The sequence below is a fragment of the Gastrolobium bilobum genome, unplaced genomic scaffold (genome assembly GCF_033153095.1).
Source record: "Gastrolobium bilobum isolate Gb01-03AN ecotype WA unplaced genomic scaffold, APGP_CSIRO_Gbil_v1 utg7396, whole genome shotgun sequence".
Lineage (NCBI taxonomy): Eukaryota > Viridiplantae > Streptophyta > Magnoliopsida > Fabales > Fabaceae > Gastrolobium > Gastrolobium bilobum.
In genome coordinates, this window is record NW_026899269.1 from 295,191 (window position 1) to 583,548 (window position 288,358).

General features: G+C 32.6%; 16 protein-coding genes and 1 non-coding gene across 31 annotated transcripts; 9 read left to right on the forward strand and 8 right to left on the reverse strand.

The window, feature by feature from the left end:
• Positions 1-6,830: 6,830 nt before the first annotated feature.
• LOC133289040 (nuclear pore complex protein NUP107) lies at positions 6,831-30,745 on the reverse strand. Of its 2 annotated transcripts, none has more exons than XM_061486901.1 (24): positions 30,580-30,745; positions 29,727-30,076; positions 29,081-29,150; positions 27,395-27,511; positions 26,818-26,848; positions 26,603-26,728; positions 25,842-26,000; positions 24,398-24,490; positions 24,158-24,325; positions 23,508-23,603; positions 22,898-23,133; positions 22,761-22,818; positions 22,295-22,383; positions 18,333-18,464; positions 18,030-18,152; positions 16,898-16,996; positions 16,609-16,797; positions 11,727-11,904; positions 11,466-11,622; positions 11,104-11,303; positions 9,375-9,516; positions 8,115-8,275; positions 7,720-7,836; positions 6,831-7,137 (listed from the first exon to the last, which is right to left on the reverse strand). In XM_061486901.1, the coding sequence occupies exons 1-24, from the start codon at positions 30,672-30,674 to the stop codon at positions 7,078-7,080; spliced, it is 3,246 nt and encodes a 1,081-aa protein (XP_061342885.1). In that variant the 5' UTR covers positions 30,675-30,745; the 3' UTR covers positions 6,831-7,077. The 2 variants fall into 2 exon arrangements, with proteins under 2 accessions (XP_061342885.1, XP_061342884.1); XM_061486900.1 differs by having other exon boundaries at positions 26,525-26,728.
• A 5,457-nt stretch (positions 30,746-36,202) lies between these two features.
• LOC133289059 (protein FLUORESCENT IN BLUE LIGHT, chloroplastic) lies at positions 36,203-38,745 on the forward strand. Its single transcript, XM_061486925.1, has 5 exons — positions 36,203-36,412; positions 36,761-36,870; positions 37,234-37,396; positions 37,944-38,261; positions 38,404-38,745. Exons 1-5 carry the CDS (start codon positions 36,325-36,327, stop codon positions 38,604-38,606), a joined length of 882 nt encoding a protein of 293 aa, XP_061342909.1. The 5' UTR covers positions 36,203-36,324; the 3' UTR covers positions 38,607-38,745.
• Positions 38,746-39,750: 1,005 nt separating this feature from the next.
• Positions 39,751-44,544, reverse strand: LOC133289030 (oligouridylate-binding protein 1B). 3 transcript variants are annotated; one of them, XM_061486882.1, is made up of 12 exons: positions 44,319-44,544; positions 43,482-43,543; positions 43,025-43,127; positions 42,838-42,914; positions 42,702-42,763; positions 42,506-42,593; positions 42,232-42,307; positions 42,110-42,140; positions 41,649-41,768; positions 41,293-41,375; positions 40,768-40,944; positions 39,751-40,359 (listed from the first exon to the last, which is right to left on the reverse strand). In XM_061486882.1, exons 1-12 carry the CDS (start codon positions 44,427-44,429, stop codon positions 40,090-40,092), a joined length of 1,260 nt encoding a protein of 419 aa, XP_061342866.1. In that variant the 5' UTR covers positions 44,430-44,544; the 3' UTR covers positions 39,751-40,089. The 3 variants fall into 3 exon arrangements, with proteins under 3 accessions (XP_061342866.1, XP_061342865.1, XP_061342864.1); XM_061486881.1 differs by having other exon boundaries at positions 41,293-41,378; XM_061486880.1 differs by having other exon boundaries at positions 41,293-41,378; positions 42,232-42,343.
• An 11,896-nt stretch (positions 44,545-56,440) lies between these two features.
• On the reverse strand, positions 56,441-58,435 carry LOC133289062 (jasmonate ZIM domain-containing protein 1-like). The gene is made up of 5 exons (XM_061486928.1): positions 58,068-58,435; positions 57,683-57,806; positions 57,084-57,334; positions 56,909-56,966; positions 56,441-56,798 (listed from the first exon to the last, which is right to left on the reverse strand). Exons 1-5 carry the CDS (start codon positions 58,228-58,230, stop codon positions 56,684-56,686), a joined length of 711 nt encoding a protein of 236 aa, XP_061342912.1. The 5' UTR covers positions 58,231-58,435; the 3' UTR covers positions 56,441-56,683.
• Positions 58,436-83,296: 24,861 nt separating this feature from the next.
• LOC133289038 (exocyst complex component EXO70A1) lies at positions 83,297-86,396 on the forward strand. Of its 7 annotated transcripts, none has more exons than XM_061486895.1 (2): positions 83,297-83,945; positions 84,072-86,396. In XM_061486895.1, the coding sequence occupies exons 1-2, from the start codon at positions 83,551-83,553 to the stop codon at positions 85,477-85,479; spliced, it is 1,803 nt and encodes a 600-aa protein (XP_061342879.1). In that variant the 5' UTR covers positions 83,297-83,550; the 3' UTR covers positions 85,480-86,396. The 7 variants fall into 7 exon arrangements, with proteins under 7 accessions (XP_061342879.1, XP_061342880.1, XP_061342877.1 ...); XM_061486896.1 differs by having other exon boundaries at positions 84,075-86,396; XM_061486893.1 differs by having other exon boundaries at positions 83,297-83,943; positions 84,016-86,396.
• Positions 86,397-88,532: 2,136 nt separating this feature from the next.
• Positions 88,533-92,133, reverse strand: LOC133289047 (uncharacterized). Its single transcript, XM_061486909.1, has 5 exons — positions 91,760-92,133; positions 90,302-91,220; positions 89,422-89,517; positions 89,058-89,194; positions 88,533-88,910 (listed from the first exon to the last, which is right to left on the reverse strand). Exons 1-5 carry the CDS (start codon positions 91,957-91,959, stop codon positions 88,736-88,738), a joined length of 1,527 nt encoding a protein of 508 aa, XP_061342893.1. The 5' UTR covers positions 91,960-92,133; the 3' UTR covers positions 88,533-88,735.
• Positions 92,134-93,816: 1,683 nt separating this feature from the next.
• On the reverse strand, positions 93,817-97,078 carry LOC133289045 (sm-like protein LSM1B). The gene is made up of 5 exons (XM_061486907.1): positions 96,540-97,078; positions 95,359-95,427; positions 95,155-95,270; positions 95,003-95,065; positions 93,817-94,106 (listed from the first exon to the last, which is right to left on the reverse strand). Exons 1-5 carry the CDS (start codon positions 96,598-96,600, stop codon positions 94,029-94,031), a joined length of 387 nt encoding a protein of 128 aa, XP_061342891.1. The 5' UTR covers positions 96,601-97,078; the 3' UTR covers positions 93,817-94,028.
• A 1,988-nt stretch (positions 97,079-99,066) lies between these two features.
• On the reverse strand, positions 99,067-101,233 carry LOC133289073 (protein NEGATIVE GRAVITROPIC RESPONSE OF ROOTS). Its single transcript, XM_061486941.1, has 6 exons — positions 101,213-101,233; positions 100,995-101,070; positions 99,802-100,319; positions 99,507-99,672; positions 99,361-99,421; positions 99,067-99,210 (listed from the first exon to the last, which is right to left on the reverse strand). Exons 1-5 carry the CDS (start codon positions 101,216-101,218, stop codon positions 99,402-99,404), a joined length of 786 nt encoding a protein of 261 aa, XP_061342925.1. The 5' UTR covers positions 101,219-101,233; the 3' UTR covers positions 99,067-99,210; positions 99,361-99,401.
• Positions 101,234-115,123: 13,890 nt separating this feature from the next.
• On the forward strand, positions 115,124-115,195 carry TRNAG-UCC (transfer RNA glycine (anticodon UCC)). The gene has a single exon. It is a non-coding gene; the product is annotated as a tRNA-Gly (tRNA).
• Positions 115,196-117,922: 2,727 nt separating this feature from the next.
• On the reverse strand, positions 117,923-121,272 carry LOC133289058 (probable nucleoside diphosphate kinase 5). Of its 5 annotated transcripts, none has more exons than XM_061486922.1 (6): positions 121,201-121,272; positions 120,739-120,816; positions 119,889-120,113; positions 119,193-119,300; positions 118,909-119,018; positions 117,923-118,113 (listed from the first exon to the last, which is right to left on the reverse strand). In XM_061486922.1, the coding sequence occupies exons 2-6, from the start codon at positions 120,801-120,803 to the stop codon at positions 118,085-118,087; spliced, it is 537 nt and encodes a 178-aa protein (XP_061342906.1). In that variant the 5' UTR covers positions 120,804-120,816; positions 121,201-121,272; the 3' UTR covers positions 117,923-118,084. The 5 variants fall into 5 exon arrangements, with proteins under 5 accessions (XP_061342906.1, XP_061342907.1, XP_061342904.1 ...); XM_061486923.1 differs by having other exon boundaries at positions 117,923-118,101; positions 119,889-120,119; XM_061486920.1 differs by having other exon boundaries at positions 119,889-120,119.
• Positions 121,273-122,377: 1,105 nt separating this feature from the next.
• On the reverse strand, positions 122,378-132,235 carry LOC133289048 (uncharacterized). 2 transcript variants are annotated; one of them, XM_061486910.1, is made up of 13 exons: positions 131,762-132,235; positions 128,624-128,776; positions 128,311-128,523; positions 128,145-128,234; positions 127,924-128,040; positions 127,174-127,443; positions 126,424-126,583; positions 125,484-125,561; positions 125,069-125,169; positions 124,763-124,933; positions 123,507-123,581; positions 122,949-123,062; positions 122,378-122,820 (listed from the first exon to the last, which is right to left on the reverse strand). In XM_061486910.1, exons 1-13 carry the CDS (start codon positions 132,140-132,142, stop codon positions 122,488-122,490), a joined length of 2,256 nt encoding a protein of 751 aa, XP_061342894.1. In that variant the 5' UTR covers positions 132,143-132,235; the 3' UTR covers positions 122,378-122,487. The 2 variants fall into 2 exon arrangements, with proteins under 2 accessions (XP_061342894.1, XP_061342895.1); XM_061486911.1 differs by lacking the exon at positions 131,762-132,235 and adding an exon at positions 128,944-129,039 and having other exon boundaries at positions 128,624-128,763.
• Positions 132,236-148,386: 16,151 nt separating this feature from the next.
• Positions 148,387-156,142, forward strand: LOC133289035 (uncharacterized). The gene is made up of 8 exons (XM_061486886.1): positions 148,387-148,444; positions 148,788-149,106; positions 151,898-152,095; positions 152,464-152,736; positions 153,399-153,501; positions 153,681-153,799; positions 154,434-154,610; positions 154,989-156,142. Exons 1-8 carry the CDS (start codon positions 148,434-148,436, stop codon positions 155,802-155,804), a joined length of 2,016 nt encoding a protein of 671 aa, XP_061342870.1. The 5' UTR covers positions 148,387-148,433; the 3' UTR covers positions 155,805-156,142.
• A 14,345-nt stretch (positions 156,143-170,487) lies between these two features.
• LOC133289046 (uncharacterized) lies at positions 170,488-172,325 on the forward strand. Its single transcript, XM_061486908.1, has 2 exons — positions 170,488-170,874; positions 171,365-172,325. The coding sequence occupies exon 2, from the start codon at positions 171,376-171,378 to the stop codon at positions 171,853-171,855; it is 480 nt and encodes a 159-aa protein (XP_061342892.1). The 5' UTR covers positions 170,488-170,874; positions 171,365-171,375; the 3' UTR covers positions 171,856-172,325.
• A 5,138-nt stretch (positions 172,326-177,463) lies between these two features.
• On the forward strand, positions 177,464-180,026 carry LOC133289043 (cation/calcium exchanger 4-like). Its single transcript, XM_061486905.1, has one exon. It carries the CDS (start codon positions 177,742-177,744, stop codon positions 179,698-179,700), a length of 1,959 nt encoding a protein of 652 aa, XP_061342889.1. The 5' UTR covers positions 177,464-177,741; the 3' UTR covers positions 179,701-180,026.
• A 10,065-nt stretch (positions 180,027-190,091) lies between these two features.
• On the forward strand, positions 190,092-192,792 carry LOC133289036 (subtilisin-like protease SBT1.4). Its single transcript, XM_061486889.1, has one exon. The coding sequence runs from the start codon at positions 190,270-190,272 to the stop codon at positions 192,592-192,594; it is 2,325 nt and encodes a 774-aa protein (XP_061342873.1). The 5' UTR covers positions 190,092-190,269; the 3' UTR covers positions 192,595-192,792.
• Positions 192,793-251,730: 58,938 nt separating this feature from the next.
• Positions 251,731-257,949, forward strand: LOC133289037 (linoleate 13S-lipoxygenase 3-1, chloroplastic-like). Its single transcript, XM_061486890.1, has 8 exons — positions 251,731-252,331; positions 252,655-252,935; positions 253,473-253,713; positions 253,936-254,268; positions 255,462-255,655; positions 255,779-256,080; positions 256,393-256,659; positions 256,826-257,949. Exons 1-8 carry the CDS (start codon positions 251,923-251,925, stop codon positions 257,580-257,582), a joined length of 2,784 nt encoding a protein of 927 aa, XP_061342874.1. The 5' UTR covers positions 251,731-251,922; the 3' UTR covers positions 257,583-257,949.
• A 24,224-nt stretch (positions 257,950-282,173) lies between these two features.
• On the forward strand, positions 282,174-284,321 carry LOC133289063 (trimethyltridecatetraene synthase-like). The gene is made up of 2 exons (XM_061486929.1): positions 282,174-283,088; positions 283,659-284,321. The coding sequence occupies exons 1-2, from the start codon at positions 282,174-282,176 to the stop codon at positions 284,286-284,288; spliced, it is 1,545 nt and encodes a 514-aa protein (XP_061342913.1). The 3' UTR covers positions 284,289-284,321.
• The last annotated feature ends 4,037 nt before the right edge of the window (positions 284,322-288,358 follow it).

Consider the following 288,358-nt stretch of genomic DNA (forward strand, 5'->3'; position numbering starts at 1 on the left):
AGAAAATATGTTTTAGTTAAAAGAGAGACTGAAAGTTCAAGAATCTTTTAACTAACAGCTACATATTAGTCATATTTGGAAGGTAAAGTGGCCAAGCAATCCTACAAGGGCCAAAAAAGTTTGCGCAACTATTCAACTAGAACTGGTACATACTAATGTATGTGGACCAATTAGCATTAAGACCAGAAGAGGTGATGAGTACTTCATTATATGAATGTTTACTCTGGATTTGGACAGATGAACCAAGTGCGCCATAAGTCTAAAGCTTTTGGAAATTCCAAGAGGTTTAGTCTGAGGCAGAAAAGCATGTAGGTGTTCAAATCAAAAACCACTTTGGTCTACTAAAGTGTTTGGCTACCTGTCTGGTAATTTCAGGTCTTACCTGATTTAAGAGGGGATAGTTTTCGTAACTGTCAACTCTAAGAACGCGTTAGTTGAATGAAGTTGCAGTATGCAAAAATCAAACATTTCTAGACTTGGTGAAGATCATGTTCAGTTATTCATCTTTGCCAATGTTGTTCAAGGGAGATGCCTAAGAGAAGGAAATGTACCTTCTTCACTTGGTTCCGTCAAAGTCTGTTGTAAAGACACCTAAAGAATACTGGAAAGGGTGCAAGCCCATATCAAACCATATTCGGATTTAGGGTGCTACGGCACACGTCCTACAACAACAGTCAAATAAGATGGAATCTTGTATGGAAGAATGCATATCTTTTGGCTACCCTAAGAGAACTAGGGATGATTTCTTCTTTAGTCTTAAGGACAAGATAATCTAAGTGAGCACTCACATGATTTTCTTAAAGGAGGACTAGATAAGAAATTATAAGCTCTTAAGTTAGGTTATTCTTGAGGAGATTTATCTCATATCAAGAATTTTCAGAATCTGTAGAAGCTTCATCCACTGTTTCCTTGATTGTTCAAGAGGGGATAGATATATCTCTAAGTGAACAAACAAGAGAACCATGATTGAAAATTCAACATGATAATATATAAGTGAAACTAGTAGAAATATTAGTATCACATGTAAAGGAACAATATCACGGATAAGCGGATCCTCAAGAAATTGAAGATCCATCATTTGACTCACTCTTTGTTTTACCTATAAATACACAAGGTCTAGTGCAGTACATTCGTAGTGGGAGAGAACCTTGTTAACTCTCAAGTTGTCTCTTGTTGAGTGATATTGATCCTACTAGTTACGATAATGCACTAGAAGATGTTGTTGATCAAGTGTTACTCAGGCTATGAACAATGAGATGAAATATTTGTATTTCAACTCCGTTCGGTCCTAGTAAAGACACCAAGAGGGGTAAAATCCACAAGGTGCATATGGACATAAAAGGCAAAGAGAGGATGGACAGAAAGGTGAAAACCTTCAAAGCTAGCTTGGAGGCATTTTTTGCCAGACGCCATGCTTGAGTCTATCCAGATTCTTTTAGTTGCTATAAGTCTCAATTATGAGATTTCATTTTGGGAGTTGGATGTCAGGATATCTACATACAACAACCAAAAGGGTTTATAGCAAATGAGTAGGAACACACGGTATGCAAGTTGTGAAAGTCTATTTCATAGACTTAAGCAAGCATCCAGGTCTTGAAACATCAATTTTGATCAGGTTATCAAAATTTTGATTTTGAGAGAATCTTGATGAATGATGTGTATTTGTATGTAAAGGATACAACGGAAGACAATAGCTTTTCTGGTACTTTATGTAGATGATATGCTCCTTATTAGAAATAATGTGGAGGTAATATCAAGCATAAAGAGTTGGCTAAGTTAGTGTTTTGGTATGGAAGTACCGGGGAAGCCAATTATATTCTTGGTATAAAACTCTTATGAGGCCGGAAGAATAAGTTGTTGGCATCACCTCAGGCTACTTACATTGACAAAACCCAAAATTCAACATGAGAATTCTAAGAGAAGAATTATAATTCTCAGATGTGGAATTCATCTTCCTAAGGAGTGACCAAAGACTTCTAAGAAGGAAGAATGCATGAGCAAGATATCTTATGCTTTGGCAAAGGTAGACTCACGCATATCATGTTGGGCGTTAAACCAGACATCTGTCACGTAGTGGGAGTAGTGAGATAGTACCATTTTGAACCTAGAGGAATACTAGATTATTGGTAAGCATGTACTCAAGTATCTTTGGAGAACGAGAGATTATATGCTGGTATATTCTAGTGGGAGTCTTGAAAAGCTGAGTTTTCAAAAATTCAGTTATTTCAAGTGGATATTGACTCAAGAAAATCAACCTCGAGCTATGAGTTTTTCACTAAACTCAGATAGCATTAGAGGTGGATCTTGCAGACCCAGTTACTGAGAGTTTGCCTGAACTTGTGTTCGAGAGGCATGTTACTTCTTTGGGTCTTAGGAGGATCCCAGACTTGCATTAAGCAAGTGGGAGTTATTGGTTTCATTGTGCTCTTGGAGTAAGACGATGAAACAATAAAATAATTTTCTGAATTTCATAAATAAGGTTTTATTTATTTATTTTGCGCACTATTTACAAACATAAAGGTCCGGATCAAATTGTGGAGTATATGATCATATGGATACGTTCATGGAGGACATGATCGTAGGATCTCACAATTGATGAATGGAGTCACAGCCGTTAAATAAAGTTGGGCACTTTATTCAGGCTGCAATATTTTATGAAATGATTTTGTCCGAATCATTGTAAAATATTGGTGTGAATTAACATTCACATTGAAAGGATCAAAGAGAGATTTGATTAAGATTGTTTTTCTGTCATAAGGTATCAAATCTCTAGTTAACTATAGTTATGTAATTGCTCTTAATCCTGAGTTTATTATAAATAGGTAATCAAATAGTTTTCATTCTTTGATTTACCAACGGGTGAGGTTCGATCTATTGACGGCCAATAACTCGGTATTTTGGGAGTGAGATTATTTGATTATCGGTATTTATGAGATAAACAACATGGAATTTGTAGGATATGTCCCCTTGATATGTTTCGGTACTTGGATATTAAAGACACTGGCCAGTGCATGTAATCCATTAGAGAAACTATCATAGTCAATGGAATAAATAATTGATTGAGTTACAGAAAACTTGTCAATCAATTATAGACATTCTACAAAGGGGCGATGCATATTCATGTTATAAGTGTTGTTAATCTTGGAGTTCAAGTTCGGGCTTTTAGTGGAGTAGCACCGAATTAGATAATCATTCGTTGATTATCAGGAGCTTGATTAATAACAGATGGTAGATCCCCAAGCTAGCTTGAGACAAGGGATGGGGTATTTTTCGGATAGATGATGACTTATGGGTTACATGATCTTGGGTTTTACGACTCAAGTTTGTATCCAAAAGAGCAAGTGGGAGATTGTTGGGTTTGCTCTTTTACTAAAGCCCAAATGGGTTATTAGTATGAGAAGAGCCCAAGGAACCTAGAGCCCAATGAGCTAGGGTTTCTTGGAACCCATATAAATAGTACCTCTTAAGTCATCAGCCTCCGAGGTCTTTTTTATGAGAAAGAGGCAAGCTCTGAATCTAATCAGTGCCCACACACTTCCCCTTCCTCCTCGAGAGATAGTTTGGAAGATCTGCCACAGTCCAGCTTCAAGAAGGTTGTTCGTGCTGCGGCGCTGAGGTGAGCTGTTCGTGAAGAGGAATCCTACAAAGGAAGATTCTACACGAGACCTGCGCACCGAGAGGTAATTGTGAAACAATGATGATTCGGTAAGCATACCAATGTACTAGGTCCTAAACCGCTTCCGCATAAATCTAAGATTTCCTTCAAATTCTGCTTGGGTTATGCCCGCTTGACACGTGTCATTTTTGCTGACTGTGCAGCCTGACATGACATATTTCGCTACACTGTGTACCGAATTATATGCAAACATATTTCGCTGCACAGTGGAGCGAAATATGCCGCGTGGCATTTTGAAAAAATTTACTGTTGGCGTGACAGTTTGGTAATTTTTTTTGTCAAATGTGACAAAATGGTCACTGTTTCCAAAAATTACATAGTATGGCAGATTCCCACATCAACTTTAAAAAATGTAGAGCATCGAACATGTTGAGTGGTCTTGTAGTAATACTACAACCACTCTAAAATTGTTCATCGAATAATATTTACTAGGGGTGTTCGCGGTCTGGATTGGATCGGTTTCAGAAGCAAAAATCATCTGATCTAATCCCTTCGGTTTGATCATGTAATCATCCATTCGATTTGGATTTTTTTTCAAATCTGATTCAATCCAATTTTTTTCGGTTTGGATTGGATCGGTTTTCGGTTTTTTGAAAATTCTAAAGTTTGTTTCATGATTATTGTGCAAATAACATCTTTTGTATATATGGACTTTGTAATTTTATTTTTTTCTTAAATACAAAAGCATTAATAAACGATAATATTGTTTTTTTTTGGACAATGAGATATGAAGCTCTACATAGATGAAATTTTGTTGATGAGATGTGACTAGGTTTTTTCTTGGGTTTAGTTGATGGGTTAATGGGTCTTGGGTTTAGAAATTTTTGGGCTATAATTGAGGAAAGACCCAAGTAGGTTGAGGAAAATTAATATATTGGATCGGTTTGGATTGGATCAGTTTTCATCTACCAATCCAAAAACCGATCCAATCCAATTAAAATTTGCGGGTTTTTTTCGGTTTTTAATTTTTCGATTTTCAATTTATTCGGTTAACGATTTTTCGGTTCGGTCACCGCGGTTTGAATCGATTTGGATCGGTTGATGAACACCCCTAATATTTACAAAGAAGTTGCCAAGAAGATGGATGCAAAAGCATATTAGTGGGTGTAATATAATATGCATTAATTACAATTTTGCTACCCCAAACATGTAGTCTAACTCTAGAAGGAAGCTCCACGATATAACTAGCAAGCCAATTAGCAGAGAAATTTCATTCCCTTGTCTTGTGAATGATACAAACGGAAAAATCTACTCATTCACCTTCTTCCAATGCATGTAGTGCGATTAATTTTTTATTTTTTATAGTACACTATAGTGCGATTAATTAGATTAGCTAACTTTAAGCTTATTAATACACTTCTAAGGTGACCCGGTGGGCCACCCAATAAAAAATAAAACCAGACTTGGCTGAAGGCCTTTGGGCTGGAAAATTTTATACATTTGAAATGAAATTGCTATGCTAAATTCAGTATTGCAAATATCCAAACAATTCATTTAAAATGTTTATTTCAGATAAAATTAACGGAAAACTTTATAAATGTCCTGAGTTTCCTTTAGAATTAAAAATGTGCATAATTTTTTTAATTAATAACACCTCAATGTTTAAAATACTCATACTCCTCTATTAACCTCAAATAACATTGTTAAATTATATCACATTGTTATTATTTTTCCCTCCAATTGTCTAAAAACACAAAATAATATAGTTTGCCTTCTACCTTAGTTTTTCAATTACAATTTTGCTTTTTTTGGACTTCGTTTCTTACTCTCATAATCTTTTATCACCGAGCATGTCCATAATTTCTCTTCCTCTCCTTTGTTTCTTGCTATTGTCAATCTCTTTTAGAACTATATTTCTTGCTAATTATTCAGCTTTGAACGTTTAATAAACTTCTCATATTTACGCCTCTACCTTTAAGTATTTAATTTTGAATTCTTGCTGACAAACAACTGAAGGCTAATACCAAGGTAGTTAAAATCAAAATTTTATATAAAATTAAAGGGGATAAAAAATCGTAAAAGTAAAAATCATATCGTAAAAAAAATTGTAAAAACCTAAAAGCATTTAGAATATTAATAAAATCGTTTTGATAAAAAAAATTATAAAAATATAAAATCATAATAATAAATTGAGATTTTTTTTTTTGGAAATAATAAATTGAGATTTTAACTATCATCACCAATACATTCGCGATAAAATAAAATTTAATAGTGTTTTTAAAGTTAACAGATGAATATAAATGTTATGAACGTTACAGGTATTATTTTTTTAAAAAAAATTAGGCATATTTTTTATTCTAAAAAAATGTTGAGGACATTTATAAAATTTTCTCTAAAATCAATGCACATTTCGATAACCGAGCAACATTGATGATAGAAATGTGCATAAGTCGAACCGAACCGGATTTTTTTCAAAAACCGAACCAAATTAGTTTCGGTTCGAAATGATTCGATTCGGTTTGAAATGATTCGGTTCGATTCAGAAGTGGTTCGGTTCGATTGAAAACAGATCGGTTCGGTTCGAAACTGGTTCAGAACCAGTTTGGGTCGACCCTCTTTTGAAAAGAAAAAAAAATTAAAAATTTTAAAAAAAAAGTTATAAAAATCAATTTAGTTCGATTTGAAAACGGCTCGGTTCGGTTCGAAATGGTTTGATTTTTTAACTGGTTCCAAAAATCGATTCGGTTCATGAACTGGTTCTTTAAAAACCGATTCGGTTCATGAATTGATTTTTAAAAACCGATTATTTTAATGACGGTTCGATTCATAGTTCGGTTCAGTTTTTTGATTATTTTGCACACCTGTAACCTAATTGAATGATAACCTTTTCCGAATATGGATCAACACTGAACAAAAATCTATACTTTTAGGGTAATATAAATCTCATGCTAACCGAGACGACACGTGGGTCTTACAATACAAGGAAAGAGAAAAAAAATGTCAATGGTCCGCGCAACTTTATTGTGTCTGCTGGAAAAATTTCTCATCTGCAAGAGACTTATATTACCCAGATTTTTAAGTGTATAAGCTGAAAATAATAAATGATAGGGTTGCCCAATGTATAGCTGTATACGGCAATATGCAAGGGAAGGAGAAAAGCAATCAGACGAGGAAAGGGATGTACCATATTGACAAAAAATTAAAATCTGATTTAAATAACATAATTATATACAAAAAAGGGATTTCCTTTTTCCAAAGAACAAGATGCAGAAAAATTTCAGAAGACATGCTTTGAGCAATAAGCACAAGGCACTTTTATCCTCAGTCCTTTTTCCCACTAAAAGCAAGATAATTACCACATAAAAAAAAAAAAAAAAGCAAGCGTTTTTAAGGTATTTCATCCTTTCAAAACTGTAGCACCAGAAGAAGCTCCAGATCAAGTTCTGCTCAAGGGGCAATAATCATTCTTCCGTTAGCTTCATTTTGCAGATAGAGTATTCCCTCTCGAACAATAAAAACTCCTACACATGAAAAAGGTAAACATCTGGTCAGGCCCCAAATTGACAAAATAAGCGTTCTTCAAGTTTCAATGTCGCACAATGTAAAGTTATATTTCGCCAACTAACATACACACCCTTTCCAATATTTTTCGTGTACATAAAACCTAGTGGCTCAATCACCGCATACATAAATTGAGATATATGGATAACTAGGTGTTGTGGTGTCGTTATTCCTAAATAAATTGTTTTGCTCCAATAATGAAAATCAATGAATGTCTCCGTAATATTAACATCAACATCATCTTTATTCTAAACTAGTTGGAGTTGGCGGTCAACAAACATAATAAATGAAAATGAAGAAACAGGGTGCCTCAGTAACATTTAAAAAAGGCAGGGGTATCCAGTCTGCCTCACTCGGTTACTGGGTGTTGGGCTCTGTTTTTGTCTGCAGTGTTGGTGAGAACAGTGTAGCCAATAATGAAAAGAATACTGCAAGGAATCATGACTACCCCAAAAAGGCATAAAGAGGCTAATACACAAAGGTTGAAGTTTAAAGGTAGGAAACTCTAATTTTTTGGGAGGAACAAGAAGTTATTCACTTGCCTGTAATTGCTGTTGACTAAACAAGTGAAGAAAGTGAGTTTCACGACTGCCAACTAGTTCAATCAAAGTATCGTGGCAATCAGGCAGGACTCCTGATCCCATGAGAGAAACAGAAACCTGTAGATGAGACAAAAATTGCACATTATAAATCTGTTAACATTCCCAAAAAGGGGGGATTTTTTCTTATTTTTGAATTTCTTCATAAACATTCGGTTTAGAAACAATTAATTACTCAACTAATTAACAATATCCAAAGAGTGGTTAATGAGTGACCACTTGATTAATTAAATACTCCTGAGTAAATAAATGTTCTTAAATAGAAAAAAATTATCAAGAAGTTTTTAGTAATTTTCTTGAAAAAGTTAAATATAAGTCAATGTGATTTGTTGACATACTTGCATGCAACGAAGAATGACTTCTGGGAGACAGCATCTACGACAGAGGCCTTTCACAATGTATGTTGCCGGGCACTCTAAGGTGCCATCTTTATCAGAATACCAAGCATCCAATCGGGATATTTCCATTGTAACTCCAGCTTGAAACCGAGGAAGCTCCCCTGTAATAGGAAATAAACTTACTCACTGGATCTTCTACTCATTTGTCATACAGGTCTCTCATAGTAACTCCAGCTCAAAATTGTATGATATATCCTTCTATGGAGGAAACAAATATAACAGTCATCTTGCACCAATAAATTTCAAATCAGAAAACACTTAAAATTTCTCTCAAAGACCAACTCATCCCAAAAACTTAAGTTATTAGGTGTAAACCCAATAAGGAGTTTATATTTCTTACAAGTCCCTTCATGCAACAGTCTTTCAGGTTTGAAACATGAAGAAAGCACAGGCCCACCATACCTTCCTCTGAGATATAACTTGGTAATGAAGAATGAATGTGATAACAATTAAGCTCCTGATCATTTAGTCAAGAGGGTTCTAATACCATGTTAAGGTTTGAGTCTTTCCAAAAACATAAGCAGAGAGGTCAAGGAATGGTTTTACATTTTTAACAACTTCAACATCTAATTCTAGGAGAGGGTGAATGATGAATAGCAAATTTTTATTACCACCGCACAAGTTCAGATGCAATACAGAGGCGCTCTATAAGACAATAACAGGTATTTTTTTAAAAACAGAGAGAGACAGAGACAGAGAGAATGCAAAGCACCAACTAAACTTTAAGATAAGGACTCCACAACAAAACATCAAAAGAACGACTTTACATCCCATAATCAAGATGCACTAAAGATGAAGAAAACAAATTGCTTCAAAAACACCGTCAGATTTCAACTGAGGACTCCTCTAACTTAATCACTTTTCTCTTAGCATATCTATTAGGGGGAACTCCCTTAAAAGACTGCTGAGTCATAGAAACTACCTTAAAAATGTGTTATACTCCAACCAAACAAACCAAATAGTAAATAGATTGCAAATTGTCATAAAAATTTAGCCTCTTTAAATTCTGCCAAAGCCACTACAGATCTAAAGCTAGTAACCAAAATTTGGTCCAAGGAAAGCAAAGACCTAAAGGAAGCATATCCCTGTGAAAAAACTTTATAGAAGTTCATATTGCTATATTGACATCCCACCCATCTTTATCTAAGCTAATTAATTTGACTCAATGCATACAATTCATTCATTTAGTAATATTGCTACCTTTAAAACCAGCAGCCATAATGGTGCCAAGAATACCACCATCATTCTGATCATGTGGCCCAAGTCCATCACCAGCTATTGCCAAGCAACGAAGAACAACGTCAATGCAATACTTGTCAATAGAAGATATAGAGACGTTCACCTGCAAATTATTAGATTGTAAGCAAAGTATAAGATAACAATGAATTACGTTAGAGAATAACACATCGAAAGTAAGATTTGCAAAGCCTGTCTATATAACAATTATTATCAGTTATCACACGTTGGCCCAATTTAATTTCTGATCTAAGCAAATCTTTGAATTGAATTATTTGCTCTTTGGTAAAAAAAATCTCCTCTTAAATCAACAAAACATCCATTCTTTTAATTTTACAGAAAATCCTATCCCAAATTTTTCATAATTTCCCCCATTTCATTTTTTCAAAAAAGGAATAAGGAGTTCATTAGAAGATGCAGAAAAATAAGCAAAAGGACTAAAGAAATAAAAAGAAATCATTAATATAATATACCCATCTAAAGTAAGTTTGTAGCAGTGTGAGGTTTATGCTGCTCTCTGGTGTAGCTGGTTGAAGACAAAACATACATATTCAAGGTCATATTTTGAACCATATATATGTTTAGGGATACAGTTGTGTTTATCAACTCTCTGGGGTTCCGCATATGGTTTTTTTTAAGGGAGTTTCCTTGTTTAAAATATGCAGTGAAATTAAGATAGACGAATGATGTGGCCCAGTAATTTGTTAGGCTTAGATGGGAAAGGGAAATTATGGAAATAGTTGTGTAGGCATTTGGGATAAAAAGGTTTGTGTGGGAGGAGTCCACCACCTGGGATAGAAATCTGATATTATCAGAATTCTAATCCTAAGTTGAGAAACACCAAAATGTGTTATCTGAATATCCTACTGAAACTGTTCTGAATTCTGTTAAAAATTACATAGAAGATTACTAATATAGACCCCAAATGCATCTAGAACTGACTGGACCCAAAGAGGTATAATTAACGACTTCGACTGACTTTTGGGTTACCAAAATTTCGTATTAATCCAAAATCAATTTGTGATCCATTATTATATCTTTTGACAAACAATATGCTCATCAAGTATAATAAAGATTAACAATTTGATAAAATCATACTAATGTCCATTTTCAAAAGGGCACGCAGAATCAACATAGTTATCAAGTATATTCAACAGTTGAATTGATGATTATCACATTTATAAGACATAACTCTATTAAACTCCAGAAAAATAGACCAGGACCTGACTTCTGAATTCCCAGTTTCAATGGATTTTACACTCCATGAAAAAAAAATTAGATTAAATTAGTCTGTAAGTTCTTGTACTTCTCGGGAAATTTTAAATAGGTCCCTCTAGTTTAAAAACTACAAGTAGATCCCTATAGTTTCAAAAGAAAATTCAGGACCAAACAATAAACTGGAATCGAGAACCCCATTGAAAAAGATTTTGAAATTATATAGGGACCTATTAAAAATTCCACTAAAGTACAAGGACCTGTAGATTAATTTAGCCATAAATGTACGACTAGAATTCAGAAATAGCTCCCAAATCATTTAATAACATAATTAGGAATTCATGTGACATAAGCATAAGATTCATATGGATAAACTGCACTGAAGTACACATCCTACAACAATTCAAAATGAATGTATAGTTTAAGTAAACACCAGCATATTTGCATGCTTAAGCTTTCAATGGTTGAACATACATACCATCAGTTGTCGATTTAAGACAACCTCATCACCAGCTGAGGAGTAGAGGGCACTCATCAGTGTAGTGCATACAGTAGCATCTGGACACAAACACTCTCCCGATGGCAGGCAGAGCATTGCAGTTGCATGAAGTTCGAGGAAAACGGTTTCAGCTGATTCATATATATGATCAATAGAAGCCAACCAAGATGTTTCTTTTCCTACATAAAGGAGAATCATCAATATGTCAATAGCTAAGAAGTCAATGTACTATCTCATTTTGGAAAACACAGAAACAAAAGTTCCACGACTAATGCATTGCTAAAAATTTTTAACATTTTCCTCACAGCATGATTTTGCACAAGGTTGTCAACTAAACTCACTTTCTAGCAGTGAAAGAGATGCATTCACTGTTTCCTTGGCCATAGAAATGGCCCTTTCCTTTTCCTCCAGTGACAGTTCAGAGACAGGAACTTCTGCATTCTCTAATTCAATTTTGAGCCAATTGCGGTAGGTTGCATCACAGGAGTAATACTCACGCTAGTTAAATGCAAAGTGAATATAAATATTAATTGCTATCATCAAGCCATAAATGATGTGACTGAGGTTTAATAACTAAATTGGGCAAGTGTAATTCAGCATACCCAGTCTTGGAACTCCCTCAGATCCTCAAAAACATTATAATCCTCCTCAGAGGTCTCAAGAGTATCTGCAAGCTGTTTCAATGGTTCAGCAAGAAAACCAAGTGCAGTGTGGGCACCTATTGGCATTGCCGGTACTCTCCACATAGAAATCAAAGCAAACTCCCTGAAGAGTATGTTGCTACACAGAGGGGGGGAAGTGGTTAAAATTCAGAAAGAGGGGCAAAATTAAACTGCAAGAGAAAAATCACAGGGATGCATTAAATTTTCTGTAAAGTCAAAAATATGTGCACCAACCGCCAAAGGAGGACTCAAAAGATCAGGTTCTTATTTAAAAGGCAAATCTCGATACACAGGGCTCCCTAACTTTACAAGGATAGGGGTGAAGGTTGATTATACGGAACCTTATCCTTACATTTTTGTAAAGAGACCATTTCTCATACTTGAACCCATGATTTTCCGATGACAAGAAGCAACCTTCCAGCTGCTCCAAGACTCTTCCTTGGTCAGGTTTTTACTTAAACCAAGGAAATTAAAAATTTATGTATTCCAAAATACAGCAACAACAACAAAGGCCTTTTTCCCACTAGGTGAGGTCAAATGTTGAATACAGAATGAGACTAGGCACTCATTACTGACAAGTGTAGAAAATCAGAATTCAAATTCAAATATTTTCCGTTTTATTCCCTATTAATTAGGAATAATTAAGATTAATTAGGATTGATTGTTTTTTATTTCCTATTAACTAGGATTAATTGTAATTAATTAGAATTAATTGTGATTAGGTTTAGTGAGTCATAACTGAGTCATGCTTAGCTATTTTTTCTTGTATAAATACTCCTCATTCCTTATGTAATTTATTCAAGATCGATATACTGAAAACCTTTTACAATATGGTATCAGAGCAGGTTGGTCCTGAGAAAACTCAGCCACCACAACCACCGTCAAACCGGCGGCACAACGCCGGAAAACTCAACCTCCAACCATTATTAAGGTTATTTTCCCTTCCTACAAAGTCTCAAGAGCAAAGTAAGGCTACCAATCACTGTAGAAAGCAAAATCCCAGCTTTCCACCACCGTCAGCAGCCGTCGAAAAAAATTTCCGGCGACATTTCCGGCCAAGTTCCGCACCATTCGAAACAGAAGGAGCCGATCTACAAGTTTCAAGAAGGACCAACGGATTCTGCTGAGCCACGCGCCCCCACGTGCTAGAGAAAGGACGGAGCGTCCGCCCTACGCGTTACCACACGCAGCCATGATGATTGGAAGTAAATTTCCATCCAGCAATGTTGCTCAACAAGGTATAGCGTTCCATGTTGATAATAGTAGTCGATGGATTCTTGATTCAGGGGCTTCAGATCATATGACAGGTAATGCAACCTTATTTTGTTCTTATACCCCTTACTATCAACAATCACGAATAAGAACAGCAGATGGCAGCTTCTCTACTATTGCTGGAAAAGGATCCATTAAACTTTCTGAACACATTACTTTGAACTCAGTCCTTCATGTTCCCTCTCTTACTTGTAACTTTATATCTATCAGCAAACTTACGTCTGAGTTACATTGCGTTGCCAAGTTTTCTGTCAATGCTTGTGTTTTCCAGGAACAGGACTCGAGGCTGATGATTGGCAGTGCTAGAGAGGAAGAAGGACTTTATTATTTAGAAAAAGATTCTTGTGAAGAAAAAAATTTTGTGAACCACTCGGTATGTTTGTCTGATGATTGCAATGATGTTTTGTTGTGGCATCGTCGGTTAGGACACCCAAATTTCATTTATCTTCAGAAATTGTTCCCAAGCTTATTTATCAATAAAAATCCCAGTTCTTTTTCTTGTGATATTTGTCAGCTTGCAAAACATTCTCGTGTTTCTTATCCTCCTAGAGTCCATCATGATTCTTCTCCATTTACCTTGATTCATAGTGATATATGGGGTCCAGCCCGTGAAAAAAATATCTCTGGTGCTCGTTGGTTTATAACTTTCATAGATGATCACTCTAGGGTATGTTGGGTATACCTTCTAAAGGATAAGTCTGACGCTGCATCCATTTTTAAAAACTTTCATGCTATGGTTCAAACTCAGTTCCAGACCTCTATCCAAATTCTTCGAACTGACAATAGTACTGAATATTTTAATTCTGTTCTTGGAAACTATCTCAGCCAGCATGGTATTCTTCATCAAAGTTCTTGTCCTAACACCCCTCAACAAAATGGGGTGGCTGAAAGAAAAAATAGACATCTCCTTGAAGTTGCTCAAGCTCTTATGTTTACCATGCATGTCCCTAAATATTTGTGGGGGGAAGCTGTCTTGACTGCAGCATACCTCATCAATCGGATGCTTTCTCGTGTCCTAAATTTTCAATCTCTTTTATCTTGTCTTACCCACACCTTTCCTTCTTTCCGGGCTCATTCTTCCCTTCCTCCCAAGTTGTTTGGCAGTGTGGCTTTTGTACATGGTCCTCCCCATCAAAGGTCCAAGCTCGATCCCAAGTCCATTAAATGTGTCTTCATAGGATATCCTCCTAACCAAAAGGGCTACAAGTGTTACTCATCTTCACTTCGTAAGGTCTTTGTTTCTATGGATGTCACATTTGATGAGAGACAATCTTTTTTTCCTTCGACTTCTCTTCAGGGGGAGTCTATTGGGGTTATTGAAGATAAGTCTTCGAAACCAAATGATTCTGTTGTTTTTCCTTTGCCGTTGGAGACAGGGGGAGTCATTATGCAAAAGACAGGGCGAGTTAATGGGGAAAGTTTTACAGTAGGCGAGAATCACCTCAGGAGCCTCTAGACTGCCAGGATTCTGACTTGAGTCTTAGTTCCAGCAACACTGATACAGCCAACCTAGATGTGCCTATTGCTCTCCGAAAAGGTACTAGATCTTGTACTGCTCATCCTATTTCTCATCATATCACATATGAAAAGTTGTCCCCAGGTTTTCGTGCTTTCAACACTATGTTAGACAGTACAAAAATACCAAAAAATATCCAAGAAGCACTTGATGATCCAAAATGGAGGAATGCAGTCTTTGAAGAAATGGATGCACTCAACAAAAATGGAACTTGGGAGTCTGTAGCATTACCCAGAGGAAAGAAAACAGTAGGTTGCAAGTGGGTGTTCACAATAAAGTCTAATGCAGATAACAGCATCAACAAGTATAAGGCCAGACTGGTTGCTAAGGGATTCACTCAAACTCATGGGATAGACTATCAAGAGACATTTGCCCCTGTTGCCAAGCTTAACACTATCCGAGTTCTTTTATCACTTGCTGCAAATCTTGGTTGGCCCTTGCAACAATTAGATGTAAAGAATGCTTTCTTGAATGGTGATCTACATGAAGAAGTTTATATGGATCCACCACCTGGTTTTTAAAAAGGAGACGATTCAGTATGCAAGTTGAAAAAGTCTCTCTATGGTCTTAAACAATCTCCTAGAGAGTGGTTTGAGAAGTTTACTCAAGCTGTTAAGGGAAGAGGATTCCTCCAAGCTCAGACTGATCACACTTTATTTTTAAAACACTCTAATGGTGGTAAAATTGCTATTCTCATTGTTTATGTTGATGACATAATTATCACAGGTAATGATTGTGAGGAGATAAGCTCTTTGAAGAAATGTTTAGCTAATCAGTTTGAACTGAAGGATCTTGGATCTCTCAAATATTTCCTAGGCATGGAAGTTGCTCGAAGTAAGGCAGGAATTTCTTTAACTCAGAAGAAATATATTCTAGACCTGTTACAAGAAACAGGAATGCTTGGGTGCAAGCCAGCAGAGACTCCAATTGAACCCAATATTAAATTGGGAATCGAAGATGGGAAAGAAGTTGACAAAGAGCAGTATCAGAGATTGGTGGGGAAGTTGATCTACTTATCTCACACTCGGCCTGATATTGCATTTGCAGTTAGCATGGTTAGTCAATTCATGCATTCTCCTAAGGAAAAACACCTGAGTGCAGTTTATAGAATTATGAAGTACCTCAAAAACACCCCTGGTCGAGGATTGTTCTTTAAAAGGGGACACCAGAGGATGATTGAAATATATACAGATGCAGATTGGGCTGGCTCTGCATTGGACCGAAGATCCACTTCAGGATATTGCACCTATATCTGGGGAAATCTTGTGACCTGGAGAAGTAAGAAACAAACAGTTGTTGCCCGGAGCAATGCAGAAGCAGAATTTCGGGCTCTAGCCCATGGTATTTGTGAAGGAATTTGGTTAAGAAGACTCCTTGAGGAATTGAAGATCTCTTTTTCACTACCTGTCAGAGTGTATTGTGATAATAAGGCTGCTGTCAGTATTGCTCAAAATCCAGTTCACCATGACAGAACAAAACATGTGGAGGTTGATCGCCACTTTATCAAAGAAAAAATAGATGATGGAAGTGTATGTATGGTGTATATTCCTACCAAAGAGCAGATTGCAGATATTCTCACTAAGGGCCTACACCGGCTAGCCTTTGAAGACTTGATTGGCAAGTTGGGAATGATCAACATTTACCTCCCAACTTGAGGGGGAGTGTAGAAAATCAGAATTCAAATTCAAATATTTTCCGTTTTATTCCCTATTAATTAGGAATAATTAAGATTAATTAGGATTGATTGTTTTTTATTTCCTATTAATTAGGATTAATTGTGATTAGGTTTAGTGAGTCATGCTTAGCTATTTTTTCTTGTATAAATACTCCTCATTCCTTATGTAATTTATTCAAGATCGATATACTGAAAACCTTTTACAATAACAAGATATGACAAACATTTGTACAATAATTAGGGGGTGAAAGGTCAAAAACCAATCCCAGGTTTCATCACTTTCAATTGTTTGCCCCTTCATAAGCATAGTTTATCAAGCAATACAATATGATGGGCATATAATATGATGCATCACTTACCTATGTACCAATGCTCGGAGAAGAAGTTTTTTACTAACTTCTTTGACATTAGTAATTGTTGATGGTGGTGTAAAGCAAAGCCACTGGATGACTTTAGCTTTTTGAAGACTCTGCAGTCTGTGCTGTTCTACAACATCTGACAGGTTATCATATTTGCCAACCTTGATATCTCGAGATCTCAACAAAATTCTGTTTCAGATAGATTTCTTATTAAATGCAAAAGCTTCATATGTACATGAACATTTTTAAAGTAAATTTTTCATAGATTCTAAAATAAAAGCCTGCATACCTCTCAATAATGTCTTCAAAATTGCCCGTGGAATCACCCGTAGAAGAAAATGGTAAATATTCCATAGCAGAAAGGAATATCTTGTATTTGACATGTATGCTGTTGAATTAAAGAAACATCATAGGAGTTACATACAGACATGTTACAAGTGTAACATATCAATGGTGTTTGGTGTATTTGCATGGTGTGTAGCCTTCTTCCGTTCACCTCTTTAATGGTACAGGCTTGTTTTATAGTCCTCTATAGGTTTTAACTCATGGCCTTATTTAAGTGGTTTCATTTAACCATTACGCAAAGGGACTGTTGTATTTTATTGACCGCATGCTCTTCATTGTTTGTTGCTTTTCCTGCTTTAGAAGGATCACCCACCCTCAATCTTTGTATTTATTTTCCCTCTTAATGAATTCTTTATTTAAATTCTAAAAATGTTAAAAAATAATAGATATATTGATTCTTCCGGGATAAAATGACTTATCAAAGTACTCAGTTCATACTTGTCAGCCGTCAATTGCCATGTTACATCACATGTTCACTATGATCCTCTGACAGGACACAATTCTTTTCTTTTTTTGCAAATTGACAGGATATAATTCTACTTTGCAGCAAAGTTGAATGGAAAAATACTGAATATGATTTCTGAATTATTCTGTACATGGATTCATTCTAATACATAGACCTAACTAAATAATTACTTTCCCAATATAATGACTAAACTATGGGAACAAAATATCTTACAAGGATTAGTATTTCTTATATTGTAGGAGATAATTTTATCTCCTACACATACATGAAAGTATGTGGGACTCATGTTTTCTTTTTCTCTCTTTTCTTTTCACATAGGCCCCGCACATTTTTATATATGTGTATGAGATAAAATTATCTCCTACAACATAAAAAACATTATTCCCTATTTTATAATAATTACAATGATTTACACATAATATTATGCAAAGTATCCAAGACTCACGTTGGACTATTACAATAGTAGTTCACTTGAGAAAATTGCCATCAAACAAACAAACAATTACAAAGATTAGAATCACATCAATAAAAATGTAATCTCTCCAGATCTTCAATATGACACGAGTGACATGATTACAGGAAGAAAAAAGGACAGGAGAATTAAGGATACCTGCTGTGCAACCTAAGTTCCATCATGTGCACAAAGAGGTCAATGCATCGGTGACGCGCAAGCTGAGAAGCATATATGCCCACCAACTCCTCATGCTCCTTTGAAAAGAGAAATAGGGCATACCTAATATTTTCAATTTAATCAAGAAATATAATGAAGCGAACTTTCGTTTAACACAGTTTTTCAGCACTCAATCGTATACATAAAATTATGTTAATTTTATGACAAGTTCTTTCACTCTTCACTCTCTACTAATATTATTTGAGAGAAAAAAGTGAAAGAACTTCATATAAAATTACTTACATATGCAGAATATGATCACCAATGCTTAGAATCTTGTCCCTGAAGGCATCCTTCATTTCTTCAGCAACCAAATATCTAAGAACAAGGACTAGATGTGCACCAAATCGTATCATTTGAGGATCTCCATGAGGCCTGTGGGAAAGCACAAAGAATTTTGGTCAACTGATTCCTAGTAACTGAACGTCTTTTTGAAAGGAAACTAGAAACCAGGTATTGTTTTGTTGAGAAACCACTGAGATACTCTGCTCTTCTTCTCTGATATTATGGGGATATCAGCTTGGGGGAAGGTCTATACAAGTATATGTATACCTCTCACTATGTAAACTGAAAAGGAAAGAGAGAGAAGTAGAGCAGTTCTTCGAGGGTCTGCTAGCCTCTCTTCCTAAACCTTATCCAAGCTTCCTTCCTCTATTTTCCTGTCTCCCTCAATTCCGACCTGATTCCCTCCATTCCCTCCTTTACCTTCTTATGCACCTACCAAGTGTGCAGGGTGGTTACAGCCATAATTCCTGTCCTAACCCTTATTCACATCATCTTTGCTCCCTTGAATTCCCAATACCCTACTGTCTTTTCTATCTCTCTTAATATGCAACTTTGTGATTGTATGAGTTCTAACATCCTCTTCCTCCATCCCACTAATTCTCATTTTGAAAAAACACAATTTTTAAGGAAACAAATTAATTGCATCCACACTATACATTTTAAAATATAAATTTCATAATTACCATAAAAGCATTGACTTCATCCACATGGATTGCAGTAACGAGCCTCGTCAACAAATCAAATTTCTCTCCTAGACTGCCTTCTTCAAGGAAAGACATTTACTTTTTGCAAAGCTACAGTTTCCTTCATTCAAGTACAATAAGTTGATTCATTTAACTCCATATAACATTGCAGGCCTTACTGTCGTTCTATAGAACTTTCCTCTTAGCCTAAAATGAGTAGCGGAAATGAGGATATTAAGGTGGATGTGTGGTCATACAAGGATGGATACGATAAGAAATGAAGATATTCGATGACAGATAAGAGTAGTACCGGTGGTTGAAAAGATAAAAGAACATAGATTAAAGTAGTTTGGACACATAATGCGAAGACCCCTAGATGCTCCCGTAAAGACAGAAGTTTGTTATTAAACACTTGACACATAAAGAGGAAGAAGTCAGCCGAAACTTATTTAGTAAAACAATACTTAATGGAGTGAGATATAGATTGATGGACGGTGTGTTTTAGGTAGTGTTTGGTAGAAGATTTATTTTGGGATTGATGGGAAAGTATAAGTGGATTTTGGAAAATACCACGTTTGGTTCAGGTTTTTGAAAAAAATACTAGGCAAATAGGATAGATGGGGAAATGACTTTTGTGTTGATTTTTGGATGAAATTCACTGTTACAGAATACCACTTGAGATGTGGTATTTTAAGATAACTGGGAAAGTGAAAAAACAGGTGCGAAGTTTCTCCCGAACATAGATTTTGCAAATTTAAATAAATTTTCCTGGTAATATTTCGGTCAACCAAACAACTTTTTTTACATTTTTCTACCAAGCTCACTTTCCAACCATTTCCCTAGTATTCAAAAAATTTCTCCTCAACCAAACGCCCCCTTAGGACGGATTGGAGGAAAGCTATTAGCATTGTAGAGGGTTAGTCCTATGTTCCAAACGGGTCTCTTTTTAGTCTTTTTCTCATTTATCTTCCTTTATTTCTTTCTTTACCTCTACATTTTTCCTTTATATTTTTCTCCTCCTATTTATTTATTAATCTTTTTTCTCTTATTTCTTTACTTTTATTTATTTCTTTCTTTAATTTTTTATTTATTTTTATTTTTACTTTTTTCTCTTCTGTAATTTGTCTCTCTTATTTATCTTTTTTTCACTATTTTATTTTATTTTTCTTGTTAATTATTTATTGCTAATTTATATAATTTCTAGTGTTATTTATATTTTTGTTTTAATTTTGTTTTTTAGCCTTTATTTTCCTCAATCTTTTCATATTTTTCATTTGAGTTCATTTGCCACTGACCCCAACTAGTTTGGGATGAAGGTGTGGTTGATGTTTGATAGTTTAGTGCCCCACAGACACCACATTTCAAAAAGTAAAAAATTGTCACATCTTTTACTGTGGGACAAAAGTTTTTCCAGACTTTCCGTCGTATATAACCCATGATTTGTTAAGGGGGATTCCTCTAATTGATATCTAAGAGTTTGGAGGGTTTGGCAGTATTGATTCTTGAATTTGAAGAAGCATTTATGTTCTTTCTTTTCCTTCATTTATTTTATAAGGAAGAAAATTTTGTAACTTAGAGAAGTGGAGAGTCTGAGGAAGCATATCAATACAACAAGTCCTCCAATACATTCGTATATCTAAAAGGAAAGTAACTCCTGATAAACCCTGGCCCAAAGAAAAAGCAAATAAAGAATTCACCTCATATTCCAACCAAATGCCCCAAAAAATTGCAAGAATAGCACATCTTTAAAACCATACTTGTGAATAGCCCAGCTTTAGCGCGCTATAGTGGAGTTACGTTGCGGTGCAGCGGCCGACCGCCAAAGACCGTGCTGCAACGGTCAGGCGAAGTGTAGCGGCCGCTATTGCGGCTGAATCGCAGTGCTATTGCTGCGCCACTATAGTAGTTTCTGCAATAGTGTTCTCGTCGTAGAAGGAAGAGATTTACAACTTAGATACAAGTGAAAGTGTAGATGAAGATTTGGATGTTCATGATTTCAATTATGATTAGTTCCTTAAGTTATTTGATTTTGACATTTCACTTAAGTGGCAGTTTGAATTTTGACTAATTTTGCCACTTTATTTTGTTGTGTTACATTATTTGAGACTTTAATTCCTTCAATTTGCTTATGATTTGAATTTTAATGTTTGAAATCATTTATGTTTGAGATCCTTCAAATTTGTTTTTTATGTCACATTTTCATATTTTAAGTTTTATATTTGTGGAGTACAATTTAGTGTATCACTTAGGTACACTTTGCACAATAGTGTTGTAGCGCTACTTGCTATAGCCCTATAGCAGTTTGGAGGGTCAGCCACAACACGCCGCTATCCGAGATTAATAAGTATGTTTAAAACACCTTATCTCCTCACTCTATTAAAAAATAGTTCTGTCATCCTCTTCCTGATATATATATTTATTTTTTTATATAAAATCCTCTTCCTAAAATATTCTTCTTTCCTCTTTAATAAATTATTTTTTCCCAATAATAAATATACATATGTTCTACATGCTTTGCTCAGTCTAGACTCTGGACAAAATTTCTTTAGGCTTGGCTAATTATCATGTACTATGAAGTAGTGATTTTAGCATAGAAAAATGTCAAGTATTAAAAGGATCTGGAAAATAAATTTAAAGCATCAGGAAATAAAGAAATTTTTCATTTATTTGTTAGGTATAATAAACTGAGATTTTTCTCAAGCGAATCATATTTATAAAAAAAAAAAAAAATTAAAAAAATGAACTTTTTCTGTAATATATCCATGGGCATTAGTTTTCCTCTGTCACAGATGATAACCAATCATTCCTGTAGATACATAATATATGGGCCCCATCATTTTTTTTCAAAAACAAAAAACAAAATTAAATGGCACAAGTTTCGATCTGTGTGCAGGAAGTGTAACATATTTTTCTGCAACAGAAGATGATGTTTTCCCTATATCCATTATCCCATTACCACATCAAAGTAATCCCAGATGTTAATATTATAATATTAACAAGAAGGAATAATAGCAAAAAATAACTACAAAGAAAAGGTATATCTATTGTTTACAGCAATGCTAATTAAAAAAAGAAAGGTTTACTCTCATGCCCGTTTCTATATGTGACAGTGCAAGATTCCATTCGCATAGAAATTGGAATGAAGTTCTAAAGTCTGGTTCGTAAAAAGATATTTACAAGTTTCATCAGAAAACACACAAAACTATTGGTATGGGAAAGAGCATTAACGATACTTACCTAAATACATTCTGATCGTCTTCCGAAGGTGCTATCCATGACCATATAAGGTCTAGTACACGTGGTATGTCCCCAAGCATTAAAGTCATCTGTCAGGCAACGTACAGCTCAGGACATCAGTAAACAAAAAATATAAGATAAAGAGAATTAAAAAATTAGCATTTTACTCTCTCTTTCTCTCTCTCTCAATGCCCCAAGTGGTTGCACTTGCACCATTGAGTCTCTTTTCTATAATTAAATGGAAAATAGAAAAGAAGCTAAAGATTACATCCTTTGAGCAAAAGGCTCTCTGCCTTTTCATGATCAGCTACAGGTTTACATCATATTTGGAATCAAAAGGCCCAACCACTCATTCCTTTCATTTCACTTTTTCTAATGATAACGGAAATGCCCTAAAATGTTTGAATATGAAACAATTTCAAAAAATGATGGTAAAAACAACAAAAAATGTTTTTTATACAAATACCTGAATTTGTCGCTGTTGCTCCTTGCACTGTCGGGTAACAGTTTCATGAGTCATTTCCCTACAATGGAAACGAAACAGAATTGTAGTAGATAACAGCATAAAAAAGACAATAAATGTGATCACAATTATAAAGCTACCCTGAATGAAGTTTCTGAAGAAGAGATGAAAGTTGTCGTGGTTGCTGATTCAAAACTTGAATTGGCCAATTTTCAGGTCCATTTGAAGGCTCAAAGGAACCATCAGCATGTCCAGCGCTTCCATCAGTTGCATCTCCAAAAGTTCTAAGTTGATCAACTCCCCCTGGCAGGGAACGAGTGACTTCCAAGTCTACCTGCACATCTAGCCAAGACTTTGCCATTGCCCAGCATGCTGACTGCAAATGTTAAGTGTTACACTAGGGCATGATTAATATCTATGATCCAACTTGATGGAGAGTGTTGAGAGTTAAGTGTATTATGCATGCGATTATTGTGTGGAGGGTATTTGTGTCCTCTACACTAGTACACTGTACTACTAGCCTAATGCACTTAATAAATATACAGAGACCAGCACCCACATTGGGTATGGTTTCCTAAACATCTCTTCTTTCAAAATACCTCAGTTTTATAAATTATTGCTGCAAATGGCTCGCTGTTGGTTATCATGATAGTGTCTTTGCACATCAGCATGCATCCAGAAAACATTTTCTCAAGGATTTTTGGAAGAATAATGAAAATTATTGCAAAAATTAAAATTAAAAAAACAAACCTCCCAGTCTGTGCAGAGAGGAAGCATTCGTTTTAGGTTGCTACATTGGACTGCATACACAGCTGCTTCATATTTCCCATCTAACTCGGCTATTTTCTGCAAAACAAAGATGCAATAAGGAGTTTCATTTTTCTGTGAATAAAAAATAGTTTTGGAAAGGCCATAACAATGAAACAACCTCATCTGCTAGTAAAATAGTCTAAAATCTATGAAAATCCCTAGTAAAGAACATAACTAGTTAAAAAATGGGAGGGAAGCAACTCAAGGACTACACAGAAGGAACTTTTAGCAGAGAAGCAAGGTTCTACACTATGAATGTTTTGAGGAAGAAGTTTGCTACAATGTATATATATTAAGTCGTGTTAGTTAGTCCCGCATCATGTAAATAAGGGCCCCAGCCCATGTATCTTATTATTAAAAATACAATCCTTGTGTGGTTGTTCTAGACAAGCAATTTCCTCAACTTTAAGTTATTCAAAGAGATACATGTTTTCAGAGCACCATCGTGGCATAACACATTCCATTTCCAATAATAAAAATTTACGATGGAAAAACGGGAGAGGAGGGTGTTTGTCAATGAACAAGTTACTAACACCGACATCAATAAAACAGCATAAAGAGAATTCTTCAGTGTTAATATACGACACTACCTCTGATGCACAATATGAAGCCCATTTCCAAAGATGCCACTGATGACCAATGCCACTTTCAAACTCAAGTGCTTGCAAGGTTCTATTTTTACCATTCTTCACCAGAGCATCAACAGAAGGAAACTGGTTCAAACCTCCAAATGGGCACAGAGAGGAAGCTCTCCATGGCTGCCAAAATATTAAGATGTTAATAGCAGGAAGCATAGAATTATATTATCAAAGTTATGTACTTATGTTGACCTGTCCAGCAGACCGGCAAAGTCCACATGCCTCTTCTAGTCTTCCAGCCCTTAACAGAGTCCACACATCTTCTAAAAGAGATTCATCTTGTTTCTATACCAAAAAAGAAAACCGTTAAACACTCTAATCTAGATTACATACAAGAGTGTGCATGTACACTCACTCATCTATTTCATCATTAACAACTATAAAAAAATTACATCCAAAAGCAAGTACAGGCTCCCGAAACTTATTATCCACCCTTAAACATCAAAAGGTAACAGGCTTTTTAATATAACCAAAAAACTGAAAAGGGTTTTAATAGAAAGAGATAGACAAGAGTACAATACGAAAAAAATATGGAAATAACTCAAAGCATAACAAAGAAATCATAACAGCAAGGCCTTCCTACTATGCAAGGCAAGTGATATAGGCAAAAACATGTTATCGAAAATCCTGGAATTTCACTCTAATGAGAGGCACCTGAGTGTCACAAACAGAGCAGCACACGATAATAAGCTCACCTCCTAATCACCCCCAAAAGCTTCCATAATCAATATAAAACAAAAAAATAGTTTCAAATTCAAAGGACATCCAAAATTATCCCAAAACTCCAGAAATCCATAAACATACCAGGAAACTAGGTAATATATAATAAATTACTCCTGGGGTGTAGAACAACATAATTTACATGTCGATCAAAAGAGATCAATGTGGTTTTATCTTTTTTAATTCAGCTTTTAAACCTGCCACATATCACTGGCAATAATCTTATAAAGTGATCCAGCAAAAATGAGGGGCTTGACCTTAAAGGAGCCTTACATTTCCGAGTAAATCAGAAAGTAGAATTTTATATCAATTTTAAGAACAAGGGAGAAACTGTAGGTGAAATTCACAAGAATAAATAACATGGGGTGAGGAACCAAAGTGTTTACGGTGGCCTGTTAACCCCTTAAGAAAGGGACATTTAAGTTGAGCAAATAAAGGCTTCAGATACTACACAACATGGACCCACTTATCATACAGGTAAGATATAAGTGTTGTGCTAGCAGCTCCAGGATATTTGTTTCCATCTGATGTACTTAAAGGTAGATGAGCCTTCATTTTGGTGAATTCTTCTTTACCAACAAAAGAAAAAAAAATCAAGAGTTTCAATAACTGGTAATTTTGCAAGTACAGCAAAAATATAATTATCAAATTTACAAGCCCATATATTTAACAGATACAGCCCAAACAAAGCATAAATTTGCTTTGTGTTGTCTGTACTTTGTACAGCTAATACAGTCTGGTTACAAAAAACATATGCTTTATGACATCAGTATTCATTATGCTTATTTAAATTAAAACTCAGTTATTCTAAAGTTAAATACACAAGACAAATAAACCAGTCTATCCATTAATATAGATCACTCCCACACCAAGTGATATCTGTAAAAGAATTGCAAAGCAATGAAATGTAAAGTACTTTGTCATCAGGCAAAAGATGTGCATTTTCACGAGTTGGAGCATCAAAGTCCAGGTGATGAACAACGTTCATGTCAGAAGTTCCTTTCTTTAGGTAACGTTGAGTATGATGCCAAACACCAGAACTGGGGAGATAACTGCCAACATGAGATCCACGAACCTGCATAAATGCAGGAGGAATCCAAAACAGTTAACATTCAATAAAATAAGAGTATGGATGCAGATAAGGTAAAACAATATAAACAATGAAATCGGAATAGTGTGGGTTTCAGTCGAGGAAAAATATGAAACCCTTCCCTTTTTAATTTCTGAAAAGACCAAAACTAAATTTGCAACTGATACTTCAATATTTAAAGGTTGACTCACTGTAGTACCATACCCTGCATACATTAAAAATTATTCCAAACACACCGCTAAACAATGCAGTGCATCAGGTGTGATTTTTATGGATATTTTTATTGTATACCTAATCCAAACAAACCTCACTTTGCCCTCAATGAAGCAAAGGTTTCTGATATGCAAATTGACTGGGTAGCCTGATGGCATTCTATCCTTTTTTTTATTTTTCGCATCCAGTATTGTTTCTTGACTTTATATTTTCACCTCTCCCTAGTTTTACTTCATTGTTAACTCTCTAACAACGTTTTTATCAGAAATTAAGGTGGTTAAATTTTTCCTCAAGACATCATTTAAAAAGTAAAAAACAAATGCTATTTGTGAACAAATCAACTTCCCAAGCAGAAAAATATCGCAATAAATTACCTTTGCTTCTAAGTCAAGTGCTTTAGAAGCTAAACCTTCTAACCACTGGACAATCCGAAGGCATAATTGAGCTGTGTGGTCCTCCGCAACAAATTCACAAGCCATTACATGTGAGGTTCCTGACACCTGTGATAAGTGAATAGACTTCAGCAAGTCTCCAATGATATTGGTGACAGACAGATTATGTGGTCACATGACGTAGTATCACACATTACCAGTATTTGCTCTGTAGATAATTCTTCGGTCACTGAAAATTAAAAAAGTAAAAAACTGTCAGGGAAAAAACTTAAAAAAAATAATAAAGATATAGAGCATCTAAAATATCCAAAGGAAAGAGAACAAAGAAATGTCGGAAGATGGACTTAAGTTGCAGAGCCACTCCATCACATCTCTCTCCAATAATGATTCAGGAAGGATTTTTATAGCAACTTATAGACCATTTTTATATATGGGGAAAATGAGTTCCTTCAGATAAAACTTAGGATATTTATCAAACTTGTGGTGAGTTAGTTAGCAGTAAATAGATTCTCGCAACATGCAAACTATTTCTCAAGATTGAGATGAAGATTGCATTCAATACCAAATTGAGTTTTCCATATAATTTAAATTAAAAAGTATGATGATCAACATTGGAAGCCAAATCATCTGTGGTGATGAGTTTGACAATGAGAAGGTGGGTCAGTAAATTGATTTAAGAAAATAGACTTAAAAAACCAGAAATTATAACAAACTTGAGGACAGAGATATGATTAATCCTTAAAAAACTGGGCATATGAGGTTAGAGATATATTTCCTTTCCCATAAAGGAACCACAAGAGAGACCATGTCGCCGCCTCATCAAGCAGGAGCTGAGCCTTCTGCCTCATCAATTTGTCCTCAACAACTCGATGCCTTATATTCAACCCATACCTATAGAAGAAAGGCCAGAATCATATTACGATCAAAGTAGTTTTGTAATGGACAAGTACACACACTATAACTAAACTTCTTCTGTTTATCCGCTGTTCAGTGTAGTTTAAAAGTTCAGGTTAACTCTCATTTTTCTCAGATATAATATTAAGGAAAATCATAGATGCATGAAAGGAGGATAAAGAATCCTCTTAAACCAGCCAAGAAAGCAAACCAAAGAAGTGTGTTCTGACAACCACAACAAAATTTCTTCTTTAACTGACAGTAAACTATGATTTTACACTTCAAATTAACAACAACAATCATGCCATCCCTCTGCATATCATCCATGTTTTTTACTTCTTTATGACCGAAAAGTCACGGGTTCAGATATGGGAAAAAACCTCCTTGCAAAAATGCAAGAGTAAGATTGCGTACAATCGACCCTCACCCCTACCCTCGCAAAGTCAAGGAACCTTGTGCACCGGGTTCGCCCCTTGACAGCTACAAAATAGTAGAAGCAAAAGTTGCAATAAGAAGAGAATAAAAATGGTGTCTATCCTAGTTTCTGGAAAATTTGCCATGCCCCATATGCACCTATAACCCCATGCAACCCAAGCATCAAATGTGTTGTTAGCTCATAGCTTCCAGGTTCCAGCTACACTACTTTAACCTCAATTTAGCAAACAGAAAAAATATTTTCTTATCAATTTTATCTTGACAAGGAACAGTAGTAATATATGAATGTTAAATATTACCATAGAAAATTTTGCAAGATGCTATAAATTAAAATGTGATCTTTAAGGAAGAAATATGATATTTTAGTATATGCGATAAAAATCTTTCTAAAACCATTTAAAAAAAAAGTCTGTAATTCTATGAATAAAAATTATCTTTAGCTCTTCAGTTACAAGATATTATGGTTATATTTTTTTAATTAAATGTATTTTCTATACTATTAGCAAAAAAGCCATAGTTTCCAAAGGCAAGTTGGGGGTCATCATGACAGCATAGGTAGAGACTGCATAAGAAAGACATAGCTTCAGACCAATAGTATAAGAAAGGCATCCGTAAGTCGTAACTATAGTATAAGGAAGTAAAAACAAAAGGAATTCATAAATTTTTCATACAAAAAAGACAGCATTGCAAGAGAGAAGAAGCGCAAAGAGATGGAGGAAACGAAATCCTCTTAAAACATTCAAATAACAATGAAAACAACCCAATCCAAAACAAGAAAAAGAAGAAGGTAAGACCCAAACGAGCTCTGTAGTTTCTCCACAAATTCATCATTAAAACAACCCTTGAATAAAGGGCTAGAAAATTATCCAGAAAACCCCACTAAACCCCACTACTCATAATAAATAAATAAGTAAATAACAAATTCTAAAGCAGGAACAACATAAAGTGAAAGAAAGGATGACTTCCAGTCTCTCACCTCCCTAGAAAACGGACACAAATGTCCAGATAAAGGGCCTTATGTAAATCATAAGAACAAAGCAACAGTATTATTTATATGTATGTACATCATGATTGTTTGCATTATAAAACTTCCTATACAAAGATCTTTACGCTGACAAATAGCAAACAAACCTGATAAACTCTGAAACATTTCTACATGCATTCTCGAATCTTAGTATCAGATCAGGAATAGGCATCAGTCCTGTAAAAAAATTCAACAAAATAAAAATTACGCTAGACAGATAAAAAAATTGCACTTGCACCATGGGGTACAGAACCATGACCTCAAGATCCATTCTTCTGGAATGGGAGGGCAACTAAAATGCTCATGAAATATGGAAAGGAGTTTTTTCTTTTTCATTTGTTAGAAGAAAGTTTTATTACTAACAGGGAAAGGAAGTATGATAATGGAGGATAACATTAACATACACTCTTCAAGAAACAAAAAAAGAGTACATCAATGCAATAAAGCCCTCCAATCCCTCAGCAGATCTAAGAAGGAAATCTCATGATAAACCTGTGGGCCAAATACCAAAAAGAAGCAAAGTAAACAGCTCTATTGCAAGGCAAAACTCAAGAGCAAAGAAACTGTCTTCTTCTGAAAGTATCAACCATTATGCTCCAGCAAATAAGACCCATTTGTGCTTGTATCATGTGGAATGTCAAGCTTAAAAGAGATCATTTTGTATCCAGGTTTAACACAAAAAAGGAAAAAGGAAGATGAATGAAATAGATCTTTCTACGTACGGTGCTATATAAATAAATATACTTGCAGTACCTTGCAGAGAAGAATCAAGCAGAGATGCAAATAAAGTAAAGATTGTTTCTGCGCCATCTCCCAACGAGTCAACCTCTTGCTTACAAGCCTTTAACGAGCTGCGTACAGAGTCAAAACCAGCATCCGCGCCGTGAGTATCAATAGATAACCTCCTTCTAGAGGAATACTGTGTCTTGTCTTCCAAGTAATCAGCATCAAGACTCTCAACCTCTTGTTTAATATTTTCAAGAACAAGTGCCGCATTAGTAGGACTATGGATGCTTTGGCCATCATATAACAGCCCAGTTTCACTCAACTTGGAAGCCGAGTTTTCTTGTTGGGATAAAGCACCTGAAGTCGAGTGCCTCTTCCTGCAAAATTTGCATCACAGAAATTCATTAAAAAAAAAATAAAAAATCATCAAGCACGCTAATCAACTAGACGAGATTTTTTCAGTTTAAGGGGTGGTCTCGAGTTCAAATCCTTGATAAGCAACTGTATTAAAAACATGGTAAGTAGAGATTTTCAACCCTTGTTATGTTGGCCGGCTCGACTGGATTAATCAATTAATCAATGAACAGAAATCTCAAAAAAAAAAAAATTATACAAAAAATGCAACAAACAAAACCCAAGCAGGAAAGTGGTGATTTGCAGTTAAAAAAGAATGCGAAGTTGAAGTAACAGAGAAGATAACCAAATTGTCTCACTCAAATAGAATTAAAATGGCGCAAAAACCATTTTCCATACAACATAAACTACACCAACCCTACATGATAAACACTTAAACCATTTTTCACTTATCGAGGTATAAACCCTAAATGCAGAGAGAGAGAGAGAGAGAGATTGGAATGGAATAAGGGAAAGAGTTGAATACCGGTATCTGCGGAACTGCTCTCGGGTGGTGAGGTCTTGTGGATCGAAGTAGTTGCTGAGATTGGGAGAAGTCTCCATTTCCATTTCGTCTTCCATTACCGATTTCACTTCCTTCACCTTAAACCCTCCCTCACTCACTCACTGCTTTCTCAGCGCGGGAACCTAATGCTTATTTCATGCTCTGTGTGTGTTTGTTTCAGTGTTTGATTCAATTTCAACTCTTGTCAATTTCACGCTTTGGGAGCATATATTATTGGTCTACGAGAAATTAAAATTACTTTTTTATTAAGTCATAAAATTGTAATGTATTGGTCAAATTAATTCTCTTATTAGTTTTCTGGTTTGATTCCTAAACAAAATAACTTGAGCTGAGTGGTAAAAGTTTTTGCGCATGTTATCTTAGCAATTGAAACAATAAAAAATTTCAAAATTTTTAAATTGTATATCTTCACAATAGAAAATATGGACATTTTACAAAGACATTTGGTACATCTTAACATACTAAACTTCTCATTTGTGGATCACATGTTTAACTAAACGAAAAATAACTATTGAAACCCAACGGGGGTGACACGGTTAGCAAGCGAATTATGCCCAACAAATTTGATTGTTGGAGAATGGATTGTTCATTGTTGGATTGAAAAGTCTTTGGTTAGAATCCTAAATGAAACATTTTATCTTCATCTATAAGTGATTTGATGCATTTTTAACACATGGATTTTCATTTAAAACAAGATGAAGGGTGTATAAAATATGTTAATTTTATATTACGCTCAAACCAAATTTTACGTAAGTAAGGTTATTCATGTATAAAATATGTACCTTGTATTTAGTACACTTGTATTTATATTGAAAGGATGATCAGATTTGGGGGATGCCCCTTATTTTTACCAGTAAGTGACAATATTAGGTGTATGCAAAATAATTAAAAAAATTAAATCGAACCGAATCGTCCTTAAAATAATCTACTTTTAAAAATCAATTCATAAATTGAACCGGTTTTTAAAGAATCAGTTCACGAACTGAATCGGTTTTTAGAACTATTTCATGAACCAAACCGATTTTTAGAACCAGTTTAAGAATCGAACCATTTTGAACCGAACTGAACCGTTTCTGAACTGAACTGAACCAAACCAAATTGATTTTTATAACTTTATTTTTTAAATTTTTATTTTTCCTTTTCTTTTCAAAATATGGTCGACTCGAATTGGTTCCGAACCGAACCAAACTGTTTCCAACCGAACTGAACCACTTCCAAAACCAGTTTTGAATCGGACCGAACCATTTAAACTAATTCGATTCGATTTTTCAAAAAATTCAATTCGATTCAATCCATGTACATCCCTAGATGATACAGTAAGATTTCCTTATTGATTCTTTTGTAGGTGACTTGAGATGACTTTTGCATGAGGTGGAAATGTTACAAATCTCACATTGGTTGTATAGGAAACTAATATGGGGTTTAAAAGGCTTTCGGCACTCCCACTCTTTAAGTTAGCTTTTGGGGTGGTGATCTCAAGGTTCGTAACAATTGGTGCTTTCATTGAGAGTTGAGGCCACGGAAAGGGCTACCTATAGACTGGATTAAGGTGCCTTTGGGCACTGAATACTGATAGGTGAGTGATGTCGTCCCAAAGGGGGGGAAAGGGCTACCGTCGGGTCAGTGTTGATAGAATGAAAGCCGCCGTGAACGTCAGCCCTTAAAGGGGTGGCGGGGTGACAATGTTATAAGTCCCACATTGGTTGTATAGGAAACTAATGTGGGGTTTAAAAGGCTTTGGGCACTCACACCCTTTGAACTAGCTTTTGGGTGGTGACCTCAAGGTCTGTAACAATTTTGTTGGACATCTTTGTTGATTTGAGAAACCTTTTAGAAGATGTTTTTCTTTGTGGTGTAAGATTTACAAGTGGGCCTTAATATATTTATTCCATATTAGGGTCGGTTACGAGAATCTTCACTCCACAATAGAAATTAATCTCATTCAAATAAGTGGGAATACTCCCGAAAAAAAGAATTAATCATTGAATAAAAAAAATATAATTACTTGTGTCATTATATTCCAACCATTTTATTTTACAAGTAGCTTGGTTCTTATAAGTGGGGATACTCCCGAAAAAAAGAATTAATCATTGTAAACCACGTACGAGTGAGAAATTCTTCACTAAGCCTCAATTTGTTGTTTATATGATAATATCCTCTACACTGACTTGCATGATACATAGCCAAACATTTCCACCCAAACATTACTAATAATTTCCCACTTTATCTGATATATACAGAGCTTGCAACTAAGATGCAAGGCTGCATCCATCAAATAACTTTTACCCTTGAAGATTGGATTGCAGTATTTTTTTTATTTTTATTTTTTTATAACAAAGGAATTAAAAACAACAACAAAAGAAACTAGTTAACAACTATTATTCTGGGCCAACAGGTGCCTCTATAGTCACTCTGGAATTTAATAGAGCATTTCCTGGGAACTTCATTGAAAATAACGGTCTCCCAACCATGTTTGTATGCTTGAGAAACCAACTAGTCTGCAACAGCATTTTCTTCTCTGTAGGAGTGAGTGATCTTGATCTCCCAATTCTTAGATAGCATCTCCCGTATTTTAGTTACAAAATTAGACAAAGAGTGGATCATTTGACAGCCTTTCTGGATTAGCTCCCGTGCCATCAAAGAATTATTTTCAAGATGAATTTTCCTCTTTTCAAAATTCCAAGACAGCTCCAAGTCAACTAAAATACCTTAAAATTCTGCCTTGACAGAGTTGCCATGACCCAATTTTTTTGAAAATCCTAGTTCCCAATTGCAGTCTTTACTTTAGGCGCTTCATTGAATTAAGTTACAGTTAGGAGTGTGCAAAAAAACTTAGTTCACTTGTCCTGCGCTTTGATTCGACTTAGACCTGACCTATAAATACCTATATTTTTTGAACTGGTTTAAATATTGACCCACTTTTATTTGGGTCGATTTTAGACCTGACTTGTTTTAATATTGACCCTTGGACCCAAAACTTAACCCCTACCCATTATGTGAAAAAAAATCACAATTACATTAAAAGAAAAGTTTTAACGTAAAACAATTCCGTCAAAATTTTTTACATTAAATTTTTGAAGAAAAATATTTTCATCAAAATTTGTGACTAAAAAAATTTCTGTAAAAAAATTGACGGAATATTTTTTTTTGTCCAATTTTTTTACGGAATCTGAATATCGTCAAAATATTTCACAAAAAATTATATTCATCAAAAATTTTGACGAAACACATTTCCATCAAAAAATTTTGACGAAAAAAAAATTCATCAAAATTCTTTACAGATTTCAAATTTCAGCGAAAGTTTTCGACGGAAACATTTTCGTTAAACTTTTTGATAAAAAACAATTTTGTCGAAATTTATAGCGAAACACATTTCTATCGAAAATTTTCGACTAAATATTTTCGTCAAGCATTTTGATAAAAAATATTTCCATCAAAATTTTCAACGGAACACATTTCTGTAAAAAAAATTCGTAAAATTTTTGACAAAAATATTTCTATAAAAAAATTTGACGGAAAAAATATTCTGTCAAAATTCTTAAGAGAATCTAAATTTCGTCGAAAGTTTCGAATGAAACATTTCCCTCAAAATAATTTTCATCGAAAATTTTGACGAAACACATTTCCATAAAAAAAAATTGACGAAAAAGAATATCATCAAAATTCTTTACAGATTTCAAATTTCGGCGAAAGTTTTTGACGGAATTTTTTTGTTAAACTTTTTGACAAAAAAAAAGGTTCGTCGAAATTTTTAGCGAAACACATTTTCTCGAAAATTTTCAACTAAATATTTTCGTCAAGTTTTTTGATAAAAAATATTTCCATCAAACTTTTCAACGGAATACATTTCTGTAAAAAAAATTCGTAAAAATTTTTGACAAAAAAATATTTCGATAACTTTATTTGACGAAAAAAATATTCTGTCAAAATTCTTTAGAAAATCTAAATTTTTTCGAAAGTTGCGAATGAAACATTTCCCTCGAAACAATTTCCGTTGAAACTTTCGTCAGAACACATTCCCATCGAAATTTTGAACGAAAAACATTCCGTTAAAATTTTTGACAGAATTCTTTTTTCGTTTAAAATATTTGATGGAAGAAATCATTTTCGTCTAAACTTTTGACGAAAACTAAATTTCAAAAAATTTATTTTTGTAAAAATTTTCATTAGAGAAAAAATTTCGTCGCTTTTCGACAAAAAATAATTTTGTGACGAAATTTTCGTCTTTTGCAATATAGAAATTTCGACGAAATTTTGTGAGGAAACTAAGTCAAAAACGGGTCAGGTCAGATTTGACCCAGTTCAGAAACCTAGTCAGGTCAGATCCGACCCGGTTCTGAACTAGTTTAACAAAATCCAAACCAAATCAAACTTGACTTGGATCAAATTAAAGCTGGTCGGATCAAAATACCTGACTTATAAAAATCATGTTGGGTCAAGTCGAACAAAAACCTGACCCGACCTGACCCATGCACAACCCTAGTTATAGTGTTAGCTCTTATAGCTGTTCTTTGCTCAAAAAATTTCATTATATCAACACAAGTATCCAAAAACCTTATCATGCCAATTCCAATAGGTAACATGAAAGGACGGAGATTTTAATTTTAATTTTGATGGAACTGTGATTTCATCTTTTTGACTCTATAGTCAATTAAAATCATAACAAAAGTTTAAATTTATGAAAATTATAAGCATGAATTCCTTTTACATTTCAGTTGAGGATGTAAATTACGTTTATTTTTTTCTCACTAAATTCGATATCTTTTTTTTGTTTAATTTGTGCGCATTGGTATACTTTTATTAATGAAATATTTTTCTTTTATTATCACTATAAATAAATAATATTGAAAAAACAATGCAGTTTTTTAAAATGTATGCATCTTGATTCTAAAGGTGAGTTATTATAAAATGATAATTTATTCATTTTAACTACAAAATAATAGATGTACTATAATATAAATTTTTTATATTATTATTTAATTTGATTATTATAGAATTTAATATTAAAATCAAATTTATTGAATTTGACCCCAAAAAAAGCAACAAATTTTAAGGGAGAAGAATATACTTACCACAAAAAAAAATTATCACATTTACAACCAATCTAATCTCCGTTGATTTCCGTCAATCGAACGGTTATAATTTATTGGATCGCATTTATTAGTTATTTATTAATTTTAATAAATTTAATAAATTATAACCGTTAGATTAACGAAAATCAACGGAAATTAAGTTGGTTGTAAATGTGATAAACTTTGTTGGTGGTAAGTATATCCTGTTCCAATTTTAAATACTTCGGATGTACCTATATTATAATAAAAAAGAAAAAAAATAGGAGTTAAATAAAAATATAAATTAAAAGCTGGATTCAAATGAAAAAAGATTTTTCACATTTAAAAACAAATTATCCATTTGAATACTAAATTTTCCATTTTACCTTAAAAAAACAAAAACAAAAACAAAGAAAAATGAACTGTTTATGTTTATGTCAAATTTGATTGAGTGACAAAACCAAAAAGAATTAAAAAGTAAAAGAAATCCAGAGAGAGACATAGTAAGTCGAAATCCAACAGCAGCACACAAGTGAGGACAGAGGGATATCTGTGTAATCCTAAGCTTTATCCTCTTAGCTCAGCAAAACAAGCTACAACAACCTCTGCACAGAGAGAGAGATAGAGAGATAGAGAGAGAGAGAGAGAGAGAGCAATGGCGGTGATGTTCCGTTGCTCATGCTTCCTCTCACGTCCTCACTTCCCACATCCTCAATTCTATGCCAACAAACCCCACCTCCACGGTCAGTTCTATTTCTCTCTTGGGCCTTCAAATGGAATTCAAAAATCTTAACTTTTTCATCATCATGTTTCAGATTTTTGGAAACCTTTTTTTTTTTTTTTTGGGTTTACTTGTATTTTTGCTGCTAGGAAATCTTTGATTAATTTGAATTTCCTGCTTTTAAATGATGATGAGGGAAAGGAAAAGTTTTCTTAAAAAAAAAAATGATTTTAGAATTTAGATCACCAGCCAAGAACTGTATCTATATTTCAAACAACCTTATGGAAAGTGAAAGCTACTAATGAAAATGTATGGTGCAAATTATAAAACATGGATACTCACATGGAATTCAACTTCTTGAATTGTTCAGGAAAATTAGCTTGTCTTTCTTTAAAAGTGGACAAGTTTGTGCCTCTCTTTAAAGATACGTTTGATGGGTCTTTCAAAGTTCCAAATATGCTGCACTGCTCAAAGTGTAAGGTATGATGGTGAGTTACGGCATTCCTGCCGCTATATGCCCTTTGATTTTGTATCATGATTTATGTGCTTGTATGTTTTCACTACAAATGTGTTACTAAAGTTCTAAAAGAATATATGTTGTGAAATATGGAAGTTTAATAATACATTGTCTAAAATCCTGCTTTGGAATTTGTCAACTGTGGATACTGTTTAGTATTCTAAATTCCTCTTTTATTCACTTCTTTACATTGGGACATTGCTTTACTGTCTCTATTTTGTTACTGCATTCTGTTGATTTTCAGTTGCTATTCTCCTTGCAAATCATTGGTTTAGCATCTTTCTCTTTTACTTCTTTCTTCTGATTGAAATTGTTTATCTTGCCAGGAAGACACACCCCAAAGGTTCCCTTCACTAATATTTCTTGCAAGCAATATTTTGATGTTCTCTACGCCTTGTAGAGCTTTGGCTGAAACATGTGAGGCTGATAACTCTCTTTTCAATATGCCTTTGCTGCTAGCAGTGGCCCTCATTGGAGCCACTGTAGGAGGTAAGGTGGTATGAGATTTCTTATACAGTATGAGATCCCTCATTAGTTCATGAATGTTTCTAAACCCAAGGACTTTGAAAGTAGAACTTAATTTCGTTGCAATATATATTTATGGAATTGATGTTTGTTTGTTGAATTAGTTCCTGTGCTATAATATTATAAAGGACTAGCATATTACTTAGATATATTTTGTCTGCAACTTGAAATCTTAAAATACATGAGGGTAGTTTAAAAGTTACGAGATTTAGATATGTGAAGCATGAATTCCTCTTGAAAGCCAAACGTCTTTTACTTGTTATCTTCCTTAAAGAAGAAGAAGAAAAAAAGTGACAGAAATACAAGTCGTTAGAAATTTTAGAGAAAATAAAAAAAGTGGAAAATAAAATAAAATAAAGGTTTTTGTCCTTGAATATCTGATTTCTGTATATCACAAGTAACAATAACTTGTGATTCTACTAAAGTGTGGTAGATGTAGATGCATTTCGTATGTACTTTTATAGGTAAGAGATATACTGTCCTTTTTTTGAATTCATTGATCGTATGACAGGGTTGCTTGCTCGGCAAAGGAGAGGAGAATTACAGCGAGTGAATGAGCAATTACTCCAGATCAACGCAGCTTTAAGGAAGCAAGCCAAAATCGAGTCCTATGCCCCTAGCTTGAGTTATGCTCCCATTGGTGGTAGGATACTTGATGAAGTTATTGTTGACCCAAAGAAGCAGGAGCTGATTTCTAAGTTGAAAAATGGAAAAAACTTTCTAAGGAATCAACAGCCAGATAAAGCATTCACAGAGTTTAAGGTTGCACTTGAGCTTGCCCAGAATCTGAAGGATCCTATTGAGGAGAAAAAAGCTGCTAGAGGTTTAGGTTTGTTATCTTGACTATATAGATTATTCATGTGTGTTTTCTGAGATGCTCCCACATAGTAACATTGGCTTCTTTTTTTTGTGTGTGAAGAATTTTACAAGGAGTTCCATTAATACAATTTATATGATATATATTAATATAGGAGCCTCACTGCAAAGACAGGGAAAGTACCGAGATGCTATTAAATACCATTCCATGGTTTTGGCCATCTCTGAAAGAGAAGGAGAGGATTCTGGTAACACTGAAGCTTTTGGGGCAATTGCTGACTGTTACACTGAACTTGGAGACCTTGAGAAAGCAGGGCAATTCTATGACAATTATATTGCAAGGCTGGAAAAGGATTAGTCTTCACATGTTTAACATTTTCTTAATAAAAGTAACAAGTGTAGTAGAACTACTTAAAGAGTTTCCTTATGACTTGTCACCATCTGTTACATGCGGATTTTTTGTTTTTGTTTTCTTATTCATTTTCTCCGAGTTCAGAATTTATTTATATTAAGCTGTTATTGTGATTGTAAAGTTGATATTACACCTTTTTAAGCTAGAGTTTAAATTTAAAAATAATTCTATCTTCAATATTTTATTTGCACAAAGGGGCATTACTAATTTTAAGAGTAAATAATTGACCCTCGAAAGATGTGACGAATTTCCCGTTAGTTTTTGTGTGATTTTATTCTCATCACTGTCTCCAAATGATATATGTGAAATTGGTTAGCTCATTGAATCCCTCTCTTTGTTAACTAAAATTTCTTAAAATGAAGCATACAATAGAGATCAATCAACATCTTTCTTTTTTCTTTATCATGCTTCAACTCTTGTTTGCAAAGAAATGAAATGAACAATTTTTTATTTTTTTTTATTTTGTGACTGATTCTGTTTCTTTCGTATATCCTGGTATAGCGTAAATCTTGGTCGAATGTCGTTAATGTTATTTTAATGATGGACTTGGTCTTTGATTTTTCCTAGTAAATCTCTTATTAGGGTAGTGAGTTTTTATTTTTATTTTTCTGAATTAACATACTCATAATTTGATGATTCTACAACTTTCATGTAAATGTACTGTCTTCCTCAGGCAATTCTCTCTCTCCCTCTCACTTTCCCTGTTTTTCTATACTCTTTTAATTAATTGGAAAGTTAGTAGGGCAATGTAAAACCCGCGAGGCAGCAATATTAAAATTATACGTCAAATTGATTTTCACCTATATTCTCTGAAAATCTTGAAAATCAATGTAGTTTGTTATCCGCGTTTATGAATTCGGAAAAAGAAAGATCTGGGAATGGTATTTTAGCCTGAGTGAATATGTGGCGTTAGTCAGGAGATTCTTTTGCGACTATTCATTTCTATAACTAAACTTTTCCGGGTAATTCAACGTCAGAAGTCAAGGGAAATTTCACATGGGAAGGGTCACGCTATCTCACAAGCACCATTACGCATACATCACCAGCTTCCTACTGATTTGTGCATTAAAATATTAATAAATATGTAACAGCCCTCTTGAGTCTTGAAGACAGGATTGATACTGATGATAACCATTGTATAGTAACAACACAAACACCCAAATGGGCGAGAAGGAAGAAATATGTCTGGACAGCCCCCTTATACACTCGTCGCTACTAACTAGAAAACCCCATACATGATACAAACCCATACAAATGTTTGATCATATTATCTAATATGGTAAGGGTAAACTACCTCACCACCATTAAGTAGAAAGAAAGAAAAAAAAGAAAAAAAGAAAAAGAAAAGGAAAGAGCTCTCTAGAGTATAACTCAAATCAATGAGCACAAGGCAGGATATATAGATAGGAGAACCGCATTATATTATATTTTACCGGTAGTACATCATTTGCTGTGCAGCTGCAACATTCTGGAAGCCACCATCATATATTGCCTGGCTTGCTCCAATTGCTGCCTGTTTAAGAGGATGTTGGCCTTGGGGATGCATCAAGGCATGGACACCACCCATCTTGCTCATTGCTAGCTGTCGCTCATAGGCCAAAAGATCATTCGCAGAGAGGCCTGGCAGAGAAGCAGCAGCAGGTGGGGGAAGAGGATTTGATGCAGTTCCAGGTGGAGTGGGCTTGCTCCCCCAGGAGCACTATATTTAACATAATAATTACGGTTAGAACTAAAGTGCAACAAATAGCCATATAAAAGCAAGATAAAATTTTATAACTAAAAGAAATGAATAGGACTAGACATAAGGAGACTATAGTGCTCCTATTGAATTTTTTAACATATACGCAACTCTTCTACTATTGAATTTGAACTGGTTAGAGAATAAACCAAGAAAATAAAATTTGCTTCTAACTTCCAAATACCCAATGACACAATACATAGATTCCAAATCCAAGTCCCTTATTTACAAAAAAAAATTACTTGTGGTCAGAATAGAATCAAGTTTAACATGGGCGTACCAACCTAACTTTAATTACTGCACCATGATTCACAACATAGATAAAATTACATAGCAACTAGCAGCACCAACAAAAGGTGAAAACCACACCTTAATTTGTTTGCCACAGAGAATAGACTGGGCATTCCCCATCTGAATAGCCAGAGCAGCTTCAGCATGAGTACTGTACCTAACAAAACCAAACCCTTTATCACGCTGGACACGAACCTCCTCCATCACACCAGCCCCAAGAGTATAGAAATGGCGATGGAGATCAATCTGTGTTACCTGCAGAATCACCAAAAATCATGGTGATTAAAATGAAAACAACAATATCTGCAGAATTCAAACATACAGCACACAAGTAACATACTGTATTTTTTTAAATCAACAGAAAAATTTTGGAAGCTAAAATGTTCTTACATGTCTAAGCTGATGTCCAAAAAAGAGAGATAGAAAGAACAAAATAAGCCAAAAGAAGTAAAGTTTCAGCAGTACAAATATTGTTTGAGAACTTAAAATATTCTTTCTGCAACATCATAATAAGCTCAAATACTATATAACAGAATGGTGGTTGATGAACAACTTTAGTTCCTAATCCAAAAATTGAAAAACGTCAATAAAGAAATTTCTTACCTCCGAAGCAAGGTTACCAACATAAACAGTAGTATATTGGGGATTGTTTTCAGGAGCATCACTGTTAGATGTCTCTTTTCCGTCTTCTGCACAAGCAGGATAAAACATGATAGTTAATTGCATTCCTAGTATTCCATCAGTTAACTAGGAAGACAGAATACTTCATGAACACAATAAGTTTTACAAGTCCAATCATCTAAAAAATCTTTCCTGTGTCAAGGGTAAAAAGATTGCAACAAAATATAAGAAAGCACCCAGACCCACCCTTAAATCAAGGATTATAGAAGCTAAAATGAAAACATTTAAACTCAACCATCTTCATCATTGTTTCGGGAACTACAGTATAATTTACTCACCAGATGAGCCGTTTGTTAGTTCCACCACACTTTTGGTGTCTGAGTTTTGCTTCTCCTCATTGCCAGCAGCACCTTTTGTTGCCCAGTTGCATCGTATTTGTCTGCTTCCAAGCCACTTACCTGAAATACATAGGCAGGGCATCATTATGCCTTGATCATACAGGAAATACAGGTAGACAGTAAAGAACATGAGCCTTCTAGAATCAATTAAATAGTGCATACACCAAAAGTGATAGTTCTGAAAAATCTATAGGACGATTTTCCATCTTGAGTTTTAAAATAACAAAAACGTAGAAAGACAAAATCAATTCATACAAAAGAACCTAACTGCACAATTCCTTTGAGTTGAGACATTAAAATTGTTCCAAGTGATATTAAATTATGAAAAATTATTGAAGTTTTATCCAAACTTAAAGTGGCTCAAATCTAAATGGTTGCTAAGCCAATGACAAACTTCTTACCAGTCAAATCATTTATAGCACTTTGAGCATCCTACAAAAAATTCAAGATAAATACAAGTCAAAAAAATCATAAAGAGCCTTCTTACACCAAAAAAAAAAAGATTTTAATACAAAAAATGCACCTGTTGATTACGGAATGAAACAAATCCAAATCCCCTTGAACGCCCAGTCTTCTGATCCCACATAACCCTTGCATCTCTATAACCACGAGAAAGATAAAATTGGTGAGCAATACTATGTCACCAACAAGATTTTATTGCATGCAATGTACAATTAACTCATGAGTTATTACAAACATTCGCTTTTTTTTCCTTTGAATAAATAGAGATTGGTCCAACTTCAAATACAGAAAATAGATGGATGTTAAATAAGAAATCATAAGAGAATGAAGCTTACGAACAACTGGGGTAGACAGAAAAGCATGCAAACAGTGTAGCATCAGTAACCTCAGGACTGAGATCACCGACAAATATGTTGAAATGACCTGCAAATTGAAAGAAACATGTGTTATATAGGATCTTAGCCAAACGTTCCCAAAGGGTCCAAGAGTGAGTTCAAACAAAAATATCTGTAAATTTAACTCAGAACCAACCTGATGTATCCTCTCTCTGACCACTAGCATATGCCCAGTTAACTTTGATCGGCTGCCCAAATCTGCAAAGCATTAAATTAAAATTAGAGCGCAAATCCAAACCAATCAAACACAAATGTAAAGAGAAGGCACTTACAGATGCCTTCCATTAAGAGATAATATGGCAAGAGCAGCAGATCTTCGATCAAAGTAATGAATGAATCCATAGGATGACTGCATAAAGAGGCACAAGATGTCAAATATAAAGCTCCACTTTTAGCTAGTACTTTAAATCAATAAATTAGACAAAGTTAGACAGAGACATAACTACATTAAAAATATACCTTCTCCTTTCTAATAAGTTTACAACCTTCAACCGGGCCAGTACCTGCAAAAACTTCTTGCAAAAGCGGCTCAGTTACCTGTGTGTGGATGTTCCCCACATACCTGCATTTTCTCAAAGATAAAGAAGCTACAATTTTAAAAAAAGAAGAGAAGAAACAAAAAAAAATTAGGGTACAAGTAATTAATTTTAGTCACAACCAAGAAGTAACATGTAGGTAATGTTTTAGTAAATTAGAATTGGTTTTAAAACATGTAAAAAAATATACTTAATTAAAATACAAAGATTAGTAACTCAAATGCCTTATAATACCAGTCTTTATTCGAAAGGGAGTAAATAAAAGATAAAATTGAAGTAACAGCACCTAAGCTTGTTTGCATCACAATCATAAAACAAGCAGAAAAATGGGATATAATAGAAAAGTAAAAGGTAAAAAAAATGTCTAGACAAACACTCACACACTGCGGCAAGTACTTGGATCAAAACCAGGAGGCAGATTTCCACTTGGAATTGGTTCAATCTGCAAAATGAAGATGTGAAAAAGAAAAGAAAGGAAAAGGGGGCAAATGATGATAGAAAATTTGTATTGTATCTACCAATACAGTGGTATGAAAAAACAATACGGAGGTGAATGGGGAGGAAAAAAGCATATAACCCAACCGATACCAAACAAAAAATGCATACAAGAGTTCATTGTTAAGCCTAGCAGAAGTACATGTGAATGAAGTCAGTACATCTAACACTTTCAGAATACATAGCAAAATACAAACTAAACTAAATCAGTAAGAAAAACAGAAAATCCTCTAAGACTTAAACGTATTTATCACTACATCAAACACACCTGACAATAACTCCTAAATGAAGTCGACCAATGAATTCTTCTAGTTAAACCATCCAAATTCCTTTCCCAATCAAAACTCCAAGAAAACGGTACTGTTGATGAAATTGCAAACTTATTCACCTAAAATCTCTTTCACCACTTACACATCAAAGAAGAAATGGTGACACAAAAGGAGGAAATGAAGCAACATTCCTAATATATTTTCCTAGTTTTGATTATGCCACTTCAAAATGGAAAAACGATCTTCCGAAACCCTAATTTCCCACCAGAAATGAAAAAAACCAACCACACACCCAGCTCACGAAAAGAAAACAAAAATCCGCAACAAACCCTAGGAGCTCCACTCAATCCCGCGTAAGCAAAAGGCAAGACTCGAAGATCGACACCAAGAAAGGAAGAGAAAATACAAGAAGAACGGAAATGGAGAAAGAGAGAGAAATGAGTGAGGCCCAACCTGAGGAGGAGCTAAGAGACCCGGGTGGTAGAGAGATTGTTGTTGGAGAAGAGCTTGTTGCATCAGAGCTTGCTGCTGCTGCTGCTGCTGCTTCAACCTGTGATTCTGCATTTTCCTCTCTCTCTTTTTTTCCTTTCTGAGTGAATTTTCCGGGAAAATGGGTTTTTGGTGGAGATTAGGGTTCAAAGGGTCCCAAAACAATGACCCCCTCAAAGCAGAGCCCTGAAAAAATCCGGAGGACTCAAAAGACTACCCCTCCAACACTATTTATAAATGGAGGGTAAAGTGTGTGTTTACGTGGATCAGATAAACAACTTTTCTACGTACACAAAAAGTATTAGGTCTCATTACTCTCTTTTTTTTTCTTTCTTCTTACCTGTAAGAGCAGTGTTTTAAAACTCCACCCCCTCGGGTTAACCTTGACCCCTTCCCTCTGAGGGTTGGGGTCACAAGTTGAATCTTATATGGATATCAACCCCTCCAACCTCCAAAAACCCGGCCGAGTTTCAGTGACTCCCGGGTCAGAGAGGTCAAAGGGGGTCACTGCAAGTTTTTTTTTTAAAAAAAAAAATTCCATTAAACAACATCGTTTTATTAAAAAATAAAAAATAAAAAATAAAAAAACTTGTAAACCTAAATCTAATCGTTCTCTTCTCTCCCAGCGACCTAGACGTCTACAATCTTCTCCTTGCTGCTGTGAATCTTCTAGAAAAGGTAAGAATTTTTCCCATTCAAATGAAATCCTTACAGTCGTCGATGGAAAACAAAAACTCTTTCTTACTTCCTTTAAAAATTTTCTTTGTTAGGGATCTTCTCAAAAAAGGCAGAACCAGATCAGCGTAGTGACCCCATTAGAATATGAGTTTTGTACTTTGGTATCTTGATACTTTAATTAGGTTGTGTAATATTGACTTGTGGTTGTAATTGGTGAATTATGTTAAGTATATTTTGAATATTTGATGATTGGTGGTTTATTTTTAATATTTTTATATAGGATATATATATTTATATTTTTTAATATATAACACCGGGTCAGCGTAGTGACCCCGTGACCCCCCGGTTGAACCCGTGACCCCTGACCTCGGCCGGGTCGATGGCCGGGCCGGGTTTTTAAACACTGTGTAAGAGTCTCACTTATAATTTTATTTCTACAATATGAAATAACTTTTTTTCTACAACATAAAAAATATTTCCCATAATATAAACTCTTATCTATTTCCGAGAATGCTTATTTCTTAATCGAATTCGAGAATACATAATTATATTTATAAATAAAAATTTAGAAATATAATATTTTTTACAAAAAACTATAAATATAACATTTTTTATCTTTTAAAAAATATAAAATTGTATAATTTTAAGAGAGAGAAAGAAAAAAATTATAACAGAGAGAGTGGAGTTTTTTTTATGTCTCTCTTGATCTATCTCTTTTTCTCTTAAAATGATACACATTTTCTTTTCCCTTTATAAAAAAGGGGATTTATAAAATATTCTTATTTTATATTTCTCATCCTTTTTTATTTTTAATAAAGAAATTATTATTTTCATATTATAAGAGATAAAATTATGAACTACATGTAAATAAAAATATATGGGGTCCATATTTTTTCTTTCTCTTTTTTTTTCTCACATGGATCCTAATACTTTTTTTTTAAATATTCCAATCGATTCTTTGGGGCGGGTCCAGAATCAAGACTTTAAACCCCTCCTAAAGGTGGCAATGAAAAGATTCGAACACATGTTCTCACCCCACCTGCTTAGCTTCCATGCGCTAACTGAACTACCATCATTTATCTCCTACGACACGAAAAACATTAATCCCCACGAGAAACATTAATCCCAAATATCATAATTTTCTCTTCTTTTTTGTGGTCACCTTTTTTTTATCTCCATTCAATGGTGGAATGACCCAAGCATGATATGGACCATAATGACCCAAATAGAAGTTGAGTATGGGCCTTTACTGCATTTCAATTGAGAATCTTCTTCTGCGAACATGACTGCAAGCATTTTTAACTATTTGCTCTCAACTTTCTCTCCTAATCATTCTTAGCCGACTAAGCATTTAATATTGTTTATTTCTGCTTCCCGAACTGAATTCAAATCAAAATAATTTAACGAAAGAAAAAAAGTGTTCAATAAAATGAGTTACCTCATTAGTTGAAACTCAAGTATATTAAGATTTCTTAAAGACGAGATTAAATATTTCCTTTACACATGAATTACATATTAAAAATGAGATGAATTTATCCAATCAAATGAAGTAGTCACTGAGTCACTGGTCATGAAATTGCTCGTACATTTATTTATCCCACTTAAGTTTAAACTCTGAGTATTTGCCAAATCCAGCTTAAAATTGCTAGTACATATTTAGGGAGGGTGCGAATAATTTCAACCATAACTAAATTTTAACTTGGGATTAATCTTGTAGCTGACTTAAAGATTTGAAACTTGTGGAAATATACAGGGTCAGCTTGCCTAAAGAGATAATTATAGTTGGTATACAAAAAATTTGAACTCTTGAAATGAGATGGTAGCTTGTGGCTTTTGTACTTTATGATATTGGCCGTGAGAATTGAACTTTTGGAAACTTTCTCTTATTTTTTTTTTAGTATTTTTACTAATCGGTTCATCTTTTAGAACTAATTTGGATCGAGATTGAGAGCAGTTAATGAATCCCTCTAAAAAAAATGCGCTTTACGGATCTCGAACTTACGTTTTCCACCTTATGGAGGAGACCTTGAGCTGCTACCACTCGATCAACACCTTATTGGTGGGAAACTCTGATTACCTAATGCATATCTAACGCTTTAATGTTCAGTGTGTTTTGATAGCAAATTTCATTGGAGTTGAACTGTAGATGATACTAGAACCAGATATGTCCCTTGAAGGGTAAAGTATATTACTTTTAGGGGGCAAAAAAATTAATTTAATGCTTTTTAATAAAATAATTACGCATTTATGGCAGTTTTAAGAATAATTACGGATCTGCTGCACAATGTGACGCCCCAATGAGGCGTCACATTGTGCACCCTATATATTCCCCTTCCACTCTTACAACTCTTCACACCTCTTCTCTCACCTTATATCTCTTCTCTACCAAAATTCCTAACATCATAAATACATAATCCTTCATCTTTAATATAGTATTTGAATTTTATTTCTTATTCTATTTAAGAATGAGTTCAAATCCTAATTCTATTCGCGTTGTGTTATATTACAATGGTAGGAAGGTAGAAGGTCGACGAGGTGTCATGTTTGAAGGTGAAAAAAGGCCGACATGTATCCAACGCAACGCAACCATTGGCGAACTGCATCAGAGAATTCGGCAGAAGTTAAGTCTTCAAGGCAACCAATGTATCACTCAGATCACGACAAGGTTATAGCAATGTGATAAATACATTAGTTTGCAAGTACTTGACGATGAAGACGTGGAGATGACAATGGAAGAATTTTTCAACCAGACAAGGATAGATTTTCTGGAGTTATATGTCGACATCGCCGCAGCGGAGAATGTTTCATTACCGGTGAGGTCAATTGATTTAAATTTTCCCCGCCTTCCATCAACGTTCGTCGCTCATGCGTCTCCAGTTGGTAACATTTCTGAGGGAGATGAAAATGATCCGACTTGGGAAATGCACGACGACGACGACGATGATAAAAACATCGCAATGGAAGAACGTCTTCTGGCGCAGGATGCTAGTGCTTCAGATGGAGATGAAGGTGGTGAGATGGGTGCGTCTCAAATCCCAGTCTACCATAAACCAGTGGTCGCGCAAATGCCACAATTGCATGACGTTGTGTCTGCCACATTAGATAATCATCATCAAGGTAATTGATATAATTTGTATATACCTGAATTGATACCCTGTTTAATACCTGATTTAGGAAGTTTGTATTAAAAAGTTGTAATTATCAGATGCAGGTGATGAAGCTGTTATTCCTTTTTGGCAAGGAATTCCGCATTATTCGTACATTGATTGGAGTTATCAGAGCGAACAAGAATCATGCACTGATGGTACGATTTCAGGATCGGGTTCAATACAAGGTTTGTGGCAATTGGGTGACAAGTTATTTGTGAACCAAGAATTTGCAACAAAAAAGATGTCCAAATGACACTTAAGCACAACCTGATTAGGGAGCATTAAGAAGCAATTGTAATTGAGAGCACGTCTGCAAAGTTATCCATGAAATGTTGTGCGTATGATAAAGGTTGTTCGTGGCGCGTTAGGGCGATCAAACCAATGTTTGGTGAAAATTGGAAGATTACGAGATGGGGTGGAGATCACAATTGTTTGAATGAGCACATTTCCCAGGGACATAGACAGCTCGATGCGGACGTTATTGCGGATCTCGTTCTAGGTACGTATTTATTTTCAATGACATGTCAACGTTTACATACTGCTGTGTAATTTAATTCGTTCTATGTTATCGAGTATATGACCTTTTCAACGCAGGGATGATAAGGGAAGAACCATCTGTCTCAATTTCTTTGGTTCAAGAAAGGATAACCTCTAAATATGGCTTTAAAGTTTCCTACAGAAAGGCATGATATGCGAAGCAGAAAGCGATGGAAATTATGTACGGTGATTGGGAGGAATCGTATGCTTTTTTGCCAAGGTGGTGCGAATACATGCTTCGCTTTTCTCCAGGTTCATTTTATCATATCCAAACAAATGATTTGTATGCAGAGCATGGGTTAGTTACTGGAAAAAAAATGTGTTTCTTCGCATGTTTTGGATGTTTAGACAGTGTTGTGAGGCGTTCAAATTTGCCAAACCAATAATCCATATTGATGGAACACATTTATATAGGAAGTACAAAGGCAAATTGTTGGTGGCCACAGCCCAAGATAGAAATGATGAATGTTTACCGATCACTTTTGCCATCGTTGAAGGCGAAACCTTGGAAGCATGAGACTATTTTCTTGTTAATATTCATGCTCATGTTACTGACATGTCAGACATATGCCTGATCTCCGATCGTCATCATAGCATAATATCTGTTGTGGATAATAACCCTAATTGGCAGCCACCAAATGCATATCACGTCTTCTGTATTCGTCATATTGCAAGCAACTTCAATCAAAAGTTTCGGAATGAGGGTTTGAAGCGGATGTTAAAGAACTTAGGTAAACTCATTCACAGATCTTTATTTATTTCTTTCCATTACTTGTCTCATTTTATGATTAATTCGATGATGTCCAATTTGTGCAGGCTATACTCCGGCCATGGTTGATTTTGAAAGGAATCTTGCGAGCTTCCGTGAAAGTAGTCCTCAAATTGCTGAGTGGATTGATGTCATCCCTAAGGAAAAGTGGTCACGTGGTCACGTGCCTACAATCTTGAAGGACGGAGGTACGGGCATATGACAACAAATTTGGAAAAATCTGTGAACAAGGTTTTGAAGTGGGCCAGAAATATGCCGATAACTGCATTGGTTAAGCACACATATAGCAAATTGGTTGATTATTTTGTTGAGAGAGGTACATCTGCCGTTGCGCAACTTCAATCATCTCATCGTCATTGCAAAGATGTTGTTGAACTGGTCAAGAAGAATCAGGTACATGCAACAAGCCACCATGTTCGTGCATACAACGTGGATCATACTGTCTTCGAGGTTGACGCAGGTTGGGAGCGTTCATATTCTGTCAATCTCCCACAGAGATTTTGTCAATGTGGAAAGTTTAAGGCCTTTAAGTACCCATGTAGTCACGCCGCTGCTGCTGCTTTAAGTTTTAGGCAGAGTGCTTTCACGTCCTAATCTGCGTCCCTCCTGTCTATTACGGGGAACCTCCAACGACAACTGCGAATCAGGCTGTGTCTGGACTGGGGGTGCCTCAGGAGGCAAAGTATAGATTGGTATGTTGGGCCGAGTGCTTGTTGGCTTGAAAGGGAAGTGATCTTCATAGAAGACCACATGACGAGAAGCAAAGATGACATGTGAATGAAGATCATATAGGAGAAAGCCTTTGGTGCCTGCCTTATATCCAATGAAAACAGCTTTGTGGGCTCTGGGAGAAAATTTAGTACGGTGAGCTTGGGAGGTGGAAGCAAAGCAAAGACTGCCAAAGACACGAATGTGGGTTAGGGAGGGTGGTTGGCCATGTAGGATATCATAAGGGGTCTGTCCATCTAAAACTGGAGAACAAGTGCGATTGATCAAATGTGCTGCATGGGTCACAGCATATGACCATAGGGAAAGTGGTAGAAAAGCTTGAAATGCTAGAGCCTGTGCCACGTTAAGTAAATGTTGATGCTTTCTTTCAACTGTGGAATTTTGTTGAGGTGTTTCTATGCAACTAGTCTGATGAATAACTCCTCTTTGTAAGAAAAAATCAGTCATTGAGAACTAACTGCCATTATCACTTCGAAAGATTTTGACCGAAGAATGAAACTGATTTTCTATATAAGCAAAAAAATGCTGAATATGTGATCTTGTTTCTGCCTTTGTTTTCATTAGGATTACCCATGTAAATCGAGAAAGATCATCTACCAAAGTAAGGAAATACTTATGACCTTGTATTGATGGTGTAGCAAATGGTCCCCATATGTCACCATGTAGAATATCAAACAAATTTGTCGATTTATTCTGACTTACAGGGAATGGAAGGTGTTTATGCTTTGCTAAATGGAAAACATCACATGGGTGCTTATTAGAAGAACTGATAAAAGGGAACCTAGATGACATCTTATGTAATACAGCATCTGAAACGTGTCCTAAACGTCTATGCCATAAAGCATTACTTTCTGCGATGTAGAAGACTTTATTTAAGCTATTCATGTCTTTGCTTTGCACATTACAATCCTGATCATTGTTGCAGACCTGGTTCTCCTTAGCGACTATCACATACAAGCCGTTCCATAACTCAGCAGAACCAATCATCAACTGGGAGGGAATATGTATGATGGAACAAGAAAGGCTATTAAAGGTCGAGGAATAAAAACCAGATTTCAACAACTTTGTAACAGAAATTAAGTTGACTTGGAATTGTGGTACATATAAGACGTCTAACAGTTATAGTGCATGAGACAAAATTACAGTACCAGAATATGAAGACACTACACGTGAGCCATCAGGTAAGGTAATATAAACGGGATTAATTTTCTTAATCGAAGAAAATTTTGAAGTAGTGTAAGTGATGTGATCTGTAGCTCCTGTGTCAACAATCCACCGTGTGTGTAAAATACCTGCTGGATTGGAATCAGTGTGAGAAACTTGTGTGAGGTTAGCAACGTGTGTGGAAGCTATACTATTGCTTGGTGTGGTATTGTGTGAGTTTTGAAGAAGTGACAGAATGTTTTGGTATTGTTCTGAAGTGAACTGATTTTGCTGTGACAGCTCCTCAGCATGGATATTGACTGATTGCACATTGTTGCTAAGATGATTGTCAGTTCTTTGAACGCGATATCCTGGTGGATAGCCGTGGAGTTGGTAACATGTCTCCACCGTGTGATTAGATCTGCCACAATGTGTGCAGATTCTGTTACTTGATGTGCCTCGTCCAAAATTACCAAAATCGCTTCTTCCACGTCCTCTGTTGAACCTTCCTCCTTGTTGATTAAAAGATCTACGACCTCCATTACCTGTACTATTGTTAAAACCAGCAAAGGACTATGGATTAGTCAGAATTCCAGTATGAGTTTCAGAGGAAAACTGTCTCTCTTGTTGAACTATCATCGAGAACACTTTGTTCACATGTGGCAATGGATCCATGAGCATCACTTGCGAACGAACTCCAGCATACTGTTCGTTAAGTCCCTTGAGGAACCTGATGACATGATCCCTTTCACGATAGTGACGCATCTTTATTCCTGCTCCACAGGTGCAGGGTGGAACCCATTCACAAACTGGAAGAGGCTTCAAATTCTCCAGTTCGTCCCACATAGTCTTGAGTTTAGTGAAAAACTCAGTCACTGTTTCACTTCCTTGGTTCATTTTATAAATCTCCTCTTGAAGGTCAGAGACTCGGAATATATCCGATTGTGAAAACCTCTCACGTAAATCAATCCATGCTTCATAAGCACATTCTATCCACAAAATTGATTTTGCTATCGAATCAGAAATTGACCTGTGTATCCAAGCCATCACCATTGTGTTGCACCTCTGCCACTGTGTGTACGATGGATCATCAACTGGTGGTGCTACTATCGTTCCATCAATGAAAGCAAGCTTATTCTTTGAAAGCAAAGCAACTGTCATACCTCGAGCCCATGTATGATAGTTATTTCCACTCAAAGGTGGTGTAACTAGCACCAACGAAGGATTTTCGTTTGGATGAAGAAAAAGAGGATGTGAAGGATCATTGTGATAGCTCAAGGCAGCATTTGGATTCGCCATTATTGAACGATCAAAGAAAAATCAAGAGCAATCGAAGAAAGAAAACACTGAAGGCAGAGTACCAGAGCTCTATGTGAGCTCTGATACCATATCAGAAAACAAAGCGAAAGAGAAAACTTGTGTATGCATTTTGCATTAATCAGAATAATGAATGGAGATACACAACGAGTTCTCTATATATACATATAGGTTAGCTGAAGAGATACTTCACCAAGAAATTAACAGAAGAAACTAATTTGTAACCTCCTAACAAACTTCCTAACAAACTTCCTAACAACTGAGAAACAGTTACAACTCTCATCTGCTTCTATCTATCGTGATTAGTGTTGCGTTTATGAACCAAAGACGTTGCATGAGCAGTGTCTTGAGGAGGTTGAATATTGGGCCGAGTGCTTCCTTGAACCAGATGGACCTGATCAAGTTGGGCTTGATTATCCTCATGTGTTATGTATTTGATTTTTTAAATTTTATTATATTATATCAAATTTATAGTCTTATTTATATAGTGTCTTATATTTTTTAAAATTTACCATATCAACATGTCATATTTATGTCATGTTCTATACGTGTACTTAGGGCCTGTTTGGATGAGCTTTTTTTTAAGAAAAAAAGCACTTTTCGTTTTTAGTTCGTTTGGATGTCTACTTTTAAAAAAAGAAGTCACAAAAAAAGCCAAAAACCTACTTTTCTCAGAAGCTAAAATTTTTAACTTCTCAGAAAAGCAGAAGTCAAAAGCCAAATATTTTTATAAAAATATAAATAGCTTTAACTTTTGTAAAAAGTACTTTTAAAATAAGGAAGTAGTAAAAGTTACTTTTAAAAAAAGGTGAACCAAACGACCTCTTACTCAGTTATACAACTAATGTTAGATCTGCGTATAATTTTGAAGCTATGTGTTGCTCCTATCAACGATAAAAAAAATAAAAATAAATCAAATAAGACATAATGGTCCAAGCGGAAAAAACTGATAAACCAGTTTTACATGAAAATTGTTATGAATGCCTCATACAGGCACAATATTCCCTATTATTTAATATATATTTTTGGGTTTATTGTTTCTTCCAACACAGAAGATAAAATTATTTTTAATAATTACAAAATTATACTATTTTGAGAGTTGAAAGAATTAATGAAAGGTATTTTAATAAAATTCATATAATAAAAAAATAAAATATTTAAAATATTTTTTATTAATTATCTCAATTTCAAAAATAACTTAATTTTAGATTTAATGGAGATAATTTTATTTTATTTTAAGAGGAATGTTATACTTACAACTTGATTGACAGAAATTAAACTCATTAATTAATTATTAATTCACAATAAATGATAACCGTTGATTGACGGAAATCAATGGTGTTAAGACATGATTGTAAGAAATTGTAAAAAAAAAAGTTGTACGTACAACTTTTCTCTTATTTTAAATACAAAATAAAGTAACCCAAAGATATACTGCATTCATCCCACTAAGTCTCGCAATAATCGCGGATTGTTTAAATTTTTGAAAAACAATGAAAGGATTTTTGTTGTGTGTGTCTTATGGTCAAACGTGGACAGCTATTGATGTTTTTTCATGGAAGGTTAAAATATATTATTTTTGTATTTATGGGTAACACTCATTTTAATATCATTCTTATCGGGGAAAAAATTAGTTTAATTTTAATATTTACCATCATTTTTTTTTCATTTCATAGTTACTGTCTATTATTATTGTAACGCCTCATGGAGAGGTTATAAAACAACAAAGTATATAGATTAACGTGACTGTAACTATATTCAATAATTGTTTTTAATTTAATTTTTATTTTATAGTAATTACATGTTAATTTTTTGGTGTTAGAATAATAAACAATGAAATTAACTTAAAAAATAATTATACATCTAAAAACAAAAATACATTTAAACCTTTAAAGAAAGTAATATTGTATTGCAGAAAAATCACTTTTTTAGCACAAAAACATAAAAAATTATACATACGTATGCTTCAAATTAGCATAATATGATAGGAACCTTATCCCTCCGTTAGGACTGCAAAAAGGAAAAGTGTCAGGGTTGGGTTAGTGGTCTTTGTCATTCTATAATCGCACAAAGTAACAACTTCCATTTTCATATATTGGTGAATGCTCATTGATCCTCATGTATCACGTTGCATTGTTATGGCATATCATTTAGCAAAAATTTACTCTTATGTTACATGTGATAACTTTTTCTCCTACACACCCTTTGATAATTGTGTTACCTTTTTTTTTTCTTTTTTTTTTCAGACGGTGGAATCCATATATTTATCTCTATGACATGAGATAGTTTATTTTCTTTAACATGAGATTAATTTATGTCATGTAATTATTCATATACTCGAGATAACGTTCTTCTTTATTCCTTTTTTTTATACAGATAATATATTGTATTCATATGTTTTGTTCGCAAATTAAATAAAAAATGACTAAAATTATACATTTCTTAATGAAAAGTTTTTTCCAAGAACAAATGTACTTTCATCCCTTCTATTATAATATTTTTAAAGCGGATTTCTCAAATCCTTCTTTTATAAAACTATATTTCTTAATAATGAGTAATTAATATTTAAATAAATAATTATAGTTTAATACAGCAAATCATCATAGTATGATTTAATTAAAGGTTTAGTATTTGTCATTTATATCATTTAAAATGACAAACACTTTTTCATTTAAGGGTTTAGTATTTATCATTTTAAATGACATAAGTTATGTCATTTTAGGAAAGAGATAGACACAGAAAAATAGAAATCACGGGAGAGAGAAAATGGATGATTTTTTTAATTTAAAATTTAAATAAAAAAAATTTATGTGTCTGTCTCTCTCTTAAAATGACAAACACTTTTTCATTTAATTAAAGGGGAATGATATTGTGACAACCAAGTTGTGTTACTACCAATCAATCTCACCGTTAGATTGATTATGTTGATCCAATGGTTATATTTATTTCCATCTTTGAATGGTCATGATTCCCCATATTTAAAGTGAAAGCATTAAATATGAGAAATCATAACCATATAAAAGTGAAAATAAATATAAAATATTAAATTTGGAAAATCATGACCATACAAAGATGGAAATAAATATAACCATTGGATTAATATAATCGATCTAACGGTAAGATTGATTGGTAGTCACTTGGTAGTAACACAACTTGATTGTCACAATATCCTTCTCCTTAATTAAATAAGAAACATTACTAAATATTAGTTATTACTTGTTAAAGATACTCATTCTCATAAGAAAAAGCTATCCAATAAACAAAAAAAATACTTTTTTAATTGTATCATTATTTTTCTTGTTATCTATGAAGGAAAAAATATTTATCCTTTTAAATGACACAACTTATGTTATTTCACTCTCACAAAGAAGTGAAACCCACACCTTTATATTTTTTTGTCCACTCTCTCTCCTCCTTTATCTATCTCTTTCTCTCACTTAAAATGACACAACTTTACATCCTTTAAAATGATACACACTTTTCCCATCTATTAAATAAAATAAGAAGACATTGATAGAACAAAAAATAATAGAATATAAAATTATATTATTTTAAAAAATTAATTAATTTATTAAGTCAAAAAAAAAATCCAATCCCAATATTGCTTGTGTGGCTACTATAGAAGTAATTAGAAAAGATTGATGAAAACAGGATTTTCACCCGTATTATACCATCCAACTCCAAGCATGAAATTAAGCAAAAAATCTAGAGAACAAGTAATATGAAACAACTTACATTCACTAAAAATGACAAAATCATGCACACAAAATACTTGGAAATTTTCTGTACCGAATCAATCTCAGTAATAAGGCTACATTTTCTATGGTTTGGTCCACAGCGTTGGCCCTAATAGATAAAATAATAAATACAAATATATATACCTATATATGATAAATATGCATGAAGGCCCCAATAATCTGCAAAAGGCCTACAATGATATAGTTAGGAGGAGGAGCTTTTGGCTTGCAAAGAGCCTGTATATCCTAAATTCATGACGAACTAAACCACTACAAGTTAAGGTCAAAGTGTTCGGAACACTGATCTTCAGGTTCACCTCCTGAACTGCTTCCCTCACGCTTGGGGTTGTTGTTGTTAATTTGGTAAGGTCCTCTAGCAATGACCCTGCAACAACAATTTGAAGATTCAATTAATTAGCATTAACCAACCAAAAAATTAACAAATAATTAAAACAAAAATAGCAACTAAAAAACTGCTCCTTAATTAGTCCTTACCTTTCTTTTCTTTTCTCAAGGAATTTTAGGAGTGAAGCTCTCCTTGGATACCTCATATCTGTTGTAACAAAAAGTTGTTGTAACCTTGAATTAGTGCATTAACTTGTACTAATGTTTCCTATTTTTTTCTTTTATTGTTCATATGACAAATGGGGATGATTGAAACATTAAATACCTGAACCAACTTGGTTTCCTGGTTTAGGGGTTTCTGAGGTAGTGTTTGTCTGAGGCACTTTGGATGAATTCAATTTTTCAGTAGAAATTGTAACATTTGGGGGACTTTCTGCGGTGCTGGAATTGTCAGAGGCTAACTTGGTGGCTAATTCCATGACCTCCGTTGCCTTCTCAGGTAGAAAGGCATCAAATACAAGCATTTTTCCGGCATAGAATATTGTCAATTGGGGAGATTCTTCTTGCCCCGGTGACCTACAATTATAGGAGAAAAAAAGAGACTTGTTTTAAGAATAGGAACATTATGTTAAATACAGGTTCGTAATCAAATTAGGGGTGAAGTAATAATGACAGCAATGGTCATGCCAATAAACCAAACAGATCTAGTTACAAATGCTGGTTTTTCTTGTATACCCTTCAACATAAAAAGGTATCACCATTCACCAGCTTATGTCTCCATTTTCATGTGAATTTTTTGGTGTAAGCATGGGTATCTCAGTAATTTCATGAAACTTTTTATTCCACAGAAAATAAACCCACTTTTTGTTTTCCTTTTTGGCTTTAGAATTCAGAACAATTGCAGAAATTAAAATTGTTACACACCTAACATTGGACTTCTTAATGCAGGGATTTTCCACAAGCTGGGGAAGAAAATCCATAGCTGAAGCATTTAGTTTCAAAGCCCCATCTGAGTTTTGCTGGTTGGCTAACAAATCCTTCCTACTAGCTGGAATTTTCACAACCAAACAAACAATAATGATCCCATCAGCAATCTTCACAGGCAATTTTAGAAACTTTTTGTATCCACTTCTATGTAATCAAGCAAGTAATATGCAAACAATTTTCAAGTAGCAAATCAGCAACACACACAAACCAAAGAAATTGGAGAAAAACTTCACATAATGAAAAATTGTTAGGCAAGGAAAAAACAAATAAAGAAAAAAAAATGCCAAATAAGAAATAAACCAAAGAAAAGCAAAGATTGTACCTCTATGCTCCATTTTCCCACCAATTCCATGGGTAGAAGCTCCAGAACTTCTCTTCTCCTTCAAGAACTGGCTCAAGAGGCTGCAAGTTTGTGAGAAATTGGACTTCTCCGGAGCCTTGCCGGACCTCCGGCCATCGGACACCGTATCAGGGAAAGTTGACATTTTTAACAGAACCCCACAAAGAATTTCTAACAGAAAAGTCTGTGAAATCAGTTGATTGTTTATAAAGATGATATCTTTGATGCTAGGTAAACCCTGTTCAGATGAATAGTTGGTAGTTTAAGAGGGTGAAATGAGAGAGAATATGGAGAACCTTGACTGTTCTCTAAGCATGTTCCTTGAATCTGCTTTGGTCTGAGGAAAGAGGAACGACACAGCATGTGGTCTTTATCTTCCTAATTATTATTTTTTAATAAAAACTTCCGATAAAATATAATGAATACTAATATTTTAATATATTTTTTTGTTTAAAGCACGTTTCTCTTATGTGGAAAAACACTGGCAGCGGAGTTGTTCAATGCTTCAATGTCTCACAACTTCCAATTGGCTCGCGGAAAGTGCAACGTAAAAGACGGATTAAAATTGTATATAGTTAGTCCACATTTGTTTATATTTTAAATTTTAATTTCGTATCAATTGGTTTTTAACTTAGCTATTGTTATAGGGTTATGGTTTGGTCATGTACGAAAAAGTGTGTGTGTGTGTTTTTTTTTTATAGAAAAACTGGTGCACTTCATTTTTTGTGTTTTTATGACCTGATATAATCATTTTCTTGTAAAATTAATTTTATAAATCCCGTTGTTATAATAGGTTCTTTATTAATATAATAATACTAATAAATTTTAATTTAAGAAATTTTAAAAATAAAATAAAGTGATTTAAAGTTATTTTGGTTATATTTCATATGATATAAACTCGCATGAGATATTGAGATGATTATAACTTATAATTTAGTTTTTCTTGTTATCTTATATTTATTATAAGACTTTAATGTTTCTACAGTGAATGTAAATAAGTTATTTACATTCACTTTCAAAATGATGTTATTTTAGATTGAAAAATTAAAAAATTATAATAAAAATATTATTATAATCCTAAATAAATCATAATTACAAAAATACCTTATTTTCTGCTCCAAAATAATATCGTTTTAAGCTCAATATAAATAATTTATTTACATTGGTTGCAGAAAAAATAAATCCTTATTATATTATTACAACAAATTTTCCTGAATCAATTTTGAAAGGTGACATAATTGATAAGTGGGTTTTGCTCAAAAAACGTATTGTTAAAGCTGAATTTTTGTTTTCTATTTTTAGGCAAAACAATTCCGGATTAATATTAAAAATCTTCAATGTATCAAAAAAAAATATTAAAAATCTTCATATTATATGTCACAAAGATGATTAATTTCATCTGAATAGGTGGGAACACCCATGATTTCTTTTTCTGAATTAAAGTATTGTTATCCACATGCTTATAAAAGTATAGTGTAAATATGCATTACATTTCAAGAGCGACATATGTAGTAACATTTAAATTTAACGATGATAAAGACACACACAAATTATACTCAAACTAGTTTACAGCCTGTCACGGTGCTTTGTATTACTATATTAGGTAACAACATGAGGGGAGTGGTAATGCACTGATGCGTGCCGACAATTACAAACGCGTGTGTGGGGTCCACGTAAGCGGGTGAATCACGTTTCCTTGAGACTCGTGTCGTGACTCTTTAGGAAACGAGCACGTGATAAGCAATGCTACAAAAATAAATATTCCTTTAATTTTACGGCATAAAATAAAGAAAAAGTGTTTGTTTTTTTAAATGACATAAAATTATGTTATTTTAAGAAAGAGATAGACACAAAATAAATTTTTTTATTTAAAATTTAAACTAAAAAAAATCACCCACTTTCTCTCTCACATGATTTTATTTTTTGTGTGTATCTCTCTCCTAAAATGACATAATTTATGGTATTTAAAATGACAAATATCAAACCCATAAAATAATCCTTCGTTCAAAATGAATATGTCTATTTTATTTATTATTCTTCAATACAATTAGATCAGAATCTCGATAGAAATGATAAATATTAGTTGAAATTTTAATCTAACAGTATTAAAGAGTGTAGACATGAAAAAAAAGGTAGAATAATATGTCCCTACCTATTAGTACTAATCTCAAACACTGTTAGATCAAACTCTTGAAAGTAAAGAGAAATGATAAATATTAATTGAGATTCTAACCTGACAGTATTAAAGAGTAGTAGGTAAGGTAGACATGAAAAAACGGTAGGTAGGATAATTTATCTCTTTATTTTAGAATAGATTATTCTATATATTTTTTTTCATACCTATCTTATCTATCATACTCTAACACCGTTATATCAATATCTTAAGAGGAAAAAAAATAATAAAAATTTTGATCTAATAATATTAAAAAAAGATATGTAAGATAAACATAAAAAAAGGGTAGAATATTATAAAATAACAAGCGCATATGCAATAAACTATAAATATCTGATAATTTATATATATATACAAACATCAATTTAAGTCCTACCTACCTTTTCGAGTTACTTTATTACGAGTTAGGCTTAATGAAAACTAGTTTATAATGAATAAGTAAAGTCTAACCTAACAACTTATTGGTCTAATCCGGTCTTTATGTTGTGATTCACAAGGCAAAGTACGCACGCTATATTAGTAATTTAGGATAATTCATTGATTTATATTTATTTTAATTATTTGTATACTTACAATATAAAATTATCAATTTCACATAATTTATTTAATTAGTTATATATAAAAAGTCAAGTTAATTTACACTAAAATCTTAAATCAATCGTTACTTAAGAAGGATAATTTATTCTTATATCGGTGTAAGAATAAGAAACATTACACTTGTCTACCAAAAAAAAAATATTACACTCAATTATGACCACTGATTTATGTATATCTAACGATTCATAATTTAATAAATCAGATTTGAAATATAAATCGGATTAACAAACAAAGTTAAAATTTAATTTTATATATAATATTTATTTTAAAATAATACCTAAATATTTATTTAAAATATAATAATTAAAATTATTTATTAATAATTTTAAGTCTACAAATCAACCTAACTTAATACGGTCAACTCACGTTGAGTCAAGCAATTTTGAATTATTTTACTTTTCCACGTCAGGGTTCCTATTACTTAATTTTAAATCAATGGTCCAGGATGATAATTCAACTGGCGTTAGAAAATTAAATAAGTGAGGATGAGAGTATCTGCCTCTTCAATGTCATCTTTGAAAGAAATTTAATTATAGGATTCGCTCTGAATTAAATTAGGGGAAATTTTCAAAAATTCTTCTATGAGTTTTATTAATTATCATTTACCCATCCTCACAAATTTTTTGAATGATTTGCACCTTTATTTAGATTATTTTTATCATTTACCACCTTGATTTAAAGTTTCTTTATCACAAAGAAACTTTAAAACAGGGATAAATGATTCAAAATTTTATAAAAATATAAATGATTATGAAGAAAGTTATAGGAGAATTTTTGAAATTTTCCTTAAATTAATTGTGAAGCCGATGAACTGATTAGAATAATTTAAAAAAATCAGTGGGTCCAGCACATTTTGTCATAAGTAACACGAGCCATCCGTATTCTCCGCCTCTTTCATTTTATTAAATTTACTGTAACTTTTGGGGCTAAAGTATAGAGGAGGATATTTTTATTATCAAAATGTTCTATTGCCAACTTATTACTTATCTAATCACCATTGAATCAATAATTTATCTTTTTTTAAAAAAAATTTAGCATTCTCTCTCTTTGATTCAATGGTGATTAGATAGATAGTAAATTAGTAGTAGTAAATTTTTGTAGTAAGAATATCCTACCTCTGAAGTATGTATTATAATAAAAAGATTAATATTTTTCATGTTATATGAGATAATTTTATTTTCTATACATATATAAAAATGGGAGAGGTTATAGTTACAACCTTTTTTTTTTACAACCTCTTACAACCATATATCATAACTGTTGATTTCCGTCAATCAACGGTTATGATTTTCACAAATTAAACTTATTAATTAATTATTAATCATAATAAATGACAACCGTTGATTGACGGAAATCAACGGTTACGATATATGGTTGTAAGAGGTTGTAAAAAAAAAAGTTGTAAGTATAACCTTCCTCTATAAAAATATGTAGAATTCATAATTTTTTTTTCTCTTTTCTATTCACATGGCTTCATATGAGGTACATACACTTTTATATATATTTAGAAAATAAAATTATTTCTTAAAATTTCTGATTATATGATTTGCCGATAATGAAGCAAAAACCTACCAACAAGAAAAATAACAAATTATCAATTGAACAGAGAAAGTTATTTTCAGTGTATTTTTTCTTAGACTTTTGGTATTTAGAAGTTACTTAAACGTCGATTAGTGCCTACTTTTTTTTTCATTTGGGAGATTTAAGTTCAAGAATTGTAAGAAAAATCGTACTCTATAATTTAAACTAATTTACATACCATAGCTTTTTTTTTTGGCATTTTCTCAAATTTGTTTTATTGATAGATGGAAGGTAATCCAAAGCTAAAAAATGTTGTTAATATCTATGCAGTGCTCTAAAATGTTGTGCGTAAGTTTTTAAATTAGCTCCGTTCAATAATTAAATAATGTATAATATAAAAGTGATATAATTTTCTCATTATTTATTGATAACTAAAAAACCCTTTTTTGTTATCAAAAAAAAAAAAAAAAAAACCCTTTTTAACAATTTTTTTATTATCTCAATCCGCTTATATGGCGGTCAGATGTTGTACGCTGATATTCTGTTTACATTTATAAATTTTAAGATACTCATAATAACATTTTTTTAAATGAATTTAAAGTTTATTAAAATATTGAATTTATCAAACCTCAATGATAGTTACTTTATAAATTAAAATAATAAAAAAAGACGCGTATCTAATAATTGATATTAATTTCATAAAAAAAAAGTTCGTTCCATTATAAGTTTCTTTTATTTGGAGTGGAAAACGTGTATTTATGATACCAATATGAAAAAAAGGTGCATAGCTGGTTGTCTTGCCTCTATGGCTCCCACTAGCAACATGGGGATATTGGGTATCACTATCTCACTCTTGTGCCGTGTTTGTAGTTGTCTTCATATGCTTTTTGAAGAGTTGCAATGGGTTTCAATTTTAGGTTCAAGTACCAGTTGTTATTATTATTAATTTATTTTGGCAAATACTTTAAACTTTTATATTCAATAAAAATAAATTAACGTCAAATCTTTATATTTCTACTATGTAAAACTTTATTACTTTAAATCCTCTTGGTTTTACACTATTGTTTAGCATAAACGTACGTTAAAAAAAATTAGTGTTTAACATATTTTGTTTTAATTTTTTGATGGGTTTGTTTTTATTTCTTTTTACAAGAAATGCGCTACTAAAATAATACTTGATATATTATTTATATTAAGAAAAAGACTAAGTAGTCAATATCTAGATGATTGGATAAGAGATTTTGAAGTATACTCGTCATTTTGAACTTCACCCATAAGTTATAATAACGTGTGACTTTGATTTTTTTAAGTTTACCAAAAAAAATAAAATGTGTGACTTTGATTTCTACTTTCAAAAAAAATATATATATATATATTTTTAAAACTTGTTTAATAAGAATTGCTCAATAAAAATGATTCTAAAAAGATTAATTATTTCTTAAATTTTAAAACTAAAACTAAATAATATTTCATGACCCGGAAGATCTGCGAACCGAAATCACTAGATTCGGCATTCTTCAACCTAGAGCGTTTCGACATTGTGCCGCTACTCGGAGGTTATGGTAAGAGCCTTCTACCAGAACCTTGGCTACTCGCAAGGCGAGCTGACTTCCAGTGTCTGCGGGATTGATATCATCATGACTGCTCCTATCTGGACGGAGCTACTGGGGTTCGATTTTGATGGTGTCACAGGAGCAGCACTATATGATGGAGACGTCCATCATATATTTGGTGATTATAACCGGGAGGCCATTGTTACAGAGACTAGGAGGGCAGACGCTGAGCCCGAACATTTTGCTCATTATCCTGTGAGCAACTTGTCAGTTTCTGCTCGCATTCTTCATTATGTGGTGACACATATTATTTTCCAGCGCCCGCATAATCACTCGAAGGTGCTGGAAGGGGACTTTGTCATCCTGTGGGCCCTCCTTCACCGTCAGCAGGTGAACTGGAGGCATTATATATGCATACTGATGTGGAAGACAACCAAGTCAAAGAAGGCTGAATTGCCTTTTGCATTCTTGGTGCAGAAGATTCTGCATAGATTTGGAGTGCCTATGGCAACAGAAACCTTGAAGATCGCCATAGACTGGAATGCTATATTTGGTGAGAGGCTCCTGAAGCAGTGTGGGATCCTGCCGAACAGAGCGGGTATCTGGACGTGGAAGAAGGCACTAGAACCACCTGAGATGGAGGATGCACCTGCAGGGGGTTAAAAAAAGTTAAAACTTCATGTATGCAAGCATGATACACATGGAGGAATGAGTTTATCGACTAATAGCTCCCTTAATTGATCGCATGAAATGTGATTGATATAATTAATTATTATTTCTATTAGCTAAATAAATTAACTCATGTTATAATTCAAATTGAATTATTTTATGTTAGATTTGATTGTGAATTGTTTGTTCCATGTTGGTGTTATTCAAATTATTTTTACCGTGTTACATATGTAATAATTAAAAAATAAAATTTATAAAATTTATTCAGTAAAGATATATATATATATATATATATATATATAAGAGAAAAATATTTCTCCGAAAACTTGAGATAAGTTTATCTTCGCCCACTCCAAAATTACGTCGTTTTGTTTATTTATTTCTTTATATTAATTGATTCACCTTTTAATGGTTATGATTCCCTTTTCTCTCTCTTCCTTTGTCACCATTGATTTATCTTTGTACCACTGAGCTAATAGCCCGTCATGCAGGCCTCCCGCCGGGGCCCGCTATGCCCAAAGCGATATGATTTAGTAGTCGGAGATAAAATTATCTCAAGTAGCTTGAGAAACGATAAGCTCGGATATTAAATGTTGTAAGTTATTTTATATGGGAATGATTCATTTACAAATTTTTTTTACAAATTTTTGCGAATTACACTATGTACACTTGAAAATACATAGTGTAACCTAGTGTACTTCCAAGAGTACATAATATAATTTATAAGAGTTTGTAAATAAAAAATTTGTAAATATAACCCTCCTCATTTTATATATTTTGATATCTTTTATTTAAAATTATGATTTTTAAACATTTAAAAAAAATCTAAAGTAATAATCACTTTAGAAATAGGTAAAAAAAAAATCTATTTTTTAAAAAGTATGTTATAAAAATATTTTTACCTATTTATATAATATTTTGACTTTTTCCATTTCTCTTTGAACATAATATAAGATAACGTAATCATATCACAAACCTTATATAGTGCACAACTGCACATGATTTCTACTATTTCCAAATTGTTTTAGGGTTTATTGTTTCTGCTAAGATAAAATTGTCTATTTTAATCCCAAAAGTATTTTCTTTTGAAGGACGGAAGATTTAACGAATGATATTTTGATAAAATTTATACAACGAAGAAACAATTTTTTTTTTTAAATATCCTTCGTTAATTTTTCCAACCCTCAAAACAACTTAATTTCGGGATTTCTAAAGATAATTTTATTTTCAGATAAATATTTTTTCCTTTTTACTAACTCTCTTATTTTATCTCAACTTATCGTATTTGCCTACGAAATCAGCCTATATAGTTAATTTATTTAAATATTTACTATTTTTATTTATTTGTTGATGAAAGTTAAAAAAAATAAAAAATGATGCTCGGTGATTTAGCTAGATGCCCGTGGCTGAGGAGCACATTGCGGAGGAAAAGTAAATGGCAGTGATAGAATAGAACCATACAATAATGTCAGCTAGCAACCTGACTTGAATTTGCACCAAATTTGAATAGTCATAGACTCATAGCAACCGGTCCAACAGGCATAAAACATGAATTTATACTACCAACTAACGAGAGGCCCTAAATTAAAGTAGTCTTACTATCCTAATCAATGAAGGGCAATTGCGACCATGGCCATCTAGAAACGTGTCACGTTAATTCAATTGCATTAGTTGGGGGGCTTTTATAAACGTGCAAGAAATAAAGATATGCTTAATATTTCAGGTTCATCGTATCCACTTAAAATTAAATTTATTATGTTTTATCTATTAAAACTAAAAGTTTTTGTATTTGATGTAGGGTTTTAATGTTTCTACAGTGAATACAGATAAGTTATTTATATTCATTCTTAAAATGATGTCATTTTAAATTGAAAAACTTAAAAATATAATGAAAAAGACTTTTATAATTCTTAAACAAATTATAATTATAAAAATACCTTGATTTCCGCCTCAAAACGATGTCATTTTGAATTCAATGTAAATAAATTATCTACATTAACTGTAGAAAAAAACAAACCCTTCAAGTAGTAGGTCGATTCGCTTATTTTATAAAATATAAGATTTTCTTATCAGATTTTACTACCTATCCGTTTATTGTTTTTAGGATTTTCCCTATTTTGTGTTCTCTCTCTTCTTTGGCGTGGTGCCGGATTTACAAATTTTGACATGTTAGATTTATGTAAAATTACTTTGCTAAAATTTAAAAGATGTCTTTTGTGATTGAAAACCAGAGATTGCTTTCTATTTATTATATTCTATTGAGACAGTGATTTACATGCCAATAGTACAAGTGCAACCCAACGTTTAGTCTTAGTCAATGGCGGAAAGCAAGCAAAAATTTAGGAGGTCAATATTATTTGGTTCAAGTATTTATTTGCTAGGAGATATAAGATATGCCTAGTCAAGAATATGAGAGGGATTTTATTTCTTGGGTTTGATTCTCAAGTTTGAGTTAGAATTTTAAATTTGTGTGTTGAAGTCTCATATTAGATATAAATGGAATAAGTTAAGATAATATAAGTGAAATGAATGATGAATATAACACTATAATATTTTGTGGAGATATGATATCAACCCCACTTGTGTATTGTCATATAACTTATTAATGGTGATCTTCCCGCTGCGAATTTCCCTAGTCGTGCTTAACTTTGCTATCAGAGCCAATGGATCGCTTGGATTAGCCACATAATTGGGCTATAGTGAATATTTGGAGATGGTGGTTGGTGCAATTCGTGTTTTTGTTAATCTCTCCAAACTCGTGTTGTAGAGTTAAGCATTGATTCTTGAGAGTCACACTTAAGGGAGAGAATGTTGAGAGTTCAAGTGCATGTGGTGAAGTCTCGGAACTAAGTAAGGTGTTAGTATATATAGGTGTTCTAGATACAATCTGAGAGTCAAATGACACTTTTATGCTATAAAATACTATATGATCTTTGATGTTTATTCATTCAAAGCACTTCACATTATCTTTCTCTTCCTAATATATGTAAATAATTAAATGCCCTTGTAATAGTATAGGTGTGTCTTAAGGATCTATGATGAAATCATGATTTCGAGGACTCAAGCTGACAATATGACTATTCTCTAAAATTGTTCCTAGCTAGAGTCACCAATAAAGGGCATTGGTCACCTCAATCAAACGAGCATGACAAGAGGTTATTTACATGGAGATTTAAGGTATAGACCTCATGCGTGCATGAGATGCCTCAAGCTATGTTGTAGGTGTATTTGTAGTAGATTGAGTCGCATTGGATATGAAATGTCTCTCATTGTTTAGTGGTGCAAGTCGTCCTCAAACTTGAGGTTGTTATCATACATTTTGTTGGAGGGCTATACTTTGGGGTACAACTCTATCTTCCTAAAAAATAAGGAGAATATTATACTCACGGGTATGATATGAGGCACAAGTGTAGATGAACAAGCCGAAAGAATTCATCTTCCCTTATAAGGGATTAGTTATCCACAAGAGTGGTGAGGACTTGGTTGACTTCTATAAAACTCGGGAATCTATGATATTAAGAGATCATAAAAAGTTTACGGAGGAAGACTCTATGTCCTGGCAAAGCTACTTTTAGTCATTAAAGAGTTGATACTACTTCCTTGTTTATGATTAAAAGGTGGATGAGCGAGATGAAAGGATCGATCCTCACAATAACTAAATTAGTAATGTATATCAACTTGATTGGTTTTGAGGCCACAAAGCATTGTTAGTGCTCTGTATAGTCATTAGACAATTTAGGCCTGATAAAGAGTTTACGAAGACATAATCTTGTCTATGTCACAGACTAATTGAGCCTAATGAATCATACATCAATATCATCTCAATGGCAACATCTAACATGACATATGAATTTTATGAGATAATACCATAAATCCTTAATGAGGTTGATAGTATTCCCTAGTTTTATACGAGACAGGTTTTTCCATGATCTAAATTTATTAAAGAAAAAAGCAGTTGGTTTGAAAAACCTAAAAAAATGACAGAGTTTTTTGGAAGGATTTTTTTGTTTTGTTTTTCATTAAAGTATACAATAAAACTCATACATGAAACTAATGTGACAAATCAGGATAAAAAAAGGAACTTATAAGATAAATATCATAATGAAAAATAACTTTTATTATCCTTATATTTAATTGAGAAATCCTTACACATCATGTTCTAGTTTTTTTAGAGCCAAATTATTCTCATATTTTTTCTATCGGTCTCATATAAGAGATAAAATTATCTCTTGCACACACATAAAAGTCTGTTGAGTTCATATGAAGCCATGTAAAAAGAAAAGAAAAAATACGTGTTCTACATATTTTTATGTGTGTAGGATATAATTTTATCTCATGAGAAATATCAAACTCATAATTAATTTATAATGAAAATTCAAATGAAAGTTATAAGTAGGCCCATTTCTACCAAACTTCTCCCAATGAATTTCCCATTAATTTTTTTTGTTTGGAACACGTTTAATTCGAGGCCCGGAAGATTATTGAGCCTTTGCATGAAGGAAATGGAAAGGTACGAAACAAATTGACTTTGCTTTCGTTGTTTTAGGTAGTGTTTGGTTGTATGTTTATTTTGAGATTGATGGGAAGATGTAAGTTAATATTAGAAAATATCACGTTTAGTTCAGGTTTTTTCAAAAAATACTAGGAAAATAAGATAGATGGGGAAATAACTTTTGTGTTGATTTTTGGATGAAATTCACTATTATGGAATACCACTTGAGATGTGGTATTTTGAGATAACTGAGGAAGTGAAAAAGCAGGTGCGAAGTTTCTCCCGAACATAGATTTTGCAAATTTAAATAAAGTTCTCTGGTAATATTTTGGTCAACCAAACAACTTTTTTTATATTTTCTTACCTAACTCGCTTTCCAACAATTTTCTTAATAATTACATTCTCCTAGTAATTAAAGGGAAATTGATAGAAAAATTTATAACTTCCAAATATGACCGTGATTCCCAGTCCCACTCTTTTCAAGCTTTCTCTCCTTAACAAGAGAAATACTCCACAAATGACTTCTAGATATATTCAGTACACATGTCCACTATTAAATTTCACCTGTACGTCAAACAAGCAACTACCTTCCATAGGGTTTAAATGGTTTTGTCATTCCTAACACGGATAAAATTGTAAGATAACTTGATAATTAATTTAATTTTTTTATTTTGTCACGTGTAAGAGTGTAAATGGGCTAGGTCAGTCTACAAGGGCCTATGACCTAGCCTATATTAGGCCAGACTTGGTCTATTATAAGTAGTAAAATATAATAGGCCTATACTTTTAAAAAAACCTATTTAGAAAACAGGCCATATGTATTTATTGTACATGTCAGGCCTATAAACTTACAGGCCGACCTATATCATATTAGCTATTTAAAATGTAATAAAAAATATTATTATTTAATAATTTTGAATAATAAAATAATATTATTTTAGTTATTCTTTTAATTGTTGAATGTTCAATAGACTTAAACATGCTAACATGCCTAGGTCAAGGCTTTTATATTTTAAATATAGGTCAGGTCAGACTTGTAATTTGGAGCCTACACAGACTAATAGGTCAGGCCATACCAAATATTTTTTACATAGACTTGATGTATTTAAGTCAAAGGCTAGTCTAGCCTAGCCTAGCCTATTTACATCCATAGTCACATCTACTTGATAATTAATTTAATTTATTTATTTTGTCACTTTTATTTTCTCTTATTGTTATGATAAGAGAAAATAGGATCAACAACCCATGATACACCGTATGCAAACGAATTTGGATTTAATTGCAGGAGGGTCTCATAGTAAGAGTGTGTAAAATAATCAATCGAATTATGAACCAAACCAAACTGCAGTTAAAATAATCGATTTTTAAAATTCAGTTTATGAACTGAACCGGTTTTTAAAAAATCCGTTTATGAACCAAATCGATTTTTAAAATCGGTTTAAAAACCGAACCGTTTCCGAATCGAACCAAATTGATTTTTATAACTTTATTTTTTAAATTTTTAAATTTTTCTCTCTTCAAAATAGGCTCAACCCGAATCGATTCCGAACTGAACAGAATCATTTTCAACCGAACCGAATCACTTCTGAACCGAATCAGTTTTGAACTGAACCATTTAAACCAATTCAGTTCGATTCGACCCATGCACATCCCTACTCATAGGAAAGAATTTTCCTACGTCTCTTGTTAAAGTGATTATTTCATGTGTTAAATTTCAATTATTTATTCATAAAGTAAAGATCATTAATTAAAATGACTATTTTTATTTTTTCATTTTACGAACTTTGTTATTAAAATTATAATCGTTGATATATTAGTGAAGGGTTTAATAAGAGTTATGTTGTAGGAAAAGTGATTGTGTTATGTTATAGAGATTCGTTTTGCGTGCCAGAGTTTTTTTTTTTTTTTGGTTTCAAAAATTGTGGGTCCCACAAAATGTTGTGTGTGTAGGAAAGTTGTTGTGGTCTTGTTAAATTATAGATACAAAACCCATTAGTGAATATCTGAGATTTAGCACATAGATGAAAATGTTAAAAAAAACCAATAACCCATGATACATAGTGGGCAAACCAACTTGGATTTATTTGGAGGAGGATCTCACAGACAATGTTGTCAAAATCGAGTTTTTACGTAAAAACGGAAGAGAATGGTAGAAATATAAATCGTAGAAACGACACAAAACGTAAAGTTTTTACTACTTAAGGTTAAGATACAAAATTATATATATATTCATGTAAAAAAAATATCACATAAATCATTACTCAAAATTCAATGAATAACTTCATATTTAAAATATATAAGTCACATAACTATATAAGACATAAGTCAAAAAACACAAAAAGAATTTAACAACTCCTATAACCAAGTTCCACAACATAAAATAAAATAAAATAAAATTTAACAACTCTTAAATAAAAATACTGCGGCCTCGCATGAGGATTTTTTTTTTCAAATAGCTAGAAGAGGATACTGTGCATTTGATTTGAGGAGATGGAAATAGGATTTTTTATTTTATTTTATTAAAAATATAAAAATAAAACCAATCATGAGTTAAAAGTTGACTTGGTTTGATTTTTTGGTTTAAGTAAAAACGTAAAAACTTTTGTTTCTATCATTTTTTCGTTTTTACACGTAACTTTTATCAATTTTTACTAAGGAGAGTTTTTACTTGCGTTTTAAAACGTAAAAACGTAGGAACATAAATTTTTATATTTTTACACTAGTTTTTAATAACAATGGTCACGGGAATCGATTTTCCTATGTCTCTTATCAACGTGACTATATCATATACTAAATTTTAGACATTCATTGATAATCAATTTTCAATAATTCAAAATAATTATTTACACTTTTTTTTTGTTTTAGGAGCTTTGTTATTAAAATTATAAAAGTTGATATTGTTAATGAATGATCGAGATTTAAAATATAGTGTTATCGTGTTAAAAAGAGAGATGATTCATTTCCTAATATCAATAGAGGGAGATTCCTTTTCTAATTTTCCTCCCAATAATTATGAGAGAAATTACTTCTTTAATGTTACAATTACAAAATAAGGATCCTATCATGGCTTTAGATAGGTATTTGTCCATATCAGCAACAATATAAGAAAGAAAATGATCTAACAAAACACCTTATTTTAATGCACTGTACTATATTGAGGGTCTTCATCTTGTCAAGAACCAAGTTAACCTTAACCCCAAAGATCAGGTCAAAATAGGTGCTGTGTGAACTGGGCCGGTTTTTCTATGAAAAGTGTTGATTTTATCTAATCCAAAATAATACGGTCATATTAAAAAGTTCAAAAAAGGGAAAGTATTCAAGATTGTTTACAACTTGAGGAAAAACTGCTAAGCCCAATTAAAAAGAAAAATTGTATTAAACTTTGTAATCCAATTCATTCTAACTTTTTTGTGGGGTTGTACTTGTACCCAGCACCTTATACATATAGCCGGTTTTGACTTTGGATTAGTCTTATAGTCGGTTCAAAGAGTCGAAACTTATAGAGATACTGAGGGGAGTCAATTCATCTCAAAGAGGTCATTAGGTTGGGTTACCTCTAAAAAAAAAGGGTGTCGACTTTGTAAGTCCATAATTCAGTATTAGGAGTTTGATATTCTTACTCTAATAATAATTATGTGAGTAAAAATCCTTTTGGATCTCTAACAAAAATCATGGTCCCCACTTTAGTTCTTTACAAAAAAAATTAGTCTTGAGATTCCTAAGAAATTAAAAATGGACCCATTTAGTTAAAATCGTGATCTCTCACAAATTCAAAAAAGACCCACATTAGTCCCTCAAAAGGACTAAAATAGGTCCACTTTGAATTTCTTAGGAACCTTGAGACTAATTTTTTTTTTTTTTTTGTAAGGAATTAAAGTGGAGACCGTATTTTTTGTTAGGAACCCAAGATAATATTTACTCTAGTTATGTACTTGCCTAAAAAAAATTATTTATTCTTGCCCGATAATCAAATATTATTTCAAGAAGTAACCATTTTATTTAAGGATAAGATATTATACTTATTTTACTTATTTTTTTGGAGTGTTAGATCCCAATCTTAACGAACTTTCACTCTTTTTGTGCTCTAGTCATTTATCAAATATGGCAAAAAATAGCATTTTTACATCACCCTCACCTTTATGGTTGTTTCAATCTAGGGATTTATTATTCTTATGTTACATAAAAAAAATCTATCTCCTACACACACAAATTCAAGATGGGTCTCACTTCTTTTATTTTTTTCTTCCCTTGAAAGTGGACCCCACTTATACAAATGAGTCAGTAGGAGATAATTATTATCTCCTACTACATGAGAAAACTATTACCCTTCAACCTATATCCCATATTTTTTATTTTTGGCAAATGAGTAGGTACTGTTATTATACTAAAAATCAGCTCGATATTATGATCTAATCCTGTAGAGACAAACAGGTAAAGTAGGCATAAAAAAATGATAAATATACTATCTTATGAGTTATCCCTTTGATTTATACCAATATAAACATTAGTACTTCAAACATAAACAATACATGGACAATAATAGTTAGATGAGAGTAATGTTTCTCATCTTGTAGAAGATACTTTTACCTTTTACTAAACATAAAAGTGTGTGGGGCTCATGTGGAGTCATGTGAGAAGAAAAGAGTGAAATAAATGGATCTCACACACTTTTATATGTATGTAATAGAAAAAATTTATCTTATTCGATATGAGAAACATTATTCTTGTATTACATATTATAATTTTTTAACATTATCTTTCACACACTTTTACACGAGATTAATATTTCTCATGTTATAAGAGATACTTTTATTTTTTACACATACATAAAAGTGTGTGGGTCCATATGAGAAGAAAAGAGATCTCGTATATTTTTATATGTGAATAAAAGATAAAATTTATCTCCTACTACATAAGTGATATTATTCCCTAATTACATGTTATAATTTTTAACGCCACTTTGACAGGCTCTCTTTGCAATCTCCCAAAAGAAACCACACATCATGCATGAATGCAGAGGTCTCAAAAAAATCAAGGAAAAGCAAAAAAAATAATTACCGGAAAAAATAGGCAAAATGAATTTTCATGTTGCTGCAAGGGAAATTTTTATGTACCAATCAATTACAATTATATTTTACTGGTAATATATAGTTATAATTTTAAAAGCTTTTTTTTTTTCTCTCCTCGAAAAGCTGTTGGCTGATGTGGCATAGAGATAAAAAATAATTTTAATATTATAATTATGTCTTGCTGGTAAAACGTAATTATAATTGGTGACATAAGATGAAAATTTTTGTAGCAATATAAGAAGTTGAGACAAAAAAAAAATCACAATCACATTCCATAGTTGCCAATAGGTTCTGAAGAACCAACTCTCTTCTTAGTCTCGAAAACTCATTTTTTTTTTTTAATAAATCATAGGTATCCTCTATTGGGAATATTCACATTATGGTAGAGTTAGCTTTTGAAAAACGATTTTTTGGATGTACAAGAATTTAAATCCACATTTTCAAAACAAAAAGAACTTAAATCTAAGACCTTACTTAAGGAGAATCAAATATGAACCAGTTTGAACCTACTTTTTTTTTTTTTTTTTGGTCGAAAACTCATTTTCTGATGCTGAAGCTCTTGATAGTTGGGTGGCTTTTTTCTATGCATTGTTCCGCATGGGAAGGTGTTGTTTGCTACAATGGCTTTGTAAGGGGGCTTCGCCTTGGAGGAATGGGGTCTTCGAACTATCAGCATTGTGAACAATTCTTTCTTAGGTTCCATCCCAAAACTCAATCGAATAGGTTTCTTGAAAGCCATGTATTTGTCAGGGAATAAATTTTCAGGGGATATTCCTCAGGATTAGAATGAGGTCTTTCGATATTCCTCAAGACATTGTGATACTTGAGATACTCATTGCAAAATTTCCTTGTCAATATCTTAGCAATGGGAAGGGTTAAATAAGCAATTTCTGAGGGAAGGGAATCAGAACTAATTGATCCTGCAATTGCAAGCTCTAGGAATTAATTCACTCTAGGTGAAATGGTGCAACTCCTCCATATTGGTGCTGCTTCCTTCTTGCACTGAAAGTAACCCTCAAAAGCGATTTAGACATGGTGGAAACCATTAGAAGGATAAAAGAGATCAAAACCGAGGATGGCAGAGAATCAAGAACAATATGCACGTTGAACAATGTCGTAGGAGACATGGATCAAACCGTGGAAGCCAAGAATATTTTGAATTTGGCATCTCCTAATTAGCAGTTAGGTAACGAATTAGACAAATTTTCTGTTTTCGTGGATAAAGGATGTGTCAACTGTATCTTTCGGAATTCACTAGCAATATTGGATCAGAGACGTGTGTAATTTGGCACTTATGGATCAGGGACATGTATAAATTTCATGACCCGAGTTTACTCTAATTTAATTATTGGACAAAACTTTGTAGATGTTTCATAACTACATTTTTAGTTTTGTTTTACCCTGATACGGTTCTACGATCTCCAAAGATTTTTCAAAAATTTGAATTCCTGACCCAACTAAACCATTGAAAGCTCACTTGCCAACTCAGTTACTCCTAACATTAACCTCATTTTAATTTTACTTCTAAGTAACATGGTATCAATCATGGGAGCACTTTAGGGCTAATGGTAAAAATCTTCTCGCTCCAAGTCACGAAGAAATTAGTTTAATCCTACATAGCGAAGATACCATGAGTTTACTTAAAAAAATATGCTTATTCCTCATGCCTCGGGCATGGCAATAATGTTTAACTTAATAATAAAGTCAATATTCATTAATAATAGAATTTTATAAGAGTTATGTTGTAGGAAAAGTGATTGTGTAATGTTATAGAGATTCGTTTTGCGTACCATAATTTTTTTTTCTTCAAAAAGTGTGGGCCCCACAAAATATTGTATGTGTAAGAAACTTTGTTGTGTCATGTTAAATAACAAATACAAACCTCTTAATAATATATTTTCTTAACAAAACGTAATTCAACTTCGTTATTTCAACCTTATCATGAGTGTCTTTTAGTTAAAATTAAATAATAATTGTTTTAAGATTCATTATGTAACTTTATATCTAAAATATTGTCAAGTATAAATAAAATTTTAGTGCTACTGCAATACATAGTTTCTTATTAAAATTATAAATACATGAGGCTCATATGACATCACAAAAAGAAAAATGAAGAGTAAATTAATGTAGTTAGGCGAGTCATATATTTTTAGTTTTAGTAGGTAGTTAAATACATAATAGGGCCGGTAAAGTGCGAGTTTAAATATTTTGTTACATTTATAGGTTTAGGTTTTTTTTCTTAAACATAAGATAAGATATTATGCTTATATTTTTTGTGACTACTCTATCTATTGCTCTTCAATATTATTAGATCAGAATTTCAACTAACTTTCTCTTCTTATTTTTTTTTTCTTCTCTTGAAAATCTATTCTAACTATGTGAGAGAAGAGTAAGCAGAGTAGACATAACCAAAAAAAAAAACACAATATCATATCCTCTTAAACATTATGAGTAAGTACAGGTAGATTGAATATTATTTTAATATCCAAAAAAAAAAAATATCCAAAAAAAATATTATTTCGAAGGATTAGACGAGAATAGGTTGGGCAAAAACTCGAATATATCCATCGTTGCAAAGCCTATATAAAGAGGAAGGTAATGATGGGCCAATTGGGTTCGCAGTTGCTCAGCTCAGCCCACAACATGTTCAAAATAAACGAGTTGGACCAAGTGAACCTGCATTTTAAACGTGCTACCAATATCGTCAATTTGGACTCCACTTGCGTTAACCTGTGTGTTGGCAACCTATTTATTTTATAGGATTTTTTTGTTTTTGAACATAATTTATTTAAACTTTTGGAGCTTATTCAAACACTAGTAATACTAATAAGGAATAAGTTATTCTACCTATCATTTTTTCTGTTTATCTTTGCCTACCACCCTTTAATACTGTTAGATCTTATTTCTCTCTCCTATTCAGATTTTGATCTATCAGTACTGAAGGGTGATAAGTAAAAGTAGGCAGAAAAAATAGTAGGTAGAATAATCTATCCCTAATATATTAATCGCCGCATTCTTTTTAACTAAATTTCTATTATCGGGTAGATTCCATGTAAGTCTCACTAAATAATTTGGGTTCATTAATTCTCAATTTAGTGAGACATATATATACAGAATTGATGTAATAATAAAAACATATTGGAAAATGTATTAGTAATATCCTTTCTTAAACATTTAAGTGGTTGGAGTGATTCAAGCTTAAGAATTTCTTTGATTATTTAAAAACAAAATTAGTTAGAAAAGGTTAAAATAATACTTTTAGAAAGTAAATTATATAATAGATTAATGAAGCAAGCATCTGAAATAATGAGCTAGTCCTAAATTTCAATTTCTAATAGTTTATAGTTGTAATGTGCTTAGTTGGATGAGGACTGGACCATTAATTTACAATCAATTTTAAGGGCAGATTAGATTTTATTTTATTTTTAAGGGCACAAGAGGACAAATTTATTTTCTTTAGTGAATGAATAGAAAGGACAAAATTTTATATAATAATGTTGGTTAAGTCAACCATATGTTGTTGTTCACAGCATACTACAGCTGGGCATTCATTGAAATGCATAATTATATGTTAATTAATTGAAAGGCTCAAACTCGTAGGTCTCTATATATATAAAGAATGGATAATCTCATGTTAAAAATTTATATGATTTGATTATGTAATTTTTTTTTTTATCACTTTTTGTATATGTATTAAAAATATGAGATCTAATTATCAATAATAATAAAAAGAGACAAATATAAATTTTTTTCTATGTAAAATTTTAACATGAGAAAATCCATTCCCACGTCAATAACCCACACTTGTCGTTTGTGCAATTGTGGTTATCTCTTATTATCTGTACTTCAAATCTGTTGTCGAATTTTTAGGTACCATAACCATAATAACAACTTTATGATTGAACCAGGATGCTGATCTGGCTCCAGATATAAATTTTCTAAATATGTGTGGCTCCACGTACAATTCTATAATTTTTAAATCAAACAGATGTAAAATTTTAAACTTTCTATGTTCCCATTCTATTATAATATATAAGTGTACGAAATAATAATATTTACATATCCCAAATGGCAGCATTTTTTTGTTACAGCGGAAACATCATACATCTGTTCAAAAGAAATAAAAAAAAAAAGAATTTAGATGAAAATAACTTAAAAAAATATAAATCAAGTGGAAGAAAATTTTCTTTTTTAGAGAGAGTTTGGTAGAGGAGAATTTTTTTTTTTAATCTTGAAATCACAATTTTCAAGAATATAATGGAAAATTAAGTTTTTTGAGAATATTATCAAAAAATTATTTGATAGGCTAAAATATTTTTGAAAATGTTGAGTTGATTTTCTTGATACTATATTTGGTTATATTTAATTTTTTTTTGTCATGAAAATCCTAGAATATCACCTCATGGATGGTATTCTTGAATCGTATTTTCAAAAAAGTTTACACAAAAAATAAAATTCCGGAAAAATTAATTTTCTGAAAAAAATTTAAATACTTTATACCAAACGTAGATAATAAAGATTACCATCTTTCAATTTCCCGAAAATCCTAAAACAAACCGCATAACAAACGCTACTTACAAAAAAAAATAAAATCAAAGTGAATACATCCTCTGCACAAGAGAAATTTCCTCCAAATGGCTTGTATTTTGCTCTTTTACCAACTAGATAAAAATGCATATATTCTATTTTTACATATCACTAATGACTTATATTCTGCTTTTTAGTTATCAGCTTGGACTAGAAGTAATTCCAGAAGTTTCTTCAAATGATTTGGTTGCACCATCACTCGTGCAACTCCAAAAACAATTAGATGTAGGAGAGCACCCCTTGCACCCGCACTATAAAAGATTCCTGAAGAATTAGAAAAAAAGAAAAGAAATTATATACTATTTTTGCTTACCATACTTTATAAATTGTAAGAAAATCTCTCTTGCTCCCTCCAATGGCAATGGTATTGAGTATTTAAATTTGAATATTCTTTTTATGTGAAAGCACATGTCGTTCATGAGTAAGCATAAATATGTGTGCCAATTAATTGCTGACTAATATATTTTCTAACATGGGGACTAGGGACAAGCCTAAGCCAAGTCTTGGTTAGCTAGCTTGCAATGTGCCTGTTTGGTATCAAACAAATTTAAAAAAATAAAACTCTAATAGTTAATGTATTTCACTTGTTTCGTTCAATTTTTTTTCATATTAACTTCTATTACACGATAAAATATAACCACATTTTTTTAAATCTCATTTCTTTGGGTAATTTTTTTTTTGGTTTAATTTAAATTGCAAGTCTTTTTTTTGATAATTTTCCAATTGGTACCTATAATAAATATTATATATAATTAAATGAGACCTTATCATTTTAAAATAAACCAATGCAAAAACCCATTTGTAACTTTTAAATTATAGGCACATATTATTATTATTAAAAAAAAAACATAAAATTGTATGCTGACTAAACATGTAATTTTTGTGTGTATATTACTATGCGTGTGTCATAGAGATTAAAGTTGTTTGTTAATGTTCATGCACATATGTTGTTGAATCTATGATGCAACCTATCTAATTAAAATTTTATTTATCTTTTCTCGTTAATTGTTTAAAGAAAGAAAGGATAAGAGGGTAATGAAAATCCATGGCAACAGGGCATAACTCATAAGTTTATTCAATTTCTCATGGAAATTATTGGTTGCAAAAAAATGTCCATCAGTGATTTGATAAAGACAGTCATCATCAGTCATGTATGATTGCGACACCGTGCCTATCTATCGCTACCAATTAAGAGTAATGGTGGAGTTACGAAACAAATGGAATTCGAAAGACCTGAAACAAATGCAATTCGAAAGACTAAACCAAATGAAAATTGAAAAATCTATATTATGACAATGGCTAACTACGTCATCAGTGCCTGTTTCAACCAGCATATTTGGAAGAAAAAAGTTTTTCTTTGTTTTCTAGAACTTTTTTTAAATGATTCTTTTAAAATAAATTATTCAAAAAATAACAAATATGGCACTTATAATTTCTCATTTTGTATACATATACATGCGAAAAAAATAGAGTTTAGGTTTGAAAAAATAAGGTATGTTAAATTGTGATTATATGATAAAAATTGTGTCGATGTTAAGTAAGGGAAGGATCCATTTACAATTTTTTTTTTCAAATTACACTATTGGTTGAAGTATGACCAGTCATACTTAGTGTAGTTTGTAAATAAATTTTTTGTAAATATAACCTTCCCCTGTTTAGTAATATACATATAATTTTATGGGTTTGATGTTTGTCATTTTAAATGACATAAGTTATGTCATTTTAGGAGAGAGATAGACACAAAAAAATGGAAATCATGGGAGAGAGAAAGTGGATGATTTTTTAATTTAAAATTTAAATAAAATTTGTTTTTCTGTGTCTGTCTCTCTCTTAAAAGGACAGAGTGTTATGTCATTTAAAATGACAAACATTTTTCCTTAATTTTATATGTCTAACATTATTGTTATTTTATTTGTCATGTATGCGTTATTTCATATTTAATATTTACTCTTTTTTCATAATGTTGATTATTATTATTATATTAATAAACATATGAAAAAATTAATTTTACTATTTGTTGAATTTTTTTTTTTTTTGCCACACTTACATAAAAATAAGTAAGTCTCACGTTTTTTTTTCTCCCTAAACATTTTCTCCTTTTTTACAATAGAAGCTCTAAATTTTGTGTGGAAAGAAACAAGTGTGGACCCATCGCTTTTTTTTTATTTTTTTTTAAAAAGCATGGCACAATTTTGTGTGTGTGGATATAACCCGAAAATATTTCTATTAACCTTTTCCACTGGTCTTGTCATTAGAATACAACTCTAAGAAAGAGTTTGCTTGAGGGTTTCTTAGAAGTTAGTCATGCATCTTAATGTGTCATTTTTGGACTTCTTTATTTGGTTTAAGCTTTTAAAAAAATTAGTTATGCATCCATTTTGCCTAGCCATTTACATTTGTGTGAAAAATTGGAGAAAAAATACTATTAAAAATACCTCTTCTAGGTGGTATTTTCAAGTTGCCTTTGCTAATGGGAGAAAGAGGACACATGTGGATGCCAAAAATATCCTCTTTCTTCTATTAGACAATAGTGTCTGCTACGAGGGTTATTTTGTAATTTGAAGTTATTTTTTCATCTATATTTTACCTTAAACCAAACATAAACTTTATAAATCTTACCTAATTTGTCTGGTAATTTTTTTTCTAACCAAACAACTTTTTATATATTTTCTTACCAAACTCACTTTCCAACCATTTTCTTATCAATTACATTTTTTTAATATTCAAAAAATTTCTCCTTAACTAAACGCCGATAAATATCATCCTTCGTTAAAATAACGATGTACTAAACTTCGTCACGAGATAAATGACAAGCATCACACAATTTTTGCTGAGTGATCAAAGGGAGGAATCACTGTTTCTTGTAACAGGAGAAGTGATTTTCGCTCAGTAATATTATTAAATTCAACAAAGCTATTTTTTCTAGTTAGATCATTGTATATAGTATATGGGTAATGAAGTTCTCATATTGCATAAGAGGAGGATAAATTCCTATTTACCCATCGATCCACGTGCTTCTACTTTTTTGGTTTGTTTTTTCTTTCTCTCATAATGGATCTCACTTTGATTGAGTGTGCATGAGAAAAGTTTTTAATTCCTATTACATGAGAAATATAAAGTACATAGTATATACTACTCTTGAATGAAGAGTTGTATACCTTTTAAAATTTAATAAGAATTGAACCAAAATAATTTTATTTTGGGTAAAGAGCCACTTTCGCTAAAAACATTTTAAGAAAAGACAGTTAGAAGTAATGAAGCATGCAATAATTACAAATTGAGTTAAAAAGAAAAGGATAAACTATTCTTTAATAAGTACTTTCTACAAATTTAGTACATGAAATTTAAAACCTTATGCTAAATCCCTTCTATATATGAATAAAAATAAATAAATAAAGTGAAACCAATAACAACAAAGTCAGAGAGAATAAACGCATGCATCTCATCTATGACTTTTGTCTATTCTACTAACCTGCTCTGCTCTACTATGCCTCTTTTGAAACATTGTTCAAGCACAACTTTACCTATACTCATAATATATGAGGAAAATCATTAGGGAACCCCTTTCCTTCTATGTATATATTTCTATACATTCGACCAGTAAAAGCATCAGAACAAGTTAGGAAGGGTTAAGGAATACGATGGTTACTTGCAAAAAGAGGAAGATTTAGTTGATTCTATACTATTTTTGTGTCAAACGATGATTCATAATGCATGATCGGATTCATAACTAACTTGTGTCCTAAAACCATGTGGTGAGGTACAAAGTCTTCATAAATTCTACGCCAACATGAGTTTAATGGTCTTAGACTTGGATTGGGAACTCCCGGCAAATGGACAAAGACATGTTTTTCATGTTTGCTTTCTCTGTAATTACATTTGGGGGAACATTCCTTTTATTTGCTGCTACATCAATATTCTTTTCATAATCTATTTTCTTTATTTTGGAGTGAAATGAAGCATTGAAAGATCGAACAAGTGTGGTGTAAAGCAAAACCAATTTAGCAAAATAGCTACTATTTTTTCATGTCACGGACTCTGTCATATATAGGTATGGCTATGGCAAATGAAAGAGGCTGTGTAGTTATTCCATACTAACACAAATTTCACTTCCACCATGGTGTTTATTTTTTGTTCATAGTAAAAGGAAACCAGTTAAAACTTCAAAAGAGTTAGAAGAAGTACAATTGCAGTGAAAAAGGACAATGTCCAAAAACTAAGGACTAGGTTTAAGGATCCAGAAAACAAATCATTACCAATATCCGAAAAAAGAGTGCCATAATTCTGATGATAGATATATGTAATATAACAAGTAACAAAGATGCAAGAAAAGTTAAAAAAGAAGAAAAAAGAGAGAGACTAAATTCGCCGGTAAGTACCTAGGAGATTCCACCGGCGGCATTTTAAAAGTCAAACGTTTGTGTGATTTGGCATATGAAGATGTCCCACACTCACAAACAACAAAAACACAAACACAACACAACACAAACCCTTCATTTTCCACATAACATAATAGACAATTTACCCACAAAAAAACCAAAAACGCCAACTTTGGCGCAGTCTCTCTCACTTCCACATATTCATTCAGACCAAAACTATCTACATTCCACAGCCATCACCACCATCGTCATCATCATCAATCACCCTTCTTTTCCCTTTTCCTTTTCCTTTCTCAAAAAAAAAAAAAATCCTCTTCCTCCACACCCCAAAACCAAAGTTAGCAACTTTCTCAATTCCCAGATTCTAAAGAATCCAACTTTATCTTTTTTTTTCTCTCTCTCTCTCTCTCTCTTTATATCCAATCATGGAGCCGGTGGAGAGCTTACCCTTGGAGACGGCGGAGAAGATAATTCTCCGGTGGGACTCCACCGCGTCGGAGGAAGCACGTGAGAAGATGATCTTCGAGGGTGACAGGGAAGAGGTGGATCTGTACCTTCGTGCCGTTGATGAAATCCAACGTTCCATGTCCACCGCCACCATCTCCGACGAACAGAGCAAGGTCAACTCTTCCATTCAGATCGCCATGGCACGCTTGGAAGATGAGTTTCGCAACATCCTCATCTCTAACACCAACCCCATCGACACAAGTTCCTCTCTTCACCACCCCAACACTGAAGAAGACGATGAACAACAAGAACCACCACGAGAACACCAACAACAACACCATGCTTCTTCTTCTTCTTCTTCTTCAACTTCAGCTAAACGCCATGATGATCATGATGCTGATGCTGATGCTGATGCTGATGTTGATGTTGTTATTGATGATAAGCTTCTTCGTTTTGATAGTAGCGGTGCTGCTTCTGTTTCCAGCATCACCACCAGTGGCAGTAGCTACCGTTCTGCAAGTAGCATCCGTGAGATCGATCTGCTACCTGGTGATGCTGTTGAAGACCTTCGTTGCATCGCAGAGAGGATGATCTCTTGCGGTTACTTGAGAGAGTGCATCCAGGTTTATGGAAGTGTGAGGAAATCTGCTGTTGATGCAAGTTTTCGAAGGCTTGGGGTTGAGAAGTTGAGCATCGGTGATGTTCAGAGGTTGGAGTGGGAGCAACTTGAGGCCAAGATCAGAAGATGGATAAGAGCTGCTAAGGTTTGTGTTAGGACCTTGTTTGCAAGTGAGAAGAAGCTCTGTGAGCAAATCTTTGATGGGGTTGGAACTGCTATTGATGATGCTTGCTTCATGGAAACTGTTAAGGGACCTGCTATTCAGCTTTTCAACTTTGCTGAGGCTATTAGCATAAGCAGGAGGTCACCTGAGAAGCTTTTCAAGATTCTTGACCTTCATGATGCTTTGATGGATTTGATTCCTGATATTGATCTTGTGTTTGATTCTAAGTCCTCTGAGTCAATTAGGGTTCAGGCTGCTGAGATTTTGTCTCGGTTGGCTGAGGCTGCAAGAGGGATTCTGTCTGAGTTTGAGAATGCTGTGCTTAGGGAACCTTCTAAGGTTCCTGTCCCTGGTGGGACAATTCACCCTTTGACTAGGTATGTGATGAATTATATAAGTTTGATATCTGATTACAAGCAGACTCTGAATGAGCTTATAGTGTCTAAACCATCAACGGGGTCTAGATATTCTGGTGATCCTTCTACCCCTGATATGGATTTTGCTGAGCTGGAGGGGAAAACCCCTTTGGCTATTCACTTGATTTGGATTATTGTGATATTGCAATTTAACTTGGATGGTAAGTCCAAGCATTATAAGGATGCGTCCTTGTCTCACCTCTTCATAATGAACAATGTCCACTACATTGTTCAGAAGGTGAGAGGGTCTTCTGAATTGAGGGAGATGATTGGAGATGATTATTTGAAGAAGCTGACAGGGAAATTCAGGCAGGCTGCTACTAGCTACCAGAGAGCAACTTGGGTGAGGGTGTTGTATTGTTTGAGGGATGAGGGTTTACATGTGAGTGGTGGTTTTTCTTCTGGGGTCTCGAAGAGTGCTTTGAGGGAAAGATTTAAGGCCTTCAATGCTATGTTTGAGGAGGTTCATAGGACTCAAGCTGTTTGGTTGATACCGGATTCGCAACTCAGGGAGGAGCTTAGAATTTCTATATCAGAGAAGCTGATCCCAGCATATAGGTCATTTCTTGGGCGGTTCAGGAGCCACATAGAGAGTGGAAGACATCCAGAGAACTATATTAAGTATTCTGTTGAGGACCTGGAGGATGCTGTTTTGGATTTTTTCGAAGGAATTCCTGTTTCCCAGCACTTGAGGAGGAGATCTGAATGATGGATTGAAGTGAGTTTTGCAACTTAGATGCTAGGACACATTCTTTTAATTTTTTCCCCCTGGAGTGTTCAGGTAATTGAGTGCTGGCCAATCTGAGATTTCTCAAGCTCTCTAGTGCTCCATGGTTTATCATCCATGATTTTGAGTGATGAAGGATTCAAATCTTGTGAAGATTGGTATAGCTTATGAAAAGCCAAGTAACTCAGCCTGAATTCTGCTGCCTGTAAGCACGTTATTTGATTTCATACCACATTCTAGATTTTGTTTCATTTGTTTATATCGGAATTTGTTGTACGTGTGTTTTTGTTTATTACTCTTAAGGTCAAAAAGCTGTTCCTTTTGTAGCTTCAAATGACTTCTATACAATGTGATAGTTTTGGCACTAATTGATGCATGTTGAAATTTAAATCACACATAGCATTTTCCTCTCGGCATCTGTATCTCATGTTTTTCTTATATTTAAGAGATTCATTCGGAAAACAGAACCTTAGATGAATGCATACACCACAAAATGAGAATTGCTGATAAGTTGTGTCTCCGGTGAAAAGACCTTGCTTCAATAAAGAGTCCTATTACATTTGGCTACCAAGTATGTAACTCTGTACTTGAATTGTAACCTTGTAAGCATGTTGTTATCCTTTTTAGCATATTGTCCTGAATTTGTTACTTAAGTTGTTGCTAAGTATTCCGTTTTTAATTTGTCCCTTATTTACTTACTAGAAAGCTTGAACTTTGGTTAGTTCTTCAGATAGAAAGGTGTATGGGGTACAAGGATTCTAGTCAGAATGGAGCAACAATATACATCACCTAACTTTTTGTATTTTAGTACTTCACTGGCGTCAATGACCTTGGGGAGGGTAGGTTTGTCCCTCCACAGGAGTGACAGCCACATAAAAGAGGTGGACGACAGATATTTACACACCACTTTAATTACTCCACCTTTTAATAAGAAAGTGAATTTGTTCATAAAGAATATCTATTTTTGAATTATAAGATAAAGAAGTAAAGTGTAACATGAAGTGTAAGGGAAATGGGGTGTAACAATCATTTCATTAAAGGGGTTTGGACTTTGGAGTGAGAGACAACCCAGAATTTCATGCAGTTCCATGCTTGGAGAGACTTTGGTGACAACATTTTGTTGCCATCTAGTTTGAGCTGTGAGTTACTCGCTTTGCTGCTGTCTAGATATTCTGCTTATGTAATGTTCAATACAACATCATGAACGGGAAATAATTGCACTCTGCCAACAAAGCTGAATCAAATTACTATTTTTTGATTCCACATTTGCAAAGAAAAGCTCTATGTAATTGAAAACGAAAGCTGAATTGCTTATAAATTATTATACACTAGGGTAGTAGGGTGTATGTACAGTTGTTTATCATTTATTTATTTTTTTCTCTATTGATGATAATGGTATATGGGGTATTGTCAAAAACGCAAATTGAGAATTATTTGATTAATGAGTTTTTTGTGTGTCATTTTTTACATATAAATAAAAGATAAATGAATTAAGAAAGGAGAATTCAAAGTGAACTTTTGTGAGTTATAATTGCCTTTGTAAAAAATAAAGGAATTATGAAATATGAAATTAAGGTGAATACTGATGGGCATTTGTAAATCATTAGGTGTCTTCTCAAACAATATTTATAATCTCCCACAGGGATTGCATACAAAATTTCTCACGAACTTGAAATAAACCATTTCTCGTTATATTTATGGGTTTTATAAGAGTTATCTTGTAGGAAAAATAATTGTGTAATGTTATAGAGATTCGTTTTGCGTGCCTTAATTTTTTTTTTTTTTTTTTACTTAAAAAAGTGCGAGCCCGACAAAATATTGTGTGTGTAGGAAATTTTTTTGTGTCATGTCAAAAGACAAACGAAAACCCCTATATTTATTACTGAAATTTTTTGTAACGTTTACTATTAAATTAATCACCGTTGATTTTCATCAATCTAAAAGTTATAAATTATTGAGAATTAATCATTAATTAATAAGTGTACTCAATAAATTATCACCATTAGATTCACAGAAATCAACAGTGACTAAATTACTAGTAAGAATTATAAATTTTTTCAATAGTAAGGATAATCGCTCTCTTTTTCTAAACTTAAAAATAATAATATCAGCATTGAAAAATAGGGAGTAACCAACGAGTAACAATTTTTTTTTATTAACTTGTTAACGAAGTAATGAATTTATCCTAAGTCCCGCCACTTTCGCTATTTTTTTCCACAAATGTCACTTTGCAATTTTTTCTCTTCCAATTTGTACTTTATGGTCAAAAAGCCCCTCCCACGAGCTTCTGGAAAAAAAAAAAAAAAAGCCAATCTTTTATTCATTAAAAAACTATTTTTTAATTGCTACAAGGGAACCTTAAAAAAAATAAAGTAAAGTCGTTTTTGGGTCTCTAATAAATAACACGGTCTTTACTTTCATTTCTTACAAAAAATAAGTCAATTTTTGTTTTTCTACAATTTCAGTTCTTTGAAAATACGATCTCTCATAAATTCAATGAAGATCCAATTTAATCCCCAAAAAAAACTAATATGAATATTTTTTTTCTAAGAGTATTTTTTATTAGGACTCGAAAAAAACTTTACTAAAAAAAAGTAATTTTTATGTAAAAAATAGGTTAAACCTAACATGCCCTTAGCGTCACTAGTGTTCCAGGCTCCTCTTCCTCATTAAAGGTCAATAATTAAATAAAAAAAATCCTAAAATTAAATTTGCTATGAATTTAGAAATAAAGTTTGGTCTAGATCAAACATTGTCCGTGAAAAAGAAAAAAATAGATTCAGTTATAGTTTTTCATTAATAAATCACTTGAAATAAAGTCTTAGTGAAGCTAGTGACATACTCTGGACAATCTCAATCCATGGATTAAGAACATCATTCACTAATACTCAATAGTTAAATACTAACATGTGCTATACAGTTGGAAAATTGAAAATGAAAAAGTTCCCCACATGTTCGCTTGTATCCACATGGATAATAATATCTCATAATTGAAGAGAATTTCCTTTGTATTAGTAAAAAGTTTAACTGTATCATACCATTATACACTGGCATCACAGGAACAAGAATTAACTATTTTATCATGTACTCCAAATCTCGTAAGGAAGTGCTGCGTGAAAATGCAACGAATGACAACAAAGAAGACTAATGAACTAAATAAAAGAATAAAAAGAAGAGTCACAGAGCTAATTATCAGGACGGATGCAATAAAAGTACAGAAACAGAGCAATATTGTAGCTTATTCTATCTTGTCTTCTTCCAAATCACCATTTGAATTTACGTTGCTGGCTTGCACTGGTCTAGCATCTGGCATACTTCGAACATCCTTTGAAGAAATAGACGATGGTTTTATAAGGGTCAAAGTAGTATCATCCCTGTCAAACTCATCACTCCCATCATCACGGTAAGCATATCTGTCCAGACGAGAAATAAAGAACAGCAACAACACTTAGAGACAAATTTTGTATGGACAGAATACATAGAAGAAAAAGCTCATCTTGCTCTTGCAGACATTAAAGATAGAAAACAGAAGGATTTTAAGATAGAGGAAGAATTTTTACCGTGTTGAATTTTGAGATGGTGCCCAAAGAGCACAGATAACACACAAGAGAGAGAAAGACAGAATTTGCCAAAAGGCTGGGATGATCCATGCACTCTGCCATTGCTCGTTGTATATATCATTTGATTTGAAATAAAGCTGAAAAAGCAAGTGGGAAGACAAGCACTTGAAATATTGAGAACTGATTGATGAATTAAGTTCAAAAACAACCAGAAAACATCTACTTTGCAGCACATTTCCTGGTGCAAAACTTACAGCTAATTTTAATCCACTGGTTGCATAGACCAATGACCTCGACTCAGCTATCATAATTAGGCCTAGTTAACATATAAAGCAATTGAAATGCGTTTGTGCCTATGGATTACCTCATAACATATCCAGCCAACAGATACGATCACAGCTACTGCCAAAGCATTAGTGAACTTCCTATAAATATCCAATTTTATCATCATCCTTCTGGCCTGTCACGTTGCGCAAGCAGAGAAGAGTCATTTTTTAGATAGTTATATTAAAAGTTTGTGACAAAGTGAATTCTCATTCATCACAGTATGTGGTGCAGCATCACATCAAAAGTGTAAGATAATCAGCCTGATTCGTACAAAAAAGCTATAAAGTAATATAAGATTTATGGAGTAAGATAATCAGGCTCTAATACCTCAAGCCTGGAAAGAATATCCCATTTTTTTTTACTATTAAAAGAAATTGATACTCTAAATTGGCCACTAGTAGTTATTTTCCTGCAGAAATATAGTAAGATTCTCGCAAATATCAAACATGAAAAATACAAACTATTGGCTTACCACAAGAGTGCAGTGTACCGTCCTCTCCCATGTTCCTTCATAAAATTAAGTACATAATATAGCCTATATGCCTTAACATCCTGATCAATTAATTACAAATGAAACCATATATGTATATTTTGTATAAGAATTCACTTCTGGAGTCTCCTGCCAGATAACTGAATCACAAAATATCGCCATGTTGAACATATTCTATCAAATTCAGAAAACATACCATAATAATACCCCTCCAGACAGCTACCTCCCATAAAATGCTTTAAGTAAAAACTAACAAAGGAAAATTGCTAATAGTAATTTTACCAAAGAAGTAAAATTTTGCTTCCCTGAGCAGTACATGTCCCATTTACAAGAAAAAAAACTATTATATATGAGTAAGAAGAAAAGGCTCACGTGATTTTCATGAAATAAATAATATTGTGACAATATACCCTTGCAAGATGAGTACCTGAAGCTTATTTAATGTTGCAGAGAGTGAAGTAAAAATCCAAAGAACGAAGAAAACATCCAATACTGCAGCGGGAAGAACCAAAAACAGTTTTGCCTTTCCAGAAAGATCACTTACTGCACCAACATTTTCTACCAATTCAAGAACTTCAGATGCGAGAAAGAATGTTCCTCCAAGCATAACCACCTTTGATGTGAGCCCGCCAAGGGTAGGTCTCACAACACCATAGCCCATTGAGACGATTAAAATGACCAAACGTGCTACTGTCCGCTTAACAGTACCAAAGGTGACTGCCCATATAGTTGTCCCAGTTGGCCTGATTCCAGTCTCACTGAATTCAGCATAGTCAAAATACCACAGAGCCATCTCAAACATGCCCAGGGTTATCACTAGGGTAATGCAATTCTGCAGTGGAAATACTTCCTTCCAAAATCTAGCATATTGAGAGAACCAAAAGATCCCAAGCAAAATAAATGCAAACGACATGAACTGGTAGAAAATTTTCATAGGTGCCATTCTACCAGGCAGATAACCAGATGGATTTTTCCACACAGTTTTTCCTTCTACAACCAATTCTTTAAGCCTTGGATCACAATGGATGAAATACAAGTTATACATCCCAGTTTTTGTGATTTGTATAGATTTTAACGGCAGCACTGCTACTTCATCATCCACGTTAAAAGGGACACCAAAAACTTGAGGCCAATCAGGATTCTCCGTGGAAGGGCGGTGAATGACCTGTCCTTCAGCACACACACCCAATTTTGCTAGATCACCAGTGCAACAGACAGCCCTTTGACCCCCATAAGCTGAACCACCAATTGTCTCTCTATCTTCAACTTCAAAAACAACAGCTTGAATCGGCCACGAGCTAAAGTTAGAGAATTCCTTGTTTCTACGGAATGTGATCCTTTCAAACCTGGTTTTCATATTACAACAGCAAAGTCCAATCAACAAAATAACATCAAAATCAGCATCACCATAATTACAAAGAGAGTACAAAACAAAACAATGGCTACCAGTGGCATTATAAGAGACATATCATGTTTTGGGACTGACAGCTACAAGAAAACAGTTCTCATCAAATTTCTGGAAATTCTACAAGTATCCATCCAAGCAACTTTACTCTTAAAATCTGATAAGTAAGATTCTACATTTTTCCTATTGAAATAAATTGGGGACTACTGCTATAACAATTGATACTTTCTACCAAGAACCTCACACACACACATACACACACACACACACAACCCTGAAAGCTGAATACAGAAAGTCAACAAACCTCCTAAACTTATCAATTACTTTATTTTTTTTTCAAACTTCTGTAAAACAATTCCGAATCTGGCATCATTACCCAACAAAATCCAATGTACAAGGAACAAACACGTTAAAGGCAAGTGATTTAACCCAACCCCACAAAACCCAGATACGAGAGTGTGAAGGGTGAAGTGAAATGACCGTATATAAGAGTCGCCATTTGAGGCTTTGGAAGTGTCGTTGAGATTGGGAACAGATGAGTAAATTCCTTCGCTGCCTCCATGGACAACAAAGGCGTTTCCTTTGACCACGAAACTCTCACCCCTGTAATCGTGAACCGAAGCTTCAGTGCACACAGATAGCAGCAGCAACAGATACGCAAGAACTGAGACCCAAGACATTTTTTTGAAGGACACCCAAGAGAGAGAAAGTGTTAGGAGAGAGAGAGAAAGAGAGCTCCGGATCTATGGAAATGATGAGTCTTCTTTGTCTGAACTCGTAACTGTGAAGTGAGAGAGAGAGAGAGAGACAGAGAGAGAGAGAGAGAAGAAAAGTCTATGAATTTGATGAGATTGAGCTTCTTCTATTTGAGAAGAGTGTCTTTGAGTTGGAACAAACAGCCAAAATTGAATTAATTACTAAAAAAAGAAGAAGCTGAAGTGTGTTTATCTGAGGAGGGTGATTAAGGGAATTGTACGAGGTATTCTGCTTATAAGGAAAAAAAAGTATAATGTTATTTAGATAACTTTATCTGAGGTTTATCGAAACGGCGTCGTTTTGAGATTAAAAAATTAAAAAATTAGAATGATAGAGACTATTATAACTCTGAAATAAATTAAAATTACAAAAACACCATGATTTTTGCCCCAAAACGACGCTGTTTTGATAAACATTAGATAAAGTTATATAAAGTAACTTTAGAAAAAACAAACCCAATAAATAATGCTTAATTTTTTGATGAATTTTGGTGAATTTTAATAGGAAAATAATTTTATTTTTTATATATACATAAAAGTATGTGAGGATATATGAATAGAAAAGAGAAAAAAAGTTAAAAAAATAATATCTGCCTCATATATATATATATATATATATATATACTTTTATATATAAGAAATAAAATTATCTTTTGCAACATGAAAAATATTAATCTCATTTTAATAATGACTAATATACATTAGTTAGCAAGCACATTAATTGTATAAATGCAATGCAACATGTATTTGAATGTGTATGCTACAAGTCTATGAAGCACCTACACTTCAAAAATCCTGACGTATCGTGTCTGACACTCCCCGACACTCCGACACTCCAAAGACTCAAAAAAGGTTCAAAGATTACGTTGCGTTGTATTTTGAATTCTAACTATTAGATTCGTTAGATAATAATTATGATTTTATTGAGTTTAATATAAACGTTTGAGATATATTATATTTCTTTGCAAAATTGATAGGGTATTATAAGTTTATCTTTTTTTTTTTTGTTAAATTATTGAATACTAAATATAATATACACTATATAAATTAAAAATATTATATAATATCAAAACGTGTTCTAACATGTCAAAATTTAACATTTTTTAAAATTAATACGTCGATATATCATGTCCTACCCCGTGTCACCTTTCGGTGCAACATAGCTACAAGTAACAACATTATTCTTTTAAAAATTAGGCTTTGGGTTGGAAGGTCAAATGAAGGAAGCCCCATCTGCGGACACTTTTGGGTTTGGTTTTGGATTGTCTGAATCACCACACCAAATACAATGTTTATGTAATATGAGAGTAATAAATTTACTACTTTAAGTTTTATTATTAAATCAGTGTGATGTGTGACACAAATTTAATTTCTATAATATGTCATATTCTCATCGAATTAATGTAGTTTTATATTATTGACTCGATTCTCTCCCCATTTTTCTTGTTTTTTTGGTTCGTGCAGGACATTACAAAGGTTGTCGGTGTCAATATATTCATAATTATAAATAAAAAAACTAGTCGTTTTCATTTATTTTTTATTAATGATTATAGTTGCCTTTAGTTATTAATATCACTCCTAAAAATAAAGAGACATGCCATAAAGAGTAATTGCTACATTTATTTTACTATTATCATCATCTATACAAATATAACATTTAGTAGACATTTAGTAGTGTAGAAATTTTAAAGGAAGAGGTCCTATTTTGCATAGTTAGGAGCCTATTAAATTCCTAATAAAAATATAATTCATGGACTAAAATCATGGTATATTATTTGACAAATTTTTTTTTTTAAAAGAAAGGAATAGTAATATTCATTCCTGGGTCAAATATTACACAAGAAATTTCAACAATGTTCATAGCTCCAATGACCATGAAATGTAACAATGAGCAAAGGCAACACTAAGCATAGAATACAAAATAAAATAACAGAAGAACAGCCGCTATAATATTTGCGGACAGAGAGGAAGGATGAAGAGGGTGGAGAGCAAGACTAGTCCAAGTCAAGGAATTCCATTCTTTTCCTCATAGTCCCTTTCAGATCTGAAGCATCCCTTTCTGCTTTCTGTGCCTTCAAAATCACAGTTCCAGTCAAGATTAGATCATTTAACTACAGTCTACAAAAATGAGTTATTTCTTAAATAAAACCAAATTATAGGACTATAAAGGGAAAACCTAATTCCAAATCATAATAGAAAAACAAATGGACCAAAAAAAAAATCACAAAAATTAATTAAAATTCATAAGAAATAGTCCTGGTCAAGGCTAATACGACCACTAGAGATTTTATCAAGCATGGTTCACTTATACAGGTAAATGAAATTCAATATTCTATTGGGAAGACAGCTCTAACTTCTGAACAGTGTTTAATATTTTTAAGTTCTACTGCATACTTTCAAGCTGTTGACTAATAATTAACACATGCAATAGCTAAATTCCATCTTACAGTTAAGGTCGGTGTCGAAATCAAACCCAGGAAAGATAGGATATGGAAGGGCTTATCTCAATCATTCTCTAATGCCAACACCATCTATAGAAAGAAGACAACTACAACGACATCCTTACTAACTCAATGGCTAAAATTTGGCAGGCAGAGTTCATGCATAAGTATTTTTCTATAAGCCCATCCGAATGAGCTCGTAGTTTGTCCCATCAATTTCTTGTTCATAATCGTATAATTTGCCCATTTTTTTCCCAGTCAAGGTAGCTTAACTAAAATGATTAGTAATAAACAAAAGTACACAATTTGTTTCATTCAAAAGTGCTTTATATGTTCATGACATAATTTAGGTTTGCAAAGAAAAGTAGTAAACCAATGAAATTATGACAATGATGGGCACCATGACAATGAAAGGCCAGGTCACAACATATTATTATCTTTACTAAATTGAGGGAAAGAAAAAGTGACAGAAAATAGACATAAAGAACATCAATTAAATAAAAAAGGGTCAATTTAGGAATATTTACCCTCTTGATTTCCGTTGTAGAAACACGTGTCATATGTGGGGGAAGTTCCTCCCTCTCCAAGTCCTAAAAGTTGAAAGACATTTGATAGTAAAACTGAGATTGAAAAGTAGAAAATATTTTCAGATGCGAAGAGAAATAATTAGCAATCATACCAGCTCACCAATTAGAACTACATTCTCCCCACGGATTACATAGAGACCCAAAGGTATGTCACAATACAGTTCACCAACAATAACCCTTTCACAGGCACCCTCAAGAACAGCATTAGCTGCATATTATTGATAGGAATTTTAGCAAGTCAACCTATATCATGTCAAAGCATTACATAATTTGAGGAGAAGATGAGAAGTTGGTACCAAATTGATCAAAAGAGCGAAGTGTGCCCATGAGCTTTCTACCATCTCTCAGCAACACAAGAAGTTTCTCTGCAACAACAAATAGTTTCAGGCCATAAAAATTGATAAGAAATACAAAATCAGTTTAACCTTCATTGAAAACCCAGACTTATTCACCACTTCCAAGTTCCAACTGGTTTTGTCACTTTGAACAATATATAGACAAAACCCCTTTCAGAAAGACTTGTATACTAGATATGCCAGAAGCAATGTAAAATCAAGACTATTCATTCACACAAATTACAATTCCAAAGCAATACCATTTGCATCTTTATCTCACCATGACAAACGATAATTAATGAATAATACATTCTTAACCATTCACCTTTGCAGGAGCGAGACTAAAGCTTTCTGGCATTAAGAGGTATAACAACTATAGAGCAAAAACGTCAGAGGTCCAGTTTAATTGGCAGTATTAGTGGATATTATGGTAAAATTGAGGAAGAACAATACTATGCAGAATGGGATAATGAATATCCCCAAATCAAAGGAAATAAAAGGAGGTCAAAACACTGGAATTTTCACTTCTCTTTACCCTACATGTTATAAATGTCATCTCCTAGGATTATATCATACCAAGCATGTCTATTAGTATAGTTCTTAATTTATTTACACTGGAGGCTCTTGGATATCAAGCTAATCATATTCCCTATCTTATTACCATTTATATTTTACTTTTCACACATTCAGCAGGTGAGGATTATCATTATCACATGTTGGAAGCATGGAAATTTTTGCTTTTACATGCATAGCTCATAACAAACATGCATAATAGTCATCTACTATAATTTGAAAGAGTACCCCTTCCCTTCCCCCACAAAATGGTCATGACTAAAACAATAGTCAAGCACAATTAACACATAACAGCCCAACATAAGATTCTTAATGAAAATTGAATCAGCAGCTTCCACAGAAACATGGAACAAGTTGAACATAAGAAAAGTAATACAAATCTCTCCTTCCTTAGCTTCTTACTCGTTTCCAACCAAGTTCACAACTTTTTGTCAGTAAAATTTACACATTACACAAATAAAATGCCTTGCACTACTATCTAAAGAGTCCAATATTTCTCCAACTAAAAATTTCAAGTGCATATGAATATGAGAGAGAGATAGAGAGAGACAGAGAGAGAGAGGCCTCACTGTCAAGATAACTGGCAAGTGAAGTAGAAAGGTAGATATCCTCAGGACCTGCCCAAGACATTATGCTTTTTCGGTATCTCAAAAACCACCGAAAAATTTCCCACTAACCACACCAATGGCATTGCCAGCACTAATTCAACTCTCTTACTTCACCCCAATCACTTCAACATTAATTCCCAATTCTCCAACACAGTTTTTTTTTTTACTTGAAAAAAAAAAACCTAACTTTTTGCAAATTAACGGAACGAATAGACCTTAAGTTTCAGATCGAAATCACAGAAGGTGAATAAAAGGGAAGTCTCTAGAAGATGAATGGAATTATGAAAGTAGGTGGTTTGAAAAAAAAAAAAAAAAACCCAGAGATCCAATCGCAGCGAATGAGCGGAAAGAGAGAGTTTTTGAAAGGAAAAGTGAGAGAAAATGTGGGAAAGTTAGAAAAACAGAAAAGGGGTGGTTTAATTTTTCTAGGGTTTGGAGATTGAGATTTGAGATAGTGAAGCAGGTGCTGCTTCAGCCATTGGTTTTGGTTGGGGTGTTGAATTGTACCATCAGTGCTATCAATTCATTATTATTGCATATGTGTTTAACCATCTTATAATCTTATTAATATTTGGATTTAAGGTTTATCCGATTTATTATTATTTTTCTTTTGAATTCGACAATTAATTTTTTCTAGATGTAAAAATTATTGAAGTGAATTTTGTCTTTATCAATAACTTTTTTTCATACTCATGGTCAAAACTGTTAACATTGTTTTGGAATTGAGATAAAAAAAATTATAATAAAAAAATTAATATAATCTCAACATGATTTCAGAATCATAGGAGATATAAACAGTAAAAGAATCAGTGTTAATTGAAAAAAATGTAAAAGACTAATTACAATGATGGTTGGCGGGTACGATCCATCAATAACCACAACAAGATTAGATCTGATTTATTTTTTTTACCCTCCTATATTTGATTTATTAATAAATTATTTGTATGATAATAAAATTTTGTCAAAGTTTGAGCGATCGTATGCTTGACTTTGAAATGGGAAAATTGTTAATCTACTGTGCTATGAAATCTTAGATGTTACTTGCCAAAGTCTAATTGAAAAACAGACATTATTTTCTTCTTAAACCTTTTACGAAAAAATAATTAAGATGAATAACTTATGAAAATGTTTTATGATCAAATTTTATTGATAAATTCTTGCTGAATTTTTTAGCGATTTTTTTTTTTGTTAGTTGCATAGAGTTATTCATAATTTGTTGCTGATAAGTGATAAGTTTAAAGCTTGATTGATGCCGACTTTAGATTTTACAAATACAATGTAAATGTTGGGAGTTTGATATGTATGATTTTACATGTGATTCTCAAAATGTAATGGAATATTAAAAATAAAAAAAATTCTTAGGAAAGTTCATTTATTGGTCACAAAAGTTTTAATATCATGCTAATAAATTTGAGTTTTATAAGAGTTATGTTATAGGAAAAGTGATTATGTAATGTTATAGAAATTTGTTTTGCATGCCATAATTTCTTTTTTTTTCTTTTTTCTTCAAAAAGTGTGGGTCCCATAAAATATTGTGTATGTAGAAAAATTTGTTGTATTATGTTAAATGACAAATGCAATTCTTGAATTGTATTGTCTTTATGCAGTAGAAGATGAAAACTTTTTCCTGCAGATATCATATATAATGTGCTGTCATCTCTTTTATTTTTTTTCTTGTATTTCTTGGTGGGTCCCATTTTTGATTGAGTGTGTAGGGAAAAAAAAAAAATTTCCTATTGCAGAAGAGTCATATTCCTCATTTATAAAACTAGTTAATCTTAAAAAAAAAAAAAAAAAAACTATGCTTTTTGGTAAAGTTTTTAAAGTAGTTTTTATTTCTAACAAGCGTAATTGAATAAATACACTTCATTGTTTTCAAGTGTGTTCCATTGATACACACTTCTCCAAGCTCTCGTATGTTCGCATAATTATATCTCCAATACCTTAAAATCTAAGGCAAACAACTTGTTTTCAGGCTCAGGTCCCAAGATCACTCTCTTTATATGCAAAATAATTTTTTTACAAATTCAGAAAATTTTAACAAAGAAATAATAAAATGATTGTATAAAAAGTATATGCTGCCAAAATAGGAATTTCGGTCCAACTCATCTCTATAAACATAATTAAATTGTATCAGTCAATAGATTTGCTTGAATGTTGTAGATGCTACTCATAGAAATTGGGTCAACCTAGAAGTTGGTCATACTTAGCAATCTTTTTTTCTGAAAGTTTAAAATTTGCAAGCATGTTCAGAGACTCAGCAATTGAACAAGATCAAATATATGTATAATAGTAAGTATTATTGATTTCCAACATGTTACAAGGAGATGAAAGCACTTAACAAAGTGGAGTAAAAATAGGATGAGAAAGTGTAGAATGTCTAGCTTTGCCAGTAGATATCAGAAATCCAATGTATGAATTTCTATAACATGAGTTGCTCCGCATTCACAGACACAACCATGAAAAAAAAATAACGGGAAGCCCCGTTAGCAAAACAGAGATGTTGCTATGCACCACTCATTTCTTGGTATAAGATCACAGATAAACTTCTTCTAAAAAAAAAAAAAAATGTGAGCTCCACTTCATACCCCCCATCATCATGTACTTAAGACCTTTGACTTCTTTCTTGAATCTGAGGTGAAAAAGAAATTGTCAGTTTGCAAATTTAGTTAGTGTCATGAATTTGATATACAACTCTTGGTATAAAAATTGATGATTGGAATGAAAATAATAATAATAATAATAAGAGTGTCTTCTGTATTCACAATCTTGACTAGCTTACCTGAACATGTACTAATAGAACTAGTAAAAATTGAGGAAGGTTTATATCTCTAGAACAATATCTGCAAGAAGAAAAAGGATACCATTAGTTTGTTCCTCTTATGTCTGGGATTTTGGATTGGTATATAAATTGCATGATGAACTTACATTCAGAATCAGTCTTGACCCATTTACAGCCATCATCAGTTCTCTCCTCTGGTTCATCCTCATTCCTTTTCCTTGTTATCTTCTTGTCCTCTAGGCACTTCTTCATCAATGATGCCCGAGAAGGGTTTTGGGAGTAAATTTTCTTGTGAATAATTGTCCTTAAAAGCTGTACATTTTATCACAATGAGAACAATAGAAATAAAAATTGGAATAGCATATAGTCAGCCATATACATAATAAGATGGCAAATGAAAGGATATCAGTAAGGGGGGTGTGTCTCAAAACAAAAGGGTACCTTCTCCATTCTTGACTCTTGAAGGGTATCTCTAAGGGTAGGTGCAGGTGCAAATCCACTTCTACAGACAAAAATCTTCTTCAATAGGAAAGAAATAGATTTCTTCCCAATTGCTTTCTTGCTGTTATCTGCACAAATGTCTTTGCACTTACTAAGTATGACACTAAGTGTCTTCTCAATATCTTCTTCTTTGGCATCTGATTCACTGCAAAGCGCATTGCTGATTCTCCTATCAACTTCCAAGCTTGAAGGGCAATTAAGAAATCTGTCCAATGGAAGCTCAGAAATTTCCTTTTCCACATTTGTTTTTCGTCTCAGGAGTTTAGTTAGCTCCTTTTGTAGTTTCCCAATTTCTTCAGGAGTGAAGTCTGCTATTTCCTCTGATGAGGATGGATCCTCTTGTGCATTTTGGTTATCCAAGTTTTCTTGAATTTCTTTGTTATTTCCAAATGTTCCAATTGCTAGTAAACCATGAGGCCAATCGCTGAATTCTTCTCGAGGCTCTTGTTTTCCATGATCTGTGCACATAACCAAAAGAAAACATTCTAAGGTTCCCAATGAAAAGACTATTGTTGTTCAACTGAAAAAGTTTACAAATACCCTTTGATAAGTTGACCTCGGATCAAGTTACTTATCAGATTCACTTTAATTTGTGTTTTTGGTGCACAGGTCAATTAGAAATTACAACTACCAGGATGCCAACATGTTAGCAGAGAGTTGGATTTGTTTATCAATCAAAATTTTGAGTTCTTAAATAACTAATAACTAATAAATCAAATCTTACAACATTAAATAACTAATAAATTATTCTCCAATCTTAAAGTATAAATCATTCTTAAATATACGCATACCAATTTATTTAACCTTTTTAAGTTCTTAACACCACTATATCAGAGATACCTTTAATATAAGTAAGTTTATTTCTTACTAGTCTTTTGTTTAATTGGAAACTATGGGGGGGGAAAAAACGATATTGAAGAAAGAGAGATTTATAAGTAAAATATATTATACATGTGAACATATGTCTCCTCCCTGTCTTTTCTTTTATGTTTCGGTTTCTGTCATCCTTCCTTCAGAGAGAAGTGTATGTTTTTTATGTGTAACAGCCAATAAGAATTCTCAAGTCTTATTGTTGCTTGAAAAATCATGCATTAACTGAGGGAAAATCTACATAAAAAAGAATGAAGACTTACATGTAGTGGTTGTATATGTGTTTGGTTTTCTGTTCTCTTGTTTTCCACCAAATTTATTTTGCATCCAGCTGAGGAACTGCAAGTGAAGAAAACATCTTGGTCACATTACAACAACACTTTTATAACACAAACTAAATTAACATAACCATATCTCTCTCTCTCTCTCTCTTTCTTTCACACACAAACATACACACAGATAGTACAGTAGGAAAACTTACCTTCATTGTGTGAGAACTAAGGCTAGTGATAGGGGGGATGAATGAGCTTTTTGTGGAATCTGAAAGTTCTAGCTAGCTAGCAATAAATATATAACATGAGGAGAAAAGGTGGTAATGATGGTTGGATGATACTTGATAGTGACAGTGAGAGAGAGAGAGAGAGATATAGAGAGAGCCAGGTGTCACTTTTGAATTAGTAACTAGTACTAAAGTTCCTTGAGAGCAGATCTTAAAAGCCAATGATAGTTGAGCTTTGGAATTAGAAAACTAAGATGGAATTTGATGAATTTCATGGCCAAATTGAGCTACCCTGATTGGCCTAATTCACTTGCTATTTAATCTTTTCATCCTTCCTAATACGTGTCTCTGTATCTGACCAAGTATTTCCCCTTAATTGCTTCATTCCATTGTTAAACTATTATTACCTTTAATTTTTTATACCTGTATCCCCATGTATATATACAAACACACGTATCTTGAGTTGCGATATATAAAATCATTAATGTAGCTTCACCCAACAGCTTAAACTTTTAGGTTGAATTGGTTCTTAACATGATATCAAACAGGTAGATGGGTCTGTGCATTGTCCACCCTTTAAGTCTAATGGGCTATTGTGTGAGGGAACGTGTTGTGAAATTTCTTTCTTCTCACAGGTAGGTGGGCTTGTGCATTGTCCACACTTCAAGCCCAGCCCAATGGCTCTCGTATGAGGAGGCGTGTTGAGATATATAAAACTATTAATGTAGTCTCACCCAACAGCTTAAGCTTTTGGGTTGAATTGATTCTTAACAAGATATAGCATAAAAGATGTTATCATTTATGTATTCTTGTTACTTTGTAATTCGTTTGAATTCTCTTCCTTTACCAACAACACATGGGCGAGAATATTTTTGCCGGGTATTACTCTAAGTGGGAGTCTTGTGTCACTGTTTTAACCATCAGATCACATAAATGTTGATCTTCATAAGATTGCAATGATAAAAGTGGAACTAATCTCTATATACAATCTTAGTAGTGACAGTCATGGAGGACAGTCCATTAAGAGAACATGTAAATGTTTAAGGATATTATAATTTGACGGTAAGGGTTGCATATCACAAATGTAGTAGCAACCACTAATTAATACGATAAAATATGTGCCTAAGCCAGATCTAAAATTTTCCCTTAATAGATATTTTGCTAATTAACGTGATGTGATAAGGGCACGTGTCTTTAAACATGGAAGGGCATGTATATAGAAGGAATCCTTTTTTATTTAACAATTGACTACTAATACAGTTTATTATTAGTTGGCATAAAAACAAAAGGAAAAGGACTATTGTAGTCCTGTGAATGAAATTATAAAGTGTAGAAACCTGTGGAAGACATGGACAAATGATTTAACCTAGTGCAAACGAGGTATGGGCAGCCGAGAAAAACAACTCAGAAAGTGAGGAAGAGCACCCACGCTTGCATGGGAATGTCTCACACTTACCGGACCAATTCCTTGATTTCACCTGCTCCAAATAACTTATGCTATAACCCTAGTAAACTAGCTAGTGCTTTTTTTTTTTTTTAATAAATCCAAGGGTATCTTCATCTCACATAGAACGAGACTAATCTCCTTTCACAGATTGAAAGGACAAGGATTTCTCCGTTACATACAAAGTGTGTCTACCAAGAGTCGAACTCAAGCCCTTTAAACTCACAGCCCAAAACCCTTGGACTCAGCACCAAACCGACTCAGCGACACCTTGCAGGTACTAGCTAGTGCTTTTAGGTGTAGTACATAGTGTGCATAACTAGAATTACAAGGTTGGGATTAATGTACAAGTTCGATGATTCCAGACAGATGACCTGTGACAAATGTAAAAAGTGCTTTTAATATTCCTTCACACATTCTCATTTTAATGCAACTTGTACATACTAGCTACCACACCATTTTCCTTTTTGATTTGATATATCCCTGCAATTTTCATTAGCAAATTGTGTTTCTCATATTGCATTAGGTAATTTATCTCACACACTCACACAACATATAAAAAAGTAAGTGAGACTTATTAAAGAAAAAAGAGAAAAAAAAAAAGTGAATCTACTCATTTTTTATATATTGTATAAGAGAAAATCATTTCATCCAACATGAAAAATATATTTCCTTTAATTTATTTCAACTTTAACTACCTGAGTGATTACTAACCTTAATATTTCAGGTAAGTATTTTTTAGAGAAAAATTCACCAATGCCTCTGTGATTTACTCCAAAATAACAAATCCCTCTGTGATTTTTTTATTACATATATCTCTATGGGTTCTAAAAAGTAAAAAATCACAGGGGCATATATGATAAAAAAAATATATATCTTTTTACAAACCACAGAGACATATGTAAAAAAAAAATCATATGAACAGAGGTAATTTTTGAATAAACCACATGGGCATTGATGAACTTTTTCTTATTTTTTATTAAATTGAAAATAATTATTTTCAGCAAAAATAATAATAATCCTATTTTATGTTTTATGTTTTATGTTTTATTTTTTTTATTTTAGGTTGGAAATTTGGAAGGACATGCATACCATGAGTCCATCATGGCGTGGAGGCAGATGGTAACGACAACGTTATTCCCATTATCTTCTGTCGGACCAACGCGTGTAGTAAAGGGGTTATTATAATGGGATATATTTTTCTTATGTTGTAGGAAAAGAATTACCTCATGTTGTAGAAATAAAAGTATAAGTGGGACCCACATGTAAGAGGAGAGAGAAAAGTGGTGGGACCCAACCTTTTTTGTGTGTGTAGGAGAGATGTTTATCTCATGTAAAATGAGATAAACATAACCCTATTATAATTTCATGTATCTCGTTCTCTAGTTCCAACAACTACTTTTCCCTAATTCTAGCAGATTTAGCCATTACTACTGAAATTAGTTTTGTTTTTAATGTTATTTTTTATAAATATTTTGTAAAAATATCATCTTAATTTTTGAAATAGAAAATATTATTTTTGCAAATAACTTACGCAAAAAGTGATAAAATAATTAAGAATATTATTCACATCTGATGATTATAAGTAGATTTAGTTTAAAAAAAATTACTAATTTAAGAGCATTGAAACCATGAATCTTGATTTGTTGATGAAAAAAAAGCATATTATTGAGAATGTATGTCTCTATAGTATTATTCTACTTTCCACTGTTATATAATGTCACCTACACCTTATCGAATTCATAATTAATAAACAATGAATGAAGTACAAATGCTAAGTGTTTCAATTATCTAAACCGTCTGATTGGTGAACAGAAGTCTTATGCAAAAATGTGCCACATATATATATTCCTAACCTCAAACTACGTAATAAAGCACGTGTACACTGCTCAGCCTCATATTCAATGATTCATTGCAGTTTGATTTTAGGTTTGGCCAAAAATTATCAGTTCACTCAAAGGAATATCATTAAAGTTGTGTGCTAAAATAATTTAAATTTTATCATGCAACATATTTGTTAAATTAGCGCATTATTATTTGGATCAATTTTTTTTATCCAAAAATTGCTTTTTTTCATAAAGAAAAGCACTTTTACTACAAAGTTTATTTAAATGTCTTTTTAAAAAAAAAAACAGAAGCTACAAAAAAGCAAAAAATTTGTTTTTTTTTAATTTAAAAATTTTAGCTTTTAAAAAAATAGAAGTTATAAGTCAAAAAATTTCACAAATCCATCCAAACGGCCCTCAAGTTCAAGGGAAAGAAGGAAGAAAGTTGTAGATGTATATAAACATGCCTATGTATAGATAAACTGACAATTCCTTCTTCTTTTTTATATTTAATTGTGTTTTATCAAACATTTTATTGTATATAAATATTTATATAAACCACTCTTCAAAATAAGAAATAATTAATGTGTAGAGTCATTGAATCATTGTTACTAAAAACAGAATTGTTTAGGGTCGTTTGGTTGAGCTTCCTTTTCTCCTAAAGTTGCTTTTTTATAAAAAAAATATATATATATCACTTTTTAGTATAAGTTCATTTGAATTTCTGCTTTAAAAAAAAAGCAAAAGTCATAAAAAGGTCAAAAACTTTTTTTTTTTTTTTTTGCAAGCTAAAATTTTAACTTCTAAAAAATACAAAAGTAAAAAGATAAATATTTTTTTAAAAAAAAAATCTAAATAGTTTTAGCTTTTGTAAAAAACACTTCTAAAATAAGTAAGACATAAAAGCTATTTTTTTTTAAAAAAGCCAAACAAATCCGGAACTAAACAATGAGCTAGGCGATCATTGTTAAATTGGGTTGAACCAATTTTTAGGATAAAATCAATATATATTATTAATAAGTCATAATTATATATAATTTGGACCTATCCTACGCGGGACACTAGGCCCAATTCATGAAGCTCCAAAGAGCCCAACACCTAAGACTTCAAGGTTAAGGAAGCGTGGTCATCTTGCATACACTGGTAATGTAATATTTTAAAAATATATATAATAATAAATAAAATATAAAATATCTTGGATATTTATAAAAATAATGATTAAGATTCCTTAGATATTTATAAAAGTAATGATTAAGATTCCTTAGATATTTATAAACGTAATGATTAAGATTTCTTAGATATTTATAAAGGTAATGATTAGATTCTTTATATTTTTATAAAAAGTAATGATTACATTCCTTTTTCAAAATCTATATAAACTCCCCCTTTAGAAACTTAAGAAGAAGGGGTGAGAGGGAGAGAGAGAGAAGGAAAGGGAGAGGAAGAGAAAAAGAAAGAAAGAAGAAAAAGAAAAAGGAAGGTAATATTTGGAGTAAGCAACTCATTCTCTCCTTTACTTTTAAAGTTAATTTTTAGATATTTTAGAAAGCTATGTTGGTTCTATTGTTATCTATGTTATGTTTAAAATTGATATTTTAAAGTTATTTCTTTAAAAGTTGTGAATATACTGTTACTCTGCCAAAATTATTTTATGAATTTTTTCTACTCTTTTACTTTATTTTCTATATTTGGCTTTGTGAATTTGATGAATTTACTTATATTAGATATGAAAATGATCTTGAATCAAGTTTATAGAAATTAAAGAATTTCTTTGGTACCAAATGAATACTAATAGGATATGTACTCTTTTGCTGAATGATTCTGATGTGACTAACCCACAAGGGGATCAGAATGATTATAGGATAAGAGACGCCTTATCATGGCTTGAGCTCCGCCATACAGAACCACACACACATAACCCACAGAATTTGGGCGCTCCAAAATTGAGCATTAGTCATTTCAGTTAAAGATTACACGTTCCTATATATGTTTGTATACAGAAACCCACAAAGTTTGGGTAGAACCCACAAAGTTTGGGTATAGCTGAATGAAGAACCCACAAAGGTCTGGGCTTATATTTATTGTTTATGATAATATTTTCTTATTATAGATTTTATTCTATGGATGATATTTTCCACTAAAGTGGCTGGATTGGTTATAGTTCAAAAATTTCAATATTACTGAGATTTATCTCACGTGTGTTTATTTTTATGCTAACCTTTTCAGAGTAAACATGCCAGTGTGTGTAGCTTTGGAGTAAGGTAAAGCACTATGGTTAAAGACTTTGAAGACTATACGGAGCTTAGTAGAGAAATTCATAGAAAATAAAAATATTTCTTTTCCGTTTAGATTATGATGTATTTCTGATGTAGTAGTGAACTTGATTTTTGTATAATTATATTTTAAGGGTATTTTGTTATATGCCTTATTTCATATTTGCTGCTTTAGAATTTAACTTAAGAATTAATGTGATATCCTTTATGCTAGTGAGTTGTAAAGGATGTTACAAGGAATATTGCAAGTATCCTGACACATAATATTAGTAGCTCAAAACTCTATAGCCTCCATAATAGCCAATAATTCAGGGACAGACATAGTGTTGCCCACCAATAGACATTTCGTACACAGGATCACTTGCAAGAGTTGCCTCTATGTACTAGTGAGATTAAGTTCCACCATACTAAGGCGACATAAATAAGACGCTCAATTATTATATAAAATGAGGCTTGAAGCCCATATATTATCATCTTTCCATTCTTAACTAAAGCTTATCCTACACATACTAACTTGAGCATCAAAGTGCCTTGCAAACACAAACAGACACCTTTCTCAATCTCTCCAATGAACGTAAAGATCCAACTTCTAACACTTCATCTTGTAGAGCTAATGAGGCATCCCATGGAGACTCTAGCACACAACACCAACCCTAGCAAGACTCAAACATCCGGTGGATCAAACTTAAACGTATGTGGTTTAGTCCAATTGTTATTGAACTAAACAATATACTAGTATAATATTTTTGTTATTATATTTATCATATTATTTTATATGTAATAAATAATTCTTATATATATATATATATATATATATATATATATATATTTGGTTTAAACAATTAAACCAATAAATTATTGGTTGAACCACTACTCCAATATTTTAATTAAATCAACGGTTGGTCCGAAAAGTTAGGAATGAATTTGCATGACAAATATTGATGTAAATTTTTTGTAAATTTATATTTAATAATAATATATATATATATATATATATATATTATTTATTTTTGTACTGTTATTATCCGTTCGAAAAACAGTGTCACTTTAAAGTTAGACTTACTAGTAATTAAATTATCTAAAAGTTTACCAATTTTTTTTTATTATCTAAAATACAATCAAACAAAAAACAAGTATATGTCACCAGGGACGTAATAACATTGACTTAAAATAACATTCGAATATGATAGAAGTCCTCGAGATGCATGGAATGGAAGAGACAAGAGCTTAAAAGTTAAAAGAATCACTTTTGCCAAGCATATAAAAAATCACCTTTACCAAGATACGTGGGATTTGACAATCGATACTAAGTAGAGTAATATACAATAATACATTTTTACAAAAATCCCCACTAGAAGGATGCCACGTTGGATATTGAATCAACTAGATGCATGGGATTTAACAATCTGTACTAAGTAGTGAGCAATATACAAGACGGCTTGCTATTTCTGACACGTATGCACCTACCCCTATAAAATAAGAAACTAATGTGTTGAAGTCGTGGACATGTATCGTCCAGCCAAACTTGTAATCATTATAGTTTGACTATGTTAATCACTTTGTAGATACATAATTGTCACACACTAAGCAAATGCTTATTCGTTGTCTTGCAACGGAAAATCCCTCGAAGCTCGAAACCTCACGAATTAGTGAATTTTGAGCATGAAAGTACTCAAACTGTACTGACCCTTGTGAGCTAGCCTCTCCAAGACAAAAGATCCTCCATACCTGGCCTTGAATTAGGACATTGTTTGGTAATTTAATAACACTTCTTTTGCATTTTCATTACTTTAGGGTTTTATTTCTTTTTTTCTTTTCGAAAGAAACTCTTTATGATAAAACTATTTCACAGTTGGTTAGGCAAGAGAGCCCAATCCTAGGGGTTTGAAGATCTATGTAGGGGTATCCTTGACAATAGTGGTATGAATCAAGGTTATGCAAAGAGGTTTCAGGTGATGTATATGATAATAGGGTGTGTAAGATGATTATAATGACTCTTCAAGTTAATAAAATAATAGCTCATACAAATAGATATCGTGTGTCTGGTGAAGAAGAGGGAGAGGGGATTTATAGGTTCCATGATGGATAAAGAGAAAGAGCTAAGTCAACTATTATGGGAAAGAACCATTTAGCCTGGCCTTGCACAGGCAAGACACTTTGCAGTTGTTATGTAGCAAAAGCATAAAGGAGGAGACATTTTAGGTGTTGTTCAGACAAAGGGGATGAGGAAAAATCCCAAGTAAAATATTCTGACATCTTATATTAAAATGAGGATAAGACATTTTGGATCCTTGATATTGGGTCAGTCTTATTGGACCGACTAGAACACTATTCTAACCAGGACTTTGAGGATGTTGATTCTGACCTTACGGGCATATGAGAATATGAAGGAGTAGATAAACAAAATGTAAGAAACTGAAACCTAAATCAAATCAAGCTTAAAAATATGTGTGAAGAGTTTCTTATATAGAATGTGCTCTGTGAGACGAAGTGTATATATATATGTGGGAAAAATGTTTATCTTTTTAAATGACACAATTTGTGTCATTTCACTCTCACAAAGAAGTGAGACCCACACCTTTATATTTTTTTGTCCACTCTCTCTCCTCCTTTATCTATCTCTTTCTCTCACTTAAAATAACACAATTTTACATCCTTTAAAATGATACATACTTTTTCCTATATATATAGACAAGATAATTACTGAATATCATCCATGCGCAAAGTACTTGACACATGTGATGCATCAATGGTGAAAAGTTCAACCAGGGTAATGAAGTTTAAGGTTTGATATAGCACTCCTGTTTAGTGGTGAGAAATAGAGTTCGATCAAATACCTATCTTTAGGTGTATGGGTGTAAATAGATTGAGTCGGGTTAGGCTTAAACTTAAATAGATTAAATTTGTATAAAATACTTTAAGTCTAGCATTATTTGTTAGTCTGCGTAGGCTTAAATTATAAGTTCATCTTGGCCTATATTTGAAAAAAAATAAAAGTCTTGCCCTAGCTCTTAGTCATTTAATAATTAAAAAAATAATTAAAAAAAATATTACTTTATTATTCTAGATTATTAAAATAATAATTTATTTATTTTATTTAAAATAAATAATATGATATATAGACCGATTTGTAGGCTTATAAACTCGGCATGTAAAAGAAAGTCTATAGCCTATTTTCTAAATAGACCTTTTTTTTAGACATATGCCTATTCCTTTTGATTATCTAAATCTGACGTAATGTAAGTCGAGTTATAAGATCATATTTGACCAGCTAGCCAATTTACACCCCCTATTTAGATGTTATTTTGTTTTTTGGTGGGGGGTTCTCTAAACTGTAGGCTAACAATAATTTCGATTTGGCTATTCAGTTCAATGAATATAATTATTTCAAATTACAAATAATTTTCACTTTTAATAACTAGGGCAAGATTGATAGTGTGAAATTATTCCAAGGAGTAATAATATAACTAATAGCAAGATCGGTAGCTACTGTTCGTAAATCTTCTTTAATATAACTCCTATCTTCTTCTTTTTTTTGGTAAGCTAATATAACCCCTATCTTAGCATCTAAGCGATGGACATGGTTTCATATTTAATTTTTTTATTTTTTTATTTTTGACAAAATAGGCACTCTGTGCGTTTTAATGAGGAATGAATGCTTGTCTTTTTTTGGGAATATAAACTTAAAATTTGACTAAAAGGAATTTATACCTTCTTTCTATCTCCAGAAATGAGTAATTATACAAATCAGAATCAGTAGAACATATAGGGTGTGCATGACAACCATTCTATTTCCTAGCACTGTTTTTAAAAAGAAACAATTCTTTTATATTTCTGTGCCTTGGAACAGTTCTTGAGAAAAAAAATGTGTTTGATAACATGTTCTATTTTTATTCCGAGAATGAGAATTGTGTTTGATAACACAACAAATAATATAATAAAAAATAATTCTACTAAATATAAAAAAAAAATTGGATCATCACTTTTCTTTCCATATGATGTGGGTGTGGTGATGGTGGCGAGGATGGTACGATAGTGTTGGTTGCAGTGACGTGGTGAAGATAGTGGTAGTGGTTGTGACAGCAGTGGCTACGACAATGGCGACGACGGTAGTGGTAGGGATGGTAGTGGTGGAGGTGACGGCAATGGCTGCGACAATGGTGGTGGGTATGGTTGTTGGTGGCGGCAACAATGGTAGCAGTGGCATGGTGGTGGTGGTGGTGGTTGTGAAGGCATCATGGTGGTGGTGGTGGCAGTGGTTGCGGCAGTGGCGGTGATGGTAGTGGCGGGGGTGGTGGTGATGACGGTAATGGGGGTTGGTGGCGGCGACGACGAAAGTGATGGTGACGGTAGTTGCTGCGACAATGGTAGTGGTGGCGTCGTGGTGGTGGTAGTGATGGCGATGAGGGTGGTGGCAGTGGCGTGTGATGACGATGGTGGCGGTGACGGCAGTGGTTGCGATGATAGTGGTGGTGGTTGATGGCGGTAGTGGTGACGATGACGGTGATAATGGTGGCGGGGGTGGTAGTTGTGGTGGTGGTGACGGTGGCATGGTGATAGTGATGGGTGGAGGTGGTGGTAATGGTGGCGATAATATCGTGGTGGTGAGGGGTGGTGACGACAGCACTAGTGGTATGATGGCGGCGGCGACGATGGTGGCGGCAGTCGTGTTCGAGATGATGGTGGTGGTGGTGATGATAGTAGAGGTGGAGAGTGATTGAGAGAGATAAGTGTTTCTCATTTTATGCCCGGGAACAAAAAAGCAGAATTTTTTTGATTCTTTTTTCTGTTCTCCAGCATAAAAATTAAACTGGTTCATCCCGGGAACAAAAAAATAAACTGGTTTTACCAAACAAGTTTCCTATTCATTTCTGTTTCCGAGAACAGAAATTAAGAAAGAATTGATTCCGGGACGGTTGTCATGCACACCCATAATGAACTAACTCTATGCAAGCCACGAAAGAAGGGTGTGGTTATTTTCAGGACTTGAATTATTTTTTCTAATATTTGGTATAAAATAAAGTATTTCCATTAATTGAGCTTAAAAAAAACTCAGTTGGGATATTATCCTTAAGAAGAGTATTTTCAAAGAACAGATTCCATGTAACGAAAGCATTAGACATGAGCATTAGTTTAACTTTAACAATAAATTGTTTTGCTTTTGGTGTTGGTCTTCAGTCACGTCGTGGCACTTGCCGACACATATTGGTTTAGCTATAACCACGCAAACCTATTTTATATTAAATATCAATGAAATAATATTTACTTAAAAGAAAGATTGAAACTTTTATAATATGAAATTTATGTTTTGTAACAATATATTTATGAATAAAATTATTTCGCTATAAAAAATAATTTCAAACAATTTTTGTGCCAATGGATCTCTAAAAACTTGTTTTTTCAAAAGCCCAAAAATAATTTAAGGTTTCAATGTATCGATTGCAAATAATTTGAGAAATTTTTTAAACTTTCATATAATAAAACTCGGAAATTCAAATTCGAAATTTTCTTAGAATATTCAATGAAAACATGCATATGATATATTATTAAAAAACTCTCATAACGTAGAACAAAAATCTCAAGGTTTTCAAGATCAATTGCAAAAAATTCTAAACAAAATTTTGTCATGAACTTTAAGTTTTATATGCAAATTTCGAATTATTTTAATAAATAAAAAATTATAGGTTTTATAATCATATATGCATTGCTCTGATACCAAATGAAAAAGATAATTTTCATCTCATTGGTCAAATCCAAGAGCAGGAGTGAAAAAAATATTAATACGTGGAGGGCTAGTATAAATATGTGGAGAGCTGCTTAATGACATCAAGTTACATCAAATTACTGATTGAAAAAATAATATTAGGTTTTACTTTTTTTTATTAATATCATTGAATTCTTTGTTATTTTTTTATTGACTCCTGTAATTTTAAATGTTTGTTAAAAATTCATATAATTTTTTAAAATATTATAAATTCTATTCAAATCCTTTAAAATTCAATTTTATAAAATTTTGATTGTAAAAAAAAAATTTAAAATACTTTTTTTATTTTAAAGTAATTTTTTAAAATCCTAACTCAATATACTCGATTTAATAAAAATTGGGTTTTAGATTAGTAAGATTGTAAGACAGCATGGGTTGAGGTTCAGTTTAGGGAACTTAATAAACTTTAATCACAAACATCTCATCAAACTTTCTGGACATCTTATCAAACTTTGTGAACTTTTCCTACCAATTACATTTATGCTATCTTGCGCACACTGCTTATTTTCCTGGTTTTGTCTACTAGTCATTCTCTAGTTTCGTACGCTAATGTCCGACTATGGTCCAAGTGAATTAAAGTAGCTCCTCTATCAACATCTAACGAGAAATGACCCACATTAATAAATGTTGGACAAGTGGCTTCAACATTTAAGAGGGGATGAATTGAGTTTTACAAAATCTTTTCGTAAAGTGTCTCATTTGATATTTTAAAGACTATTTTTTCAATAAAGTGACTTAATAAGAAAAAATCTAAGTGTGAGAGCAAGTGTAGAGATTAACAAAGTAAGCAAACGAATGGATAAAGACAATCTAAATATGCAATTTCAATAATAAAGTGAGGAGGTAAATGTTAGAGAAATTGCAAACTAGATGTATCCTGATTCGGTCACCACCACCGTGACCTACATCCAGACTGAAGCCGCTCGATCAATTCTTTTCACTAGCTATCAAGCTTGAGGGTGCTTGACAAACCTCTGCAACCTTTCAAGACTTCGGGCTTTTGATACCTCACAATTTTTCACTCCAAATTTACTTAGGAATTTGGTGACCTCTTAAGTATAGGGTTCACTCCCCTCTCAAATCAAGAAGTAAGATTGAGGTGATTAAAAGTGGCTAAGTACTCTCAAAGTACAGATTGCACAAATTGAAGAACTAAGAGATGTATAGCTTCAAAGAAAGATGAGCTCAAGTGTATGCAATGAGTAAAGTAAGCAATTAATGAGCAATAATGAGCTAGAATGAGTAATAAAGGTTCAATAAATGATCTATATTCGTGTACTGTTCATCATGACTGATGTGGGTATTTATATTGACACCTCCTTTGAAAACTAGCCGTTTCTAGCCGTTGTAATCCGTACATATCCGGATATTTATCGGGCTCATATCCGGATATTTCATGGCAGCATCCTTTTTGCTCGAATTTTGAGTTTCTTTTCTTTAAAAAAAGTTTCTATGACTTTAATTCATGAAGTTGGTTATGGAAACTGTCTTGAAGCGTTTAAATCATGTAGGTATCTTTTTCAAATCAATTTTGGACAAATCAAACCTTTTGTTTTGACACTTCTTTAAGGATGCATGCTTTTGAAATATATGAGTGATGAATGACCTTCAGCTCATGCAATGCTTAGTATCTATACACTTTTACACATTTTTCCTAAATCCTAAATAAATATATAATTTGAGATTTTGGACTTGGATTGATGCTTGAGACTTGGTGCTTGCATGTTTTCTCATTTGCTTGAGTTTCTTTTTGGATGTTTCTTCGTCTTTGAACATTCCTCTTTGTTATCATCAAAACTATGTTGACGTGGGATTATCAAGTGTACGTTGCATCCACATCATCACTTTGATTCATCAATAAAGGCATAAAATTGCAAAATTCAAGGAAAGTTCTTCAAAATTTAATTTGCCAACTATGACTTCATAACAAACCAATTAAAATAAATGGGTGAGGCCTCTATTTCGGTCCTGTCCAATTTGACAACATTATTTCAAACATTCTACATAAAACACTGAATAGAGAAAAGAGATGGTAAAATTAAAGGGTTTGCGGTTCTTATATGTTCATCATTTGGCATTGTGTCTCTAATTTTAATAAGATTCCTTAGTTAAAATAATTAAACCCGATCTATATTTTTATATTGCTTCCCCTTTAGCAAAGTAATAGACAGTTGAACAGTATACAAAATCAGTGATTGGGTCAAGACCAAGTAATTAAAAACAAGATTTTATGTAAAAACAAAAGGGGAATAAAAAATGGTAAAATGTAAAAAAAAAATCATAAAAGCGCTTGGAATATTGATAAAAACATTTTGTTGAAAAAAATTGTAAAAACTTAGTGATAAATCAAAATTTTAACTATCATGCTCAAGATGTCTTTTTTTTTTTATAAAAAAAAAGAAGCACATTGACATAGGAAAAATAAGAAATACGTAATTTAATAAAAATTTAGATGTAAGGAGAATCTGAAAGTGATATTTAAGGTATGACTATGAATAGTTTACCTTAAAAATAAACAAAAATAAGAAAAAGGTATGAATATAAATCTTAATATGAAAAGAATCACATTAAAAACACATACACAAAGCGTTTGTAGTCCAACGGTTAGGATAATTGCCTTCCAAGCAATAGACCCGGGTTCGACTCCCGGCAAACGCATGTTATTCTTTTTTATTATTTTATATCCTAATTGCTAAATAGTAAATATAACTTACATTATAGGAGTTTGCATTTATCATTTAACATGACACAACAAACTTTCTTACACACATAATATTTTGTGAGGCCCACACTTTTTGAAGAAAAAAAAAAATTATGGCACGCAAAACGAATCTCTATAACATTACACAATCACTTTTCCTACAACATAACTCTTATAAAATCTTACATTATATAAACAATCTCCAACTAATAACATGAAACGAATCTCTATAACATTACACAATCATTTTTCCTACAACATAACTCTTATAAAACCCTACATTATATAAACAATCCCAACTAATAACGTGCACAACTTAAGTTTGTTTTGATTTCCACATATTCCTCTGAAATGAATTCCTTTGACAATGTTGATATAGGACCTCCTTCATTTTTAGCCTACGCCGGTGCTCCACATCACTGCAGAAAATTTACATTACTAGTAGTTACAAATGACTATTTAATAAACGTTATAAATGGCAATTTGAATTTGAATACAATTGTATCTTAGTTAAAAAGGCCATTTAATCCTAATTACAAATGACTATTTAATAAACGTTACAAATTGATAATAAAGTAGACTCTGAAATATTCTGGAATCTTTAATTTAAATTCAAAAACAACTGTTTTTGGAGTCTATTAAAAGATCTCCATTCCGCTCCCCTCACCATTCTTTAGTTGGACATGAAATTTCATATGGTTGAATTAGAAATATGGCAAGATCGGGAGCTTGTTTCTTTATATTAACCTACTACGCTCTATCATGGGAAAGCGGGAAAAAAATGTAAAGACAAGTAGATAACAAAAATTAAATGCAGTTCATATATCTGTCAATATTAATGAAGATAAAATGACTACATATCAGAGGCGCACATTATATATAAAGCCCAATAAGCAATAAAAAGAAGAGATTAATATAACATAAGAAAAGTATATACTAATTCTAATACGATAACAATAAATTTAGACATGAGTTTTCAGAGGAGACACCAAAAGTTTAAAATTTTACTACTCACATATAAATCCTATAAATAAAAGGTAAAATCTATAGGTATGGACACTTGCTCTTTCTTTAATGTTATATTATCACTGTGCATATATACTACACTTTTGGTTAAAGTCATTATTATTTGTGTACAGTAATATGCTATATTCAAGGATATTTAATCTATAGATACTTAAGAGAGCATTTAGATTCAATATTGATCTAGATGGCGTTTGGTAGTGGAGAATTTTTTTTTAATCTAGAAATTATGATTTCCAGGAAAATGAGTTTTATTAAAATATTATCAAAAAGTTATTTGGTAGGCTAACGTATTTCCGAGATTATTGGGTTAATTTTCTTGATACTATGTTTGGCTGTATTAAAAATTTTCTTGTCATAAAAATCCAAGAATACCACCCCGTGGGTGGTCTTCTTGGATGGTATTTTAAAAAAATAATTACACAGAAAATAAAATTTCAGGAAAATTAGATTCCTGGAAAAATTTTAAAAATCTCATATCAAACGTGAGTAAATAAAATTATCACCTTCAGTTTTCCAGAAATTCTAAAAAAAACTTTGTACCAAACGGCCCCTTAGACTCTCTTGATTAAACATATATGTCCTTGGAACAGAACAATAAAAAATACCATAAAAAAGAATTGGCAATCTGTACAAAAACCTTCCTATTTTCCCTCATGTTTGGGGATGTCACCGACATTGTAACATCCCGGGCGCTGACGAGGGCGGAGAGTGATCGCCGGTGCGAAAGGGCACAAACAAGGAGCGGCTCCTGGCAGGCTTCTAGGGACGGGGGTACATGAATGAATCGAATCAACACCCGAAAGAGAGGGATTCCAGAGACTGTGTTGGTATGAGACGGTACAATTGAGAATGACTTATAAGAATTAATTGATACTACCTATACTAACAAGATGCATCTGCTTTTCGGTAGCTCGGATCGGAAGAACTCCACAGTTAACCGTGGTTGACTTGGAGCAATTCTGGGATGGGTGACCTCCTGAGAAATTTTTCCGGGAAGTGTGCGAATAAGGAAAAAACACACTAAAAAGTCTCGTGTTAGTATGTGGGGATAGTCATTGACTCTTGAAGCGGTCTGGCGTTACAGACATGAAATAAAAATTTAAAAAAAAATTAAATGCATAAACATAGCTTAAAATCCATGCGGAGTTAAAATGCAACAGAGCAAGCAGAAGAGAAACGGGGCGTAGGAGTTAAGGGATTAGGTTCCATGGTGGTCCCTTTATTCTTGCAATGTATATAAAACATTGTTCCTTGTGGTGATCCCTTTCTAACAGGCAACAACATAAGTGCCAATTACTGAGGATCTCGTTGGTTTTGTAACTTAACCTCCCAATTTTTTCCATCATAATCATTAAAAATATTTTTCATTTACGGAGGTTATTCATTCATAATTCTCAAGTGCTTTAAGAATCTCTTTCTATAAAGATGACTATCATGCAAGACTATTAAATTTTATAAAATTATTTCATTTATTTTTCTTTCTACATACGGCACACAGAATCAAGTAAACAACGACTAATTTTATTTTTTTTCTCTTTATCCAAATGCACTTCAAATGTAACAAAAATAAATTGAAATTCAAAATTACAATATATACACAAGGTATATATATTACGTTCCAATTATTAATAATTCATCATCAAAGTACGTAACCCACGGAAAAATGTTCCTACTAAAATTACACTCTCAATTGATAGCAGAAGTGGTGTTAGACACTGAAGCAATCCGGTATACAAATTATATAACAGTAACAAGCCTCACAAATAATTTAAAAAAAAAAAAAAAAAAAAAGTTGTGTTTCTGCTTCAAACTTTTGCCAGCTACAGCTCATCATGTTCTGCAATTACATCTGTCAAAAGAAATGGATATGCAAAAGTATGTACATAGCTTTCTTGCACATGCATTTTGATGGAATAAATAAGAGGTTATGATAGTTGGAACAGAACCTTTCTGACTTAAGTTCAAAAAAGAATGCTTATATTAACAAGTTGATACCATAAAATGAGTATGTTTAGATATTGATGCCCTTTTTTACCACATTCTCTTCCGTCATTCTATTACTATTTTGTTTTGACAGAAAGTCTATAGGAAACAGAAATCTTAAAGTTCATCTTCATGCTATATTACCTGGGAAGAATGATCATATTTAGAAGCTATTATGAAAAAACAACAGATACTAAACCCTAAAAAAGATTAAAAGTGAGTTGCATCATGCCCATCAATATGAGGAAAACAAAACTTGAAACAATTTTATTCATGAAAGTGGGTTAAGACACTCTAGGGTGCATAAGTTAGTCTCGGGTAGTATATAGTTATAATATTAAAGTTTTTTTTTTTTAATTATGTACTACGGATAGTACATAGTTATAATATTAAAGAATAGATTGCAGAACGACACTAATATTATAACTATGTACTACCCGTCGTACATAGTTAAAAAAATAACTTTAATATTATAACTATGTACTACCCATAGTACATAGTTAAAAAATATGTAACCGGACAAAACCTTATGTCCAGTCACATGACAAACCATTTTTCATATATATATATATATAAAGAGTGAATATTTTATTGATATTATATATATAAAGAGTGAATATTTTATCGATATTTGATTAAAAATAGAATTAAAAATATTGACCTGCAGAAAGCTCTCCGAAGAAAAATGGTATCTCTCTTTGTGCAGATTTGAGAGAGTCTGAACCATGAACACAATTCTTTTCGGTATCCAAACCACACAGTGCTCTGATGCTGTAGAAAATAGTAAACTAGTTTCACTTAGAGCAAATTAACATATGTCATGACATCAAACTCGATAATATTGGTCCCAAATATGACAGAGTCTAGGGGCTCAAATCTACACAAGTTGAACAAAGTTTACAAAGTTCACAAGCACAATGGAGTGTAATTAGTAACATGCATGACCTGTGAGGGTGAGTAATCTTAGCCTTGTTTGCATCAGTAGGGCCCATTAAAGCACGCCAATCAGCAATAGCATTATCCTTATCCAAAACCATAACTAACACTGGTCCACTGATATTAATCGTTTATGGAGAAGCAGAAAAGGGAATTTAGGATAATAAAAGACTAGAAAGCATGCTGAAAGTAAACATCAAATTTGATTAAAATGATCAGTGTGAACAGAAATCAGAGTGACGAATTGTCATGAACCAATTATTCCAAAATCTTAAGCTGTTATGTAAAAGTACACATGAATGCTTTTATATTACATGTCAAACACACTCCCTTGTGCATAACATCATTTCCCCTTAGTTAAGGAAATCCTGTACTCAGTAACTTCATTTCCGCTAACATGCATAAATTAAAAATCAATCATATAATAATGAAACTCAACTGAACTGAATTTGGCCTTAATCTTGACCAACCAAAGGTAATGCCATAACAAATGAATAAAGATTAAAGAGATAAAGGGAAAACAATAAAATAAATATCATTGAGCTCAAAGATTAAAGTAATTTTCCCAGCACCTAGCAAATAAAACTAAGTAGAAGTAGATCTAGCAATTAGGCAATCCAACAAACAGTCAACATTATGAGGTTAACATAACAGCTCAGGAAACTTTATATAACACCATCTTGCATTGAAACAATCGTGGGATACCTTGTCATGTATTTTACAAGGCTAGAAAAGAAGCATTTTGAAGAGTGCTCTGCGTAAAATCTTTTCACAGTGATCTCATCAAGTTGAACAATCTTTTCCTTAATAATGCTGAAACCATAGTCTAAAATTGTTCTCTTGATGTCATCTGTGTAGTTTCCACTCAATCCATCTGGTTTTATAATTGCTAAAGTTTTCTCCGATTTTGTACTTCCATGGGTTGAAGAACTACAACTTTTGAAAAAGACAACAAAGTCAATTTTTTTTTTCTCCCACTCTTTGTGCACTTTCAATTACATCAATCTGAAATTACACACACACACACACACATGTATAAATAGACAACGTCTAAATCTGGAAACAGTTATATTGTGAATTGAACATGTAAAACATTGATAATTTGATATGTACATGAACATGCACAACTCTCCATCATCAAGATAAACTACCATTGCTATAATAATTCCTACTCAAGTGTTACTAATCTGATGCTTGTAAAGATACATTTCATCAGAAATCATTTACTTGGTTAAATTTCTGAAAGCTATCAGAGAATACAAGACAGGGAGAGAGGAAAAAAGAAAAACAGCAAAGCAAGAATCAATCAGAAATTCAGAATTATTAATCTGTACGAACCAAGAAAACAAAATATGCTCAGTTATCTCATTCAAACATATAGATCTTATGTTTATAACTAGACCCGGAGAATAATTTATTTATTTTTTTATCCCCAAGAAATATATATTGAAGCTTAAGGAAATCCTAGCATTATATTCCTTGTTTAACCAAGTTCACTGATTACCCAATTTATAATAAGGAAAGTTGAAACCCTAAAACTGCAGCCACTGCTTACCATAAAGCGGAGACCAAAACAAGAAGGAAAAATTTTCTGATGAATCCAACAAAAGGGGGTCTCATTTGAAGAATCAAACTGCAAGAACCAACAAAAATCACAACAATTACAATCTATACAAGTTCACAACTAAACAATCACACCAAAAAGAAAATAAGCAACTTATCATATTCAGATTGAAATAACTGATTCCCTTTGCCTCAAAAATGAAAGATTACGAGGAAAAAGAAAAGAAAGAAAGAAGGAGTTTTCCATGCTTCTAATTGTTTTGAATTTCAAAGAAGGTATCATCATAGCTCAAATGAGCTGAGCAAGAGGTTTTTCTTTTCCTATTTATCTTCTCCTCAATCCCCATTCATAGGTATAAGCAGTGAAATATGGAAAACAAGTTTCGAAAAACAAAAAATATTGATGTAGTTTTTGTTGCATTTCTGAGCGTTCAGACAGAGAGATACCTCGTACCTCGTACGTGTTATGAAGAGGAGACAACGAAACTAGTCAGTTGTTTGTAGCTGCAACGGCTTACGAACAATGACTAGGCTGCGACCCAACGTCAAAAGAACATGGGAAGTTTTATTTTATTTTTTTAAATTTTATTATTAAAAATAACATGGGAAAATGAGTCATAAATGCCTGTGAAGATGGGTAAAAATAAATTTAATCCATTTAAAACTGAAAAAATATAATCTTGTTGTGTAGAAGAGTATTTTTCTCTCCTAGACATATATCGATTTTTATATTATTATTATTATTTATAAATGGATAAGTTTCACACATGATTATCTCTATAGCATAAAAAGTTTTTATTTTATTGTATGAGATTAATAGAGCCCAAAATTATTAAAAAAATTATTCTTATCATAGCTTCATTTCAATGGATGGATATTTTTATTTAATAATAAAAGGATACTCTTAATCCTAAAACATTAATTTTTTAAAATAATTCTATGTAGATTTTTTTTTTTTTTTTTTTTTTGTCTAAATACATTTCAGCCTTCATTGTTTTTCTCTTATTTAGATGCATGTAGACTCCTCTAAGTCCAAATGCATTTCATCCTCTAAATCTTGTGGAAATCCATTGGATGTATAACAAATATTTTGGTTGGTTGTTTAACTAAAACTAATACAGTTCACTAAATTATTAATATAGGGTGGATGGAAGTAGATTTAAATATGCTTGTTTTTAATTATCACTTTTATTTTATATTTTAATTAAATAATTATTAAATTAAATTAACAAATAATATATTTTTAGTTAAGCAATTATATGGATCATTGTTTCATCAATCCACAAACTAATTAAGCTAGAAAGTCGTTGACTACTTTTAGTTTTCTAATTATTTATTCACATTTTAATTAAATATAATTTTTATTTCTCTAATCTTTTTTTAATTAATTTAAAAATTATAATTTTGGTTTTTATCTGTATAATTAAAATTTATTACAAATGTTATTAAAAAAAAAAATTATCGGTTTGTGTCCTGTTTTTCTCTTAAATGAAAAAATAAAATAAAATTAGACGAGAAATTAGTTTTAATTTTATTTTTTTATTCAATTAAAAAAAATATTCCACAAATTGATAGAATTAGTTATTATTTAACTTCCCCCCCCCCCCCCCTTCTCCTCCTTTAGACGAGGAATTGAGGAAATAGTAGCAAGTATAAACTGCAGACATTATTGCACAAGATCATATGTACAATGTTAACCATTTGTATTTTGTAATACACTAAACAGATTTTCTTATGTATTTTACTGCAAACAATCACTGTCGCAGAGCTCAAAACAGCATTTGATTAACTCAAAACAAGCCAGAGCTGCACAAAGTTGGGTGCAAACAATGGTGCATTGGTCATTCACACAAGAGCAAGTCTGCAGCAGACACATGCCACAACAGGTATCAGCCAATCCACAACAATTGGAAGCAGCCTTCTCCAATAGTCCTTCAGATGGTTTTGCTTCTTTTATTGCTGGTGGAATGTTCTCAGCTGTTGCTTTCAAGTCACCAAATCCAAGACTCATCCCTCCAAGGAATAAGTTACGGATGTCAGGTCCCAAACTCTGGAAGCTTAATCTGCTGTATGCCTGTTTTGAAAGAACATAGGTAATCAGACATATAATATATTGTGCAGAGGGAAAATGTATGATATTTTTGGAGTAGAGGGAGGTAAAATTTGCCCTTATTTTTGCTAAAATCCAAGGCAGAGGTTTACCTTTTGTAACAGAAATGGTTCAGGTGCCTTCTTCCCTTCGTCACTCTGCACAAGAACCATGTCCATGCAGGTATACTCTGACGGGACTTTACTTTGAATGCTCATTTTAGAAACCTGTTACATGGCAGTTTGGCATTTTGCTTACAGATGAGTGGTGCGGCAACACACATAATATACTACAAGTATAACCACTTGAAGACATATAAAAACAAAGCTATGCTAAAATGAAAATCCATATTTATCCTAGCATATTTGTTGATTTTAAAACGAGAGAAAGCAGAGCAAAGACTTGTATTTAGTAATCTGAAATATACATCACACTTAGATAGCAGACACTTTTCTCCAAAACATTGCTTTCAAGTCCATCTTAATTGATTCCTCTCTCCGTGTAACTCTTTCTGTCAGTGTGTGTAAAATTAGTATGATTTTGTTTGAAACAAATGTTTGAATGTAAACTGGTCTCCTCAAATTTTCCGTTTTCACCTTAGTTTTTTTTTTTTTTCCCCTTTTCTTTTTAAAAAGAAATCCAATGTCCATAAAAGTACGTAATAGACTAACCTTCTCCTCCAGCTCTTTACTTTCTAATAACCAGGCATGAGCAGTGACAAGGTCTATATGTCTCTTTGAAAGGACCTGGAGAGGATACCAAAATTTATATCAAGCCGCATCTTAAAGCATAGTCGAGTATGCATTCAGCAAGCACACTATTTAAAGGATCTACAATTCAAATTATTCTGGAATTTCACAAATTTCAATTTGCAATACTATGAAATACATACCACATGCCTAAGGAAGAAATTTATAAATGCAGAACTAATATAAGTTTAGACTGATAAGGGTTTTAAGGGTTTAAGAGTTGAAATACACATTTAGATGCAACACAGATTTGTGAAACAATAACTAAAAGACCATCCACTTTTAATGCACCCACTGCCCAACTGAACCAGAACAAAGCGTTGAGTGAACAGCAGAAGTAAAAAGTTGATAAGCAACCATCTCATCCAGTTTAAGCTGGTAAATGATAGGCCTTCAATGGTTTTATATTAATTTCTCTAACATACCCCTTTGTAAAGAACCTTGGGATACACCACCCCAAAAGCTAGCTCAAAAGGTGGGAGTGCCCAAGACCTTATAAACTCAACATTAGTTGCATATACAACCAATGTGGGACTATATATCTCAACACGCCCCCTCACACGAGAGCGCATTGGGCTTGAAGAGTGTACAATGCAACAGGCCCAGCCTACCTGTGCTAAGAAACGCCACAAGAGAAAGTGGGGGGCGGCGAGGCTCTGATACCATGTAAAGAACCTTGGGATACACCACCCCAAAAGCTAGCTCAAAGGGTGAGAGTGCCCAAGACCTTATAAACTCAACATTAGTTGCACATACAACCAATATGGGACTATATATCTCAACACCCTTCATGTAAGAGCCCTTTGAGCTTGAAGTGTGAATATTGCACACACCCAATGGGACGCGATGAGAATCAAACTCGAGACCCCGTGGTCACCTTGGCTCTGATACCATGATAAGCAATCATTTCACCCAATAGCTCAAATTGGTAAGGGATGGACCTTTAATGATTTTATATTGTATCTCTCAAACAAAAGTGAAGCCCTCAAAACATAACAGCAGTACAGCATAGGAAGCGGCTGAATCTGGGAAAATATGATGATACTCATGTAGGAGCAGCTAAGACTACAAATTGCATGGTAATATTCAGTTCCCAATTGCTAAGATGGAATCGATTTTCGAATCTCAATCAGATATGATGAATAGGTAGTAGTTAAGCCTTAGGATTGAGATATTACATTACTTAGTTGGATATCCTTTTCTCTCTTCACTTCAAGGTCCACTACGAAGTTGGTCATATCTGCCAAAGTACCAGTAATTTTAACTGATTCAGGAAAAGTTCCACTATATCTGCCTGATATGATCAACGGACTTCCAAATGATAGGTCTGGAATATGAGTTGGGAATAACTGCAATAATCAGAACATAGTTTAAACTTCAAACATCGAAGAGATGTAACATGTAAACATGATCTTCAAATAAACTAGATCATTAGAGCACATATTTCAAATTATAATTAAGGATAAAATATTCTGGTTATGTACCTCCAGTGAGTCAAGACCTTCAAAACTTTCGATGGTTATATCAGCAACTATAACTGATGAGGCAGTACTAATTAGCCTTGGCATTCGGAAGTCAATTGAATCTGGCCAAGATAAAAAATGAAGAAATTAATAAAACTTCTCATAAAGATTATGTAATAATTACTCTGTTTCCCTTGGGATAAAAATATGTATAAAATTTTGTAACTTTTGCAAAACCTGAATACTTAAGGTTTAATGGCAATCCCAATTGTACAGCTAATAAATTACAAAATAAAGAATCTGCCTACACACTGATTAGCACTTACAAACACTTCAAGACAAATTACAAAACAAGAAATCTTTTTATTTTAAGCCTCAAATCTGCGCTAACTTCAAGCTGCAACGTTAGGCTGAATGGGCAAGGAAAGATGCTGACCTAAATCAAAAGCGGCATCATAGTGACCCCTCCCAATTTGAGCTAGCATTTGCAGGAAGTAGTGATTACAATATAAACCTGAAATTTTCAAATTGCAAAACAGAGAATTATTAATGAAAACGTTTCAATAAATAAACAGATTAATGATAAATAAATCTATGTTCAATATTATGTGAATATTTTGGGAGGCAGGGTCGGGGGGAAGGTGCTTGTATTGGGTGATTTTCAGAATAAGTGTAATGGCTTTAGCATTAGCAGGAAGAATCAATCAAGTGACTACCATTGATTAAGAAAAAAAGATATTATGACAATAAGAAGGTTTCTCAACTATCAGAAACTTATATAGAAATATACTGAAAGCATCAGCTATAGCTTATAGGAAATATTGATAAATAGAAACTTCTATATTCAGATTGGTTACATCATAATTGTCCCAATCCCAATTATAGTAATGGCAATTGAAAAAAATCTCTTTTCTTTTAATTTTTTGTTACAAAAAATTTTAGAGGGAAAGGACAGGGATTGCCAAAGACTTTAAATACTACTTCTAGATGACCTACCAATGAAAGTTCACTGTTAGGAATCAAACCCAAGACCTTTTTGTCAATATTGCTCGATCCTACCAGTTGAGCCAACCCCCATTGACACTTCCTTGTTTTTAGTACGTACATTCTTACTTAATTTTATTCTTGAACAAACTAGAACCTATTTTTGGGCAGCCTCATCTTGACAATTAACCCTCATGTCACAAAGCATTTGTCTCTCCAGTTTAAAAAATTCATAAATTAAGTATCAAAAATTTTTGGCTACTTAAATCATCAGCTAAAGTAAGCAAAACTCTGATCAAGGATTGAAGTGTCAAAAGAAGATTGCCAGTTAATGATATCATAGAATCTATTTTCTGAAGAATATAAAGAGAAGAGGAAGCTAGAATCCTTGCCTATGCCAAAAGTACATAAGCGGGGTGTGCGAACTGATTGCTCACTTGTGATACAGCTTTTCACAAAATTGCATATCTCTCTCTCATCCTCAACAGCCCCATCAGTAACGAGAAAAATAAGAGGGACTGAATCAATTGATTTCCGAAATAGCTTCATTGCCTAAGATAGAGCAGAATATTAAACAAAATTCCTATGACAATATGTACATATTAAGGATTCAACATGCAAAAGTTCTGCACAGGATACAAGCTATTAAGCACCGCATAGAATGTGCTACTGTGCTAGTTATTAAAAGGCAAGTGAAATATGCCATATCAGCAATCCATCTACCTTTTATCTTTACGGTTCACATTACAAGCAGATTAAACGGGATATCAAGTCTGAAAGTGAAATAAGGCATATGATATTGTGAATGCTAAAAACTGCCACAGACTCAAAGTTCAGTGTACTTATGATAAGATTGTAGACTTCTAGCCGTAACAAACCAGGTAGATTCCAAGACAAATGGGAGAAAGCTAGATAAATAAGAACGAACTAATTCTTTAAAAGGTTTTAAATTTGATGTATAAATAACAAGAACGAACTAGTAGCCTTAGGCTTTTCATCTCCTCTTCTTGGAATGTAAAAATATTCTCAACCGTGCAGTTGATTTGAGAAACCAAAATAACAGAAAATTTAATTAACAAGCCACGAAATAAGAGAAGAATGTTTTGCGCATCATACTGAAAATGTCAACAAATAAGACTTACCCGAGTTAAGGGAAGCATGATGTTCGTACCACCACTTGCAATAAAAGTAGTGCCAACCCATTTGGCAGCATTTAAAATTGCTTCTTCTGTAGCTGTTTCCATCGATGAAGAAAATAAGTAGACCTCACCATTGAAAGCTATAATGTTAAATGTATCTTGTGCATTCAGTTGACAAAGTGATGCCAGTAGTGCATTCTTTGTGTTGTCAAGAGGACTTCCCTTCATGCTTGCACTTATATCTACTATAAACACCACATCCTTTTTAAAAACCTATCAAGGATTGTAACAGAATGCTCCATTATAAATTTGCAAAACGGACAGAGACTTTGCTTGAAAAGTAAAGGCCGCTAGATTGAAAGAGTGAACAAAACATGCACCTGTGCAATGCTGACTACAATATCTCTATCCTCCATTGTACTAATTTGTTCCCAAACAATTTGTCCGAGTTCCATATGTGTCTAATTACTTTTATAAATATAAATATCTTTCTACTTTAACAAACAATTATACTTCTGGACGAAATTATTCTTGCTTAGCTAAGACTTAGCAAAGAACAGGCAGATCCATCTTATCCGTTCATATATGGGGAAGAAAAGTGGAGACAGCTTACATACAAGCTGCAAGATAACCATTTGGTGCATTCGTGTTACATATACACATACAAGATACAACCTCGTCTAGCTATTTGACCTTAAAACAATCATAAGTAAACTATACAAAAAATTGACGAAGCATAATATTGCAACAAACCTTTCCATCCTGCCTATTTCCAGGGTAAAGATACAAGCAAAATATCTCTCTTTCATCAAAATCGCGGAGGAATGGAGATTGCAAGAGAACACCACCAAATACGTCAGTTGAAGAAACCTGAAAAAAAAAACTAGCCAATTAAGCTAATAATATTTTATTATTGCTCAGAATGTCTATGATTCAGAATCAACACCAAAGAATTCTAGGTTTCAAAGTCTTACACTGTACAAGAAACTGAAGTCTGTACTTGACCAAGCTGGCACTTCTGCTTCATATGATAAACTTAATTTGCCAGCTTGGCGCACTAGTCCCTGGAAAGTCGTGAAAATAATGTTTAGTTCAAGTAACAGAGACCACTGAACTTCGTAATAGCACAATACGTTTTACCTTAAGAGGATGACTGGTAGTTTTGCATAACACCTCCGTTGCAGCACCAGAATTGACTTTCAAAAATATCTTCTCTTTCTTAGAAATTTTTTTTCCAACTGGGATGACATACGAAGGAAAGCTAAAAGGGACACTAAGAGTGAACTGGCCATCATGAAATAATATTTTCTGAGACCATCTGATCTTAACTGAGAAGACGGAGCCTCCATTAAACTGCAAGACAAAATTAATTTCTTATATAAATAGGCTGTACATGTTAATATAACTATCAACAATGAAGTGAGATTAATATGTTTTGCTATGTAATAATAACCTGTGGGATCTTAACGGTGTATATTTGGCTTTTCAAAAAGTATCCATCTTTAGTTTTGGCTAGTTTCTCCTTATCCTTTTCATCTTTCAGAGAGATCAACTCAGTATGATAAGATCTTCCAGAATCATCAACCTCGAGACCTAGAAGTGAACCCTGTTAGCCACATCATATTTAACTTGAGAATTCATGAAACAAACTTTAACAGTATGCAATATCATCAAGTATCATGAGATAAAACTAAGAAACAGGAATACATTCCATATAATCCATCATCATGACCAAACATCAACGGCGCAACATGACCGACAAAGAAACGCAACTTATAAGCACCAGCGCATCTTGATGATGATGCTCGCACAAAAGAACCAATTTCAATAGATTGTTAGGAAGGCATGGAGCCATGGACATTAACCCAAGATGCTACAGTTTTCTAAACTAGACCATTGCTAAGATATCGATCTTAAAGATCAACTTCAATTTAATGATTCCGCCCTCACAGTCACATATATTCTTGTAGTCTAAACAAGTGATGCCGGACTAAACTCTTGACTCGGGATTAGTCTCATAACCGACTCAAAAAGTTGAAGCTTGTGGAGATATCGGAGGTCGACTTTCCTCGAAGAGATAATTAGTGTCAGTATAAAAAAACAAGTGACGTCTATGGCGATATTCAAGTATAATGAGTAGCACATTGGTTGTTAATGGGCTAGTGAGATGGACTCATGAACCCAATATCTTAAGGTTTTGCATTGTGATATGGCATCGGACCCACTTGATGTGGTTGGTCTAACTTAACCCAATGGTGGTAGTCCCCCGCCACGGACTCCCCTGAACCCGCCTAATAGTGGTATCAGAGCTAGCTCGGGTTAGGAGGCGGGTTGAGTACTTTGGACCTGGGTACTCGGTTGAGTGGGAGCATACCAATGTTGGATTTCACACTTGAGGGGGAAATTGTTAAGTGTGATGAGTCCCACATTAGTTAATAAGGGACTAAGTGAAGTGTATATAAGTGGATGGACTAATAAACCCAATGCCTTAAGGTTTTGGATCGAGACATGGTGTCGAATAGGTGTCTCCCATGGACTCCCCCTGATCCGCCTGACAATGTCAGCCCATTTTAATCAGAACTAATTAATAACTAATATTAATAATATGATACATCTAAAAATTGAGCCGGAATAACACAAAGTAACCCTTGATATTAACATAACATAATAAGAGATGAAAGGAACTTGATGCTAGGCAGTTAACATGATTGGACAGGAATAGCCTAATCTTATCATGTCATGACTAATCGTTTCTGATTTTAATCTGGAGTATGAGTAGCCTTCCTCTGAGCATCACCATTTCAAAAAACAAGCAGAAGCTGCAGAACAACTGAGTGCAATATCACCCACAGAAGGGGGGGAAAAGGCATGCTTCAAAAGCACTTTTCAGTTTGTGGAAGTCTAATCCCTCCATACAATTCATCATCTTCCCACTCGTAGAAATTGCTAGCCAGAACAAATGTCAACTCAAGACATTCAAATCTAGATGATACATATGCATTATCAAATGATTATATTTGTTTCTCTCACTCTTATAATAAATCACACCGTTCATAGTTGTTGTAAGATACATCATGGTATATTAATTAGCAACTCCATGCAGTCAAATGAATAATTAAATAGTTTTCTGTTTTTATTTTTAATTACAAAAATTACACGTTGTTTATATTTTCTTCTTGGATGTTTGTTTTGTAGTTAATTTTTATTTATAATTGATATATTTTCATTAATAATTACAATAATAACATTTTATATTTATTTTTTCTTGGTGTTTTTGGATAAAATATTATTTCTACCATATCCTTCACAAATTTTAAAACAGAATAAAAATATTTTCACCTTTTTATTAATTATTAGTAAAAATGTATTAATAGAAAATAAAAATAAAAAATAAATGATATATCACCTTAATTTTCGAAATTTTGTGAAGGAAATGGAGAACATATTTATTTCCTTCACAAATTTTAAAGCCAGAAATAAAATTAAAAAATGTAATATTCTTATTATTATTATTATAAAAAAAATATTAAATAACAAATAAATGAAAAAACAAACCAAACACCATCTCCCGTCACGTTATTCACATGTTATCACTCTTCTATTTTTGGCATATAACATTCAATGTTTTCACTTTTCCCGTTTATAACGAACATATAACTTTGTTTTATTTTAGAAATGTTTTTGTCAACAAGAAACTGAAACTAAATAACAATTTCAACAAAAATATTATTTCCGCAAAAAATTATTTTACATTAAAGGTCAAACCTTATCTTACTTTTCAACAAATATCCATTTGAGGCCTTAGCGACCTCACTCTTCAATCATTAGTTTCTTCAACAATTAAATATTCAAAGTTACCATGCTTCTCTGTCAAACACAAGCACACAATTTTGAAAGAAAAAAAAAATTCCTTAAAATTAATTAAATCCAAAAATGCAGATATTCTTTAGATAAGGTTCCATAAAGACATGTATACATGTATACAGTACACAAGTAAAAATAAATAAATTTTTAATGAAATTTAAAATATAGAGAAAAATAATTCTTTACTCACCGGAGATAAAGTTATCACAAGTGATCTCAAAACGAGATCGTTTTGGTTATAAGATTAAAAAATTATAATGATAAAGACTAATATAACCCTATAATATATTATAATTATAAAAATATTTTGATTTTCACTCCAAAATAACATCGTTTTGAGTTCACTATAGATAGAGAAATTCTTTACCCTAAAATATATCGTAATATTAATCTATTAAAATTTTAAAGGTAAGTATAGGAGTGAAACCTTTTGTGTTTTGTTCTATTTAACAAGATATGATCATGTAAGATAATCGTAATCATATAAGTTGGATAATAATAATAAGAGATGAGAAAAAAAATTAAAATAAATAATTATAAATCGTTAATTTACTTTTTATCGGAGTAGATTCTCTTATGTGAAAGAGTGGTCATGGTTGTGATCAAATAACATGACCACTTTTTCACATGATAAGATCCACTCTACCTTTTATCAGTTCATGTTAAATAAAACATAGTATAGAATCCATTTTCGTAAGTATATGCTATAGTTATGCACTTTCTTTACCTGTTCTCCCATTGGTATAGCAACCTGGCAATCACACGTGCTACTTGACGCGACGCAATGCACGCGCCACCGTCCGGTGACAGTAACAAACGCCGTGTCCAAACAGCACTCAACTTCCATGTCGACTCCATGAAGCTGAAGAGGTATCAGCGCCGGAGGCTCACACCGGCCAAGCACATACGGCTGATAACTCCTAATGTCCGGGTTTTCAACTGTCTCCGGATCCGATATCACCGCGTAACACATAGGCGCCGTCGGAAGGTATCCCTCCGGCGACCTAGACATCGCCGGCACCGGAGGTGGAGCCAATCCTTTACCGTAGTAAATTCGCTTCGTGAGATTAAGTCCAAATTCGACGGAGCTGGAAAACTGGTTAGCCATCACCGCCGTCGGAGAAGATTTTTCCGGCGAGTTGTGTGAAAGCAGTTAGAGAGAGAGAGAGAGAGAGGTTTTTGGATGCGAAAAGGTGAAGGTTTTGTGAAGTAGCATTTAATAAGAGGGAAGAAGAAGAGGTAACAACCTGTTTTACACCGAAATCGATACGTTTTAATATTAAAATATATTTTTAATTTACATATTATATTTAATATTTTTAAATAATTTAATATAAAATAAAATAAAATATATAATATATATTAATTTTGTAAAGTAATATAAAATATTTAAATATTTATATTAAACTTAATAAAATGATAAATATATTTCAACAAATTTAATAATTGAAACTAAAAATATAAACAACGCAATCTTTGAATTCTTTTTTGAGTGTTTGTAACACGTGTTAGAGTGTCGAGAAATATCAATATAACACGTCAAATTTCTTGAAATGTGGATGCATCGTAAGTAACAACTAGTGAGAAGTGAGAAGCACTCTGGTGTGAGGCAAATTTATTTTATTTTTTATTATTATTTTCCTATTTGTCTAATACTATTAAGGGAAAAGTCCACCAATGCCCCTGTGGTTTACTTCAGAATCACTTATGCTCCTGTGATTTTTTTCTTATCACATATGTCCCTGTGGTTTGTAAAAGGGTATGTTTTTTATCACATATACCCCTGTGGTTTCTTATTTTTTACAAAGCACAGGGGCATATGTGATAGGAAAAAAACCACAGGGGCATAAATGATTCTGAAGCAAACCACAGGGGCATTGGTGAACTTTTCCCTACTATTAATTAGTGTTTTAAAACTTTACTACGCACTGAGGTTGACCCTGCTAGGTCACTGACCCCTCCTCTCTAAGGGTTGGGGTCATGCATGCACGTTGATCCCTCTGATCCCTGAAACCCCCTAATTGAACCCTTACTCCTCGGACAGGGCCTGAGGGGGTTATTGTATATAAAAAAAAAATTACACACAACGCCGTCGTTTGATGTGTAAACAAAAAAAAAACTCGATGCTGCCTAGATTTAAAACTATATCTAAAATCTGAATTGTTCTTCATCTTCTGATCTTCTCTCCCAAACCCAAACGCAGTCTCCCTGATCCGGTGATCTCCTCCACCATAGTGGTGGTTCCTCCTGTCCTCTTCGGTCTTCTCCCTTCCTCTCCTCCGTCGTGCTGGTTATTCTCTCCCCATCATTGATTCGTCGAGCCGCCGTCTTTCCTATGTCGTTCTATCTTGTGTAAGGGATCTCCTTCCACATGCTGTTGTAAGTACGTGAGAAGGACACAGAGGGCTGAGTTTAATGATATAATTTTTTATTAACTTCATTGGAAGATGTATTTTATACTTTAATAGTTTGATACTTTGATTAGCTTGTGTAATATTGACTTGTAGATATAACTGGTTGAATTGTATTAAAGTATATTTTGAATCTTTGATGATTGGTGATTTTATTTTTTTGAATTTTTCATATAGTGTATATATATATATATATATATATATATATATATATATATATATATAATGTATGAATTCGGGTCAGTGAAGTGATCTCGTGACTCTCTGGTTGAACTTGCAATCCCGTAATCCCTAATCTCGGTGGAGTCGATAATAAGGCCGAGTTTTTAAATACTGATGTTGATATCATATTTTGTATTTGGGAAAAACAAGTATCACGTTGTAGGAAATTCTCTTGTCATGTTATAGAGACAATAAGTGTGGGGTTCACCATGTTTAAAATAAAAAAAAATAAAAAAAATACAGCATAAATATCGATGTATGTGTAAAAATTTTGCATTTGTCATGCAACATGACAAACGCAAAACCCTTTGTATTTTTAGAATAAGATTTTGATTAATGGTTTAAATTTTATTATAAAGTTGATTTGATATGATAGTTTAGGCATAATTTTGCTTGGATTGATATGTTATTCTAATCAAAATTCTTTCTTTTAAACGTGGATGACTTGTTAACCACAATCAAGCAAATCGCTAACGACAACAAGTCATCAATGGTTGAGATGGATTCAAATGCGGGTTGGTACACAACATTTTAGTCCCTTTAATTATTATTATTATTACTCTTAACAGTATAAATATGTGTTTTGATCAGTTAGTTTTATAGCTTTAATGTTTAAAATGCATATAAGTTAACTATATTCATTTCTAAAATGATATTATTTTGAGTTAAAAAATTAAAAAATTATAATAAAAAAGACTATTGTAATCCTGAAATAACTTATAATTACAAAAATACTTTTATTTTTGCCTCAAAATGATATCATTTTGGGCTCAATGTAGATAAGTTATCTACATTAACCGTAAAAAAAGTGAATCCTAATTTTATATTAAATAACATATAACTAAAATTATCAAGAAAATTGTTTTAAAAACGATTTTAAAAATGATTATGATACTAGGGGGCGTTTGGTAGAGGAGAAAAAAAATTTATCCGAAAATCTCGATTTTCAAAAATATGATGAAAACATTCCGTTTACGATAATATCCGAAAATTAAAAATTTAAAAATATTTAATTTCTCAAAAATTCTGAAAAATACTTCCTACCAAATGGCCTCCTAAAGTAAAATATATTAAAATATCAGTCAACTATACTTTTTAATTGATAATAATGTATCCTACTGTCGTAATCACTGCTATGCAGGTTACACACCCATAATGAAGCCTGTTCACATTAACAAACATGAAAAAAGAAATGCCTCCCACGAGCATCACGTGTAAACCAATTACACCAAGCAAAATTAAGGGTTAATATAAATTTAGAAAATGATGGGAATCTTTAATTTGCTTCTTTTAGAGGAATTTCACTAGCCTCATAGTCCTTTTCTTTTTGTTGTATTTTATGTTTGTAACTTTGTATAAATTATTGGAATAAATATTCAATCAACAAATTATTTAAGCAGATGGTCCCACTAATTCTCAACAATTTTTATGATTAGTCATGAGAAGGCAAGCATAATCATGTGCCAAACTTTTATTCAAGGATAAGCTAAGGATCACCAGTAGATTTTGTTTAACATATGCTTGATAATTTTAAAATGGATGTACTTATTATATATGCTAATGGTGATTGAAGGCAAAGTTGATTTAAGTGTTTTACTATATACAAAAGCCTAAACTCAAAGCCCCACTTTCATGAATAGTCTTAATTATAGCATTTTATTTTCTAACTATAGTGGGTACAAAAGTTTGTGGATTGAGTTAATTTTAATGTCATATTATATATGAGTACTGCCACATGTGATCATATTTATAACAACTTTTGTGTGAATAGCATTATGAGTGACAGCGCAGATTTAGGGGACTGATTAGAAGAAAGTGGAAACACTTGCATTTTAAGTGTAGCCACTAATGTAGGGTAATGAAGCTTTCTTTATGTGTGGGACATTGTTTCTGGTGTTGAAAGACAACCGAAAGCGAATGTGACCAAAAATAGTACAGGATGGTCCCCGACGACCCTATCGTCATATCGTGTTCAGTGCCAGGGGTTAGTGTCGGTCATTATCACATAATTTTGAGGCCAAGGGCAATATTTACGATAATTCAACACAAAAATTGAAGACTTTTTGTCCATTTTCCATACGATGTTGCATCTTCTTACATTAATTTGAATGTTAGGTGTGTAATATTAGGGGTAGGAGTGAAAGTGGGCTGGGTTGGGCTAAGCTCTGCTTCGAAAAGTCTTAGCTTACGTCAAAAAATTTCAATTTGGCCTGGCCCAAGTCTAGTATGAGTCTAACTGTTAGCCTGGTTTGGCCCGTTTATAAAAAACAAATGACCTGACTTGGCCCGTTAGCCTGTTAATTTTTAACTTCAAAGCAGAACCATGAATCAACTTTACAAAGTACTCAAATTCAGTTGCTACACCAAAAATCATAATTTCAACGTTCAAACAGAATCATGAATCATAACAAAACTCATACAATATGCACTTAAGTCATTTTCAAAAGCAAAATGTTCAAACTAAATAACATATATTTCATCAGATCCAATAAACAAATCCATACTATGTAAATTAAAATAACTACATGAATCCAACAAACAAATCATGATGCTTGTAGTAAGTATAACTCTCCCAAAAATCTTTTGATGTATTCATATATACAATCTAACATGTTAAGATGTTGGTTCCTCCTATATAAGAAATAATATAAGATTTCTATTAAAATATAATTGAATATAATTAAGTTATAAATAATTGCAATTGATTAAATTTATATCTTTTGTTTTTTCTTCAAGACATACTTACTCTATTTTATTTTATTTAAAATAAATAGTACAATATAGGCTGACCTGTGGGCTTATAGGCCCGGCCTTTTGAAAGTGGGCCTACGACCTTTTTATTAAACAGGCTTTTTTAAGGCCCAAACCCGACTTATTATACAAAATATACTAGGTCAGATCTGGCCTGATGTAGGCCTAGCTGTAGGCCCCTATAGGCCGGCCCGACCCAGTTTCCCCCCTAATTAGGGGTGTAAATAGGTTAGGTTAGATTAGATTTTGGCTAAAATAGATCAAGTCTATATAAAAACATAGCATATGGTTTGGCCTGTTAGTCCATGTAGGCCCCAAATTACAAGTCTGGTCTGACCTATATTTAAAAAATAAAAGTTTTAGCCTAGGTCTGTTAGCTTATTTAAGCCTATTAAATATTCAACAACTTAAAAATAACTAAAATAATATTAAAAATAACTAAAATAATATTATTTTATTATTCAAAATTATTAAAATAATAATTTTATTTAAAATAAAAAATATGAAATAGGCCGGTCTATAGGTTTATAGGCCTGATATGTACAAAAAAAATTATGGCCTATTTTCTAAATAGGTTTATTTAAAAGCCTAGGCTTGTTCTACTTCACTATTTATAATAGGTCAAGCTTGGCCTAATATAGGTTAGACCGTAGGCTACTGTAAGCTGGCCTAGCCCATTTACACCCCTAGTAATGCCCAAATGCATTTTAATTTTTCAGTACAAAGAGCATGACAAGATTAGGGACTACGATCAAAATGTTTTGGTATCTATGTTGTTGAAATGTAATGCTTCGATAATAAAATACCAAACTTCCACGAAATATGATTGGTTAGAGGTGTCAATGTAAGTTATGACATGCGGGTCGATCCGCGACGCGACATGAAAATTCGTGTTTGGGTTGAGCTGTAAAAAATATCATGTCATGTTTATGTTGATGTATTCATGTTCGTGTTGATTCATATTTTTTAATTATTTTTTTAAACTTTTCTTATTATTATTTAAATTTTTTATTTCGACCCATTTTTAATTATTTTTTTGTCAATTATCATTTTGTCTCATATTTTACATGTTATTCGCGTCGTGTCATGTTAACTCGCAAAAAATTAGTGTTGTGTTCATATTAAAGATTTTGACACAAATAAAAATTTGTAATGTATTTATATTTATATTTTTATATTGTGTCAAATTCGTGTAGACCTATTTTGACACCACTAGCATTTGTTATCAGGCAGGGTTCGGTCGTCATGTGATATTTAGATAAGGATTTGTTGTAAAAAGTAACAAGTCCAAAAAATTGTTATTTATGATAGCGAATACTGTTCACGCAACGTATGACCATCAAATAGTGCTTTTTTATACAATTGAGTTGGAACAGTGACCAAAATGTCACTGTTTATCAACTTTTTTTACCTAAATGCCACACGAACAGTCTTATTTCCCAATCTGCTACGGGGGTGAGTTCGCTACCCGGTGTAGCGAACTCGGTTTGCTGACGTGTCACGTTTCTAGTGGACACCAAGTTCGCTACACTGGGTAGCGAACTTGGTTTAACCAAGTTCGCTACCAACCAAGTTCGCTACCCTATGTAGTGTAAGAACCTGCACCGTTAATTAAGGAAATTAATTAATTATGCAAAATTAGGAAATGATTCCATAATTGACCCTAATAATTATTATGAAACTCTAATAATTATAGTAAGTGATTAAGAATGCTGAAAGTCGCTTTTCGGAAGAAAAGTACAGATACCAGTTCTGCTAGTCGGTATAAATGCGTACTGAAATAGGATCCCGGAAAATTAATGTAAGTGCATGATAATTACTAGAATAATATATAGGACTTGTAAAATGAGTTTCAAGTCCAAATAATTAGGTTTGGTGCCAAAAATTGATACTGGCTATGAAAAGCGCGTACTGAAAAGGTGCTCCGAAAAATATTATAAAAATATGATAATTCTTGTAAAATTGTGTAGGTTAAGAATCCAAAGTTTGGGATTAAAATGCTAAGCGTAGCAATTAAAGTTAATACTGTGTGTTTTATTCTTGAGTGGCTATTTAAGTGCATTTTGCACAAAACCCTAGGCCATGCTATCACTCTACGTGAGTGCTTGGAGGCTGGTCAGCTGCTGGTTCTATTCCTTTGGTGTTCTCCTCCACTTTTTGAGACCAAGTTACTATCTTTCTTGATTTCCTTCACATTTTCTCCTTGTAAACACTTGTTGGTGGCTTTGTGAGAGTGAGAGGTAGCCTTTATGAGTTTGTAAGCTGCTGTTTGTGAGGTTCTTGTTCTGAGTTTGAGAGTTGGGAGGAGAGTCACCTTGTTTTTGGTTGTTTGAAGCTCCAAGTAGCTTCCTTGGTGAAGAAAGAACCCACCTTTGAGTTCATTTTCGTTTACTTGGTGAAGTCAGAATCATTGGTGTGGTAGTGAGCTCCAAGAGTATCCTTTTTCTGAGTTTTAGCTTGTGGTATGACCATCAACCTTGAACTTGAGTTTTTGTGCTTAAAAATGAAACCATAATGGGCTTAAGATGATAACCTAACATGGGGTAATGTCAAACACACCTAGAAATGCATGTTTAGGCTTCTGTAATCGGTAAAAATGGAACCTTTGAAGGATATCTTTGCGAAATGCAGAAACTGCATTCTGTCGCGAAATATTCGGATATTTGCCCGTGAAATATCCAGATATTGATATCCAGATATGGATATCCGGATATGGGGATCTGGATTTGATATTGACAATGAGATATCCGGATATTGGATATCCGGAGATTGTCAGTGAGATATCCAGATATTGTATATCAGGATATGTCCCCGAGGAATATCCGGATATTTTGGGATTTCGTAGAACAGTAGCTGTATTGTGTGTACAGTAGGCTATTGGGGGTTTATGGACCCTAGATTGATGAAGTTGAACTTCTGTTTTAATTGAACTAAGTCAGAATCATGTGATTAAGGGCTTATGGCTTGTGTCAAGCCTTAAGACGTAAAACGTAATGAGAAGGCGTGGTCTTAATATTATATGCTTGTGGTGCATGTTTATTGATTTATTATTGGTCCATATCAGATTGTGATCTGCTGTGTGTTGGACTTGAGCCGTGTGGACTCTTGGCATTGGATAGTGAGCTTGCAAGGTAAGCTTTCGTGTCCTCGGTTTAGCCATGTTGTGGTTCCACCATGTCCCATGGGGGTATAGTTATATGCATGCTGTATTACATGCTTTTGATGTTTTGGAAATGTTGTTGAGCTGTTATATGCTAGTGCCTTTATGATATGCATGTGGTGTTCCACCTATACGGTAAGCCTGAGTATGTGGTACATACAAGATGGTGAGGCTGTGGGTGAGGTGCAAGCGGTGTTCCTTGTACTACGTGTGGGTAATAGACGTATTTCTGCATTTCTCTGGCCAGTAGAATAGTGATAAACACACATGGCATGAATATATGTTGCACTGCATAGTTTTGGAACTGATATTGATATAAATGCTTTTAGAACTTATATTGCACATGTAAGTGAGCTTGGGGTGGAAGATCCTTGAGGACCCCTAGTCTTACTTAGATTTCTGGTTTAGAGATCTCACCCCACGTTTGGGGAATGCTTATTTCAGGATCAGGTAATGTTGGGGTTGAGGCCCCAGGCGGTAGGAGGTCGGAGTTGAGTTAGATATTGATGATATTATATGCTGACTTGTTGGATGCTGGATATGCATGCTGCTTTTATGCTTTGAGCTTCATTTTATGTTTATGATTATCTTGTTGAGACGCTGTTGAGTTGGTGAGCATGGGGATTGTCCATGCCACTTAGACTGGGTTATGTCTTGTTTTATTTAGAGTTGTATTAATGTATCAGGATATTGTCCGGATTACGTGATGTAATGCCGTGACTTAGATACTCACTTTATATTTTATATTGAGGTATTTCAGTTAGTTGTCTTGCAATTTACATACATGAATTGTTTTATGAAATTGATTAAGTAATCAACTTGGCTAAGTATAATGACGTCATAATTGGAAAAGAAAAAGATATTCCACAAATTTTTAATTAAACGCAGCTTAATACGATAGTATGATTACATTACCGGGTATACACGGAGTGTTACATGTAGCGACTTTCAAACCTTTTTTTTTTAATTTGGTTCTTGTTATCCACTAGAAACGTGACACGTCAGCAAACTGAGTTCGCTACACCGGGTAGCGAACTTGCCCCGTGGCAGATTGGGAAATAAGACTGTTCGCGTGGCATTTAGGTAAAAAAAATTGGTGAACAGTGACACTTTGGTCACTGTTCCTAATTGAGTTTCTGTTTTATTACGTGTCGCATGGACAAGAACTCATTGGTTATTTTTTAAGGGAAATATTACTCTCATTTCACATGAGACATCTTATCTCATTTTCTCTCACTTCGATTTCCGCACCCCACTTTTTTCTTTTTTTTCTTACAATGGTGGGACCCACCCATTTTCTCTTTACAACATAAGATAATTATCTTATGTAAAAGGAAATTAATAAAACCCATTTTTTAATGGCGATTCTTTTTTTTTTTTAAGTCATATTAAAAAATTGAATACACAATTTATTATATAACTATCCACATTAACCCTAATAGTTTTTAATAGCAATTATTTATCTATATAATATGAGACACACTGAACCTATTGGGATTGAGAGATTTAAAATGTAATATTTTGACCACTTTTTTTTTTTTGAAACATGAGATTAGAATAATTTATTTGAAAAAAATGTATTATTTTGATGGTTTTCGCTATAAGATTATAAGCCACGCACAACTGCCCGTAACTTACTGAGGCACATGTGATTCCACAAAAACAGGAAGGGTCATTACTGGTGTCATGATCAACCAATTCAAACTAATTAGAAGAAGCCATAAATTTTACAACACATGAACATAGATATAAAAACCAGACCATGTTATAAGCACTTTTTGTTCTTTGTTGGAAGATCTTCATTGGGTTAAAGTGAAAGTCACACCCATCAAACCGGTTCCTTCCACGAAATCTGGCCTTCAATAATCATCTTTGCTTGAACCAAACAGCAAGGTCCACAGCAGATTCTAGGCCCTGACAATATGACACATTCATCGAGGACACATCGACCCCTACAATTCAATTGTTCAGTGGACCACGTGTATTTACGAGTTTGAGCAATAAAGTCATGCAGGTCCTAATTAATAATGTCCCATAGCAATGATGTAAAATGCTATCTACTATTTTCATTATGATCAAGGAAAGAAAAAAGAAAAAAGCACTGTAGTTCCAGATGCATGCATGTTTAATTTTTTAATCTGTTCATAGTGACTAATTCATTTCGAGGTGAGTTCTGAGATTAAAATATTAAATTGTTCTCAAAGATTATATTAGAAAAGATTAAACATATACTCTTACTTTTACCTATTCAATTTTCTCTTGTCAATTGAGCTACCATCTTGGTCATGGAAATATTTAATATGCTCCAGGATCACTTAATGATTTGGTGTTCTCTCTCACAATACTAATTTTTTTTTTTTCATTTTACCTCTGCTAATTTTTTTTCTTCCAATTTTATCCTTCTATTTACACTTTTAAGTGGTGCCGTACCACAATAAATTCTCTCCTTGTCATGCATGTTAACTTTAACTTTTGTTTATTCCATATCACGGAGGGTGTGGAAGAAACAGTTTGTCACATAAAATGAGCACTACCTGGTTTTAAAGGGCCTACATATGACTTTCGACTCATGTACTATAAAAGGTAAGCCTTTCATATCAGAAAATTAATAGGTAGAGACTGTGGACGAAAATGAAATGAGGTGCGTGCGTTCTATTTAACTATAACTCTTTTTTAAGGTACCAAATTGTTAGGAAAGCACTTGTTATGGTCTTCACACAAGCCCAATATACTGGACCGGTCGTTTAAGGTTTATTAAAGACCCAATTCTGCAGCGTTCCAGGTAACTTCATGAACCTCACTGTAGAAATTCTCTAGCTTGCATAACTCATCATCTATGATGCACTGATACTGATACGGAATACGAGATATGGGACACGACACGACACGCCGATACGTTAATTTTAAAAAATATATTTCGACATGTTGGGACACGTTTTGATATTAAATAATATTTTTAATATATATAATATAATTTATATTTAATACATATAACGGCCTATAATAAGTCATATAACCAATCAAATATTCAAATTTCATAACATAAATATAAACAAAAATAATTTTTCGTACCTTGTTAATTTTTCATGTAAATTTCATAACAGAAAAAAATTGACTTATAATTTTTTTAATTTATAGTTAATAAAATAAAATTAAGAAGTAAAAAAAAAACGTGTCAAAGCGTTGACCGCGTGTCGAAAAAAGTTGATTGCGTGTCGGAAAAATGTGTCAGAGAGTTGACCATGTGTCCTAAAATGTTGACCACGTGTCGGACGCGTGTTAGAGCGTGTCCGTGTCGAACACGTGTTCGACACACACATTTTCAAAATTTCAGCGTGTCGATGCTTTGGAGCTCATCATCATCGTATGCATACATCATAGTGAGGCAGTATTCCACGAGTGAGGCCTAGGTTAACGGTTTTTTACTCATTTTCATTTATCTCTCATCATTAGCAAATATTCTTCAACCTATATAAAGATAGTGATATTAATCAAAGCTCTAAGAGAATCATCGCAAAGTCAGAAGAAAAACCCAGCCAATGCCAAAAGATTAGTGTCAAAATTGTATTATTTTTAGAAACTTAATCTATATTAAGGTTGTACCATAGTTCTTGAAAAAAAATTATACCATTTTTAAAAATTAGTGGGATCAAGGCACCCGTTGACTTACAAGTGACTCTGCGACTAATAAGATGTCTTCCTTATTGGAGAGAAGAGGTTATATAGGTTGGAGAATATTTACAACATATGAAAAAAAACCCCATATATATATATATTTTTTTTTTTTATTTACAAACTCTTACAAATTACATTATGTCTGACCGCTAATACACTTTTAAGTAGAGTATTACTGGTCAAACATAGTGTAATTTATAAGTTTGAAAAAAAATGTATGTAAACGGATCATTTTACTATATATATATATATATATATATATATATATATATATATAACATTTATTTTAAAAGCTTAGCCAAACATATCCATAATTTGTGTCAAAGGAAAAAAAATATGATTTTCGAATCCAATTTTAGAACCTTTAATTTTTTATCATACATCCTATCTCTCATAGAACTGGAAGAATCTTTAATTTGTCTTATAGGTTTTATAGTAGATTGTTTACTATAAATATTTAACTTCAATATTATCCACCAAAACAATTAAACTACCAAGAGTAAAATATAAATTTAAATCCAATTGCTTTTCAATTATTACACTCCAGAAAGACCCAACACAATCTACCAAAAGAAAAACAAAAAACACCCGATACATCTAGATATAAAATAATTTTACACCAAAATTTCAATTGGTTCATCTTCTATCTCACTTTAATGGTACAAATTGAAGCATATCAAAATAGAAAATGGAGTTTTGTCTCTTCAATTTGGGGACCATCCAAAATCGCAAAATAAAAGTTTATAAACATATGAAAATTGAAAAAGGAGACAACTAAATAAGGTCCACATATAGCATTATTGCCAACCATGACCCATGAAATTAATTGAACCAACAAAAGTTAGGTCCTCTCCATCAAACTTAATTCAAAAGCTAATTCCAAACTTAATTTGGTGAATATCCTGTTTATTTTGTTGTTCAAATACGAGTGTCAAGTTTAAAAGGTTTGTTACTTCTTAGTACGTTGTCATATCCTAGCTAGAATCACGTGCATGGCTCATCCTTCTTGTTAAAAGATTTTCTTATATTATTGAAATGATTCCACATAAGTGTTTTAGATGTGAACTATGAGGGAGGATATTTTGACTACCAAAAATTTCCACTACCACCTTACTACCTATCTAATCACCATTGGATTAACATTTTATCTCTCTTCAAAAACTTTTTATCATCCTCTCTCTTTGATCCAATGGTGATTTGATAGGTAGTAAGGTGGTAGTGGACACTTTTGGTAGTCAAAATATCCCCCATCGTGAACTATTACTTTTCATAGCATATGATGATGAAATCTTTGTATAAATTCAAATATATGGTTTGCATGCAGTGAGTTAACAACAGTGTCATTTTAGGCTGTCTATTTTTTAATCTGGAGCAGATCTAATTATCAAATACAGTTTACTATTATCTGCCTTCATGGAAATAAACTATGAATTACTATTACAACCAATTTAAATTTAATTTAATTACATATATAATAATAGAATATGAATAACAATGATAACAATGTCATGATGCTAATAAATTATCTAGACTCAAGACAGCAACATATTCTAGTCCAAGTTAATGTAGCAATTAACAGCCCAAATTCCACCACGTCACTGTCGAAGCCATGCAATTGATCAATGACAGGCCCAACTCAGTTGTGATTAATTAAGACAATAAAAAATCCAACGTGTAGGCCCACCGGTGAGTAGCCCAACTTAGGCGTGGCAATAGGGATGGCAATTTGGGTTCACCCGCCCCGACCCGCCATCAACCTGTCAAAAATGAGGCGGGACGGGTTGGCCTGTCATTGAATATGGGTTGAAAAATTGAACACACCCCGTTTTATGGTAGGTTGACGGGTCAACCCACCAATCCGTCAATTAAAAAAAAATTAATTTAAATTTAGAATAAAATTATATTTTATGAATTTTTCTAATATTATTTTATCTTATTTCGCACTTCTCTTAATTTTTTTCAGTCTCAATCTTAAATGTATACTAATATTTGTCAAACATTCTTTAGGAACTCATTTGTCTCCATATATAGATAATATTTGTCATAAATAAAGTTGTTATTCTTTATCTTTTATAAGAAGTATTAAGATAAAAAAAAAATTAAATATCTCAAAAACTTAATAACAAATGAAATACTAACTAATTGTAAAATATATATATATGGGGCAGGATATTCTTACACTGGTGTAAGAGTTAGAAGTCTTACACTCAATCTTGACCATTGATCCACTTGTATCCAATGGCTCACATTACTAAAAAATTTGAGCCCTTAGATATAAATGGGATCAGTGGACAAGATTAAGAGTGTAACTTACACTGGTGTAAAATGATCCTAACCCTATATATATATATATATATATAACCCGACAGGTCAACCCGCCCCGTTTTAACGGATTGACTCGCCGAACTCAACCTATATTATCACCTCTACCTAGCAACATGCTTTTAACTTTTTAGGACCTTTTGATAGACAAGAAATTATAGATGATAGAAATGGATAGGATAGGGGGTTAGATAAGAGTAAAAAAGGATGAGTTTGATAAGTTAAAATCGTATCATGCGTTTGATGTCAATTAAATAAGCGGTATTTGAGGTGAATCGCAGTGTCATGAATGATATCAACAGACAATAATATCATTTTTTAACTGCACTTCATGTGATTTTTTTTTTAAAAAAATTAAACAATTTTTTTTCTTACTTATGAAGTTGTCAAAATGGATCAGCTAATCTGCCTTTTTAGGCCCAAACTCGTGCAGATTAGGGTCAAAAATAACATTTTATTATATCCCCTCCTCTTTCTCTCTCATGATTAGGAGAAAAATTTATGTGCAATGAATGTATGTACATCTCTGTCAAAAGAGCTAAGATTTTGGGATATATAAAAAAAAAATAAAAAAAAAATCTTATTTAATAAAAAAATATACCCAAGTATTAAAAAAAATTCCCATGATCAGCAAACATGCGCTTAAGCATATCATTCTTAAATTCATGCATGCTAATTAATTAGTTAACTGATTAGTGTATCCAGTCGAAATAGTTCTTAAGGGGGTGTTTGGTTGGGAGAAAATATTAAGATAGATGGATAAGTGAGAAGTGAAAATATGAGTACACCATGTTTGGTTGACTATGCTTCCATACTTACGTAGCTATATGACTATCCTACCAAACCTGCTTGCATGTCTATTTTCATGGATATTGCCGGTTAAAGAATTCTTTTGATAATGTGGTATTGCTGAAAAGCAACCAATCTGCTGACATTGGCTTTTAACCAAAAGACTTGGATACCCTCTCTTTGCCACATCTATTTGCTTTCATTGTTAGAGTTGTCATTGCCAAATCTATATATCTCCCCTGAACCTGAGTCCCTGTCCTTTCTGTAAGTCAACTGATTTTTTTTTTTAAATGGTAATGTATTATTTTTCAATGTGAAAGAAAGTCACAGCACCAGATGCTATACGCTCTACCTTTTATTTCTCAATGTGAAAGAAAGTCACAACACCAGATGCTATACGCTCTACCTTCAATTGCAATGGCTGTGAATCATGGTTGCTAATTCTATTGTTTTCTACACAACTTCCATCTTTTACTCGATGTTGTCTGGGCTTCCTAAGTCACAGCACCATTTCTATGGATATCTTTGTCCTTTCTGTTCTTTATCTCATTCTCTTTAGGTTGGTTCTCCAACTTTGGCGCTGCATTTGGTAGCCCCTTCTGGGCCTGTTTACAACATATCCGCATGACACATCTTTTTAACATAGCAATCATAGAATTATTTAGTTTTCTTTAACGTGAAGAAAATGATCAAATGCGCAGCCAGCCAATAAGATTAAGAATCTTACGGAAGAAAGGTGGATAGGATCCATTTCCCTCGCTGCTTTTCCCGCCATTCCTACCTTTACTGGATCCATTTTTCTTTTTCTTTTTCGCATTTCTCTCTAATTTATAATTTTTTATTTTTTAAATTTTTTTAAAAACACGAATATTTTAGTAATTGTCATTTATTTCTCGTCTATATTTTATCTCAAACCAAACATAGACTTTATAAATCTTACCTAATTTGTCTAGAATTTTTTTTCAACCAAACAATTATTTTTACATTTTTTTACTAAACTCACTTTTTAACCATTTTCATATCAATTACAATTCCCTAATATTCAAAAAAAAATTCTGCTCCACCAAATGCCTCCTGACCGCTTTATATTTGTGAGATATCTTTTGCTACCTGATTTCGCGACACTCATGGCCATCTTCGACTTTGCTCCATCTCTACGCGCCACGTGTCCCTTAATCCCATTAAAAAATGAGATAAACAATTATTCTTTGATTTCTTCTTGTTGCTTCGTCCATAATCAATGAAAACGCAAAATGATTTTATTTTGAGCTTTAGGTTAAAAAATAAAGAATATTTTAAAATATATATTTTTCGTGAAAATACTTTATATTTTTTTTCATTAAATTTTAAATAATATCATTTTGAGGTTGTTATATGAGATAAATTTATCTCATCTGACTAGATTAAAGGTTAATCACTTATTATTATTATTAAGAGAAGAATATTGTGACAATCAAGTTGTGTTACTACCAAGTGACTATTAATTGATCTCACTATTAGATCGATTATGTTGATCCAACGATTATATTTATTTCCATCTTTGTATGATTATGATTCTCCAAATTTAATACTTTATATTTATTTCCACCTTTGTATGGTTATGATTTCTCATATTTAATGTTTTTATTTTAAATATGAGAAATCATAATCATACAAAAAAATAAATATAACCGTTGGATCAACATAATCAATCTATTATTGGTTATTACTATAGAAATGGTTTATTTTATTTTTATTATTACTATATAGGGACCACAAACAATTAATTATAACAAGTTAAAGATAAAAATAAATAAAATAGAGATTAATTAACAGTCACTTCTCGTTAACACAACTTGTTCAATATCATTTCCCTTATTATTATAATAAAAACAAATATCTTAAGGTTTTGATTCCTCGGTATAATCTCTGATTCCTTCGTTGCCAAGCTAATTTTGCACCCTCGTCAAATTCCTCCAAAATAACGTTTTTCAGGTTTGTTAACTGCTCTATTATTAGATTCTTCTTCTTCTTCTTTTTTCACTTTGATTTAGGAATTTAGGGTTTTGGGTTTCGGTGTGTCTTCCTTCATGTTCTTCAGGTTCTTCCGATTCCTTTCTGTTGTTCATTTAATTGATTTGATCATTGGTTTTTCTGATTTTTTTTTATTGATTACTTGAATGATTCGATTTTCGAAGTTCGAGTTCCATTGCTTCTCAGTTTTAATCTTTTTTTCCTTTGTTATTTTTTCTCATCGTAATTTGACCTCCAGAATTGACGCCAAAAAAAATAAAAAAAAATTGGTTCGTTTCGTTTGATTTGATCACTGGTAGAATGAAAAATGAAGGATTTGAAGGTGTCATATATTGGGAAATTATATTTAAGTTTTATGTTATGAATCCTTTTCTAACGATGTTTTTTTAATGGAATTTTTGTTGTTATAGAGATAGGAAAATCATGGCAACTGCAACCATGGCTACTGCAGCAGGTGCAGCTGCTCTTTTGTACTACACATTGAATCGGAAATTAGGGTCTCACAGAACGATCAATGATGAAGATGGTGAAGAAAATGACAGTGATGCGCCCACTGATATGCCGTTAGGTATTGACCGTGTTTCTAATAGGTTAATCCAAGCCCCTGCTACATGGTTGGAGACAATTTCAACATTGTCAGAGACTCTCCGGTTCACATATTCGGAGACACTTGGGAAATGGCCCATTGGTGATTTGGCTTTTGGTATCAGCTTTCTTCTGAAGAGGCAGGTAATGACTAATGGGGACTTTGGTTCTTTGCCAGTGCCCTGGTTTTAAGCTACTGAAAAGACATAAGAAAACTGTGCAGTTTTGTGTTTACTATTACTAACTATAACTTGTGTAACATGTAACATATATGTAAGTACTATGTAGGATATAGAATTACGAAAGATAGGTACATTTTTTTTTGTTTTTTTGACGTAGAACTATAGTTGCAACCTGCACATAATATGCAATCACATGACTCACATAAAGGATTGCACATCATTGACCTTGATGTATAAAAGGGAGAGCGGTAAAGAGAAAGAGAAATGGATTGTGGTGATGAAAGTTGAGTTATGTCAACTTTTTTATGTATAAGTTACATTATTGATAATTGAACAGTTGGAAGGCCACTTTAATACCTTACCATCTCACTAAAAAATTTATGGAAATAATCTAACATTTGAAGAGTAGTGTTATTACTTTTGTGAAGTTATCCTTACGTATAAACGACAATTTTATTTTATTTATTTACTCTTTTTTTTTTTTTTTTTTTGGTTTTTGTTTCTGTTGTATTTTTTAAGCCTTCTCAATGTCACAGCAATGTATTGAGTCCATAATTTGAGATATTTTAGCATTTGTTGTTAGTCATTTTCACGTGGAAATTGTCTTATTAGATTTTTCTTGGATTTTATGATAAACATAATATTATTACTGTTTATACTGTCAAGGAGAGTAATGCTGCTAATGTAGCTTGGAGAATGGGCTATTTTCTACAAATTGAATCCCCTATTGATTCACAATATTTTTCGTATAGCCTATGCAATGTTGTATATTCGATTTTTGATTTAAATCGTATATTAGTCAAAAAATTTAAGATATGGTAGAAATATAATGGAAAACTATTCGTGTCTTCACCGAACATCTTTAGGGGAGTTGATTCATGTCATGGTATCTGAGCTTGGTTTCAATCCAGGGATGTATGGTTATGGGCCCACCACGCTGCTTCTGCGACACTTCGATACAGTATTATGTTCCATATCTGTCTGCCCTCCAAATCTACAGCAGTAAGTCAGTTGCAGGTTCTAGGAATAAGAGAGAAGATGGTGATGGAGTTGAATTTGAATGTGTTTTCTGGAGTGATGATAGTGGAAGTGATAACCCATTTTGATCATTAAGTAATAGTTCTAGCAAAGCATGGGATGCTGTTTCTTCGGATTCAAGCTATGACCAGGTGGGTTCATGGCCAACAAGGGATATGTTTGAATCCATCCCATGCTTTGCTGGAACTATTATTTCATGATCTAGTAGGTTATCACTTCCACTATCATCACTCCAAGAATCACATTCAAATTCAACTCCATCACTATCGTCTCTCCGATTCCTAGAAGCTGCAATAGACTTACTGCTGTAGATTTGGATGCAGACAGAAATGGAACAGATGCGATTATCATGACTTTTCAATACTGCAGGTGTACCAGCACCATCTGCACTCTATTCATAATAGTACTATGCCATGAACCAACTCTCCCTAAAGCTTAAGTTGTTAGATGAAGAAACGTAAATGATTTTATATTATATTTCTATGACACTCCCTCATGCAAGAGCCCTTTGAGCTTGAAGCCTGAGACAATGCACAGACCCACCTACTTTTTGCTGAAATTTCATTTTTTTATTAGAAGAATGAGGGTAATAAGATGGAACTCTAAACTACTTATTCATAGAGGCTTTGATACCACATCACAAACCAACTCTCCCAAAAGCTTAAGTTGTTGGGTGAGGGAGACTTTATTATATCTCTTAACATATTTATATTATATCTAACAAGATAGATCAATTTCATGACATCCTTGGAAGACATGATATTGATTTATTAGCCTGGAGTCTTGGAGTGCTGAATTTCATTATGTCTGATTTATGCAAGTAGATAAGAAGTTGCTCTGTAATCTTAGTTTTGTGCCAGATTTTTTTTTTCATATCAAGCTGTAGTTTGAGTATAGTAATCATGTATCTGCTTTTTCAATTCTTGAGCTTGGAAGTTAATGTCATATTTATTTAGAGTTTGGACCCTCTGAAATCAATCCGACCAGTCCAAAATCAATTGATTAATGTGTTCTTAATTGATTCCTATTAGGAATGATTTCTAATGGAAGTAACTCAGTAGTAGCTTTTGCGGCAAAGAAAATTGATTTTGAGATAGGGCCTAGTAGTTTTGTAAAAATGTCTCTACAAGCAATACAAAAAAATTTAATTTTAACAAGTTGGACCTAATAATTTTCTAAATGGATCCCGACAATTATACTTCAAAAGTAATATACTTTATAATCCCCAAACAATTTCAAAATTCCAAAATCAATTGATTAAGATGTTCTGAATTGACTCTTAGGAATGAGTTCTAATGGAAATAACTCAGCAGTAGCTTTTGGGGTGAAGAAAATTGATTTTGAGATAGGACCTAGTAATTTTTCGAAATATCTCTACAAGCAATACAAAAAAATAAATAAAAAATAATAATAATTTCAACAAGTTGGACCTAGTAATTTTCTAAATGTATCCCAACAATTATACTTCAAAAGTAATTATACTTTATAATAGCCAAACAAATTCAAAATTTGAAAAATCAATTTTTTTTTTCAGTCTAATCAAAATGGAGCTTAAGTTACTGAACTATGGTATTCACAGAACGTCAGCTTTGTGTTTGACCTGCAAAATGGCTTTGTAGTATGTTGTTTTGATGCCTCCCTTTTTAAAAATTTCTTATTTTTATTAAGTTTGACATCAAAATTTTAAATGTTAGCTTCTGGGTTATACTTTGCAGGGAAACTATCGTGTTGACACTGTGTTTGGTGGTAAGGACAGTGTCCAGCTGAAAGGATCTGAGATTACTACTGAACTCAAGTATCTCTTAAACTTGTTGACGCTGTGTTGGCATTTTTCGAAGAAGCCTTTTACCTTGTTTCTAGAAGAAACTGGGTACACTGAAGAAAATGTTCTCCTTCAGGAACCCAAAGCAGGAGTGAGTCTTGTTTGAATTTTTACCCAAAAAATGATAAAAATGCATATCTGTATGGTGTATTGACTATGTAATTGATAATTATTTATGTATGTTATCTTTTGAAGAGGAATGGAAGGTTGAAGCAACAGGGGATGTTGTTTTAGACTAAGTATGGGATCAAGTGGTAATTTGGGCTATGAGGGGTTTTCTTTTTCTTTCCTTAGCCTAACTTTTTTGAATTTTGGGAGGGGGAGGGCTGGGTGGGGTGAAAGGAGGCCATGGCTGAAATGAATCAGATGAATAAATAATACTTGCTACCCTATCCATAGTTGTATTTTATTTGGTAAAAACAATGTATGTATAAACTTGTCTGTTCATTTGTCTTGCAGATTTTGAAACCAGCTTTTACTATAATAGCTGATCACAAGATGAAGTGCTTTTTGTTATTGATTCGTGGCACACATAGTATCAAGGATACTCTAACAGCTGTTACAGGAAATGTGGTACCATTTCATCACACCGTAGTTGATCAGGGGGGTGTTAGTGATTTGGTTTTGGGTTATGCACATTGTGGAATGGTTGCTGCCGCTCGATGGATTGCTAAGCTCGCAACTCCTTGTCTCCTTGAAGCACATGGCCATTACCCTGACTATAAAGTTAAGGTAAAGATATTTCATTTTATAATATCCCCAACTCTTTTTACCAAGTAATCCTTTTAGCACACACTTCACTGTTAGACCATTGTATCATTTTGTTTATTTTTCTTTTCTTTTTTTAATATTTTGATCAAGCACACATAGCTAGTGTGTGTGATGTTATAGATTGTAGTCATCATCCCCCCTTTTTTTGTTAATCACATGAGTGATTCTATAATTTGACAACAAAAGTATCTTAGTTTTTGAAATCATTCAATTTGTAAATGCTAAATTTAAAACCATTCATGTGTTTTACCTAGCAGCTTAAGCTTTTTGAATAATTGGTTCATGACATGGTATTAGAGCCTCTATGACCAAGTGGTCCAGAGTTCGATCTTTGTTGCTCCCGTTCATTTAAGGACAAATTAAATTTTACACAAGGTACGGTGGGGTTTGCAATTTTCACGCTTTAAGTCCAAATGACTCTTGCGTGAAGGGACGTGTTAAATATAAAACCATTGACGTGCTTTCTCCTAAGAGTTTAAACTTTTAGGATAATTGGTTTGTAAACATGCTGTTAGGCTATTTAGTTTGTCTTTTATGGCTTTTGTCAATCTATTAAGCTTCAAATAGTTAGTAAAATGTTTCTCTAGTTTGCTGAATTGTTTTTCAATTGTTTTTTTACATAGATTGTAGGGCACTCCTTGGGTGGAGGGACAGCAGCTATTCTGACATATGTTTTAAGAGAGCAAAAGGAACTGTCTGTGACTACATGTGTTACATTTGCTCCAGGTCTGTCTGTTATAATATATGCTGTTGCAGAAGCTATATTCTTTGTGCAAAATTGCAAATATGATTCTGCATTTTTTTCAAATTGAAAGGATATTTTTGGTAGTATCCTGGAGCCTTTTGGGACTAATATTGGTTTACACTGTGAGTCTCTTGAAACTGACATTTTGTTACTCATGCAGCTGCTTGTATGACATGGGAGTTGGCAGAGTCAGGCAATAGTTTTATTACTTCTGTTATAAATGAAGCTGATTTGGTGCCTACATTCTCAGCTGCTTCTGTAGATGACTTGCGTTCCGAGGTTTTGATCCTTGAATTTTAAAGTAAAAAAGTTGTGCATCTTGTATGGGAAAATGTTTTTGTAATCTTAATTTATTGGCCAATATTTGATTATATTTGTGAGATCTGGCAGTGCAACTGCAAGCCGTAATCCAAGTGCAGGACTTTTTGTTAAGGTCAAATTTTTATAGTTAACATATTGAAGATACAATTATTTTATTTAAAGGAGGGAAACAGGAAGTGATAGTTCAAGCAAGAGATACAGCGGGGGAGTGAAATTTAAGTAATTAACCCTGCAGTCCAGGGATCTTACAAGACTGCAGGGCGCCGGAAAAAGCATTCAGGTCATTATTTTGTAGATTCATTAAGTCTCATTTATGGTCATGAGCATTTTTAAGTTCTATCAAAACTGTGTATCAAAGGAGTTGTAGGATATTTTAGAAAGTAGTCTTAATGTTCCTACTCTCGCTTGAATTTAAAGTCTTTCACATAAAGTCGTAATGCACCTTATTCAGTTTGCTTGCCTTCATGGGACTTGAGTAAATCGTTATATTTGCTATGATGTCATTTTCAGGATGAGTGTGTTTGTGGTTAGTAAGTTTCAATTTTGTTATTCTCTATCATGTGTGTATTAAATTTACTTTTCCAATTTTCAGGTGACAGCATCAGCATGGATAAATGACTTGAGGAATCAAATTGAACAAACAAGAATACTCAGTACTGTCTATCGATCTGCTTCTGCATTGGGTTCTCGCCTCCCATCCATTGCCACTGCTAGAGCAAAAGTTGCTGGGGCTGGGGCAATTTTGCAGCCAGTTTCTAATGGTACCCAGGTACTTTCCTTCTGCTATATATGATTGATTCCCTTTTGTACAAGTTATCATACAACATTGTATTGTCTCCATAAGCGGGACATGGTAAACTATCCATTGTCCATGATTCCAAAAAAATTTGGTCTGTTTTTTTTATTGTGGTCTTGCTTGTGTGGAACAAAATTTATTGATGTTGCATTCCAGCTGTCAAAAGAGAAAGTACTATTTATGATGAATTTGATCATAAATATAACTTGGAAGAATTGTTTTAATCTTGTTAGTTCTCTTCTTAGGTTGGGGGTTGTGGTGTTCAATCTGTTAGTGTTACTTCTTTTCGTTTATTTGATAAGCATATGCAATTTGCTTTTATTGCTATGTCTGAATTTTGAAAAACTGCAGGTTGTGATGAAGAGGGCCAAGAGTATGGCTCAGGCAGCATGGAGTCGTCCAAACCTTAATCTGTCCTCTTGGTCATGCATGGGACCCCGTCGCCGAACCATGAATGCTCATTCGAACTCCAAAGATGAAGGAAGCTCCCCCAAATCTCCAGCCTCTGCCGATGTAGAAAGTTCTGATCCACTTCTTTGTTCTCCCAAGAAAGGGATTAATGCAAAGAACATGAACCTTCCTGTATCTTCATCTGTGGAAGAGTGGTCTTCTGAAATTGAATGTGCCAATGAAAGTAGTCCAGATGCTGAGATGGATGTTGATCTCAATGACAGTGAGAACATGATGAACCATGACAGATACGAGGATCAGATGAGTGAAGTGGAGTTGTGGCAACAACTGGAGCATGAGCTGTATGACAGATCTGAAGGTGAGGAGGATGATGTGGTAAAGGAGATAAGGGAAGAAGAAGCGGCCATAGGAGAGGTAGTAGGGCAAACCCAGAGCTCTGCACCAGAAATGAGAGAAGTTCACAGATTTTTCCCTCCGGGAAAGATAATGCACATTGTTACACTCCACTCTGATGCTGCTGAGAGTGAAAATGATAGTAGCCCAACCTCTACTACGAGTTCGGAAAATAGTCGGTCAGATGAGACCAAGATTGGGATTTTCCTAACTTCAAGATCTCTATATAGTAAACTTAGACTTTCACAGACCATGATCAGTGATCACTTCATGCCAATTTATAGAAAGCAGATTGAAAGGCTAATTAAAGAACTTGAGGAAGAATCTACCGAGGATCATAGAACACAAGAAGTAGTGTTATAAGCAAAGGCATCGTCAAAATTAGATTGATATTTTGTATCATACGGAATGTCATGGGGTGTTTTTTGTCCCATTGATCTCAGAACGAAGTACCATAGGAACAGCAGTTTTTGTGTCATGCTGCAGTGAGGAACCGGAACAGCGGTGATGACAGCCTCCTAATATGCTGATGGTTATCCTGCCAGACCAAACGGAAGCAACTCATCAATGGATGCTTTTAACATTCATGTTGGCCGGGGAAAAGTAATTGTAAATGGTTTCCCAAATCCAAGTTGCCTGTAAATAATAATAATAATAATGCTGTGGTGAACTGACTGGTAAAAGTAAATAAAATTTTAAAATGATTCATTGCAATCTAAATGAACATGATTCGTTGTAATCTAAATGAACTCATTTGCTTGATGTGCTTACTCCATGTGTCATGCAGCCACTTGCCACTTCTTTTGATTTGTGAATTGTACTAGTGTCCATCATCATTATCAGTTTGGTGGGACTGGATCATGCATGACCGTGTCCTTCTTTAGTAGATTCAGGGACTGTAAGGTTGGAGTTGGACCCGGTTGGACAATTGCATGCCATTCAATCTTGAAAGCTTGAAAAGACAAAGACCACTTACCCAATATTCTCAAAACGGGACCCCTACCCCACCCCACTTGTCTTCTGAGTGTTTGAAACTCGAGTGGCTGTTTAAGCAACAAAATTTATTGGTTGATAAATCGAGATAATGATGTATGCGAATCAACATGGTACAGCTATGATGAAATGCAAAATAGCACAAACAGTTCAGCTCAGCATTATATGATCAAGTGGTCCTTATCAACTCTTTGTATTTAATGTCTCATAGACTCTTCCGAGCTATTAATATGGACAAATAAAGTCGTTGGGTATTATTTGAAACGCGGGAGTATTCTCTCCGAAATGAAGTTATAACAGAATGGGATAATGATTTTTGAACATACATGAAAGGATAATACAGAATTTGGATCATTCATGAAAAGTTTCAATGAAACTAGTGTGTGATCAATGAATTCCAAGTAAAGTTTGAGAATTATGTTAAAAAAACACCTATAAACAATATGATGCAGAAGAATATTGATGATTGTAAAGTGTAATATTTCAAAAATCTTATTGAAAGATTATGATTAGAAACTTTTTTTTTTTTAACTCCAATTATATGTAATCCTCAAATTCATATACTTTACGATTGGTCCGTGGGCCACTCTTGTTGGTAGAAGACATAGGTTCGACATTGAAAATTTCAGTAATGTGCCAAACAAAAGAAAAAAAAAAGTTGAGACTGAAAATTTTGTAATATAAAGATGGGGAATAATCCGTTTACAAATTTTTTGTACAAATTTTTACAAATTACACTATTTTCTCTCGGGAGAAGATAGTGTAACTAGTGTTCTCTCCGGAGAAGATAATGTAAGTTATAAGAGTTTGTAAACAAAAAAGTTTGTAAATATAATCTACCCCTATAAAGATAGGGGGAAAATGTGATATTGTAACTAATAATTGTAAAAGCAATTATGTTAAGAAAAAAAATGAATAAAGGGTGGAGTGGAGATGGTTGAATGAGAGGAGAAAATAAAATAGGTTTGACGAAGATTGATGATTTACAAGTTCTTTGTATTTTTCAAATTAAAAGAGGGAAAAAAATTAGTGTTACGCTCGGTATTCCTTTTTTCTATAAAGGAAAAAAGAAATTCATCTTTATTCAATTTTATTTTTTTTTATAATTTCTTGTAAGTCCAATTTTTTTTCCCTTTTAGCATAAATGTACCTACAGCTATTGTACAGAACTTCGGGTTATGATAGGGAATTAGAGATTTCAAAGCAACAGAAAGTAAGTAATCTAACTACCATAATTGACAACTTTTGACAGCACAAATCAACGAGATATCAGAGTTAAATGCGGAAAACTGCAAAGAAATGCTAAAAAGTTATCTAATTAAATTCTGATGAAAGCATAGGATGTGTTTGTTTTAAAGATTTTCAATATAAATTTTGAAAAAATATAACATTTTCATGTTTACTAACTATAATATTTTTTAAATAATATTTATAAATTAAAAGCATTATTGATTTTTATTTTGAATGGATGGTTTGGGCCATTAATATGAGTCACTCCGATTATAGGACAAACAATATCTGACTTTTTATTTCCATGATAAGGATATGTATATTGTTTTTCCTTGAAATTAGAATGAAAATTATCTTGCAATCTAGCCATTAACTTTCATTTTCGCTTTATCGTATGGCATTTTTCTCCTATCGCTTTTGACTTTTATGAACTAAACAAATTTTGAAAAAAAAAAAGAAGAACATTCTCAAAAAAATTTAATACTAAGCAAACATGTCTTTGAAATTTGAATTTATCTCGAAATAACATTCCTAAATATAATAATTTTAAGAATATAATCACACTCATTGAAACAAACATCTTCTTAAAAGTATGCAGTGAACTGTAAAATATTAATTAGATGTTGACTATATTTCAAAAACTTCCAAATATTTATTATACAATTAACCATTAATAAATATGTCACAAATCACTCAATAATTATTCATATATCGGTACGCAACTCTATAATTTGAAACCTTTCATTTTCCGATGAACTGTGATTACGATTACGATTGGCATACCTTAGAGCTAAAGGGTGTGGTTATCAAATCAAAGCTAAAGTATGTGGCAATAAACATCTCATGTCCTTTCATCAAAACTTAGAGGGGAAAGATATTGTAATAGTTAAGTTGTGTTATTATTATGTTATTATCAATCAATCTTATCGTTAGATCGATTATGTTGATTCAACGGTTATATTTATTTTCATCTTTGTATGGTTATGATTCCCCATATTTAAAGTAAAAGCATTAAATATGAGAAATCATAACCATACAAAGGTGAAAATAAATATAAAATATAAAATTTAAGAAATCATGACCATACAAAGATAGAAATAAATATAACCGTTGGATCAACATAATCGATCTAACAGTGAGATTGATTGATAATAACACAACTTGATTGTTACAATATCCTTTCCCAAATTTGAAAGGGATTTTCTAATTAATTTGGTTTGATTAATTACATCCGTTAAAAGGTCGCCAATACACTAGAGTTGCCTACTAACCAAGTATTGAATATTGCCTTTACAATTTTTATAAAGTTCTTAATAATTCATAGGACGTAAGTGTAAGCATCAATTGATTTTCAGCTCTTTAAACTGATTTTACATTTTGAAAACAATATCTCCACTACTTTTTAGGTGACTAAACCCACTCTATTACCCATTATACAATACACAGTCATTCATTGCATTTGAAACCATTCAGAAGTAATGTGAAGCTAACATATAAAAAAATTGATGTCGTTATAATTTAAAATTCGATATCACATAACCAATTCTCTAAAATTCGATATCATCTTTCTCGTCCTATCTACTTCCATGGTTGATCTTCTTCATGAAGAAGAAAGATAAATCATGCAGTTCATCCATCTACATCAAATCAAAGGTATACTCATCTTACTAATTAAAAATATACTTTTAGAGTGATTAAAATTTTTAATTTATTTTTCCTTATAATAATGCATATCATGCTTAGCTTTTTTTTTAAAAAGAAAAATTGATTTTATTTTTTTGAAATTAATTGCGCATATTGTTATAGTTTTAAATATTTTTTCTCTTTTGATTTATGAGATAAGATATTATGTCTGTGTTTTTTTATGTCAATTCTACGTACATGATATTGTGATTTAAAGGTGTTGAAAAATAATAGGTAAAATAGGCATAAAAAGTAAGCATAATATCCTATTTCTTAATTTATATAGTTTATATTTTACTTTAATATAAAAATATTCATACAAGACATGAGATACTTCTAGAAGTATCCAATATTCTTTTTTTATTTCTGGACAACTAAGGGTATGCATAACAATCATTATGTTCTCTAGCACTGTTTTTTGAAAAGAAACAATTTTTTCTCTTTCTGTGCCTTGGAATAATTTTTGAGATAAAAAAATGTGTTTAATAACATATTTTATTTTTATTCTGAGAATGAGAATTGTGCTTAATAACACAACAAATAATAGAATAAAAAATTATTTCTATTAATTTTTTCGGATCATCACTTTCCTTTTCATATGATGTGGTGGTAGTGGTTGTGGCATGGCGGCGGTGGCGACGATGATGGCAGTGGCTGCGACGATGATATTGGTAATGATGACAATGGTAGTGTGGTATGATGGTGATGGCGGCGACGACAGTAGTGGTGGTGATGGGGTGGTGGTGATGGTGACAACAGTGGCTGCTGTAATGGTGGCATGGTGGTAGCGGCGATGGAGGTGGTGATGACGACAGTGGGTACGACAATGGTGGTAGAGGTTGGTGACGATGGTGGTGATGGTAATGGTGGTGGCGTGAAGGTGGTGGTGATGGTGGCATCGTGGTGGTGGTACGACGATGACAACGATGATGGTGGCGGTAGTCGTGTCGGGATAGTGGTGATGATAGTGGTGGAGAGTGATTGAGATAAACAAATTTTTCTCATTTTGTGCCGAAAAAAAAACATAAACTTTTTGGTTCTTTGCTTTGCTCCCCAGCGTGGAAATTAAACCGATTCATTCTCGGGAATAAAAAAATAAATCTGTTTTGTCAAACAGTGTTTCTATCCATTTCTGTTCACAGGAACAAAAATTGAAGGGAAAAAAAAACTGATTTAAGACTTTCTCATCATTGAAACAGCGGGTGCATTGAGCTTTCATTACCCAAGGAAGAATGAGACTAATCCTTCATTCGAGAAGAGAGGCACATCCTCAGACCCCCAAAGATTTTTCAAGAATTTGCTTAAGACAGGGTTTGAACCCCTGACCTAAGCAAACCCTTGGGAGCTGAATTACCAACCGAGCTACCCTTGGGATTTCTACGTTCAGTCTTTATTGTTCGATGATATATATATATTTTTTAAATTATTTAGTATTTTTCCTTGTACTGTCAGACTTACCAATCAGCTACAAAAATATATTTCTCGAGCCTAACTTTTTTTTTGGGGAAAATTCATATACGTCGATGTGGTTTACTCTTTTATTATGTACACCTGTGATTTTTTTTCTTATCAATTAATCCCCTGTGATTTTCCCCATCCAAATCCCCCTTAACACTATTAACAATTGAGTTAATTTATCTATTTTACCTTTTGTTATCTCTCTCTCACCTTAATCCATTCAGGCTGACTCTCACTAATCAAAGGAGGATGCAACTGTAGCATTTTCTTCCCTGAGAGGCAGAAATAACACTTAACAATACGTGATCATGTAATTTTGTTCAGTATTGTTATCTTTTTGTGTTTTTCAAAACCAAAATTTGCGAGAGTCCTATATGGTGTATCTAAAATAAGAGTTTGGTCCAAAAATTATTTGTCTAGTAGCCATTTAACTTGACCCGCCTAAAAAGTAATGGATTTCTGAGAGTGGTAATTCCTAATAAAGGTGAAGAGATTTAAACCTGAGATCGAATTAATTGAATTCATTAAAATTTCAGTCACAGATTAATATTAAAAAAAAATTCACAAATAAGAGAAAAAGAATAAAAGTATACACAACTTTTGCGTACTATTGCTCTTCATAAAGGATCACCCTGTCACTTTGTGGGCGCAAGAAAAACTCTTAGGCCTTAGTTGCTTTAATTTCTTCTTGTTACAGATAAAAAAATTATTTATAAGCTTACGCCTAACAAGTTAAATTTTATAAAGAGTTAGTTTATAATATGTTATTAGAACCTTACCACGTGATAGAAAAATTCGATCAAATTTCTGTTTTCATTTTTATAATAAAAGGCAGAATTTAGCTTAGGGTAAAAATGATTGGATTTACGCCTAACGATTTCAATTTTTAGGATAATTAATTCATGTGACTTATTATTTTTTTTGCTCCTTGTCAATCTACTGCTTTTTACAATGTTTTATGAAAATTTTAATGATTTTTGTATAAATTTCTTTGCTTATTTTAATTACAAGTTTTGAGAATGAGAAAATTCGATCCTCTGTTGAGATATATAGTCCTACATTGGTTAGATGTGCAACTAATGTGGAGTTTATAAGGCCTTGAGCACTCCCACCCTTTGAGTTAGCTTTTAGAGTGATGTATCCCAAAGTTCTTAACAATGTTGAGATATATAGTCTCACATTGGTTATATGAGTAACTAATGTGGCTTTTATAAGGCCTTGGGCACTCTCACTCTTTAAGCTAGCTTTTGGGGTGGTGTATCCCAAGGTTCTTTACATGGTATCAGAGCCTCACCGTCCCCCACTTTAGAAGTGAAATTAAAATAAAATATCCAAAAATTGGACCTGTGTAATTTTTACGCTTCTAGCCTAAATGGCTCTTGCGTGAGGGGGCGTGTTGAGATATATAGTCTCACATTAGTTATATGAGTAACTAATGTGGCCTTTATAAGGCCTTGGGCACTCCCACTCTTTGAGCTAGCTTTTGGGGTGGTATATGTCAAGGTTCTTTACACTTATCTCTTGATCATCTTCGTACAACTTTATTCCTTCTTTAATTAGGAGCAAAGTTAATGTGTTCCGGGAAAAAAAATATTGATGGGACTGAGGTGAGAGAAAGTGAGAGAAAGTTGAAGAGAGAAAAAAAAAATTGGCCCAAATGTCAATTTTTTAGTGAAGAATCATGATGGTCCTAAATCATATTAAAAAATTTCCTTAATTAGCTCTCGTAGTTCTGTTCTTTGCTTCCTTACGCTTAAAATACATTTTATTCATATTCTATGAAGGGGAAGGATATTGTGACAACCAAGTTGTGTTACTACCAAGTGACTACCAATCTATCTTACCGTTAAATCGATTATATTGATCCAACGATTATATTTATTTCCATCTTTGTATGGTCATGATTCCCCAAATTTAATACTTTATATTTATTTTCACCTTTGTATGGTTATGATCACCGAAGCACAGACACGCAATTTGAAATTTTTTTCACGGACACGCTTCGACACGCTCGGACACGCGGTCAACATTTGGGGACACGCGGTCAACTTTTTAGGACACGCAGTCAACTTTAGGACACGCTCGGACACGTTTTTTTTTTATATTTTAATTTTATTTTGTTAATTAAATATAAAATAAATAATTTATAAATTAATTTTTTTCTGTTATGAAATTTGACATGAAAAATTAACAAAGTACAAAAAATTATTTATATTTATATTTATGTTATGAAATTTAAATATTTGATTGATTATATGACTTATTATGGACTCTTATATGTATTAAATATAAATTATATTATATATATTAAAAATTTTATTTAATATCAAAACGTGTCCCAACGTGTCCAAATATGACATTTTTTAGAATTAACGTGTCGGCGTGTCGTGTCGTGTCCCGTGTTCGTGTCCGTGCATCATAGGTTATGATTTCTCATATTTAATGATTTCACTTTAAATATGGGGAATCATGACCATACAAAGATGGAAATAAATATAACCGTTGGATCAATATAATCGATCTAACGGTGAGATTGATTGGTAGTCACATGGTAGTAACACTACTTAGTTGTCACAATATCCTTCCCCTTCTATGAAAGTATATTATAAAATGATTTTACTCTAAATTTATTAGACAAAACCTTTATATAATCTTCATAGTAGAGTCCTCTTGATAATTGAGGACAAAAAGGCTTTATAATTGAAGAGAAAGAAAAACATAAAAATATCATTGATATCTGAAGCATATACCACATTTGTGGAAGTATATTGATAATTTATGACCGTTTGGTTTAATCTCTTTCACTTTGATACGATCAATTAGGGGTGTTCGCGGTCTGGATTGGATCGATTTTGGAAGCAAAAATCATCCGATCCAATCCCTTCGATTTGATCATGTAATAATCCATTCGGTTTGAATTTTTTTTCAAATCCGATCCGATCCAATCCAATTTTTTTCGGTTTGGATTGGATCGGATCGGTTTTCGGTTTTTTGAAAATCCTAAAATTTATTTCATGATTATTGTGCAAATAACATCTTTTGTGTATATTGACTTTGTAATTTTATTTTTTTAAATATAAAAGCATCATCATTAAACGATAATATAATTTTTCCTTTTTTGGCAATGAGATATGAAGCTCCACACAAATTAAATTTTGTTAATAAGATGTGACTAGGCTTTTTCTTAGGTTTAATTGATGGGTTAATAAGTCTTTGGTTTAGAAATTTTTGGGCTATGATTGGAGAAAAACTCAAGTAAGTAGAGAGAAATTAATATATTGGATCGGTTTGGATTGGATCGACTTTCATTGACCAATCCGAAAACCGATTCAATCCAATTAAAATTTACGGTTTTTTTTCGGTTTTTGATTTTTCGGTTTTCGGTTTATTTGGTTATCGGTTTTTTGGTTCGGTTATTGCGGTTTGAATCGGTTTGGATCGGTTGATGAACACCCCTACGATCAATCAATAATTTAAGCACTCACATGTAGGGGTGTGCATGGGTCAGATCGGGTTAGGATTTTGTTCGACTCGACCCAACTTGGTTTTTATAGGTCAGGGATTTTGACCTGACCCGCTTTAACTTGATCCAAGTCAGGCCTGACTTGGTTTAAATTTTGTTGAACTAGTTCAGAACCGGGTCGTATGTGACCTGACTTGGTTTTTGAAGTGGGGGTTTCTGAAGTGGGTCAAATCTGACCTGACCCGTTTTTGACATGGTTTCCTCACAAAATTTCGTCGGAAATTTCTACGTTGCAAACGACAAAAATTTCGTCACAAAATTATTTTTTCGTCGGAATATTTTTTGTCGAAAAATTTCTACATTGGGTCAATGGATCAATATTAAAACAAGTCAGGTCTAAAACTGACCCAAATAAAAATGGGTCAGTATTTAAATCAGTTAAAAAAATATAAGTATTTATGGGTCAAGTCAAGGTCGGATCAAGAACACGACAAGTGAACTAGTTTTTTTGCACACCCCAACTCATATGATAAGTGTGTGGCGTCAGGCGTGTAAGGCAGGATGATACTGCTATTAAATTAATTCCCTTTGATCAATTACATCACTACAAACTGTATTTGACATCGTTATTATCTATAGAACGTGTTGAAAAGCCAAAAGCAAATTGGTTTCAGTGACCTAAATCAAGCTTATAAAGTATAAACTACATATATATATATATATATATATATATATATATAGCGAAGAAAAACTTTTTTTTAAGGGTAGGGGTATTAATTGATTTCAAATTGTTTAAATCAATGACTGAACACATATATAATTAGAGATGCAAAGAGTGAAGAATTTTAACTGTGACTAAGCTCTACACTCGCAATTAGTCTTATAATTGGTTCAAAGAATTGAAACTTGTAAAGATACTCTATGTAAATAGGGTTAGAATCCGAAAAAAGAAAAGAAAAAAAGAGATGCGTACGTTTTGTTTCAATTTTCTATACTAAATCAAAATTAAAAAAGTGGTTTGGTTCGAATAAATTGAATTGATTTTAAAAATGGTTCGGTTTTTGAATCAATTCGAAAAAAATATATGGTGCTGTTGAATTTGATTCACGGTTTGATTTGATTTATTTAATTTTTTCACAATTATGGTTCGCCTAATCGGTAAAGTAGTTCAATTCTTAAGTTGAATCAATTTGATTTATTTAGTTTTTTCACAAGTATGGTTCGCCTAATCGGTAAAGTAGTTCAATTCTCAAGTCGAATCAATTTTGAAAAAATAATTTCAGCTCTTGCACAAATCCGAAAAAAACGGATGGATTCTTAAATTGATTAAAAAATGTATTTTTTTGTTGTTGTTTTTTTTACGGTAAGATATATTAACGATATGATTCGATTGATTTAATATATAATTCATCTTCGGTCATTGAAACACTTGACAACTAAAAAAGTATTTGTTTTGTTTTTGAAGAAACATGGACGTAGAAGTGTTGGAAACATACATATTTTTCACATTAGATCTAGAGAACAAGGATGCATGGGTTCACACTTCACACTTCATCACAAGCCCTATATTTGCCATGTGAACTATGCTACATGTTCCCACACCACAAATTTAATGCTCTTAAAAGCAGCATGGCATATATCTGCAGCTGCTTTGTCGAATATTGCAGTAGAAAAGGAGAGCTCCATAGAGAGAGAGAGGAGAAGGTTAGAACAATTCAAAGGTGGGTCATTTCCCTCAAACTCAATCAATATCTACATATTTTGGCACAAGGGGCAAAAGGGGTGTGTGAAATTGTCGAGTTGCAACTGTGCAAGTCCTTGTCACAACCAATGGTTAGTGAAATAGCAATTATAGTCACACACTCACACAGTACCACTTCTTTCGGCCCGGCAATGTTTGGCCCACTCATTAATTGCTGTTTTTGAGCACAGAACCTATTGCAATTTGAGTTTGACTGCGACTTGTGGCCATGTGGGGTAACTATTTCTTTTGATAATATAAATAAAATTCATGAGCAACTTTATATATATATATATATATATATATATATATATATATATATATGAGATAAAATTATTTCATATATACAAATAAAAGTATATGAGACTAATGTGAGATAATGTAAAGAGAAAAGAGAAAAAAATATGAATCGCACGTATTTTTATGTATGTGTAAGAGATAAAATTACTTCTTACAATATGAGAGACAATAAACCTATATATAAGAAAAATATTTTCTCATGTTATAGGAGAATTATATTATGCTATAAGTGATTTTTTGATTTTTGTGCAGTATTTTTTTAATAACGTGAGTCCCACACAAAATGTGTTTATAGTGTAATCAGAAAAAAATTTCATATTGTATGAAAAAATTATATATATATATATATATATATATATATATATATATATATATATGAAAAATATTTTCTCATGTTACATGATAATTCAATTATCATGTGACACTTCGATTTGTGTGCAAATTTTTTTTTTCTTTTTTTTTAAAGAGTAAATACCCTTTTTTGTCCTCAACAAATTTCACGATGTCCGCTTTAGTCCCTAGCAAATAAAAAGGCCCATCGTGGTCCCTAAGAAATTTAAAATGGACCAATTTAGTTGAAATCGTGGTCCCTCACAAATTCAAAAAAGACTCATATTAGTCCTTAAAAGGACTAAAATGGATCCATTTTGAATTTCTTAGGGATCATGATGGGCCATTTTATTTGCTACGGACTAAAACGGGCATCGTGAAATTTGCTGAGGATAAAAAAGGGTATTTACTCTTTTTTAAATAAATATGGAGCTCACCCTAATTGAGTCACAACATGATAATTCAATTCTTATACGGCATGAGAAAATCAAATCTCATATATATATATATATATATATATATATATATATATATATGGAAAAGTATTTTTACAGCCACTTTAAATAATGTTATCTACAGTTACCTCTCTTTAACAAAGTACGACCGGTCGTACTTAGTTATAATAATAAAACTGCTCTTTTTTTCTCTCTCCTCAGACACTATCAGCTGACGTGGCGGAGAGAGCAAATGTATTTTTAATGTACGACCTGTCGTACTTAGTTAAAATGGTAGTTGTAGACAACTTTATCTAAAGTGGCTGCAGAAATATTTTTCTTATATATATATATATTTCTAACAATAATGAAAGATGGCAGTGGGGGCCATGAAAGCTGTGGTTGCGTAAGAAGCACTGCGTTTGCAAACAACCCCAACCGAACCAATTGAAGGCGTGAAAAATTCACCTGTCGAATAATAGGCCTTCGTATTATGATCTGCGTCTCATAAGTTATTACTCAAACCAGCTCTTTTCGGATGAAAAGTTGAAATTATTTAGGGTTTTGTCGGACATGTGTGCATGCATATGTGCTTGGACTTTTATTAGAGGTTGTCACACTTTGGAATAAGAATACGGCCCTCGATATGTTAGATATGGAGAACCTTGAACTGATTAGCCATAATAATAATTCTTCCCTACCCTTTTTTTTTTCTTTTCTTTATGCGGTTCCCTTTATTGTCAAGTTGCTTATGCGTTACAAAACTTAGATCTGCATTTTTTTTCTTAATAATATTGTACTTTGTATTTTGCTAAAGTAATGCTATAAGTTCCCTTCTTCTGTCCTTAATTATTAGTATATTATAAAGATACGCTAAATCAAGTTCAATAGTACATTGATTGGATTTTATATTATGGTTATTACAAGCCACTGGGAGAGGAACTTGATTCGGCCTGATCTAAATTCACAAACCATAATTTCAGCTTTAAAAAAATACTAAAAAGAATTGTTCAAAAAAAAAATTACTTCTCGTAAAAGATGTTCGTGATTTATTTCAAAAAATCAAAAAAGTACACATACACCGTAAGCATGATATGACGAGGATACGTTTTGATTATTAAGCAAACGATTAAAAAATATTTTTGAGCCAATAGGCATTTATTTTTGTGATCTCCAAATTGTGCATTCATATCTACTTACCATCCAAGTATCTTTACATCAAAAAAAATAAAAATCCATAAACGCTAATTTTCTCAAACGAAGATTATATATATAAGAAGATTATAATTACTATCATTTTTTTTTATTGTCTCTTACTATTAATTTGTTATCTTTGGATTAAAATCAAATCAACGGTTACAAAATAATATCAAGTAAAAATTGTTGATTTAATTTTAATCCAATAATAACAAAATTGATAGTAAAAAATAATAATAAAAATGATAATAAATATAACCTATCTCATTGATGGAGCCACTTTTATAAATATAAAATCTGATATCTTGACCTCATTAATTAGTACTAATCAGCCGGTAAGGGCACAAATAACACAAGCTGTAATTCAAATCAGCAAGCTACTTATTTGACGAAATTTTGCAAGTTGTACCTTCCTCACATGATTATTTTTTCACACGTCACCTTGATATTTATTGCTTCATAAATAAGAAAAATTATGGGGTTAAAAAAAGGAACCCTTCCTAATTGGTCCAAAGTCCAAATGGCATATTCCTACAGGTGATTGCAATGCACGTTGTGCCCTGGAAAAAAGACCCGTTTACCATCTTTAAATAAATCTTTATAAAAAAAGACATTTCCAGTTGTCCAAAGCCGAAAAGAAGGTTGGGTTTTTTATTTATTTATTTAAGGATGTGTTCACTGCTAACGTAATAGTATTGCTACCTTAATACTTTTCTATAAAAATGTTACAAAAAAAAAAATGTTAGTTGCATTCTCAATTCCTATAGGGTGTTAGCGGGTGGAGTCTGATAGAATTTTAGTTTTAATAGATTAAGCTTGCGTTTAAATATATCAGCATGATTTAACATGTTACCTATTATGAATATAATTACCGATATGTGGCCTGCAAAAAAATAAAAAGTCTGATTTAAGCTGTTAGCTTGTTAACAAAAAATAAGACAACCAAAATTTATTCAAACATAATATACAATCAACAACACTAATAATTTCATAAAAATTCATAAAATTCAATGTATATCCAAACAAAAATCAATCAAAAAGTCTGTTTAATCAATAAAATGGAGTGAAATAAATTGAAGAGAGAGGACTATTATGAGTAATATAAAATATAAAATAAAAATAAAAATTAGTATATTAGACCAGCTTGGGAGACTTTGAGGCAGAATTTTTGAATTGGAATCTAAGATTTTTTTATTAAACAAGTTTTTATATAAGTCTAAGCCTGATTCTAACAATCAATTTTAGACATGTAACCCAGTCGTTCACAATCTAAAAGTCCCTTATTCATTTATCCCCTAATTCTCATGTTTGAAATATATAACAGAATCAAAGTACACAAGTAAATTTAATTATAATAAATTTATGAAAATTATGTAAATATGAATTATTAATGGTTGAATTTGTGTTCTTGAGCTCAAGTTGAAACAAAACTTAAAATGCTTAACTAGTATGAATTAAGTCCCCCAAGAAAGAATTAGATTTCTATAAAAATTAAGATTTTCAAATATCTTTTAACGATAAATGAAAAAATGCGAACACATATCTTCACCACCTTAAAAATAATTTGGAAAATCTGTACATTCCGAAAGAGTCTTTTTGAAAAAAATTGGTACATCCTAACAATATGTTATTGTAGCAAAATTAAGGTAGAAAAAAAAAATAAAGTCAAGTCATTAGATATGAGTATGAGATGAGGGATTTGAATAATTTATATGAGTTTATAAATTTAAATCTCATTGTCATTATTATATAAAAAAGAAAAATTAATTATAAGTAAATTATAAAAAAAAAATGTACATATAAGGTATTAATACTAAGTCTAATCACCAGAAACGTGTATCAATTAGTTTAATTGTAGTATCAAATTCGAACTCTAAATGTATGATTATATTAAAACTTTGATAAGAAAAGTTTTATATAACCTGTTTCAAATTGAAATAATCAAGTAATTGATTAAGGCTTAAGCGATAGAAAAATGAAAATAATACTAAGTCTGCGTGGATAATATTATCAGAAAGAGAAGCAGAAAAGTCTAAACAGCACATATTGGCTAAGAATAGACTCAAGATATCATAATGCATAGCTGGCAACCCAATCACCAACGACCAAACATTCACACATTCAATAAATTGTTTTGCCTACGTGGATTATACCAAATTCCACCACCTTAAAAACACCAATCATTGGAGTTCTTTTTTTCTCTCTCTAGAAAGTGCTATCTCTTTCTCTAGTTCCCCACTATTCATATAAAGTTGAATGCAGATCCAGTGCAGAAAACAAAAAAACAATCTCTTTGTTTGCTCATATAAGATTTGGGTTTCTTCAAAGTTTTCTCCTTTCACCCCAAAAAAAGAAAAAAAAGAGAGACTTTATTTAATTATTGGGAAGAGGTTGAAGAAAGCAAAAGAGTTTTTTTTTTTTTTTTTTTTCTGGGACTCAAAAGTTTTCTGAAATGGTTTTCATGTCTGAGATTTTGTTTACTGAAGAAGAAAAAACCGAGGAAGGAGAGTGGGAGAAGGAGAGATAAGAAGAGAAGAATACCCAGCAAGCAGAAGTAGAGAAAGATAAACAATCGATTTGATTTATTTTGATCTGCTTTTGCTGGTAATCCTCATCAAATATCATGTTGAATTTGTTTGCTTACAATTTTATCATGTTTATTGTTCAATTTCTCTCACAACCCAGATTTTTCTTTTCCCCTCCTAATGATGCACATGTTTCCTTCTATTGTTTTATTTATATAAAAATTCCATGCTTTTCTTTCATTCAGCAATAATCTTTAGCATAAAAGGGAGAAGAGCTTGCTTGAATTTTTTTTCATTTTTTTTTTCTCCTGTCTTGATTTCTTCATTGGCTGAATAAGGAACCAATAAATGTTTTTGTTCATATGGTAACCATTTACTATATTGGGTTTATTGATCTTGTGAAAAACATATATATCTATATTGAAGCATATCCTTGAAAGGTTTATCTTTCTTTCTTTCGTCAATCACTTTTTCTTTTTCTTTTTCTTGGCAACCAAACAGAAAAGTATATAACAGATTCATCAGCAGAATGATGTTAACTTTTTTTAGTGTTCATTGTTTCATCACAGGGTGGTTGGCAATGTCTGCGGCAACTATGATCAGTGATCCAATGGTTATATCAGCACCAGAAACACAATCAGCAGCTAGTATACTAGGTGCTCAGGGTGAAGTTGAATTCGCCGTCTGTGACTGTTGTGGACTAACAGAAGAGTGCACTCCAGCCTATATAGAAAGAATCAGAGAGCGTTACCATGGATCTTGGGTTTGTGGGTTATGTGCTGAAGCTGTTAAGGATGAAATTGTAAGGTCTGAGAGGCTTGTTAGCACTGAAGAAGCAATGACAAAGCACATGAACTTCTGCAAAAATTTCAAGACTTCAGGTCCTCCTCCAAACCCAACATTGCATTTGATATCAGCTATGAGACAGATTCTTAGGCGGAGTTTGGATTCTCCCAGAGTAAGGTCCACACCAAGTAGTCCAACTAAGAATATCAGAGAAATTCGTAGTTCTGGGCTTACCAGGTCTGAGAGCTACTTCTCTACTTTGTCTGGTTCTTGAAGGTATATGGGATGGGAATAGAACAATGAGAAACAAAGGGGATGCTGTATTTGATTGCTAAAAATGGAAGGGGGAAGCAGAAATAAAGACAGAAAAGTCCTGAGTTTTAAATTAGATGTTCAATTGTAGTTATCTAGTACAGAACCTTGAATCTGTTGTTAGCTATTTGAACATAATTTGCTACAAATTTTTGCTTCTCTGATGCCAGTTTCTCTGTTTTCTATTCAATTTAGAATGTTTTAAAAATGAAAACTATGTTGGTAATTGAAGACAGGCATCTCACAGTTGGTGCAGCTGAAGAAAAAGATTGGACAATGCTGCCTCAGGTGTCTAATTCTGCAAAATCTCAAAATTTGATCATGGAATTCAACTAATCTTGTCTGTACTCAAGTTGGGTTGAAATCAGTTACAGTTATTTTAAAGTGAAAAGAAAAATAAATACATCAATAATTGAGTTTCCCAAGCCGGCTTAAATAACTAATCATTGGTTAAATATAAAATTGACTGCTGTACTTTTAGCATCTTGGATGCAATGGACAATGCAGCTTATACGATTTCTTTTTAATTTTGAGCCAGTTACACATTTCAATGTGAATATATCTTCTTGTGTTATCACTAAACAATAAAGATAAGACAAAGAGTGGTTGGAAGTTGGAACAATCATGGATGTTTCTAATGTTTAGAAACCTGAAATTGTGATTCTGTGTGCCGAGTTTTCCATATTAATACTGTCTCTTGCAATGGTATATTCTTAAAATACTGAAGGAACATATCACGGGTGCATGTAAATGCTTACATTTCATGGACTATACATACCTAATGTCCTCCCTTGCAATGTATGACAAATAATTAAGCTTGCCAGCTGTCCATACTTAACTAGTCCTTATTCTCATGCATCTTCTAATAAAATATCTGGTTGGAGCTTTCTTGGTATAAACAATGGATAAATAAAATGTGGATGAAATGCTCCAAGTACCTTCTATGACAAATAAATAAATAAACTAAAACTTATTCAAAATTATCAAAGCTTTTGTTCTTTGTATGGCAGATGAGAATTCCATATACTCTTCCGCTATATAGATGGTAACAAGCTGTAAATAGAATTGTGACAAGGAAACAAAAGTAGATATGTGAATAGTATTGTACAAAGAGGGGCCAGGGGCCATCAACAATGATTATGCCTCAGGAATGGAAAGTTGTTGCACGGTCTTATCCATTTGTGATTTTCTTCAAATGCTTCCTTGAGATCTTTCTGGCACCACACAAGAGTGTGATGACAACTAGGCTTTTCTCGCTTCAAAACCAATGCCAGAGAAAATTGCTGTTATGTGATTCTTCAAGACAGAACCTTCTGGAATACCGAAAAATCTAGTATATAGCAGACCTATATAAGCATGCCACATCAGCTGTTATTATATTGGAGAAAGAAAAAAAAAAAGAATAACTTTTTGTATTTTACATTATATATTACCGATAATACATAGCATAATATATCGTAGTATCCAATGATTGATGCAACTGTAGTAAGGAAGATGCCCTCCTGGAATACAAGGACGGTATGTGTCAGGTGGACCTTAGCTTCTTGTAGCAGCCTTTCCAATTCCAAATGACTAATTTTCAATAAACATTTCCACCCTGTAAAGAACGTTACTCCTGTGTCCTGAACTAAATCACTTAAAATAACACTATATTGCTAGGCAAAGACACATGAATGAAGATTCCTACGAATTATTGTAGCACATCTAGCACTTTGTTGGGTTCTATAATGAGCAATGTTGTATGAGGTTCTCACATAAATAAAATAAAGCAAAATGAAAATTGATTTCAGCATTTTTTTTATAATTAAAAGCAAAGATTATGAAGCAAAGAAATTTTAGTTTGACCATTTTAACTTGCAACTTGGTTGTCTTACGTTGCAATGAGAATTTACTAGATAGTTCACACTTGACACCAATTGGTGTACTACACATGTAAATCTTGATCTAGTTGGACAAAGATATGAATAGATGTTCTCGACAGCTAGGATGATGGCTAATATAATATAAGAAAAATTAACTGTCTTTTTCTTTGAAAATGGTAGGTAGTTTCCCCTAGAAAAATAACGCCTGAATCACAACTCAACAAGCGTCCAAACTCTCCCAACAATTGTGTAGTTTGGTTTTTCCTTCCTTTCCGGGAAAGTAGTTTATCTAACTATTGAATATGATAAAAGGGTCCTTTCACATTGCTCTATGCAGACTAATTAATGATGATTAGCTCAAGAAATTAATTTAGTAAGCAGATTATAAAATAAAATAGCCACATGATTCATGAACCATTATTTCTTTGTCGTATGTGAGAATAATTTGTTTCGTGCAATTTTTTTTATTTAAAACCAAGTGGGCAATTATTAAGGGAAAAACTTAGGTCATCATAATAATAATGTTACCCGTGATTGAAGGTTGTCAACGAGTATATTCTCCCAAGACTTAGGCCTGCGGTTTATGCAATGGAATATGGAAAACAACTTACTAGAAAGTGCACACAACCAAGTTTGACGCTATCTCTTTTGGGTTTTTTCGTGAAGTCTTGAGATGAATGAACCTGCTCGAAGGGGATCATGGTTTTGGAAACCAATGGGTGACCATTGACTTCAAATGAGATTTGGGACAACATGAAAATATAAATGATACTAAATAGTAAATTATATTTATACTAACATATAATGTCAAATCTTAATTTAATTTCTTTTGTGTATTTTACTAACACCAATCAATTTGAATTAGTATTAACGGTACACCATTAACTAAATAACATTTACAGAATCTCCTCGATCACAACGTGCACACATTTTACATAATTAACTTGCTCTTAAAAAAAATAAGATGAGTGATATCAAAATAAAATGATGTTACAATTCGCCCCTTGTATTAAATTAAAGGGTTTTATAATTCTCATGTTGAAGGAGAATTGAAATCTCATGTTGTAGAGATAAAAAGCATTTGAGACCCATGTGTTAGAAAAAATTATATGTAGGACTCATGTCAGTACGGAAATCGAAGGGTGTGTAGGAAAATTGTAATTCTCATGTTAAATTAGAATTATAAAACCCTAAATTAAAGTCACTTTATTGTGAGTAACTTGATCTTTTAATTTATTTATTTTATTAAAAATGAAACATCTCACTTATGGTGTCAAAATGGATCGACATGATACCACACAAATTTAACACGATATGAATACATTCAATACAAACACGATACGGAATTTTACGGGTTGACACGACACACAAATAACATGCAAATTATGGGTCGAAACAGTAATTGACAAAATAAAAAAATAAAAAATATGGGTCGAATTCGTATTGGCATTACATGACACTCGACACGATATGAATTTTTTGTCATATTTTTCATTACGAATTATTTTGTGGGTCAACTCGAACATAAATTGTTGGGTCATATCGCGGGTTGACTTGCGTGTTATGACACCTCTAACTTTTTTTTTTTAATTTGTAATTTAAATTTTGTAAAATTAATTATTCATTTTTTTCTTTGATAGGATATCTCCGTATTGCTATGAGACTAGTCTCTTGAGGTGAAGGTGTTTATTAGGTAATAAAACTTTGTGCAAAATGGTCACTCTAAGATTGAGAAAAAATTTAATGTTACGAGTGTACCAAACTCGATACACCCATTTACTAAAATGGATAAAAAAAATTTCATTTTAATTCTTACTTTTTTATATTTTCTCCATGTTCCAAAAACTTTTCTCATTTAGTCACGGTGTAGGTATACGTGTTGTACCAAAAGCTTATGCCTAAGATTCAAACCCATGCCATTATAGATAAAGGTTGCTTGAGAATTCACTCACATTGTTCAATTCTTAGATACACCACAAAACATACGAATTAATTGATACAGAATTGTTCTAACTTAATTAATGGTCTCGAATTCAAATTCTAAATATGTTGTAGCTGTGTTAAAAATTTGATAGGAAAATTTTTATTACTTTTATAGTCTCATTTGGCTCAACCGCATTAATTGAATAATCAATAAGTCAACGAGCAAATCTTAAAAAAAAATCTTGTTAGATATATCTTTTTTATAATCTTAAATAATTTTTAATGTATATTTTTAAGTTACACATAAGTTAATTATGCATTTTTTATTCTTTTAATTTATTTATTTTACTCTTTTTTGGTTAGCTATTTATTCTAATTAAATTTAAAAATATTTGTACAATGCACAAGATACTTGCTGCTGTTACAGTACTACTAATAATGATAATAATAAAAATACTCCGTAAAACATATTTGGTATTACCGTTGCACTGAGTAATAGGTATGATTCTTACCTAAAATAAAATTATAAATTATGTATTTCAAAAATATATAAATATAATATTTTCTTTCTTTCTTCAAAAACATGTCAATATAGGTGTTTTATTTTTATTGGTGGATGTAAATATGACGGTAGTATATTAAAATTTTCGCATTCTTGGAAGCTCCCGTCATCCAATACTGACATATTCCATCTAGGAGAGAAAATATGAGTTTGGGCCTACGTTTAATTTTATGAATACTTGTTTTGGGCTAGGTTACGCCTGAACTTGAAACAGTTGGGACTAAGAGTTTGTTTGTATTGACTTGTTAAAATTTTTTTTTTATGACTTCTTTATTTTAAAAGTATTTTCTATAAAAGTTATAACTACTTAGATTTTTAAAAAATATTTGATTTTTGAAAAATATATTTGACTTTTGATTTCTATTTTTTTAGAAGTTAAAATTTTTAATTTCTGAAAAAAAAGCAGATTTTTGCCTTTTTTTTATGACTTTTACTTTTTTAAAAAGCATGCATCAAATAGACTTTTTTTGAGAAGTGCTTTTTCTCCTTAAAAAAAGCAGCTTTTGAAGAAAAAAAGCCATTCAAACATGCCCTAAGAGAAATGTAAGCTAGCTTCTTCTTCTTTTTTTTTTGGCGCTACACAGTGTATTTGCAATGTGGTTTTATGATTTAATGTTATTGGGCTGGGCTTACGTAATCTAATCTAGATTTTTGTTTTTATATATAGGCTATAGCCCTTATTGTGTGTAATTCTGATGAACAAATAATTTTCTTTTTTACCCAACTCCTCCTACAAAAGAAAAAGGAAAAGTAGGGGTATAAATAGGTTAGTTGGCCTAACAGAGGCCTACAACTTGATTTGACCTATTACATATAGTAAAATTAATATATACTTATCAAAAAAAGCCTATTTAGAAAATAAGATATATGTTTATTTTTTATATGTCGAACCTATAAATCTATAGGACGACTATATCATATTATTTATTTTAAATAAAATAAATAAATTATTATTTTAATTATTTTAAATAATAAAATATTATTATTTTATTTATTAAATATTCAATAAATCTAAACAGATTTAGACTTATGTTTTTAGTTTTAATATTAATATGAGTAAACTTATAATTTGTTATTATACAAGACTAATAAACCAGGTTACGCGTAAAATAATTTACCCAAGTATGACGTGGCAAAGCCTCTCCCCGCCACGTGCATTTACACCATGAGGAAAAGTATTCATGCCAAGTGCAGAGTGCTACGGAACCGCAAAGGAACATCGAAAACCCCAAACTTCTACCTTTCTGAAACCCCACTTATCTCCTTCTTCAAATCATCGGGTAAGTTCCAATATTTCTTAATTTCTCTTTGTTTTAGCCCAATTTCCACGCCAATTATTTGTAATGCAATATTTTCCCCATCAAATTCCGTTTCAAATCGTCTCAATTCCGAGTCTTTGGGTTTCGTTTCGCTTTCAAGAAATTGAAACCCTAGACAGATTTTACGTATCTGGGTTTGTGTAATTGGGAGCTGAAAGTCCACCGTGGATAAAAGATTGGAGATGAAGGCGCTAAATAGTGCAAGGCGCAGAAGGTTTCATGGGATTTTCAATGGCTTTTGCGCCATGGTTGTGTTTTTCTTCTTTTACAATCGGGAAGACATAATTCGTAATCCGCTTCTAAGGCAATCCGCATATTTGGTGAATCATCGTTTGCCTCAAAATGCGATTTTGAAAGATGGGAATTCTGTGATTCACCGTAGAATGGTTGAAATCAGCCTCAACACTTCAAGTGTAAGTGGTGAGCCTCATGAGAAAGATTTAGCTGTAAGTGGTGGTGGTGGATTTTGTACTGGATTGCTACGCCATGATGGTTATGCTAGCCCCTGTGAATACTTAAAGGCCAATCCACAATGTTCTTCTGAGGGATATCTTGATTACTTGAGGTTTTTCTATTGTAAGTGTCAGGGTTTTGGAGTGCTTGGTTATCTAGTTTTGGGTGTATGGCTTGCTGCTTTGTTTTATCTCTTGGGAAACACTGCAGCTGACTACTTTTGCCCTTCTCTTGAGCACCTCTCAAGGCTATTGAAATTGCCTCCAACCGTTGCTGGGGTTGTGCTGCTTCCACTTGGGAATGGAGCACCTGATGTGTTTGCTAGTATAGCTTCCTTTGTGGGTTCTGGAACAGGTGAAGTTGGTCTTAACAGCGTGTTAGGTGGTGCTTTGTTTGTTACCTGTATTGTTGTTGGAACTGTTTCTCTATGTGTTACAGAGAGGGGGATTCGAATTGATCGGAGATGTTTTATAAGGGATGTTAGTTTCTTTCTGTTCACTCTTGGTTCACTGCTTTTGATTTTGGTTGTTGGTAAGGTGGGTGTTGGGGCAGCCGTTGCTTTTGTATCAATTTATGTTGTTTATGCATTCATTGTTGCTGCCAATGAGATATTACGGAAACATGCACAGAGGTTGAAATTGGATGCTGTCACACCATTGCTTCCTGTCCAGGGAAGTGTGTTCTCTCTTGGTTCAGAAGAGGATACTTCTATCTATAGCTCTTTGCTTGACTTGGACACTGAGAGTGATCCTCCCCGTCTCCCTCCTTCCTTGCCACAGTGGATGTGGTCTTCGAATGTGGCAATATATTCAAACCAAGCAAGTAAAATCAATTTTTTAGATGATGAAAGGCCTCCTTGGGGTTGGAGTGATGATTCCACGGGAAACACCAGGTTATCATTCTCTGTTTCAAAGCTTTTTTTATTGATGGAGATGCCTCTGGCTATTCCTAGACGGGTAACAATTCCAATGGTCCATGAGGAAGTTTGGTCAAAACCATTTGCTGTGGCCAGTGCTTCGTTGGCTCCCATTCTCGTAGCCTTTTTATGGTGCACCCAAGATAATGTGGGTTATCAGGGTACTATTCTTACTTATAGTGTTGGCGTTGCAGTTGGATGTGCACTTGGTATTCTTGCATACAAATACACAGTTTCTGATCATCCACCGCCTCAGTTTTTGATTCCCTGGGTTCTTGGAGGATTCCTCATGAGCATAGTGTGGTTCTACATAATAGCAAATGAGCTTGTGGCTCTGTTAATAGCATTTGGTGTAATTTTCGGAATTAATCCATCCATACTGGGATTAACTGTATTAGCATGGGGAAATTCAATGGGAGATTTGATGTCAAATGTTGCATTGGCATTGGATGGAGAAGATGGACTTCAGATTGCTTTATCTGGGTGCTATGCAGGTCCTATGTTCAACACACTTATTGGTTTGGGGATCTCGTTGCTGATTGGTGCCTGGTCAAATAAACCTTCTTTGTTCGTTGTGCCTGAAGACAGTAGCTTATTTTACACCATGGGATTTCTGATCACAGCACTGCTATGGGCCCTTGTTATTTTACCACGCAACAATATGTATCCTAACAGAATATTAGGAATGGGACTCATCACCCTTTATTTGATATTTCTTTCTTTCACAGTGTGCTCTGCTATGGGGCTCATATCAGTTGCTGGTTTAAGTTGATTTTTCACAATTGATCTCCGTTGTAATCAAAATGAGCGTGGTTTCTACACGTCTTTGGGCCATGAGGCCATGTGCTATAAATTCTGTTCTGCGGACAGCTGATATATTGGGCAAAAAGAACTTCAGAAAAGAAAAAATGGGTCTCCAAATAGCTGTATTGGAGTTACTGCTTCAGCTGAAGAAACCATTTTTGTATACTTAAACATGATGTACTCTTGTACTAAAAACAAAAAAAAACATGATGTACTCATCAGTTAGATTAACAACAGGTAGTAATCTCATTACATTTTTCGAAAAATAAACTCCTAAGGATACCCACGTACTGAACCGAATTGAATAATAATGACTTCCTTAAGGCATTTGGTATTTCAGCTTTCTAACCATTGTTGTGTTTGATATAGTCTTAGCATTTTATATATACACATTAGACGTCTACATTTACTTACCAATATCATATAATTTGATATTCTTAATTTTGTATTGGATTTTCCTTTTTACATGTCGTGAAAAGCTTGATTATATTCCTTTGTAGTGTTAATTTAATTGTCTCTTAGACTGATGCATGGATCTTCAAGATCTTTTATTATTATTAGATGTTAACCGCTATATCCTAAGCATAAATAAGACTCCTTCAGAATACCATAATTTTTGGTTTGAGAGTCTGAATCAAGTGATTTTTTTTATTCCACGTATCTATTTGAGATTTACACATTGGAAAATTTCTAGAGGAATATTTATTATTGTTGGAAAATAAAATTCAAATAACATCATTCATACAGATAAAATATGTCAAACAGAGCACAAGCAAGCATTTTTAGTGAAATTTCACGTGTAGCTCTTGAAAAGTTATATAGAATAAAAAAAGAGCACTTGATTCGGACACCCGAGTCAAAAATTATGGTTTTCTGAAATTTTATTGTAAAATATCTCAAATTTGAAAAAAAAAATTAAATTTTTTTTCTTACCAAATCCTCTTCAATGAGATGTCATTGCATAGATCTCGAATTGCATAGATCTCGAAGAATTATGTGAAATAAAAAAAATTATCTAATTCAGACACCCGAGTCAAAAATTATGACATTTCAAAATTTTACGGTCAAACTATTATTCTTTTGTGTCATGTGTCATCACCGGATTAGTCGCGCCCGCGTGAGGTGCGACTTGGTGCGCTTTTGTGGGGTGCGATTGAATGCAATAGATTCATAAATTGGTTCAAAATAATTGTTTTTGTAATTTTTTGTTAAAATAAAAATATATTAATTTTTTCTTCAGCTATTCGCCACTAGGGGTGTTCATCTACCGATGCAAACCGATTTAAACCGCGATGACCGAACCGAAAATCGAAAAATCAAAAATCGAAAAAAATCGCAAAATTTAATTGGATTGGATCGGTTGGTGAAAATCGATCCAATAATTTTCCAACCTTACCATCTACCTACTTGGGTCTTTCCACAATCATAACCCAAGAATCATTTAGCAAAATTCCTTTTTTTAATACAGGGCCAAGCCCCAAGGAAACAAGAAAGAAACAAATGGAACAAAAACTTAAACAGAAAAAACAGTAACAGCTTCAGAAGCAGAAGCAGCAAAATCCGATTAGTGAGAAGATTAACTAAATCCAAGACCTAATAACTTATAAGAGAAAGTGAGTTCTGCTTGATCTATGCTAAGTTTTTTTTTGGTAAGATACATAATATATTTTTATTACATGGGTTATCATTTTACAGCAGCTACTCTAAAGGATAAAAATTTGGGTTACTTCGTATCTCAGGCAACCATATTATAAATTTTTTGTTGGATGTAAAAGATGATAATTCAACTTTTTGTTATACAATGCTTCTAGGGACCTGTTTAGTGTGACGTATAAGGCATGATAGTATAAGCTTATACTATACGTTATGACATTTTCAGTTGTTTGGTGTGACCATCGTATAGTATAAGCTTATACAGCATAATCTCTTAATACATCAAAACGATGTATTACTTAATCCGGTCTTAAGGGTGAGGGATAAGGCCTGATAAGAGATTGATGTATTAATATCGTTGACCAATGTAATTCTCAAAACTAAATATATTATTTTAATATTAATCTATTAAAATAAAAATTAATTTTTCAACATATTAATTTTTAAAATATTGAATATTTTTATTTTTATTAATCAATTTATATTTTGGATACACTGATAAATAAATTTTTATAAAAATTAATATCATATGACATATTTTGAAGAATTATATAAATTCTTTATTAAAGGGTATTTTTATTAAAAATATTTATTTTTATCATATATAATATTATACAGTGCATTACCAAATACTAGATGATATTATCTTACACAATATATTATTTTATACAATATCGTGCCAAACGCTGGATAATATTAAAATTCAATCAGGTCTTATACAATCAAGCCTTATACTGTCAGGTTTTATATTATCTGGCCTTATCTTATACTATGCATCAAACATGCCCTAGATTGCACAATAATCATCTACAAACTTTACAAAGTCAATACATACAAAAGATATGTTATTTGCACAATAATCATCATACAAATTTTAGAATTTTTAAAAAATCGAAAACAGATTCAATCCAAACCGAATAAAATTTGATTGGATCGGATCGGATTTGAAAAAAAATCCAAATCGAATGTATGATTACATGATTAAACCAAAGGAATTGGATCAGATAATTTTTACTTCTTAAACCGATTCAATCTAGACCACAAACACCCATATTTGCCACTGCCCAGCACTGACTTGGAATTCTGGAAAGCCAACCGTCTGTGCAAATCTCAACCCTTGAACTGAAATTTACGGTCCAGATTGTATCCTACAAGCTGTGCAATCTCAGCCCTTCATATCAAAGTGTGTTTTCCCCCCTGCATCCAACGGTTCCGCCTTAGCAATGTCCCAATCCGCCTCTCAAATGTTGATTGGCTCGCAGTCTCGCACCCCTTATCGTGCAATATATTTTTAGGGAAAATATATTCTTATGTTATAAGAGAATTTTTTTTTTCTACACGTACATTAATTTTCGTAATATTATTTTTTTCCTTTTTTTTAAGTTGGTGGGTCTTACATATAATTGTGGTTTCTATAGTATGAGATAACTTCTCTTCTGTTGCATGAGATTAATAAAATCCATATTTTTATCTAATTTTGTTTTGGCAAGGCCATTATAATATATATATATATATATATATATATATATATATATATATATATATATATATATACTTTTTTTGTTTACAAACTACACTAAGTACGACCGGTCATACTTTAAATATGCAGTATACGATCGGTCGTACTTAGTGTAATTTGTAAAAAAAATTTGTAAACGGATCATATCTCATATATATATATATGCTTTTAATATTTCTACAGTGAATATAGATAAGTTATTTACATTCACTCTCAAAATGACATTGTTTTGGGTTGAAAAATTAAAAAATTATATTGAAAAAGACTATTATAACCTTGAAATAAATTATAATTACAAAAATAAATTGATTCTGTCACAAAATGACATTATTTCGGGCTCAACGTAGACAACTATCTACATTGACTACAGAAAATATATATATTTTTTGGTAATCAATATTTTTTCTTTATAGATCTACCACTACAAAAAAATGGTTGATTACTGGAGGTTTTTTAGTGGAGGTCAAGAAAACCTCCACAAAATAAATAAATTTGTAGCAAGTTTTAAACCTCCACAATTTAAAATTATATTATTTTATTTTCTATGTAACAATTTATATTATTTGTAGTGATCTGCTAGTCATTGAAACAATTTCTGGCGGGACTTGTTTTAAAAAATGAGTTAAGCTTAGCATAAAATCTGACTCGGCCCAAACCTCAACGAATCTGGCGGGACATGTAATTCTCCTTGGCCACCAGAATGAAGCTTCTCCAACTCCACCAAAGATCTCTGCAGTCTTCTGATAAAAACAAAAATAAACAACTCTAATATGCATTCAAGCCTTAAAATAGATTTAAGGGACAAAGGACAAACAGACGAAAAATTATCTGCTGATTATCCCATCAAATCATGTTTGCCATTGCTATTAAAGTTATTTATTTATTGGAAATACACGTGATAGTTGCTCAACCGCGTTTGTGCATATCATTTTGCAAGGGACGCGGCTTTCATGGTATCACGTCCTATGCCCACTGATTGACATGCTCGCAGTTTGTACTGGACACGGTATGCAGAGTATCATGTCTTAAAACGTCCCTTCACCAGCCGCGTCGTAATGTATTATTTAGGCAAAATATTTGACCAAGAAATTATTCCGGTCATACATTTTAAAAATCACAGTGCCAAGGTCAAAAGGCCCCGACACTCCAACACCGGTTCTAGAGATTCAAAAAAAGTTCAAAGATTGCGTTGCGTTTTTAGTTCTAACTATTAGATTTGTTGGATTACGATTACTATTTTATTGAGTTTAATATAAATATTTATGATATCTTTATATTTCATTTGTAAAATTGATAGGTATTATAAATTTAGCTTTATTTTTTTATTAAATTATTGAATACTAAATATAATATAAACTATATAAATTAAAAATATTATTTAATATCAATACGTATCTTAATATGTATTTTTTAAAATTAATATATCAAAATATCGTATCGTATCTGATGTCAATATCAATACATCATAGATATACATACTTGGGTTTGTGACTCCATTCATCACAACCTTCCGCGCATGTTACATTGCCTGCGCCCAAAACTGCTATCTTGCGCAGGGAAGGGTAAAACGTTTCCATGGTTCGAACTGTCTTGTCACATTACATTCATCACAAACCTCGATATTGCAGAGAATCCCTGTCCTTTTCAACTTGAAATGACAGTTTTACCCTTTAATAATTCAGTGTTTGACAATTTGTCTTTCTATTCGTAAATTTTCCAATGCTTTCTTGGTAAAACAAATCTGACAACACTTTCTTTTTCATTTTGCACTTTCCTGCGTGACAGTCACGAGTGGCCTGCCATTTTCATCTCTCGTACTTTGCCCTGTTCCTCTCTGTCGCTTTCTCTTTTTTTATTTATTTATTTTTTGGATAACACTCTGTCTCTTTCTCTGCCAATGTAACTTCGTGTAGTGAAAAAAATGTTACACAAAATATCAACCAACCCACCCACCGTTGAATTCAAGTTTCTAACTTGCAATTAACCAACCTTCAAATTTTTTGTTTTTAACTTTCTTCTTCATGCTCATTGTGTTAGAAACTAAAAATGGATGGTGGGTACAACTTTTCTTCAGTGTCCTTGACAACAACAACAACTACAACTACAACTTCATTGAGCACTTCGATGGAGCAACTAATGAGTCCCAAGTCGCCACCGCCAGGGCTTCTGCATTTTCATGGGAAGCGAAAGCAGATGGTTAAGATTCAGGTTTTGGAGAGAGAAATTGGTTTGCTTGAGGTGTGTCTGACATTAATTTCTGTTGCTTTATGTATATTGCTATCTCCAAAATGTTCCTTCGGAATCATTTGTCTTTCTTTCTTTCTTTCTCTTTTGCTATCTTCTCCAACTTGTTTGCTTTTTATGTAAGATAAATGACTCAGACTGTTATGTCGTTCGAGGAAGAATGAGCTAAAAATTTTATAAATGCAATCAAACATTGTGAAAGCTCTGTTTTTTATTTACTAATAATCAAATTCCGTGTTCTTTTAATCCTGAAATGAGTAGTTTTTCAACGGTATCAATTTAACTATTTTGGTGAATTCAAAAAAATTCTATTATTTCACATCATAACTTTAGATGGAAATAACTTCTTTCCAAATATGCACATCACATTGCATTTAAAATGATTTCAAAAACTTGCTCGGAAGTTAGAACGTAGAGTCCATATAAATCCCACACAAAAATCTTATACTTTGGATGTGGGACTCTCATGCCTTGCAATGTGATCGTAATAAGTATGTATAAAATGATTAATGTAGCATTTCCTTAATAGCTTTTGGATTGAATTACATGTTAGTCTATGTGATTTCCTATTCTATTAAAAATTAAGAAAAAATGTTTGTTCTTTTAAATGATATAATTTGTATCATTTTACTTTTAAAAAAAGGTAGGATTCACACCTTTAATTTTTTATATTCACTCTCTCTCCCATATGATTTATTTTTTTTCTCACTTAAAATGACACAACTTTATATCCTTTAAAATGATACACATTTTTTCCAAAAAATAATTAAATAATATGAAGTTTTTAAACATAACTTGTGCAGTTCAAGTTCAACTTCAAGCGCAACGGGCTCACATGCTCATGTGAGGAGAAATATTAGAGAAATATAATATAAAAATAGACAAATATTATTCTCAACTGATATGAGAAAATAATTTTTCTCTCATGCACTAATAACTTAAAGGAGAGAGGAGAGAGAAAAGATAAAGAATGGGCCTTATCAATAATTTGTGAGTGCATGAAAAAAAAAATTCTCTCATGTCACGTGAAAGTAATATTTTCCATAAAAATATTAATATGTTCTTCAATTAATAACTTAAGTTTTTAGATTGAATTGAAAATTTATACACCGTAACATTGAACTTCATCCCAATCCTAGCAAGAGTCTTAGGCACCGAGGTTTGCACAACTTTAGACAGTTGAGTCTAGCTATCGTATAAAGGTTATTTTTAATTTCATGCGATACGCTAAAGAAACTCATTTATCCATTTTTTTTTTACTCCGATATGAAATTTATAATCCTCATCAGATAACTTTGATTGGTACCTATGCTTTTGGGAACTTAATATAGGTATTTGTGGTTGGTTTACTTCAATGAAGTTTAGTTAAACTGTTTGTCCTGCTCCTCTAGAGAACAGTGCAGGATGAATTTGATCTCCTCTTTTGTTTATAAATAATTTCTTCATGAGAAGTTACTATCCATTGAACAAATGAAGCCAATTTTCCCTGTTTCATGTATATTACTCGTAGGAGGAGTTAAAATCACTTGATGGCATTCACCCTGCTTCTAGATGTTGCGGAGAGTAAGGCTCCTTTATTTGCTGCTGATACAAATCTTATTTGCATTAAAGCATTTTATATGCTAATTTGAAAAGTTAACGTTTTCTTAACAGGGTTGATGCCTTTGTAGGTTCTATTTCAGATCCCTTCACACCCAAGTATGCATCTCCAACCTTTTTTTAAATCTTTAGATTATTAATTTATGTTACAAATCTTAAAAAAATAATAATCACTGTATCTGCTACAGAAGAAAGCAAACAATCTCTGAATCCCATCACTTCAGTAAGCAGATCAGGTACTCATTTTTAGTTTTTTTTAACCTTTTTTATTTTCATACATTTCTTTCACTTGCTTCCATTTCTAAATTCAACATATATAATTCAATAAAGTTAATGATCAACATAAATAGCAGAAATAGTACCTCCTCTATTTTAAAAGCAGAGGGAAACAGTAAAGAGCTTGTTGAATTTTTTGCAAACTATATATTTGGGGGGTTTATGTCTGTAAACTGCACTTATGTCTTCTTGTTATACATCTCGATTATGTCATGCGAAAAAAATTATATGATATGGTTATATGGAGAATCATAATTATACAAAAGTGAATTAATGATAATAAAAGAAGAGAAAAAATATATATTGAAATAAGTAGTTAACAAATCATAATCGTTGATCACTTATGATTGTGATCTTTCTACGTGATCATGTCATGTTTTTTGCCAAAATTAAAGGATCTATTTCCGTTTGTTCCATATGGTCTAAATCTTGGGGTTCAAAAAGGAAAAGATATGCGTGTGTTGAGATATATAAAATCATTAATGTAACTTCACCAATAGCTTAAACTTTTGGGTTGAATTGGTTCGTATCAGAGCCTCGTGTCCCAGGTTCGATTCTCACCGCCTCTCACTTTCTTTCAAGTGAAATTTCTTTCTTCGAACAGATACGTGAGCCTGTGCATCGTCCACTCTTCAAATCCAGTGGGCTCTCGTGTGAGGGGACGTGTTGAGATATATAAATTCAAAATCATTAATGTAGCTTCACCCAATAACTTAAACTTTTGGGCTGAATTGATTCTTTACGGTGTGCTAATGTAGAAAAAGACAAAAACTATAAAGCAATAATCCCCACTTCCTTTTGGTCATTATTTTTGTTTTCTTGGCCTCTCTTCTGATAAGCTATACACTGTTCAAAAGCTTGTGTTCCTGCAGTCCTAACATCAAATTCAAACAGGTTTGTGACATAAATTGTTCCAATAATTTAAGAATCTTAATGCCGTGTGCGTATCTAGTTACAGCCTACTAATTAATGATGAGGACGTTAAGTTATTTTTTTTTCTTTTTCAGTCTTTCTTGGGTTTGCTACTCCAGCTGTTGCCTGCTTCATAAGAAAATGGCAAAAGGTTGTTGTTGTGCTTGCTGTTCATCATCAAACTCCAAATGTTGTGGCAGCAGCTGCTTGAACACTGCATCTAGAAGTGTCTATAATTGTTGCTAAATTCTTGCACACACCCTTTGGTTGATGCCTAAAAGTACTTTTCCTTCAAATGCGATGCGGACCCCATGTTCTAATTTTGTAGAGAACTGTTGTCATACATGATATCAGTAACTGAGAAACTCATAAGCTCAAAATGTTATCATGGAGTAGGAAAGACAGTTATGAGGGAACGATGGCAACATCCATCATCATCTTCCTTCTTGCTCAATAAAATGGTTTTGCGTTACGTTTCATAAAAGAAAGAAGAAATATATGTACAAAAAAAGGAAAGAAAGAAAGAGAGAAAGAAAAAAGAAATATCTTCACTTTGGCGCTATCAAAATAAACTCTAAAATAGGCGAAATAAACTTAATTTGTATGTCCTTTAACATGTTTTACAATATCATCTAAGGAAAACAAAATTGTTTTCTTTCACATTTACATAAAAATAAATAGATCCTATTATAATAAAAAGAAAAAAATTAATAAAATATAATGGACTCATTCACTTTTATGTCAAATTAGCATAAAAAAATTTTCTTCAAGAAAAATAGAAATATTAAACCTATTATTTAAAGATGCATTATCACAATATTTAATAAAATTAATAAAACGATTTATTAATTGATGTCTTCGATTGTAATAATTTCGTTATTATATTCAACTTGATGGCATTGAAGAGAATATTTTCAATACTATCGTCACACAGAGTGTATGGTACGATTTTTGTTCAAAATAAAATTATAAATTTTGAAAAATATATATGTATAATTTTTTTCTCTTTAAAAAATATGTTAGTACAGATACTATATTGGACTTTATTAATCTCATGCAATAGAGATAATTATGTGTGTGACTCACTTATTGTAGAAAATAAAAATAAAAAAATAATACAAAAATCGATGTATGTGTAAGAAAAAATTCTTCTTTCCTACCACATAAGACTATATTTTTATTAGCCGAATGTAAGTCCAACATTAAAAATTTTGGGCATGAAAGATGTTTTTATTTAAGTTTAGCATTTCGATGTTGATATAAAAATGTAAGATTCGTCAAAGCAGGTGGATCGTACGAATTACGAAATTATTTTAGTTTAATAGAGATTCCGAATTACAGTTCTGACTTCTGATCCGGAGCTGTGTTAGATTATTAACTCACTTTTGGAAGTACGTGAAGCTGGACATGGTTCACTCCGTTTTATTTTTGGTAAGCTCACTCCGTTTTATTTTAATCCCACTTGGTTTCCTTCTTTTCCTTCTATAAGATAGTTATTACTATAGGTAGTGTACCTCGAACGTTAAAATTTCATGTTTCTATAAAATCTGCTTTTATATTTTAGTACAGAAATTAATACTTTTCATATTACAAGAGATAATTTTATTTTATATATATATATATATAAAAGTGTGTAAGATTTATATATTTTTTATTCATATGACCTATATAAATTTCATATATTTTTATGTATATATAAGAAATAATTTTATCTTCTATAAAATAAAAAATATTAATGCTACTGATATATTCACATAAAAAAAGGATAACGTTAAAATAATAGCCATCTTTTTTTTTTTTTTTTGATAACAAAATAATAGCCATCTTTTGTCAAGAAGACAAACACAAACCATTTGTCATAACGTGAATATCGAAATCATGATAGTCTAAATCTTTTTCATGCCATACGTGGGTGGGGTCTTATCCTTGCAACTTTTGCAGTAAAATTCAAAGCTGAACCTGTTTGATTGCTAACCCCACGAACCCACCACACCCAAACGTCCTTCTATTATTGGGTGTAGCTGCATTGCTGGGTCCATTAAAATAAATAACCTATACCAGCTATCCAAGTGTCCATACATGAACATGCCTAATTTAATTGGGTAATATATAATAATAATAATATCTAAACTCCCACTTTCCCTCATTTTGAGGCCAAATACTTAATATGCATTTCTCTGCCATCTTCATCATCAGTAACTACATCCACTGATAACACAAACCCACCCAGACCAAAGGCCAAAGACACGCCACATGCACATAACATTACCGTTAAAAACCATTCCGACCGTTGGAACACACAATAATACACAAACACAAACAACAACCTAAGTTATGGCTTTTGCTTCTCCTTCTCCTCTTTCTGTTTTGTTCTTCTTTTGTGTCCTTTTTATCACTGTTTCATCATCATCAGACGGTCCACGAACCTTCATCATCCACGTGGCGAAATCAGAGAAGCCTGTCCTTTTCACCGCGCAACACCACTGGTATTCCTCCATCCTCACCTCCCTCCCTCCTTCCTCTCACGCCGCCGACATCCTCTACACCTACGACACCGCCGTCAACGGCTTCTCCGTCCGTCTCACCACCGCACAGGCCGCCGAGCTCCGCCGCGTCCCCGGAATCCTCTCCGTCGTCCCAGATCAAATCCGCCACCCTCACACCACCCACACCCCTGGTTTCCTCGGCCTCGCCGATAACTTCGGGTTATGGGTGAAATCCGAGTACGCCGACGACGTGATCGTCGGAGTTTTGGATACCGGAATCTGGCCGGAGCTTCAGAGCTTCTCAGACGAGGGTCTCTCCGGCGTACCCTCTTCTTGGAAAGGTAGTTGTGAAAAGGTTCATGACTTTCCTGTTTCTGCGTGTAACAAGAAGATAATCGGAGCCAAATCGTTCTACAAAGGCTATGAATCATATCTCGAGAGACCCATTGACGAGTCTGTGGAATCTAAGTCTCCTAGAGACACTGAAGGCCATGGAACACACACTGCTTCAACTGCTGCAGGATCTGTTGTTGCAAACGCTAGTTTGTTCAACTTTGCTCAAGGTGAAGCAAGAGGAATGGCCTCAAAGGCTAGAATTGCTGCGTACAAGATCTGTTGGAAGCTTGGTTGTTTTGATTCTGATATTCTTGCTGCTATGGATGAAGCTGTTGCTGATGGGGTCCACGTGATTTCACTCTCTGTTGGTGCAAATGGGTATGCACCACAGTATCATCGTGATTCCATTGCTGTTGGAGCATTTGGTGCTTCACAGCATGGTGTTCTTGTGTCTTGTTCTGCTGGGAATTCAGGACCTGGTCCTTACACTGCTGTGAACATAGCACCTTGGATTTTGACTGTTGGTGCTTCGACTATTGATAGAGAGTTTCCTGCAGATGTTGTTCTTGGAGATGGTAGGGTTTTTGGTGGGGTGTCTTTGTATTATGGTGATGATTTGCCGGATTTTAAACTGCCTTTGGTTTATGCTAAGGATTGTGGAAGCAGATACTGCTACGCGGGGTCTCTGGAATCTTCAAAGGTTCAAGGGAAGATTGTTGTTTGTGATAGGGGAGGGAATGCCAGGGTTGAAAAGGGAAGTGCTGTGAAGGTTGCTGGTGGGTTGGGAATGATTTTGGCAAATACAGAAGCTAGTGGGGAAGAGCTTCTTGCAGATGCACATCTTTTGGCTGCAACTATGGTGGGTCAAACTGCTGGAGACAAGATCAAGGAGTATGTGAGGTTGAGTCAATATCCAACAGCAACTATAGAATTCAAAGGGACTGTGATTGGGGATTCACCTTCTGCTCCTAGAGTTGCTTCCTTTTCTAGCCGTGGTCCAAACTATCGCACTTCACAGATTCTTAAGCCAGATGTTATAGCTCCTGGTGTTAACATTTTGGCAGGGTGGACTGGAAGTGTTGGACCTACGGATTTGGAGATTGATCCTAGGAGAGTTGAGTTTAACATAATATCAGGCACCTCTATGTCTTGTCCACATGTTAGTGGGATTGCAGCATTGCTTAGGAAGGCCTATCCTAAATGGTCACCTGCTGCAATAAAATCAGCTTTGATGACAACTGCTTATGATGTGGATAATTCTGGGAGTAGTATTAAGGATCTTGGAACTGGGAAAGAATCAAACCCATTCATTCATGGGGCTGGACATGTTGATCCCAACAGGGCTCTCAATCCTGGGTTGGTTTATGATTTGGATAGTGATGATTACTTGGCATTCCTATGCTCAATTGGGTATGATGCTAGGCGAATTGCGGTTTTCACTAGAGAGCCTACTAGTTTCGACATTTGTGAAAAAGAAGTAGCTAGGAGAAGGAGATTAGCTAGTCCGGGTGATTTGAATTATCCATCTTTCTCTGTGGAATTTGGTGCCAACAATGGCTTGGTTAAGTATAAACGGGTAGTTACTAATGTGGGAAGCTCGGCTGATGCTGTTTACACTGTTAAAGTAAATGCTCCCCCTGGTGTTGATGTCAGTGTCTCCCCCAGCAAGCTTGTGTTCAGTGCTGAAAACAAGACGCAAGCATTTGAGATCACATTCACTAGAGTTGAGTATGCTAGTTCTGAGAGTTTTGGATCAATTGAGTGGACTGATGGAAGTCACCTTGTGAGGAGCCCAATTGCTGTCACATGGAGCAGTGGACTCTCATCGGCCATTTGAATTGCATCCAAGAGTGTTGCTGTGGAAACACATCAAGCACAGTTAGTCTCTTTATAATCTTTCTACTAGCTTATTGTACAAACTACAAAAATAGTTATTCGGTATGATGTTTCAGGCAATTCTACTCTTAACTTCGATGTAGTTGATGAAGGGCTTCTAATAACTTTGTTAGGCCGAAATAAAATATATTACGTGAAATATGATTTGTAAGATTATTGATTCAGATAATTGTGGTTTTGCATATTTATTATGTTGAGATTATCCGGGTTTCATCATGCTAAACAAGATGTATGTGATAGCATGGCACCAATATGACTTCGCTGAAAACCTAAGGACATATGAACTCGTCATGCCTTTTTTTGTGGCTTACTCTCTCATTGATGTCAAAAGGATACTAATATTGATAAGACTTTATGGCGTTAATTTCAGATAGTTTATCAATTGAATCACTTAGATCACAGGACAAGGCCAAATGCACTATATAGATATATATTTTTAACTGGAAAATTCAATGAACTTGTGTGTTCATAACTTTAAAAGTAACCATTCTTTTTTTCCCCTCCTCTCTTCATCCGCAACATACAGAACTTCCAATAACCAAATTTTAGTTCAGGTTTCCGCTGGACAACTAATGGAGATGAGAATTGAGATGTCTCTACATATCTTTGTAATGCTAACTATGCACTGCAGTCCAGGAATAATATATGCTCATATTGTCATATTCTCCTTCAAACAGCATTATTTTCCAACTTCAAACCTATCGCAGAAGAACAAGAATAATTCGTATAGGCTTCTGTGATATTCATCAAAATTCGTATCTATTGAGAGCAGTACTAGTAATTTTCCAAATTAAAGCTATAAGGTAACTTATGGGCTACAATTGAATTTGTACTTTGGTTTGAATTACTATTTCAGCCTATAGTTTATGTTTATTCGGAAAAGATACTTGCATGGGTGGACGCAAGTTTGTTCAGATATAGTACTCGTTTCTTTACATACTAGTACCATGTCACTATGTCAGATATGTCGTGCAAAATCTTTGTGCAATTTGCGCTCCAACATTATAGTCTATTTCAAAACCTATAATAACTTTGGCAAATCACATGCTGCTTCAACAATCACTCCTCCCTATTCCTAACATGGTTATGTAAAGGGACACCCCAGAGGACCCTACTATATTGAAGAATTTGTGTACTGTCATGGAAGAGTGAGAGGGAGATAATGGTGGAGGACTGAGGAGGTTATGTGAAATGAAGATTTCAATAAATAAAATAAAATAAAATATATTGGTAAATATTATTATGAAGTTTAAATTTTGGTAGGAACTTATACTTTACAAGGAAGAGAAGCCTCCTAAAGTTTGTAGATTTTTTCACCCTCTGCTATGTTGTTACTGCTATTTAGTTATCTGGCTTGTTAGATTAGTGTAATGGTTTATTTTGATTTTACTTTTTACAACAGCACACAGTTCCTGCTTCTGGTGTTTATTACTGTTATACATACTTTTGTGCTGAATTAGTAATTTTGTGACTTATAAAAGGCAAAAGTATTTCTGCCTTTGGGGCAGAAATACTTTATTTGCCACGGCACATTTTTACTGCAGAAAAATGGAACCCTTTATAAAATATTTGTGGGGTGCATACGATATGGGCATAGTAGAAAGTTTACACAACCATGTTAGGAATGGGGAGGGGTGATTGTTGAAGCAGCATTAGAGTTTGTGAGTTGCCAAAGTTATAGTGGATTTTGAACTATTGGTTTATGCCTCCTATAGGGCTATAATGTTGGGCAGGAAGATTAGGATTTAGGAGGGAGCTGCTCTGTGACTATGTCTCACTAGGTGGTGGTGAAGGGTGTGAAGTGGAGGGGTTGAGGAAAAACAAGGAGATATGAATTAGTTTGTGGTTGGAAGTGAATCAGGGGATTGTGGAGGTGTAACTGCTGGAAGTGAGTTATTGACATTCAAATATTGAAAATTGCCTGTGTGAGGAGTTTGAAACATAAAAAATTTAATTATACACGTGGTAACACAAAGGATAAAAGTTAAGTTTTGTCTAATTTTAATCATCCAAGTAAGATCTGATGTGGACATATTATTTGGGTTTAGAATTTAGATCCGTTACACATGGGGCTCATTGATTAAGGGAAATTTTTTAGACTCTAACCTCTCATTTACCAAGCAACATGTAATCATCTTTGTTTTTATTTGAACACCGTAGTGTCTTACGGGTACCGCGATATGAGCATATGGAAGACCATCTCTCGCTTATGCATAAAACACAGCATTATAGTACAAGTGATCAAGAAACGGCAATGTTAGTGCATGACACACAAATATAAAAATGAGGGAAGAGTGGACGCAATCAAGCATTCATCACTAAAAATTGATGAATAGATAATCGATGCGATGCAAATTAACAGCAAATGAAAGAGTGTGTGACAATTGTCTCTCAAAATAGAACATATTACCTCTGTTTGTGGATAGAACTCACGGGCAGACACAATCTTCATTAGAACTATAGCACATAATGAATGCATAAGATTTCAAAAACGTTTTGGTAGTGTTTTGGTATAGGAGAGAAACCAGTAAAGTAATCGGTATTTTCTGATTTCTTTCTATATTTATAAACTATGACTGGTCATGATGAAAGGTGTCTATTGGGCAGTGAAGAGTCATGTCTATTCGACGATGAAGAGTCATGTCTGTTCACCCGTGAATAGTTATGTCTGTTCGGCAGTAAAAAGACACATCTATTCACACTTAACTTCTTATTCATAACATTTAAATTCTATAAGAATTCTAACAATCCCCCACATGAATAAGAAGTTCATTCATAGTGACCAAATGCAAATGATGATTAATATAGTGTGCGATAGCTTAATGAGAAAAAATTGCATTAGGATCAATAGTTTTTACGCATTGAACCTTCCCTAGTGTGATCTACCCAGTTTACTAGGTAAATCAGTGGACGCGCTGCCTTGAACTGTCGACCTTTGGGTGTAAATTAAGACAATAGGAAACATGCAATCATTTCTCGAACGAGGTTGGTCCTCATTGTTGTGTCCGTTGTAACCCTGGACACCCTCTGATTCTGCGAGTGCAATAGAGAATATGGCCATAGATATTCTCATAGAAACGGCCCTCACTTCACACTCACATAAGTGATTTCTTGTGATGAATCTAACCTTGCACCTTATGAACACATCAGATTCCGAAATAATTAAAAAGCCTAATTGCTTACCTTTTTCTATATTGCATTACTTCGTCTAGGAATAAGTGTGAGTTTCAAAAAAACTCTAGAATGCTTAAATTGTCAATCATGACTTCATTGTCTCTTTGAACCTAGTTTGTGGAATCTCCACTCAGCAAGGTAGAGTATCCGCGATAATCAACATTTAATGTCCTTTAAATCCATTCCTTTTGACAAATTATACATTAACTCTCTAGTTACACCTTTTGTTAGCGGATCCGCAATATTCTCTTTTGACTTCACATAGTCAATAATGATTATTCCATTAGAGAGAAGTTTCCTTAGGGTATCATGTCTTCGACTTATATGTCAAGACTTACCATTATACATAACATCCCTTGCTTTTCCAAGTGTTGCTTGACTGTCACAATGAATACACACAACTAGCACTGGCTTAGGCCATCTTTGAATATCCTCAAGGAAGTTATGCAGTCACTCGACTTCCTCATCGACTTTATCTAAGGCAATAAACTCAACTTCCATGGTCGACCTTGCATTACAAGTTTGCTTGGATAATTTCCAAGACACTGCATCCCCACCAAGTGTGTATACATAACATCTTTTGGACTTTATGTCACTAGAGCTTGTGATCCAATTTGCATCACAATATCCTTCCAACACTGCAGGATACCTCGAGTAATGCAAAGCATAATCTTGAGTATGCTTCAAGTAACCCAAAACCCTCATCATTGCTTTCCAATAATACTCACTTGAGTTGCTTGTATATCAACTTAGCACGCTTAATATATTAGTATACTCTTTTTGATTCTTAGCTTGACCAACATTCTTATAAAGTCGCAGGGTTATTGTCTATCGGAGTCTTTACTGCCATAATTTCTAAATTCTTAACATTTTTAAGAATCTTGGCAATGTAGTGAGACAACTATAACACCAATCCATCAATTGTTCTATGGATTTTAATTCCCAAAATAACATATGCGACTCCCATGTATTTCATATCAAACTTATTGGCAAGCATCTGTTTGGTAGTCTTAATCATATTCATATTGCTACCCATAATAAGTATGTCGTCAACATAGAGACATATAATGGCAAAACCATTATCAACGTTTTTCACACAAATACACTTGTAACATTCATTAATTTTGAAATTGTTTGATATCATATCACATTATCAAACTTTGTATGCCATTGTTTCGGCGCTTGTTTCAAACCATATAGTGACTTAATCAAACGTCAAACTTTCCATTCTTGACCTAGGATAATAAACCCTTCCTGTTGTTCCAAATAAATTCTTCTTCCAAATTGTCATTCAGGAAAGCTGTCTTCACATCCATTTGATGTATCTCAAGCCCATTCAGAGTTGCTACTTTAATTAACATCCTTATCGATGTAATTCTTATAACAAGTGAATAGGTATCAAAGTAATCTAAGCCTTCTTATTGCTTGTAGCCTCTTTTACCGTAAGTCTAACTTTCTATTTATCAATAGTTTCATCTTCCTTTTGAAGATTCACTTGCTTCCAAATGGCTTATTTCCAGGAGGAAGATCAACCAACTCCCAAGTATGTTTGAAAAATGGAGTCCATTTCACTATTAATTGCTTCTTCCCATAATGGCGCTTGCGGGGAAGCCATGGCCTCTTTAAATGTTTATGGCTTATTTTTCAACAAATACGTTAGAAAATGTGGTCCAAAAGACGTAGTTGTTCTTTGTCTTTTACTACGTCTAGGCTCATCTTCTTTAGGATAGTTGCTAGCCGTAGTTTCCTGAGGTCCCTCATCATTATTGTTGTTATTAATCTCACATGCTACATTATATAGAAATATATCTTCGAAGAACCTAGCATTTCTAGATTAAATCATTGGATTAGCAAGTATATCCGTGACATCTGATTTATGAACAAGAAACCAATAGACACTATTATTGAAAGCATATCTAATGAAAATACAATCCATGGTTTTTGGTCTTATTCTAACTTTTTTAGGTTTTGGAATCTCAACCTTAGCCAAACACCCCCATACTTTAAAAAAATTCAAGGAAGGTTTTCTAGCTTTCCACATTTCGTAGGGGATCTTTTGTATTTTCTTGTGTGGTACTCTATTGATTATATAATTAGTCGTTAGAACTGCTTCCTCCCATAAATTATGTGATAAACCAGACATCAATAGCATGACATTTATCATTTCTTTCAATGTTCGATTCTTCCTCTCAGTAATCTCAATCGATTGTGGAGCATAAGGAGCCGTCGTTTGGTGCACGATACCATTCTCTAAACAAAATTCTTCGAAGGGGCCATCGTACTCCCCCCTCGATCGCTACATACATCTTTAATTCTCTTACTTAATTGATTTTCTACTTCAGTCTTATATTGTCTAAATGCATCAATAACTTCATCCTTACTATTAAGTAAGTAAATATAATAATATCTAGTGCAATCATCAATAAATGTAATAAAATATTTTTTTAGTACCCCTTTATGGAACAGATTTAATGTCACATATATCAGCATGTATTAAATCCAAAGATTTAGATGTTCTTTCAACAAATGGAAAAGACACCTTTTTGAACTTTGATTCTACATATACTTGACAACTCTTGTTTGAGCAATCAAATTTGGGTAATATCCCCATTCTAATTAATTTATCAATGGATTTATAATTAACATGTCCTAATCTAGTGTGCCATAAAATCGAAGACTCAAGTATATAAGCAGAAGAAACATTATTATTAATATTATTAGCATCCTTGGCTACAACAGTCATTACCTTCAACTTGAAGAGACCATCACTAAGATATCATTTTCCTACGTACATATCATTCTTAGATAGTACAAACTTATCAGGAACAAATAGCAGCTTAAAGCAATCTTTCTCAAGAAAGATCCATAAACTAGGTTTTTGCGGATGTCAGGCGCACATGAAGCACATTGGTAATAGTTACTACTTTTTCTTATGTCATCTTCAAGGCCACTTTTCCAACACCTTCGACCTTAGAAGTTGCAGAGTTGCCCATGTAGAGCTTTTCATCTTCCTTAGACAGAGCATAATTTGAAAAAATCAACTTGTTGGGCACACACATGCCTAGTGGCTCTAGTGTCCATCCATCATTCCTTAGTGTTCCCCACTAAATTGCACTCAGAAACAACTGTGCGAGGTCCATATCATCACCCCCGTTGGAAGTAATCTCCAGCATATATTGGCTTGTGGGAACTTCTTCTTCTCGAAGTTCTTCCCTTTCTTACAATTCTTAGCACGATGGCCAAGATTACCACAATTGTAACAATTGCCCTTGAACTTATTTGAACCTTTGTTGAATTTATCTTCAGGATGCTTTCTCTTTTTGGTTTTGGAGCTTTCTCCTTGTTCAACGTCATTTTCTCTAGAGACTAGGGGAAGTTTACCCACCTTTCTTTCGGAATTCCTGTTATCTTCTTCCTTCGTCAGTCGTATAGATCTTCAAGTGACATCTCCTTTCTCTTATGCTTGAGATGATTCTTGAAATCCTTCCATGATGGAGGTAATTTTTCTATAAATGAAGCCACTTGGAAGGAGTCACTGAGGGTCATGCCCTCTGCATGAACTTCATGCACAATCACTTGAAGCTCTTGGACTTGACTCATTACAGTTCTCGAATCCTCCATCTTAAAGCCTAAGAATTTGCCAACGATAAACTTCTTGAGTCGGGCATCTTCGATTTTGTACTTCCTATCTAGACTATACCACAATTCCTTAGAAGTCTTGTAGGTGCAGTACACATTATACAAAGAGTTATCTAGACCATTGAGAATATAATTTCTGCACAGAAAATCCAAATGTTTCCATACCACAACAGCAGCAACCCGTTCCTTGTTTGTTTCCCCTTCCTCCAACTGAGGAGCATCCTCTGTGAGATATTTAGCTAGGCTCAAGGTGGTCAAATAAAATAACATCTTTGATTGCCATTTCTTGAAATTAAACCCATTGAATTTCTCATGCTTCTCACTATATGTTGGAGCGGAAAGAATTGCAGTAGCCAAATTACTTGAATTTGCCATTTCCCTGTTTCACAAACAGAAATCAGATTCAATTTAATTTACAAAAAATTAAACCTCCAAATGAACTAATCCATCGAGTGATCACAGATTATAAACAGTGCAATTCCAAGCAAGTTTGTAGAATATGAAAACACTTAAAAGATTGCAAGCAAATATACTGGAAGCAATTTAAATATCATAAACATTGCAATTCAAAATATTAATTGCAGACAATATATCGAACCAGAAAAATATTTATACAGAAATCGAAAAACAAAAATACTGAAACTTGAAAATCAATATTTCAAAATGAAGTTTCAAAGAGAGAGAGAGAACCACGAGCAAAATCGCACCAACAGTAAAATCAAGTTTCGATCACTGGTTTCGTGAAGTTGAGTGTTTTAATTATTTTAATATATATATTTAAATAAAATATTCAAGTAGAACAAAACCGTATGAACTTTAAATTCGTATAGTTACTGTAACGCAACTTTTGAATTCAAACACTAAACATTGAAAAGAGGCACGACTACCGAGACGGAAATTATACAATCAAAATGAATTGTGAAACTGTAACAGCCGTTGAAGACTAAACAATGTTTAAGCACGTTTGTCGAAACAAAATGGTAAATGTTAAAATTAATATCAAAGCATGTTTATTGAAACCAAAATATAGGCTTTTGGACCTATGTAGGTTTAAATTGAAAACGTTTGACCTGAATAAACCTATGACAATACAATTGCCCATACTAATGCAGGACAACACGGCATTGCAGGCAACGTATCAAGAAACGTTACAATCGCAGACGAGTTACAAAACGTCACTGTTCCTGCCATGTTTCATTTCAGAGAAGTCATTGACGAAACCCAACAGTGTTCGTGAAATGAAATGCATTTGTAGAATCAAGATTTCACCAAAATCGAGATATGCACAAACCACAGATTAGCAGTGAATGACCAAATTGGAATAAGAAGATTCCAACACAAAAAACCAAATAGATAAAATGCAATGACTGCAGATAAGAGAAGTGGTCGCTGTAATTCGTATTTTACTATTTAGTTTTTTTTTTTTTTTTTTTTAACTGGGCTTAGTGCGCTCTTACTATGTACCCAAAAAAAAAAAAAAAACCTAAAAATCGAACAAACACAATTTATTCAACAAACACAGATATCAAAAAAGTATCTAATATTGTTTGTGCAAGACCCACACGAATATAAAAGTGGATGCAATCAAGCAATCAAAATTAACAGCAAATGAAAGAATAAAATGTGATCTGAGTGTTAGATATTGTGTCCTTAGAACAATTTACTCTCTTTATAGTGTCTAAGAGTGTGTGACAATTGTCTCATAAGATATAAAATAGATTAATGACACTCTCAAACAAATAACATCGGCACCGACAGACACAACCTTCATTAGAACTATCACATTGAATGAATGCACAAGATTTCAAAAATGTTTTTGGCAGAATTTTGTTATAGGAGAGAAATCAGAAAAGTAATCAATATTTTCTGATTTCTTTCCATATTTGTAAATAATGACCGGTCATGATGAATGATGTTTATTGGCAGTGTAGAGTCATCCTTGTTCGATGATGAAGAGTCAGATATGTTCACCCGCGAATAATTATGTCTATTCGATAATGAAAAGACACATTTGTTCAGACTTAACTTCTTATTCATAACCTTTAAATTCTATTAGTATTCTAGGCCTTTTGACCTTGGTAGTGTTGTTTTTGTAATATATGACCGGAATAATTTATGGGTCAAAAGTTTTGCCAATATAATGCATAACAACGCGGTTGGAGAACTCATGTTTAAGGACGTGATAGAAAGCATACCGCGTCCTGTACAATTTTTTTGGCACGGTCATCAGAGCTCCTAAGACGTGATACCTTACCTACCACGTCCAGTACAGACCTGTCAGTGCTTTTAAGACATGATACCTTACCTGCCACGTCCTGTGCAAAACATGATACATTGAATCGTTCCTTCTTCGCTTTTAAGATATATACAACGAGAATTGTTTATCTCATTTAACATGAGATAAACTTTTTTACCTACAGTTACATATATGGGAAAGAAGAGAGAGAATAGAAGAGAAAAAAAATATAAATAGGTCTCACCACTTAATATGTGAGTGTAGAAAAATAAGTTTATCTCATGTTAAATGAGAAAACAAATCTCATATAAAATAATAAGAAGAAAAAGTCTTGCATCCTGTATATCGAATTAATATTACTATTGAATATTTATATTTCTTGTAGTCTAATTGTACCAAAAACAGAATATGATTAAAGGGGTGTTATTTGCCTATTTTATAATTAAATAAAAATAGACGCTTATATAATTTAGGTAAAATATAAATTAAAATATTTTTTGAAAATTTTAAAATTATAATGGAATATGCATAATTAATTTAAGAAATTTTTTAAAAAATATAAATTAAAAAAATTAAAATTGTAAACAATATATGCATAATTAATTAACAATAAATTCAAAAAATAAATTAAGAAATATATATTATCCTTTGAAAAATTTAATTACTTTTTACAAATTAAATTTCATTTTAATACGTCAAAATAAATATAAAATTGTTAACTATCCAATACTTACCTATAAATATCTTGAAGGCTGAACAGAATGAGAAAAATATTTATTTTTAATAAAAACATAATATTGAGTTATTTTAACTAAAATTATTATATTTTATATATAGTGAGAGAAATAATTACACAATAAAAAAGCATGGTGTGTGAGAGTGAAAGGTTATTGATAGATTTTTTTAAATTTAAATATTAAATAAAATACTACTATTTTACTTAAAATAACACATATTTTATACTTTAGAAAGACAAATATTTTTTGAAAGAGAATAATAAACAAAAGAAAAAGTAATAAATGTTAACCTCTCTTTTTGTCGTGAATCAGATAAAAACTTATAAATCTTGATTCTTCAGAAATACGGTAAAGCCTAAACTTATACATATGATTTTTCACAGGACGCGGCAGGTAAGGTATCATGTCTTAAAAGCACTGACAGGCTTGTACTGGACGTGGTAGGTAAGGTATCACGACTTAGGAGCGCTGATGACCGTGCCAAAAAAATTGTACAGGACGCGGTATGCTTTCTATCACGTCCTTAAACGTCAGTTCTCCAACCGCGTTGTTATGCATTATATTGGCAAAAATTTTTACCCACAAATTATTCCGGTCATACGTTACAAAAACAACACTACCAAGATCAAAACGCCAGTATTCTAAGTTCTAACAGGCAATTCCCATATGCTGCTTTGCTAAATAACTTAAGAAAATATCAATCCAGTCCAGTTATTTCAGCTAAAGGGCCTATGACACGATTGGATTTCCTCTCCCAACTTAGGGACAAGGAAAATTATTGCTCAAGCATAGACAACTAGTATTTCAGCATTGTTAACTTAAAGATCAATCAGTACTACATGAAATTTCACAACCTGTCACTTACTACTCTATCAAACTCTGGATTATAGGGACCATGCCTATGAAATTCCAACACACTGGTGTCTGTCGAAAGATGAAGATTCGGAACCAAACAGCAAACATGATGCTGAGGTGTTTATAGAGTCATCTGCTGAAACACTGGAATTGAAAAGCATGGTGACCATGCTTTTCTTTTAATAAAATATTTGCTATTCAAAAAGCAAGGTAACACATCTTCTTTCAATATGTAAACCTAAAAAAAAAAAAAAAAAAAAAAAAACTACACTTAATTTTTATTTACATAAAAAAATATTATTTATATTATTACATTAAACAACCAACTCGTTATTATGTATTATTAGAAAATTAATCTAAGTTTTAAATAAAAGTCTAAATCTCTAAATATTTAAAATAATATAATTGACAAAAGAAATTTTATTTTAGTAATGATGCGTATTAAAAAAAACAAGGGTATCACATGTTTTATAAAAATAACTTAAAATATAACTTATGCCAGAAGTCATACTATTATTAGTATGAAATGTTGCGTATGGGAAGCACCATCCATGTGCTTTGCAGTTTGCACATCACCTGCTTGTGTTATGTAAGCTGTAACACGCAAAAACAAAATAGAAATAAATAAAAATAAAAATAAAAATAGGGACCATGTGGAGTGTACTCTAAACTCTGCGTCATTCCAAATTCCAAACCCAAAACATCAATAGTTGACTCCTCATGTTGCTATGGTGTCTGCCACACCCATGCCCCTGTTTCCCCAGCTACCCTCAACCCAAAACCAGTAATGCTATGTTCACAAGCAAAACGTTATCAGAATAATCTTCACACAGTACTCAATGATCGTGATGTGGGGATTTAGTTACACGGGCACCAATCTGTCAATGACATGAATAATCTTACTATCAAGTTTTCTCTTTAGCAATTACATCAGTCACTCCGAGCAAAGAAAATAAGTTTGTTTTACACCATAAAATATGAAATTCTTTTACAAATTATTGTGTAAGAAAATAGTTTAAAGTAATAAGGAGTGGCTTTGTTAATATCGAACAACACCCACTCGCAAACCTACACGGTTGTGTGTGCAAGTACAAGCATAAAAAAAAATTAATTCATTTCAAATAGCTTATCTTTTTTATTCTTACGAGCCCATTTTAATTTCTTAAAAAAAATATTCGACTTGTGGTCTTTTTGAAATTTAAAATATATACAGTTAGTCGAAATTGTGGTTATTCTGAAATTCAAATAAGACTTACGTTAGTCCTTCAAAAAAATTATTTTTTTTTAAAGAATTAAATTAGGCTCCATGATATTTGTTGAGGATCCAAAATGTACTTTTTTTTTTTCTGATAATCAAGATCCAAAATGTACTTTACTCTAGTTTAAAATAACATTTATAAAAAAATAAGATATGCGTGAAATAACTTGAAAATGCAATGCATGATATATGAGAGTAATTTTCTTTTCTTTTATTGTTTATATTCTTTTATTTTTTAATATATTTATAATTTTCTTTTAAAAAAAATTTCGGCAACCCCCTACTATAATACAATATAAATATAAAAAAATTGGGTCCATGAGAACACCAATTACAAGATCTTGACATTGACTTCCACTAATCTATCAACGATGTCATGATGCCACCTGTGAGGTAATACCGTAATATTAAAGTATGTAATATGATCTGTACCCCCAAAAAAAAATATGTAATATGATAAAAAATTTAAAATGAGACTTCTTATTTCGTGAATTTTCTTTTATTACAGTGTAGCCATTCCTGCATGCGGGTCATTACTCATTAGTAACTATTGCCGTGTCAGTTATAACTTATAGTCCTTTATTTAAGACTTCTGTCATCTTCTTTATTAAACTTAAAACTGAACAACCTCTTCCCCAAACTCTACATAAAAATAACTTGAAAATATGTTACACCACAAAGTAATAAACAATAAAAAAAATTCTATTTTTGTTATAAAAAAAAAAAAAAATTCTATTTTCCAAATATTAAAATACAATAGACATTATATGAGAGCTATCAAAATGTGTCAACCCGTATTATTAAGTCATAGCAGGATTTAGAGCTAAAAAAATCCTCATAGCCAAATAATCCACAATAATAAAGTCCAATAACAGGCCAAAAATTATATGGAATAGGGCAAGCTCGCAAATTATCAAAAATTATAATTTCAATTTTTTTTATTTTTTTATTATATTCAATATTTAAAATTATTTTAGTAAATAAATATTTAATACTTTCATAAAATATTCTATAAAAATATATATTTTTAATAAAATAATATTTGTATATAAATATAAAAGTAAAAATATAAACAAAATTTTAATATAAGTAAAAATTTAATTTTATATTTGTTAAGTGTTGTTATTAAAAGAAAAAAATTTCCTTACCAGGTGTTATAACAACATCATTCCTGATAGCAACTCTAACGGAAAACCAAAAAGAGCGATGGAAATTGTTCTTAGTATGTTATATATTTGAAGGGTTTGTTTTTTCAAATGTTACTTTATAAAATTTTGTTTAATGATCACCGAAACAGTGTTATTTTGGGACAAAAATCATAGTGTGTTTATAATATTAATTTATTCTAGGATTATAATAGTTTTTATTATTTTTATTAATCTTTCAACCCTACAAAGACGTCATTTCGGTGAATATTAGACAAAATTTTCTAAAATAATATTAAATACTTTATTCCCATTTTTGAAAGTTAAACCCATTAATTTTCTTCAACTACTATAGTTATAAAAATATTTTTACTTATTATTATCTACAAAACTACCAAGGTGCATTGTATATAGTAAATTTTAATGCAATTCTGGATATACAACGTGCTTAGACGTTAATAATTTTTTTTATTTTTACAGATGTACAGATGAAATTCTCTGATAAAATATATTATCCCTTATCTTTGTTAAAATTTTATTTTTATTTATATTATATTTATAATTTATTGTCTATTTATAAATATTTAAATTTTATTTTTTTTATTTTTTTAAATAATAAAAAATTTGATAAAAAAAATAATTTGACATGCCGATAAATTCCAACTCAGTCTGCTAAATTATAAGATTTTGAAGGTTAAAACTAAAAAATACCTTATCATAAAAAGATCTAATAAGTTAGAGCCAAATATAAAATTTTTCTGGTTATCCCACTTGCTTCATTCCATTTTTACTTTTCTAAATTTGATGAATAAATACATATATTTAGTATGTGGAGTTACTTTTAAAATTAATTTTACTCTTTTTTTTAATACAAATTAATTAATTTTACTGTACTATATAACTGATACATCAATCAGTTAATGAATTAATAATGTCGGTTATCCCAAAAGATGGGCTTTTTGACCCTTATAACCTTTTATTATTAATTAATTACCGATTTGACCTTGATTATAAACTATTTCAAAAATTTAACCTCCTCAAAAAACATAACACCAATCTGCCCCAGTTTGACCGTTGACCACCAAGCTTACCCGGGTACACCCCTCTCTACCCGGGTATTTTTTGAAAATTTTTGTCTACCCTGGTAGGGAAGAGTGTACCCGGGTATTGTTCTTCGCACCTGAAAAATTGCTTGAATTATTTACCCGGGTAGAGAGGGGTGTACCCGGGTAAATCTTCGACCACCCATTTGGTACTTGCTATAACTGGAGCAACTTGTAGCTGATGGATATAAGAACAGATGAATGGTAAGATCGGTTGAGAGTGAGATCGGATGAGATCGACTTCTTAGATCGTAAAATCTCACCGTTCCGAAGATTTTGAAAAAATTCCGAAAACTGAACCCAGAAACCATTGAACCATTGAAGGGACTCAAGGGAGAGAGATAAAGGAAATGATTTAATAACGACATCTTTACTTGCAAGCTAACAATTTCTTGTTGACAGGTTTGGTGTGTTGTGGATTTACATTGCCAAGCTCTTCTCTTTCTTGCTAGGTAACCAAATGTTAGATCTCATCTTAGTTTCAAAATCGATTCGACGGTGATTGTGAGGACGAAGAAGGGGTGGTGTTCACGTTGCTCCTTTTTCCTCAAAATCAAATAAATCATATCTGTTCTTATATCCATCAGCTACAAGTTGCCCCAGTTATAGCAAGTACTAAATGGGTGGTCGAAGATTTACCCGGGTACACCCCTCTCTACCCGGGTAAATAATTCAAGCAATTTTTCAGGTGTGAAGAACAATACCCAGGTAGACAAAAATTTTCAAAAAATACCCGGGTAGAGAAGGGTGTACCCGGGTAGGCTTGGTGGTCAACGGTCAAACAGGAGTAGATTGGTGTTATGTTTTTTGAGGGGGTTAAATTTTTGAAATAGTTTATAATCAAGGTCAATTCAGTAATTAATTAATAATAAAAGGTTATAAGGGTCAAAAAGCCATGCTCTGCAATTATTTAAGTCAACCATTCTGTCTATCAATGTCATTCACGTCACCACACCTACAAAATTTTATTTGTTCCTATTTCTAAACGATTTCCTTTGTAAATCGAAACCACTTTCACTTCCTCAATCTCATCATCGACCACATGCTCTTGCAATGCCTCAAGATCACCAAGACCCGCAACACCAACAACCCTCCTCCACCGCGTCCACCATGTGGCAGTGGCAGCCCCGCCGCAGGCTCCCCCTTCTCCGGCGGCGGAAGAAGGTGCAGACGGTGCGGCTAGGTAGCAAGAAGCCACGGCGGCGAATGCTTGGGCTGGTGAGAATCTTTAGGAGGATCCGTATAAGGTGGCTCAAGTTACAATATGTTCGCATGTTGAAGAAGCTTAAGGAGCACTACCGAAACCTTATGAAGGATCTTATAGAAGCTGGTTCCTCCTTTGAAACATTCCAACAACGACTTTTCATGGAAAGCACTTTTGCTATCCCTGTTGGTTTTAACTTATCTACCTACCCTTCTCGTTATGGATCAGATCGTCCTAGAACCATTATCATGTAAAGTTTTTTTTGTTTTTTTTTCCTTTTTATTAACATCCTCTTCTACCCCAAAACTTTTCTCTTTTATATATATATATATATTGAAGTAGAAGAAGATGGAAACTCAAGTTCCTTCGTATCCTTTCATTTGTATTATATATCTCTTGGAAAATTTTCATTTTTCTTTTATTTATTATGCCTTTCTTATGATTTATTTTTATTTTTATTTTTATTGTAAGGGAGTTTATTAAAGGGAATGAACAACTTTTAAGTTATTTCGCATCATTGAGTTCGAGTTTGTGTATATATATGGCAACACTAGCCAGTTTTTAACATTATTTTATGGGGAAGGTGTTAAGAAAATGAAGGATACCTTGGTTAATCAATTCGGGTTTTGGACTTTTACTTAGTTGATGTTAAGAGTACACTCTTGAGATCTAAGGAACGCTGAAACTTATTTAAGATTATTATTAACGCATAAAAGAAAATAAAAAAATCAAGCAATGAAACAGGGTAGTCATGTGGTCGGAGATGAGTTACCTTATTTGGTTCACTTTTTCTGCCGTTACTGCAGATAAATTATCTATTGTAAGTCAATACGACGTCGTTTTGGGACGAAAATCATGGTATTTTTGTAATTTTAATTTATTTTAAGGTTACAATAGTCTTTATATTTATAATTTTTTAAGATTTCAATACTAAAACAACGTCGTTTTGGGAATAAATACAGATAACTTCTGTGCATTAACTTCCGAAACATTTTTCCCTATGTTATATTAGTGAAAAAAAATTATGAGAGGGGTCCACAAATGATTGGAGAGAGAACAAATAAAATTGGAACTCAACTCATCTTTGTTATGTATGTAGGAAGATGAGTTATCTCATCTTGAATAAGATAAATATAACCCATATATATATACACACAAAGAGTGTTATTTTTACAATTAGAAAATTTATATCTTATTATTTTTTCATAGTTGATTTTCGTCAATTCATTATATTTTATTGAATTGAATTGGTATAATTGAACTGAATTTTTTGAAAAACAGAACTGAATTGGTTTAAATGGTTTGGTTCGATTCGAAAATAGTTCAGTTTAATTTTAAACAATTCATTTAGGTTCGAAATCGATTCGGTTCAATTTAAAACCGGTTCGAGTTGAAACTGTTCTAATAAAAAAAAGAAATAAAATAATAAAACAGTTCGGTTCGAAAACGATTCAATTCGATTCAATTCATGAACTGGTTTAAAAAAATCAGTTCGATTCTTGAAATGATTCTTTAAAATTCGTTCGATTCATGAATTAGTTTTCAAAAGTCAATTATTTTAAGTTCAAGTTCAATTTTTTTATTCTTTTGCTAAACTTTATAAACTAGCATCCACGTTAAAAAATAAAGATGATGGCTTGGGTTATGACCTCAAATAAAATAATGTAATTATTGATTTCTGTGTTACTCTATTTTTTTCTCCATGACAGTTATGTACATTCTAATTTTGAAAAAGTTAATCGGTATGAATGGTATTTCTTCCCCTTCCACGATATGGTTCAGCAATCAATGCGGCACACACTCATGACTCGTGTCGTTAAAATATAATCACCAACAACAAAAAAATGATGGGATATGATATACTTTCACCGCATTAAAGTTTCACTAAAACTATTGGATATGATGTGAGTTTTAGATGTTCAACTTGATAATAACAAATTCCCAGAAGCAACAAACATTTAATTTAAAAATTGCCAAGAGTATAATAAGACAGCGGTATTTGCTTGGCTCTGTTGGGTATAGGAGTTTAAAAGGAGCGAAATGAAGAGTGTTCCGCTGATTCACCGTTCGATAAGTACTTAAAATAAGTATTCCAACGTTTAAGTCAATTAGAACATTGATTGAAGGATGATGGTATATAAGTAAAAATAACGTACATGTAGCTAAGGGATATTCCTAAATATAAGCAAGAGATGAATACTTTTTTTTTTCTTTTGATATATAAACGAGACTTTTATCTCAAATAATAATGATAAAAATATTTTTGTAAAGAACTAATTTAATCCAGAATTTTAAGGTGTTAGATGATGACCTATTTATATTATTTTCTAACACATTTTCTCACGCAAGATCTCTTTGGACTTGAAGCTTTGATATTACATAGGTCTAATTTTTGATTTACTTTGTGTTTATTTTAATTCTACTAGAAAGTAGGGACGGTAAGACTTGTGACCTTATAGTCACTTAAAACTCTGATACTATATAAAGAACAAATTCAATCCAAAACCTTAAAAGTGTTGGGTGAAGATATTTTTATTGATTTATATTATTCTCTATATAATAACCTTTATTCTATATATAAAAAGAAAAAAATTGATCTCCTTAATCAGAAATGTTGAATTAGAGTTTTAAGAATGAGAGAGTAATTTTGGGAGAAATGCCTCTATATTATTGCCTCACTTGAATTGTATTAATTGAATAATCAATAAATTAGTGAGGCAAAAAAATGGAAATATATTTAACATATTATAAAAGATAAAATTATGTCTTATATATTCATAAAAGTGTGTAGGATTATGCTAATGTTGAATTAGTCTTAATAACGAGAGAGTAATTTTGAGAGAAATGCCTCTATATATATTATGGCCTCACTTAAATTGTATTAATTGAATAATTAATAAATTGATGGAACAAAATAGGAATATGTTTATTATGTTATAGAAGATAAAATTATCTCTGTCAAGTGAAAAGAAGAGGGAGAAAAAAAAAAGTAAAACTTAAAAAAAAAAAAAAAAATAATTTTCTCTCTCTCCGTTCGACACCGGAAAACTTAATAAAATTAAAAGCAAAGCGATAGCTATTGAGAAGAGAAGCGTAATGAATCACGATATTCCATCATGTGTACCTCACTAAATCTGATTTTGTCTGCAGTGAGCCTCGGAGCTTTCTTTCTGTCCATTCCCTTTATTTCATTACTTTTCTCAATCAGCTTTCAAACTCAAACCTTAAGACCAAAATATATTAATTTTTATCCGTACCGGAATTTAAAATTAATGTTTATTAGTAATAATATATGCAATGATCGATCTGTATATATATTCTAGACAATAAGGAGGTCTTAAAATATGGAAATATAATGAATCATTTAACGTCATCATGTGCGTCACTATGTTATGCGTATTTAATACTGGACATACAAGTTCAATTTGGCAATGGATCAGCATAAAAAATTGACTCATATAGAACAAAGTTGTATTCTCATTTAAAAAAGAAAAGAAAAGAAAAAGATCTGAAGTTGTAAACAATTGCTCAAACCCATCGTAATGAACAATTACAACCACCTGGCGCCTCAGTTTCATATTCCAATTTCAATAACAGCTTTTAAGAACAAGGGGTTCAGTAATAACTTATAACATGTTTATTGTTGTGTTAGGATTAATTTATTTGATTCTTAAAAAAGCTTTTGTGTGGAATATACAACTTCGGGCTTCCAATAATACTTGAGTTCGGGCTTCTTCTTCATAGTTTTGTAAAACAATACTTCTCTATCTCTTAATTTTTTTGGGTCCAAAAATAGATATTTTAAAAAAGCATCCCGTAAAGTGTGATCCATGTTTCTTGTCTGGCTATGATCACTTTCTACGCAAATAGGTATGGCCAAATGAGACATTGAAATTAATCCTGGGTGTGTGGTATGTAACGTTGACATATATATATATATATATATATATATATATATATATATATATATATATATATATATATATATATTCAAAATTTAAAATTTGACATCAAATTTTATCCGTTGATTTCAGTCAATCAACAGTCATCATTTATTGAGAATTAATATTAAATAATAAGTTTGATTATATATATATATATATATATATATATATATATATATATATGAAGAGCATGATATTCATAATCTGTGTATAAATAAGAAGTCTTACATCAAATTTGCTTGCATCTAATGACTCAAATTCAAATATATAATAAATCAAAACCTAAATAAAATCAATAATCAAGATTGAGAATATAACTTACACAAGTATAAAATGATTATAACCCTATATAGATAAAAAAAAGATTAATGGTGTCACATATTTACAAATCAGAGCCGTTGAGTTTTTTTGATCTAATGACTCTCAGATGAGGTGTCAAATTTCAAATTTGACATTGGTGTCAAAGGATCCTACCTCATATATATATATATATATATATATATATATATATATATATATATACATGATAAATCATTTTTGCAGTTGCTTTACGTACAACAACGACAAGTGTATGGTTATGATTCCCCACATTTAATGCTTTCATCCTTTGTATAGTTATGATTCCTCGTATTTAATGCTTTCAAGTATATATATGACAATTATTTAATTGTTACACGTACAGCAACTGCAGAAATATAAACCCCTAATATATATATACATATATATGGGAAAAAAGTTTCCGATGTTACTTTAGACAACTTTGTCTAATGTTCATCGAAACGACGTCGTTTTGTGATTGAAAAATTATAATGATAAAGACTATTATAACCCTGAAATAAATTAAAATTACAAAAACACCATGATTTCAGTCCCAAAACGACGTCGTTTCGATGAACATTAGATAAAGTTATCTAAAGTAACTTTAGAAAAAACAAACCCTATATATATGGGAAAAATATTTCTGCAGTTACTGCAGATAAGTTATCTGCATTTATTCCCAAAACGACGTCGTTTTGGTATTGAAGCCTTATACAATTATAAATATAAAGACTATTATAATCCTGAAATAAATTAAAATTACAAAGACACCATAATTTCTGTCCCAAAACGACGTTGTATTGGGCTTACTGCAGATAACTTATCTGCAGTAACTGCAGAAAAAGCGAACCTATATGTATATATATTTTTATTTTTTTCTAGTATAGAGAAAGAATAACTTATCATCAAAACACATGGATCAACGGGTAAATTGTGTTCCAACTTAATTGGTAATCTCGAATTCGAGTTCTTGGAAATACAGTTATATTAAAAATTTGATAGGAAAATATTTACGATACCAGCCATGTGATCTTCTCCGGCTCGAATGAGATTAGTTGAGTAATCTATGAAACAATGGATAGTATTAAAAAAAAAAAAACAAAAAAAACTCCCAGCGTTGCAATTTAAGATCATTGAATTCCGTTCATCATGTTCTTAAATATAAATGCCTTGTGCATGTTCCCTATACTCCGCAAGATTCATGAAAACCGTAACTTCAGTTGAACTAAAAGTAAGGGGACGTATAATTATCTCCTTATGCTAAGCATATTTATATTTCATGATTGTGTTATGAATTATCATTTAATCCAAAACAAATTGACTGTTTAAATATTTGGTCTATAAGTGTATAGGTTTTTTGGACCAATTTATACTGATTTAAGTTAAAATTACTTTTACATTATTTTAAAAAAAATTATTGAATAATTATATTATAATTTTTTTCATTTGATTAAACTTTATATTATTCAAAAAATTATTTAACACTTCATTGATATATACTAAATTTAACGTAATATATGTTTCTAAAATATATAAAATGAAGAACTACTCGAACATGCTTTTATTGTTATTAAATTTTTGTAATATTTAATGTAAATATTAAGGTAATTAATAATTATATTTAATATTTTGATAAATAAAAATTAATTTTATATAAAGTTCTCGGGTGGTATAAGCACGTCAAATCTTTGATATCGAGTTAATTTCATTTTTTGTGTGTGGATAAAAGTATTATTGAAATTATTAAATATAAAGTAATGATTAGGATTTCTGTGAACATTTTATTTAGGTTTTTTTCTGGAATTTTAATATTTTCCTAAAAATAAAAATGAAAAAAAAATTAAGTAAAAAAACAAAAGAGAATGGAAGGAATTGATTGTAAAAAAGAAAAAATAAGAGAAATTTTTCTTTTTACAAGAATGCAAACATTTACAGATAACAAGCCCAATGCAGCTTAAAAAAGAAAAAGAAATAAGCCCATTACCACATGCTATTGATTTCATTTTGTGGAAATCACTCAGCTTAATTTTGGGAGCTAAATCATGGACCCACTTTAAAATCCCAAAAAAACCATAAACTCTTATGCGGCCCAGAGATTAATTTATTGAATCGCCAAATATAAAAATAATTTTTAGCTGTGCCTTTATAAACAAATTTTATGATCGAATTTAAAATTATATATTTAAAGACCTAAATCCTTTTCATTGAATCAATTCACGTTTGAAAAAAATCTTTTGTATTATTTTGTTGAATATATCAAATATCAATTATATATTAATCATATACAAGACTTATATAAGTTAACAGTATTTCTTATTTATATATTATTATTACTAATATTTTTAAGAAATCAATAATTGATTGGTACTATTGTATTTGGGACCGGATTGGGCCTAAGATATGAGTTTTGTGGTCTACAATTGGCCCATAAGTATGCGCAGCTTCCAGAAAATCAACATGAAGTGACCAACTATGGCATGGAAATCGGGAGACAACATGTGGAGTTCACCAACATTTTGAAACTTCAGTAAATAACAATACTTAAAATAAATAAGTAAATTTTTTAAAATTTAAATAAATTTATAAAACACAAATGATAATTTAAGAAAAAAAATAAAATTATACGAAAGATATATATACTTAATTTAAGTAAAATTTTAGAGTAAATTAACAAATATTATAATTAATTTAAAGGAATTGAAACTTAAAATATAAAAGAAGTTACAGATAATATGTGTTATTTTAACAAATAAACTACGATATTAAGCTATTGTTAAAAATTTGGGAAGGGGGGGGGGATAAAATTTTTATTATTGAAATAAAAAATTACAAAAACTTAGCATTTTAGAACCAATTTACAGATTTATAGCAATCAATCGCAACTGGTCACCCCCTAATTAGGCGAATTTGGTGATTGGTCGCGCCTTATTTGGTAGCGACTCACCTGGCGATGAGTCACCAATTTTACCGTAAAATTTCGAAAAATCGTAACTTTTGACTCTGATGTCATCACCGAGTGAGGTGATTGTTTTTTTATTTCACGTAACTTTTTGAGATCTACACGTTGACAAATTTTTGACTCGAATGTCCGAATAAGTTTATTGTCTTTTTGATTTCACGTAACTTTTTGAAATCTACGTGTTGGCAAATATGCAGGAAGATTTGATCAAAAACATTTCCCAAAAAATGCTTCCTTATGCCCTATTTGGCACATTTTGTATTTACGAATGTGAATGATGTTTTTTAAGTTGAACTTCTGTTTCCCACAAATACAATTTGAATTTGCAATAATGGTGATGTCATAATCACAAGAGGTTTTAACCTAGAAGGCCTCGAACCAACATGATGAGCTACAGCACATGCCATCAATTTCTTGTCCTAGTTTTCCCACTTTCCTGTCTCCTCAATAGTATTACTTCCTCATATCTTTGTCTCTTTCACAAGAACTTCATCATATGTGTCTACTACCCCGTTATAATGGTTCCACCAACTTCCATTAACTCGAGCTAGCAATTTGGCACTCCTTTTTCGCCATTGTTAGCCTTTGAACCAATAATTTTTTCTGCAACAATATCAGTACTCTAAGGCTTTCCGTAAGAAGAAACATTTTTGTTCTTTGTTGCTTATGCGTGTGGATGGAGAGGAAACCACTGTGACAATTAGAAACATTCCTAACAAATAAATGTATGTTGTCCTTTTTTTAAAAAAAATTGAGAGATAAAATGCTCTTGTGGTGAGACCATTGTTGTAAATTCAATAAAAAATTGGATTTTTTTTTTTACCAAATCCCCTTCAATAAGATGTCATTACGTAGATATCGGAAAATTATGTGTAATAAAAAAATACCTAATTCTGACTTCGAGTAAAAAATGATGACCTTTCGAAGTTTTATAGCGAAACTATTAACTTTTGACTGTCACCTGTCATTACAAGATGAGTCGCGCTCAAATAAGGTGCGACCAAACACCAAATGGGCTTAATTTTGACTCGACCAGTCACACCAATTTTGAGCGGGATTAATTACTATAGATTCGTAAATTGGTTCCAAAATATTATATTTTTGTAATTTTTTTATTTAAATAATAATATTTTAATTTTTTTTTCCTTAAAAATTATTCTCATTTAAATTAACTAGTGTCATTTTCACTCAATAATAGAAAATTTTGTGAACTTTGTTTTCATTTGCGTCCGGCTGTGACGTCACATTCCATTAGTTGTCTTTGCCAATAGCCATGATGCAAGACATGTGCATAAATCCTAAGTGGCCACTCCTCAAATATCACTGTTATTCTTTTTTTTTTTGTATAAATATATCACTGTTATTCTGCCAATACACTAATCCCACTATGTGTTGTGTGGCTGCGTGTGTGTGTTTTCAGAAGCACAATTTTCGTACATTGAAAATACGCTTGCCCTTAATAACATTTTTATTCAGGAAAAGTACTCCAACCTCTATTTATATTTAAATTTAATTTTTAATTCCTATATTTTATTGAGCTTTTTGTTAATAATTAATCATTTTTTTAGGTCCAATTGACAAAAGTTTGCTACTGATTTCGACACATCATCTAAAACTCCTCTTATTTTTTAAACATTATACAAACTCTCATATTTATATATTTTATACCTGTATTATATTCAAATATTCTCCATTACGATAAAAATTTAAAATCATTAGACAACAAATTTTTTAAAATAACATTAAAGTAATACAAGAGAATAAATAACAAAACAAGAGGGTGACTACAATGATAACTAAGTAGTTTGAAGGGCATTACTTTTGAAAACGTGTTTATTCAGATTAGAAAAAAGTCAAAAACAATGAACAATTTAATGTAGACAAACATGAAGCAAATAGAAAACAGTCAAGACGAAGGTTTCAGGTGAAAAATCATTAGAGTAAAGAGAATATATTTATTGCACGATAACAATATTGAAATTGAAATATAAAAGATCTTTGTTATCATTGTAGCCACCCTCGTCTATATATTTATTATATTTTTGGAGAGAGGCGAGAAATTTTAACTATAATTAAGTTTCGATTTAGGATCAGTTTCATAGTTAATTCAAAGAATTGAAACTCATGATAAATACATTTAATAGTAAGAATCATTAATGATAAGGGTTTACTGTATGTCTCTTCTAAAGTTATGTAAGTTATGTTTTTTTAGTTTTTTACTTTATGTACTCGCAGTATATAGTTATAACATCAAAAGATTGATTTTATTTCACTTTCCACATCAGCTGATATAACTGAGTAAAGAAACAAAAAGTTTATATTATAACTATATATTACCAGAAATATATAGAGTAAAAAAATTAAAAGAACACAATTTACATTCTTTTAAAGCAGTGGCGGACCCATGAATTTTTTTCTGTGGGGGCTAAAAATTAAACATTTGTTTATCTCTTCAAACATAATACATGAGAGGCCAAAATACGAAAAATTAAATATATGTTCCTCTCTTCAACCACAATATGTGAGAGGCCGAAACATCAATCCAGAGAACATAACTCATAAATACCTCTTTTAACTTGTTATAGAAAGAAAGAAGGAGAGAGAGAGGTGAAAGATGTTACAGTAAAATATACTATCAATTTGAAAAAAATTACACATTTTTAACCCCTAAAATGAACATTTTTTATGCAAAGAAAAAGAAAGAGAAGAGAGCAAATGTTTAGATTTCACAAAAAATATGTACTAATTACTCTAATCTAAATAGATAATTCAAAGCAAACCCCTCTCATTTCTTAACCTCTTTCACTATTTACTCACTGCTAGCCCAACAATAAAAAAAAAGTCAAAGATAAATCAGAAGAGATAGATTGCCAAGAAGCACCATCACCAAAACCCTTCTACCCTTCACTTCCCTCTCTGTCACGAATCATCAGAAAAGGAGAGGGATCGAAAGAGTAAGGTTCATTCTTTCATAAGACTCTCAGACTTCTTATTTTTATTCATGGATGGAAAGATTTGTGCTGACATTTAAGCATAATAAAAGTTGAAACTGTAAGTTTCATGTTGAGGTTTAAACTATAATTTAAGGGGAATGTTATATTTACAAACTTTTCGATTAGAAACTCTTACAAACTATACCGTGTCTAACCGTCATACTTTAATCAAGAGTGTATGACTGATCATACTTAGTGTAATTTGTAAAAAAAAAAATTGTAAATGAATCTTTCTCCATAATTTAATGCTAATTGTTACCACCAGGTCTGTGCCAACAAACAATAGCCACGTAGCTAAAAGAATTTGAACTAAGAAAAACCATGTAGCTCTATTGGTTGTCACTGATACTCCCAACACTGTGATGTAATCTTAAATAAATCTATTTTTTGTTAAAGCAAAAAAAGACAAGAAATCATTAAATCCTAGATTTGATAATCGTGACTTTCTTTTCTCTATCTCTTAACTCTCTCTAAAACCCCCAAACTAAACCCTGAGCTTACTTTTCAATTCGACAAGATCTAATCATGGCACTGCACTCTTTCTTAGTACTACACTCTTTCTCATTCTTTTTTTGTTTTGTTCATTTCGTTAACTTTCTTGGAGGGAGAAAAAATGCAATCAGAGTTAGAGGGGTTTCAATATATATAGAACCTGAGAATATAAAGAAGCTCTATAAACTCTCTGCGATGAAAGAAAACTACTTCACATTAATGGAGAAAAAAAAATAAAAATTTCTTGCATTATATTTTATGATAAAAATTTTCTTCAAATTTTGAGGTAGGTGACTGCTTATCCTAGTACCCCCGTGGGTCCGTTTTAAAGCACACATAATTTTCCCTAATGATAATACATCAATTATACCTGTGTTCTAAAGAGTTGCAAGTGATGTATAATTGATCATTAAAAATCATTACCTGTGTTCTAAAGAGTTTCTGACAGTTTGAACACAGGTATAATTGATACATACTGCCCCTTTTACAAGCTCTGACGGTTTCTGCATCCCGCTGTTGCAAGTCTTTTTTCTGACAGCCAAAGGGGCAGGCTCATCTTTACCTAAATTACTCCTTTTCCTCTTGCTACATTTTTTTTTTTTGCCAAAATCTTACTTTCTGTGGATATTCAGCACTAGATCATAAGACATGAGAAAAGCACTTGGATCATAGGCGGAGCCGAATTCTAATCAGAAGATCAAAAATTTATATCTGTATTTATTTTTTTAATTTTAATTATTTTATATTATAATATATTTAAATTATATTAAATATAGAGTACCAGAGCAGATAATATTTTATTAAATATAATTTTAATATATTTAAATCATATCAAGAAATGTTACAATTTTATTAATTATTTTTTAATTTGACTAAATATGTTTTATTTTATATAAATAGAAATTGAACACATAACCTAAATAATCTACCTAAATCTTTCATCAAAAATATTTTAAGTGTTAAATAAGACCAAATTACAAATTGTAGCTCGATCAAATTATAATTTTAATTCAGATCAATTATAATTAATTATATAATTATAATTAATAAATATAATTTATTAAAATTTAATTCGGATCAAAGCCATACCCAAATTATATACGGCTCCGGCACTGCTCGGATAATAGTAGACCTGCACATAATCTTCAAATTCACTTTAATGGAGGGGTTTTCACTGTAATTTAAATTTATTGTCTAGTACAATTTAAGTAGTTAATAATTTTAATTTTTTACTGTGATAGAAGAAATTTAATTATATTGTGTTTATAAAATGTGAAAAAAAAACTGTATAAGGTTTAAAAAATAAAAGGAATTTTACATAATGAACCAAATCCGGAAATTAGTATTGAAATTCCCGACAATTTTATAAAAGAAATAACAGTTGAATATTGGTTAATATTTTCGTGAAGTACAAAATTAAAACGAAATGTAATGTATTTATAAAATATGAGAAATTTTGTGTAATAAAAGCAAAATAAAAATGATATTTTTGAATGAATGATGGACTTGAACATGAAACATCTATTTATTTTCTCAGAGGAAGCAGATAATAGACCTACTAGGTGCTGCTCTTACGGCTTGTTTGTATTCACTTTTTAAAAAAATATTTTTATTACTTCTTTATTTTAAAAGTATTTTTTATAAAAGCTACAGTTTTTTGGATTTTTAGAAAAATATTTAATTTTTGAAAAAAATATTTGACTTTTAACTTCTGTTTTTTTGATAAGCTAAAATTTTTAGATTTCGAAAAAAGTAAATTTTTGATTTTTTTTTATGACTTCTGTTTTTTTTAAAAGCAGGCGTACAAACAAACTTTTTTCGAGAAATACTTTTTTAAAAAAAAAAAAAAAAAAAAACTCATCCAAACGATCTCTTAGCGGTGAATCACCAGCATATCTTTAATATAATGGGAGTAGGTGCTTCTTTACCGAAAAGAAAAAAAAATAGAGATATAAAATTAATCATAAAGATAAAAATAATGTAAATATGTCTTTATTTTATATTTGATAAAGAATATATTGAGTGGTTGATATATTCGTAGCATTGATAATATTTTCGTGAATCTCATTTTTGGGAAAGAGATATAAATATATATATATATATATATATATGTATTGAGATTTGACTTACCATGAATATTTTGACATATAATCACGCGTAGAGTACATTTTTCTTTCCCGACCCTTTACGTTATCGAGCCATTAAAATTGACATGGGGATTTTGAATAATTTACATAAGATTATATGTTCAAAATTCAATCGTTAACGTTATTATTATATAAAAATAAAAATATAATCAATATTCAATGTCATCTTAGTATTTTTTAAAGGAAAAAAATTAATGAAACCAACCACACATCCCGAAATTATATATTTAAAGGACAAAAAATAAGGGATCATCACCCTAATATGGAAAGATGAGGTACTGAATTCAGTACCATAGTGCTATTCAAAAAATTTCCCCTAATACGAGCATAGGCAACTTTGCACATGATTCCACGTTTAAAATAAGTGTAAGACAAATGACATAAGAATGAAGGACAAGACGGTGATGAAGTCGAAATCTAAGCAAATTGTAAAGAGCCCCGTGATACCCGCAAGCATGAACGTGAGAGATGGTACCTAGAAATCAATACCACGCTTTTTGTTACACTAGATGAAGGAATATCAGAATATATAAATCAAACACTTGAGTGCAAATAAAACACGACTTCTTAAGAGATTAATAAGACCCCGTTTGTTTGAGCTTCTCAAGAAAGTAATTTTTATCTCTTTTTTATTTTAGAAATGTTTTTTATAAAAGTTAAAGTTATTTATATTTTTATAAAAATATTTAGTTTTTGAAAAAAATATTTGTCTTTTGATTTTTGCTTTTCTTAGAAGTTAAATTTTTTATTTTCTGAAAAAAGTACGTTTTTGACTTTTTTATGACTTATGCTTATTTTAAAAGCAGACATACAAACAAACTAAAAACGAAAAGTGTTTTTTTTCTTAAAAAAAATTAACTTTTAAAAAAAAAAGTCATCCAAACAAGCCATAAGTTAAGGCTATGACCCAACCTACACGACTTCTTAAGAGGCTAATAAAAGTTAATATGTTTAAAAAATATGACGGACTCGTATCTTTAAAAAGAGAGTTATTATTTAAATATTTTATTATTAATTTACAAGATGTGACAACATATATTATATTATTAATTATAAATAAAACAGAGTTATTATTTAAATATTTTTAAATAGTAAAATAATATTATTTTAATTATTTTTTAAATTCTTGATAGGTCTTAAAGGCCTAATAAACGTAAGTTAGAGCTTTTGAATTTTGCATACAGGCCAATAGAGATGTAATTAGGCTGGGTCAAACTAAATTTTGGTATAAATAGACTAGACTCATACAAATATTTTAAATATGACTTGGTGCCTGTTTGGATCCTCTCTTTTTTAAGTTAGAAGCTACTTATAAGCATAAGTTAGGTCAAACAGATTTTGGAAAAAGCTCTTATAATGAAAAACTCTTTTTTTTAAAATGAAGAGAAAAGCTTAAAATTAAAAGCTCCTAGAAGGAGCTTTTTTTAAGCTCTTATCTGCTTTTCTTGAATTGTGTGTTTTTTTTAAAATAAAGAGTTATAAAGATAGAAAGAGATAATTTTCTTGAAATATGTGTTTTTAATTAACTTTTAAGCTAAATCTTTTATGTGATTAACAAACAGCTTTTAGCTTCTTTGTTTAAGTTATTTTTTTTAGCTTTAGTTTATAAGTAGCTTCTAACTTAAAAGAGAAAGAATCCAAACAGACTCTTAACCTATTTAAGCAAGTATAAGCTTTGATCTAACCTATATTAAAAAAGTCTCGTCTAGGTATGTTAACCCATTTAAGTCTATTAAGTCTTCAATATATATAAAAAATTAGAACAAATAAATGAAATAATTTATTTTATGAATTAAAATTATTTATATATTTATTTTAAGGGTTCATCGGATCTATTTATGAAGAAAAAGATTTATCTGCCACTAATAAAATATTAAGATTTCTGCCGTAATGACAAAAATACTTTTCCCCTATTTTAATTAAAATAAATAATATCATATAAGCCTATTTGTAGGCTATATATAGGTCTAATATTGTAAAAATAGGTTTACAATCTGTTTCATTCACAAATTTACACCCTTATAAGCTAAATTAGACTTATATTTTAACTTATTTCATGTTAATAGATTAAGTCAGACTCAAACTAATATATATAAATCTAATATATTTAAGTCAAAATCTAGCCTCGACCCATTACAACCCTACCAAACACCCCAACCCCCTTTTAAGCAACAATTGTGACCAAATGGGTTGCATTTAAAATAAAACTTATTAATAAAAATGAAATTAACGATTTTAAATTAAATCAAACTTACAACTACCTAAATAATAAGTCATAAAATCAAGATAGTTTTTTAGGCAAAAAAATTAATTTATTATTTTTTTAATAAAAAATTACGAATAAGTTGTCGTTTTGCAAAAAATTATGAATCTATAGCACCCAAACACCCCCACATGGGGCGTGTTCTGATGGAGAGAGACACGCCCATGTGGGGCGTGAGCTTGTGAAGGAAACACGCCCAACGTAGGGCGTGTGTGGTCACGCCTAGGATAAGGCGTGTTCAGTGGGTAGACACGCCCAAATATGGGCGCGAGTGACTAAACTGACTGCTATTTAAACACCCACCCCCTACACACTCTTCACAATTCTGTCATTGTTATGCTAAACTCTCTGATAGTTTGCACTTGTTTACTCATATTTTGTTTTATCTTTTAAATTTTTGATTTTAAAAATGAGTGCGAATTCTGATACTATTCGTGTTGTTCAATATTTTAACGGTAGGAAAGAAGAAGGTCGTCGTGGTGTTATTTTTGTAGGGGAGAAAATGCCATTACGTATTAAACGAAACTCAACGGTTGCTGAGTTGCATCAGAAAATACGTTAAAAATTATGTCTTCAAGACAACCATCACGTGTCTTGTTCAGAAGCTCACGCCCCACATGGGCGTGTCTCTGTCCTGCCGCACATGCCCTAACTTGGGCGTGTTTCCTTCACAAGCTCACGCCCCACATGGGCGTGTCTTTCTCCATCAGAACACGCCCCATGTGGGCGTGTTTGGGTGCTATAGATTCGTAATTTTTTATTAAAAAAGTAATAAATTAATTTTTTTGCCTAGTTTTTTATTTTAACGTTTACCAATAGTTATCACTTACATTTTTTTTAAATACATTTTACGGAATAACATTCCAACTTAATGATAGGCTTAAAAACGGAGGAACCGTGCTCCTCCACGATTTTAATTACAAGACTTTAAACTTGGAGGTAGAACTTTGATAATTATAGTGTATTATCATTAGAGTAACTATTGGTTTAAGCAGATGTGACAATTTTTAATACCACAAGAAAAATTTATATTCAGATTAACTCATTTTTAAATTTTGTATTGTTTTTATGTTAGTAAAATTTGACATGAAAAAGTTAATGTCGTGTTGACCCACTTTAATCTTCTGTATAGTATTCATGCTGAATGTATTTTTTATTCGTGTTATATTGTATTTGCAAATAACGAAATTTAACTTGAGTTCTCGTATTTAAGATTGAAAAGCTTACCACTAAATCACTTTTATTTATTGCAGAACATAATATTTATAATTTAATATTTAATATATATTATTTTAAAATTGAACCAAAACTTAGCGACCATATAACTCAACCGAGTCGATTAGCTATACGAATTTTAAAACACTGGTTGTGAGAACTAAAAAAAATATAAACGCTGTTAGAAGAGCCGCAAATTACCTATAGTTAGAATCTTAGCTATATGTAAGTTTGACAAATTAAACCAAGCAACGGATTGGTCAAGAAACATACAGTACCTGAACCACGGTCACGTTGTACAATTCCTCTATAATAATTTCATATGTCGATATTTACATAATTGGAAGATGGTCTCGAACAAAATATCTGGGGGTCAGTCTTCACATCTCAATCAACTTCAAAATTTAATCTTTTATTTAGTTATTTTATACTTGAGAAAATTATTTTTGTTTTAAAAATGAGAAAAATGTTTCCGCAGTTAATGCAGAGAATTTATCTGCATTTATTCTCAAAACGATGTCGTTTTGGTATCTAAATTTTAAAAAATTATAAATATAAAGACTATTATAACCCTAAAATAAATTAAAATTATAAAAACACCATGATTTACGTCCCAAAACGACGTCGTATTGGCTTACTGCAGATAACTTATATGCAGTAACCGCAAAAAAAGCGAATCCTTTAAAAATATAAGTTACATCCTTTTATTTGTTTTATTCTATTTATTTTTGATAATATATAATTATTATATGAAAAGTTATTTTTTTTCTATTCAGTCACATCAGCTGACATAAAAAATAAATAAAAAATAATTTTTATGTTATAACTATACATTAAAAAATCAAAAAAATATAACATATATCCTTTAAAAATAAACTTTTATACTTATTATCTGATAGGAACTCTGTAAAGCAGATTCTGAAGTAGAAGTGTCCAACAGTGTTGAGTACTGTGATCAAATCCCACATGTGAGCAGCGTGGCACAACAAATTCTGTTTGTCAACCCGAGGCACTACCAACCCTTCATTTGGAGTACGTGCCTCGTTCCATTTATTTTTTTAACTAAAAGTTATTTTTATTAAAAAAATTAAAAATTATTTGATAATTATATAAAATTGTTAAGATAATTATATAAAATTGTTAAGATAATTTTAAAGGAGAAAAGAAAAAATAATTTACTATTAAAATGAATTATTAGAGTAAATAATAAATTTTATAAATAAAAATTTAAAATGAGGATAAAATTATAAAATAAATGAAGAGTCAAAAAAAGCTGATATACATTTAAAAAAAATCTCTTGGAACTTTTAGGTTTTTTTTGCTTTTTTTATAATAAGAGCTTGTAAGAAAAAAAAGACCTCACAAACTGGCCTTATGTCAAAGCCATAATTTTGTTTTGTTTTTAAAATTCAAAACCTCACATTTCACTTATATGGACATTAGGTAAATTTTGTGAGGGAGAATCGTACCGTTTTGCTCCTATTTCGAAAAGATTGAGACCCTAAAGTAAGTCATGTTCAGTTATTAACTGTCCCAATTCTTTTTATAGTATAGTTACCCAAAAAATAAACCCTCACATTGTTTACTTTTGAATGTAATAATCTAAGGGAAATATAGCTACACTGTTGCTGTAAAAAAAAAACTTCTGTCATAACACATATAAAAGTCAGGATACGTCGATGGATCATGACATTTTTTTTTTAAACAGGTGTGTCCCTCTCTTTTTGTGTCTGTTATAAAAAAAAACATATGCAATAACTGATAAAACGGACCCATTATTTAAACTTGTGTACTTTTTCTTAGTATATCCATATACTAATATAATGTCTTGAAAAGAATATATTGAGACAATAATGGCAAATTATTTTGATATTAACGAGTTTCTTTTAATAAACGCCCTGGCGTTTATGGCTTTCGAACAGAGAAGAAACGTTTGATGGACTTAGAAGTCCAAGATGCAAATGTGGTTACTTCAGTAATTACTTCAACTAGCTGAAGTAACCACATCTACATCTTAAGCTTAGGCTTCATCCACATCAGAATTGGATCTCACAGAGGCTATTTTATTAATTGGGTATTTTCTAATTTGGTATGTCACGAGAAGAAACTTAAGAACCATTTTGGTTTTAAATGCCAAATCAACGTGGTTTCTTTGTATCATATAATTATGGGAAAAATGCGTATCAGTTTGAAGGACACAAAGCTGTGTCATTTTAAGTGAGAGAATGAGATAAATCATGAGAGAAAATGAGTGAAAAAAGTTTTAAATGTGCGAGTCTCATCTCTTTGTAAGAGTGAAAGGATATAAGGTGTGTAATTTAAAATGACACACATTTTTTCATCGATATGGTGACACATCACAACACAATTAAGTCTTCTCCGCCTGAAATCTACTCATTATACGATCAAGTCTCCTTGCTAAAGATGGCTGCAGGTAGTATCTTGCAAACTATTTTTAAGGAGAATGGAAAGAATGTGCGAGTACTTTAGAATTTCAGATTTATGAACTTACAATATGGACCCCAAAAACCCTAAATGACTAATGACTAAAGTGAGGATATTAATAAGAACACAAAAAACCCTAATATTAAGTTTTTTGGGCTCTTCTTATATACCGAACCCAATTGAGTTTTTGGTAAAAAAATATAAATCCAACATTTTGATCATAGTTGCGCATAACATGTGTTGACATAGCCTTTAACTTATTACTTCATAGAGCACCTCACAGTAACGATTCCCAATGGCTTTTTCTTAACGAGGTTGTTTTCTGTAGTAACAAAATACTCAACATATATGTGCATTTCACAATGACGATAATTGGTAGACTTCGAATAAAGAGTGTTGTGAATGGGTGTACACGGAACTCATTAAAAAAAAAAACTCAAGTCCCCTGAAAAATACTTTCTTCATTCGTAACAAACTAAAAAAATGCCCAATCAAAAACATCTCATTTGTCAAATAGGCTGGACTTGGAGATTGGTAGGGACATAGGATAGAATGAAAAATTGTACGGCATTCCAATCCTATCAATATGATGGGATTTCTATATTATAGATTCTGAAATTTTAGAGGGGAGGAATTGAATTTATTTCTATTGCATACTAGATTTTTTAGGAGTTTAAACCATTCACGAGGGGAAAAACACACAATTTTAATTTTGTTATACTTTCATCGTAGATATTTTGTCGACATTTGAGAAGCAAGGTTTGAGAGCCTCCAGAAAAAGATTGGTCCCTTAATACTTTCATGGTCGATTAAATGATGCCTTGCCATTTCTGGCCATCTACTTCAATTATAATTTCAACACATGATATGCAATTGTTATATTGGGAGTGACCCATCAATCATGCTAGCAAAGAAAGGAGTTGGAGAGAGCTCGGAGGTTTGGTTGAGGGAATTTTTTTTTGGAATAGTAGAAAAATGTAATAGATAGAGAAATGATTGGAAAGATAGATAAAGTGAGATAGGTATAAAAATGTAAAAAAAATTGTTTGGCGGGGAAAAACTTTACTGGAAAAATTAGGTAACTTTATGAAATCAACATTGCATTAAAAGCCAGATAACCAGTTTTTCGAAAAATCCTACCTTGAAATTGGGTTTCTAAACAGTGCGGATATTTATGTTTCTCATAAATCCATACAAATTGAATAGATGAGTTTTTGGTGAAAATACGTTGAAACAAACATGGTATTTCTAAAAGACATACTTCAGAAACATCGATATCCGCTGAAAAGCTCCCAACCAAACACCACCTAAATGTCAATAGTTAGTGTGCATTTTACACTTCTACAGGGTGGGAATCCTCAAAGATTCGTGGAATTTCTCTGTTCCCACTCCGTCAATTGGCTTATAAAGCCACATAAATGAGAAACGACTTGTAGAAAGTCTAATTTAAGATGACTTAATTAATTATACAAGGTAAATTCACATTAATCTTCATGTAATTATTATTTTTAATCATTGATCAGAACTTCGCTGACATGATTATAAAATTTTTTAAGTAAAATATTTTTCAAAATACTGAAATAGCAACCCTAAGATTTAGATTCCACACGTTGCAACTAAAGTTCATTTAAAATTGCATTTCACCTCTTTTTTGATTGAATATATATAGGTGAATTGTATATAATCAGATTTTTTCAAGAACTATCTCCTTCAAATAATAAGAACCCTATGGTCCTACAGCTTGGAGCCTAGGACGGGGGTATAACTACGCGTACTGTAGTGAGAGAGAGACAATTAAGCATTTTCTTTTATTTTTGTTTTAGTACAAGGAAAATACTATTGTTTACAAAAAAAGAAGAAGAAGGAGGAAAATAGTATTTGTAAATTATTTTAATTGAAAAAACAAAAATATATCTCTCAACATGTACTCTCTTTTTTTCTTTTCTAAAGAAGGTGGTGTAAAGAAAATTAAATAGAAATATATACAAATATTATTTTCGTGTATTAAGAAAGGGTTTTATAAGAGTTATGTACTATGTAGTAGGAAAAATGATTGTGTAATGTTATAAAGATTCGTTTTGCGTACCATAATTTCTTCTTTTTCTCTTTTTTCTTCAAAAGGTGTGGGACCCACAAAATGTTATGTATATAGAAAAATTTGTTGTGTCATGTTAAATGACAAATGCAAACTCCATTAATAAAATAAAAAATGTCGTGTCAAAGGCTGTTGTCGTTTTATGATTCGCCTTTCATTTGATTTTGGGTATTTGTCGTACAGAACGTCGTGGCCGGTGAGATTTGGTACCTCGCTGTAATTTGGAATGATTGATTAATTTTTTTTTTACAAAATTATTTATTAATTATTTTATTTTCAAAATTATTTACAAATTTATCTTATTTTAATCAAAATGACCACTTTGATTGATCACGTGGATCCATCAAATATAACACGCATTAATTATATAATGATGACACGTGTCACTTTTATAAGACCTATATAATCACAAATAATGAATTCTAATCAAAATATAGTGTATTGATAAATTTTTTAAAATAAGAATAAATTGATTAATCTCCCTTATTCTTGGGGCAGGTTCAATGTCATGTATAAGTGGATCAATGGTCAAGATTGAGTGTAAGACTTCTAACTCTTACACCGGTGTAAGAATATCATGCCCCATATATATATATATATATATATATATATATATATATATATATATATATGAGGTAGGATCCTTTGACACCAGTACTAAATTCAAAATTTGACACCTCATTTGAAAGTCATTAGATAAAAAAAGATAAATGGCTCTGATTTATAAGCATATGACATCATTAATCTTTTTTGATCTAATGGCTCTCATATGAGGTGTCAAATTTTAAATTTGATATTGGTGTCAAATGATCATATATATATATATATATATATATATATATATATATATATATATATATATATATATATATATATATATATCATGTTACAAGAAAACAAAAAAATTCCCTGCATAAACAAGAATTGATATGGGCCATTCATATTTGTTTCTCTCTTCTCAATTATTCTCTTTGCAAATATTTTTTTTGTTTTCTAATAACATAATATATATATATATATATATATATATATATATTGAAAAATTCAAGTGTGAGCGGGTGAAGTCCTACATTGGTTAAGAATAGATTAAGTGAGTATTATATAAGTGGAAAGACCCTTGCATCTAATGTCTTAAGGTTTTAGGTTTGATTGTGGTGTTCCAAGCCCACTTAATGTTGCTACTCACTTGACCCATGGTTGGCGGTTTCTCCCCGCCATGAGCTCCCTGTGCACGGTCCAACAAGTGGTATAAGAGCCAACGGAGGATTGGCTTGTGGTGATCCGAGTATTTGAAGATATGGAAGACTAATGTCTTGATGAGTGTAGCCAAGACTAATGTCTTTCCCTCTTATGCTTGAGTGGGAAAGAATGTGGGCCTACGACTCACAATTGAGGGGGGAGATGTTGAAGAATCCAAATATGAGTGAGTGAAGTCTCACATTGGTTAAGAAACAACTAAATGAGTACCATACAAGTGAAAGGACCCATGCACCTAATGCTTTAAGGTTTTGGCTTTGATTGTGATGTTTCAAGCCCACCTAATATTGCTGTTTACTTGACCCATGGTTGACGGTCTCTCCTTGTCATGAGTTCCCGTGCACGACCCAACAATATATATGCGACAAAATATTTTATATCTATCTAAATTATACTCCCAATCTTGACAAAAACTCTATATAATTAATTTTCAATTTTTGCCATTGGAAAGCTATATATTTATATAAAAAAATTCGGTAAACTATATATTTATAATTTTATTTAGCTATGCGAGTGGTATAATCTAATATTTTTATGAAAAAAGTAAATAAATCCAAGCTAGGAGTTATTATTACAATTCTGCAAGTGAAATTCAAAAGTTTTGAAGAATACAACAATTTAATATTTAAGAAACTAATCAACTATGATTTTAAATTCTAATCCTTGAACATTTAAAAACTATTTAACTAAGATTTTGAATTCCAATTACAAAAAAAAAAGAGAAAAAGATTTTGAATTCCAATACTTGAATAAATTAAAACAAATTAACTTATTTATTATTTCACGTAAGGCTATGGTTTCAAAGGTTAACTAATTCCCCGGGTTTTAGTTTAGTTTTTCTTTCTCTGACTTTGATTTGTTCACTTCTTTGAAGTTGGAACTTGGAAAGTTGGAAATCTACCTACCAAAGCCCTTTATATCCCAGGGTGCAATGTGAAACAAATCATTTTCCGTTTTTCAATTCCATTACTCACGAGACTCTCTTGCGTTGAAATTTCAAAGTGAGCTAGCGATAGACATCTCCATTTTTATTTTTTATATATCTTGTTGGAAATCTAAGTATAAGTGATAAAAAAAAAACCCACATTGAAAATGAATGATCTTAGCATAACACATATAAGTGAGAGAACTCATAAGTCCAAAGCTTTAAAGTTTTGGATTGAAACGTGATGTCGAACTCCCTTGTTGTTAGTTTGTTACTTAGACTCATTTGAAAGTTGGGCAACAGCCGACTGAGGAGACCAATAGTCAGGGGGAGCCCAGCCAAACTGAAAAGACTAACATCCATGCATCAAATGAGCCTAAGTAACAAAGTCACAATAAGGGGTCCGATACCATGTCTAAACCCAAAACATCAAAGTCTTGTATTTATGAGTCATTTCACTTATTTGTGTTATGCTTAGCCCTTTCCTTTCCAATGTGAGGTTTTTTTTATCACTCACACTTGACTCGCTCTTGGCCAGTAACTTCATCAATACTCGAAGAAGATTCCACTCGAGAGAAAAATTGTTGAGAATTCAAGTGTAAGTGACAAAAAAGTCTCACATTGAAAAGATATGGGCTAAGCATAACACATATAAGTGAAAGAATCAATAAACTTATGGCTCGTTTGGTGGACAAGATAGGATAAAGGTAGGATATGATATGAGGCTGATAAGGGTAAGATATGATATGGGGCTATCTTGTGTTTGATGAGTATCTGATTAGCAATCTGATAAGATTATGTAGAAGGAGAAAGGAGAAACAAAAACAAAATATAATGCAATAAATACAAATATATTGGGTAGTGTGGGAATATATTGAGTAACGTGGGGATATATTGGGTATCCAATATTGGTATCCTATCTTGTTGAATCCTAACCCAGCTCCCCCTAGAGGATAAGAAATCATGTATTGGATAGGATAAAATGAGACAATAGGACAAGCTAATCACATCCTATTGACCCACCAAACAAGAGATAAATGTAGGATATGATAAGTTATCATATCCTATCTTCTTTATCTGGTGCTCCAAACAGGCCCTTAAGGTTTTAAGTTGAGATGTAGGGTTAAACCCTCTTGTTGTGAGTTTATCGCTTAAGCCCGTTTGAAATGTGGATATTAGTCTCGTCAGTTTGGGCTCCTCCTCGCCACCCTATATATTTAATAGCAATATTAATTAATCAATTAATTCGGTTCAGAGTTAGGAAAATAGCCATATGACCCATCCCCATAACGATTTATAAACTAATAGATGAAAGTGTACACAAAATATGGCTTTAGATTTTGTTAACATTTCATGGTCGTAATAAACAAATTCGGATGGCATTTTGACATTCCTATGTTGTCAGTTTTCCTTTTTTTTTTCTTCCTAAAATTTGTTTTCTTATTGCACACTCCTGCCTGCTAAAATGTTGATTTTCTTCTTATGATATCAAATCTGGATGCATAAGGTATAGGGATTTATACTTCTTATCCAATATAAGAATAGCTTTCTTATGCTACACTCACATCGTTTTACGTGCTAATATTTTTAATTTTTTATTTATTTTTTTTCAATGGGACCCACCTAAGTACGTGTGTGTTGCAAAAATTATCATCTTATATGACATAAAAAGTATAAACCCCTAAGGTATATACCAATACTCTATTCAATTTGATAACTTCAAAATACGTAGCATTGCCGTATTAGGCCCAACATCATCTGTATTCAAAGATATAATAAACGATAATTTGGTCCTGCATGCTATGTCCTTAATCGTTTATGGCTAGAATGAATCTGGACAATCGACTTTAATTGATTTCGTACAAGTATCAACTTTGTATGTTGTATAACTCACTTTGTCAGTGTTTGGGTACAGGAGGTTTCTCCTGTGTCTGCTATGATCTTAGTGTTGGAATTAATCAACAATGATCTATTGATTATAAATAAGAAGTGAGTTAATAAAAGAAAGAGAAGAGAGAAGTTGAAGAGGTGTGTGAGTTTTTAACAAAGTGCCACATTGGACAAATAGTAAAAAGTGTGAGAGTTTATAAGCTCCCACCTCACTCGCCTAGATTGACCCTTTGGGTCTCTACACATTTTGTTGAGGGGGAGGAGTTAGGTGGGCTTTGGTCCACCACGCGCGCCGCCACCGCCGGCTCGGTTCAGTTCGGTTCATATGTGTGTAATAAAAATAAATTTTTATTAAATAATTTTTTAATATTTTGTCCAAAAATTTATCCGTTGCTTCCCTCCAAATTTCGAACCCAAACGTTTCTACCCGCCGGTTTTTTGAGCAATTTTGAACCGAACCGGTTCTTCCCTTTCGTGAACCGGTCATCGGTTGTGTCTGCTCTCCGAACCGGTCACCGATTGTACCTGTTCGTCGGAATGGGCACCGGTCGTGCTCGTTCGCCGCCGTCAGACACGGCGGTTCGCCGCCGGTGACTGTTCATCGTGACCGGTCAGTGTCTATGACACCTTCAGAAATTTATCGGTTTTTTCTGTACTGAAACTCTGCCGGAATTTTTCTTCTATTCCAGTTTGCACACTTTTGTTCATCCTCCGGTGTAGTTTTCTCTGGCATTCAGTTGTGTTCGTTTGGGCTATTGATTGGTAGTGTCACCATTCTTCAGACGAAATCCGTTCTATCCTGGAAGACAAGTGTCCATCAACCTTTGGCATCAGTGAGGAGGAAATTGTCTTAAGGAGACACGTTCTGTGGGCTCGGATTTTTACTCCTCTGATACTGCATATCATTATCATTCTGTTTCATATATCTGACAAGTAAGTCTGTTCTTATTTTATTTATAATTGCACAGTGATAATTCTGATCATCTACCTCCTCTACTTTATACATGGATTCAAATCTATAGTGACATAATATTACCCACTGTCTTCAATAACACTTAGAAAATTCGTGAAACACATTGAACCAAATTTATAACTTGTCGAGTTTATTGTAATCAACTTAAACAACCATCTCACAACCGTCTCATTTAAAAAGTTAAGCAGTTAAGTGAAGGTCAGTCTAACAGTTTTATAGTAACTTTCTCTAACATTAAATAATTAGCAACTCATTAAGGCATGGAAATTTGGAGATATATTCATCAAATATTATAATGACTAACTGTTAATCATTAAGATGAATTGATTAATTAGATACTTATCACTGTAATTTTGTACAATATGCTAATTTGTTATATATTAATCACTGCACATTCCTTATTATTTAAGCAGCAGTTAGTTAATTAGTCGGTTAGTTTACATGATTTCATAGACTATAATTAATTAAAGAGAAAAACTTGTGTAGATCTTATTTACATAAGTTGTGTAAGACTGTAATTTGTATAGACAAAACTAATCCACAACTGACTGATCGTCATTTTAATTAAATATAAAATGATGGTGTTGTACAAGAGTTTATATTTTTAATATAAAATATGAATGTATCATTAATTATTAACTGATTTAATCTACATAACTTGTGTAGGTAAGGTCTGCACAATATTTTCTCGTAATCAAATATAGTTAGGAATTTGATTCTTACCATATTCATTTTTCTATTAAAAAAGAAGTCCTGCCAAATATAAAATTATTCATAATGAGTTTTCACCTAACTAACTCAATCATATCAACTAAGCAACTAATGAGTCAATTAAATTTGAAGAGTTAGAATCCTTTCATAAGAAATCATGCTACATCCATTCACTGCTTGTTTACACCTTAAGTAAAAGGAACTTTAAGAGTGGTGCAAGAAGAGATTGAAAATGTCCTCCATGATCAGCAGTTCAGTACCATGGAGAAGAATTGAGAAGGAATTAAGAAAGATGGAGACGTGGAATCTTGTTAAACTCCAGACACCATATTAGAATGGAAGTTGGGAAAGAATGGAATGAGTTCCAATCATTAACTTCACTCAAATATACACAAAGCACAGTAGGTGCATGAATCAATCCATGAACTCTGAGAGTAAAAAATCTCATGCCTCAGCTAATAGACTTAACTAACTGTGCCTAACTAATTGGGAATGTAGTGATACTTATCTTTTGAACAATTTATGTTACACTTTTTCTCTCATTCCATTGTGCTGACCCAAAAGGCTTTCCTTTTCAAACTACAATTTGGAAAATTTCAGTCTTTAAGCGTGATGCTTTGGCTGCTATTGACAGTTCAAAAGAGATATTGTTATCCTTATTGATACAATCTCTTATTCCATGGAGAAGAGTATTCTACGAGACAATAAGGCCATGAAGGAGGAACGCAGGAAATTTCATATCGAAAAGCTTATAACAGGCTTACTGGATTATGTTCATTTAGCACATTTTATTTAGGAAAAATATTTTCTCATATTGCATTAGAATTCAAATCTCATGTTATGACTCTTTAATTTGTATGTAAAACTTTTTTTTTTTAATAAATGTGGGGCCTACCACTAGTTGATTCATAACATGAGAATTCAATTCTCATGCAACATGAGAAAATCAAGTATTATGTTACAAGACTTTTAGCTTCCTTTCAGCTGACCTTTTGATTGGTGTGAAGTTGTTTTTTATTTATTATTAAAATATGATGGGTCCCACAATTGATATGTCTGAGGCATTATGTATTGAGTTTACTGTAGTAGGATACTTATAAATCCCTTTATTTAATTATATTGGGACCATTTTCTTTTGGAAAATTATTTTCTCATCTGCATGGTATTCATCTCTCATGTTACACTTACGTATAAAGATGTGTTTTTTTTAAATTAGTAGACCATATTTTGTTTGTCTCACAACATAAAATAATTTCTCTCTTACTACATGAGAGAGAAGAAAAGTCCTCTTATTTTTTTGTATAAAAATGTTGGAGAGAGTGACGTGTAACAAGCAATATATTTTGGGAAAAACGAATATCATGTAATATGATATAAATTTTTTTACCTACCCATTGGTTTTCGCACCGGCATTTTTTATTTTTTGTTTTTATTACATGTACTAGACCCACATACATTTTTGTTTCAGTAGAAAAAATTGTTTAGATTATATTACATGATGGTAGGTTCACCCATATATTTTTCTTTTCAAAAGTTAAATTTGTTTCGGCTGTGGAATGATGGAAATAAAGTGATCACTTGTTCCCAGCATAAGTACGGAAATAGTTGAACGTGCCCATGTCCCACCATCCCTATGACTATACGCAAATAAAATGAATGGACATCACGTTCTAAATATACTGTATCTCTTTTCTTAGTCGCATCTTCGATCAAATGTGGCAAACACCACAAAAGAAAAGAAATTAGTTGCACAACAGTTAAAAGCTCAATGCTGCACCACCTTTTAAATGGCAGAAAGCATAATGCGAATCTAAAAGGAAAGTTGGAAACTAAGTGACAACTTGTGCGGTTATATGGTGCATCTAATTTATACTTCACCCTACAATCCTCTCCATCACCCTTGCTGTCAAAAGGGAGCTTGATCTAGTCAAAAGGGTAAGGGAGAGGATTGTAGGGTAAATTATATTAATAAGAGGCAATAAGATCAATTACAACTCTTGATGGACACCGTTAAAACCTCACACAAACTTAGAAATTAGGGTGGAGATGATAGGGCTTGGTTATGGCTGGTGAATAGATTTATATATAGTTTCACAAAGATGAGTAATGGAGAAGAAAATAAGTCCTTTAAAAAGGAGAGAAGGTGCTTATAGCATGGAGAATATTCCCATAACATAAGAAGTGTGATGTCATAACCATTTATCTGCCCTATGGGTTCCACTAAAGTGTGAGGCTACGTGATTCCTCACGTCTAAAGGTTATGTGTGCGAGGAGGGGTAATCAAGTGTGAGAATAATCATTTGTCCTTAAGTGAGTAGGTTTTCAAGCCTTATTGGACGATCTATGTGGATGCCCAATCATTCAGTTAGTTTAGAAAAAGTCCATGAAAAATTATTCTCAATGGATTAAGCGACAACCTAACACAACCCCTTAAAAACTGGCTTCTTCATGTATCTATTGGGTTACCATTCAAGAATCAACATTTGGCTCTACAACATGGGTTTGAGTCCCTGAAACCTGAATTGCACCAGCTATATCAATTGACTATAAGCGATAATTCACGGTAAGCTTGCATCACATCTCAAATTAAAATCTTAAGGTATTAATTCTGCAACATGGGTTTGGATATCTCAAATCCAAACTCTATCAACTACCATTTTCAAATGATCACCCCAACAAAATACATGGCTAGCCCAACCGAACTCAACTCTAATACCTGAGTTAGGCAAGAATCCCATGGCATGGAGACTATCATCAATAAATTAAGTGACAATTCCACATTTCCACCACAATAAGTCAGTTTAATATCATATGTTAATCTAAAATCTTAAGATATTAGGTTCGTAATTCTTCCACTTATATGATCTCCACTTAATTTATTCATAATCAATGTGAAATTTCATCATTCACATTTGAATTCTAAAATATAATTATGCTACATTAAGGCAAATATGGATTAGTATATGCATCTAAATTATGCATAACCAACACTCGCAAATACATGTTGTTGATGTGAACAAAACATTATTGCCGATTTTCGCAAAAAGAAATAATCATTTGGAGAATATATTCAAGAAGCTAATTTCTTAAATATGCATATGAAAACTCTAACTTAAATCATAACTACCCTATGTAGTAATGCTATTAAATTTTTCTGGCAAAGAATATTGCCATGCTTTATATGGGTAGAAGCAGACATGGCTCCACACCATCATCTATTTTATAAAGCACGTCACATCAAATCAATTTTAATAAGGGAAATTATTTTCTAATAGGAGAGAGTTATCTTATGTTGTAGATACATCGATAAATGTGTCTTTTATTTATTTATTTTTTTATTTTTTAACACATGGTCGGACTCACCATGTGTTGAGTCTATGACATGAGAAGAGTATCTCCTACAACATGAGATTAGATGCTCCCTTTTAATAATGGGATTGCATTTTTTTATGTGACAGAGAATATCATTTTTTTCCATGTTGAGACATATAAACGGGCCCCATAGATTTCAAAAAAAAAAAAAAAACAAAGCGCAAAGTTCGATGGCTGTACAGGAAAAGAGAAAATTTTCGTGCAAGAGTAGAAAATCATTTCCCTTTAATAATATCAGAAAAATGTTTATGTTATAAGTAGATATTTAACAATGAGGGATTGGATAAGATAAAATAAAATAAAATAAAAAATATTATACAATTATATAATTTTTTTTTTTGGAGAACCAATTATATAAATATTTTATGATAGAATGAAAAAACTATTTTATTTTTCAAGAAGTGAACGGAATAATAAAGAGATTAATAAACAATAGTTGATTCTATTCCATACGTTGAAAGAAAAACAGAAATATTAGATGAAACATGATCGTTGAAAAAAAAATAGGCTTAATAATAACTTATCAGCTTACATTTTTCGTTCTTTTTCACCTACTTTTAATTGAGACAATCAACTTATTTATGCTATATTAATAATAATTAAATATAGGTTATATTTATCTCATTCAACATGAGATAACCCATTTTCCTACACACACATAACAAAGGTGGGTCTCACTTTTATTTTTTCTCTTTCCAATCATTTGTGGGTCTCTCTTATTATTTTGTTTCACTAACATAAAATAACTTATCTACATCAACATAAGAAAAATATTTCCCACTAAATATATATGTTAACTTTAAGAGAAAAACATTTTGTGGTATTTTCGTACCAAACGTCAGGTTATATCAACAATGACTTTATATTTTTCTAATTCATCTCGTTATACGAGAGCTCATTGAATTTAAATGGTGTATGATACATCAGCTAAGCCCTACATGTGCTAAAATTTTTTATAATATCTAATTATTTTTATTAAATAAATTGGGACGGTGAAGATTGAATTCATGACCACTTAATCATCTCATCTCTTATATTATGTAAAGAACAATTTCAATCCAAAAAATTGAACTTTTAGCTCACATAATTCATTATTATCAAATTCTTAGGTTTTTGGGCTCCTTTCACTCAAATATTAATGGGATTTTTTTTTCTTTTTTCTTTTTGGAATACAAGGAAAGGAAAGCAAAACAACCACTTACGGATTAATCTGGGGTATAGAACCCCCTTAAGATCATTCCCAACTAGGACGTTACACTCCTGAGGAGAAGATAAAAAAAGCTGAATAAGCCAGTTGTCTTGAGATGTGTGTATTGCAAGCCAATTAGCAACATTGCTAGCCTTTTTATGAACATGTGTGACCTTGGCATTCCAATCTTTTAGTAACAGAGTTTGGATTCTCTCCTCCGGGCTTGCAAAGGGTTGTTGATGACGGCAACCATTTTGAAGAACTTGAACAACCATAGTAGAATTCGTTTCTAGCCAGATATTTCTATAACCTTTAGACCAAGCTAGGTCTAAACCAATGAGGATACCCCAAAGCTCCGCCATGAACGAATTACTATAACCCAGGTTCTTGTTAAAACTCACTAACCATCTTCCACTATAGTCCCTAATAACACCAACACATCCAACTCTATGATCGTTGAGACTACAAGCACCATCTATGTTAACTTTCACCCAATTGTGGTCTGGAAACTTCCAACAAATAAGAGACTCCTTTTTAAACTCCTTTACAAGACCAACTTCAGACAAAACGGCTATAGCAAAGATGAAGTTTTCTGCCATATTCCTAGCAGACACGCTAAGTTGGTAGGAAGTTGTTGTTTGGCCATTGAAGACAAAATTATTTCTATCCTTCCAAATAAACTAACAAATAACACCAAATAGGAGACTTCGGTTACACTGATTAGCACCTACATTCCTCTTCGTCAGATTACCAATAACCCAATCTATGAGATTTCCCTAGAAGAAAGTCGTTCTATCAGCCACGATGGACATTGAGATTATTGAAAGCAATTTTGACCGAAAACTTCCCATTATTAGAAAGCCTCCACATGACCCTATCTTCACCTTCAAGGGGGGAGGGAGAGATGAAACCCGATTTGGCCTTATGAATCTCGGTAGGCAGCCAATCTTGGAATATACTCCATTTCTAGTCACCACTTTGATTCACGTAGTCATCCATCTTCAACTCAAAACCTTAGATGGATCTGATCTAGTAGAGTAATATATAAGCATATCAGCATTATTGGTCCATTTATCTAACCAGAACTGAGTGGACTCTCCGTTTCCTGTCAGGATTCTAGATCATTTCTTAACTTCTTCCCAATTTCTTCTGATCCCTTGCCAAAGATTTGAAGCACTTCCTACCTTAGAGATGGAAAGGATGAGGTCTTTTCTAACCTTGTACTTGTTCTTTAAAACTCTTTCCCACAGACTGTCTTTGTTTATTATCAACCCATGTCATAGCTTCATAATCATTATGTTGTTGACTGACCGAAGCTTTCTAATCCCAAGCGCACTTCCTTCATGGGAGAACGAACATCATCCCAATTAACCAAATGCATTTACCTATGAGAAATAAAGGAGTCCCAAATAAAGTTTCTAGTGTCCTTCTTAATGTCGTCGCATAAGGACCAAGGGAGAAAAGAGGTCTGCATGGAATATGAAGGTAAAGCACCTAACATAGATTTTTCTAGGGTTAAACGATCAGCAAAAGAGAGGGAGGATTGATTCCAATCACTGAGGCGAGAGTTCACTCTTTGCATAATATGTTGATAATTGCTCCTCGAAACTCTCTGACTATGGAGAGGGATACCCAAATACTTTCCCAAGTCCCCAGTTATGGATAAACCAAAGTAGTTGGATATCTCTTGAGCCCTAACGTGATTTAAGTTATTAGAAAATGCACTCTAGTCTTATCTTGGCTGATTTTTTGACATGAAGATTTGAAAAACTTCTTCAACACATTATTAATTATATGAGCCTGATCTATCGAGACTTTTGTAAACAAGAGGATGTCATCAACGAAGAATAAATGGTTGAGAGGAGGACAGTTCTTCTTAAGGACCACCGGTTTCCAAGCCTTCAAATGATTATTGACTTGAATGTTTTGTGTTAACCTTTCAATACACAACACAAACAAGTAGGGGGAAAGAGGATTCCCTTGTCTAATGCTATGTGAAGGGTTAAAGTACCTAGTGGTACTCCCATTCCAAATAACATTCATGCTGGACTAGAAACACATTGATCAATTAAGCAAATCAAATCTTCCAAAATTCCCAAGTCTACCAGAGAATCATGGAAGAAGATCCAATCCAACCTATCATATGTTTTTTCTAGGTCTATCTTCACTACCACCCAACCCTCCAACCCTTTCTTAGTTTTCATAGAATGAATAACTTCTTGAGCTATCACAACATTATCTGCTTTGTTCCTACCTATAAGAAAACTACACTGGTTAGGAGAAACCCAACTAAGCATGAAGCGCTTCAACTTGTTAGCAATTACTTTGGTGATCACTTTGTAGGAAACATTGCACAAGCTTATAAGGCGAAACTGCTTCATGCTTGTAGGGTTGTCCACTTTAGGAATTAAGCATAACAAAGTGTTATTAATATCTTTAAGTATCTGAGGGTTACTGAAAACATCAGCAACAAAGGAGCAAACTAAGTGACCGATGGTGCTCTATTGAGCTTGGTAAAAGGCAGCTTTTAAACCATCTGGACCAGGGGCTTTGAGCTTTTCCTTATTAAACACCACCGTACTAATTTCCTCCTGAGTATGACAACTGCCAATCCTAGAGAACTCTTCGCCCTCAATGCTAAGAAAGAGGCCATTGATTAGGAAAGCATGATTATTCCCCACTTCCTTCGAATAGAGCTTTTCGAAGAATGTAATGGCATGTGTAATCAACTCTTGGGGATCATCCAACCACGATCCATCTTCTCCCATAATGGTGATAATCTTATTCCTGCGTCTTCTTGTGATAGTCGAGGAATAAAAGTACTTAGTGTTTTTATCCTCGAAATGATACCAATTTCACCTAGAACACGGGTACTAGGTTAATTCCTCTTGGATGAGAATGAGCTCAAGCTCCTTCCAAAGTTTCCTCTAAAGGGCTTCCAAGCTGCTACAATAACGGAGACTTAGATGCCTATCTAAACCCCTTCAATCTCGCATGTAGTCTACCTTTTTTCCTTCTGAAGAGCTTTCAAACTATTCTTATGCCAAAATTTAATTTCACGTTGGAACTCCTGCATAAACCGAGTTTGGATAACCTGCCCAACATCTATCAACCACATCTCCAAAACCTTCAAATATTATCCAAGCAACCAAGAACATGAAGGGTTTCTTATCAGCCTGAAAGTTCCTCTAGTTGTCACTACCATCTATAATCGGCCGATGATCCAAACCATAGTAAGGTAAGTGAGAGACACAACAGTGGGGCCAAGAAATATTACACATATCATTATCATACACCCTATCTAATCTCTCATGGAGATGACCTCTTTTCCATGTATCCATAGAACCTTTGAAACCCACATCATAGAGGTCACAATCAATCAAACAATCATTCATCTCTCGAGAACTCCCCCAGCAGAAGTTGCCCTAAACTTTTTTCTCTGAAGGATCCATCATAATGTTAAAATCTCCCATCACACTCGAAGCTTCATTGCCAGAAATTAGATTTTTAAGCTCATCCCAAAGAGCTCTTCTTCATTACGTCTAGTACTAGCATACATGAAGGTACTGGGACCTAGCTTCCTCCAAAAAGTGAATTTTGACATGCAAAAATTGTTTATGGGATTTTATAAAGCCAACAGACACTTCTTCATCATCCCACAAATTCCAAATGCCTCCGGAAAACTGAAAGTTAGAAACTTTAGCACCATCATTGTCGCACAATGATATGCCTACATGAGGGAAAAATAAAAAAACTTCTGAAAGCGGAATGCATAGACAATCTATGCCCTCATGTGATTTAGAAAGAAGACGCTCATTGAAACACGAGAGGATTTAGAATTACCTTATTCCGATCTCTTGTAGGCTTCAAAAGGATGATGCCCTCTAATGATAGTCCACACAGCTATCTCCAATGTCGCAGCAGAGAACTCTTCTCCTTGATCCTCCTTGCCCTTAGTTGCTTGCCAGGCGAATGAAGGCTAGAGGATTTACAAGTGTTTGATTAATTTTCTCAAGACTGTGATTGTTGTCTTGAGATTAGGTGTGGGGCGAAAAATGGAGAAGAATAGGTGATGATCTGTTTTTGAAAAACACAAAGGAGCTTCTCTTGTAGAGAGGGGCGAATTTTCAGTCTCTTGTAGACTTTGAAAAGATGTTTGCTTTCTTATATCTTCACAAGTGATCTTTAAAGATTCTTAATTTAAAAAATCAGAATATTAAATTTAAAAACAAATCTTCAAAGATATTGAAAGATTGAGTAGTTTGAGAGAAAATCTCTTCCACCAATTTTGCTAAAAATTTGAAATCAACATCTCTCCACAGGCTCCAAAATTTCGAAAAAATTCCAAGAGCTGAAAATATGAAATTCAAGTGTTGAAATTTTGAATTAGATTCTAGAAGAACCATCTTCAAAATTTCGAAATTCATCACCATGATCTTCTCCGTTTTGTAGCTCCAATAGTATTGTTTAAATTCTAAATTCAAACAAAACTGTTCAGAAAATCTATATCCAATCTCCATTAGATATCAATCAACAACCCAATCTCATGAGTTCAAATTTCAAATTCAAATTTTAAACTTTTCAAACTTTAAATTCAAATTTTAAACTTCATTGTTATCCTAGTTCGTAATTCAAATTTGAAATTCAAAATTTCAAAATTCAAATTTCAAAATTTAAATTTCGAATTTCGTAATTTAAATTTGAATTCGAATTTCAAAATTCAAAATTTTAAAATTCAAATTTCAAATTCAAATTTCGAATTTTGTCCAAAACTTATTTTGGTCAAATCAACTTTTGACTTTCTAGGATCCATGGCTCAAAGACCCTGCTGGGCCTAACTAAACATTTGATCCCATTAGCAAGAAACAATTTCGCTCTAAAGGGCCAAATGTGGCGCATGTTTTTGATTGGGCTTGGAATCCAATTCCAACCCAATTCAACTCATAGTCTTGATAAAACCCAATAACTTATTATTGGCCCAAACCTGCTTGCAACAAGGAATAACCTTTGTGTGTGACCCATTAGGCCCAATTAGTCACTGACATAAATGAATTTGGACCAATTAAACTCTTTTAACAGGCCCAATTCATTTAATGACCACATAAGACACTAGCAATGCTCTGCGGCCCCAGAACTAACTGAGTTGACCAAGTGATCTACCTTTCTAATTTGGATACCATGTCGGAATCATCCCTCATATTGTCATTCACATTTAGTCGAGAGCAAGAAAATAGTATTATCTCTCTTGTTGACTAAATATAGTTTTTCACAGAACTAGGAATCTTTTTCTATTGACTCTAAGATTGATCATGACTCCTCATGATCACTTACTATGCATAGATTCCCGAGTCAATTAGAAGTCATCCAAGTTCCACCGGTCTTGTGAACGACTAATCCCTTATAGGAGACTATGAGTCCTCTCGGCATGTCCATCTAGACTCATGTATTCAAGTTATACCCAAGAGTACACTGTTCTCCCTATGTTTCAGGCGGATAGAGTTGTACAGTCAAAGTATAACCCTAGGACATAGTGTTCGATGACATCCTTAAGTCTAGGACGATCTGCACTACCAAACGATGAGAGACTAAACAAATCCAATGATACTTAGTGAAATCCTTGTGGAGTCTCTCTGCGGGTCAGTTCAGTGCTATCTGTTCCAGAACAGATCCACCTACGACATCAGCTAAGGTATCACCATACCTGCATACCATGAGGTCCCTACCTTGTATCTCCATACAAGTAGAAGAAGTCGTACTAGTCTTATTGAGATCACCAATGCCCTTTCTTGGTGATTCAAGACTAGGAACATACTTTAGGCAATAGACATGTGGTGTCCTCGAGTCCTCATGATCATGATCCCTATCATAGATCCTCACATGAACACCTGTTCTATTCCTGGGGCTTTTATCTTTAATCGCATATTAACCTAATATTAAGGCGAGACAAAATACGAAAAAGATAAAATGTGCTCATATATAAATAAATCATGAAATATAAGTAGTAAAAGGTGTTCATCTGATGTAACAGATTGTCTCTAGGACACGTATATACTAACAAAAACCTCACCAGGTCTTGCTTCCAAAAGCACTTTAATCCTACTTTTTTAATGAGCAAATCAACTTTCTTCCCACTGATCTTAATCTCCTGAAGGGCCATAACCTTCACCTTAAACCTGTATTTAATATCACGAATTAGGAGCCCAAATCCTTTTTTACCAATGCCCCTGCAATTTCAACCTCATAGATTCAAAAATGAACTATTGAAAAAAATAAGTCACCACATACTTAGATGTCCTTATTGGTATAAACCTTGACACTTCCTAGCACCGATAAACTCTGCTAGAAAGCTTGTTCTTCCTGGAGGTAAGACACATATTTAAACAAGGAAATAACATCCAACTTTTCTGTTTGAGATGGTAGGGAATTCTTACCCTCATATGTTTTCTTCTTTAGGATTTCCATATTTTCCCTTTCGAAAAGTTGTTCAGGAACGTCTGAAGATCCAACAATATCAAATGATGTATGCCCATGTATCACATGTTTTCCACATTAGATTGATAAACCTTTAGTTTATCATAATTTAAGGGCTAAAATCACATGAATTATATAGCCAAAAGCATGAAAATCAAGGTTAATTAGTGAAAAAGCGTGAAAGTTGGATTCTGACCTAAAACAATTGATTCTTACTTGTTTTGAAGCTGAATTAATGTAAATTGGAGCAAGAATGAAGTTAAAGGACTCAAAGTACAGGATTGAATATCAATGAAGTCCTAAGCGCGTCCTAGAAGCAAATCAGCACCTAAAGAGGGCGCGCCCAAGCGCGCTAGATACAGAGAAATTGAAGAAAAGATTCGGTAGGAATGCGCTAACATGAAGAAATTCCCCTTCGAAAAGTGAGCTTTAGTGCACTCCAGTACGGTAAAATGCACTCATCTAATTTTACAGTGTAATCAAAACGCGCTCATGAGCACTTTAGCACTATGTTACAATCCAACTTAGGCCTAATTCGTTCTTTTCACGTAGGCACGAATCCTTCACCTATTCAAGGGATTTTCAGAATTAATTAAGGGACTTTTGACAACTTTAAAGAACTGAATCATGTTTTGGTCATAGAACAGAATTCTTCATCTTTGGAGCACCGGAGGCGGGTTGAATTCAAGAATATATTGGAAGCCTTGAAGACCCACAATAGCATCACACCGATGGAGTTTGGGGAAGCTTAATCGTTTTTTTTGAATTCGCTATACTAGGCTAGATTTCTTTATAGTTAGGGCTAGATGGAGTCCAATTGAACCTTTATGTTTATGGATTGAATGTTTAATGTAATTTTTCTTTTTTATATTGCATGAATTTATCTTCTCTTATTGCTTTCTATGAGTTTTCTCCTTGTAGAATGATCTAGGGTGATTGTATGATAATAAGGATATTGGTACATGATCCATGGATGATAAATTCATCGTAATCCTTACAATTCTAGGGATATACATAGGGCTCTTATGCAATCTTTATGATTTCCGACCTTAATGCTTATTTTCTTGAGGAATAACTGGGGGATTAGGGTTCTTTTAAGAAAATAAAGAAATTAGAATGTTAAGGGATTGAGTTCTAATTATTTCAGAGGAATCGATTGGCAATATGTTAAGGGTAATTAATTAAGTGCTTTAATTCATAACATAAAGGGAAAATTGGAAGAACTCGAAGCCCTAACTGTGCATTCTTGATTGTTAAGAAACACATATTTAATCTGCTTGCTCGTTACTTTAATTTTAAAATTCTGAATTCAATCTTATTCAATTCTTTTTTTTTGGATTACCAATCTTATTCAATTCTCTTTGTTGATAGTCCAAGTTAAGCGTAGATGGTGAATTAATTCTTGAAATTATAATCCTCGTGTAAACAATTTTGTACGCATTACACTTTATTACTTGTATGACTTGTGCACTTTTCGAAATCGCAACATGGATCTTTTTCTTACTATTAGGAATAATAGTCTGCATGGATGTGGGACCTAATGAAATTTTTGCTCTCTAGGCATTTACTTAATCACCCCATGCCTTTTGGCACCTTTTCGAAGCATTTTTTGTCTTACTTTTAGCCACACCTCCTTTGATAGAACCTGCATTGAAATATCTTTTTCTATGAAACTCCTCTTGATACTTTGGGTTTCTGTCATCCTTAACTTTGGCTAACCTTTTATTAGATCAGAATTTTTATGATTGACAACCTGCACCTCTGCAGCGCCTTGGGAAATGTGCTTGCTGGTTTGACTCACCTGTTTGGACATCCCTGAAATTGCCTCCGCCATATCTACCTTCAGCCAGCGATTCTTTAGGGCTTTTTGGACCACCATTCATTGCCTAAAGGCTTTCATATCTTCCTTAGTAGGACCGTCATCTCCTTCATTAGCCACCTTACCAATATTATTGCTACTAGTATCCTCCATTCCTGTTGGATTTGTTTGTTCGAATGCACAACACCGCTCCTTCCCGTAGCCATACTATCCACATGAAAAGCAAATGAGGTGGAGACCCTCATAGCCCACTTGGAAGGTTCTGTTGCCAATCTTAAATTGAGATAGAAAACTTCTCTTTATATTAACTTCATCGCATATCCTAGCAAACCTAGATTTCTCTGTTGTCTCTCCATCCCCATTTTTTGTTCTCTTCAAGGAATTATTGTCTATCTTTAAGGTCCTTCCAAAGATGTTCCCAATCTTCGAAAGGTGGTGAGATGAGTAGAGCTCTATGGGGAGTTTAATGATCAGAGCACTCCTTCATTGCTTACAATCTTATTTGTGATGGGATTTCGACACTTTGTACACTGGACAAATAAGGTCCTCATCTTCAACTGGAGTTTTATCCTCCATGCCATTTTCATCATCTTTCCTCTTTTGAATTGTCATCCAATCCTCATCTTCATTATTAGAGATATTCCCATCACCATTCAGATTGAGAAGTTTGTCTTTGTAGGATACTATTTTCCTACCTTAGCTTAGCCCCACACCTTCCCCTTCTTCATTAACAACAGCGACCAGAGGTGAGGACTTAGGTTCCTCTTGGCCTTCTTCAGTTTCACGCATCTCATCATCCATGGTGGAATCATCTTCTCTAGTCTCTTTGGTTTTCTTAACACTTCTTTGAAGCAAGTCTTCCTGCTCCATCATCGACCCTTTTCTCTCAGGGTTTTTCTCTTTCTCTACATGTTTCTTGAGGTGAAAAAATTTTGTTTTTGAGATTTTTGAAGCTTAATGCTCAACAAAGGAAAAACCTATTGGATTCATAGGTCAACCCATTAAGAAGAGGTTGATGGTGGAGCTTTGGCGGCGACAGTTTGTGTAGTAGTGATGGTTGTTAAATGATGCTTAGTTTTTTTTTTTAAAAAAAAAAAAACAAATGTAGCTATACATAATAAAATGATATTAATATTACAACTTTAAAAATATTTTTACTCTATTATCACTTTTTTCATTTTATTTATAAAATATCAACGACAAATAAAAAGTTGAAAAATAAAATATCCCTTGAATTTTCTAATAATATAGTTAATTATAAACATAATCTTTTTGTTTTTGAAAAAAAAATTGATTACTAGTTATCTTATATCTAACCTAATTGATATATATATATATATATATATATATTAGAAGTGATTCGAACTATTTTAAATTAGATATAATTTAGATATATTTAATAAAAAAGTCAAATTTATTTTATTTTAAGCCGGCGGGTTTGTAGAGCTTAGTAAATCAATTTCACTTTCTATATTCATGAAATATTTTAAGTTTATTGAGTTAAGTTTAATTAATTTAAATTAATATAAATATACACATATTCAATTAAAAAATAAGTTAGTCAAATGAAAAATAAAATATCATTATTATTTAAAAGTACGCATATGTTATATATTGAACCTACTCAATGAATTGAATAAAATAAAATTTCAAACTCATTTTTTTAATAAATAGATTATATTTTTTAATTTATTGAACTATTAAAAAAATTAATCTTGAAGCCATTCACAAACAAGCTAGACTTACTTTTGTGGAATCCACTATACACAATGGTACAAATATAAAAATCCAATATGCATATTGAAATGAGCAACTGTTTTATTCTTCTCCAGTGATTGGTCACGAAAATTTCGAGTTTCAAGACTAGTAAAAGTAAAAGGGACACCACTGTCCACTGCCATCTTACAAAGAAGCATCTACCCAACGTGGCATATAACTCACTTTCTCTGCAGTTTCTTGAACGCCGCGTTTTTCACTTGTTTTGACTTATCAAATCCTTTAGTTTGAAGAGAAAAATAACGATAACAAATGCATCCCAAAAACAAGTCAAAAGCTTTAAAAAATAAAAATAAATAAAGAAGAAAGAAAATATTTAATATGAGATTAAATTATATTATATTTATAATCTCTTTCGCTTATAAACTCTTTTAATTAAATTTTAATATTTAGTTTTAATGAATCTAATTATTATAATTTATTATATTATATTTATTAATTAATTATTAATTTTTAATAAATTATAACGATAAAATTAATAAAATTAATGGTCAAAATTAGTTAGAAGTGAGTTAGTAAGTAATAATTTGTTTAAATTTTTCATTAAAAAATAAATTTGACACAAAGTAATAGGTTTGAATTTATTGATAAATATGTAATTATTAATTTGAGTATGTAAATATCATTAAAATAACCATTATACACATCTGGATTGAATTTTTTATACAGTAAAAGAAACAAAATATTATTATTGAAATTTAACAATAAAAGCATGATTTTGATATAAGATTAATTTTACTAAAATTGCTAATTATTTTGAAACAAATTTGAAATCATGTTTACAATCTTAAATATAATTATACATATTGTAAATACCTATTTAAACATAACAGAATTATTTCTTTTTCACCTCTCGCTTGTCTTATTGTATAAAAATAGACGTATATTGAAGAAACTATAATAAGAACAACAATACGATTAATGGAATCACGTAATAATTTTTTAATTATTAATTATTTGATAGCCAGTAGATAAATATAAAAAATTTAATATGTATAATTATTGGATAGAATGACGTAAAATTTATTAAATGTATTTTTTATTTTATAAATATTAGAGTTGAAAAAAATATAAAAAAAAATTATTAAATTTTGTTTTTGGATAAAATTGTATAAAGAAGGTTATATTTACAATTTTTTTTCTTATAATCTCTTGTAACCAAAGATTAACGGTTGATTTTCTGCAATCTGACAATTATAATTTATTAGAAATTAATAATTAATTAATAAGTATAACTCATAAATTATAATAGTCAGTTGACAAAAATCAACAATTAAAATTTTATTATAAGAGATCGTATGTAAAAAGAAGTTGTAAATATAATATTTAATAATTAATAGATAATAAAAATTTAAAATATTGTACTATTTTTTAAATTATTTTTGCTTTCATACATTTCTTAAGATATTATCTCGTAGTTTTCCTTTTTAAGAAATCCAGAAGCAAATTCTAATTATGTATCCAAAGAAATAAACAATACATGCGTTAAATAGTCAATGAATTGTTTCTTATCTCAATCTATCATCACTGACTATGTTTGGTATGAAGATTATTTTGAAAATCTTGGAAACATGGGGTGGGGCAAAAAAAATTTCAATATTTATTACGAGGAAATTGAAAATATTTTCAGAAAGTTTTTTTTTCATCATTTCAGTTTTAATTATAGAATTTCAAACAAAAATATCATATGATACATGAAATTTTTATTTTCTCATAGCATAAGTATAATTAATTCAATATTTTTTGAAAATTTTTGGATTTATCAAACACTTTTTTGTAATTTATCTAAATTTTTATTTTCTCATAGCATAAGTATAATTAACTCAATATTTTTGAAAAAAATTTGGACTTATCAAGGAACAGTGACCAAAGTGTTACTGTTCATCAACTTTTTTATCTAAATGTCACGCGAACAGTCTTATTTCTCAATTTGCCACGAGGGCAAGTTCGCTACCCGATGTAGCGAACTTGATTTGCTGACGTGTCACGTTTACAAATACCAAAGTAAAAAAAATAAAAAAAATTGAAGGTCGCTACACGGCCCGTGTAGCGAACTTGGTGTCCTCTAGAAACGTGACACGTCAACAAACCGAGTTCGCTACACCGGGTAGCGAACTTGTCCCCGTGACAGATTGAAAAATAAGACTGTTTGGACGACATTTAGGTAAAAAAATTGATGAAGAGTGACACTTTGATCACTGTTCCACCTATCAAACACTTTTTTTTAATTTATCTGATTTTTTTTTTCTCATTGTATTTTCAAAAAAAAATATTCGATAAATAAAATATCTTCTCTCCCAAATATTGGTGGTGACAAATTAATGGTAAGATTCTCCTATTGATTTTATGATCTCAATTATTAGAAATCAGAAATATATTTATGTGAGAACTTCTAAGTATCATCATTTCAAAAAGAAGAAAAAAAAAAACGTGTGGACGACTGGACGGTGAATTAAGATTCATGATCACCACCTTTATTTAATTAGTTTTTGTTTTTGTTTTTTGTTTTTTTTCTTCTTCTCTTCTCTGTATAAAAGAAATCTGAGCCAGCTATTTCCATTTCAACCGACACGCCATTACCTTCACAAACTCATCAAACTTGAATAGAGGAACCAGAGTTCTTGAGAGAGAGAGAGAGAGAGAGAAGAGAGAGAACAAGTGATCATGGCCCTTGTAAATGAAATCATGGGTTCTTCATGTGTAGAGAGGTCCTCGTTTGTTTCTTCTTCTTTCTCAAAAGTGCTTCTACGCCAAAGTCTTCAACAGAAGCAGAACCGGTTCTTTGTTAGCCCTGTCTTTGTTCCATTAGAAAACACAAGATTTGTGAGGTTGAGGAAGGCTGCAAAGTTTCCTGTTGCTGCTATCAGTGAGGATTTAATGAAGGACTCTTCTTCTTCTTCTTCTTCTGTGCCTGCAGAGAAACCAGTGAAATTCAAGGTTAGAGCTGTTGTCACAGTGAGGAACAAGATCAAAGAAGATTTCAAAGAGACCATTTTCAAGCATCTAGATGCTTTAACTGAGATGATAGGAAGAAATGTTGTTCTTGAGCTAGTTAGCACTGAGATTGATCCAAGTAAGACTTTTTGGGTGTGTCACAATTTGCTCCTTATGATTCTTACTTTCAAAAACCATCACTTCAAGCAACCCCAATACTTTTTCTCTTTAAGGGTGTGCTTGAAATGTTAATAATTAAAAAAAAAAAGTTTTTTTTTTTTTTTTCAATTTTATTTTGGTGTTCTCACTTTCTGTGAAAGGTTCCTTGTTTTGGTTTATTTCAATCTTCTGGATATCAGATCAAGTTCTATATTTCTTATTATTTTAATCTTTTTAATTTTAATTTATGTGTTGATCGATGAGTATAAACTGAATCCATTGTTTTCTTTTTTTTTTCTGAAGAAACGAAAGCTGCAAAGAAGAGTAATGAAGCAGTGTTGAAGGACTGGTCAAAGAAGTCAAATGTTAAAGCAGAGAGGGTTAATTACACAGCTGAATTCATCGTAGACTCGAGTTTTGGGGAGCCAGGAGCGATTACTGTGACAAATAAACACCAAAAAGAGCTCTTCTTGGAAAGTATAACCATTGAAGGATTTGCTAGTGGACCAGTTCATTTCCCCTGCAACTCATGGGTTCAAGCCAGAAAAGATCACCCAGGAAAGAGAATTTTCTTCTCTAACAAGGTAATCCCTCTTAATTTATTTATTTCGTTTATTCTTTTTCCTATCATAATAACAGGGCCTAGAAAAAAAAAATAGAGTTTTATTATTTTCTATTTTTTTTTTTTATTGTTTTTCAAACTGAGAAATAAGGTCAAAGTGATATTAGTTTTTCTTTTGAAAATTCTCGATAGGCCAGAAAAAAAATCAAAAGTTCATTTATTTTTTTCAATGCGAATTAGTGGGTGATTTTATATTTTTTATATTATATCCTTTCTTGAAGTCGTCTTCGTCAATAAACAAACAAAAGCGGATCCATTAGGAAACCATAAAGTAATGCAAATGCATTGGCCAAGCACCTTTGAATTGACCATTCAACTAACTACCCACGGCTTAGACACCGTTCGATTTAATACCCTCACTGAGGATGAATGCGGTGTTAATATCTTATTGTTTTGAAGAAATTCACATTAATAATAATATGTTTTTTTTTAGTTTGACTTTTGACTGAAAAATAAAATTATATAACATGATTATTTATTGTGTGATTTATTTGAGCAGCCTTATTTACCCGGAGATACACCAGCTGGGCTTAGATTATTGAGGGAGAAAGAGTTAAGAAATCTCAGAGGTGATTGCAAAGGAGTTAGGAACTTATGTGACAGAATATATGATTATGACACATACAATGATCTTGGAAATCCAGATAAAGGAGTTGAACTTGTTAGACCAACTCTTGGAGGGTCAGAAATGTATCCATACCCAAGACGGTGTCGTACTGGTCGTGCCCCATCGGATACAGGTAATAATAACAAAACAAAAAAAAAGCAATATTGCACCCAAAAAAAAGTTAATATCATTATGAATTATGCTATTTAGACATTTTTATTTTCCATGTCGTTATACATAATAATAATAATAATTAATAAAGGGGTTTCCACAATTTGGGTGATATAATTGAATTTGAGGTACTAGGTAGCTATGTTATGATTTTTACTAAGCAATATTTGATTGGGGGCTGCAGATATGTACGCTGAGAGTCGTGTGGAGAAGCCATTGCCTATGTATGTGCCAAGAGATGAACGATTTGAGGAATCTAAGCAGAACACATTCTCTGTCAAGAGGCTCAAAGCAGTGTTACATAACTTGATCCCGAGCCTTAAGGCTAGCCTTTCTGCTAATAACCAAGACTTTAATGAATTCTCAGACGTTGATGGCCTTTACAGTGAAGGGTTGCTCATTAAGTTTGGGTTACAAGATGACGTTTTGAAGAGACTTCCATTGCCAAACGTTGTCAGCAAGATCCAAGAATCCAGCCAGGGACTTCTTAAGTATGACACTCCCAAGATTATTTCCAGTGAGTATATATACCCTTCTCATTGTCAATTTCTTGTCTTTCATTTTTATATAAAATTTGGCTACTCAATTGAGTTTAAAGATTTCTTAAATAAATCTTTTTTTATATTCTCAATTTTAGATTTCAAAGTTGAAATATTCTCGGCTATTTAAACTATTGGGCTTGTTTTTATGAAAAATATTTTCAGCATTACAAATGTACTTATCACTCGTTACATTCTTTACTAAATATGAAAAAAGTTATATATTTATACTATCTTTATCTTTATGGTTATTTCCTTCTATATCCCTATTTTTTTCTCTTTTTGCTAATTACTTTATGAGCTTTCTTTTCACTGGGATCTTAGTATCATTGCTTTGGTCTTGAAAAGTAGCATGGCATAGTGATAAGATCACTAGAAAGAGGGCCACTTTATTTGGCCTCTATTCATGATAATAAAATAAATTGTAGCCAACCATGCATCCAATTGTTATTTTAAACGTGTCACATGTGGATTTTTTTAATATAGTTACCTATGTAGTACCGACACTTCAAAAAAAACCTGAAGTATCGTGTCCGACGAATAAATCTTTGGTGCTATTGTTACACCAAATTAAGAATCAGTACATCCCACCAATAGAAATATTACATGTCAGCTAAAGTTTTCTTTTCTCTGCCAAATTTTTTCTCACTCCTATGATGTGTAATGCTCCTATTAGTGGGATGCACTGAGTCTTGGTGCAATAGTAGCACCAAAGATTTATTCGTGTCTAACACTCTAACATGCTCCGACATCTATAATTTTTGAAATTTCATTACATATCATGAAAAAATTTATCAATGTTTTACCAAACTGATATAATAAAAATAAATGGATGCTGAATCACCGGAGTGTACAAGAGATTTTCAATTTGAAAATAAAATAGTAAATGTTTACATCTTAGTTTTTAACAAAATTGATGGGTATTATAAATGTAGTTTTATTTTGTTGTTAAATTATTGAACATTAAATATAATATACACTACATAAATTAAAAATATTATTTAATATCAAAACATGTCCTAACGTGTCAAAATTCAACATTTTTTAGAATTAATGTGCCTGAGTGTTGTGTCCCGAGTCGGTGTCGGTGTCGGTGTCGATGCAACATAAATTTAAACAGATATCTGTAATTTTCTTATTAAACTAATGATCTTACGTGTCTAAATTGCAGAGGACAAATTTGCATGGTTGCGAGATGACGAATTTGGTCGCCAAGCACTAGCAGGAATTAACCCGGTCAACATTGAAAGGCTCAAAGTTTTCCCACCCGTTAGCAAATTAGACCCGGAAATTTATGGTCCACAAGAGTCTGCTCTTAAAGAAGAACACATTTTAAGTCAACTAAATGGCATGACTGTTCAACAGGTACACATCAAAGCCTTCATAAATTTACTAACCATGCTTTGTAATGAAGTATATATTGTCTTCTCTTAATACTTTAACGGTTTAACCATTTTGTACTAAACTCATTTATTTTAATTTTTGCAGGCAATAGAGGAAAATAAGCTGTTTATTATTGATTATCATGATGTCTACCTTCCATTTCTTGAAGGGATCAATGCCTTAGATGGTAGAAAATCATATGCTACACGTACCATTTTTTTCTTGACATCCCTTGGTACTCTCAAGCCTGTGGCTATAGAACTTAGCCTGCCTCCTGCTGGACCCAGTTCACGATCAAAACGCGTAGTTACTCCTCCTATTGATGCAACTACTAATTGGATATGGCAACTTGCCAAGGCCCATGTCTGCTCCAATGATGCTGGGGTGCACCAACTTGTTAACCATTGGTAAGCAAAGTCCCACTCTTCTTCTATTTGTTAGTGCTTTAAAGGTATTAGAACTTACCACCACGTGGATCAACTGATGAGGGGTTGTTTCAGCTTAATCAGTGGTCTCAAATTTGAGTCCCCAAGAACGCAATTGTGTTAAAACTTGGTAGAGAGAGATTTGCCGCCTATTTGGTTGTACCTGACTTAAATCGAACTAATCAAATACTCAATGAACCAATGGATAATATATATAAAAAAGAGAGTATTATAACTTCTATCTAGGTGGTTTAACTTACCTGAACTTTATATTTGGCTCAATTTTATATATAGGTTACGCACACATGCCTGCTTGGAACCATTTATATTGGCAGCTCATAGGCAATTGAGTGCTATGCATCCTATTTTTAAGTTATTGGATCCACACATGAGGTACACGTTGGAGATCAATGCCCTAGCTCGCCAGAGCTTAATCCATGCAGATGGAATCATTGAGTCTAGCTTCACTCCTGGTCGCTACTCTATGGAGATTAGTTCAGCTGCTTACAAAAACTTTTGGCGCTTTGACATGGATAGCCTCCCTGCTGATCTCATCCGCAGGTAAATAAATATCTTAGATTCTTGGTAACTATTTACCAATTTGACTTATATGTGGCCTAACTTTTTTTTTTTTTCTTAACATGCAATTGGTGTTTGCTTAATTCCGTGTATGCAAATTGCACAAATAAATCTAACAAAGACTTCTTTCTTTTTTTTTACATTGCAGGGGAATGGCAGTACCTGACCCAACACAACCACATGGTCTAAAGCTTGTAATGGAAGACTACCCTTATGCATCTGATGGACTACTAATCTGGTCTGCAATAGAAAATTGGGTTCGCACCTATGTGAACCATTACTACCCACATTCAAGCCTCATATGCAATGACAAAGAGCTGCAAGCATGGTACTCTGAGTCAATCAATGTGGGCCATGCTGATCTTAGGCATGAAAGCTGGTGGCCTACATTGAACAACAGTGAGAATCTTGTCTCCATCATTTCTATTTTGATTTGGAATGCATCTGCACAACATGCTGCTCTTAACTTTGGTCAGTATCCTTATGGTGGCTATGTGCCAAACCGTCCCCCATTAATGAGAAGGTTAATACCACAAGAGAGTGACCCAGAATATACCAGTTTTTTAGCAGACCCACAAAAGTATTTTCTCAATGCATTGCCTAGCTTGTTGCAAGCTACAAAATTCATGGCTGTGGTTGACACACTCTCCACTCACTCACCTGATGAGGAGTACTTGGGAGAGCGGCAACAACCATCGATTTGGTCAGGTGATGCTGAGATCATTGAGGCATTCTATGACTTCTCAGCAAAGATAAGGCAGATAGAGAAGGTGATTGATAGCAGGAACTGTGATAGGACTCTGAGGAACCGTTGTGGTGCAGGTGTGTTGCCTTATGAGTTACTTGCACCTAGCTCAGAACCTGGTGTTACATGCAGAGGGGTTCCAAATAGTGTGTCCACATAAAATTCCTAAACAAATAAATAAGGGAGTCACATCCCACATTTTGATGATAAGCACAATGGTTGGCTTACTAGTAACTACTATATAGTCAGTTATTCAGTGGAACAAATGACCATGCCCAATTTGTACCTAGATTTGATAAATGATATAGTAACTTAGGGTTGTATAGACTGTATATCTTCAGATCGAGTTCTCTGGTGTTGGAGGATGTATGACTGTTTATAAGATCATTATCACAGTCAGTGGTTTTCTTTTGTACTATTTTTGGAGTTATTGATTGCAAATAATAGAGAACATCATCCCAAGCGAGGCATTCATAGACAAATTGTACTAAGTATTGTATAATTTTGTAGTATAAAAATTTCTAAACTTCGACATAATATGGATTCCAATTGCTTGCAAGAGAGCTAAGAGAAAATTTACGTGAAAATACTAGATCCAGCTCTAGTGAAACATGGGAATAAACATTGATCCTTTCATGTGATGCAACTTTTGTGGATTAGTCGAGCTAAATCAATATTAATGGCACCTCTACTATAACCAATGACCTCTGCCACTTTGAGGCATTGATGTGAGCTTCTCAAGGCGTCTTCAAAGGGACTACTATGCCTGGTTTATGCCTCTATAAATATCACAAAAATCATGCCAAATGAAGATGGAATAAAATGGCATGCATCTGATAATAAAAAGAGTAATGATACTTTAACATATACATCTCCGCAAATTATCCGATAAGATAACCCACCGATCTTCACTATAATTTTTCCTTGATTAATCCAAGTTGTGCACATATCTCACATGTTATGCTCAACTACAACTTTTACTGTACAAAAATATCTGTATTAAAAGTGAAAACAAACTGCCACATGAAGAAAACGAATTGGAAGTCAACTGTGAACAGACCAAAACAGAGAGAAAAAAACTATAATCTTAATCTACCGAGACCTCGGAACTTGGAAAATGGGTTCTGAAAAAAATTGTGGAGAGAATGAGCCAATCAAAATTATGCAGTTAATAAAGATGTCAGAGATACTCCGTTGTTGTACTTACTCCACTAGTCCATTTGGCAAACGAGAGTGGTTGGGATTCAAAGAACTTTAGGGAGAAATGCTCACTATCCCAGCAAAGTGCATGTGGGTATCTCACTTCTCCACGTTTGGTTGAGGGATAACTGAAATTTCTCCATCAAACCTGCTTCCCTGGCTATCGACATATGTGTGTAAAAAAGGGAGATTTTCACTGTTGCAGAAGCCCTCTTGGATGATGGTATTATTGTGAATACAGGACAAGTTGAAAACGGGATGAAAAATGTGACAGATTTACCCCTCCTCTTATCCTAATGTGAGGAAGATAATCTCGCCGTACTGCTACCCCGCGCTTTCCTGCTGCAGCTTCTCTTCTTTGATGATGAATCCCGCGGCGGAAGATCGGGCTTCTGGACCGGTTTTCCTTTTCGGCCGGACCGGAAAATAGCGCAACTCTTTCAAACAAATCGGTTTTCTTTCTTTGGCTACGCACGATTTTTGCCTGATGACAGTGGGGACGGCGGCAATGGCGGTGGCGGAGGAGCAGGAAATGGACCTCTGACGAGTTCTCAACCTACGATTCCGGTCACGCTTAGATCTCACTCTCCCCATGCACGAAACCTTCGGGGACGAAGGTTCAATCACGGTTGTTTCCGGTTTTCCTCCGACTGACGTGCTCCGCTTGGGGAACAACCTTACGTTTCCCAGCCTGTGGTTGCTGCGGTTCCTTGCGTCACCTTTCCAGATGCGGGACGGGTGAAATTCGAACAACAGCCGGAGACAACGTGGGATAGAGACAGAGACTGCGTTGGCTCAATTGAATGTAATTTCAATAAATATTGAATAAGTTTTAAAAAAATACAGTGTTATTTTTACTAGGGTTATTTTGTAATTTGATTAAATTTTCCCATCCATATTTTATCTTCAACCAAACACACATTCAGTAATTTAACTCAATTTTCCTGGTAAAGTTTTACTCAACCAAACAACATTTTTTAAACTTTCCTATATAACTCACTTTCCCCCCAGATCCCTAGTAATTATATTTCCCTAGTAAAATAAAATTTCTCCTGAACCAAACACTACCTAAGGTTCATTGAGAAACTCTTGGGGTGGGAATTTCCACCTTAACCATGCAAATTAACCTTTTAACATGTGTAAAATTATGAAAAGTCATGTTAAAATTAAACATCTCTATTAATATAACTTTACAACACATGTCAAAGATCGAGTTAAATGCCTAAGGTAGGAAATTGCCACCCTAAAATTTCTTAAGTTCATATATATTCTAATTCTGAATGTCCTCATATGCAACTGAAGCTGAAATTATTATTTTTAAAAACAAAAATGAATTTCTTAATCATTCAGTTTAACCAAAGAGCAAGTTCTACGAGATCTAAGACAAATATTTTATAGTATATACCTTACGTGCAAGGCTACAAATCTTAGCAAAAGAGACTCCTTTATCCAAATTTAGAAATGAAAGTTACCAACAGCATGGCTTCTATAATAAAACTGTATAGTTTTGCTCTCTTTTGGCACACAAAACACTTTAATATTCATTGCTACCTTTCTAAAATACTTATCCTGGAAATCTTGGTTAATGTGCATATAATATGGCACATATTTATTGATATAAGACAAAAACTTTGGTTTAGAATATGCAGATGCACATGATTAAAGGCATATAATTCTAGGGAAAAGTTTTTTTTTTTTTTTGGTATCCTATTCTAGGGAAAAGTTCAAAAAGAATACTTGTGCTATTGCTTTGAATTATTTACACTGTTATGTTTTTTTGTTATTTAATTTCATATAATTTTTTTCATTCATTCCCATCCTTAATATTGTTAAAATTTTGACTAAATATTCTTAATTTACTTTTCTTAAAAGAAAAAAAAAATAAGACCAAATGTTATGAAAATATAGAATATTTAATAAAAGACTAAAATAAAAAAATAAAAATAAAAAAGTAGAACAAAAAGAAATCACAATTATAAATTTTCAATATATTTGGTTTTATTTTTTATTTTTTATTTTTTTTATCATTGATCTATTTTATTCTTTTTATTTAAATATGTTTGGTCTTTTTTATATCTCTATTTTATTCTCTCTCTCTTTTTTAAATTTTTTCTACAAAATTCTTTAGTAGATGGGGTAGCACAAGGCTAAAAAAAGAGGGAAAATCAGAATAAAATAGACTAAAAAGTAAAAAAAGTTATAGAAAAAGACCAAACATATCAAAATAAAAAAGAATAAAAAAGATCAAGAACAAAAAAATAAAATAAAAGAAAAAAAATTAAACCAAATATATTGAAAACTCATAATTGTGATTTATTTTTGTTTAATTTTTTATTTTATTTTTTATCTTAATTTTTTTCTTCTATTTTTCATCTTTAGTAAAAAAATTTTCATTTGGAGTAATTTTATTTTTTTTAAACTTAGTCTTTTCTGTCACTGTTATGATTTTAACATATTTGACCTTATTTTTTCTTCTATTTTTTTTTGACTTTATTCTATTTTTTTATTTAGACACATTTAATTTTTTTTAGTCTTTTATTAAGTGTTCTAAGTTTTCATAACATTTGATCTTTTTTTTATCACTTTATTTTCATTTTTTAAGAAGGGTAAAATATATATATTTAATTATACGTTCCTAACAATATTAAGAAGGGTTATGGATAGAAAAAGCTACCAGGACTAAGTGACTTAAAAAAACATAGAAATATAAATAATTCAAAATAATATCACGAGGGGTTTTTGAATATTTCCTTAATCCAATGAATAGTTTTGGTTTCTTTTGGCACACAAAACACTTTCATTGCTTCCTTTCTAAAATACTTATTTTGGAAATCTTGGTTAATGTGCATATAATATGGCACATATTTATTGATATAAGACAAAAACTTTGGTTTAGAATATGCAGATGCACATGATTAATGGCATATAATTCTATATTTCAAGCTAAATTTTAAATGACTCCTTCAATTTAGGATCCTGACGTATCTTTTATACTTTGAATTGAAGCAATCAACCACTAAAATGTAAGATCATGTGTAATTTGCTCCCTTCATTAAAGTTATATTCAGTAGTGACAGTGCTTACTGCATACACCCTCAGGGAGAACTAGGGTAAGCTCAATTGAAATTATTAATTGGAAATACACAAAATGTCTTTTTTAGGACAGAAAGGACATGAAAATGTAAAAATTGAAGGATAAGTTACACATGATCGATCCTAAATTGAAGGAGTCTTGTCTAATTTGAGCTTCGTTTCTTAATTTTTTACATGGCAATGTACAAAAATTGAAGGGTAAGTTACACAAACTAATTGAAGGATCACGTAATTTATACCTCCAGAACTATCTGTTAAATGAATATAAATAAATCTTGGAACGAATATGACAGCGCCAGGGAATTTTTGATTTGTCCACCGTGGTATTTTGTAAGTAGATTTCCTTAATTTCATATCATAAAGCTTATCCATATGAGTTGTCACTTGAGATTGTAAGTAAGCAAAAAAAAATTTGAATGATCAACCGTCATTGACGGCCTGGAATAGATTTATTTATGGGAAAATCTATTTTTATGCTATATGAGATAAAAAAAATTTCTTACATATCTTTCGATAACTGTGTCATCTTTTTTTTTTCAGATGGTGAAGTCTACAAGTTTGTCTCTATGACATGAAATAATTTACCTCCTTTAACATGAAATTAATAAAACCCTTTATTTATTATAGTATAACTTTTATTTAAACACCCACAAATCTTTTCTTTAAATAATATTTTTTTTCTCGTTTTAACCTTTAATATAATTTTAATAATAGAATATTTTTCATTATTCATTTTTTATTTTTGATATTATTTAGAAATATTTTTTATATTTAGATTCTACTTAATATGCTATTATTATTATGAACTCATATATGAGGTCCATTTATTAGCAGGTCCAACACAGGACACTCCAAATATAAATATGATATAATTAAAGAAGCATATCAGGTTATAATTATAATATTTTCTCATTTGACTAGAATAATAATAATTTCTAAAATTATTAATTACTTTAAATTCTATTTTTTAAGGTGAAATTTGTTTTTTTTCTTCGAATTTCAACTGTTTATATTTTAAAATAATAATTTTTAAATTAATTATTTGCTAATAGTTGACGACTATATATATATATATATATATATATATATATATATATATATATATATATATATATATATATGTGATATAAGGATTTGTCTAGTTGAGGAATCATAATCATAAAAAAATGGATCAATAATAAAAAAAAAAAAAAGAGAAATATAATATCTATTTCTGATCAATTAAATAAGGAAAATAAATATATAAAATGATATAGTTTTGGGTGACCGGAAGGTCAAGTGACATGACAAATAATTAATCATATATATATATATATATATATATATATATATATATATATTCTTTTACGTTAAAATTTGTTTTCATTCTAAATATCAATTACTCTATTATTATTTATTAAATTACAATACTCAATATTGAAGTTGACTTAATATTTTGATGCACTCTTTAGTAAAAAAAAAATCATCATTTTGTCATTCTTCATTTTTCTTCTTTGAAGTTTTAAATTAATTATGCATCAATTCATTTTTCTCTTTTCATTTATACTTTTTATATTTTGTCTGAATTAAATTTATATATTAATTGTAATTATAAAAAAGTTTAAATAATTTTTTACCAAATTTAAATAATATATGCATCAGAGACAATAATAACTAATATTAATATATATATATATATATATATATATATATATATATATATATATATATATATATATATATATATATGTAGAACTTAAAAGTAGAAATTTTGATTCAACTTTAAAACCTTAAACCTTAAATCTTTAGATTACCAATAACAACTCAATATCGTATTCCAATTCTGAAGACATAAGTTTGAATAGATCTCAAATATCCAAAAAAAATACAACTCACTTGATCCGCCACGTGAAGCATTCACACACAGTTCACACGAGACTTTTTTCATGTTGGGACCAAAAGTAAATATTCAATTAAATTATGAGAAAAATATTTATCTTTTTAAAAGAACATATAATTATGTCATTTTAATTAGGGAAAAATATTTCTGCAGTTAATACAGATAAGTTATCTGTATTTATTTTTAAATAACGCCATTTTGTTATTGAAATTTAAAAAATTTAAATATAAAGACTATTATAACCCTGAAATAAATTAAAATTACAAAAATACCATGATTTCTGCCTCAAAACGACGTCGTATTGGGTTTACTGCAAATAACTTATCTGCAGTAACTGCAGAAAAAACGAATCCTTTTAAGTAATAGAAAGACATAATTTAAATTTAAAAAATATCAATTTTTTCTTCCTTAATTTTTATAGCTTGTGTTTTTCTCTCAATATGATGTAGTATTTGGTGATTAATCATAGCGTTATATTTATCTCATTTTGCATGAGATAACTAAATTTTTTATAGACACAAAAGATGAGTGGATCCCACTTCATTTTTTCCTCTTCTCTTACTTATGAATCTCACTTGCAATCTTGTTTCTACAACATAAGATAACTATTTTTTTACAGCATAACAAAATTATTTTCCTTAATCATATTATTAGAAAACTTATTTCATAATGATACAAAAAAAATCTTCAAAACCTTTTAAAATATTTTTTTTTCTACTGTTCAGCTAGAAAACAATCCCCGGAGGAATTCCAAGCAGGGGTGATGTTACGGGGGAAACATTAATTATTTATCTCTTTTTTTTTTGTGAACAATTATTTATCTATTTTATTTAGCTGGTACATTGGTACAATTTTTAGCTTGGATTTAACAAGTGGTAGTTGTAGTGTCAGTGTCACTATTAAGTATTAATGGCCCAAATTGATACGCGCGTCATATGAAAGATATGTTTTTTAGTTAAAGTCAGAGAATTATGACGCAATTTTATTGTTAGAATATTGTTTTTAAAAATAATTTTTTAATTTTCAAAAAAAAAAGTCTCTTTAACAGAGCCTGTTTTATTAAAAAAAATAAACATTATAATTTTTTTTTAATCTTTAGAATCAAATTTAGAAAAAATGTGTTAGTTATTTTTTTTTTGTGTTTTGATTTTTCAAATAAAAAATACATGTTTTCATAACTATTCTACAAAATAATTTTAAGGAAAAAAAACCCCAAAACAAAATCAAATATATCCATAATTTCTCCTTTGGACCATATCAATTAGGGCCGGCAAAATGGGCTGAGCCCGCCGGGCTGGCCCGCCCCGCCTGCCAAATGGGGCGGGCTGGGTTGAGTCTTTCAACCCACCAGCCCGCCAAACCCGCCAGCCCATATGGGTCAGCCCGCCACGGGGCGGGCTATGTAACACCCCGTTCTAGAACCGGTTTGTTAACATCGCATTATGATATTAAGCGCAGTTACAATCACATGGGTTCAATTAAAATCCGGATAAATTTTTCATTTTAAAACATGCCGAATTTATAATACCCAGCGGAATCAGATAAACCAAGCTTAACATCATGTTCTTATTCCATTTTTAAAACATTAATTTACTTCTTATTTATTTCCCAACTTCTACTATATTGTAGATCTCTTCGTTAGCTACGCGTGGTTTCAAACCGCTCCTCATTTGGAGCTCTGTAGCTCAAGTTATGACAATTTTACTAACTCAGGTGTATGCTGAAAAACTACGCGGGCAGGGCGCTTAAGCGCGCTCCAGGGCGCTTAAGCGCCCACAGACAGAGGGAATTTACATTTTTTAGCCACCAAGGGCGCTTAAGCTCGCTCCAGGGCGCTTAAGCGCGCTACCTGGGCGCTTAAGCCCCCATTTTGGGCGCTAAAGCCCCAGGCGGCAGAAAGCTTTTGGTCTTCACAGGTGCATCAGGGCGCTTAAGCCCCCTCATGGGCGCTTAAGCCCCCTGAGCAGGCTTAAGCCTCCATTTGCAGGCTTAAGCCCCCTCTTCTGGGCAATTTCCTATACTCATATTTTTCATCTATCTTCCTTGGGGAATCAATCTTACACATTTTACAACCTATTTAACAAGCTTGCGATATCCTTATATCATTGCTTAACTCTCATCCTCTCATCATTGATTTAACAGAAATTGGGCAGCATAACCTTTGTTTTCTCAACGTTTCCCAACTTAGCACAAGGTACCTAATTGACTTTCCAGCTCAACATATCCAATACATAAAAATACATTCATGCATTTAACTTACAGTAAGCATCATACACAAATATCTTCATTACTTACAATATTATATCATGTCTTAATTACAAATCTCATATACATGCCAAAGGACTTAGCTACAAAATGAACATGATCAAAGCAAGTAACCATGTATCAGATACCCATTACTACTACAATGATCATGCACTAAGTCCTCCAAAATACATCATGTGGCATCAAAATATACATATAGCAATGCTAAATGGCATGCAACTCAACATGTCCAGCTATCAGGTACAGTCTACTCACGCTTCTTGCCTCGATCAACCTCACCTCTATCAGTACCTGAAATGATGCCCCACAACACGGGGTGAGATATACGAATATATCACAGTAAACCAGAGGTCCTTGGAGATCACTCCACCCTAAGGTTCACTTTGATGTACACATAATCATAATAGCTTAACACATTCTTATCCACAAGCATCACATGGACTTCCAAGAGAGATCCACTATGGGCTGTTTCTCTTAGGCTCTTACCACATGGAGATCCACATAGGGCTGTTTCCAAGGGAAGTCCTTTCCTCAATCTATTCCAAGAGAGATCCTCAAAGGGCTGTTTCTCTTAGGCTCTTACCACATGGAGATCCACCTAGGGCTGTTTCCAAGGGAAGTCCTTTCCTCAATCTAGGAACCTCCAAGAAGAGAGGGAAGTCCTTTCCTCCTCAAAGGGCTGTTTCTCTTAGGCTCTTACCACATGGAGATCCACCTAGGGCTGTTTCCAAGGGAAGTCCTTTCCTCAATCTAGGAACCTCCAAGAGGGATCCACATAGGGCTGTTCCTCTTAGGCTCTAACCACATGGAGATCCACATAGGGCTGTTTCCAAGGGAAGTTCCTACCAATCATCCTCATCATAATACTATCACTCATAACCTCAATCACAATCCTCAACCATTACCTCATTCATTATTGCTACTTCTATAATCATTCCTCAATTACTCTTAAACAATCAAACATCAACCAATAATCATCAATCAATCATAACATGTATCAATGCATGAATCAATGCATGAGCATACAATTACAATCATAATTACATATCACATCTCATAAACCATTTCTCCTCAACGGAGTATGGTGGAACACTCAATGGGATCAACCACAAGGTCCAAAGGTTTACCTTGCTCTTGAGCTTTCCTCAATTGCACACAACCCCAAGGGTTGGTCACTCCACTTGGTCCTCTTGCCTCAATCCTATCAACACAAGGAATACAATCAAACAATGCTAACAATGCAAGGAAATCCATAGTTCCAAGCCTAGATTTATCCAAACATCAAAGCATACTAAAATAACACTATAAACTCATTTCTACCGATTAAATGTTATTCCTAGCATTTTTCACAACATACTATAAGCCTCATTCTTCCTTGAACATAACCAATCTACTCAACATTTCATAAAAACCCTAAAACACTATTCATTAAACCCTAACCATGAAATTTTCCAAGAAAACAAGGTTCAACGGTTAGAATCTTACCACCAACGGTCACACAACCAAGGATTGATGGCTCCTCAAGCTTCAATGGAGGTTGAAGCTCCCAAAACCCCAAAATCTCACAAAGGGCCGAATTTTTGAGGGGCAATATCCCTCTCCACAATGCTCCCCACTCAAAACTAAGCTTGGATTATGAAAGAGGAGAAGATTTAGAGTGGTTTAGGCTTTTGAACGGATGGATTTGGTTGAGGATTGCTCCACCTAGGGTTCTCCATCTCCTTTCCTTTTCCTTTTCCCTTCTTCTCCTTCTTCTCTTCTTTTCCTCTCTTCTGCACGACGGGTTGGGGAGGGACAATTGGGTTTCTTTTGTTGCTTTGGTCACTTAACTTATGTTAAGTGACTTTAAGCGGGTATTGGTTCGTCTATCTATTCAACTCCATTAATTACCAAACTTTACCCAAAAGTCTAGAATATTATTCTAGGAATATTACTATTTTTATTTTTATATTTTGGGTACTTTTGTCTACACCCATTTATACCCCTTAATTTTCACTGAGTACACTTTTTAACTCCAAGTGACTCAGATTCATTTAATTAAGCCTTATATTTAATTTTACTCACTAAAACATGCTTAATTATTTAATTAAAATTAATCAATTAAATGCAATTAAATGCTTAAGTTTGTTTTATCCTGATATGATTTTATTTTTTTATTATTATTTTTGGATTGAAAGATGCATATTTATATGCAGATTATTAAACACTGATCTTCTTGGTTTCATAAGCACATTAGGATTTTATACAGATTTTTGTATGCTTTTATGCAGATTTTTTTATGTGATTTTATGCAGAATTTAATTTTTTATATTTTATTTTTTTATTTTTTTTATTTTAGGCGGGCTGGCCCGTAGCCCGCCAGCCCACTCATAAAACGGGCCGGGTTACTCAATTCAACTCATTTTGTCAAAACGGGCCGGGGCGGGCCAGCCCATTTTGGGCGGGCTAGCGGCGGGCCGGGGCGGGCTGGCCCATATTGCCAGCCCTAATATCAATGTTTACATTACTCAGCCTTGCTTTAATTGATATTAGATTAAGGGGGGACACTGACCGTACTACTAGGAGTGTAAATGGGCCAGGCTGGCCCAGTCCATCCTACATTGAGCCCAGCCCAGGTCCGGCCTTTCAGAAAAATAGAGTAGGCTTAGGCTTATAAAAAAGTTTTTTTAATAAATAGGCCATAGGCCAATTTTGTCAAGCCCGGCCTACAGCCTTGTAGGCTGGCCTATTTAATTTATTAAAATAAAATAATAAAATAATATTTATTTTATGTGGCAAAGACACAAAGTACCAAATACTAATATCTCTTACTTTTTGTGCTATTTTATTCTATGAAAGGAAAACTTGTCTAATATCTCCAAATTTTACATGTTGTTGCAGCTTAATACCATAGGGCAATGGGTACCTTGCTGGATTATGATGTTGCTGATGAAAATCTTTCAATAATACTCTTCTTTCCCTTGTCTTGATGGTGATTTAAAGATTTTTAGATGAATGAGATTCTCTTGTAGACTTTATTTCAGCATCCAGTAATTGTATTTTTCTTATTTTTCCCATTTCTTTGACTCTATTCCTCTAGAATCTGAGGTAGTATGTTGACTCTTTCTTGTTTGTCATTTTTTTCTTATGAGAAAAATTAGTGCATGCATGAATGGAGCTTTCTTTGCTCTATACAATTATTATTTTTGCTTAGTATATATAGTGGGAAGCCTACAAGGCCTGTAGGCCATGCCAGGCTTTCTTATTTTTGAAAATGGGCCGAGCTTGACCTACAAATAAAGCCTTTAATAGGCCAGTAGGCCAGATAGGCTGAATTTTTTTTGACGTAGGCTTGGGCCAGGATGGCCAAAGCCCAGCCCAGCCCATTTACACCCCTACGTACTACCATATTTTCACAAATTATTTTTCTAATTACCACGTTTTCAGAATAATTTTCTAAAGTGCGATGCGGCCAAAAGTGCTACAACCCATAGCACTTTTATTTTGCCAATGTGTCACGATGTTTGAGGCCACCAAACGTGTTGCGAGCCATAGCACTTTTATTAGTCAAAGTGTCAGCCTGCTCTGAAGTGGGACACGTGGCAAGCCTTCACCAAAAGTGCTGCAGGTAATAGCACGTGTGTAACACCCAGCAACATGCAAGGATCAATGACTGTTCCCACAAACTAACACAAGACTTTTCAACGTGCTTTGTCCTCACTCGCACACTTCCTGAGAAAACTTCTCAGGAGGTCACCCATCCCATAATAGTTCCAGGTCAAGCACGCTTAATTATAGAGTTCTTTCGTTCCGGGATACCGAAAAGTAGATGCATCTTGTTAGTATAGGTAGTATCAATTAATTCTTATAAGTTATTGCCAATTGTACCGTCTCATACCAGCACAGTCTTTGGGATCCCTCTCTTTCAGGTGTTGATACAATTCATTCATGTACTCCCAAGCTGCAAGATTTGGCATGAGTCACTCATTGTTCTTGCCCTTTCGCACCGGCGATCACTCCATGCCCTTACCAGCGCTTGGGATGTTACACTACGGGTCATAGCACGTTTAGTTTGCACCGTCAGCCACGTGGTAATCAGTCACAAAACGTGCTAGGGGGCATAGCATTTATAGTACAGGGAGTTTAGTGATATAAAAACCCGCCCCCGCACTCCCTCATATTATGCATATATGCCCTTTTATAAAAATCCTTCGCTTTAAAAAAGCCCAGTGGTATTTCTTCCTCATGTCTTTTTGTTTTTGTTTTTACACAATCAATGATTTATTTGCCATTGTATACTATAACCGGAGTAGATATTTCAGATCCAATAGTCAAGTTTTTGAAGGACATACAAAATTGTTTCGCATGAGCCCCCGATGCAGTCATAATGATCTAAAGAAGATAATATACAAGAAGTTAAGATTACAACAAGGTCAAACTCTGTCACGGTTGGCAGCTATATGCCCCTCGGTAAAGAGAGTTGGGTTCCTATGTAGATTGTTGAGGATGAAGATGTCACGTTAGTAGTATATACGTTTTGAGATATTCCAGACTACACATTTACTGAACTGTATGCAGGATTACACTCCGGTGGACACTCTAGTAGTTAGCATGCCCTTTTTTCCATTTACTCCATCGACATTAGCAGGAAGCCGTTGGTGAATCCTGAAGATAAGTATGTGCCCCACCCCCACCCCACCCCATCCCCCACCAATGTCTGTAGAAATGGTTCCTACTCACGACATGTATGATCTGACATGGCGTACGAACAACTCTGGTGAAGAGATGGAAGAAGGTGTTGTTCCAGACAGTGACTCATCGGATACCGACGATGATGGTAATTTCGATTCATGGCCATCTACCGTAGTGTGTCATATGATTCCTTCACCTTGCATAGTCAGAATTCAGGACCCGCCAGTTGCAGGTTAGTAACCGTAATGGTTGAATTATTTTAAACGCAATTGTTGACGATTTTGTTGATCAATTGCTATGCATTTGTGATAATACAGGAAATGAGAGTATATCATTTTAGTCTCATACCATTATACAGATATTAATTGGGCACGCCCAAATCTGGAGTTTCCAGCAATAGAAGGAGTGCAAGTACCTAACTGGTAGATGGATTAAGAGCAATATAAGGACAGGTGTTTGAGAGCAAGCAAGATGTGCAGATGGCAATAAAATAATTTTGTGTGGCAAACTATCACACAATCGTTGTAGAGAAGAGTTATACGAAAAGGTTGATAATGGTTTGTGAGAATCACAATGATGGTTGTCCATGGAAGATGAGGGCATATGTAAAAAAAGGAGACACTGAATGGGTTATCGACAAATGGAATAACGAACATACATGTGTTAGTCAAACTCTTTCTCAAGATTACAAGCAGCTGGACTCAAATTTCATTTGTTCAAATGGAATAACAAACACACATGCATCAGAAACAACTGGATATCCTCGAGTATATGAAGATGATCGTGTGTCGCAGTGTATATGACATTAATAAGATGATCCATCGCACCATTCCACATATATGTCGATATATGTTTCTCCTATAATGTAAGGAGAGAACGGTCGAAAGGACCTGAGTCAATCTTGCTCCGCGAAGACCCAGGACGTGCAGGTGCATCACGCTTAATGTTTCGACTTTGGCAAGCGCACCAGTCGTAAAAATAATAAAGTGTACCGAGTACGAGATCATTTCCATAAGGATTAGAATTTCAATTACTAATTTGCTATTTACGCTTAAGTTAGACAATCAATCAAGAGAGTTGAATGAAATTTGATCATGAATATTGTAAAAAACTCAATCTAAATAACAAAGTTTGAAGGTAAAATTTGGATTACTTGTCAATTAAGAAACACATTTAGGGATTCGACTTTCACCAATTTTCCTTTTATGTTTAGAATTAAAACCATAATGAATCGCCCTTTTTATATTCCCTATCAATTCCCCTAAATTAGTTCAAATTCAATTCATTAGCATTCTAACTCTTTACTCCCTTAAGAGAATCCTAATTTCTTGGTATTTCGCAAAATTATTTAAACATTAATATCAAGAATCATAAAAATGGCACAATTCATATGTCTATTCCTATAGTCATACAAATTAATGATGAATGAGTCAAACTAAATTCATATACCAACATCCCTATTGTCATATAAGGCATTAAGCAAAGACACATTCATTCAATATAAAAAGGAAAAATTACATTAAAGATTAATTCAGAAATATAAAGATTCAATTGAGTTCTGTAAGAACCCACACCGTTAATTAAGGTATTTAATAAATTAATTATGCAAAATAGGAAATGATTCCATAATTGACCCTAATAATTATTTGTGAGGCTTAATAATTATGGTAAGTGATTAAGAATGCTGAAAGTCGCTTTTCGGAATAAAAGTGCAGATACCGGTTCTGCTAGTCGGTATAAATGCGTGCCAAAAAATTATCCCAGAAAATTAAAGTAAGTGCATGATAATTACTAGAATAATATGTAGGACTTGTAAAACGAGTTTCAAGTCCAAATAATGAGACCTGATGCTAGAAACTGGTACTGGTTTTGAAAAACGCGTACCGGAAAGGTGCTCAAAAAATTATAATGAAAATATGATAATTCTTCGAAAAATGTGTAGTTTCAGGTTCCAAAGTTTGGGATCAAAATGATAAGCTTAGCAATTTAAGCTAATACTGCGTGTTTTAATGAGTTTTGGCTATATATACTATGTCTAAGGGCACATTGCCCTAGAAACCTAAATTTTGAACGTGGCTTTTCTTGGTGGCTGACCAAAATAGTGTTCTTAGGCTCCCTTCTCCATTTCTTGATCAAGTAATCACCTTTGATGCTTGTTCTTCCATTTAAACACTTGGTGAGAGTGAGAGTTGGCCTTGGGACTGCATTGTTGGCTTTTTTCTGAGTTAGAGAACCTGTGTAAGGAAGTTTGAACTGCTGAGTTTTGTGTTTGAAGGGTGGGAGTCTCATTCTTGGCATTTTGATCTTCAAAGTGTCACCTTTGTGAAGAAAAACCTACTCTTGATGGTGTCATTTTCGTGCATCATGTTGAGTCAACTTTGAGTGGCTGTTGTGAGCTCCAAGAGCATCTCCCTCCTCTGTTTTTGAGTTGTGGTATGATCACCAACCTTTAACTTGAGTTTTAATGCTTAAAAATAGAAGCTTGATGCATGTTAAGGCTAAAAGATGATAACTTGTTGTTGGGTAATGCTTAACACACCTAGAAATGCATGTTTAAGTGTTTAAAATCGGTAAAAACCCAACCTTTGAAGGATATCTTCACGAAATGCAGTTTCTGCATTCTGTCGTGAAATATCCGGATATCTTCCCGAGAAATATCCGGATATGTGATATCCGGATATGGGATTTGGACATCCAGATATGGGATTCTGGATATCCGGATATTGCATATCCGGATATGGTCCAGAGGAATATCCGAATATTCTGGGATTTCGCAGAACAGTAGTTGTGCTGTGTGTACAGTAGGCTTTTGGGGGTTTGTGGACCCTAGTTTGATGAAGTTGTACTTCTGTTTTTAATGGATTAAGCCAGAATCATGGGATTAAGGGCTTGTGGCTTTGTTAGAAGCTTTAAGACTTGAAAACGTAATGAAAAGGCGTTGTCTTTAATTTGTATGCATGTGGTACATGTTTATTGATTTATATTTGGTCCATATCAGATTATAATCTGTTGTGATTGGACTTTGAGCTTGTGGCATTGGATAGCTAGCTTAAAGGTAAGCTTTCGTGTCCTCGGTTTAGCCATGTTGTGGTTCCACCATGTCCCATCGGGAGATGGTATATGCATGCTGTGTTACATGCTTTTGATGTTTTGGAAATGCTGTTGAGCTATTGTATGTTAGTGCCTTGTTGATATGCATGGAGGTGTTCCACCTATACGGTAAGCCTGAGTATGTAGAACATACAAGAGGGTGAGGCTGTGGGTGAGGTGTAAGCGGTGTTCCTTGTACTACATGTAGGGAATAGACGTATTCCTACATTTCTCTGGCCAGTAGATAGTGATTACACACATGCCATAGATATCTGTTGCACTACATAGTTTTGGAACTTATAATGATATAAATGCTTTTTGAACTTATATTGCACATGTAAGTGAGCTTGGGGTGGAAGATCCTTGAGGACCCCTTGTCTTACTAAGATTTCTAGTTTAGAGATCTCACCCCACGTTTGGGGAATGCTTATTTCAGGGTCAGGTAATGTTGAGACCTCAGGCGGCAGGAGGCCGGAGCTAAGTTAGATTGCTGTTATATTATGCTGCCATGATTGGATGCTGGATTTGCATGCTGCTTTTATGCTTATAGCTTCAGTTTATGTTTTGGAGTTTGATGTTGAGACTTGTTGTTTACTATATTTATTTGGTGAGCATGGGGATTGTCCATGACACATAGTATTATTATGTCTTGATTATGTCTTGAGTCTTTTGGAGTTGTAATAATGTATCAGGATATTGTCCGGATTACTTGATGTAATGCCGTGATTTAGATACACACTTTATCTATATATTGAGGTATTTCAGTAGATGTCTTATTGCAATTTTACATACAGGCGATATTTTATGAAATTGATTAAGTAATCAAGTTGGTAATATATAATGACATCATAATTGAAAAGAAAAAGAATATTCCGCATTTTTAATTAAGCACCGCTTAATACGATGTAATGTTAATATTCCGAGTATACACGGGGTGTCACAAGTTCCATCTAAACCTAACTACAAAGAAAATCTAGCCAAACATGGTGGTATTAAGAACACAAGAAAACAGGAAAGCTTCCCCAAACTCCAATGATGTGAAAGCGAGAGGAATCTTCAAGGTTTCCAGCGTAATCCTGACTCCAACTCGTGCTTCTCCGATGAAAACTATGCCCCCGATGTCAAGTTTTGTCAAAGATTCATGAGTAATAGCTTGAATAGGTGTAGGAATCCTTGTTTTAGGTGAAAATCACGTAATTGGCTTTAGTTGGATCGCAACTGGGCATTAAACTGGTTGGAGTGCGTTAAAATGCGCAAAAATGCGCTATTTAGACAGCAAACATATGGTTTCGTATTTTGGCCATACCTTGATCTATACTCGTCCAATTGATATAATCTTGGTCTCGTTCGAAAGATAAAAGAGATATCTAAAATTTCTATGGAACACAAGATCCAAATCCATCATCTTGGATACGAAAAATTGGCCGAAAGACAGCTTTGGGAGATTTTCACTAAACGGTTCATCCTCATTTATTGCTTTAAGTCCTTCAAGCATAACCATTTCTCTTATGCTGCAATTCAACTCAATTGTTCCTTAAAACAAGCAAAAATTATTCACACAAGTCAATAATTCAAACTCCATGCTTTTTAGCCAAATAACTTTAAGCTTTCATGCTTTTGACTAGATATAGGAGTGATTTTAGTCCTTTAAAACATGATTAAATATGAGTTTATCACTCCATGGTTCTATTTAAAAGAATAATTAATTTATATTAATATAAAGAATTAAACCTTGTGAGAGAATAATTAAACAAAAATAATAATAAATTCTCTAACCCGAGGTTTAAAGTCCTAACATAAATAATATAAAGAAGAAGGTTTGTCGTAGTTCATGTTTTCTACTCTATACAATATGGTCTATGAACTATTAGATTAACCTCGTTTCTTGGCCAAAAAATCTCATGTACTGTTTCCCCCCAAAAAATATGGTTTCCATTAGTTTCATTAATGTAATTAAGAGAGAGGTGTGAAACATGCTCAAAAAAAATATATCAGCAAATTAATATCAATTTACTATATTAGCCTATTAGTTCACATTAAACATTTTAGGTATCGATACTAAACCAAAAAAAAAAACTCACAAGCAACACTGCAGAACTAAAATAGAGATCGAGTAGATCCAAAATTAATAACTTTGTTTAATGCGAAAACTACTAAGAATACTCCGAAAGTTCGAAAATGTTATTCCAATGCTCAAAACCAGATCTTCCTCTTCAAAGTCCATGATTTCATGCTGGAGCTCACTTTGAACGTTCTCGTCCCTTCTAACAAGGTTGAACTTGAAGGTTGCCTTCGAACCCTCTTCACGAGGGGTGGGTGGAAGGCAAAGAGGTGAAGCTTGGGTAGCAGAAAGTGAGAGAATATCGAAGGGGAATAAGTTGCAAATTTGTTGGGTAAACCCTTGTCAGTTGGCGTGCACGCCCAGCAGATGCAGAGAAGAAAGGGCTTGTTGATGAGAAGAAACTGATTGAAAGGAGAATACAAGTGCAAACAACTGATTGAAAGAAGACTACAAGTGCCAACGACTAATTTTTTTTACCCTTTGAACTATTTTTGCTATGACCCGTAACACTTTTGGGGGTAGGCTGAAAGTGCAAACAAAAAGTGCTATAACCCCAACACTTTTGGTGGGGATTGTCATGTGTCCCACTTTAAGTCATAGCAGGATGACATTTTCACCACTAAGAGTGTTATGGCCCGCAGCATGTTTGGTGGCCTCAAATATCGTCACATGTGGACAAACCAAAAATGATATGGGTTGTAGCACTTTTGGCCGTGTGGCATTCTGAAAAATAGTTTTGAACGCGTGGCAATTAGGAAAATAATTTGTGACAAAAATGGCGTTACGGTCACTGTTTTCGATTAAGGTGTTACTTTTCAGAATAAAATTTTGTTTATAATATTCTATATCAAAATTTTACAAGTTAGATGGAGGACGTCATCCTTTAAGTTTGAGGCCTTAAAAATATAATATAAAATTATTAATTAATATTTATTTAAAAGACTAGAATTTTGAGTTGAATTAATTCCTTTACCATTTTAATGTTACTTCAATTAAAAGAGCTAGACTAACTCATATTAAGCATTTAACATAAAACGTAGAGTTAAGTCACTTTATATTTGGGTTGATTCAAACTTTACACATTATAAGATATTTATTATTAAATTATATTATATTCATAATTATATGTTTTTAATTAAGAGACAATTGAAATTTAATAAAAATTAATAAAGTCGTCACTGATGTTGTTTAGGTCAAAACAAAAATCCTTTATTAAAAAAATAATCTATGAAAATCCAGATCAAGTTGGAAATTTGATTATTGTTCTAAATATATACACAAACAGTTCAATTATTCACATGAAAGGGTGAAAGCTGCTGATATATTAGTTAAATTAAAGTTAATTGTATAAATGATTAATAAAATTTTAAAAATTACATTATATGTAAAAAAATAAAAAAATAAGATGAAAATACCATAAAAATAAATTAAACTAATCAAACATAATAATTTAAACGATTAATATAAAAAAATTATTTTAATTTTGAGGAATAAATTTTCACATTAACTGCATTTGATTTTAAAAAATATTTGTAAATTATTTAATCTGAAGTTTTAAAATAAATCCCTCTATATAGAGAAAGAAAAATATGTATATCATGTTACAAAAGATAATTTTATTTCATGCACACACAAAAAATGAGTGAGATCCACTTTTTTGTTTTCCCCTCTTCTCCTTAATGGGTCCCACCTATTTTTTTTGTATTGCATGAGACAATTATCCCATGCAACAGTAGAAATATATTTCCCATATATATATATATATATATAATTAGGGGTGTTTATTCACCTATCCAAATTGATTCAACTACGATGACCGAACTGAAAATTTGAAAACAGAAAAAAAATACATATTCTAATTGGATGGGATCGATTTTCGGTGTGATTGGTGAAAATCGATTCAATCCAAACACATCAATGTATTGGTCTAGCAAATATTCTACTCTTTTTGTAACAGCTAAAGATGTATTGATTATGCCAATATCTATAGTTGCTTCAGAATCTGCATTCAGTACAGGAGTTCTCTTACTTCAAAGATAGTTGAGGCATTAATTTGTGCACAAAATTGGTTCCGGTCCACTCCTTCTTCCAATGATGTAGAAGGTCTTATAGAAGAAATTATAAAGATGAAGATATATAATTTATTTTATTGTACTTGTATAATTTTTTAATTTCATATCATCATTTTAATTTTCTAATTATTAAGATACTAATAATATTTTATTATCATTATTTTAGATATTTCTCTAAATACATAAGTTCATTATGATTCTGGTGTGGATTTTGATTAAAAGTTAATGATGTAAGTTGCTATTTTTAATTTCAATTGTTCATGTATTTATTTTAAATTTGATGTTACTTGAACCCTCTCTTAATCTCTTATTTTCATGAGAGTTGTTGTCTTGCTGATCGTTTTGAAAACCACAAAGTGAGCATTAAGCAAGTTGAAAGAGTGAAGTATGGAAGAGAAAATATGGTGAGTTGGAATCTTATTGTTTTGTGATGTCATTGATAGTAAACTATCTTGTTTTAATTTTTTTTTATTGTCTATTACTCTATTTTAACTCCATGAGTTTTAAGACTTGTTTTAGTTTGAAGACTTAAATTCTTCAAAAATTTATAATTTTGTATGGCTTCGTTTTGATATAGCTAATTATTTGTATGCCTAAAATTTTATTCTTTTTGAAGAATCAAAAATCGATATAATCCAAACCGAATACAATGGGATTGGATTTGATCGAATTTGAAAAAAATTCAAAACAAATGAATGATCAAATGATCAAATCAAAGAGATTAGATCAGATAATTTTCACTTTAACATTGATGCAATTCAGATCGCGAATACCCTAATATATATATATATATATATATATATATATATGAGGTAGGATCCTTTGACACCGGTGTCAAATTTCAATTTTGACACCTCATCTCAGAGCTATTAGATAAAAAAAGATCAATGGTGTCACATGCTTGCAAATCAGAATTGTTGATATTTTTTGTTCTAACGGTTCTTATATGAGGTGTCAAATTAAAATTTGACACCGGTGTCAAAAGATCCTACCTCTATATATATATATATATATCTCTTACCCGACACACACTATGTGTGGACATTTAGCCAGGTCGTTCCAAGTCAATCAACCATGAAATTTCACAGAAATGGGAACTAATAAAGAATTGAGGTAGTGATCAGTCTTTGCAGTAAACTCCATTTTGCTTTTAAAAGGAAAAATAAATTATTTGAGCATCCACACTTTTATCGCTTTCCCAAGAACCTGCTTGCAAAATTAGTTTTAAAGGGCGAAATTAAGATACTGGTCATCCTTTATTATGATTTTTTTAATTAATGATTGATAAGATTCACTTTTTAGATATGAGAAAAAAAAATTAATTTAATTAGGTATTGGTGAGCTACAAAAGTCTTTAATAAAAGTCTCTTATATTTTTATCTAAGTTTGAACATTTTCTTTTATAAAGAAAATTTGAAAAAAAATAATTATAAAAAAAACTATAAATTATGGCACTGTTTGATTTATAACTGTTTAGTGCCACCAACACCGTCCAACCAGGTTCACCGACGGTGGACGGTGAACATTGAGCCAGAAAAAAGTAGGAAAATGGTGTCCCAACTCAATCATGGATGGAAATTACTCGGAAACTGAAATTCCAAGTGCACAGAAACGAGGACAGAAAGTATCCTTGTGAGTCAGTGAAGTCCAAGTCTTTTTTAAAAGAAGAAAACATTTCATTGGTCATACTTGACTTAACAACCCTCTTTCGTCGCTTTTCCAAGAAACTGCTTGCAAACCCCACGAAACCATCCCAGTTGTATATTATCTAGTAATAAATCTTACTTTCATAATTTCCTTCTTTATAATTACGTGAAATTAAATTGACAATCGTTTGAATTTAACAAGATAAATAAAAATATACGATGACATTACTTCAAACGATTTTTTATTTATTTCCGTAAACCACTTTTTTTTTTTTATAGACTCCGTAAACCACTTTTAATATAGGAGAAAAAGTGTTTATATTATAACAAGATATAAAATTACCTCATACAACTTTAAAACGACATTACTTTTTGGGTTAAAAAAAATGGAAGGTATTTTTTAAATTTTTATTTTGTTCTTATCTCATTAATTTTATTAAAATATTGTGAATTTTTTTCTCAAATCTCAAAACAACATCTTTTTGTGTTGGAGAGAAAAGTTAAACCCTTTAAAATATAGTAAAGAGTTCTTAATTAAGATTTTACCCCACCCCCCCCCCCCCAAAAAAAAAAAAAAAAAACCAGCCAAGTTCAATTTTAAAAAGGATAAAACAAAAACAATAATTATCGGTTGGAAAAACTCATAAACTAATAAAAGAAATATTATTATTTTTTTAAAAATGACTGATATTAGTTTTAATTTATCTTCTTTTAAGTTTATTTTTTTTTTCAAAATTAATTATGTAAATCTTCTTGATAATATATTTTTTATTATTTTTAAAAAAAAAATCACCTAAAATAGCTATACATATTTTTTTTTGTTATATAATCTTTATTGTGTGCACAAAATACTTCATGCAGATATTACCTTTCCATGAAAAGAACTCCGTCGTTCTACACTGTCACCATTCCTTGTCATTTTTTTATTTTTTATTTTTGGATACAAAGAAGAAAATAAAAAAGAAGAATCCCCTAAAATTACACGGGCACATGCGGATTAGACCCACTCCTATTACATCGTGTTGGGATATTTAAGATTGGTTGGAATTGAGTTAAGTGAAGTGGATATAAGTAGAAGGACCTATGAACGTAATGTCTTAAGATTTTGAGTTGAGATATGTTGTCCTTCTTCTGAAAGTTAGACCCATTCCTTCTCATTTTCTACTCGTAGATCCATCAACATCATTTCCCACACTACAAAATTAATTGTTGTTATTCACAGTTCACACCCTTTTTTTTTTTGGTAAACAAACTGCTCACACACGATAGACACCTTTGATGCTTTAACAAATGGAGAAAAACTGAATTTAATTATAATTCATTATTAATATAAAAAAAATAATATATTATAATTTAATTTTGCATTAATACCATATTCAATACATGTAATTGTTAACAGAAAAAATTATTAAATACAATATTAGCATAAGATGTACAAATATTTATTTATTTTAACATTACATTAAAATTAAACTCATTCCGTTCTTACATTTGGAGGTTTATGGAATTTTGTCTCTTTATAAATTATAACTCATTCATTCGTATATATCGTACTGTCATGATCCTCAATTATTGTTGCACTATTTTCATTATTATGTTTATTTACGGAAGGCTCAGAAGAGATTCTCAACACTGGGCCAGATGTATTTGTACAAAACAAAGCTTCATGTGAACCGGTAGGCGGTAGCAGAAATGGAGATCAAGAACCGGTATCTGATTTATTTCTACACAATTTGCGCGGGCCAATTGCCTCCTTGATTTCATTTATAATTTAATGTAAAGGGTCATGGTGCTGAGGTTGAGTAAGCATATATTTTAACCGAAATACTTCTAGATCTAGTTATCAAAGGAAGATGCATGACATTATTCTAGTGGCCCACCTGTCATTCCATTTTTATTTTTTATTTTTTTAAGTATGGTGGAGGGTTAGACCCGCTGTTATTCCTATGTTCCAGATGGTCCTTTTTTAGTCATTTTCCCCTTCATTTCCCCCACTTCTTCTTGTTCCTTTCTTTTTTACTTTTATTTATTTATATATACATATATTTTTATTTCATTTTATTTTATTTTATTATTTTATTTGTGTATTTTTATTTATTTATTTATTTATTTATTTTTTACTTTTTTTTTCAACCGTTTTGTATCTTTCATGTGGGTTCATCTACCACTGACCACAATTAATTTGGGATAAAGGTGTTGTTGATGTTGATGATGTTGATTTTTTTAAGAACGCAACAAATGGGTTTAGTTTGAGCTTGTCATAATGACATAATTTATTAATGGGTTCGTTTTTTCTGTAGTTACTGCAGATAAATTATCTGCAGTAAGTCAATACGACGTCGTTTTGGGCAGAAATCATGGTATTTTTATAATTTTAATTTATTTCAGTGGTTATAATAGTTTTTATATTCATAATTTTTTAAGATTTCAAAATCAAAACGTCGTCGTTTTGGGAATAAATGCAGATAATTTATCTGCATTAACTGCAGAAACATTTTTCCTTTATTAATATAATTGTTAACTTTTTTTAAGTTTAATTAAAATAATTTTTTGTTTAATTCTAATTATATCTTGACTTACTGTACTTGGTCTAGCATAAATGTGCAGCACATGAAGAGAAATTCAGAAAAAAGGAGCGAAGTCCCGAACTCATGCAATATGAACAGTTACTAGGCCAATTAGCTTTTGCTACCGTGACATGTTTTGCATATAAATAGCCCCTCCTACTCACATAAACTTTCATCACAAACACAACCATTCAAGTCGAAAAACCATGGCAATAGAATTGGTAGCTCCTAGTTGGGTTTCAACTGCAGCCACATGGTTTGCAACTTTTGCCATCCTCTTCCTCTTCAGCCGCCGTCTCCGCCGCCGGAGATATAACCTGCCACCAGGCCCAAAACCATGGCCCATCATAGGAAACCTGAACCTCATTGGGCCCCTCCCACACCGTTCCCTCAATGCTCTCAGCCACAAGTATGGACCAATCATGCATGTGTGGTTCGGCTCCAACCCTGTTGTCGTGGGCTCCTCCGTGGACATGGCAAAATCCTTCCTTAAAACACACGACGCCACCCTCGCCGGAAGGCCCAAATTCGCCGCAGGAAAGTACACAACATACAACTATTCAGACATAACTTGGTCTCAATATGGACCATACTGGCGACAAGCTCGTAGGATGTGCCTAATGGAATTGTTCAGCGCAAAAAGGCTCGAGTCTTATGAGTATATCAGAAAGCAAGAGCTACGTGGTCTTCTTAATGAACTCTACAACTCTGCAAACAAAACATTAGTGTTGAAAGACTATCTAACTGATCTGAGCCTTAACGTTATAAGCCGCATGGCGTTGGGGAAGAAGTATACGGAGAAAGCAGAGAATACTATCATTTCCCCTGAGGAGTTCAAGAAGATGCTGGACGAGTTGTTCTTGCTGAATGGGGTTCTTAACATTGGGGACTTCATCCCTTGGATTAACTTTTTGGACTTGCAGGGTTACATAAAGAGGATGAAGGCTTTGAGCAAGAAGTTTGATAGGTTTATGGAGCATGTGTTGGACGAACACATTGAGAGAATGAAAGGGATTAAGAATTATGTTGCCAAAGACATGGTGGATGTGCTTTTGCAACTTGCTGAGGATCCTAATCTTGAGGTGAAGCTTGAGAGGCATGGAGTCAAAGCTTTTTCTCAGGTACAATTTTTTAATGTTCTTTAATTTGATTGGCTAATAGGGAATATTCTCGTCCTTAAACATGAGTGGCTGTGATTACTTTGTCTGCTGTGGAATTATTTTGTTAATGATTGTTGATGTACAGTTCATCAAAAGAAACATGATGAGACGTGCGAATTTTCTTGGAAACGGTTTCAAGTTTTCTGTTTTATGTTGGCGTACGGGAGCTGAACAGGGAATAAGAATATGTGTTTGATCTTTTCCTCCAGTATTATTTTTGTGAGGAATTTCAAGTCTTAATCCTGGATCTGAATCGAACTAATCACTGTGAATGGATTGAAATATTTTAAAAAAATATAAAATAACAGAGACTATTTGTTTGTTGGTAGCTTGTTAATATTTCCCCTTCCTGTGGTCATGTAATTTTGATTGTTTTGATAAAAGAGCAATGATATTTGCTATGATTTTTATGAAAAAATGTTATAAATTATTAACTTTGAATATAGTTGCCGATTATTTTTCTGATAACCTTGACTGAATATAGTTGCTGATTATTTTTCTGATAAACTTGACTCTGATATTTTTCCTCAGGACTTAATAGCGGGTGGGACAGAGAGCTCTGCTGTAACGGTAGAATGGGCAATCTCTGAGCTCTTGAGAAAGCCAGAGATATTCAAGAGGGCTACAGAGGAACTAGACAAAGTGATAGGAAGAGATAAATGGGTTGAAGAGAAGGACATTATCGATTTACCCTATATTAATGCAATTGCTAAGGAAGCAATGAGGCTGCACCCTGTGGCACCAATGTTAGTGCCAAGACTAGCCCGTGAGGACTGCAATGTTGATGGATATGATATCCCCAAAGGGACTCAAGTGCTTGTCAATATTTGGACTATAGGAAGAGATCCTGAAATTTGGGAGAATCCAAATGAATTTCAACCAGAGAGGTTTATAGGAAAGGAGATAGATGTGAAAGGACATGACTATGAGTTGTTGCCATTTGGTGCTGGTAGAAGGATGTGCCCTGGTTACCCTCTTGGCCTTAAGGTTATTCAATCAAGTTTGGCCAACCTGTTGCATGGCTTTAACTGGAGACTACCTGATAATATGAGGAATGAGGACTTGAATATGGAGGAGATATTTGGCCTGTCTACACCTAAGAAACTACCTCTGGAAGTAGTTGTTGAGCCTAGACTTCCAAATCATCTTTATTCCCTATGAGTATTGTCTCTATCCATAGGTTTTCTCTAAGAATTGTGGGATTTGTGTAAGCTTGATGTCATCATACATACTCGATGACCAAAAAAAAATGTTTTTTTTTTGTAGTAATAATGAGAAAAGGATGTTATGATGTTGGAGAATAGGATACTTTGTAATTGGGGTCATATAGTAATGTATGTGATGTGTAAACTCTGCCCCGAATTGTCATACCGTTTTCAAATTGCCAAATTAAGCTATGAAATGTTTTTTTCTCTCTCTCTCTGTACTTTTTTTGCATTTGGGATATATATGGATGCAATAAATTTTCAACCTCATAATGAATTCAAGAAAGTTGACTTTGATCAAACCAGGCTAAAATAATGAATGAGTTCTCTGTTCTTTTTTAACATAATTATATCATGTATTGCATATTTAAATATATAATTAAGTTAACTTTTTATTTTTATGAGTTTTTTCAATAAAATTATGACTACAAATGGATGGTTGAGATTTAGCAAATGATATAGTCATGTTAAAAATAGACATAAAAGACCAACAAAGCCTGACACTGTTAGCAATTGATTGAGTCCCTTAAGCATGCTGATAAAGATTTAATTTTTGGTTGTGTATGAAAAAAAAAATTGTTGGTAGAAGTAAAACCATTTCAGTGATTCCTATGCCTCCAAAAGATTAGTCTTTTAGCTGTGTGATATCTTGAGGAAACTCAAAAATAGACATAAAAAGATCCAATTCCATTAAAATTGGGAATATATCTTGTCATGTCTTCTTTTAATATAATTATGTTAATTTTTTTAATACACAAGAAAACAGAAAACAAAGAGAAAGCTATAAAGAAAACCTAAGCACAGAGGCTAGGCGAATTCCTGGCCTAGTAATTAAATCTTAGTTAAATTTCAATTATTCATTGGTTGATCATCGATCAGTAATTAAAATAACCATTTTCACTTTATGAGTAAAATTATGACAACCAAAACTGCACTAATTAGAAAAATGATAAAAGCAAGAAAAACAAATCTGCATCCAGGGCCGTTTGGATGGCTTTCTTTAGCCAAAAGCTTTTTTTTTTTTTAAAGTACTTTTACTACAAAATTCGTTTGGATTTTTATTTTTTAAAAAAAAGTAAAAATCACAAAAAAAATATATTTTTTTAAGCTAAAAATTCTAGCTTAAAAAAAAAGTAAAAGTTAAAAGCCAAAAAAAATTATTTTTTTACTAACTCATCCAAACTAGCCCCAATTAAAAAAAGGATAAAAGCAATAAGTTAATTATATTTCCTTCTAAATTATTTAACAGTTTAATATTATAATAAAATTTAGACTAAATTAAAAGGTGGATATATCTTTCAACGTAGAAGGACAGACTTATAGTACTTTTCTCATTTGACTAGAATAATAAAAATTCTACAATTATTAATTACTTCAAATTTTTTTTTTTACGGTGAAATTTGTTTTTCTTTTCGAATTTCAACTGTTTATATTTTAAAATAATAATTTTTAAATTTATTTGTTACTGGTTGAAGGCTTATATATATTGAAAAAAATGTTTGTCCTTTTAAATGACACAACTTATGTCATTTCACTCTCACAAAAAGATGGGACCCACACCTTTATTTTTTTTGTCCACTCTCTCTCCTCTTTATCTATCTATTTCTCTCACTTAAAATGACACAATTTTACATCTTTTAAAATGATACACATTTTTCCATATATATATATATATGAGGTAGGATCATTTGACACCAGTGTCAAATTTTAAATTTGACACCAGTGTCAAATTTTAAATTTGACACCTCATCTGATAGTCATTAGATCAAAAAAGATCAACGACTCTAATTTGTAAGCATCTGACACCATTGATCTTTTTTGATCTAATGGCTATTAGGTGTCAAATTTGAAATTTAACTGGTGTTTTACCTCTATATATATATATATATATATATATATATATATATATATATATATATATATATATATATAAGGTAGGATCCTTTGACACCGGTGTCAAAAAAAAAGTTTGACACCTCATCTGAGAGCCGTTAGATTAAAAAATATCAACGATTCTAATTTCTAAGCATGTGACACCATTGATTTTTTTTTAATCTAACGACTCTCAGATGAGGTGTCAAACTTTTCCTTTGACACCGGTGTCAAAGGATCCTGCCTCATATATATATATATATGGGTTATGTTTATCTCATTTTACATGAGATAAACATCTCTCCTACACACACAAAAAGGGTTGGGTCCCACCACTTTTTTTTTTCTCTCTCCTATACATGTGGGTCCCATATATATATATATATATATATGAGGTAATTCTTTTCCTACAACATAAGAAAAATATATCCCTATATATATATATATATATAGGGATAGGATCAACTTACACCGGTGTAAGAATAATAAATCTTACACCAAATCATAACCGTTGATTTCTGTGCATCGAACGGTTGAGATTTATTGGAAATTAAAAATTAATTAATGAGTGAGACCTAATAAATCTTAACCGTTAGATGTAGAAAATCAATGGTTAAGATTTGGTGTAAGATTCATTATTCTTACACCGGTGTATATATATATATATATATATATATATATATATATATATATATATATATATATATATGAGGTAGGATCCTTTGATACTGGTGTCAAATTTTAAATTTGACACCTCATCTGAGAGCCGTTAGATCAAAACAAATCAATGGTATCACATGCTTACAAATCAGACTCGTTGATCTTTTTTGATTTAACGGCTCATAGATGAGGTGTAAAATTTTAAATTTGACACCGGTGTCAAATGATTCTACCTATATATATATATATATATATATATATATATATATATGAGATAGGATCATTTGACACCGGTGTTAAATTTGAAGTTTGACACCTTATATGAGAACCGTCAGATCAAAAAAGATCAACGGTGTCACATGCTTACAAATCAGAGTCGTTGATCTTTTTTGATCTCACGGCTCTCAGATGAGGTGTCAAACTTTAAATTTGACACCTCATCTATGAGCCGTTAGATCAAAAAAGATCAACGAGTCTGATTTGTAAGCATGTAACACCATTGATCTTTTTTTAACAAACGACTCTCAGATGATGTGTCAAACTTCAAATTTGACACCGGTGTCAAAGAATCCTACCTCATATATATATATATATATATATATATATATATATATATATATAGGGGCATATATTTTGACACCGATGTCAAATTTTGAAATTTGACACCAAATTCCAACCGTTGATTTTCGCCAATCAACGGTTATCATTTATTGGAATTAATAATTAATTAATAAGTGTAATTCTCAATAAATGATAATCGTTGATTGACGGAAATCAACGATTGGAATTTGGTGTCAAATTTCAAAATTTGACACCGGTGTCAAAGGATCATATCCCATATATATATATATATATATATTCTAAATATCAATAACTGTGTTATTATTTTTAAATTACAATACTCTATATTAAAATTGACTTAATATTTTGATGCACTCTCATTCTTAATTTTTCTTCTTTGAAATTTTAAATTTAAATTTTTAAATTAATTATGCATCAATTTGTTTTTCTCTTTTCATTTATATTTTGTCTGAGTTAAATTTATACATTATTTATAATTATAATTTTTTTTTCAAATAATATATGCATTACACAAAATAATTACTAATATTAATATATATTTTTAGAATTATGGCTTTAATGCTTCTGCAATGAATATAATATATTCATTTCCAAAACGACGTTATTTGGTTGAAAAATTAAAAAATTATAATGAGAAAGACTACTATAACCCTGAAATAAATTATAATTATAAAAATGGGTTCGCTTTTTCTGCAGTTACTCCAAATAAGTTATCTTCAATAAGTCCTATACGACGTCGTTTTATGACGGAAATAATGGTATTTTTATAATTTTAATTTATTTCAGGATTATTATAGTCTTTATAATTATAATTTTCTAATAATTCAATCCCAAAATGACGTCGTTTTGGAAGTAAATGCAGATAACTTATCTGCATTAACTGCAGAAATATTTTTCTGTATAAAATACCTT

Coding starts and splice junctions, on each gene's coding strand:
- LOC133289040 (XM_061486900.1), bottom strand. CDS start 30,674: ATGGAAGACGAAATGGAAATGGAGACTTCTCCCAATCTCAGCAACTAC. Junction 30,077..30,579: donor GAGCAGTTCCGCAGATACCG/GTATTCAACTCT, acceptor CAAATTTTGCAG/GAAGAGGCACTCGACTTCAG. Junction 24,326..24,397: donor TTTGCCGGTCTGCTGGACAG/GTCAACATAAGT, acceptor ATATTTTGGCAG/CCATGGAGAGCTTCCTCTCT.
- LOC133289059 (XM_061486925.1), top strand. CDS start 36,325: ATGGCGGTGATGTTCCGTTGCTCATGCTTCCTCTCACGTCCTCACTTC. Junction 36,413..36,760: donor CAACAAACCCCACCTCCACG/GTCAGTTCTATT, acceptor TGAATTGTTCAG/GAAAATTAGCTTGTCTTTCT. Junction 36,871..37,233: donor TGCACTGCTCAAAGTGTAAG/GTATGATGGTGA, acceptor TTATCTTGCCAG/GAAGACACACCCCAAAGGTT.
- LOC133289030 (XM_061486880.1), bottom strand. CDS start 44,429: ATGCAGAATCACAGGTTGAAGCAGCAGCAGCAGCAGCAGCAAGCTCTG. Junction 43,128..43,481: donor CCAAGTACTTGCCGCAGTGT/GTGAGTGTTTGT, acceptor GAGAAAATGCAG/GTATGTGGGGAACATCCACA. Junction 40,945..41,292: donor TTGGTAACCTTGCTTCGGAG/GTAAGAAATTTC, acceptor GTGATTCTGCAG/GTAACACAGATTGATCTCCA.
- LOC133289062 (XM_061486928.1), bottom strand. CDS start 58,230: ATGTCAACTTTCCCTGATACGGTGTCCGATGGCCGGAGGTCCGGCAAG. Junction 57,335..57,682: donor ATTAAGAAGTCCAATGTTAG/GTGTGTAACAAT, acceptor CTATAATTGTAG/GTCACCGGGGCAAGAAGAAT. Junction 56,799..56,908: donor CTTGAGAAAAGAAAAGAAAG/GTAAGGACTAAT, acceptor TTGTTGTTGCAG/GGTCATTGCTAGAGGACCTT.
- LOC133289038 (XM_061486891.1), top strand. CDS start 83,551: ATGGAGCCGGTGGAGAGCTTACCCTTGGAGACGGCGGAGAAGATAATT.
- LOC133289047 (XM_061486909.1), bottom strand. CDS start 91,959: ATGTCTTGGGTCTCAGTTCTTGCGTATCTGTTGCTGCTGCTATCTGTG. Junction 89,518..90,301: donor CAACATTAAATAAGCTTCAG/GTACTCATCTTG, acceptor GCAACGTGACAG/GCCAGAAGGATGATGATAAA. Junction 89,195..89,421: donor TTGGCTGGATATGTTATGAG/GTAATCCATAGG, acceptor TTGCTTTTTCAG/CTTTATTTCAAATCAAATGA.
- LOC133289045 (XM_061486907.1), bottom strand. CDS start 96,600: ATGTCTTGGGCAGGTCCTGAGGATATCTACCTTTCTACTTCACTTGCC. Junction 95,428..96,539: donor ACTTGCCAGTTATCTTGACA/GTGAGGCCTCTC, acceptor TTGTTGTTGCAG/AGAAACTTCTTGTGTTGCTG. Junction 94,107..95,002: donor CTACAACGGAAATCAAGAGG/GTAAATATTCCT, acceptor GTGATTTTGAAG/GCACAGAAAGCAGAAAGGGA.
- LOC133289073 (XM_061486941.1), bottom strand. Junction 100,320..100,994: donor CACATATACAACCACTACAT/GTAAGTCTTCAT, acceptor TTATGTGCACAG/ATCATGGAAAACAAGAGCCT. Junction 99,673..99,801: donor AAGAGTCAAGAATGGAGAAG/GTACCCTTTTGT, acceptor TAAAATGTACAG/CTTTTAAGGACAATTATTCA.
- LOC133289058 (XM_061486920.1), bottom strand. CDS start 120,803: ATGAGACCCCCTTTTGTTGGATTCATCAGAAAATTTTTCCTTCTTGTT. Junction 120,120..120,738: donor GTTTTGGTCTCCGCTTTATG/GTAAGCAGTGGC, acceptor CTTTTTCAAAAG/TTGTAGTTCTTCAACCCATG. Junction 119,019..119,192: donor AAGATTACTCACCCTCACAG/GTCATGCATGTT, acceptor TATTTTCTACAG/CATCAGAGCACTGTGTGGTT.
- LOC133289048 (XM_061486910.1), bottom strand. CDS start 132,142: ATGGCTAACCAGTTTTCCAGCTCCGTCGAATTTGGACTTAATCTCACG. Junction 128,777..131,761: donor CTATACCAATGGGAGAACAG/GTAAAGAAAGTG, acceptor TGTGGCTAACAG/GGTTCACTTCTAGGTCTCGA. Junction 126,584..127,173: donor TCATGCTTCCCTTAACTCGG/GTAAGTCTTATT, acceptor GCTCTATCTTAG/GCAATGAAGCTATTTCGGAA.
- LOC133289035 (XM_061486886.1), top strand. Junction 152,096..152,463: donor TTCAGGAACCCAAAGCAGGA/GTGAGTCTTGTT, acceptor TTTGTCTTGCAG/ATTTTGAAACCAGCTTTTAC. Junction 154,611..154,988: donor CAGTTTCTAATGGTACCCAG/GTACTTTCCTTC, acceptor GAAAAACTGCAG/GTTGTGATGAAGAGGGCCAA.
- LOC133289046 (XM_061486908.1), top strand. CDS start 171,376: ATGTCTGCGGCAACTATGATCAGTGATCCAATGGTTATATCAGCACCA.
- LOC133289043 (XM_061486905.1), top strand. CDS start 177,742: ATGAAGGCGCTAAATAGTGCAAGGCGCAGAAGGTTTCATGGGATTTTC.
- LOC133289036 (XM_061486889.1), top strand. CDS start 190,270: ATGGCTTTTGCTTCTCCTTCTCCTCTTTCTGTTTTGTTCTTCTTTTGT.
- LOC133289037 (XM_061486890.1), top strand. CDS start 251,923: ATGGCCCTTGTAAATGAAATCATGGGTTCTTCATGTGTAGAGAGGTCC. Junction 254,269..255,461: donor CACTCCCAAGATTATTTCCA/GTGAGTATATAT, acceptor TCTAAATTGCAG/AGGACAAATTTGCATGGTTG. Junction 255,656..255,778: donor ATGGCATGACTGTTCAACAG/GTACACATCAAA, acceptor TAATTTTTGCAG/GCAATAGAGGAAAATAAGCT.
- LOC133289063 (XM_061486929.1), top strand. CDS start 282,174: ATGGCAATAGAATTGGTAGCTCCTAGTTGGGTTTCAACTGCAGCCACA. Junction 283,089..283,658: donor GAGTCAAAGCTTTTTCTCAG/GTACAATTTTTT, acceptor ATTTTTCCTCAG/GACTTAATAGCGGGTGGGAC.